This window comes from Leptodactylus fuscus, chromosome 5 (assembly GCF_031893055.1).
Source record: "Leptodactylus fuscus isolate aLepFus1 chromosome 5, aLepFus1.hap2, whole genome shotgun sequence".
Classification (NCBI taxonomy): domain Eukaryota; kingdom Metazoa; phylum Chordata; class Amphibia; order Anura; family Leptodactylidae; genus Leptodactylus; species Leptodactylus fuscus.
Genome location: NC_134269.1, coordinates 92457978 through 92746335, shown reverse-complemented (window position 1 = coordinate 92746335; position 288358 = coordinate 92457978). Strand labels below are relative to the sequence as shown.

Here is a 288358-nt window from a genome sequence, read left to right as displayed (position 1 = left end):
TGGCATCACACAGTTGCCGCAGATTTGTCGGCTGCACATCCATGATGCAAATCTCCTGTTCCACCACATCCCAAAGATGCTCTATTGGATTGAGATCTGGTGACTGTGGAGGCCATTGGAGTACAGTGAACTCATTGTCATGTTCAAGAAACCAGTCTGAGATGATTCCAGCTTTATGACATGGCGCATTAACCTGCTGAAAGTAGCCATCAGATGTTGGCTACATTGTGGTCATAAAGGGATGGACATGGTCAGCAACAATACTCAGGTAACGATGCTCAATTGGTACCAAGGGGCCCAAAGAGTGCCAAGAAAATATTCCCCACACCATGACACCACCACCACCACCAGCCTGAACCGTTGATACAAGGCAGGATGGATCCATGCTTTCATGTTGTTGATGCCAAATTCTGACCCTACCATCCGAATGTCGCAGCAGAAATCGAGACATCAGACCAGGCAACGTTTTTCCAATCTTCAATTGTCCAATTTCGATGAGCTTGTGCAAATTGTAGCCTCAGTTTCCTGTTCTTAGCTGAAAGGAGTGGCACCCGGTGTGGTCTTCTGCTGCTGTAGGCCATCTGCCTCAAAGTTCAACGTACTGTGCGTTCAGAGATGCTCTTCTGGCTACCTTGGTTGTAACGGGTGGCTATTTGAGTCACTGTTGCCTTTCTATCAGCTCAAACCAGTCTGGCCATTCTCCTCTGACCTCTGGCATCAACAACGCATTTCCGCCCACAGAACTGCCACTCACTGGATGTTTTTTCTTTTTCGGACCATTCTCTGTAAACCCTAGAGATGGTTGTGCGTGAAAATCCCAGTAGATCAGCAGTTTCTGAAATACTCAGACCAGCCCTTCTGGCACCAACAACCATGCCACGTTCAAAGGCACTCAAATCACCTTTCTTCCCCATACTGATGCTCGGTTTGAACTGCAGGAGATTGTCTTGACCATGTCTACATGCCTAAATGCACTGAGTTGCCGCCATGTGATTGGCTGATTAGAAATTAAGTGTTAACGAGCAGTTGGACAGGTGTACCTAATAAAGTGGCCGGTGAGTGTGTGTGTGTGTGTGTGTATATATATATATATATATATATATATATATATATATATATATATCTTATAAAAATGAATTCCTGTCTGTCTGTCTGTTCTTTATACGTGACCAAATGACTTGACCGATCTTCACCAAATTTGGTGCAGAGATACTTCAGGTATCTGGGAAGGTTTAAGATGAGACTCCAACTCGCTCGGAAGTACCGTTGCTGAGATACAGCATTCCCAACACAATTCCCCCCCCCCCTTCCTTAGCCAATACAAGCCTGCAAGTCTTTCACTCATATTCCAACTGCAATACGCAACTGCAATCACTCTACATGCACAACCCAACACTGATATCCAAACTGAGATACACGCATCAGAGGATTAGATACACAGATCAACACACAGTATCACACGCTAGAGGATTAGATACACGCGTCTGCACACAGTTCCACACACTGAAGGATTAGATACGTGCGTCTGCACACAGTTCCACATGCCGAAGGATTATATACACGCGTCTACACACAGTATCACACGCCGGAGGATTGGATACATGCGTCTGCACACAGTACCAAATGCCATAGGATTGGATACACGCTTCTGCACACAGTTCCACACACCAGAGGATTAGATAGGCGCATCTGCACACAGTTACACACGCCAGAGGATTAGATACGCGTGTCTGCACACAGTTGTACACGCCATAGGATTAGATACACACGTCTGTGCACAGTTCCACATGCTGTAGGATTAGATATGTGCCTCTTCACACAATACCACACAGGGGAGGATTTGATACGTGTGTCTGCACACAGTACAACATGACCAAGGATTCGATATGTGCGTCTGCACACAGTTTCACTCGCTGAAGGATTAGATACGTGTGTCTGCACAAAGTACCACACGGGGGAGGATTAGATACGTACCTCTTCACACAATACCACACAGGGGAGGATCAGATACGCACACCTGCACACAGTTCAAAACACCTGAGGATTACATACGCATGTCTGCACACAGTACCACATGCCATAGGATTAGATACGCGCATCTGCACACATTTCCACACGCCAGAGGATTAAATACACACATCTGCACACAGTTGTACACGCCATAGGATTAGATACACGCAAGCTTCTGCACTCAGTACCACATGCCATAGGATTATATACCTGCATCTACACACATTTCCACACGCCATAGGATTAGATACGCATGCCTGCACATAGTACCACATGCCGTAGAATTAGATACGCGCATTTGCACACAGTTCAAAATGCCAGAGGATTAGATCCGCATTAGAGATGAGCGAGTACTGTTCGGATCAGCCGATCTGAACAGCACGCTCCATAGAAATGAATGGATGCACCTGGTACTTCCGCTTTGACGGCGGCCGGCCGTTTAACCCCCCGCGTGCCAGCTACGTCCATTCATTTCTATGCGAGCGTGCTGTTTGGATTGGCTGATCCGAACAGTACACGCTCATCTCTAATCCGCATGTCTTCACACAGTACCACATGCCGTAGTATTAGATACACGCGTCTGCACACAGTTGTGCATGCCATAGGATTAGATACACGTGTCTGCACACAGTACCAAATGCTGTAGGATTAGATATGCGCGTCTGCACACAGTTGTACACGCCATAGGATTAGATACATGTGTCTGCACACAGTACCATATGCTTTAGCATTAGATACGCCCGTTTACACACAATTCCACACGACATAGGATTAGATACGCGCCTCTTCACACAATATCACACAAGGGAGGATTACATACGTACGTCTGCACACAGAACCACACTTTGGAGGATTAGATACATGCCTCTGCACACAGTACCACATGCTAGAGAATTATATACGTGTCTCAGCACACAGTACCATACAGGGAGGATTAGATACACATGTCCACACACAGTTCTACATGCTGTAGGATTAGAAACACGCGTCTGCACACAGTACCACATGCCGTAGTATTAGATACATGCATCTGGACACAGTTTCACATGGGGGATTAGATACGCATGTCTGTACACAGTACCACACGCCGGGGGATTGGATACATGCGTCTGCACACAGTACCACATGCCAGAGGATTGGATATGCGCATATGCACACAGTTCCACACACCAGAGGATTAGATACGCATGTCTGCACACAGTACCACATGCCATAGGATTAGATACGTGCGTCTGCACATATTTCCACACGCCAGAGGATTAAATACACACGTCTGCACACAGTTGTACATGTCATAGGATTAGATACATGCACACTTCTGCACTCAGTACCACATGCCATAGGATTAGATACGTGCATCTACACACAGTTCCACACGCCGTAGGATTAGATATGCGCCTCTTCACACAATACCACACAGGGGAGGATTCAATATGGGCGTCTGCACAGTTCCACAAACTAAAGGATTAGATACATGTGTCTGCACAAAGTACCACACAGGGAAGGATTAGATATGCACCTCTTCACACAATACCACACGGGAGGATTAGATACGCACATCTGCACACAGTTCAACATGCCGGAGGATTAGATACGCATGTCTTCACACAGTACCACACGGGGGAGGATTAGATACGCACCTTTTCACACAATATCACATAGGGGAGGATTAGATACACACAGTTCCACATGCCGAAGGATTAGATACATGTGTCTGCACACAGTACCACACACCGGTGGATTGGATACATGCATCTGCACACAGTACCACATGCCAGAGGATTGGATACGCCCATATGCACACAGTTCCACACACCAGAGGATTAGATACGCATGTCTGCACACAGTACCACATGCCATAGGATTAGATACGCGCATCTGCACACATTTCCACACACCAGAGGATTAAATAGGCGCGTCTGCACACAGTTCCAGATGCCAGAGGATTAGATACATGCGTCTGCGCACAGTTCTACACGCTGTAGGATTAGATACGTGCCTCTTCACACAATACCACACAGGGGAGGATTAAATACGTGTGTCTGAACACAGTTCTACACGCCAGAGGATTAGATATATGCGTCTGCGCACAGTACCACATGCCGTAGGATTAGATTCGCGCGTCTACACACAGTTCCACATGCCATAGGATTAGATATACACCTCTTCACACAATACCACACGGGGAGGATTCGATATGTGCGTCTGCTCACAGTTCCACACGCTAAAGGATTACATACGTGTCTCTGCACAAAGTACCACACAGGGGAGGATTAGATACGCACCTCTTCACACAGGAAAGGATCAGATACGCACATCTGCACACCGTTCAAAACGCCTGAGGATTAGATACACTTGACTTCACACAATACCACATGCCGTAGTATTAGATATGCGCGTCTGCACACAGTTCAAAATGTCGGAGGATTAGATACGCATGTCTTCACACAGTACCACATGCCGTAGTATTAGATACGTGAACCTGCACACAGTTGTACATGCCATAGGATTAGATACACGCATCTGCACACAATACCACATGCCGTAGAATTAGATACGCAATTAGGTAACCAATTATGTGAAATCTGATTAGCCTTTTGCAGGGTGTAGAAGGAGTTAGGGGGCACCAAGACCAGAGGCTGTAGCTATGTCAAGGCTGCTTACATAGTAGAAGGTAGATTGGAGTGGTTTAAAAGAAGTCCCATGCCTGGACAGTAGAGGTCTATACTTATAATGCAGCTTTAGGTAAGGTAGATACTAGAATGCTGTTACTACAAGGAGGTCTTATTTAAGGAGTCACGTGATGCACTTGGGACAACTCTAGAGAGCGATCTCTGTCAGGTGAGGCTGAGGATAGATAACCCTTCTATGTATTTGTTTCTGTTCTCAGGTTTATTTTGAAACATTGCAAGAAAATTACAATAACATAACAAAATACATTATTGTCTGTCTGGCACTTACTATACAGGTGGTTCTGTCTGATAGCTGCACAGCTTCTTTCTGCCAGTTTACGGTAAGTACATACTAGTGTTGACTTGGTTGATCAAAGATCAGAACAACGGATTGGCAGAGCACAAGAAAGCGATTATACACAGAGTCTGATTGCCTATAATGGGGTCCGTCAGGTGTCCATAGTTTTAAAACTGAGATTTTCAGGCGGACGCTGCAACAGAGTCTCTGTTGTGCAGATGTGACCATAGCCTTACTAAAATTTTTAGACGTTATTAAAGATAGCTATGTATGTTTTCCCCTTGTCTGTGTGGGTTTTCTCCAGGTACTTTAGTTTCCTCCCACGCTCCAAAGACATACTCATTGGGAGTTTAGATTGTGAGCCTTACTTAATACAGTGTTGACAATATCTGTAAAGAGCTGCGAAATATGATTGTGCTATACAAGTAAGCAATATAATAAATAATCCACAGGACTGCAATTTCTGGCAGCCCCACACTGATGCTTTAGTCACAGGGAGGCTTCAGGGGAACTTTCAGGCTCCCATTCTCCTAATTGCAATTTGATGCTTATCCTGATGCCTCCTATTCTGTGGATAAGGGTCTGTAATAGAAAACTCCCTTTAAAATTTGTGTGAGCTACACCCTTCCTTAAATGGTACCCATTTTCATAAAAAGCTGAAATATCTGCCATGATTTTGCTGGGTAGTGTGTTCTATGGCTGTTTAAAGAGGATCTTTCATGGTTTGGGGCACAGGCGGTTTTATATACCGCTGGAAAGCCGACAGTGCGCTGAATTCTATGGACAAGTGCTGTGAGCAGAGGGAGGGGGCTCACACAGTACAGCGCTATAGGCATTGCTGGGAAGAAGGACGTTCCTGACAAATTGTCAGGAACGCCCTTCTGACTGTGAAGAGCTACGGTACTGGCACCGATAGCTCTTCACCCGGGGCACGGATCGTGAAAGTCGACAGTGCACTGAATTCAGCGCACTGTCGGCTTTCCAGTGCTATATAAAACTGCCTGTGCCCCAAACCATGAAAGGTCCTCTTTAAGCATTCATCCATGGTGTCCTATAAGTTTTTCGCATATTACACTTCTCTTTCAGTCTGGGGGAGGTTACAATAAGGAGCAGTCTTTCCCCTCCCTATACATTACTACTACTACTGGTTTCACTTACAATTCTGCCAGAAATATCAAACAAATAGCTGAGAAAAGCCCAAGTGAACATAATATATGAGAACCAAGAAAACTGGAGTGGAAAAAAGGCATGATAAACAGATCCCTCACAAAAAAAAGAAAAATCTATGAACACCACCAGGAAAGCTGCTTGCTGTCTATTGCTTACACCCCATCAACAATAATACAGTTAGACATAGCTACAAGTACATAAATAGACTTTTCCTACATTGTAAACTGTGAGATGTGCAGAATACTCAGTCCTGTGCACAGAGCAAGCTGTTTCCAGACATTTGTGGAGTCTGTGAGGAAAATCAGTCCCTCCCCTCACCATTCACTAGTCATGCCAGAGGATTGGATACGCCCATATGCACACAGTTCCACACACCAGAGGATTAGATACGCATGTCTGCACACAGTACCACATGCCATAGGATTAGATACGCGCATCTGCACACATTTCCACACACCAGAGGATTAAATAGGCGCGTCTGCACACAGTTCCAGATGCCAGAGGATTAGATACATGCGTCTGCGCACAGTTCTACACGCTGTAGGATTAGATACGTGCCTCTTCACACAATACCACACAGGGGAGGATTAAATACGTGTGTCTGAACACAGTTCTACACGCCAGAGGATTAGATATATGCGTCTGCGCACAGTACCACATGCCGTAGGATTAGATTCGCGCGTCTACACACAGTTCCACATGCCATAGGATTAGATATACACCTCTTCACACAATACCACACGGGGAGGATTCGATATGTGCGTCTGCTCACAGTTCCACACGCTAAAGGATTACATACGTGTCTCTGCACAAAGTACCACACAGGGGAGGATTAGATACGCACCTCTTCACACAGGAAAGGATCAGATACGCACATCTGCACACCGTTCAAAACGCCTGAGGATTAGATACACTTGACTTCACACAATACCACATGCCGTAGTATTAGATATGCGCGTCTGCACACAGTTCAAAATGTCGGAGGATTAGATACGCATGTCTTCACACAGTACCACATGCCGTAGTATTAGATACGTGAACCTGCACACAGTTGTACATGCCATAGGATTAGATACACGCATCTGCACACAATACCACATGCCGTAGAATTAGATACGCAATTAGGTAACCAATTATGTGAAATCTGATTAGCCTTTTGCAGGGTGTAGAAGGAGTTAGGGGGCACCAAGACCAGAGGCTGTAGCTATGTCAAGGCTGCTTACATAGTAGAAGGTAGATTGGAGTGGTTTAAAAGAAGTCCCATGCCTGGACAGTAGAGGTCTATACTTATAATGCAGCTTTAGGTAAGGTAGATACTAGAATGCTGTTACTACAAGGAGGTCTTATTTAAGGAGTCACGTGATGCACTTGGGACAACTCTAGAGAGCGATCTCTGTCAGGTGAGGCTGAGGATAGATAACCCTTCTATGTATTTGTTTCTGTTCTCAGGTTTATTTTGAAACATTGCAAGAAAATTACAATAACATAACAAAATACATTATTGTCTGTCTGGCACTTACTATACAGGTGGTTCTGTCTGATAGCTGCACAGCTTCTTTCTGCCAGTTTACGGTAAGTACATACTAGTGTTGACTTGGTTGATCAAAGATCAGAACAACGGATTGGCAGAGCACAAGAAAGCGATTATACACAGAGTCTGATTGCCTATAATGGGGTCCGTCAGGTGTCCATAGTTTTAAAACTGAGATTTTCAGGCGGACGCTGCAACAGAGTCTCTGTTGTGCAGATGTGACCATAGCCTTACTAAAATTTTTAGACGTTATTAAAGATAGCTATGTATGTTTTCCCCTTGTCTGTGTGGGTTTTCTCCAGGTACTTTAGTTTCCTCCCACGCTCCAAAGACATACTCATTGGGAGTTTAGATTGTGAGCCTTACTTAATACAGTGTTGACAATATCTGTAAAGAGCTGCGAAATATGATTGTGCTATACAAGTAAGCAATATAATAAATAATCCACAGGACTGCAATTTCTGGCAGCCCCACACTGATGCTTTAGTCACAGGGAGGCTTCAGGGGAACTTTCAGGCTCCCATTCTCCTAATTGCAATTTGATGCTTATCCTGATGCCTCCTATTCTGTGGATAAGGGTCTGTAATAGAAAACTCCCTTTAAAATTTGTGTGAGCTACACCCTTCCTTAAATGGTACCCATTTTCATAAAAAGCTGAAATATCTGCCATGATTTTGCTGGGTAGTGTGTTCTATGGCTGTTTAAAGAGGATCTTTCATGGTTTGGGGCACAGGCGGTTTTATATACCGCTGGAAAGCCGTCAGTGCGCTGAATTCTATGGACAAGTGCTGTGAGCAGAGGGAGGGGGCTCACACAGTACAGCGCTATAGGCATTGCTGGGAAGAAGGACGTTCCTGACAAATTGTCAGGAACGCCCTTCTGACTGTGAAGAGCTACGGTACTGGCACCGATAGCTCTTCACCCGGGGCACGGATCGTGAAAGTCGACAGTGCACTGAATTCAGCGCACTGTCGGCTTTCCAGTGCTATATAAAACTGCCTGTGCCCCAAACCATGAAAGGTCCTCTTTAAGCATTCATCCATGGTGTCCTATAAGTTTTTCGCATATTACACTTCTCTTTCAGTCTGGGGGAGGTTACAATAAGGAGCAGTCTTTCCCCTCCCTATACATTACTACTACTACTGGTTTCACTTACAATTCTGCCAGAAATATCAAACAAATAGCTGAGAAAAGCCCAAGTGAACATAATATATGAGAACCAAGAAAACTGGAGTGGAAAAAAGGCATGATAAACAGATCCCTCACAAAAAAAAGAAAAATCTATGAACACCACCAGGAAAGCTGCTTGCTGTCTATTGCTTACACCCCATCAACAATAATACAGTTAGACATAGCTACAAGTACATAAATAGACTTTTCCTACATTGTAAACTGTGAGATGTGCAGAATACTCAGTCCTGTGCACAGAGCAAGCTGTTTCCAGACATTTGTGGAGTCTGTGAGGAAAATCAGTCCCTCCCCTCACCATTCACTAGGCGAAGAGAGAACAGACACTCCCCCTCCACGTCAAGTTAGCTATAAGGGAGACACCTAGTGGCAGAAACTCTAGAGGTGTTTTCAGGCAGAAAACAATATCAATTTTAAAAAAGGTGCATTACATTTTGTCCAGAATCACATGCTCTATTGAATTAGACTAAGTTGTCTGAAAAGTTTGTGACCATTTAAGGGACTGCCCATCTGATGTTAAAAACTTGGACTATACTGGTGAATTAGTGGTCTACACACTTAATTCAACTTTACTAACTAGGTCCTTATTCAGGTGTACAACTAGAAAAGACTTGGTCCCATAGAAAATTTTTGACTTGGGTCTCCCCCATACAACATAGCGCCCTTTCCTGACACCCACACAGTATATTGCCCCATTTATATATACTCAAATAGTTGCCTCCAGACAGTATAATGTTCCATAGCATCCCCTCCACACAGTATTATGTCCCATAGTGGACCATCCACAAACTATTATTACTAGTATAGTGATCGGAGGGTCTCCTTTGCTCTGCTGTGATTCCCTGATGTTTTTGGCCCTCTTTAATGTCAGCATGGGTTACAGACTTGGGTTACGCTGGCGTTATTATTAGAGATGAGTAAACAGTGTTCGATCGAGTACATGTTCGATCGGATATCAGGCTGTTCGAGATGTTCGATTTGAGTCGAACACCAGGTGGCAAACTCACTAAAAATTCGATTCCCCTCCCGCATTCCCTGGTGCTTTTTTTGCACCAATAACTGCGCAGGGGAGGTGGGACAGGAAGTACGACAACGGAGGCATCGAAAAAAATCTGAAAAAGTAATTGTCTGTCTAAATGAGGTGACCTCCAATTTATACGAACAGTGGATTTAATATCCGGTTCATATGAGACTGTGAACTATGTGACTGAGACAGGGATAGATGTACAGGCAGGGTTAGCTAGGAATTACCTTTATTTAGGTGGGAACGTTACTCAAACAGCTCTTTGGGGCTCTGTCTGGTCGGGATCCCTGTCAGCTTGCGATATGCGGGAGCTGACTTTTTCCCATAGGAATGCATTGACCAGCGTTAATTGGCCGAGTACATCATTCGGCCAATCAACGCTGGTTCTGCCGGAGGCTCATCTCGTCATCTCTGATGCAGTAGAGCTGAGTGTGCAGCAGAGCTGAGTGTGCAGCAGGGTTCAGAGCATCTCTGATGCAGCAGAGCTGAGTGTGCAGCAGGGTTCAGCGCACACTCAGCTCTGCTACATCTCTGATGCAGCAAATCTGAGTGTGCAGCAGGGTTCAGCGCCTCTCTGATGCAGCACAGCTGAGTGTGCAGCAGGGTTCAGCGCACACTCAGCTCTGCTACATCTCTGATGCAGCAGAGCTGAGTGTGCAGCAGGGTTCAGCGCACACTCAGCTCTCCTACATCTCTGATGCAGCAGTGCTGAGTGTGCAGCAGGGTTAAGTGCATCTCTGATACAGCAGAGCTGAGTGTGCAGTAGGGTTCACATCTCCGGTGTAGCAGTGATGGTTGTGCGCTCAGCTCAGCTGCATCTCCAGTGTAGTCGAGCTGAGTGCACGGCCAGAACTGCTACATCTCGGCATAGGAATGCATTGACCAGCGTTGATTGGCCGAATGCCATACAGAGTACAGCATTCGGCCAATCAACGCTGGTTCTGCCGGAGGAGGCGGAGTCGAAAATCGGTCCACAGCAGTCTCCATTCTGGTCCGATAGATGAGCCTCCTGTTAGCACCAAGAGCATTACTATATTTGTTTGAAAAATATCCTGGATATGCACATGGAAACTGATTTCAATTGTCCATACAAAAAACCTTGAAGCAAATTGACTGTTCAGGAGTGCCCATGACACAGTCTATGTCCTGATTACAACCTTAAGTAGGATCCCTCAACTACAATCCCCTTTGCCAAATTTTCCATTTTTTGAAAAGCATGATCCTTTGTGTAACTCTTATCACTTGTTATGCTAAAAGTGGTATGGAATGGGCAGTTCTGCATCCTGTTCTTTATCCGAACTTTCGTAAGTAGACATAGCCGTTTAGTTTTCACAGCCAGCTCAGAAGTGTCGGCAGTCAGCACATTCACAGGCTTATAGTGATTGGTACCATTAACATCACATCTAGCTCAGAGATACCATAATTTGTAATTTTTGTGAATATTGCAGTAGAACATCATACAATGCACAATAAGACACACAAAGCACAAATAAATATACAAAAATAGTTAAACAGGCCAATATTTGTACATTAGACAGGCTGGCAGCTACAATATGTCTATGTTATACGGGCGATGTTATAGTTCATACATAGTTCTAATGATACTGTAAATTCAGGTCATGATATCTGCGATCAGGACAGGATTTGCAGTTTTAATAGTGTCCACATGAAATGGGTGAATCCAGCCTAAAGTGAAAACTACTGTTCCTTAGTCCAGAAAAAAAATCAAGGAACTCATCTGTGTCACTTGTGTCAGATCCTTCAAAGATTCTGGCAGAGAACTGCTACTTGATTCACTTGGTTAAGACAACTTCACAGTCAACTGTAAAAATCTTTGCACAGTCAGTCAGCCTTCACATATACTGCTCAATCTCACTTTTATAGACAGCTAACTCTTCTTATTGGAGCTCAGCACTAAATTCTCTCTGTGGAGCATATTCTTATATACCTTTTTCTCTGCTGTGGCCTCAAGTAAAAAATAAAAATAAAATATGACATCATCCATTCCTATAGTAATACACATTTGCCCACTGTCATCTGTAGGTGCAGAAAACATCTTCTGTTACCAGCAGTCACATTAATTTTGCAAAAAAAAGCTGCCTGCCCCTTTCTTCTCACGCCTGCATCAAGACCCTTGTTCCAGATCCCGAGGCCAGTCTATCACATACTGTTTTGTTGAGGTCACCAGTGAGGCAAATGATTGGCAGCAATGGTGATCTGAGCACAAACTGAACGTCATCAGGAGATATAATCAAGGACCAGTAGGAGGGACCAGGTCCTTGCTGCGTCTGCAGTAGTGGACCTGTAAGAGATGGGTTTTTGATGCTGTTTCCAGCCCACAGGCCAATTTCTAATAGAGTTTGAGAACATGTCAATAATCTCAATATACCATTATATAACAGAAATGAAAATACTTATAATTTATGGCATTACATATAGTTATATATTGGGATTCCCTATACACTTGCTTCTTTAAGCACCTGTTCACTGTAAAGTCAGCTAAAGTGGAATGGGTTGTACACTCCACTCTCTCCTTCAGCTCACCACAATGGAGACAGTTCACTGTAATGTCGGGGAGAATGGAGTGGGTTGAATATTGCAATACACATCATACAATGCACAATAAGACACACAAAGCACAAGTAAATATACAAAAACAGTTAAACAGGCTAATATTGGGTGATACCCTAAGAAAGTCGTACTTCTAAGGCCATTTTGTGGAAAGTGCTAGTTTCTACCGCCATGCAAGTTTACTAGAAAGTCAGGGGAATTGAGTGGGTTAGAGGAGGTCGCCTGCACATTCTCCTCCATCAGGACATTACATTGTACTGTAAAGTCAGTTACAGTAAAACTGGATATAGGAGACAGACTGCCTGAACACATCACACATCATGTAACCGTAATAAATTGTATACAGATCACTGTAAAATCAGGGAGAAGAAGTTTAAGGAGGTAGCCCGTATACTCGCCTCCTTTAGCCTAGTACATTGTATCTAGTTCATTATAAAGTCAGGAAGAAGAAGTTTAAGGAGGTAGCCTATATATTCGCCTCCTTTAGCCTAGTACATTGTATCTAGTTCATTATAAAGTCAGTTATAGTAGAGTGATGTAAAGAAGACTTCCTGCACTCTTTGCCTTATACATTGTATCCGGCTCACTGTAAAATAAGTTAAAGTAAAGTTGGATAAAGGAGACAGCCTGCCTGTACAGTCATGTCTTTCACCTTAGTGCATTGTAGTCACTTTGCTGTAAAGTCAGTTCTAGGAAAGCTGAATAAAGGAGATAGCCTGCCTGTACAGTCATGTCTTTCACCTTAGTACATTGCAGCCACTTCACTACAAGTCAGGGAGGATGGAGGGGGTTAGAGGAGGTGGTCTGCACACTCGCTTTTTTCAGTCCATTGCATTTTAAAGTCTCCTATGTATGCCGCTGTGATGTTTAAACTTTCAACAAATTTTTTCCTAAAGGTTTATATAAGTTTTGTATCCTAAAGAATAACATAGACATACTTAGTAGTGAATAGACGATATTCCAGATCCTCCCTTTCCCATTCCATTCTAGTCTCAATGTTGTATAACTATGCAGGAAAGTGTAGATAATAGGGGGAGAACTGCAGTGCATAGCACAGAAGAGGGAAAGTTTGGGAAGGGGCAGTGAGGAAGGAAAGGAGGGCGGAGAGAGGGAAAAGTGAGGGAGAGGGGGGATAAACAGGAAGTTCTAGGAGAAATGGGTACAGAGAAAGGATGGAATGACGGAGGAGACAGATAAGGAGGAGAAGGGGACAAGGACCTGACCAGACAGCAAGGTTCAGAAAGTTACTGACAGACATGAACAGAATAACGGAACCTGGAGAACAAAGAATGTGACTGTTAACCCCTCCTGTGCTGGACAGCTTGAGAGGCATCTGGCTGGGACTGCACCATCCTATTCTGACCTGTAGAGCTCTTCTGATCAGTCACTGGTTTGCATGACAGGAACCTGCAGCTGGGTGTCACTGGTCTCTACTACTTTACCTCTCTACTGATTTCTCTCCCCAGACCTCAGATTTGCTCTCTTTTCCCTTCAACCCCTTTCCAGCCAGAAAACGCCAGTTACCAACATGCGTGTGTTCATGTGAACATTGAAACAAGCTGTTCTCTTTCACATCTCTAGCTTGGCACCCCACTACCACATTCCTCAGTCTATCACTGAAGAGACGATACCAACATGGCTTTGATAGCTCAACTGTGTTTATGTCTGTCAGGACTGTCCCTGTGCTTGGGTCAAGATGGAGCAGGCTGGGGACAAATGATCCAGTGGGAAGAAAGTGGAAGACGCTATCGACTGCTGAACTCAGGGTCTGAATACCAGGCTGCAGGAGAGGGCACAGGAGGAACTAGAGTTGTACTAGATGGGGGTCGAACTGGTGTGGATCTCCGACGTCAAGCACCCACCTTACCACGCACTGGAACTCAGACAGTCAGGGGCAATACTCGTCACCCATTTGGTTTTGGACAAGTTCCAGATAATTGGCAAGGGGGAGGTGAAACAGCTAGCACAGGTCGCTTTATTCCTTCCGCAGGGGCTAGTGTTGGAAGAGGAGGGGGGAGTAGAATACGTCAGTCATCGTCTCAGAATTCTGTAGGACAGTCTTTTGTCCAAAGACCACAGCCACCTTTTGTACCTCAGCCTGAATTTTACCCTCAGACATATGAAGACAGCTATGGCTATTCCAGAGGTGGAGGTGGCTATGTTGCACAACCTCCTTTTGGGGGAGGTTATGAAGATTTCTATGAGGAGTCTTCTCCACCTTTTGCTCAACCACCATATTTTGCGCCCCCAGTTTTGCCTCCTAGGCAACCAGCTCCAGCTAATCCGGTAGTACCCCAAGATGGACTTGACAGACGATTTGCCCATAGTCTTTTCAGAGGCGGTGATGTCCCTGTGGAAAGTGATCCAGTACAACCAGTTATACCAGGAGGAGGTGGTGATGCAAGACTCCCGCCATATGGTGCAGTAAGTCAGGGAGAGGGCTACTATGGCGCACAAAGGCCAGATTATATTCAACCACAAAGCCGGACAGCTAATACTCAAAGCAATGGAGGCGATTCACAAACTGCGCAACAAGGAAGATCCAATGTTGGGAGTGTTTTCCGTAGTGGTCAGAGTGGGAGAGGTAAGTTCACCTTAAGTGTCTTGTTAAATTGTTAGCTTTAAAGCTTGCACCATGTGGAGGATTGTGATGGTGTGTGTATGTGTGTGGGGTGGTATATGAGTTATTTTGTTAAACAGGATCTCTTTATAATGCCTAGAGAAAATTTTGTCAAGCAGTTAGGCATTCTTACTTAAACTCAATTTACAAGGGCTGTTTAATTTAATTTGACTATGGCTGGGGGGGGGGGGGGGGTTGAGGACCCTCACCTCCTTGCGGAAAGCTTCAAAGAGCATCTCTCTCTGCAGGATCCAGCATGTGTTAACATTACTAAGACAACCTATTTATAGGCACCGTGTAATGCTTTATTTTCCCAGTGACAGCACTGTAGGGGTATTGAACATTTATTGGAGGATTATAGATGATCAATAGGGGAGCTAACAATGGGATACTATGTAATCTTCTATTTCTTGTGGGGAGCATCTAGTAAAAAGAGATTGCCTAACTGAGTGCTTAGTTTCCTTAGATAATGATATTAGTAATCCTGTTTTCTGTTTTAGGACTTCCTGATTTAGTTCCAGATCCAAACTATGTCCAGGCTGCAACCTATGTCCAGCGATCTCATCTGTATTCCCTCCGTTGCGCAGCAGAGGAGCAATGCCTCTCTAGGTTTGTAAAACAGAAATTTGTTCAAGAACACAAATATCTTTCATATGCACATTCGGTAGTTGCAGGATATTAGATGAGCGTTCACTAGAAAAATTCAGGAAACTGGCAAGAATTCCTGCTACATTAACATTGTTCTGAGAAAATGTGAGTCCTACCCAGAACAACCAATTAGATTTTTCATTTTCTAGCCTGATTTGGTAAAATGGCAGCTAAAATCTTATTAGTTGTCCCCTTCCTTTTCAGCAACACATGTAAAGTTTTTACACACACATATGTACCCATGTGTAGTGCACAAGTGATTGGACATGCAGATGCATTGTGGTCGCCTAGACAGCTGCTTAGTAGGGAGTTCTTAATTTCTACTTGCAAGGACTCTTTGGCTAACGTCAATTATCAGGGTTGTCCAGCTAAGGGCTGATTCACATCTGCGCCACGGCCTCCGTTATGCAGGTTTCCATTTCCTGCCCGAAACTGGACAGGAGACGGAAACCAGCAGGCATTTTTCCTATTAAAATGAGTGAGTTTGGAAAGTGTCCGGCCGTGAGCGCCGGTGAGCATTTTGTGCTCTCCGCGGCGAAACCGTTTTTTTTTTTTTTTAAACCAGAAACAAAGTCGGACATGCAGGACTTTGTGTCCAGTTAAAAAAAATGATTTCGCCGCAGAGAGCACAAAACGCTCACCGGCGCTCACAGCTGCACACTGTCTGCCAGGTTTCCGTCTTCTGTCTGCAGAAGACGGAAACCTGAAAACGAAGATCGGGCGCTGGTGTGAACCCTTCCTAAATGTGTTTTGCAAGAAGATTACAATGCAAAACAATAACTATAGAAAGTAATACTCAGCTTAGGTTGTGTTCACATAGCATGAGTCCTCCATTAGCATTTCCCATTGGTGGGATAGGTTTGAAGTGTACAAATCACTATTCAAACATATAAGATAAGATAAGATAATCCTTTAATAGTCCCACAATGGGGAAATTTCAGTGATACAGTTTCATAGATGGTACAGTAGTATATAACAAGAGAGAAAAACACATACAAGCTCATGGCAGATAGAGAAATCCTAGGAATCATAGCAACTAAAAAGAAAGAAACACAGATACACTGTAGGATCATTTAGTTCTCTGTGTGAAGTGATGTTAATAATACAGCCCGACCATGGTTGGAGGACATGAGGAGGGGGGTCACAGCATGTAGATATAACAGGCAAAAAAAACCCCTTTTTTTGCAGAGGTGGGGGACATATGCAGCTATCATGATAACATGTGGCAGTTCCTTTGGTAGGTGGTGAGATCTCATGCTCACAGCTGATAGTTCAGTATCTTGCATCAGCACTATTGTCCATTAACCACAAAAAAATGCCCCAAATATCCTTAATCACAAGCCCTCCTCTTCCTTTCTTCTTACCACTGTGTTCTACTGCCCAGAGAGGTCTGAAGCCATCCAGGTAGACAGGGTGCTGCTCTCTTGCCAAGTTTCCATAAACACATGGGTAGGTGGGTGATGGTAGGTTTCCAGGCTGTAACAGAGTCCCATGTGTCCACAGTAAAAGAAAGAAATACCAGTCAGCTGTAGGCATCTTCACACATCAGCAATAGACTCCAAAAATCATCTCCTTGAAAAGAAGAAGTCCACACTTCCATGTAGGTTTCTCCTCCATGCCACATGGTGTCCATGCTGTCCTTAGCTCCTGGGGGGATGGTAACAGGCACATGTGCAGGTCTCCAGGTCTTGAGTCATTGTCCATGCTTAACAATAGAAACAAAAGGAACAAAATACTCCACAGGATCTTCCATTCGATTTATAGTTGCTAATTCATAGTTCTAGTTTGCTTGGTTACAGGATTCTTGAAGATACAGAGAAAAAGAGTGAAAAGGGAAAGATAACGGTTGCTCCCAGCTTGGAGCACTGTATCAGGCAGCCACCCACAAGGCCACAAGGCCACCCACAAGGCCACAAGGCACAAGGTTAGATAAATCAGTTTAATGGGTGCAAGGATCACACTTTGGACTACGTGTGACCTGCTTTCTGTCCTTTTCAGTCTTCTTTTTTGGTGCCGAACATAACAATGCTATGGGCTCTTTTATCATTTTATAGAATTGTAAGCTTTGGCTTGACAACCCCTTTAAGACTATCAAAGGTTTTTTTTTCCAAATCCAAATGTAGATGTAGAAACCTCTTTGGAATTTTTGTGCAAAGTGATATGGGAATAACCCGCTGCCGCCACTGGTTTTTCCAAAGTACTTTTTTTTCTGTGGCCAGCTACGTACGGCCTTAGCCTTAAAGGGATTCTACCACTAAAACGCTGTTTTTTCTGCTTTAGACGTTGGAATAGCCTTTAGAAAGGCTATTCGTCTCTTACTTTAGACGTGGTCTCTGCCGCGCTGTTCCTTAGAAATACCGGTTTTTACTGTTATGCTAATGAGTTCTCCACAGCAATGAGGGCGGCCCCAGCGCTCAAACGGTGATGTGGACGTCCCCACTGCTGCCCGAGACCCTCTCTCGAGCGATGCCTTCTTCTTCACCTGTATCTTCCCCTCCTCTGTCGTCTTCCTTCTTCATCAGCTCTGATGCCTGCGCAGTCTTGCCTTGCGCCCTCGAAAATATGGCCGCCGGCTGGCATGCACAGTCGGCTCTACTAGTGTCCGATGTCTAAAGCAGAAAAAAACAGCGTTTTAGTGGTAGAATCCCTTTAAGCTACATTGTCTCAACAGTGAATAATGGCCATTTTTTAAACGGACATCACACAGCAGTATTAAATTCAATGACTGTAAATGGAGACTATTCACAGGACTGTTATTTTGATGGTTTGTTACATGTGTCCTGTTAATCCATAGGGCCCACACCTTATCAAAATGTATTTGAGCATTAGTTATAGTAATGTTAGTCTTCTCAAACACCAGAACAGTGTGAACTTGTCTGATGACCACGGATAACAGAAGGGTCGAAGTCTTTCATTTCGATGCTACATGAATTCTAGCGCACATCAAAAGATATTGAAGTAATTTATAAGGAGTATATTGGAAGCCCGGTGTTAGTCTCTCAAAATTAGTAGCCTCAACAACAGGAGTAGTGCTCGCAAAAAGTGAAATATCTGGTAAGTTATGAATACCTTGGGTAGTGGAGGAGTATGAGCACGAGTGTAATACTTTTTGGTGACCACTTGCATGTCAAGAAGGAAATGATTAAGATGCCTAAATCAGTCATTTCTCCACCATATGAGAAAGTCCAGGAGGGAAAACAGAGTTACTAATAAGTGGAAGTACGGGGGGGGGGGGGGGGAGGGGGATTACAAGGGTCTGTAGCCCATATCTAATTTAATCTAATCCAAATCTAATTTTCTGTCACAAGTGGTGCATATAGCTTGTGACCTTGACAACTAGTGGACGTGATTACATGGACGATTGAGGGGATTTTTTTGGTGCCATTGTATCAGTGGACAACAACAAAAGATAGTCCAATTCACTTGTCTTTGTGTGATTCCTCAAACACAAATGACTATTGGATTCTTCCTAAGTGATCTTCATATCAGATTCAATTAAGACAGTTGTGAAAAAGTTACTTAAAGCAACCAGTCATAAGATAACTTCATTGTGTAAGTTTCATTTACAATGCTTACCATGTACTTCAAGGCCACATGCACTTGATGGCGAAAAACATTACAGTAGGAAGTCATGGATACATACACATGTCAGATTTTTTTAACTGACAATGAAAAATGTCAGATAAAGTGGAACTTTCACCACCTCCCCAAACTCCATCTCTTTGCATAATTTAATAGGTGCTGCTCCACTCACTCAAGCACAGTTGGAATTGTGTTTCTCTAGACCCTCCATTCCTGAGCAATGCTACCTAGACTCTCAAATGTCAGGTGCGTGTGTCAGGCAGGGGCAGGCAAGTGGGTGTGATGCAGAGCACCAATCAGAGGCAGATAGGGCCAGAGCTTTGAATCACACCCCCTTGCTTACTCTTGCATGATACTCCACACCTGACAGTATACAGCCTAAATAGTATAAGTGCTTTTACTGCTTAGAAATGGTATGGGTGACAGAAAGAATTTCAGCTGTGAATCAGGGCCAGATGACCAAGACCAGGTGGAGGGGACTCTGCCTGCATTCTATAAATAATGGCCATTGCTCTCATCCTATGACAGATGAGCACAGCAGACATTAATAACAGTAGTGTGAACCTACCCTTACTTTTCAGTACATTCGCTAATACAGTCTTCTCAGATTTATCCAAGGTTAACTGAAGGGTATTTTAAAGGGTATGACCTTTGTGCACCATTTGCAGTTTAGATATAGATGTAATCTACATAATACATTAAAGAACTTTGTAAGTATATTGCAATACATATATCACGTTGATATTACTTACTTTATGTTGATCCTGAGAAATAATAATAGCTATATGCCCCTGAACCCATGGATTTTCGCAGGACCAGCAGACCATCTAGTATTTATACAGCTGTGTAGACTTCGATGGAAAGTAGGGCATGTTTGTTGCGTTTCTACTTGACAATTTTTTTTTACTCAAGAGTGATCAGGCTTGCTTAAAACCATACTTGCCAACTCTCCTGAAATAAGGGCAGAAGAGGTGGCATATTAGTGATTTGATATGACAAAAAGAGATGGTCTTACTGCAGGGCTTTGGCCACCCCAACACACATTTCTTCCAAAACACTCCCAGTAAATGTTGGCAGGTATGTTTTAAACATTTAGTAAAATAGAACTGTGCAGTTGATCCATTTATTCTATTCTTGGATTATGACAAGCAGTGAGGAAAGTGGGGCAAATTCACTGACATTGTCTAAGTCAGGGGTCCTCAAACTGCGGCCCGCCAAGCACTTCTGTCTGGCCCCGCCGACAACGCCGGCAGGCGTGCATTTATAATGAAGCCCCTGGGGAGCTCGGGCCAGGCCATGGAGCACACTTCACTTTACCTATTGGAGGGCACCGCTCCCGATGTCTGTGCAACCTGCTCTGCCTCCGGCCCACTGTTTAAAAAGTTTGAGGACCCCTGGTCTAAGTTATACCCAGTGCAAACCTAGACTAGGCAGTATCACAGTGACTGATGCTGATAATCTGGAATATTATTAGATTGTCTAGACTAAGTATACATCTTCTAAATTAGTTAATGGTTATAGGCAATAATAGACTGCACTTGGTTCACTGAGGTCTATGGGGGAGTTTTATAGATATGCTCTGTGCAGGAAGGGGGGCAGATAAACTATGACTGGTGACTGTGAGGTGACTGCTTTAGAAACAACCCCTAGAATATTGGCAAATCTGTTACTAGCCTTAGCAATTCAAGTGAAAATTACAGTTATTTTTTTATGTAGTTGTGGAAAAGCAAAAAAAAAAAATATCATAATTTCAGAAAAATATGTTAAACAGATTTATTTAGACATGGCGGTTGTAGTTGTTTTTCTAACGTCTAGTATTTGACTGCAGTTACATGGGTACTTGCTCATTTGTCTATTTCCTTTTTAGGTAAAGGAATTGTACTATAAACTGCCTGGAGAAATTATAAAATGCCTATGGGAATTATTATGTGTCATTTCAAACTATATGGCTGAGGCAACTCATAAGAACTGGGTTGCTGACAATATTCAACTCAGTTATGGATAGATTTTTTGTTTACCCTGTAATACCAACCACATAAAAGTGATAAGCAAATCAATAACCCTTTATGCTTAATGTAAAAGTCTTTACCTATTTATGTAAAACATGACTGTATATAAATCTAAAAACAATTCCAAATGATCCATTTCAACAAGTGTCCATGCTTTTCTGTACTTTGTAAGGATTCTGCTCTTGTAAATGAGTGCAGAATGTTAGGAAGCTTTATAAGTTACCACAGCTGCATTGAGGTTTGTATTTGTTCATAAATTCATGTCAGGGGTCAGAACAGACAGTCTGTGTTGGATCTACTGCATACATTGAACTCCCTTCAAGTCATAGTTTAGACATATTAAAGGGAATGTAACAAGGATTGATGTATCTTGTGCTAGTATGTTCAGCACTAGGGTTGAGCCGATCTTGACTTTTCAGGATCGATTTTAAAATCCGATTTCGGATCATTTTTCATTCGAACCCGACCTCGATCCCAATTCCGATCCCAATGCAAGTCAATGGGATTTTTTTATTAATCGGAGATCGGATTTTAAAAGCAATCCTATTCACTATACAGCATGGAATCTAACAATTGCACGCTTTAATTGTTAGAATCCAGGCTGTGTAGTGAATTGCTAAGTAGCCAGAGGATTTTTTTTTAATCTTCTGGCTACTTAGTCCCCCCTGGAGTCCACTTACCTCCAGAGATGGCTGCTCTGCTGCTCCGGGGTTCTTCTCGCTGCCACTCCATGCTGCAGTCTTCTTTGCCTTGCTGCTCCCTGCCTCCCAGGTTAGGAGAGTGTGGGTGGGTTAGGAGAGTGTGGGCGGGTACTGGGAGGGGAGACGTCACATCTCCCCACCCTGTACCCGCCCACACTCTCCTAAGCCACAAGCCCCGCCTTCCTAGCTCTTTAAACACTAACCTGGGAGGCGTGGCAGTGAGGCAAAGAAGACTGCAGGGTGGAGTGGCAGCAAGAAGAACACCGGAGCAGCGGAGCAACCATCTCTGGAGGTAAGTAGCTACGAGACATGGTAGTTTAGTCTCCCTTTAGAATGAATGGAGGCAGCCGGCGCGCAGAAGGTTAAGGCTGTGTGCCGGCTGCTTCCATTCATTCCTATGGAACCGCAGTGGAGCATTCACACTGAGTATACACTATATACTCAGTGTGAAGGCTAAGGGGAAATAGTGGGGAAATAATCCTCAATCTCGATCCCACCTAAATAGATCGTGTTTGGAAATCCGATCGCGATCGTGAAATTTTCTCGATCACCGATCGGAATCCGATCTTTTCCGAACACGATCGCTCAACCGTATTCAGCACATAATTTATTAAGAGGCATATGCTTCCTCATGAGATAGGCTAAGATCCCACGTTGCAGAAACAGCTTTTTTTGCTGCAGATTTTGTTGTGGTTTTCTGAGCCAAAGCCAGTAATGGATTGAGCAAAAGGTAGAAGTATAAGAGCTTCCTATATATTTTCCTTTCCATTTGTAGCCATTCTTGGCTTTGGCTCAAAAAAATGCAAAATCTGCAACTAAAAAAGTTGCATTTCCGCAACGTGGGACCTTTGCCTTAGGCACATTTTTGACCCTCCATGTTCCAGAAAGTGAAATCTATTCCAGTTAGGAGGGCAGCATTTAATAAAAAATGTTGAGAAAAAGGTAAAAAGTTGTAAATTGTTGCACAAAAACTTTCTTGCTCAAAAAAGTTTTAAGTGCAGGGAACTTGAAGCAAGTTGTACTTATTTAGATTAACTCATGTAAAAAGTACAGAACTCTTTTCATGTAACAAGGTTATCCAGGTTATAGTTATGATTGATTTTCACTGCTCCTGTTTTCTACTCTCTTTTCAGCTCTGCATATGCAGCAGATGCTTCAGATTATGATGTTAGAGTTCTGCTTCGCTTCCCACAAAGAGTAAAGAACCAGGGAACTGCAGATTTCTTGCCTACACGGCCTCGCCAGGCATGGGAGTGGCACAGCTGTCATCAGTGAGTACAAAAAGGTTACTGGCTTTTAACGGGTCTGCCATAACGGGTTATTTAATATATGCCAACCAAAGCAGTACATCCTGTTCAATGATCTTGTATGGTATAAATGACGAACACCATGATGGAAACCCAATAGGCCCCATTATGGTCAAAGGAGTCCATCAAGCACTTTTGATGTTTGTAATATGATGGATTTGGCATTTTCGTTCTTGTACTCCTATGAACACATTTTTTATTGTAAATCTGAACAAAGCCTAAATTATTCACCACTTATACTTTTAAAGCACCTCTTTATGCACACTAAAGCTAGCGTTCACTGCCAAAGTCAATAACAACGACTTTTGCATATATTAGACTAAAGTGATTTTTTCCCAAGCTATGCAAATTCATTCCAGTGGTCTTGTTCTAATCTTTTTTGGTCATTACGGATTCAGTGGAATGACGGTAATATTTCACCATATTTAATGAGAAAATACACATTGGGAAAGATCTAATAAGCAATATTTGTAACAATGCTGTCTTAGAGATGATCACCTTCACCAACTCCATCTCTGTATTTCCTTGAATCGATGCTGCTCCACTGATACTGGTGCCATTGGAATTTTTTGTCTAGTCCCTCTATTATTGAGCAATCGGTGCTTAGTTTCAGAAACATATGCTAATAAGGTGCCTACTACTGTCAGGTGGGTGGTCCTGTGTTGGAGTTGATAGCTTGGGAGCATACACATGACAGTTTAGCATGTTGTCAGCCTGATAGCTCTGGAATGGTGGTGATTAGAGAAAAAAATTCAGAACACAGCTGAACGCAGCAAACAAAGTGAAAAACTTCTCTATTTCTAGGGAAACATTTCAGCTCTTTCTGAGACTTTCTCAAGCACTTTAAACAATGTGAATAAGCAATATAAGCTGTTATATAAAAATGTAGCCAATTATTGACATATTTTCATTAGTGAAAACAGATACATATATCATATATTCAAAGTATATAAGTGCATATGAATAGTCATCAATCATTATGTGCCAGCAATACAATTATATATACACATGTGTATGAACATCATATATCATATCATGCGCATTATGATCAGTGATCAGATTTCTGTACATTGTCTCTTATAATAATCCGTCAGAGATAACAACAGACCTTTAAGCTGAAGACCCATATTGTAGAAACGCAGCTTCTTTTGTTGTAGATTTTGCTGCGTTTTTTGAACCAAAGTCAAGAATGGATACAAAAGCAATGGGAAATATATATGAAGTTTTTATACTTCTACCTTCTGCTCAATCTACTACTGACTTTGTCTCAAAAAAGCTGCGTTTCTGCCATGTGGGGCATCAGCCTAAAACTGCCAGAGAGCAATGATAAAATAACAGAAGGCCCCTTAGGCTAAGGCCCCACGGGCTGTAATCGCAGCGCTAAAGTGCTGAGGAAAGAACCACTGCGTGATCGCATTGTGGTTCTTTCTGCAGCGCTTTTAAGAGAAAGTTCACAGAGTTTTCCTTTGCAGACTTTTTCTTAACATTATATCTATGGGAAAGCCGCCGGCGTTTCCACACATATAATTGACATGCTGCGATTTGCAAAGCCGCAACGGTTTTGCAAATTGCAGCGAGTCCGCGCTGCGATTTCTTCTGCAAAGTGGGGATGGGATTCGCATGAATCCCACACACTCTGCCTGCACTGTACAACGCTGCAATTTTTCCCACAGTGTTTCCGCTGCGGGCAAATCGCGGCGTGTACGTCCCGTGGGGCTCATTGATGCTGCAGTTTGCATTATTTTTTCAGTCTAGAAAGGTTGGACACAAATAGAAAGTCTTCCAGTTGTGTCTGTTGTGCTGATCCTATGATGGATTACAATTATAGTATTGGAGAATCTTTTTTTAAATTTTGCTTTGTACAGTTCTTCTGTTACTCTTCATAGAAATATATGATTAAACTGACATCTGGGAGTCAATGAAGTTTGTCTGACTGCTGAATTATTGCAATGCCTGATTGTCAATTTATTCCCATATGTCCAACAGTCCAGGAGGAATAATAGAAAAGATTAAGAATACTTTTTCATGAGGAATCCAAGCATTTACAATTAGGAGAGCTGACTTATTATATTAAGCTGTATTTATTTATATTGCTTACTGAACGCCAACATATTTTGCAGCTCTGTAGAGAATCACAGTCTAATTCCCCTACCTCAGATATACATGTACATACTAAAGCTAATTTCATAGTAAACTGATCAACGTATCAGTATATGGTTTGCAGTGTAGGAGTAAACTACTCAAGTACAGGGATGTTGCCCTGGGATGTATTGTATCCTAGTGCTAGACAACAACAGAGCTGTTTGCACGATGCAGGCAACACACATTGATAAAGAATCCCACCTAATGTGGCTATAAATGTGGGTGGGTTATGAAAATAGGTATAAATCAGTAATAGAAGGTTATCTTGTGGGGTAGATAATATATGAATGGACATTTTAAATGTATAAAATCATCAATTTACCAATATATTTTATCAATATAACATGAATTAAATGAATGGAACAGGAGACAATTGACTTTTGAGTTGTCCATTCCAGACACTATCATAGTATGGATGAATTCAGTCATTATGATCTGTTGGACGCCACAACAGGACGGAAAGTGGCAGAGGGACATAAGGCCAGCTTCTGTTTGGAAGATACCACATGTGACTTTGGAAACCTCAAGAGATATGCATGCACCTCCCACACTCAGGTGAGAGACTATGTCCAGTGTTTCCGGGTTATTTTAGTAACTATTGCAGAAAATGACTGATACAAGGGCAGGCGTAAGCACAACTCCCAGCAGCTCGTAGAGAAACCACTATGTTATATTGAGGAGTCATGTTCAAAATATGGCAATTCAGGCAACTGCATACATGGCTGGCTGGCTGCTTAGTGTTTCGCTTATATATAGGTAAGTCTTCTATAGAATACCAGTCACTCTCTCACGGTATATTTAGTGCATGATCCTACCTCAAAGCTGAAGCCCCATATTTTGAAAATGTTGTACCTACAAAGTGAATGGGATTCTGGCTAACATTGCAGAAGAAAATCTGCTGCAGAAAAGTTGTGTTTTCAAAAATGCTTGTGTTTTTAAAATGGCAACGTGTCATTAATACCTGGGAACACACTGACCTTTTCCTTATAGGTATAGTAAAGGCAGAAAAATCTGCAAAAGCGCAATGAAAAACGGTTTGTCGGAAAAGATTCAGTATAACCTGTCATTTATCTATTGAAATTGGTGCTCTTTGTCTGTAGAGAAGTCAAGGAGGCGGTCCTATCAGTGATTGACAGCTATCTCTGTATGTCCTAAAGGAGAGGCTGTCAGTCACTGATATCGCCACCTCCTTGACATAGAAAAGAGCAGAGGTTTTAATGGATAAATTACAGATTGTATAAAATTTTTCCCCCAAACCTACACATCAATCTTCTTGGCTCTGTATTGCTGTTTCTTATATATAATATGTCAATTATTTCATTGTTTTTAATAAAATGTTAATCAATGTTTAAGGGTCTAAGTCCTGGCTGTTATGACACGTACAATGCAGATATAGACTGTCAGTGGATTGATATAACAGAAGTAAAGCCAGGAAACTATATACTCAAGGTAAGTAAACTGACAATTATACTGTGGTAGGTTGTTATGGTGTCTGTCATCCTGCCCTCATATACATATGTTATTCAATATTACTTGTTTTACTAGGTGGTAGTCAATCCCAAGTACCTTGTTTTGGAGTCTGATTTCACCAATAATGTGGTCCGGTGTAATATCCACTATACTGGAAGATATGTGTCAGCCACTAACTGCCGAATCACACAGTAAGAAGCCCAAGAAATGTTCTTTGTACTTATTGTTATTATCTACTCTATGTTTTCATACCTATTGTAAGTATTTCATAAACCAGATGACTCATCTGCCGCCAAAATTCAGTTTCTCGCATTTAAATAGGAGGCAGACGCTTCATTTTCTGCTAGCTGAAAATATCATCTAGCAGAAAAAAAAGAAGTGTCCTGCTGAATCTTCAGATGGAGTCCACCAAAACCTTCCACTGAATTGAACACGAGATGGAAATCCTGAAATCTAGCCACCAGCGTAGTCCTGCCAAACATGCCAATTTTTAGGGTGCATTCACATGGAGTAACGTGCCGCGTGATGTGGCACGTATACGGCGTGTGAGACTTTGCGCCGTATACGATCCAGGTTCCCATTGAAATCAATGGGATCTTTTACGGCGCGCAAAGTCTCACACCCCGTATACGTGCCACATCACGTGGCACGTTACTCCGTGTGAATGCACCCTTATGGGACTAATCGAATATCTAATGTGTATGGGGGGGGGTCTCCTGACTCCCATCCAACAGCATTTATCAGGGGAGATGAGGATCAGAGAAGTGTCTGCCAGCAGCTTTCTCTCCTTAACCCTGTTCTGGACACACGCAACATTAAACCGAGCTGAGTGTATGACTGAAATGTGTCTGTTATTCAACTATAAGGGTCCATTCACACTGAGTTTTTTGGCGAGGATTTTGGTGCTGAAAATCCACATGGAAAAAAGCCTCCCATTGACTTTAATGGGTTCATAGCGGAAAAAGGAACCCATTGAAGTCAATGGGAGACTTTTTTCCACATGGATTTTCAGCGCCAAAATCCTCGTCAAAAAACTCTGTGTGAATGGACCCTTAGGTTTCTGAATGTTTCTAGTATTATGTGTGTCTAAATGTGTTTCTCTTGTTTCTTTCCTTTGTATGTTCATTTTCTTTTTTTTTTTTCCTTTTTCAAAGGTTCTGAGCAAGATTCTCAAGACAATGATTACGCATGGGGACTTCAGTAATTCCTATGCCATTCTGACAAAGTCAGCAACCTTCCCGCCTTTCCCTGTCTTGATAAGCACACTAGCAATTTTATACATGTGTGAATACCCCTCACTTTTTATACCCATTAAATAAATTCTATTACTGCCCTCTACATAATTCATCCAGTTCAATTGTGTGGATTCATTTACTTCTCAATGTCACCTCGATGTCAAGTAGACAGAGGTAGCCATACTAATGTTTTTGGCATTCAAACACTAGGTTCACACTAATGTTCAGGTTTCTATCCTTCAGGTATAAAAGACAGAGGCCCAAGAGAGTTGAAAAAATAAGAAACATTATATACTCACGACCCTTACCTTTATTGGACCCTCTCGTGGCCTCCTGCGCTCTCCTGGTGATGTCATGCACCAGGGATCTGTGCACCTGCGCCTGTTCTATGCTAGACATAAATTAGCATTTAAAGAGGCCAAAGATATTGATGCTCTGTCTATAGAATAGATCATTACTATAAGAATGGTGGGGGTCTAACACCAGGGACCCCCACAATCAGGGCTGGATGCAAATAGTTCTGTACGCCATGTAGTGGCTGTGCTGAGTTACCACAGCTCATATATAACTGAATTCAGCACACCTGCTCCATATGTCGCTACACAGAGAACAAAGCTATCTGTTCCAGCTCTGGTTACAATTCCAATTTGTGGAATTTACCTTAATGTAAATTATCTATTGAAAGGTTTGGCTTTCATGGAAAAAACTTTTACAGTTATTGTGAAAACTCATCATTGAAAGGAAACAAAACTTATCAGGTGTTTTTATTCACCATAGTCAGCCCATCATGTTCAGAATGACGTAGTTCCCTTTCCATGGCTGCCCCTATGTAATAAGAATAACTTAAGATTGCTAGTTCTAAATGTTTGAAAGCATAAAGAATCATATGTAAGTTATCATTAGTAGTCACTGTGTGCGGGGAGAAGCTTCAGCCTAGTCACACTAGCTCCTTCATGGTCACAACTCCTGGAAGTGATTCACATCTTCCTCACAGTCCCTTCATTCCCTGATGTCACACAATGGAGGTATGGTTAGCAAGCAGACAATGTAGGTTTATTTATAGGGGCAACACGGTGGCTCAGTGGTTAACACTACAGCCCTGGAGTCCTGGGATTGAATCCCGTCAGGAACAACATCTGCAAGGAGTTTGTATGTTCTGTGTGCATGGATTTCCTCCCATTCTACAAAGACATACTGATAGGAAAGAAAAAAATATGTAAAATAAAAATGTAGGTTCATTTACATTTTACTTTTTATGCTTTCAAACATTTATAACTTCACTTGGATGCAACAGAAATGTTATAGAAGGCAACAATGGAAAGGAAGGGGAATGGCCAGCTACCAAGATGGCCGGACGGAACTAGCAGAGCTCTGGAGAGATCCACAGCATCTTACACATACTTCTGCCTGACAGTCCCTACTTAGCCACTGTGATTCCGCTGGCTCACCCGTGTAGACCTCTCCTGTCAGTCTCTTCTGTCACCTGTGCCGTGGTGGCTGCACTGAGAGGAGAAGTTGTAGTGGAAAGCTGGTGATCCTGATACTTAGGCCCAACTGCTGTCTGGTTGGTGCCTTCTGTGTCTGGGACGCCCGATGCCTGTACCTACTGCCTCCCTCCGACCACAGGGTGACTGTCATTGTCTTCTGTTCTGATGGCCGAGCACACAGCTGTGGCTTCCTAGTGAATGACACACTATATTGTCACATGGTGTCACATGATTCACAAGACAACTAAAAACTTACCATAATAATAACATACCTATTAACATAAATGAAATAAAGACACAACAACTTTTTAGGTGGAAAATAAATGGCCGTGGTGTTTTATTTATGGGGTTACCAATCCAATAATAAATAAATAATTCATCATTAAAACTTCTTTCATGTACAAACATTAAATAAATTAAAAACCAAACAAAACGTAACACCCCCCCCCACTAATAAAAACTCCACGACAGTCCTATATTTAGACAAAAAAGGGGTTGGCGGGTGGGCGTTGACTTCCTCCAGCTGATCACCTCCGGAACTGCCACACAGATATCAGCTGAGCCGCTCTTTTATATTTCATTTTTCCTCACCAATAATTAGATTATAAATTAAATATCAATTAATTAAATTGACCCCTGGGGAAAGTGCCACCATGGTATATACTCTAGGGGGCCTGACATCCAGCTCTGATAAGCCACTGCAAGGCCAAGAGCCCAAGCCCTGGGTTCCTCCTACTAAGATGAACTGATCCTGCTGACAGGGACACATGTTTTTGTCCCTTTGCTATATCTACTACACCACAGACTGCTGGAAATAACAATACTACAGAACATCATGGTATAGGGAGGCGCTATAACCATTACTGTATATATAGTACTACTATTAACACTCCAGACCTCTCTGGATTACTGCCTGTCATGCTAACGGAGACATGCACTTCTATTTCTCTACCTTACCTACAATGCAATGGACTGCAGGAATAACCCTGCTCTGAGAATACTGTAGGATATCATGGTGTAGGGTGGTGCTGTACAACACACTCCAAAATTACCTCGCATCACCAAGGGCCAATATATACATAGAACAAACACCAAAAACTTCCACAAAATTGGCCCAAATAGAGAATCATATACAGATCTTAATAAAATGATATAATATTTGTTGAAAATTATTAAAATCGATTCAGCAGTATGGCAGACAAGCCGTTGCGGCTTTGCAAATCGCAGCATGTCAATTATATCTACGGAAACACCGGCGGCTTTCCCATAGATATAATTGTAACAGAAAGTCTGCAGATGAAAACTCAGCGAACCTTCTGTTGAAAGCGCTGTGGAAAGAACTGCAGTGCGTTAATGCCGCAGTTCTTTCCACAACGCTTTAGCGCTGCAATTACGGCCTGTGGGGCCTTAGCCTTACAGAGCAGGTTGCATGGCAAGGTGCTGGAATTTAGAGGCATGTTCTAATACTTTTGTCAATGTAGTCAATCTTAATGGGGTATTCCAATAATTAGAAATTCACCCCCAGCCCTTCATGTATCATGAGAAATGCACGGAACTGAGCGGAGCATGGACTAGCCGATTTGCTGCTGCATTAAAACTGAATCCAGTTCTCGCAATCAAGATCCCAATGATTGGCAAGTTACCCCCTATCCTCATTTGATTTAATAGATTGCCTTTTATGTTAAATGTAGAGATGAGTGAGTAGTATTCAAAACGATAGTTTTGAATAGCACGCAGCTATAGGAATGAATGGACGCAGCCGGCAGGCAGGGGGTTAAGCGGCAGGATGCCGGCCCCGTCTGCATGCCGTCCAGCTCCATTCATTGCTATGGGTGCGTGCTATTCGAAACTGCCGTTTCGAATACTACTCGCTCATCTCTAGTTATATGTTATTGTATGTTTATGCATTTTGCTCATGTTAGCCTACTACCATTTATAAAAAAAATCATGATACACAGTTCTGTAGTTAATTTTGACTGTTTTATCTTTTTCCACTAAGGGAGCGTTCACACTACCGTCGGTGTCCGACAGGTAGTGTCCGCTCCTAGTGTCCGCTCAAAATCTGTCACGGACATTAGGAGCGGACACTAGCTGTGTCTGTGACACCTGTCATTCATTTCAATGGGCATCGGGTGCGTTCTTTTGCACTCCGTGCCCGTCCTTCCCTGTCCACAAGTGAAGATGTCTGTCTTCTCAAGCGGACAGAAGAACCCTGCACGTCGGGTTTTTCTGTCCGCTTGAGAAGTCGGACATCTTCACTTGCGGACAGGGAAGGACGGGCACGGAGTGCAAAAGAACGCACCCGATGCCCATTGAAATGAATGACAGGTGTCACGGACAGAGCTAGTGTCCGCTCCTAATGTCCGTGACAGATTTTGAGCGGACACTAGGAGCGGACACTACCTGTCGGACACCGATGGTAGTGTGAACGCCCCCTAAGATGGATGCAAGTGTTTTTCATTGTACATGAACTTTTTAAATGCAGCTTTGTTGGCAGGATAATATTTGACATATGTGCAAATATATCTAGCGCTGTCATTCTTGGATAAATAAAAGTTTATTAAAAGTAAACATCACATGGCACTGGTAGTAGCACAAGCTAGGTATCATACAAGTGTACACAGCACAGAAAAAACAGCAGTGCCGGATAGAAGTGGAACCTTAATAAGGTAACGTCTGCATGGTGAGCATTGATAATACCATGAAACAATCTTAGATATTTTAGCACTTGTCTCTTGGTATAAAAGCAAACCTCCCAAACTATTGACTCCTCACACGTTCTATGTGTGAACAGTAAGTGACCATACAAACATACTACTCTTTTGTTGAGTGAAGGTAGGTCACAGCTTTACTTATCACAAAACCTATAACTTTAATGGCACTTGAGGAATTAGTAAGACATATAGGTCTTCACACTTCTCTGCCACTGAATCTCAGTAAAACAAATGGGAGTAGTATGTAAGCCCTCGCGGGCAGGGCCCTCTACCCCACTGTGCCAGTCGGTCATTGTTAGTATTATACAGTCCTATGAAAAAGTTTGGGCACCCCTATTAATCTTAATCATTTTTTGTTCTAAATATTTTGGTGTTTGCAACAGCCATTTCAGTTTGATATATCTAATAACTGATGGACATAGTAATATTTCAGGATTGAAATGAGGTTTATTGTACTAACAGAAAATGTTCAATATGCATTAAACCAAAATTTGACCGGTGCGAAAGTATGGGCACCCTTATCATTTTATTGATTTGAATTCCCCTAACTACTTTTTACTGACTTACTGAAGCACAAAATTGGTTTTGTAACCTCAGTGAGCTTTGACCTTCATAACCAGATGTATCCAATCATAAGAAAAGGTATTTAAGGTGGCCAATTGCAAGTTGTTCTCCTATTTGAATCTCCTCTGAAGAGTGGCATCATGGGCTACTCAAAACAACTCTCAAATGATCTGAAAACAAAGATTGTTCAACATAGTTGTTCAGGGGAAGCATACAAAAAGTTGTCTCAGAGATTTAACCTGTCAGTTTCCACTGTGAGGAACATAGTAAGGAAATGGAAGACCACAGGGACAGTTCTTGTTAAGCCCAGAAGTGGCAGGCCAAGAAAAATATCAGAAAGGCAGAGAAGAAGAATGGTGAGAACAGTCAAGGACAATCCACAGACCACCTCCAAAGAGCTGCAGCATCATCTTGCTGCAGATGGTGTCACTGTGCATCGGTCAACTATACAGCGCACTTTGCACAAATAGAAGCTGTATGGGAGAGTGATGAGAAAGAAGCCGTTTCTGCACGTACGCTACAAATAGAGTTGCCTGAGGTATGAAAAAGCACATTTGGACAAGGCAGCTTCATTTTGGAAACAAAAATTGAGTTGTTTGGTTATAAAAAAAAGGCGTTATGCATGGCGTCCAAAAAGAAACAGCATTCCAAGAAAAACACATGCTACCCACTGTAAAATTTGGTGGAGGTTCCATCATGCTTTGGGGCTGTGTGGCCAATGCCGGCATCGGGAATCTTGTTAAAGTTGAGGGTCGCATGGATTCCACTCAATATCAGCAGATTCTTGAGAATAATGTTCAAGAATCAGTGACGAAGTTGAAGTTACGCCGGGGATGGATATTTCAGCAAGACAATGATCCAAAACACCGCTCCAAATCCTCAGGCATTCATGCAGAGGAACAATTACAATGTTCTGGAATGGCCATCCCAGTCCCCAGACCTGAATATCATTGAACATCTGTGGGATGATTTGAAGCGGGCAGTCCATGCTCGGCGACCATCTAACTTAACTGAACTTGAATTGTTTGTCCAAAATACCTTTATCCAGGATCCAGGAACTGATTAAAATCTACAGGAAGCGACTAGAGGCTGTTATCTTTGCAAAAGGAGGATCTATTAAATATTAATGTCACTTTTCTGTTGAGGTGCCCATACTTTTGCACCAGTCAAATTTTGGTTTAATGCATATTGCACATTTTCTGTTAGTACAATAAACCTCATTTCAATCCTGAAATATTACTGTGTCCATCAGTTATTAGATATATCAAACTGAAATGGCTGTTATAAACACCAAAATATTTAGAACTAAAAATGATTAAGATTAATAGGGGTGCCCAAACTTTTTTATAGGACTGTATCTACTTGTATATTTTGTGTATTGTATGTAACCCCCAAATGTAAAGCACCATGGAATTAATGGTACTATATAAATAAACAATAATAATAATAATAATACTTTTGAGCCTACAAGAAACTCAGTGTGAACATACCTTAGCACTAGCAAAAGCAGAATTGAAGATAGTCACCCGAAAACCCAGAACCTGTTTTCTGTAAATGAAAATGATCATTACCAATATGGAAAATTAAGATCATCACACTGTCCTCGGCTATTCCCTTCAATGGTATTATGAATCTCTCTAATATAGGACTAGGTCTCAGTCTGTAGTACGTCATAATCTGCAGTATACAGTAAACAGCTAAATAGTTTGTCCTTATTAATTCAATGGACACATGTAAAAGTAAAACGCCAGATTTCCAGCATTGTCAGATGGTAAACCCACTCTCAGTTTTGGTATGTCGTCAGTTCAGAGTTTAAATTTTTACATGACAAGACATTAAAGATGTAGTTGAGTGTTGTATATTGTTATTTATGTACATATATACTTTTACAGTAGCAAAAGGCAAATTTTCCTCTAAGTTTGTAATAGTTGATGACTGTACATTCATAGCATTACATGCCCTTTACTCTGCCCAGTAAACTACCGTAAGTTGCTTGCTTGTTTGTCAGGTGGAAGAAGGAAAGATGCTATGCTAGATTCAATGTTGTCTGACTGCTGGGACGCCACAGATGATAAGAATGGGGGAGCAAAATCAATACTGTATTGTGGGAAAGTCATCACGGTCATATGACTTGACTAGGAAAAGAGATGGCACGACAGGGACCTTAGCATATTCTATAAGAAAGAATGGAAACTTACACATAACAAAACCACAAAGTAGCACTTACTGTTACCTATATAGACGAAATCAAACAGAGCTTCCATGTCCATTTGATGTGAGTAGCCAATGTTGTACATGCATTTTTAGAAGTATATAGTTCTGGAGGTTCAGATGATCTACACAATTCTCATAGATAGCTGTGGCAGCAGGTTAAAGGATATGTCTCTAGTTGCAATTGCAGAGTCACAGACTTCACTGGCACACCGCCTCTAGTGATCCGTTTGTGATTTAGTGCTTTTATGGAGTGCCATTTGGATATTAAGACTTACAAGAACCTAGAATGCAGGTATGCCAAACCAAGACAACCCCTTTACTTCCACCAAACTATGGTCAGGTCCAGTAATAAGATTCAATATATTGTATCCAAGATAGAGACAAATTTGTTAAATCATAGTGATTCTTCAAAAGTACAAAAGGAAAGAGCCAAAGAAGTTCACAGTTTCTATATTTAAGTGATACTTTGCAACAACTTTTATTGGAAGGAATTACCAATGATAAAGTTCATGGTCAGCATAAGAGAGAAGAGAATAACATAAATCACTTTCCATAGGAAAATGACAAAATACTATGAAATGTATATTGATCAACAGCAATGTAATAATGTAAATGCACAGGGGATAAGTGTATTATAAATGAGTGAGCTTTATAATGAGAAGACTGTGCTGGAAAGCAAATCTTTTTTCTGAAACTCATGGTTTATATTTTATTTATGAGTATTAAGGTAAGCTGAAAAATGTCTGTATTTAGAATCAGATTTCTTCTATATGCAATATAATATATAAAGATTAAGTTCTATTATGCTGTGGTCAAAATGAACTCCCATTCCAGGGGGGCCACACGGTGGCTCAGTGGTTAGCACTGCAGCCTTGCAGCGCTGGAGCCCTGGTGCTCAAATCCCACCAAGGGCAAAAAACCATCTGCAAGGAGTTTGTATGTTCTCCCCGCGCCTGCATGGATTTCCATCCCATATTCCAAAAAGACATACTGATAGGGAAAAATGTACATTGTGAGCTCTATGTGGGGCTCATAATCTACATTTAAAAAACAAACAAAAAAAAAAAAAACTCCCATCCCATCCAGTGTGATGATCAGACATCAGTTATGTATTTTTCTTCTGTGTAATATTACATGCTCAGAGATTAATTTGGTATTTTTTTTTCTGTCTTTATCCCCTTTATTCTTTCTATCGTTTTTGTTTTATATACTATATTATGCTATTTAACTGTATTTGCTTGTCCCCCACTGATATGTATTTGTGTATATGTTAAGTGGTTAGTACCGACCCATTCAGGGTTATTAAGTTTAAAATTCAGAATGCTCATTTCATATTATCCTATAAGACCCAGACACACTCTAGGGGCGAGAGTGGAAAGTAAGGAAGAAGGTTGCTTTTACTTGCTACCTTTGTTGGCTATCTATGACTTTACAATAATTTTTTATTTCACATTTTGAGATAATGAAAAATCTTTACTGCTGACGTTTTATTATTTGTGACTTTCGCCTTGTGGGTTAATTAATGTTTCAATTTAATTGTACAAGTTGATATGGATGCTGTGATACCCAATGTGCATTGTTTTTGTGTGTTTTTTTCACATTTCTTTATATTAATATGGGAAAAGGGGAGGGCATTTATTTAGTAATATTTTTACAACATTTTTTACATAATTTTTCTTCCAATGGGTGACTTGCACCAGCAGTATTATACACTCCAATATGATAAGGTACCATATTGCTAGGGAAACCATTCAGATGTTGCAGTAATGATTGAGATGAACTCCAGTTTCATGTGTTACAGGCAGTGTTAGTTGTATCATACTGCTGACACCCGCTACTTATGGCAGACAAGGATTGGAGGAGATATTGTGGCTTGGCTATTACTCTTTTGGTTTCTTTGAAAACCAAGCACTAAACTATAGCAAGCTACTTTCCAAAAAGTGGCGTTAGGAGCTAGTTCCTCTTTTTCACCAATGAGGTCTTTGTTGCCTATTCCTTACCTAGAATTCTTAGCAAGGCATGAATGGTCTTATAAGTCTCTGTACCATCTCCCCCTTATATGATAAGATAATCCATTAATAGTCCCACAGTGGGGACTATTGTTACTAGTGTTACGGCAGCATAGTAATACAGATACAGGATAATACACAGTAATATATTACAGAAGGAGACACATATAAGCTGAGAAAATACTAGGAATCCATAGCAGCTAAGGAAGAAAAATAAATAAAGAAGACTTCAGGATCATTTAGTTCTCTGTGCAGAGTGATCTTCGCTTGGCCTGATGTAGATGATGTAGCCTGACCGTGGTTGGGAGGAAGGACCTCCTTCTCACACTTGGGGTGAAGCAGTCGGCCACTGACAGTGCTGCCAAGTGCCGTCAAGGTCTCATACATGGGGTGGGATTTATTCTCACTCATGGAGCTCCCCGTGGACAGTATCCTTCTGTCACTCACCAACTGTACTGAGTTCAGGGGGCTCCCCAGGACAGAGGTGGCCCTTCTGATCAGCCTGTCAAGTCTATTTCTGTCCCTGGTTGATATACTGCTCCCCCAGCAGATCACACCGAAAAAGATGGCTGAAGCAACCACAGAGTTGAAGAAGGCCCTAAGAAGTGGCCCCTGGACTCCGAAGGCCCTCAGCCTCCTGAGCAGGTAGAGTCTGCTGTGGCCCTTTCTGTGTAGCGCCTCCAGGTGATCAGCCCAGTCCAGCTTATTATTAAGGAGCACACCCAGGTACTTATAGGTCTTGACTATCTCAATACATGACCCTTGGATCTCCACCGGGATGTGACACATTACCCCTGCATAGACAAAACAGATTGTTTAAGTTTGTATGCATAAAAGCATGTATCATGTTTTTCATACATGGTCAGTAAATCGAGTAATAGATGAAGGATATGTTCATGCCATTTTGACCACATTACCGTGTTTGGACTTTTTAAGCTCTTATTCAGCCTTATTTTTCTTATCTGGTCTTTCTACGTACATGTAGACAGTGACCTTGTTTCTCATGCTTTTATGTAAGAAAGAGTGGAGGGAATGGTTAGGAAAGAGAGATGTGCTGTAGGAGGTCATACACAGAAAGGAATTTCAATAATGTGTTTAATTGAACTTACAGAGCCAAGAGGAGGAGAGAAGCAGGGTCACAGATAGTCAGTTTCAGGGCTGAGGTACCAGGGGAAAGATATTCTGGCAGTAGCACGTGAAATTATTTCTATTTTCATATATATGTGAAGATGTAAATCTCTATTTATTATTAGCCTCCCAGAGGTTACAATATATTTAAGTGGTAATATATTGCTTAACCCACCAGTCTGCAAAGTGCCGACGATTATATTGAATAGAGGTTGTGTGACGTTATCTAAGACAAACAGACAATTTATGATGGAATTTAGGGAGCGATGACATCTGTAAAATACTATATCATTGTCATTCAGTAATGTTTCAGATGACGAAGAGGTTCTATTCACTTCACAAGCATAGGCGAGTCGCAGCCTAAAAGTGATGTGGGGAAAACTGCAGCGGAAATGCATCATGTGTTTTCCCACAACATGTTTGTACAGAAAGAACACTCAGTTTTAGTCTGCACACTTTCTGCTTCAGTTATGCCTATACAGAAAACGCCAGCATTTCCGTAGCTGTTATTGATATGCTGCGATTTACAACAATGCAAAGGTTTTTGAAATCACAGGATTTCCACTAATATTCTTCTCAATGTTTGCATGTTTCCATGGTGGCAAAATGGATGCTACAGAAAGGTCGTTCATGTGTAGACTTCAATATTTTTATTTTTTTAAATTTTTTTATTTTTTAAAAAAGCTTATAGGTCTGTGTCCATTTTTTGTAGTACAGAAAAGAGTGATCTGCCATGCTTTTTTGTCCTGCAATAAACAGAGATGTATACCTTTTTTTCCCATTAATTTGCATCCGTTTTTAGCATCTTCTTAATGGTTGCATAAACTGTTTAGTAAAAATTACCTGCATTCCATTCGAGGTTTCCATCCCCAAATCCGCCTGAAAAATGTGGAGAGAAAAGTATCTGCATTTCTCAGGAGGGAACTGCGGGTCTTCGTGGGTAACTAATTTTTAAGCAGATTGGGTTTCCATTTTTCAGGTCCCCAAATGGACCTGAGGAACGGTGGCCCAAACGCAGGTGTAAACCTTACTGTTTAAAATATGGACTTTTCAAAGGTTATCCCCAGGGCGTAAAATAAAAACTACTCTCAGGGTATCAGAACCAATAATGTGATAGATAATACATATATCACAGGGTGAACCTGCTTGTGTTAATAATGCTAGGACAAGAATAATTATATAACTTAAAGCGGTTGTAAGAATAATAATAATAATTTTATTTATTTAGCCAAAATCTTCCGCAGCACTTTACAAGTAAGGGGGTAGATGAACAGACAGTATTTAACATTACAATTAACATATCAAACAAAAGGAGGGCCCTGCTCACAAGAGCTTACAATCTATTACAGTCTTGTGACTTTATGGACACTTATTCCCTATTAGAGATGAGCGAGTAGTATTCGATCGAATACGACTATTCGATCGAATACTCGTATCGGTCGAATGTCACGCGGGAAAATTCCATTGAATTCAATGCAAAAACCTCCTCGTGCTCCTCGTCCTGCTACTTCCGGAACTTGGAGGATATAATGTATCAAACTTTGGTTTCCATGGAAACCGGAACAACATTCCTGTTTTTTCCCATAGACTATAATGTTATTCAATATTCGATCGAATACTACTCGCTCATCTCTATTTCCTATCCACAATGTGTGGATCTGTTTTTGAATTCAGTAATTACCGTTGTGTAGCCTAAGCTCCTTTTCAGACATCCGTACGAATGGGTCAGTGTACTATTTGGGTTTTTCCTGAATAGCACACTGACTCATTCATTTCTAAGAGTCTGAACACATGACCATGACTCACACGGTCACGTGTGGGCCGCAAAATATGTTACAGGTCCTACTCCTGTCTTATTTTTCGGCTCTGCTTCTGTGGCCCCTATTCATTGAATGAAAGGGGCCGCGGAAGCACGGCTGGTCCACGGATGGGACATGGATGTTCATTCATGGCAGCACAGTCGTGTGCAACTGGCATAGGGTGTGGCCATACGTAGTGGACATTTCGTAGTGTCCATCCTGTTCTCTGGCAGTGGTGAGGACGCCCTCATCGCATTTTCAGCGCTGGTGCCCGCTCACATCGCTGCCAGAGAACTAATTTACATACCGGTAAAAACCGGTATTACTAAGGAACGGCGCGGCGGAGATCCCATCTAAAGGTAAGAGACGAATAGCCTTTCTAAAGGCTATTGCGACGTGTTAGCCACAGAAAAAAGATTTTTAAGGGTAGAATCCCTTTAAGATCTACTTCACCTTGTTCTTCCACTGTGAGACAGCTGGTGGAATCTGTTGTAACCACAAGGGTGAGACAAGAGCCTTTGCAGCAGTCAAGAACAGGAATATAAGTTGTTGGGAGGATTTTGAGAACTCAGGCAAGGGTCTTGGGAAGACTAACATATCACGTGTGAGGCTAAGTGACAAGAATCAAATTCTGTGGATTTCCATTTCGATTCCTCTCCAGTATTCTGTTATCCCTGGGCATTCCCACCAGATGTGTAAAAGTGACCCGGTTGCCTTGCCACACCTCCAGCAGAGGTCCGACTGCGCCAGACTGTGTGTGTACAGCCATTATGGTGTCCTGTACCACCTTGCAAGCAATTTAAAGTGTTTTTCTAGCAGTCTGACGCAGGGGGAAGAACCATGTGAACATTGGAGGACGAGTCAGTTCCTGAGGAGTCAGGGATATATTCAGATCTTTCTCCCAGCTAGAGATATAAAAAAGGCTTGATAGAAGAGGTGGTGTGGATGAAAGAGTGCAAAAGGATCAAAATTTTCCTTGAGGCCGTTGTGACCTAGCCACTATAGTCTTCTCAAAGTCAATGTATTCTCTATTGCAATCCAAGCGGGCCACAAACAATCGACAGAAATGATCATAGTGGGCCTGGTGTATTTAGTTAATGTTCTTGGAGGCAAATTCAGTGTTTGGTCAGTGTGTGTGCCAAAACTAGGAATGGGATAAAAACACAGAACAGGTACAAATATTTTTATTATACCTGATCTCTGTATAGTCTCCACTCCTACAGTAATTTTAGCTCGCAATCATTGAACAAAATCACTGGCCAAACACTGCCATTTGAAAGCAGCCTTAGGCTAAGACACCACATGGTGTCCCGCAGCAAAATAGCGCTGCAGGAAAAACCACGGCGGCAATGCATCACGGTTCATCTCGCAGCGCTTTAGACAGAAAGTTTGCAGAGGTTTCATCTGCGGACTTTCTGTGAAAACCGCTGGCATTTCTGTAGGTATAACTGACATACTGCAAATTCCAAAAACAAGCTGGTTTTGGAAATAGCGGCCTGTCCACAGTGCGTTTTTTTCCCCGCAAATTTGGCATGAGATTCAGTAGAATCCCATCCACTTTGCCCTGACTGTAATATGCTGTGATTTTTTTCCCATGGCGTTTCCACCGCGGGCAAATCGCAGCGTTTCCACTACAGCATTTGCCCCAGTCTTAATGTGTTTTTTTTCTGCTCTGCTAACCCAATACACAGAGTGTTAAACAAAAAATACTTAAACATACTCATCAGTCTTTACTGCTGTAAAATCTTCTTTCTTCCTGGTTTCTTGCATCATTTGGTGGGCGGGGTTTCACATGCTGTCTCTGCCATAATGAACACAATTGAATTAGCTAGCCTCATAACTGGGAGAACAGAAGAAATGAAAGCAGCTCCTCTCCCCTATCTGCTAACAGGAACCTAGGTCACGTGGTGTAGACACAGGAATTGCTAGAAACACAGGCTTGCTCCCGTGCACTTAGCCCCTCCTTCCTCCCCCCTGAGAGCAGCAGATACATCACTTGACTTTTGAGCAGCTAAGTCAGGGCTGTGGCCACAAAGAATTGAATAAAGTAAGATAGTGGACAAACAAAGCAGTTTTGCTGAAGCAGTGTATTTAGGAAAAGTCTTACATCCACATTAACAAGCAGTATAGATAGGATCCTTGTGATGGGACAACCCCTTTAAGTGTTTTTTTCATTGCTACTCATAAAAGTTATACTGTCTCGTAGCCTGTGCTAAACTAAAAAAAATACTCTTATGTAAAGCTGATGCGTCTGAAGTACTTAATGAAAAAAAACAAAAAAAAAAGACTCACGCTGTCAGGAATGTTGCCAATCAGTATCATTATAATTAAGTACTGTGCAGTATAAAAGGGAGGGTCAACAAGGAAACAATTGATCAAATAATAACAATAAGAATGTGGTGGCAACAGCAACACTAATTCTGGTTTTGGTGGCACCACAAGTAGCTGCAGGATAGTTGGGCTTCATAAGATTGAAGCAGGTGGAAATTCTGAGATTATACAGGAATCCTATGGTCATGATGTGTCAGAAAAAAGCAGAGAAGGCAATTACTTTGCCGATGTTGCTGATTCTTTTGACGATAGGACTAGACTATCAGGTCAGGATGACAAGGTGACATCAGAAGAAGAGGGCTGTAACTATTCCATCCATTGTGCAGGTCCAACATCTAAAAAGCCTATGAAGTGGTGGAGGCACTGTTGGTGGTAGTGGAAGACATTTTTGTGTATTACCAAATGATAAAACTATGGCAATGTTCAATCTGTAACAGATGGAGGATACCTAGCTGCCATTATTTCACTAGGAAAGCTGTTCTTGCTTTATACGGCCATGTGTTGGAGAATGTGGGACTTTCCTTGGATTTTTCAGTTTGGGGAAAGGTGTAGGTTGCTATTGACACATGGAGCAGCAATTAGGCACTAGGAGAATACATGGCTTTCATGGCCCACTGGGTCAATGTTTTGAGCGTCAGCATCCACAGTCCAGAAACACAACAAGTTCCACTCTGTTTATGCAGGCCTGGGTCCATCACCATGCAGAGATCATCATCTTTACCAGGACAAGGCATGAAACTACAAGTACATCTCAATAAATTAGAATATCATCAAAGAGTTATTTTTTTTAATAATTCAATTGAAAAAGTGAACCCCATATATTATATGGAGTCATTACAAACATTACAAACTTTTTCAAGAGTTTATTTCTGTTAATGTTGATGATTATGGCTTACAGCCAAGGAAAACCCAAAAGTCATTATTTCAGAAAATTTGAATATTATATAAGACCAATTGTAAAAAAAATATTTAACACAGAAATGTTGGACAAATGAAAAGTCTGTCCAGTAAAATCCCTCAGTACTTGGTGAGGGCTCCTTTTACATGAATGACTGCATCAATGCAGCAATGTGGCATGGAGGCGATCAGCCTGTGGCACTGCAGAGGGGTAATGGAAGCCCAGGTTGTATGATAGTAACCTTCAGCTTGTCTGTATTGTTGGGTCTGGGGTCTCACCTTCCTCTTATCAATACCTGATAGATTCTCTATGGGGTTAAGGTCAGGCGAGTTTGCTGGCCAATAAAGCACAGTGATACTGTGTTTATTAAACCAGGTCTTGGTGCTTTTGGCAGTGTGGACAGGTGCCAAGTAGGGTTGAGCGATCGTGTTCGGAAAAGATCGGATTCCAATCGAGAAAATTTCACGATCGCCATCGGAATTCCGAACACGATCTTTTTATGTGGGATCGAGATCTGTGATTTTTTCCCACAATGCGTTGCTTAGCCTTCACACTGAGTATACGATGTATATTCAGTGTGAAGACTCCGCTGCAGTTCCATAGGAATGAATGGAAGCAGCCAACACACAGCCTTAACCCCCTGCACGCCGGCTGCCTCTATTCATTCGAATGGAAGGCTAAACTAAATCTCTAGCAGCTACTTACCTCTAGAGATGGCTGCTCCAGTGCCCTCCTTCTTCTTGCCTCGCTGCCCCGCCTCCCAGGTTAGTGTTTAAAGCGCTAGGTAGGCGGGGCTTGTGGCTTAGAGTGTGGGCGGGTACAGGGCGGGGAGACGTGACATCTTCCCTCCCAGTACCCGCCCACACTCTCCTAACCCGCCCACACTCTCCTAACCTGGCAGGGAGGGGGCAGCGAAGGAAGAAAAGCAGCATGGAGCAGCAGCGAGGCGAAGAATGAAGGCACTGGGCACAGGACCAGCCATCTCTGGAGGTAAGTGGACACCAGGGGGTAGGATTGCTTTTAAAATCCGATCTCCGATTAAAAAAAAAATCCCATTGACTTGCATTGGGATCGGAATTGGGATCGAGATCGGGTTCGAATGAAAAATGATCGGAAATCGGATTTTAAAATCGATCCTGAAAAGTCAAGATCGGCTCAACCCTAGTGCCAAGTCCTGTTGGAAAATGAAAATTCCATCTCCAAAAAGCTTGCTGGCAAAGAGAAGCATGAAGTGCTCTAGAATTTCCTGGTAGACGGCTGCGCTGACTTTGGTCTTGATAAAACACAGTGGGCCTACACCAGCAGATGACATGGCTCCCCAAACTATTGCTGATTGTGGAAACTTCACACTAGACCTCAAGCAGCTTGGATTGTGTACAGCAGCCTCTCCACTCTTCCTCCAGACTCTGGGACCTTGATTTCCAAATGAAATGCAAAATTTACTTTAATCTGAAAACACCTTTGACCACTGAGCAACAGTTCAGTTCTTTCTCTCTTTGGCCCAGGTAAGACGCTTCTGGAGTTGTCTATTGGTCATGAGTCGCTTAACACATTTGTGTGTACTGGCTCTTGAAGCACTGACTCCAGCAGCAGTCCACTCCTTGTGAATCTTATCCCCACTTTGTGTTAAAATATATGCACAGCGGAGACGCTGCAATTTCTAAAACTGTTGTGGCTTTGGAAATCGCAGCATGTCAATTATACCTTCGGAAACGCTGGCGGTTTACAAATTGATGTAATTGAAGCAGAAAGTCTGCAGAGACTACCTGCACACTGCTGCGGGAAGAATCGCAATGTGTTGTTCCCTCATCACTTTTTTCTGTGGGACGCCACATGGGGCCTTAGCCTAAATTCAATTACTGTAGACTTTCCAACCACATCTGCTGGAAGTTTGTTCCAAGCCTCAACTACTCTTTCAGTGAAATAATATTTCCTGACATTGTTTCTGAACTTCGCCCCAACTAATTTCAGATTGGGCAAGAGTTTGCATCCTTTATATTACTGAGAGAAAAAACAAATTTGATCAGCAATACAGACTGCAAAAAAACGTGAATTGATATCCATCTGGTTCCATGTAGTGAGCTATTACTTTAAACCAAAATCTATTCTTTTGTGCCATTATATGTATCATTTATGCTGGGTTTAATTTGTGTTACTTGCTTACAGTTTCTGTAACATACATTTTAAAGAATTACAAAAAGCCAAGTTTCCACAACCTACATCTGTATGCAATTCCAGAGACATTTGCTTAATGTATGTTGCAATGGTTAACAGAGCTCCACACCCCTGGACCATGACATAATCACTGGATATGACCACAGTACAATGGTATTTTATATACTACAACATTTAACAAAATAGGAACAGATACTAACACTTAAGTTCTGTGTATGTGGGAAATTCTCAAGAAGAAACACTTCCAAGTGAAATATTTAAGACATGAGGCTATGCCTGTTCTTGGGAATGACTCGATTACACTAAAATATATGGCCTGCAGTTTAAATGTTGACATTACTAGACTGAGTATATAGCTTGGTATTAAAGGAGATGTGCAGCTCAGGCTAGGTTCACACCAGCATTGGCTCTCCATACAGGGATTGCGTTCCCCTCTCCCCTTGAAAAATACAAGCAGCACTTTTCTCTCTGCATTATTCGCTCTTTTCGGGCAGAAACTGAGCAGAAACAATGTGGACCCCATTTTAGTCTATGGGGTCAATGGATTTCTGTGGATTAGTAGGTTTCTACTTTTTAAGTGGATTATGTTTCCATTTGGGGGTCCCTAAGCAGACTCCCCGAGCGGAAACCCAAACGCAGATGTGAACCTAGCTTCAATCATTGTACCATGAAAACTGTGTGAACTTTTAGGATGTCTACTGGCTATCAGAGAATAGAAATATTCCAGCTCATATTAGGATACTAAATAGAGATGAGCGAACAGTAAAATGTTCGAGGTTCGATATTCGTTTCGGGTAGCCCCTCAATATTCGACTACTTGAATCGAACATCGAACCCTTCTCCTTGCAGCGTCCCCGTGGCGTCTTCCAGCTCTTCATTCACTCTGCCAGAAGAGGAGGCCACTGTGGAGATCGCTGCCCAATACGTGTCCAGCTGTCACCAAACAAGAGGAAGATGTGACACAGACTATCAAACTCCCCACCCACCACCCAAAAGACCATTAAAGCCTGTCTAACCCCACGCACCACCTGTCTACACCATACTCATACTCACTGATACCCACACGCCCCAAACAAGAACGACGAGGACTAAGGACGCTCAAACCCCCAACCCACGGACCCCGTACTCAACCCCCTCAACCACCCCCAACCTCCTTTTTGCTTTGGATACACCAAATGTCTTATTCTTTGGTAATGCTAATAAAGCTCGTTTGTATCTTCTTAGAACATGGAGACTTGCTGCTATCATCCCAATCCAGCAAGGGGAGCCAGTTCACTGCTAGAGACAATAGAGTGACCTGGGGAAGAAGAAGCTGGGGACACAGGAAGTCTGGATCACACAGGGCTTCCAGGGGGAGAAGGCTGCAGTGCTGGAGAGTAGAGATGAGCGAGTACTATTTGAAACGGCCATTTCGAATAGCACGTACCCATAGGAATGAATGGAAGCGGCCGGCACGCTGACTTTGGCGGCGGCAGGCCGCTTAACCCCCTGCGTATCAGCTGCGTCCATTCATTCCTATGGGTGTGTGCTATTTGAAACGGGAGTTTCGAATAGTACTCGCTCATCTCTACTGGAGAGCAGAAGCAGTGTCTGCTATCAGAGCTCAAGGGTGGTCTCATGTAGTGACCAAAGCCAAGCAAAACAGCCCAGCCAGATACAGAAGTGCTGCAGCAAGCAGAGCACGTGGCTTCACTGAAGGAGAATAGCAACACCGACCAGTGCAAGCAAGTGAAGTGCAGAGCACGTGATAGAAGTGCAGCAAGGACACAGGAGTGTGCAGCCAGCTTCTCCACTGCAATAAGGAGGACGGTACTGCTTTGGAGAGACAAAGCATGGGCCCCAGAGGAGTCCAGTGCCCTCCAGCAGGATCTGTAAGAAAAACCCACTGAGAGACTGTGACAAGTGACACAGTGCCACTAAAGCTGTAGCTATACCCCTCCTTTACTTGCCCAAGTTCTTATAGAGACAATGTCCCTACTGTATATGATTTACCTATTGCAATAGTTCAAGATTCTGTTGCTGTGTTCAAGAATCATAACCAGTAAAGCCGTTCCTGTTTTACTCAGTTGTCTGAGTGAGTTTGTCGCCAGTCACCTGCACCCCTTACAAGCATGACTAGTGTATCGCCAAGTCGCACCTCTCTTGCCCGTTTACCTGAAATAAATACTCAACACACAAGGAATGGATTAAATGGCCACAGCAGCCTTTTATTTATTACATAACAACATAAATAACCATTCTCAAGTGCCAACCCAAACATTCCCCCATTAGCCTATCTCCCAATGATGGTGGTCCTTGAGGCCCCAACAACCATCGTATTTCAGTCCCTGAGCACCAGCTATTATCCCTAGTGGTTTTAACACCAGCTCAAGGGCACCTGTTTAATTAGATTTCCGGTGCTCATTTAAACTATTACCCTTTATCTTAACCAGAGTAAACAAATTAACCAAGATCCCAAATGTTCCGGGGAGTCCAGCCCCTACCTTGGGGCCCTCCCCACCACCAACCTTCCGGTTACTCCAGCCTCAAGGACCCCCACCGCAACAGCCACTGTGACAAGTGAAAACCCAAAGCTAACTAAAAAAGGGGCAGGTAGGCGGGGGCTTCCTTCACGTCTACTTCAGTGAAAGTGGCAGGAATCTTCCTGCCCTAGGCTTATATATGCCCCCTACCCCCCCTTTCTCCTTTAACCCCTCCCTCTCTCCCATGATCCAACCCGAATCATTCAAATCAGCCAATTAACCCCTTCCTCGTCACAACCCCTGTTCTCGTGCTCCTGGCTAACTCCTGTCATGTGCGCCTCCCCTTCAATCCTGCGTCTTCGGTTCAATCCTGCAGCTTCACTTGACTAGTGTATCGCCAAGTCGCACCTCTCTTGCCCGTTTACCTGAAATAAATACTCAACACACAAGAAATTGATTAAATGGCCACAGCAGCCTTTTATTTATTACATAACAACATAAATAACCATTCTCAAGTGCCAACCCAAACATTCCCCCATTAGCCTATCTCCCAAGTTGAACAACTTTGATGCAAATCAGGGTCATGCACAAAAAATGCACCACTTCTATGACTGTTTCCTGGAATACATTCCTTAGCAAATAACCACGACTTAGTCTGGGTAAGCAAAAAGAATAGAAGAACAGCAGTCCGAAAAGAGAAAAACTTACTAGATTACTATACTGCTACAAACCTGCAGGTTTATGAGCAGCACTAGCTCAGGTTTGGTTCTTAGCATCTATATACTGTATAAACAAGAATGTTCCCATTTAGTAACTGAAAGCAGAGAGAAAAGCAGTAAGGAAATAGTAATGCAGCATCCCAATGCACTTCTTATGTTATACTGGCTGCAATGTATAAAGTGTAAATGCTGTAAGTTTCCCTTGTCTTTTGACCAGTTTCCTTGGGGTTTAAGGCACATCCTTCTGTTTGCAAGAGCCATGGTCCAGTCCAACCAATATTTAAGAGGAAACTTAGAGAGTCTTCAAGTAGTTGAGTCTCCTGTTAGCTACTAAACAGGACAGACATGAAATTTCCAGCTTTGACACACAGAGCAGGAGAGTGAAGTCCATCTGTATTGTTGCCGCCCTGAAACAGGAAAGATATTGCTGACAGAGAGAGAGAGAGGAGTGGTGTATAGAAAGTGCCATTTTGGAGGGGAACACTAGAGTGCAGACCCAGCTTCCCACCGGATAAACAGGGTTATCCTGGGACTCTATATATTACAAAGAAAGAGACAGAGAGAGAGAGAAAGAAATAATGAAAGAGAGAGTGAGGCCGGGTTAACAAATGCTGCAAGCAGCTCTTTTCTCTCTGCATGTTTTGTGCATAAACCGAGCGGAAACCACACGGACCGCATTTATAGTCTATGGGGTCTGCGAGTTTCCTTTAGGTAACCGCTTTTTAATGCATATAGACTTCCGTTCAGGGGGTCCCCAAGTGAACTCCCCAAACGGAAACCCAAATGCAGATGTGAACCGGGCCTGAGAGACAGAAAGAGGTAGTGAATGTAGAGTTTGGCGTCTGATTTCTGGCCTTATATTAATGAAGATTATCAGCTGACTCATCTCATCCTATTCAACTTCCATCGACATCAGTATTGTTCCACCATTTTGGAAGCTGTATTGTTTGCTTATGCATCATCTACAGTAATTCTCATATTACCTCATGTGGCTCCAACTTCTGTTTGCTGAATTGGTTCTTGCACTATACCATCAATCACACTTCTAAGAACCACCAACATGGCTCTGTGAGCTGCAGGGCACCATTGGAAGCTCTCCAAGGAAACTACCACCACCTTGAGGTGCTGCAAAAGGCCCCTCAGCACGTGAGCAGTTGAGTGTTTTGTCATGACAAGTGCTACTGCACCAATTACTGTCCCATCCTTCGAATTGCCTCCATTGGGTTGGTGCAAAAATAAAAAGTGTGGGCGGGTTCACACCAGCGTCCGGTCTCCGCTTTGCAGGTTTCCGTCTTCTACCCGAGAAAGTGGACAGGGGACGGAAACCGGCAGTCAGTTTTCAAACCCATTCATCTGAATGGGTTTGCAAAGTGTCTGGCCATGAGCGTCTTCTGCCTCTCCGTTTTTTTTAACCAGACAGAAAGGCGGACATGCAGGACTTTGTGTCTGGTTAAAAGAAGAGGCACGGGCTCTCACACACGGACACTGACTGCTGGGTTTCCGTCTCCTGTCCAGGTTCTCAGGCAAAAGATGTAAACCCACTAAGTGGAGACTGGGCGCAGGTGTGAACCCGCCCTGTATTAGAAAGTCACATTATGCTTCATTATATAATGCTTAACCCTTCCCTCTGGTGACATTTTTAGATTTTTATTATTGACTCTCCGCATTCCAAACCCTATAACTTTTTATTTTTCTGTACAGAGAGCCATATGAGGGCATAATGTTCCCAGGACAAATTGTTCTTCATAATAATAGCATTTATTATTTTGTACAATGTACCGACAAGCTGAAAAAAAAAATTCAGAATGGGATGGAATTGGAGAAAAGTGCATTTGTGTGCATTTCTTATGGGCTTCGTTTTTATGGTGTTCTGTGCAGCCAAAATAAGATGTCACCTGTGTTCTGTTTCAGGATTATTCTGGGGATACCATATTTATTTGGTTTTATTTATATTTTAACCCCTTAACAAAAATCCCAAATTTTGCAAAAAATTTTTTTTTTCTGGCACCTGTAACTTTTTTATTTTTCCATTTACAAGGATGCATAGAGCATGTTTTGTTGCGGAGCTGGGTGTACATTTTAGTTATATCATTTTGGGGAACTTCTACTGCTTTGATCACTTTTTATTCAAATTTTTATCAGAGGCAAATCAGCCAAATAATGCAGTTCGACACTTCTCATTTGTTTTCCTGCTACAGCATTCACTAGAGATGAACAAATTTTTCAAAAGTTCGTTTTGGCTGATTCACTGAATTTTCCATAACGATTCAAATTAATTTGTGGTGAATCGCGTTGACCCACTTCCTGACATCCGCCCTACTAGTATGGCGCTGGCGAGTAAGACTTCATGTGAACCATGACGAAAGCATGGTGCACTCACAGAAACTGACACTGTCCTCTAACAATCCCAGTTGGAGCTGAGTGCATTCTGAGAGATTCCACGGTTATACGTTGCTGCATCTCAAGGGTTTTATTATATATTTGGGTCCAAATTGGTCCTCCTGTAACATTTTCGCGGGATGCCACTGCTCCCATTCAGTATCCTGTAGTCTGACCAGTGGCCCCGGGTCTGTCCCGTAGTTGTTCCTTCACATAACTGGTTGATCCTGCCTTGAATGAAGACTGTCAGGCTATGCGTCTGCACGGGTAGACAGCCTCCTATACACAGGCCACTCTCCATTAGCATTATGTATAGTGGTCGGGGATCAAGGCTTTCCCCAACCGTTATCTTGGCAGGCTCTGTACCCTATTCCACTGCTGAGTGGACTGCCTCAGAAGCTTGGAGCCCTGGCACTGGCCCGGGTATGCCATGTGCTGACGCAGGCCGTGTTGGCACCCCCTGATCTCATCATGGGGGGTGCCGAGGGGGACATGTAGCATGGCAGAACCCCTTGGATGCTATGGTCATGTTTGGAGCAGGTTGTCAGCTGTCAGTTACAGCTAACACCCGGTCCTGATGCCGCTTACGGGGGAGGCAGCTAATATCAGGGAAAGTTTGGTACTGCAACAAACTTTCCCTGATATGGCCATTACATGATCGGAAACTGAAACTATGTGATTTGTTACCAAGAAGTATGAGGAAATCCGTATTTGATGCAAATGAAATATTTCCTTAAATTTGGATCGAATTCCACTTAATCAGCTTTTATCCACTCATCTCTAGAGTTTACCGTATGGGAAAAATATATTTTAAGTTTGTAGCCCTTGTGTTTTTGGACACAGGAATACCTAATATGTATGTGTTTCATGGTATTTTTGCACTTTTATGACATTATAGACTATAATGGGATCCATGTGTTTTCTATGAAGTGTGCTCATGAAGCATGTAGATAGACAAAAGTCCTTCAAGCAGCACTTTTCTCTCCGCGTGATTCATGCAGGCAGCACACGGAAAACACATGGACCCCATTATATTCTATGGGGTCTGTGTGGTTTCTCTGCTAACTGCTTTTTAATGTGTTTGGTATTCCGTTAGGGGATTCCCCAATCGGACTCCCCAAATGGAATACTTAATGCAGATATGAGCTAGGCCTAAGAAGTCAAAAAACAAATGTACAGGTGTAGCAGAGTTATCCTGAACTTCTGCAACTGGTTAAAAGTCTAGTGTGGGATATCTTATCTCAGGAGACAACAAAACATTTCCATTGACTTTTCATTGGTTTGTGTTGTTTTCTGTGATAAGATATCACTCAACAGTTTAACCACTTGCAGCAGTTCAGATTAACTCTGCTATAACTGTATTTCAAAAGTGGTCAGCAACATGTACTGAATGTGAACATAGTAATGTCATGTCCAGGAGAAGTTGATATTTTAGTTTTTCAACCCTATTCACATTTTTTTCAACCCTGTATATGTACGACAAATTGGAAAATGGTGTGATACAATAGCCTTTGTACCGTACAAGGAACACCTGTCACACTGGTAACTACACAAATGGCAAATAGCTAGGAATATTATTGTGTATGTTTTGCATTAAAAATTAGGAGGGCTATGGGAGTAAGACAACTGCAGCCTCTTACCATAAGGTATGAACATGCAGAGAGCGCCTAGCTCTGCTTCATACTCCAGTTGCCTTTCCCTGCTTTTACTTCTTCAGTATGTTTGTGCAGTTATATGGGCACTGCCTGCCACTAGAGATGAGCGAACACTGTTCGGATCAGCTGTTCCGAACAGCACGCTCCCATAGAAATGAATGAAAGCACCTGGCACGGCGACCGGTCGCTGGCAAAGTATACGTACCAGGTGCTTCCATTCATTTCTATGGGAGCGTGCTGTTCGGAACGGCTGATCCGAACAGTGTTTGCTCATCTCTACCTGCCACTATCTGGACACTGTATAGCAATGTATGTCACAACACATTATATTTGCATTACACAGAGCCACAACTAGGTTTTCCTTTGTCCAACATGTTCATAGGGTATAGCCACCCACCCCCATATTTGGACTGACACTGATGTTTGGGTACAGTTTGAAAATCTTCTCTCCATGAATGCGGGCGTTACCTTTACTTATTTCCTTATACTTACATTTCCTTATATACATTTTCTTTACTTTACCTTTAGTAATACAGTAGCTATTGGAATAGTGTTGAATAGGTTCATAGGGCATCGCCAGTATGGACAAAGCAGCCCGACCCCTACATTTAGATTGACTGACGTTTTGACATTACCTTTGACAAAGGTATATAAATATAAACATGTGGATTATGAGTGTATTCTTTCTTACCAATTAAACATTAAGGGAATTGATGGTATAATCCCAGTACTGCCTGGTTTTGTAGGCAAGTACCTAGAGTACTTGCTAATTCAAAACATGTCTTAAGGAATTGGTAGTTCTCTCTTCTGATCATTACTTTTTTCTAGCATAAAACTCTAATACATTCTGATTCTCCTTTAGAAAATCTCTTCCCTTCTGAGCATACAGCTTTAACCCTGAAATCTTCCTCTGCTCAGGGCCATATCCCTTATTCTCCTCCTTGTGTCCTTCATGTTTTCTACAGCTCTATAAGAGAAGCCCCCATGCCCTATGACCGATAGACACCATGTTACTCTCTCGAAGACTGTTTGTTCCTCCTTTTGCCACTGGGCTGCTGAACTACCACTCAGTGGTGAGTGAAGCCCCTGCAGTGACCCCTTACCAAACATCAGCAAATCCTCTGCCCTATGACCAACTGCCTGGTGACTGGAAGAAAGGATGGAGTGGCTTGTACCACTTCTGGAAGAAGGACGGATTCCACAATATTCATCATCTCATGGTGGAAAATTACAAGCGCTTTGGACCTATATATAGGTATGTGAGCTGGATATTATCATTACACTGCAAGGATGATAACAGATATATTACAGACCTATAGACATGTGTATTGTACATGAATGGAAAACGCACAAACAATGGTAGGTAGTGTATATTTTGTAGATATGAGTACTGAAACTTGTATAAACTGCAAGTATCAGAACAATTCGCTTTTCATAATGCCAAGTACTTAATAACAGAGGAGGCTAGGAAATATAGCAGATGAGATAGGACTGTCTCAGGGCTGTCTCATGTTTGCTGAAGGCCAAGTACTAGAGCTGTGTATCAGAACATGTCACTTACATTGAAGGAACAATAGATCACAATAATTGTACGCCAGGCTAGAAACGGAAGTGTAAATGTATTACAGAGATTGTATGAGAAAAAGATAAGTATTTCTGTTTATTCAGGAAACAGAACCTCTATTGTTCATGAGAAACCTCTACTACACACCTTTGTATTGACAAATTGCATTTTGAGGATGATTCTCTCACAGGAATATAATATATGATGAAACTGAAGATCAGTCATAGGAGATGTTGTCTAGTTGCTAGTACATTACTCTGAAATCTATCCTTGATCTATAATGGTGGGAGGTGTTTTATACTTTGTCGATACTTCTATGCAAACATTAAAGGGACATTTAGGCCTAGCCACACAATTTTGTATATGAAATCCACATCTATCTTGAGAAAAAGGGGTCACTGCTATGTCTCATAACCACTGTGAATGGAGAGGTGACTAAGTCTTATTCTGTGGATATAAACAGGTGCGTACCTTGAAGGGGAGCAGAGAATGTCGTGGCACCAGGGCCCAGGGGCCTTAGGGGACCCATAAACACTGTGTTAACTATATGGGGCTCAGCGTTTGCAACTGCCACTCAGGGCCAATCCCTGTATAATACTGTGTGTAGAGACATTAATGGGGCATCACATTATGTGGAGACACCAATGAGACATTATACTGTGTGGGGCCACAAATGGCCATTATACTGTACTGGGAGCATTAATGGGGAAATATATTGAATGGGGGGCACTAAGGAGCATTGCACTATGTGGGGACACTAATGGAGCATCATACTGTGTGGGGACAGCAACAGGACGTTATAGCACGTAGAGCCACATTTTACTGCATTTGTAGGGGGACAATATTGTGTGGAACACTAAGGGGGTATTCCAATATCTGTGGAACCTTTCCCTATGGTCTCCTTCTATGTCCTAAATGTAAAAGGCTTATGCTCCTATGCCTACATGATATGCCCATGGATTTGAGGGCTCTTCAGGGAGACTGAGCAGCATAGTGATATTTCCATTGGTAACAGGATACCATCCCCCCCCCCATATAGTCCACTGTGACTAGAAATGACATATACTATAGATATCAGTCTGTTATATGTATGGCACAGCACACAGTAGACAATCAATCCTATATATTTGTAACTTAATGATGCCATCAAGGGACACTTGTAAGAAATATATAGTAATATATATAATATGACATATTGCTTGTGTCTTTACACAGGGAAACTCTTGGAACGTATGACAGTGTTTATATTCAGCATCCTGAGGATGCTGCTGCACTATTTCAGGTGGAAGGAATGCATCCTGAACGCCTTCGGGTTCAGCCATGGTATGAGTATCGTGATTATCGTAATAAAAGATATGGAGTACTACTAAAGTGAGTTTTTATATGCTTTCTTCTTTATGGCAGTTAAATCCTGTACACTGCTATTGTAGGAGATTATTATTAGTAGTAGCAGTGTTGACATTTCTTGTGAAAAGTTAAAAAACTGTACCTGTGGGTTACCAGACATCCACATTATGCAAGACCATTCTTAAAATTTACTCCATGTGCTTTATATTTATACCCAATTGGATGACAAGTTTATGGATTTTCCTACAGCTACCTTAGATATGGCAAGTAAATTACAGTATACTTAGAGTCAATTCTGCAGGTAAGCATGAAAAACAATACAATAACTGTACTTCACATACATATGTTAAAAATGGCACGCCAACCACAGCAATGTACCATGGTCCTTATGGCAACAATTCATCATATGTCCTTATTGCTTCTCAACAATATTTCTCCTGCTGACAGAGGCAACACAGGTAACCTTCACAAAAATGTTCGCAGAAATTTGGTGACATTAATAGTTATGGTAAAAAGCAATATTTTATGGTGTAAAAGAAAAGCGATTAATGGCTGAACAACTTTTGCGTGAATGATTGTCTTCATTTCATAGATGTAGCCATACACATCTAAACTGGACATACATGGGCAGTCAATGAATGGTATTTCTGGGAACATTGGAGTACATTTACTAATACTATATAAAAGTAGGACAGTGCAAATTTAGACTAGACAGTATTAGGATGCATGTGATTTATCATAGTGTCATATTATTAGACTATCTACTACAATGTTCCACTTAGTCACGCCTGTTTTTTTTTTACAAGGCATAAAAGTGTCTAAGGCCAAGGCCCAGTGTGGTGGAAACGCCATGGAAAAAACTGCAGCGTTTTACAGTCCCTGTAAAGTGGAGGGATCCTAGCAATTCCCGTATACACATTGTAGAAAAATACCCACAGTGGAAATGCTGCAATTTCCAAAAACTCGCATCTCAGTTATACCTCCAGAAACACTGGTGGTATAATTGAAGTAAAAAGTTCACTTTATTTGAAAAGTCCTTTGGGAAAAACTGCAATGCACTTCCGCCGTGGCTTTTCCCGCAGTACTTCTTGTCTGTGGCTTCTACGTCGGGCCTTAGCCTAAATCCTATTAATATTATACTGTAAATGTGAAAGTTTGTGAGTTTGGATGTTTGTGGGTTTGTGTGTTTTGTTTGGATGTTTGTTAGTCAATCAGGCAAAACCCGCTCGACCAATTTGGCTGAAAGTTTCCACAAACATAGTTAATACACCCGATTGCGCAATAGGCTACTTTTCGTCACAATAGCGCACATACGTTTGTGCCAGGACCCCCACAAAACCCAAACTCACACCACCATCTCTGCAATCTCACACACTTTGGACCATAGCAAGCCACAAAATTTGTATTGCCCTCTACAGCCTCGCCCCTAACCCCACACAATCACATTCACATATACTTTACCACTTTGCCCCTCACCTTAACGATACTCCAGGAGGCTCTCTTTAACGCTCCGGAGCAGCTATGTTTGCCGACCCCCACCGCTCTGACAATCCGCGACACCGCCCACCCATGTCAATACCCCTAGGAGGTCTAATAAATGCAAAAAAAAGTTTAAAAAAAAAGTAAAAAAAATATAAAAACAAATAAAAAGGATTAAAAATTCAAATCACCCCCCTTTCCCTAGAACACATATAAAAGTAGTTAAAAACTGTGAAACACATACATGTTAGGTATCCCCGCGTCCGAAATCGCCCGCTCTACAAAGCTATACAAATATTTTTCCTGTTCAGTAAACACCGTAACGGGAAAATGGTCAAAAGTGCCAAACCGCCGTTTTTTCACTGTTTTGATTCTGATAAAAATTTGAATAAAAAGTGATCAAAGCAATAACATTTCCTGAAAATGGTAGAACTAAAAAGTACACCCGGTCCCGCAAAAAAAGACGCCCTATACATCCCTGTACACGGACGTATAAAAAAGTTACGGCTGTCGGAATATGACGACTTTTCAAAAAAAAATTTTTTAACAGAGTTTTGGATTTTTTTAAGGGGTCAAAATGTAAATAAAACCATATAAATTTGGTATCCCCGGAATTGTAACGAAACACAGAATACAGGGGACATGTCATTTTGGTTGCACAGTGAACGCTGTAAAACCAAAGCCCGTAAGAAAGTCGCAGAAATGCATTTTTTCGTCAAATCCACCCCATTCAGATTTTTTTCCCTGCTTCCCAGTACATTATATAGAATAAATAATGGTGGCATCATGAAGAAAAATTTGTCCCAAGAAAAATTAAGACCTCATATGGCTCTGGGAGCGAAGAAATAAAAAAGTTATGGGGTTTAGAAGGAGGGGAGTCAAAAACGAAAAACGAAAATCAAAAAATGCCATCGGCGGGAAAGGGTTAACTTCAAATACTTCTGTCTCAAAGTCACTATGTAACGTTTCTCACAACACCGTATAGCAGCTCAAATACAAATTAACTTCAACACAAAAACAAGATACAAACTTACATTTCATATCCCATACCTTATACACACTACGAAAACCTTACCCACGCCTGTATATACACACTTCTACAATCACCGCAGACGAAGTCGCAGGTACCAGCTAGTAGGGTATAAAACACTTAACTGTGGCTCTAGTCGTGCAACTTAGGCTACAATTTTGCTTAATAAATCTCCCTAAATCTTTTTTTCCAAGATTGTTTGCAGAGGACAGATCTCTCATGTAATAAAAATTCCAAGATCCACCACTTCAGAACTCCAAAAGGAAGAGTAAAATGATATCTCTTTATTGTAGATCACATGGATTATAAGTCACCCAGCTCAGTTGCTGACATGTTTTGAACTAATTTTCTTTCTCACCTCCTGTCAGTATCTGAGCTAAGTGACTTTTAATCCATGTGATCTACAATAAAGAGATATTATATTAATCATACCTTTGGAGTACTGGAGTCCTGGACTTTGGAATTTTTGGTAATGTTCTATAGTTCTCGTGCTGCCATGTGTACAGAATGGGAGGGAAGTATTGTAAGTGTGAGTATATAAGTATTGTAAGTATGAGTAAGTGATACGGCAAACTTTTTCCCAGAAAATAACTATGTGTCTGTAACATCTCTGCCTGTTCTGGTCTCTGCACTACGTTCTGCTCGCATGCTGCGGCGCAGGAGGCGTGTGCAGTTTGTTAACTTGCTTAGAGTTTTTGATTGCATTGTCTGAACACTGTCCTATTCCTTCATCTTGTTAATTGATTTTCCACCACACCCGTCTCCTTCACGTTCATTTCCCTCGGCTCCTCTAAGAGTTAAGTTTTGTTTTACCCTGTGATTGACAGCCTGCCTTCCTATCAGTTTCAGGACGGGTTCTTCCTCCCTATTTATTCTTGGTTCACATTCATACTGTTGCTTGCTATTGCTTTGTGCGTGCTGGCTTTTTCTCTTGCTGTTTATTCGGTTATTCTGCTTCTTGACCTCTGGCTTTCCCTATTTACTACTCTTTTGGATATTGATTTTAACACTGCATTGCTCAACTGTTACCGAACCCTAGCTAGCTGACCTCCATTTGTTGTTGTTTGTCTTGTCTGTGTTTTGTGTTTCACGTATATAGGTAGGGTCTGTCTCCAATTTGCTGCCTATTACATAGGATAGGACTAGGCAAGCAGGAAGGGACAGTGGGGGGCTTCAGCTTAGGGCTCACTGTCTCTTGTGCCCCTTCCTCCAGGGTTCAGCAACTACTGGGGAATTGTTGTCCTAACAATTCCCTTACAGTGTCATTGGTCAGCAAAAGACAAATAGTTGTTAAGGTTAAATTGGCCATTTTCATCAACTTTAGTCTAGGTATCCACTGTCAGCCACTTCTTGTGGTAACCATTTTCAGATATGCAACGTTTTGTAGATTTTGTTGTGTTTTTTTGAGCCAAAGGCAAGAGTGGATTGAGCAAAAGGTGGAAGTATTAGAACTTCCTTTTTATTTCTCATTCCTTATGTAGCCATTCTTGGCTTTGGCTCAAAAAAACCACAGCATAATCTGCACCAAAAAAAGCTGCATTTCTGCAATGTGGAGCCTCAGCTCCAAGGGAAACAAACAAGGGAAATGAATTCTTTCTGTTAACATTATATGATGTAGAAGTATTCATAAGACCATATAACCATCAGATTATCAGTGTAATTCATCAATATAGGCAGATAGTCTTTCGGGATGTAGTTATAGTTTCTGCTTCTAAATCCAGTATAATCCACAATTCCACCAGTAGTGCATGTGAAAGATGTAATTTTAACACTTTTACACAATTGCTGCACAGAGGATTTAATAATCTGAAATTTGCTTAATTATAACATACTAGCTGGTACCCGCGACTTCGTCTGCGGTGATTGTAGCAGTGGGTATATACAGGCGTGGGTAAGGTTTTCGTACTGTGTATAAGGTATGGGATATGAAATGTAAGTTTGTATCTTGTTTTTGCTGTAATTCAGAGAATCCGTGAGACTTTTGTGTTGCAGTTACTTTGTATTTGAGCTGCTATATATACGGTGTTGTGAGAAACTTTACATAGTGACTTTGGGACAGAAGTATTTGAAGTTAACCCTTTCCCGCCGATGGCATTTTTTGATTTTCGTTTTTGACCCCCTCCTTCTAAACCCCATAACTTTTTTATTTCTCCGCTCCCAGAGCCATATGAGGTCTTAATTTTTCCTGGGACAAATTTTTCTTCATGATGCCGCCATTATTTATTCTATATAATGTACTGGGAAGCAGGGAAAAAATTCAGAATGGGGTGGATTTGAAGAAAAAATGCATTTCTGCGACTTTCTTACGGGCTTTGGTTTTACGGCGTTCACTGTGCAACCAAAATGATATGTCCCTTGTATTCTGTGCTTCGTTACGATTCCGGGGATACCAAATTTATATGGTTTTATTTACATTTTGACCCCTTAAAAAAAATCCAAAACTGTGTTAAAAAATTATTTTTTGAAAAGTCGCCATATTCCGACAGCCGTAACTTTTTTATACTTGCGTGTACGGGGATGTATAGGGTGTCTTTTTTTTGCGGGAACGGGTGTACTTTGTAGTTCTACCATTTTTGGGAAATGTTATTGCTTTGATCACTTTTTATTCAAATTTTTATCAGAATCAAAACAGTGAAAAAAATGGCAGTTTGGCACTTTTGACCATTTTTCCCGCTACGGCGTTTACCGAACAGGAAAAATATTTGTATAACTTTGTAGAGCGGGCGATTTAGGACGCGCGGATACCTAACATGTATGTATTTCACAGTTTTTAACTACTTTTATATGTGTTCTAGGGAAAGGGGGGTGATTTGAATTTTTAATCCTTTTTATTTATTTATTTTTATATTTTTTTTACTTTTTTTAAACTTTTTTTTTTGCATTTATTAGATCGCCTAGGGGTATTGACATGGGTGGGCGGTGTCGCGGATTGTCAGAGTGGTGGGGGCAAACATGGCTGCTCCGGAGCGTTAAAGAGCGCCTCCTAGAGAATCGTTAAGGGGAGGGGCAAAGTGGTAAAGTGTATGTATATGAGATTGTGTGGGGTTAGGGGCGAGGCTGTAGAGGGCAATATGAATTTTGTGGCTTGCTATGGTCCAAAGTGTGTGAGATTGCAGAGATGGTGGTGTGAGTTTGGGTTTTGTGGGGGTCCTGGCACAAACGTATGTGCGCTATTGTGACGAAAAGTAGCCTATTGTTTAATCGAGTGTAATAACTATGTTTGTGGAAAATTTCAGCCAAATCGGTGGAGCGGTTTTTGCGTGATTGACCGCCAAACATCCGAACATCCAAAGGGTCCTTGGAAAAACGTATGTGCGCTATTGTGACGAAAAGTAGCCTATTGCGCAATCAAGTGTAGGGACTATGTTTGTGGAAAATTTCAGTCAAATCGGTGGAGCGGTTTTTGCGTGATTGACCTCCAAACATCCGAACATCCAAAGGGTCCTGGGAAAAACGTATGTGCGCTATTGTGACGAAAAGTAGCCTATTGCGCAATCGAGTGTAGGGACTATGTTTGTGGAAAATTTCAGCCAAATCGGGGTCCAAAGTGTGTGAGATTGCAGAGATGGTGGTGTGAGTTTGGGTTTTGTGGGGGTCCTGGGAAAAACGTATGTGCGCTATTGTGACAAAAAGTAGCCTATTGTTTAATCGGGTGTATTAACTATGTTTGTGGAAAATTTCAGTCAAATCGGTGGAGCGGTTTTTCCGTGATTGAGGAACAAACATCCGAACATGCAAACATCCAAACACACAAACCCACAAACCCACAAACTCACAAACTTTCACATTTATAATATTAATAGGATATTTCAAGCTGAAATGTGTTCTTTATTGGCCCATCCTTGACAGAATTTCAAGTTTCAGTTATAGATTATCCTTTAAATTTATGGCAAATTTGCCTAGTGCAAATAATTGCCATGTGAACATAGCCTTATGCAGATACAAATCAAAGAGTTATAGAATATCACTATTACCTAAAACCTTGACTGTATGCAACAATGAGCTCTATCACAAGGATTCATGCCAGGACAGATGGACAGTAGAAAAGAACATGCAGAAAGTAATGGCCTATTCTTCGCACATATATCTGATTGGTGGGGTAGACAGCCAGCCCCCAATTGGATCAGCTAGTCAAGGTTGCATCTGGTCCCTGCACTATACAGTGCATGGAGACAGAAACAAATAGCTCCTGTATAGTGGCTGGGCACTTCGGCTCAGGGCTCGTTCACATCAGTGTTGTGAACTCTGTTATGCAGGTTTCCGTTTCCTGCCTAAAACAGAGGCAGGAGACGGAAACCTGCAGGAGTCATTCATTTGAATGGGTGAGAGAGATGTCCGGCCGTGAGCGGCGGTGCGCGTTTTATGCTCTCCGCCGCGAAACCGGGTTTTATAATCCGGACACAGAGTCGGACATGCAGTACTCTGTGTCCGGATAAAAAAAATCCGGTTTCGCGGCGGAGAGCATAAAACGTTCACCGCCGCTCACGGCCGGACCCGGTCTGTGCTTTGCGTCTTCTGGCATGCAGAAGACGGAAAGCACAGAACGGAAAGAAGAACGCAGGTGTGAACCTAGCGTCAGCTCCCATTAATATCAATGTACCGTAATGCAGCTACAGCAAGATAGTTCTACCTGTGTTAAAATTTATGAAAAACTGTCAATTGGTTCCAAGTAGAGATGGGTGAATCAGTTTGTAATGAGCCATTCCAATTCCCAGTATTCCGTTCCAGTACCGAGTATTCCAATTAGTTTGTATTCTATATGAAACCAATCAAGTTGAGATTAATTTCAGACTAACTAAAATGGACGCCATATTATACTCTGGGGTATCTTCAGATTCCAGAGTATAATAGGTAGAAGCTCAGGGGAGGTGAAACCCCCCCCCAAAACATTCATACTCACCTACCTCTTTGGGCCTCCTTGTGAAGACTGTAGAAAAAAAATAAGTGTAAAAATAACAGACATTAAGCAATCTCATATATAATACACAGTCAGAGAAAGCTGCTGGAGTGTCACATGAAAACATTATGCATTGTCTGATGTAAAATCATTTTTCATGTTATGATGATGACATTTGGCACTGAACAGGAGTTGCAGGAGTGGATTACGAAGATGAAAGTTCAGGGTCGGTATATAGTTTATATTTTTTTTATCTAAGGAAAAGTTATACCATTTTTCAATATACTTTCTGTATCAATTCCTCAAGATGTCTAGATCTCTGCTTGCTGAGATTCATTATTAACCATGGACACACAGGTAAACCATAGATGGCAGCAAGCAGAGATCTAGTGAGGAATTGAGAAAGAAAGTATATTCAAAAATTGTATGAAGTTTTCAGTATAGAGATAATAACATTTATTTTCTGAAACTGAACACCCCTTTAACCCCTTAGCGACCCTTGACGTAACTGTACGTCATGGGTCGCATGGGGATGTATGGAGCGAGCTCACACGCTGAGCTCGCTCCATACACGGCAGATGCCGGCTGTATAATACAGCCAGGACCTGCCAATAACAGCAGCGGTCGGTGCCCGAGCCGATCGCTGCTGTTAACCCTTTACACACTGCGGTCAAACGCGACCGCAGCGTGTAAACAGCGCAGGCGGCATGGGCGCCGCCATGTTTCCCCGATCGCCGCCCTCCTGAACGTCACATGAGGGCGGTGATCGGTTGCTATGACAGCCGGAAGCCTATTGAAGGCTTCCAGGCTTGTCTCTGCCCGAGATCTATTAGACGATGCCAGAGGCATCGTCTAATAGAAGTGCTGCGATTTTGCTATTCACTGCAGTACTGTAGTATTGCAGTGAATAGTATGAGCGATCAGACTCCCTAGGTTTCAAGGTACCTAAGGGGTCTGATCATAAATGTAACAGAAGAAAAAAAAAAGTTTTTAAAAGTATTAAAAAAATAAAAAAAATATAAAAGTTCAAATCACCCCCCTTTCCCTAGATTAGCTATAAAAGTAATTAAAGAACATTAAACATAAACATATTAGGTATCCCCGCGCTCCAAAATGCCCGAACTATTAGAATATTAAAACATTTATCCCGTACTGCGAACGGCGTAGCGGCAAAAAAAATAAAAACAGCCAAAAAGCGTTTTTTTCAACACTTTGCCTCCTATAAAAAATTGAATAAAAAGTGATCAAACCATCAGATCTTTCCCCAAATGGTATCAATAGAAACGACATCTTGTCCCGCATAAAAAGACACCACAACCAGCTCCATACATGGAAATATGAAAAAGTTACAGGTGTTAGAACATGATGACACAAATTTTTTTTTCTATTTTGCAAAGTTTATCATTTTTTTAAAAGTATCAAAACATTTCAAATACTATATAAATTTGGTATCACCGCGTTCGTACTGACACGTAGAACACAGGTAACATGTCATTTGTACCAAACAGTGAACGCTGTAAAAATTAAACCCATAAGAAAATGGCGCAAATGCATTTTTTCTCCAATTGCACCTCATTCTGAATTTTTTTCCAGCTTCCCAGTACATTGCACAGCATATTGAATGATGCCATTACAAAGTACAATTTGTCCCGCAAACAATAAGCTATCATGTGACTCTGTGAACTGAAAAATGAAAAAGTTATGGCTCTTGAAATGTGAGGAGGGAAAAACGAAAATGCGAAACCAAAAAATGGCCTGGTCCTTAAGGGGTTAAGAAAGAAACTCTTGCTGTTTCCCACTTTATCCCTCATTGGTATGGTGGTAATGTACTCACTGTACTGCAGTAGGTCGCAGCTACTAATGTCAGCCCTTCAGAGTTAATAAAGTTATGCTGATTGACAATAGTTGCTATTCCAACAATGCAGTTCACCGCGGGCCGGTGGCAATGCAAATTGATGCTGTATTAAACATATGAAGGCCCATGAGAGGCAACCATAAGTTGACTTAGTCACAAGTTGAGACCATCATATGCCAGAGAATCCCAGTAAATGGAATAAGTGCTGTGTTCTTTGTTTCTGACAAGATGTGCGTTACATGTGTTCTGTATTTGAGAGCCCAAAGAATGCAGAATCCTATTTTGTCAATGTTTCCAATCAGACCACTGAGTGTCACTGTTTCCTTCAGTATTTCTTCATGACCCGCGTTATAAAGACACATTTCCACCCAGCATACCTTTAGGGTCACTGACGAAAAACAATACAACATGTAAAGCCCCTTTTATGGTCTCATTTTCTCACTTCCGGACAAATGCTCTCAGCTGTACTCTTAAGGTCAGGATTGCTGAAGTTTTAGGGTCATAAAAGAAAGCACAGACAATATAGAGGAGCTTAATGAATCCTGAACATTTCTTGTTAAAGAAGGATTCAGTCCGCTCATACTGCACGTGCTATTGTAAAGTGTGAAATATTACTTGCAGGTCTGACGCTGGGGCCACAATAGCGCTGTGCGTTCAGATCCAGTGTACCCAGGTGACGGAGAGCCAGACTGCTAAAGCACCAGTTACACTTGGACATTGGTGAATGCCATTGACTATAATGGTGTCTGCCGTTATAAGACTGAAAAAAGTCCTCCATGCCAGAATGCCAGATACATTAAAACCACTATGTGTGCTTAGAAATATTTTTGTCTACAGTGAATTTTGTGTATGAAAATTTATTGGCATAAACTCTGTTATTCTAGCAGGCTCCAAGGTCCACCATCGTGGTTATTTCTCATTGCACAATGTCATGTTGTCACACTTCTCCTTGGTCCTTTAGTTAGGGCAAGGGCACCACAAAACATAATGTGACAGCATAAAATATCAGCTTTGTGCTATATGTCTATTGCTCATAACAGGACAGGCTGCCTCTCACTTAACCTTTTAAAAGCTAGAGTTGAGGGTTTTTTTTACACAGGCTATTTAAAAGACGTCTTATGTACTGCCTAGCTTACAAAGTTGCCTCAGAAGAACATTGTAGTGCTGAGAGCTACAATCCAGATGCATAGACTGTTACTAATCTGCAGTCTCTAGTGACTGTGGCATGTAAGGTTTCTGACAGAAGGAGGGCCCAAAATGTAATATGATGGTGGGTGGTCGGTGGGAGTTTGATGCTTTACCTTAGAAATGCCCCCAAGGCACAACATAAAACGTACAATAAAGTTTATTAAATAATGTTAAAAAACAATTAGACAGTTCACAATAAAGATACACTTATGGTACTGCAAATGTGGGCCAATGTGTTATTTTACTGCATATTAACCAGCAACAAAATACCATGCAAAAATGGGGCTTTTTGTGCATTGCTCCCCTCAAAAACGTATAAACGTGAATAATATATATATATATATATATATATATATATATATATATATATCTCAAATAAAGCAAGTAAAAATTTCAACTCTACCAGAAAAACAGTTTTGTTCTCAAGTTCACATCCAGTCACTGTATTTTGATAAAAACAATGTTGTAATGTCGCTACACAAAAATAACTTTTTACCCATTAAACTTTTCTTTGTGTAACCATAATAAAAACTTATTTGGTATGTCTGTATTTGTATTTGACTCATGTTAACTTAATTGTACTGCATGGTAAACCTCTAAAAATGCATAAAACCTAAAATGAGTTCATCACCAATAAATAAAACATCACCAATATATTATATGCTCCCCAAAATTGTGCAATTGAAAATTACAAATCGTACTGCTAAAAACAAGCCCTCATACAACTATATTGATGGGAAGATTAAAAAGTTATGGCTCTTGAAATGAGTCATTATGTGCTATGAAAGGTTACTCAAGGTTTCACAGTCTTGTCCAATTTTTTTTAGTATATCTGATTTTACACACATACATCAAACATTAAAGTAAATGCTTTAAATCTACTTGGAATTGATATATGGTTTATCACGAGTCTCTGCTGCTTTCTTCTTGGAAGTTCTTGGGCAGAGATTGGCTCAGAGGCGCTTCCTGCGTGTTGAGTGGGATGGGAAATCAAAGAGCAAACAGGGACAGGTGAGAATTTGTAAGTGTGTCCCTGTTATTTATTTTATTATGCCAAGCTGATCATTAATGGAAAACAGTTTCACCTTAGAAGACCTCTTTAGCATTTCAGCTATTAATATTATTCTGACATTTTTACTATTATGGTATTATTATTACTACTATATTGTAATTACAATATAACATATATACATATATGAAGTGGAGATTTATATAAGGTCAGAACTCATATCATGTTAGAATACTTTTCTGAAAAGGTTACAGTCTAGATTATGGGGATAACGTCCATCCTTAGGGAGAGACCACCTTTTCAGGTGTGTGGAGACTTATACAGCCATAGTTGCTCTACTGCAAGGGAACATGGGAAGAATACGCAAATCTGTCTCCCAAGATGTAAACAGAGAGACAGTTCCTCTGTTATGCTGCCCTCTGTGGGAAGCACCCTGAACATCATGCCCGAGCTGAGAAATTGATTTGGTTATAACCCCGCATTATGCAGTAAAGACTTCTGGGAAAGTCGGGCATGATGTTCAGGGTGCTTCCCATAGAGGGCAGCATAACAGAGGCACTGTCTCCCTGTTTACATCTTGGGAAACAGATTTGCATATTCTTCCAAGATTACAGTCTATTAGTGTAGTGTAGCGTTAAAACGCTTCTCTGAAGGGATGAAGAGTAATCTTATAGAATATTGATACTATCTTTGCTACACAGGGAGAACATACTAAATACTATTGTCTTTCAGGAGTGGAGAAGAATGGCGTTGCCAAAGACTAATATTGAATCGGGAGGTCCTTTCTGTAGCAGGGATGAGTCGATTTCTGCCTCTACTGGACAGTGTAGGACAGGACTTTGTTCGTAGAGCTTACACTCAGGTGGAAAGAAGTGGTCGAGAAAAGTGGACAGCTGATCTGACCAATGAGCTCTTTCGATTTGCATTGGAGTGTAAGTACAAGACCAATATGGTTTCCTTTATTTAACTCATTCAACAATTTAATATTTATTACCTTCAGCTATCTAATGTCTTCCAAAGTACAGTATCTGTATATACTACACACTGGCCCACCGAAGGGCCTTTTTCAAGTGAGTATACACCCAGGTTAGAAGCTGCCTTGCACATTTGGGAAGGTTTTTTTCTGTCTTGCCTACTTTCTTGCTTTCTGAATGCCTACCAAAAATATTAATAGTTTGTATTTGTACAGAGGCAGGAAATAATTAATCTTAGGTTGTGTTCACACAGCCATAAGAAGGATTCTTTTTGGGGTCTTTATTATGGTCAAAATATCTACACCTTCAGCAGTTGACCTAAATAGGACTAAGATTGGCCATACATCTTATTGGCTGAACCCTCATGTTTCTCCCAATATCCTCTACTTGGCAAAACATGCATTTGTTAAGGGCAAATGGGAAATAGTTGCTGCCAGAAAATGTATAAGGAAATCCAACAGTGTTCTCATTTTCTTCCTCCACATTTACTGTTGGGGAGAGTAAGGAAGCTGTTATAACCCTTAAATACTATCCTCCTGAAATTGAGGGGGGCAACTGACATTAGGCTAAAATATATAGACAGTTTTAGATTGGCACAGAATCCTGTGTTTCTGTAAATTCAGTTTAGTAGAAGCACAGGAAATCCAGACACTGTCGTAGTTAGGGTATGTTTACACAGAGTTTTTTGGCAACGGATTCTGACGTGGAATCCGCCTCAAAATCTGCCTGCCAAAACGGCTCCCATTGACTTCGATGGAAGCCGCTTGTTTCTTTTTTCCACTAGCTAGTAGCAGAAAAAAGAAGCAAGATGACCTATCTTGCCGCAGATACTGCGGCTGACTCAGCCATGGTGCCCGCAGCGCGAGACTGCCTCCCGATTAGGCCCATTCATTCGTGGGCTAATATAGAGCGGAATCGGCATTCCGTCGCGGCTAACCGTGTGGTATGTTCACATGCGGAATCTATTTTCCGCTGTGTGAACATACCCTTACTGTGCCATTGCAAACTACTACTACTGTATTACAACTAGTATTCTAATGGTAACTAATATTTAACTAATATTCAGTTCTTCTAAAGCTATATCTCACACCACTGCTGTATCTGAAGACTCACTATTGTCTGGCAATGGGGTATGAGTGTACTTTATATAAAAAAGTAAAAAGTGTGGTAGACAATCAAGCAAGGGTGCAGTGATGAAAAGTTGTGTTTTGATGAAGTGCTTCTTATTCTTATTCTTATTATGGGCTATTCTTATCTCACTCCTTTATGACTGAGATGGAAAAACTCATGTTTTAAAACTCAGGCTAAAGTTTAAGATTGTAAGCAACCTATCACCTCACCCAAGCATATTCAACTGCCACTACCACATTACAGAGCACATTATAGCCATATACATCATACCTTTGTAATGTGTGTCACTTTTGGAGATTTGAAAAAAAACAACAACTTGAAAGTCTCATGCAAATGACACTCAGCCACCAACCATCTCTAGCCTGCTTCATGCCATGAGAATTTAAAGCTGTTTTTCTCAAAATTTTCAAAAGAGACTTGCATAACAAAGGTATGTTGTTTATGACTGTAAGGTGCTTTGTAATTTGGCAGTTGCAGTTGAATATGCTTGAGGGAAGTGGTAGATTATTTTTAACCACTTCTGGACCGCCCATAGACTATAAACGTCCGGAAGGTGGTTGCCTAGTTCTGACAGGACGTACCGGTACGTCTAATCAGAACACAGCAGCTGCACAAGATTGTGCAGCTGCTAAAACAGGGAGCCGGCCGTAACTTCAGCGGGAGCTCTCAGAGAGAGCTGTGTATACAGTGTGCAATGAGTGCTGTATACACAGTTATGGGCGCCGCCATGACGCGGCCGCCCTCTGACTGGGCTGACTCTGTCACTTGATCCGCTGATGTCAGCATCTTGCAAGAGCTGCTGGGTCCTACAGGACCCAGATCAACTCTGTAAGCTGTGTAAAGCAGTGTGCAGGAGGCTGTATTCCTCCTGCATCTGGGACTACATGTACCAGCCCCAGTTGCAGGGGAAATCAGAACCCTAATACAAGAAAAAAGTGATCAGATGTCCCCAAAGGTCTCTTATGACCTTATGGGAACATAATCTGAAAAAAAAAATATGTATTAATATAAAAAAAAATTAAAAATGCAAACAAAATAATTAAAAAAAATAAATAAAATAATCCGCCAATAAAATGCTGCTATAAAAGTTATAGCCTAACCCCCGACGACACTATATAAAATAAAAATTACTGTAATGGAGAGGAAAAACTATTTTATAAAGTTTTTCAGTAGCACTTTGTGTTATTAAATAAATAAATAAAAAAAAAAAAAAAAAAAAAAAAAGTGAAAACCAGACACGATTTCCCTCCTATTTTGTTTATATTAAATTAAAACACATTAAAAAATAAAAACAACATAAAAATAAAGCCCTGTGTGTCCCCCAAAAAACACACAAAAATTAGTTGAATGAGACGTATGAGAAAAAAAGCCCTCAAAACTGCGCATACAAAAAAAACCTAAAACCTGTCTGGTCCTGGAACTAGAAATTGACCTGGTACTGAAGTGGTTAAAGAACAGCTGAACTGGCTGTGCTACACTGTTTCTATAACTCCTATAGAAGTAACTCAGGATCAAATGTGTTACGCTGTTTCCCATTCACTTCTATAGGAGTTTCACATTCACTATGGGCGAGATCAGTACTTCATCTCAGATTAGAGATGAGCAAATACCATTCGATTGAGTAGGTATTCGATCGAATATTACGGTATTTGACATATTTCGAATGCCACGCGGTAAACGCAGTAAAAATTTGTATTCCCTCCCACCTTCCCTGGCGCGTTTTTTTGCATCAATAACTGTGCAGGGAAGGTGGGACCAGAACCAGGAAAACGTAGGCATTGAAAAAAAATAGGAAAAAAATCATTGGCTGGCTAAATCAGGTGGTTTATAAGAATAGTGGCAGCCATATTTGTGTCAGATGCAGTTTGGTGAGATAGGGAGAGACATCGTTCTGAGGGTCAGATAGCGATTTTAGCTCCTGCTAGGCAGGAAAACTGAAAATAAACAGCTTTTTTCAGAGCTAAACTGCAGGAAGAGTATATACACCTCAAGTATATATACTCAACTTGCCAAAATTTCACAAAAGCCCTTTTTAGAGCTCAAATTCCCTACCACTCGTACACACTATATACCTGTCCCATAGGGGGTGAGAAGAAACCTGTATACTGTCATCTGGTATATAGGGTAGTGGATATACGCTCAATATATCTACTCTCCAAGTGTATACTTTAACCAAAAACACTTGTACACATCTGAAAATGCATCAGGGTAGCACAAAAGGAATGAGGACAGGGGCGTGGAAATCCAGCTGGGGATCCAGGCCGCAGTCGAGCTACTGCGGATCCAATGGCTACCGGAGAGAGGCAGCCAGAAGTGCGCTCATCCACAACGTCAAGCAGGGTGCAGGGTACCCCACTGACGAGGCCCGAGCACCAGGAACCAGTGTTACAGTGTATAGCGGATATTGCTTCCAGCGGCATTTCCACCAGCCAGTCAGCCACTACCTCCAGGCGTGTTAATACACAAGAGTATGCCTCTCCTGTCGATTTAGGGGTTGTGGACCTGCAACCATCATGTCCCGTCCTCAGTGCTAAGGACGAGACACAGTTCCATGTTTCTGTTCCAGCTCACAAGTTCCTCGTCCTGCTCCTCCATCACCACCACCACCATCACGATGGAAAAACATTTAAACTCCCCCTATTAAGGCTCACCCCAAGGGCCTTAAAAATAATGTATTATGGCTCACCCCAAGGGCCTGAAAACTAATTTTTTATGGCTTGCCCCAAAGGCCCGAAAAAATAATTTTCTTATGACTCACCCCAAGGGCCTGAAAACTAATTTTTTATGGCTCACCCCAAGGGCCAAAAACTAAAACTCTACTGGTTAAAAGCTCAACTCACCCCAAGGGCCAAAAACACTGCTGGTTAAAGGCTCAGTTCACCTAAAGGGCCAAAAACACTTCTGGTACAAGGCTCAACTCAACCCAAGGGCCAAAAACTAAAACACTGCTGGTACAAGGCTCAACTCACCCCAAGGGCCAAAAACTAAAACACTGCTGGTACAAGGCTCAACTCACCCCAAGGTCCAAAAACTAAAACACTGCTGGTGGAAGGCTCAATTCACCCAAAGGGCCTAATACCCTGCTGGTTAAAGGCTCAATTCACCCAAAGGGCCAAAAACTAAAATACTGCTGGTTAAAGGCTCAATTCACCTAAAGGGCCAAAAACTAAAACACTGCTGGTTAAAGGCTCAACTCACCCAAAGGGCCAAAAACTCTGCTGGTAAAAGGCTCAGTTCACCTAAAGGGCAAAAAACTAAAACACTGCTGGTTAGAGATCCTATCAGTCAGACACAATATTTTGTAGGTACCACGTCGGAATAGCCTTAAGAAAAGCTATTCGTCTTCTACCTTTCGTCGTCTTCTCCATGCTGACAAGAATCGGGATTGTAGGTGAACAGTGGCGCGGAAAAGACGACGAAAGGTAGGAGACGAATAGCCTTTCTTAAGGCTATTCCGACGTAGTATCTACAAGAAATTGTGTCCGACTGATAGGATCCCTTTAACCAACTCTGCTGCTACAAGGCTCAACTCACCCCATGGGCCAAAACCTCTGCTGGCAAAAGGCTTAATTCACCCAAAGGGCCAAAAACTAAAACTCTGCTGCTACAAGACTCAATTCACCCAAAGGGCCAAAAACTCTGCTGCTACAAGGCTCAACTCACTTCAAGGGCCAAAAACTCTGCTGGTAAAAGGCTCAATTCACCCAAAGGACCAAAAACTAAAACTCTGCTGCTACAAGGCTCAATTCACCCAAAGGGCCAAAACTAAAACACTGCTGCTAAAAAGGCTCAACTCATCCAAAGGGCCAAAAATTCTGCTGCTACAAGGCTCAACTCACCTGGAGGGGCTGAAACTCTGCTACTACAAGGCTGAACTTACTTCAAGAGCTTAATACTCTGCTGGTACAAGGCTCAACTCACTTTAAGGGCCTAAAACTCTGCTGGTACAAGGCTCAACTCACTTCAAGGGCCTAAAACTCTGCTACTAAAAGGCTCGACTCAGTTCAAGGGCTTAATACTCTGCTAGTGCAAGGCTCAACTCACTTCAAGGGCCTAAAACTCTGCTGGTGCAAGGCTCAACTCACTTTAAGGGCCTAATACTCTACTGGTGCAAGGCTCAACTGACTTCAATGGTCTAATACTCTGCTGGTACAAGGGCCTGAAGCTAAGTTTGGGAGGGCTCACCCCAAAGGTCTGAAAAGTAAGTTTTTGTATGGCTCAGCTTAAGAGCCTCTAACTTAATTTGGAAGGGCTCATGTGAAGGGCCAGAAAAGTAATTTTTGGAGGTCTCACCACATCACACACACATAAATAATGACAGTTAAGGGTGGGGGCTGTTGGATTTCCCATTGCCTATGCCATCTGTGGTTGTCATGGGCAACGTGATTTAAAGGGGTGCATGCTAATGTTTCTTTAGCTTAAAATTTGTCTTTCTGTCCATAATAATGTAGAAGAAAATAGTTTTCCAAGTATTTTTCCACTTTCATAGAGGTTCTATTGAGTTTGGAAAGTGTCTAGTTGATAGGCTGTAATATTGGGGTAATACTGGGACTTGGGCTGTTAGATGCCCCCAGGCATATTTCCCCTGCTGTCCCAGTTGCATTCCAGAGGTGTTGGAATCATTTGCTGAGGTGTCATTGTGGACTTGGTGACTCTCATTAGTCGAATTGTGGTTTCCCCTGAAACAAGCATTTTTTCCCCATAGACTATAATGTTATACAATATTCGGTCGAATAGTCAAATATTGAGGGTCTACTCGAAATGAATATCGAATATTTCACTACTCGATCATCTCTAATAAAGATATCAAATTTAAATTTATTTGGGAAGAATAAACAAGTGGGACACAATTGTAAAGTGGAACAAAATTTATTGGATATTTTAAACTTTTTTAACAAATAAAAAACTGAAAAGTGGGGCATGCAAATTTATTTGTCCACCTTGCGTTAATACTTTGTAGCGCCACCTTTTGCTGCAATTACAGCTGAAAGTCGCTTGGGGTATGTCTCTATCAGTTTTGAACATCGAGAAACTGAAATTCTTGCCCATTCTTCTTGCAAAACAGCTGGAGCTCAGTGAGGTTGGATGGAGAGCGTTTGTGAACAGCAGTTTTCAGCTCTTTCCACAGATTCTCGATTGGGTTCAGGTCTGGGCTTTGACTTGGCCATTCTAACACCTGGAAATGTTTATTTGTGAACCATTCCATTGTAGATTTTGCTTTATTTTTTCGATCATTGTCTTGTTGGAAGATAAATCTGCGTCCCAGTTTCAGTTCTTTCGCAGACTCCAATAGGTTTTCTTCCAGAATGGTCCTGTATTTGGCTCCATCCATCATCCTATCAATTTTAACCGGCTTCCTTGTCCCTGCTGAAGAAAAGCAGGCCCAAACTATGATTTTGCCACCACCATGTTTGACAGTGGGGATGCTTTGCTCAGGGTGATGAGCTGTGTTGCTTTTATGCCAAACATATTGTTTGATTTTGGTTTCATCTGACCAGAGCACCTTCTTCCACATGTTTGGTGTCTCCCAGGTGGCTTGTGGCAAACTTTAAATGAGACTTTTTATGGATATCTTAGAGAAATGGCTTTCCTCTTGCCACTCTTCCATAAAGGCCAGATTTGTGCACTGTACGACTGATTGTTGTCCTATGGACAGACTCTCCCACCTCAGCTGTAGATCTCTGCAGATCATCCAGAGCAGGGATAGGGAACCTTCGGCTCTCCAGCTGCTGTGAAACTACAACTCCCATCATGCTCCATTCACTACCATGGGAATTCCAAGAAGAACAGAGCAAGTATGCATGCTGGGAATTGTAGTTTTGCAACAGATGGAGAGCCGTACGTTCCCTACCCCTGATCCAGAGTGATCATGGGCCTCTTGGCTGCATCTCTGATCAGTCTTCTCCTTGTTTGAGATGAAAGTTTACAGGGACGGCTGGGTCTTGGTAGATTTCCAGTGGTCTGATACTCCTTCCATTTCAATATGATTGCTTGCACAGTGCTCCTTGGGATGTTTAAAGCTTGGGAAATCTTTTTGTATCCAAATCCGGCTTTAAACTTCTCCACAACAGTATCTCGGACCTGCCTGGTGTGTTCCTTGGTCTTCCTGATGCTCTCTGCCCTTTAAACAGAACCCTGAGCCTATCACAGAGCAGGTGCATTTATATGGAGACTTGATTACACAGGTGGATTCTATTTATCATCATCAGTCATTTAGGACAACATTGGATCATTCAGAGATCCTCACTGAACTGAACGGAGTGAGTTTGTGGCACTGAAAGTAAAAGGGACGAATAATTTTGCACTCCCCACTTTTCAGTTTTTTATTTATTAACCCCTTCCCGCCGATGGCATTTTTTGATTTTCGTTTTTCGTTTTTGACTCCCCTCCTTCTAAACCCCATAACTTTTTTATTTCTCCGCTCCCAGAGTCATATGAGGTCTTAATTTTTGCGGGACAATTTTTTCTTCATGATGCCACCATTAATTATTCTATATAATGTACTGGGAAGCAGGAAAAAAATTCAGAATGGGGTGGATTTGAAGAAAAAATGCATTTCTGCGACTTTCTTACGGGCTTTGGTTTTACGGCGTTCACTGTGCAGCCAAAATGACATGTCCCCTATATTCTGTGTTTCGGTATGGTTCCAGGGATACCAAATTTATATGGTTTTATTTACATTTTGACCCCTAAAAAAAATTCCAAAACGGTGTTAAAAAAATTTTTTTCTAAAAGTCGCCATATTCCGACGGCCGTAACTTTTTTATACGTGCGTGTATGGGGATGTATAGGGCGTCTTTTTTTGCGGGGCTGGGTGTACTTTTTAGTTCTACCATTTTCGGGAAATGTTATTGCTTTGATCACTTTTTATTCAAATTTTTATCAGAATTAAAACAGTGAAAAAACGGCAATTTGGCACTTTTGAATATTTTTCCTGCTACGGCGTTTACCGAACAGGAAAAATATTTTTATAGATTTGTAGAGCGGGCGATTTCGGACGCGGGGATACCTAATATGTATATGTTTCACAGTTTTTAACTACTTTTATATGTGTTCTAGGGAAAGGGGGGTGATTTGAACTTTTAATACTTTTTATATTTTTTTATATTTTTTTTTACTTTTTTTTTTTTTGCATTTATTAGACCCCCTAGGGGTGTTGAACCCCAGGGGGTCTGATCACTAATGCAATGCATTACAATGCTAATGCATTGCAAAAAATCATCATCTCTTTTGCAGGCTGTATACACCAGCCTGCAAAAGAGAGAATTTGCAGACCGGCTGGGAGCCTTTAACAAGGCTCCCGGCTGTCATGGCAACGGGGGGTCGGCCCTGGAGCATGCTCCAGGAGCCGGCGATCCCTGCCAAAATGGCGGCGCCCATGCGCCGCCGGGAAAATGGCGCCTCCGGCGCCTTTGACAGCAGCGCTGGAGGGGTTAATGCCTCCGATCGGTCCGGGGACCGATCGGAGGCATCAGAGCCGGTTGTCTACTGCTTAAAGCAGTAGACACCCAGCGGCTATGACGGCCGCCCGGCTCCCGGGCGGTCGCCATAGTTACAGACCCGACACGCGCCGTACTATTACGGCGCATGTCGGGAAGGGGTTAAAAAAAAATTAAAATATCCAATAAATTTCATTCCACTTCACAATTGTGTCCCACTTGTGGATTCTTCCCCCCAAAAATTAAAATTTGTTATCTTTATGTTTGAAGCCTGAAATGTGGCAAAAGCTTGAAAAGTTCAAGGGGGCCTGAAAAAGTTCAAGGCACTGTATATGCAAGGCCGCAATAAAAACAATAGCAGGAGATTGGCTGATAACTGCGAGCAGTAAATACTTTTATCTAAAACAAGCACACTTCTGCAAGCCAAGACAGTAATCCAGATGCCTTCACCAGAGCACACTGCAAGGAGAGATGGACTTGTGCTTAATCTGGGAATCAGAAATTTCACAAAAGTCAAGATGCTCATCTCCAGGGTCGGACTGGGGTGCCTAGGGCCCACCAGTGGGATTATTTCCAGGGGCCCACCCTACTGCCATATGTAATATCGCCCGTCCAGTTTTTGCCATTATACACGTTTAAAGTGCATTTTCATGCACAATACAGTGTGCAAAACAGCTATGGCTACACTACTATTTCCTTCATGCAACCAAAGATCGCAGTGTCCCTTTGGGACTCTTTCACATTAGTGAATGGAGTCGCATTGGGTCCCTCAGGTTGCAATGTGACTCCATTCACTAACATGAGTGAAAGAATCACAGGGCGACATCTTTGGTTGTATGACAAAAGTTATAGTGTAGCCATAGCCTTATGCTAGGTTCACAACAGCGGCAAGCTCTCCGTCATACAGGTCCACAATGGGACCAGAATGACGGAGAGGTGGACTATCAAAATGGCGGTTACACACAGACAGTGGCAGACCTCATTAACATAATGAAGTCCGCCAGGTGTCAGCCATTTTCAGGCAGATAAGGGTATGTTCACACATCAGTATGCCATCCGTCCGTTTGAATTCAGTTTGACACTTCAAAACGGACTGAGGCACATACTGATTGTATACTGACACCTTTTTATGCTGATAGCAAACGCTCTCCGTCCCCTAGAGGACAGATAAGGGGATTAAAAGTAGCAATTGTAACCAGAGTAGAGATCAGTATGTGTATCAGTCCGTTTTGAAGTGTCAAACTGAATTCAAACGGACGGATGGCATACTGATGTGTGAACATACCCTAAGTCCTCAGCGTTTCTGAAACTTGGATATTGTTATGCTGGAGCTCTAGAAAAGGGCACCAGCATAACAATAGAGTGGGACATTATCTATGGGGTGGGTGGACTACAACTCTCAACAGTTCCAGGGCATCTGGAGCTGCTGGGAGTTGTAGTAATTGAAAGATTTGGGGGCATCTTTCGATTGTCCACCTCAGACAGCGGGGGGATTGGGGGTGCTAGCAGTACCATTACAATAAATCACAACATTACAATAAATACAATGCAGTCATATTTTGTGCAGTAATACTCACAGGAGACGTCTTCCCACATTTCCCGTCTCTTCCCTTTGGACCGCCGTGACCACTTCTTCCAGCTGTGACTTGACTCTGTAAAGTTTGAAACACAGACATCTTTGACTCCTCACTTCTCCACACATCCACACCATATATATATATATATATATATATATATATATATATATATATATATATACAGTAATATATCACAGCAGCCCCTGCAGCCTATATTATGCCCCACGGTGGCACAATAGACTGTGGGGCATAATAGAGGTTGCAGGGGGGCCACTGTAGGGCATAATAGAGGTTACAGGGGCCACAGTGGACCTTTCAAGCTCTATTATGCCCCACAGTTGCACACCCATGAACTATTATTATACTCGGGGGTCTTTTCAGACCCTGAGTATAATAATCGGAGCCCCAGGAGAGGTGAGAGAACATAATAAACACTGTTACTCACCTCTCCGGGATCTGATGTTACTCCTAGCAGGCTTCGGGCCTATATGGTAATGTGTCAGACGTCACGTGGTCTGGGATATTACCATATAGGCCCAAAGCCTGAGCTAGCAGTAACATATAGGCCCAAAGCCTGTGGTAGCAGTAACAGCCTGTTACCATACAGGCCCAAAGCCTGTGCTCGCAGTAACAGGCTATTGCTACTACCACAGGCTTCGGGCCTATATGTTACTGCTAGAACAGGCTTCGGGCCTATATGTTACTGCTAGAACAGCCTTCGGGTCTATATGGTAATATTCCAGACCACGTGACGTCTGGGCATTAACATATAGCCCCGAAGCCAGCTAGGAGTAACACCGGATCCCGGAGAGGTGAGTAACACTGTTTATTATGTTCCCTCACCTCCCCTGGGGCCCCGATTATTATACTTGGGGGTCTGAAAAGACCCCTGAGTATAATATTAGCGGCAGTGGGATCGCGGCCTGGCCCGGGCCTATTCACTACCGCCCGCCGCGGCCTAAAGTACAAGGGGAAGCGGGGGCGGCAGTGAGCAGGTCCGGGTTGGTAAATAGGCCGCTGCCTGCTGGTAGATACTCCAGCAGGCAGCGGCCTATTATAAAACAAAAAAAAAAAGTTATTATACTTACCGTCCGACCGCGCTCTGCTGCTCCCGCTGCTGCCGCATCCTCTTCTGTCAGACGTCTGTGTATCAGCGTAGGCGGCGTGATGACGTGATGACGCCGCCTACGCTGATACGTAGATGGCTGAACAAGCGCAAGGAGATCAGTAGCTCTCCTTGCGCTGGTTCTTAGGATTAGGGGAGGCGCCCTAAGCGCCTCCCCTAATCCTCCTCTGACATGGGCAGGGGCCCGATTGAAATCATTTTAGCATAGGCAGGGGCCCGATCGGGCCCCTGCCTATGCTAAAATGATTAGCAGTATAGTCCGGGCCCGGGGGCCCACCGGGGGATCCCCCGGTGCTCCGGCGGGCCAGTCCGACCCTGCTCATCTCACTTCATGACAAATGCAGCCCTAAACCCAAATTATTTCAATTTCATATAAATTTTTGCCTCGGGCAGAAGAAAAGCTAGAATCAGTCCTGCATACTGCTGCTGTTTCTTATGCTTTGTTCAGCTCACCGTCTGTGATAAAATGCTGAATTCACACACATGCAACTGCTCCACTGCCCTGTGTTAGATAGTGCTGAGGGATCGGGGTGTATGACTATGACATAAAGACAGCTCTCAGGAAAAAGTCAGTGGCCATTTAATTCATGGAACAGATAAGATGCTGAATGGCAGCAGCACAGAAGTCACAAGGTAAGTTCAATATACATGTTTAATGGATTGCTGATTTTTTTTTTTTTTATTAATGTAGATTGTGAGCCCCACATAGAGCTCACAATGTACATTTTTTTCCCTATCAGTATGTCTTTTTTTTTGGAATATGGGATGGAAATCCATGCAAACACGGGGAGAACATACAAACTCCTTGCAGATGGTTTTTTGCCCTTGGCGGGATTTAAGCACCAGGACTCCAGCGCTGCAAGGCTTTTTTACAGTCTGGAGGGTGCCTAAAGCATCTTGACAATCTAAAAATTCAGTATTTAAAGTCAAGATATTGAAATGTCTTCTCATTGGTCTGCGCGTATATCGTGCTGTGAAAATGAATTTGCCCTCCTTTATATAGTATGTTCCTTTTATTCTATGTCTCCTTTCTATCTTTTTTTTTTTTTAGCAAAATGTAATACTATGCAAAGGAAAAACAATGAATGAATTATTCCCGCATTCATTTAAGGAACAAAACTCACCAACACCCACATCATCACTATAGGAAGTGAAATGTAATAACTGGTTGCACCCACATTATCGGCAATAATTCCAAACAAATCCTTTCATCAGTCAATTTATCATTGCTGTTCATAGCGGATATGGGGGGTGGGGCTGTGAGTACAATTGTACCTTCTCGGCCAGTATTTGAGGGCGTCTCATACATAAACAAATGTAAAGGGCCGGTCCTGGTGACAGGTTTGTATTTAGTTGTTTCCTGTCAGAGCTGATAGCAGAAGTCTGTAACACAAGTTAGCTGTAGGGAAATGTGCGAATCGCAATGTGCCATTATTAATGGAAATTTATTCTTTTTACAGCTGTTTGCTATGTGCTTTATGGACAACGTCTTGGTCTACTGCAAGATTACATAAACCCTGAATCTCAAGAATTCATAGACTCTGTAACTGTCATGTTCCACACCACTAGCCCCATGCTTTACCTTCCTCCACGATTCCTGAGGTTTATCAATTCCCCCATTTGGAAGAATCATGTGAAGGCCTGGGATTCCATCTTTAACCATGGTAGGTGGAAGTACTGCAACTAGCGATACTGTCTGTACTCTGAGTATATTAAAGTTATCACATATTACCTGTTCAAATAACCTTCAGCAGCGTTTACATATCAGATATGACATTGGCAGTGTTGTACTTTAGGGGAGGGGACGTTATTGACTTTTAATTCTGTAGTTTTTTGCTGTCCCTGTATATATTTGTTCCATACATTATATAATCCCCCTTTTTTCTTGGGACCCACACAGTCATCTGTTAGGCCGCAACCTTCCAATAGCATTTTTGGAAATCGCGGAATGTCAATTATACCTACAGAAACACTGGATGTTTCCCTATAAAACTTGGAGGACTCTGTGAAAAGTGCTATGGGAAAAACCACAATGCGTTTCCACCGCAGTCTTTCTTGCGGCGCTTCTTTTGATGCAGCCAGTTACATGGGGCCTTGGCCTTAAGCAGACATTATGGCAGGACTTTATTAATTTTGTGTTTCCAACTTCAGTGGTTTCATGGGGGAACATTTGTTGTGGATATTACTAAAAATAATAATAAAACTAGAGATGAGCGAATACAGTTCGATCGAGTAGGTATTCAATCGAATATTATGGTATTCAACATATTTGATTCTGATCGAATAACACGCGGTAAACGCAGTAAAAATTCGTATCCCCTCCCACCATCCCTGGCACTTTTTTGCACCAATAACTGTGCAGGGAAGGTGGGACAGGAAGCAGGAAAACGTAGGCGTCGAGAAAAAATGGGAAAAAATAGGAAAAAGTCATTGGCTGGCTAAGTCAGGTGACCTCGGATTTATAAGAATAGTGTCAGCCATATTCATGTCAGATGCAGTTTGGCGAAATAGGGAGTGACATCATGATCAGGGTCAGAAAGAGATTTTGACTTCTGCTAGGCAGGAAAACTGAAAACCAACAGATCTTTTCAGAGCTAAACTGCAGGAAGAGTGTATATACACCTCTAGTATTTAGACTGAACCTGCCAAAATTTCATAAAAGCCCTTTTTAGGGCTCAAATTCCCTACCACTCGTATACACTATATACAGTGTTGGCCAAAAGTATTGGCACCCCTGCAATTGTGCAGATAATACTCAGTTTCTTCCAGAAAATGATTGCAAGCACAAACTCTTTGGTATTAATATCTTCATTTATTTTGCCTGCAATGAAAAAACACAAAAGAGAATGAAAAAAAAGTCAAATCATTGATCATTTTACAACAAACTCCAAAAATGGGCCGGACAAAAGTATTGGCACCCTCAGCTTAATACTTGGTAGCACAACCCTTAGACAAAATATCTGCGAACAACCGCTTCCGGTAACCATCAATGAGTTTCTTACAATGCTCTGCTGGAATTTTAGACCATTCTTCTTTAGCAAACTGCTCCAGGTCCCTGAGATTTGGAGGGTGCCTTCTCCAAACTGACATTTTGAGATCTCTCCACAGGTGTTCTATGGGATTCAGGTCTGGACTCATTGCTGGACACTTTAGTAGTCTCCAGTGCTTTTTCTCAAACCATTTTCTAGTTCTGAGCGCACGGCCAGCACTGCTACATCTCGGCATAGGAATGCATTGACCAGCGTTGATTGGCCGAATGCCATACAGAGTACAGCATTCGGCCAATCAACGCTAGTTCTGCCAGAGGAGGCGGAGTCTAAGAACATTCCACAGCAGTCTCGATTCTGGTCCGATATTAGACTCCACCTCCTCACAGACGAGCCTCCGGCAGAACCAGCATTGATTGGCTGAATGCTGTAGTCTGTATGGCATTTGGCCATTCAACGCTGGTCAATGCATTCCTATGGGAAAAAGTCAGCTTGCGCATATCGCAAGCTGACAGGGATCCTGACCAGATAGAGCCCCAAAGAGCTGTTTGAGTAACATTCCCAGCTAAATAAAGGTGATCCCTAGCTAACCCTGCCTGTAGATCTATCCCTGTCTCACAGTCACATAGTTCACAGTCTCATATAAACTGGATATTAAATTCACTGTTCGTATAAATTGGAGGTCACCTGATTTAGCCAGCCAATTACTTTTTCCGATTTTTTTTTTTATGCCTCCGTTGTCGTAGTTCCTGTCCCACCTCCCCTGTGCAGTTATTGGTGCAAAAAAAGCGCCAGGGAAGGTGGGAGGGGAATCGAATTTTTAGTGAGTTTGCCACCTGGTGTTCGACTCGAATCAAACATCTCGAACAGCCTGATATCCGATCGAACATGTACTCGATCGAACGCTGTTCGCTCATCTCTAGTCCTCAGTGCTAATGACAAGACACAGTTCCATGTTTCTGTTCCAGCTCACAAGTTCTTCGTCCTCCTCCTCGTCCTCCTCCTCCTCCAACACCACAACCATCACTGTTGAAAAACATTTAAAACCACCCCATTAAGGCTCACCCCAAGGGCCTGAAAAAAAAAATTTTTATGGCTCACCCCAAGGGCCTTAAAAATAATTTTTTTTTGGCTCACCCCAAGGACCTTAAAAATATTTTTTTTATGGCTCACCCCAAGGGCCTGAAAAATATTTTTTGTATGGCTCACCCCAAGGGCCTAAAAATTTTTTTTATGGCTCACCCCAAGGGCCTGAAAAATCATTTTCTTATGGCTCACCACAAGGGCCTGAAAAATATTTTTTCATAGCTCACCCCAAGGGCCAAAAACTAAAACTCTGCTGGTACAAGGCTCAACTCACCCCAAGGGCCAAAAACTAAATCACTGCTGATTCAAGGCTCATTCACCCCAAGGGCCAAAAACTAAAACACTGCTGGTACAAGGCTCAATTCACCCCACCGGCCAAAAACTAAAACACTGCTGGTACAAGGCGAAACTCACCCCAAGGGCCAAAACCTAAAACACTGCTGGTACAAGGCTCAACTCACCCCAAGGGCCAAAAACTAAAACACTGCTGGTACAAGGCTCAACTCACCCCAAGGGCCAAGAACGAAAAACACTGCTGGCACAAGGCTCAATTCACCCCAAGGGCCAAAAACTAAAACACTACTGGTAAAAGCCTCAACTCACCCCAAAGGCCAAAAACACTGCTGGTTAAAGGCTCAACTCACCTAAAGGGCCAAAAACACTGCTGGTTAAAGGCTCAATTCACCCTTAGGGCCAATAACTAAAACTCTGCTGTTTAAAGGCTCAATTCACCCAAAGGGCCAAAAAGTCTGCTGTTAAAAGGCTCAGCTCACACAAAGGGCCAAAAACACTGCTGGTTAAAGGCTCAACTCACCTCAAGGGCCAAAAAAATGCTGGTTAAAGGCTCAATTCACCCAAAGGGCCAAAAACTCTGCTGGTAAAAGGCTCAACTCACCCAAAGGGCCAAAAACTAAAACACTGCTGGTAAAAGGCTCAACTCACCTAAAGGGCCAAAAATACTGCTGGTTAAAGGCTCATCTCACCTCAGGGGCCAAAAACACTGCTGGTTAAAGGTTCAATTCACCTGAAGGGCCAAAAACACTGCTGGTTAAAGGCTCAATTCACCCAAAGGACCAATAACTAAAATACTGCTGTTTAAAGGCTCAATTCACCCAAAGAGCCAAAAACTCGGCTGGTAAAAGGCTCAACTCACCCAAAGGGCTAAAAACTAAAACACTGCTGGTAAAAGGCTCAACTCACCTAAAGGGCCAAAAACACTGCTGTTTAAAGGCTCAATTCACCCAAAGAGCCAAAAACTCTGCTGGTAAAAGGCTCAACTCACCCAAAGGGCTAAAAACACTGCTGGTTAAAGGCTCAACTCACCTTAAGGGCCAAAAATACTGCTGGTTAAAGGCTCAATTCACCCAAAGGGCCAAAAATTTTGCTGGTTAAAGGCTCAACTCACCCAAAGTGCCGCAATCTCTACTGGTAGCTCAGCTTAAGATCCTCTAACTTAATTTGGAAGGGTTCACCTCAAGGGCCAGAAAAGTATTTTTGGAGGTCTCACCACATCACACACACATACACAATGACAGTTAAGGGTGGGGGCTGTTGTATTTCCCATTGCCTATGCCATCTGTGGTTGTCATGGGCAACGTGATTTAAAAGGGAGCTTGCTAATGTTTCTTTAGCTTAAAATTTGTCTTTCTGTCCATACTAATGTAGAGGAAAGAAGGTTTCCAAGTATTTTTCCACTTTCATAGAGGTTCTATTGAGTTTGGAAAGTGTCTAGTTGATAGGCTGTGATAGTGGAGTAATACTGGGACTTGGGCGTGTTAGATGCACCTAAGCATGCTTCTCTTGCTGTCCCAGAGGTGTTGGCATCATTTGCTGAGGTGTCATTGTGGACTTGGTGACTCTCCTTAGTCGAATTGTGGTTTCCCGTGAAACGAGCATTTTTCCCCATAGACTATAATGGGATTCGATATTCGGTCGAATATTGAGGGTCTACTCGAAACGAATATCAAATATTTCACTACTTGCTCATCTCTAAATTAAACCTTTACATATAAAATATGGATTACATCAAAAGGACTGAGTATGTCCAAATGTGTTTCTTGGTGTAAAATCTTTGTAAAAGTAATTATGTGACATCTTGAAATTTGTTGTACTATAGGATGTCATCTTGTTATAGGTACAGATGAAAGAATTGCCACTTATTGTATCTGCCATAGTTATTAGTCCAAACCAAAGTTTGGACTAATAACTACCTTCACCAGACTCATGGCGTATGCTGTCTTATTTGATCTAATATTTATTCATTTATTTTATTTATTTACTTTTCTTACTTAATAGTCCCAACATATCCCGCAGAGCTTTACAGACATTGTCAGTCTCATATAGGGCTCACAATCTACATTCCCTATCAGTATGTCTTTGAAGTGCGGGAGGAAACTGGAGTAACCAGAGCAAAACCATTCAAACACGGGGAGAATATACAAACTCCTTGCAGATGTTGTCTTTGGTCTCATTCAAACATATTTATGCCAAGACCAATCAAGCTTGACCATGAATAGGGCTTTAGTACTGGTGAACATAAGAAACTTTGTGATATATCTTATTAAGGATATCTGTTTCCTTCCTCTTTTATTAAGATGTTCTCCTTCTCCATCAATATTCAATCTGACTGCTTGTTTAACTCATATTAAGTCTCACACATGCAACTCTATGTAGCAGGGAGGGGTTGAGTAGGATTTTCCAGAGGCCTGGTTAATTGATTTATTGTCTCATTTTGTGTACTAGTAGCCTCATATCTAGAACTTAGCAGTGTTAAAAAAAAAGAAAGGAATAGCAGAGTATAACAGAAGTTATTATTTAAGTTTCTTTTCTATCCAACCCCCCTCTTCATAGACTAGTGTGGAGAAAGTAACTGCCTGAAACGTGGAGAAGAAAATCATGTTTATTTAATAAAATATATTAGAAAGTTTCATATGTTAATCTGTACTATTCATTTATTAAAAGTTGCTTATAACTGGAGGTATGCTTTAAGGTTCTCTAGATTTGCAAATGTATGCGTCCACATATGTATATAATGTGAATCTTGTCTCTCTAGCTGATCGATGTATCCAGGGTATCTACAGTTCTCTAAAGTATCGCACAGACAATACATATTCTGGAGTCCTTTCCAATCTACTTCTTCAAGATCAGCTTCCACTTGAGGACATTAAAGCTAGTATTACCGAACTGATGGCAGGGGGTGTGGACACGGTGAGACACTGATCACGTCTTAATGTTTTGTATTAAATTATACTGTTACCGATGAAATCATTGTGATGTGTGATTCCCAAAAATCCTCTCTGTATATAAAATTAGAAATTTTAGCAGCAAGCCCCATAAGTGGAGATAATTAGAGATGAGCGAACAGTGTTCTATCGAACTCATGTTCGATCGGATATTAGGCTGTTCGGCATGTTCGAATCGAATCGAACACCGCGTGGTAAAGTGCGCCATTACTCGATTCCCCTCCCACCTTCCCTGGCGCCTTTTTTGCTCCAATAACAGCGCTGGGTAGGTGGGACAGGAACTACGACACCGGTGACGTTGAAAAAAGTAGGCAAAACCCATTGGCTGCCGAAAACATGTGACCTCTAATTTAAAAGAACAGCGACGCCCAGCTTCGCGTCATTCTGAGCTTGCAATTCACCGGGGACGGAGGTTTCCGTCCAGTTAGCTAGGGCTTAGATTCTGGGTAGGCAGGGACAGGCTAGGATAGGAAGGAGAAGACAACCAACAGCTCTTATAAGAGCTAAATTCCAGGGAGAAGCTTGTCAGTGTAACGTGGCACTGACGGGCTCAATCGCCGCAACCCAGCTTTCCCAGGATCCTGAATGGAATACACTGTCAGTGTATTCCCGTATACCCGATATATACCCCCGATACCCGTTCCAACGGTGTGCCCCCCCACCTTCACCCCAGAAATACCCTGCAAGTCCCCTAGCAATAGAATTGGGGCTATATACACCCACTATTTTTGCTACTGCCATATAGTGCCATTGTCTCACTGGGAATTCAAAGAATATATTGGGCTTACATATAACTTCAATTCCAGGGAGAAGCTTGTCAGTGTAACGTGGCACTGACGGGCTCAATCGCCGCAACCCAGCTTTCCCAGGATCCTGAATGGAACACACTGACAGTATATTCCCGTAAACCCCATATATACACCCCAAATCCCCGTTCCAACGGTGTGCCCCCCCACCTTCACCTCAGAAATACCCTGCAAGTCCCCTAGCAATAGAATTGGGGCTATATACACCCACTATTTTTGCTACTGGTATATAGTGCCATTGTCTGACTGGGAATTCAAAGAATATATTGGGGTTACGTGCACCCACAATTTTTGCTACTGGTATATAGTGCCATTGTCTGACTGGGAATTCAAAGAATATATTGGGGTTACAAATACCCTCATTTCTTGCTACTGGTATATAGTGCCATTGTCTGATTGGGAATTCAAAGAATATATTGGGGTTATAAATACCCTCATTTCTTGCTACTGGTATATAGTGCCATTGTCTCACTGGGAATTCAAAGAATATATTGGGGTTACGTGCACGCACAATTTTTGCTACTGGTATATAGTGCCATTGTCTGACTGGGAATTCAAAGAATATATTGGGGTTAAAAATACCCTCATTTCTTGCTACTGGTATATAGTGCCATTGTCTCACTGGGAATTCAAAGAATATATTGGGGTTACGTGCACCCACAATTTTTGCTACTGGTATATAGTGCCATTGTCTGACTGGGAATTCAAAGAATATATTGGGGTTACAAATACCCTCATTTCTTGCTACTGGTATATAGTGCCATTGTCTGATTGGGAATTCAAAGAATATATTGGGGTTATAAATACCCTCATTTCTTGCTACTGGTATATAGTGCCATTGTCTCACTGGGAATTCAAAGAATATATTGGGGTTACGTGCACCCACAATTTTTGCTACTGGTATATAGTGCCATTGTCTGACTGGGAATTCAAAGAATATATTGGGGTTACAAATACCCTCATTTCTTGCTACTGGTATATAGTGCCATTGTCTGACTGGGAATTCAAAGAATATATTGGGGTTATAAATACCCTCATTTCTTGCTACTAGTATATAGTGCCATTGTCTCACTGGGAATTCAAAGAATATATTGGGGTTACGTGCACCCACAATTTTTGCTACTGGTATATAGTGCCATTGTCTCACTGGGAATTCAAAGAATATATTGGGGTTACAAATACCCTCATTTCTTGCTACTGCCATATAGTGCCAGTTTCTGACTGGTAATTCAAAGAATATATTGGGGTTACGTGCACCCACAATTTTTGCTACTGGTATATAGTGCCATTGTCTGACTGGGAATTCAAAGAATATATTGGGGTTATAAATACCCTCATTTCTTGCTACTGGTATATAGTGCCATTGTCTGACTGGGAATTCAAAGAATATATTGGGGTTACGTGCACCCACAATTTTTGCTACTGGTATATAGTGCCATTGTCTCACTGGGAATTCAAAGAATATATTGGGGTTACGTGCACCCACAATTTTTGCTACTGGTATATAGTGCCATTGTCTGACTGGGAATTCAAAGAATATATTGGGGTTACAAATACCCTCATTTCTTGCTACTGGTATATAGTGCCATTGTCTGACTGGGAATTCAAAGAATATATTGGGGTTAAAAATACCCTCATTTCTTGCTACTGGTATATAGTGCCATTGTCTCACTGGGAATTCAAAGAATATATTGGGGTTACGTGCACCCACAATTTTTGCTACTGGTATATAGTGCCATTGTCTGACTGGGAATTCAAAGAATATATTGGGGTTACAAATACCCTCATTTCTTGCTACTGGTATATAGTGCCATTGTCTGACTGGGAATTCAAAGAATATATTGGGGTTATAAATACCCTCATTTCTTGCTACTAGTATATAGTGCCATTGTCTCACTGGGAATTCAAAGAATATATTGGGGTTACGTGCACCCACAATTTTTGCTACTGGTATATAGTGCCATTGTCTGACTGGGAATTCAAAGAATATATTGGGGTTACAAATACCCTCATTTCTTGCTACTGGTATATAGTGCCATTGTCTGACTGGGAATTCAAAGAATATATTGGGGTTAAAAATACCCTCATTTCTTGCTACTGGTATATAGTGCCATTGTCTCACTGGGAATTCAAAGAATATATTGGGGTTACGTGCACCCACAATTTTTGCTACTGGTATATAGTGCCATTGTCTGACTGGGAATTCAAAGAATATATTGGGGTTACAAATACCCTCATTTCTTGCTACTGGTATATAGTGCCATTGTCTGACTGGGAATTCAAAGAATATATTGGGGTTAAAAATACCCTCATTTCTTGCTACTGGTATATAGTGCCATTGTCTCACTGGGAATTCAAAGAATATATTGGGGTTACGTGCACCCACAATTTTTGCTACTGGTATATAGTGCCATTGTCTGACTGGGAATTCAAAGAATATATTGGGGTTACAAATACCCTCATTTCTTGCTACTGGTATATAGTGCCATTGTCTGACTGGGAATTCAAAGAATATATTGGGGTTATAAATACCCTCATTTCTTGCTACTAGTATATAGTGCCATTGTCTCACTGGGAATTCAAAGAATATATTGGGGTTACGTGCACCCACAATTTTTGCTACTGGTATATAGTGCCATTGTCTCACTGGGAATTCAAAGAATATATTGGGGTTACAAATACCCTCATTTCTTGCTACTGCCATATAGTGCCAGTTTCTGACTGGTAATTCAAAGAATATATTGGGGTTACGTGCACCCACAATTTTTGCTACTGGTATATAGTGCCATTGTCTGACTGGGAATTCAAAGAATATATTGGGGTTATAAATACCCTCATTTCTTGCTACTGGTATATAGTGCCATTGTCTGACTGGGAATTCAAAGAATATATTGGGGTTACGTGCACCCACAATTTTTGCTACTGGTATATAGTGCCATTGTCTGACTGGGAATTCAAAGAATATATTGGGGTTACGTGCACCCACAATTTTTGCTACTGGTATATAGTGCCATTGTCTGACTGGGAATTCAAAGAATATATTGGGGTTACAAATACCCTCATTTCTTGCTACTGCCATATAGTGCCAGTTTCTGACTGGTAATTCAAAGAATATATTGGGGTTACAAATACCCTCATTTCTTGCTACTGCCATATAGTGCCAGTTTCTGACTGGTAATTCAAAGAATATATTGGGGTTATAAATACCCTCATTTCTTGCTACTGGTATATAGTGCCATTGTCTGACTGGGAATTCAAAGAATATATTGGGGTTATAAATACCCTCATTTCTTGCTACTGGTATATAGTGCCATTGTCTGACTGGGAATTCAAAATGCGCAAGGCTCCCGGAAAGGGACGTGGACGAGGCCGTGGGCGAGGTCGGGGGAATGGTTCTGGGGAGCAAGGTAGCAGTGAAGCCACAGGGCGTCCCGTGCCTACTCCTGTGGGGCAGCAAGCATTGCGCCACTCCACAGTGCCAGGGTTGCTTGTCACATTAACTAAACTGCAGGGTACAAACCTTAGTAGGCCCGAGAACCAGGAACAGGTCTTGCAATGGCTGTCAGAGAACGCTTACAGCACATTGTCCAGCAGCCAGTCAGACTCTGCCTCCTCTCCTCCTATTACCCAACAGTCTTGTCCTCCTTCCTCCCAAAATTCCCAAGCTTCACAGAACAATAACCCCAACTGTCCCTGCTCCCCAGAGCTGTTCTCCGCTCCTTTCATTGTCCCTCAACCTGCCTCTCCATGTCACGATTCCACGAACCTAACAGAGGAGCATCTGTGTCCAGATGCTCAAACACTAGAGTCTCCTCCATCTCCGTTCGATTTAGTGGTGGATGACCAGCAACCCACCCTCATCGACGATGATGTGACGCAGTTGCCGTCAGGGCATCCAGTTGACCGGCGCATTGTGCGGGAGGAGGAGATGAGACAGGAGTTGGAAGAGGAAGTGGTGGATGATGAGGACACTGACCCGACCTGGACAGGGGGGATGTCAAGCGGGGAAAGTAGTGTGGATGTTGAGGCAGGTGCAGCACCAAAAAGGGTAGCTAGAGGCAGAGGCAGAGGTCAGCAGCTTAGGCGAAGCCAGGCCACACCCGGAATCTCCCAAGATGTTCCAGTTCGTACCCAGCCCCGAAAAACTCCCACCTCGAGGGCACGTTTCTCGAAGGTGTGGAGTTTTTTCAAGGAATGCGCCGAGGACAGATATAGTGTTGTCTGCACAATTTGCCTCTCGAAATTGATTAGGGGCTCTGAGAAGAGCAACCTGTCCACCACTTCAATGCGCCGTCATTTGGAATCCAAGCACTGGAATCAGTGGCAGACAGCAACGGCAGGACAAAGGCCGCCTGCCGTTCACGCCACTGCCACTGCCTCTGCCACTGCGTCTAACTCTGCCACTGCCACTGCTGACTGTGCTGGCGATGCACTCCAGAGGACGAGCCAGGACACCACTTCATCTGCCTCCGCCACTTTGTTGACTTCTCCCTCATCCTCCCCTGTTCCTGTCTTATCTCCTTCTCCTGCACCATCAAAGGCACCATCAGGCGCTTCTTTACAACAACCCACCATCTCTCAGACATTGGAGCGGCGGCAGAAATACACTGCTAACCACCCACACGCGCAAGCCTTGAACGCCAACATCGCTAAACTGCTGGCCCAGGAGATGTTGGCGTTCCGGCTTGTTGAAACTCCCGCCTTCCTGGACCTGATGGCAACTGCGGCACCTCGCTATGCCGTCCCTAGCCGTCACTACTTCTCCCGGTGTGCCGTCCCCGCCTTGCACCAGCACGTGTCACTCAACATCAGGCGGGCCCTTAGTTCCGCGCTTTGCACAAAGGTCCACTTGACCACCGACGCGTGGACAAGTGCATGCGGACAGGGACGCTACATTTCACTGACGGCACACTGGGTGAATGTAGTTGAGGCTGGGACTGCTTCCCAAACTGGCCCAGTGTACCTCGTCTCCCCGCCTAACATTCCTGGCAGGGACACGAGAAGAACACCCCCCTCCTCCTCCTCCTCTACCGCCTCCTCCTCCGCCACCGCCTCCTCCTCCGCCACCGCCTCCTCCTCCGCTGTTAGATTGACCCCAGCTACGAGTTGGAAACGTTGCAGCACTGGCGTTGGTAGACGTCAGCAGGCTGTGCTGAAGCTGATCAGCTTGGGGGACAGACAGCACACTGCCTCCGAGGTGAGGGATGCCCTCCTCGATGAGACGGCAATATGGTTTGAGCCGCTGCACCTGGGCCCAGGCATGGTCGTTTGTGATAACGGCCGGAACCTGGTAGCAGCTCTGGAGCTTGCCGGACTCCAACATGTTCCATGCCTGGCCCACGTCTTCAACCTAGTGGTGCAACGTTTCCTAAAGAGCTACCCCAATGTTCCAGAGCTACTGGTGAAAGTGCGGCGCATGTGCGCCCACTTTCGCAAGTCGACAGTAGCCGCTGCTAGCTTAAAATCTCTCCAGCAACGCCTGCATGTGCCACAACACCGGCTTTTGTGCGACGTCCCCACACGCTGGAACTCAACGTTTCAGATGTTGAATAGAGTGGTTGAGCAGCAGAGACCTTTGATGGAATACCAGCTACAAAACCCTAGGGTGCCACAAAGTCAGCTGCCTCAGTTTCACATCCATGAGTGGCCATGGATGAGAGACCTTTGTGACATCCTACGGGTGTTTGAGGAGTCCACAAGGAGGGTGAGCTCTGAGGATGCGATGGTGAGCCTTACAATCCCGCTCTTGTGTGTTCTGAGAGAATCCCTGATTGACATCAGGGATAACTCAGATCACACAGAGGAGTTAGGGATAGCATCCGATCCGTCACAGCTGGAGAGTAGGTCCACACATCTGTCCGCTTCACTGTGTTTAATGGAGGAGGAGGAGGAGGAGGAGGAAGAAGAGTTGTCCGATGATGTGATGGTGATACAGGAGGCTTCCGGGCAACTTCGAATCGTCCCATTGTTGCAGCGCGGATGGGTAGACATGGAGGATGAGGAGGAAATGGAGATTGAACTTTCCGGTGGGGCCAGAGGAGTCATGCCAACTAACACTGTGGCAGACATGGCTGAGTTCATGTTGGGGTGCTTTACAACCGACAAGCGTATTGTCAAAATCATGGAGGACAACCAGTACTGGATCTTTGCTATCCTTGACCCCCGGTATAAAAACAACATCTCATCTTTTATTCCGGTAGAGGGGAGGGCCAATCGCATCAATGCTTGCCACAGGCAATTGGTGCAGAATATGATGGAGATGTTTCCAGCATGTGACGTTGGCGGCAGGGAGGGCAGTTCCTCCAGTAGGCAACCAAGTTCTCACCGGTCCACACAAACGAGGGGCACACTGTCTAAGGTCTGGGACACCTTGATGGCACCCCCTCGCCAAAGTGCCGCCACGGAGGGTCCTAGTGTCACCAGGCGTGAGAAGTATAGGCGCATGTTGCGGGAATACCTTTCCGACCACAGCCCTGTCCTCTCCGACCCCTCTGCGCCCTACACGTATTGGGTGTCAAAGTTGGACCTGTGGCTTGAACTTGCCCTATATGCCTTGGAGGTGCTGTCCTGTCCTGCCGCCAGCGTCCTATCTGAGAGGGTGTTCAGTGCAGCCGGTGGCATCATCACTGACAAGCGCACCCGTCTGTCAGCTGAGAGTGCCGACCGGCTCACTTTGATAAAAATGAACCACCACTGGATAGAGCCTTCATTTTTGTGCCCACCTGTGTAAAGCACCCCAACATGAAACTCCATGTCTGTACTCAACCTCTCCAATTCCTCCGCATCCTCATACTCATCCACCATAAGCGTTGCACAATTCTGCTAATACTAGGCTCCCTCCACCCTGATTTCCCCCAACTCTGCTGATTAGAGGCTCCCTCCACCCTGATTTCCACCAACTCTGCTGGTTAGAGGCTCCCTCCACCCTGCTTTCCCACAACTCTGCTGGTTAGAGGCTCCCTCTACCCTGATTTCCACCAACTCTGCTGGTTAGAGGCTCCCTCCACCATGAATTGGTCCAAACTGGGCTGTTTAGAGGCTCCCTCCACCATGAATTGGTCCAAACTGGGGTTTTTAGAGGCTCCCTCCACCATGAATTGGTCCAAACTTGGGTGTTTAGAGGCTCCCTCCACCATGAATTGGTCCAAACTGGGGTTTTTAGAGGCTCCCTCCACCATGAATTGGTCCAAACTGGGCTGTTTAGAGGCTCCCTCCACCATGAATTGGTCCAAACTGGGGTTTTTAGAGGCTCCCTCCACCATGAATTGGTCCAAACTGGGCTGTTTATAGGCTCCCTCCACCATGAATTGGTCCAAACTGGGGTTTTTAGAGGCTCCCTCCACCATGAATTTGACCAAACTGGGCTGTTTAGAGGCTCCCTCCACCATGAATTTGCCCAAACTGGGCTGTTTAGAGGCTCCCTCCACCATGAATTGGTCCAAACTGGGGTTTTTAGAGGCTCCCTCCACCATGAATTGGTCCAAACTGGGCTGTTTATAGGCTCCCTCCACCATGAATTGGTCCAAACTGGGGTTTTTAGAGGCTCCCTCCACCATGAATTGGTCCAAACTGGGGTTTTTAGAGGCTCCCTCCACCATGAATTGGTCCAAACTGGGGTTTTTAGAGGCTCCCTCCACCATGAATTTGCCCAAACTGGGCTGTTTAGAGGCTCCCTCCACCATGAATTTGCCCAAACTGAGCTGTTTAGAGGCTCCCTCCACCATGAATTGGTCCAAACTGGGGTTTTTAGAGGCTCCCTCCACCATGAATTGGTCCAAACTGGGGTTTTTAGAGGCTCCCTCCACCATGAATTGGTCCAAACTGGGCTGTTTATAGGCTCCCTCCACCATGAATTGGTCCAAACTGGGGTTTTTAGAGGCTCCCTCCACCATGAATTGGTCCAAACTGGGGTTTTTAGAGGCTCCCTCCACCATGAATTGGTCCAAACTGGGGTTTTTAGAGGCTCCCTCCACCATGAATTTGCCCAAACTGGGCTGTTTAGAGGCTCCCTCCACCATGAATTTGCCCAAACTGAGCTGTTTAGAGGCTCCCTCCACCATGAATTGGTCCAAACTGGGCTGTTTAGAGGCTCCCTCCACCATGAATTGGTCCAAACTGGGGTTTTTAGAGGCTCCCTCCACCATGAATTGGTCCAAACTGGGCTGTTTATAGGCTCCCTCCACCATGAATTGGTCCAAACTGGGGTTTTTAGAGGCTCCCTCCACCATGAATTTGACCAAACTGGGCTGTTTAGAGGCTCCCTCCACCATGAATTTGCCCAAACTGGGCTGTTTAGAGGCTCCCTCCACCATGAATTGGTCCAAACTGGGGTTTTTAGAGGCTCCCTCCACCATGAATTGGTCCAAACTGGGCTGTTTATAGGCTCCCTCCACCATGAATTGGTCCAAACTGGGGTTTTTAGAGGCTCCCTCCACCATGAATTGGTCCAAACTGGGGTTTTTAGAGGCTCCCTCCACCATGAATTGGTCCAAACTGGGGTTTTTAGAGGCTCCCTCCACCATGAATTTGCCCAAACTGGGCTGTTTAGAGGCTCCCTCCACCATGAATTTGCCCAAACTGAGCTGTTTAGAGGCTCCCTCCACCATGAATTGGTCCAAACTGGGGTTTTTAGAGGCTCCCTCCACCATGAATTGGTCCAAACTGGGGTTTTTAGAGGCTCCCTCCACCATGAATTTGCCCAAACTGGGCTGTTTAGAGGCTCCCTCCATCATGAATTGGTCCAAACTGGGGTTTTTAGAGGCTCCCTCCACCATGAATTGGTCCAAACTGGGGTTTTTAGAGGCTCCCTCCACCATGAATTGGTCCAAACTGGGGGTTTTTAGAGGCTCCCTCCACCATGAATTTGCCCAAACTGGGCTGTTTAGAGGCTCCCTCCATCATGAATTGGTCCAAACTGGGGTTTTTAGAGGCTCCCTCCACCATGAATTGGTCCAAACTGGGGTTTTTAGAGGCTCCCTCCACCATGAATTGGTCCAAACTGGGGTTTTTAGAGGCTCCCTCCACCATGAATTTGCCCAAACTGGGCTGTTTAGAGGCTCCCTCCACCATGAATTTGCCCAAACTGGGCTGTTTAGAGGCTCCCTCCACCATGAATTGGTCCAAACTGGGGTTTTTAGAGGCTCCCTCCACCATGAATTGGTCCAAACTGGGCTGTTTATAGGCTCCCTCCACCATGAATTGGTCCAAACTGGGGTTTTTAGAGGCTCCCTCCACCATGAATTGGTTCAAACTGGGGTTTTTAGAGGCTCCCTCCACCATGAATTTGCCCAAACTCTGCTGGTTAGAGGCTCAATCCACCCTGATTTTCAAAACAAATGTTGGTGCCAACCTCAACTTACTACAAGGGCCAAATTCACTGCTGGTGACAAGCTCTCCTCACTGCAAGTGCCAAATACACATGTTTCAAGGTGTTTTCCTACTGTCAGAGAGGTGGTATTGAGTGTGTAAAGTGTGTAGTTGTTAGGCTGTGATGTTGGGGTAATAGAGGGTCTTTGGTGTGTTAGATGCCCCCAGACATGCTTCCCCTGCTGTCCCAGTGTCATTCCAGAGGTGTTGGCATCATTTCCTGGGGTGTCATAGTGGACTTGGTGACCCTCCAGACACGGATTTGGGTTTCCCCCTTAACGAGTATCTGTTCCCCATAGACTATAATGGGGTTCGAAACCCGTTCGAACACACGAACATTGAGCGGCTGTTCGAATCGAATTTCGAACCTCGAACATTTTAGTGTTCGCTCATCTCTAGTGATAATGTTACTTATGTTACTAATGTTATAAAAGAACATTTATTAAAGGTTAAATTCTAAGAACAGGGCTTGTTTTACTCCCATTGAGAATGTAGCTGTGGACACAGACACAACCCCGCTTCTTACATTTACATCCCAAAACAACGCCCCCCCTTAGCCAATACAAACCTGCAAGTCTTTCACTCATATTCCAACTGCAATACACATGGTCACTCCACGTGTACAATCCAACACTGATATCCAAGCTGAGATACACACATCAGAGGGTTAGATACACAGGTCAGCACACAGTATCTCATGTCAGAGGATTAGATAGGTGCGTCTGCACACATTTCCACAAGGTGAAGGATCAGATACGCACGTCTGCATACAGTTCCACATACCAGAGGATTAGATACATGCGTTTGTACAAAGTACCACACACTAGAGGATTAGATACACAGGTCAGCACATATTATCACACGCCAGAGGATTAGATACTCGCGTCTGCACAAAGTACCACACTACGGTGGATTAGATATGCACGTCTGCAAAAAGTACCACATGGTGAAAGATTAGATACGTGTGTCTGCACACAGTTCCACATGCCAGAGGATTAGATACACGCATCTGAACACAATACCACACAATGGAAGATTAGATATGCACGTCTGCACACAATACCACACAGGAGGGTTACATACATGTGTCTGCACACAGTACCACATGCCAGAGGATTAGATACGCATGTCAGCACACAGTAACACCTGCCGGAAGATTAGATACGTGCGTCTGCACACAGTTCCACATGCCAGATGATTAGATACACGCGTCTGCACACAGTTCCACATGCCAAAGGATTAGATACGGTTGTCTGCACACAGTTCCACATGCCAGAGGCTTAGATACCTGCGTCTGCACAAAGTACCACACACCAGAGGCATAAATACACCAAGTCAGAACACAGTATCACATGCCAGAGAATTAAATACATGCGTCTTCACACAATACCACACGCCGGCCGGAGGATTAGATATGTAGGTCTGCACACAATACCACATGCAGGAGGATTATATACGCACATCTGTACACAGTTGCACACACCACAGTATTAGATACATGCATCTACACACAATTCCACATGCTGGAGGATTAGATTTGCGAATCTTCACACAGTTTTACATACCAGAGGATTAGATACGTGCATCTATACACAGTTACATATGCCGCAGGATTAGATAAGCACGTTTTTACACAATACCACATGCTGCAGGATTAGATACGCCCGTCTGCGCAGAGTTCCACACACCGGAGGATTAGATACGCACGTCTTTACATAATACCACACAATGGAGGATTAGATATGTGCCCCTGCAAATAATACCACACGGCGGAGGATTAGATAAGCATGTCAGCACACAGTAGCACACACCTGAGGATTAGATACGTGCGTCTATACATAGTTACACATGCCAAAGGATTAGATACGCACGTCTGTACACACTTCCACAAGCTGGAGGATTAGATACGTACGTATTTACACAATACCACACGATGGAGGATTAGATATGCGCCACTGCACACAATACCACATGCCAAAGGATTAGATACATGCTACTGCGCACAATACCACACGGGGAGGGTTAGATACACGCATCTACACACAGTACCATACGTCAAAGGATTAGATACGCGTGTTGCACACTGTACCATACACTGGAGGATTAGATTCGCGCATCTGCACACAGTACCACATGCTGGAGGATTATATACACAAGTGAGCACACAGTATCACATGCCAGGGGATTAGATATGTGCGTCTGCACACAGTACCACATGCTGAAGGATTAGATACACAAGTCAGTACACAGTACCACACGCGGGAGGATTAAATACACATGTCTGCACACAGTACCAAGCGCCAGAGGATTAGATACACGCATCATCACACAATTCCACATGCCAGAGGATTTGATACGCACCCCGGCACACAATACCACACATCAGAGGATTAGATACACGGCTCTGCACAGAGTACCACATATTAGAGGTTTACTCCAGGTTTCCATATCAACCCAGCCATTTTTCTTCACTGCCTTATTTCAGCTTTAAAGGGGCAGGGCTCTGTGGATAACACTGTTACACAAGGTCACATACACACAACTTTACTCCAGGTCTCCATAACAACTGATCGCAGGTTTTTCACTGATATCCGAATTGAGATGCTAATGGAAACACACAAACGATATACAAAATACACCAGTGCAAAACTGGGGAATTCTTATGGGGCCACTACACAATCAAAAAATGAAATATACCCGTGCGAAGCCGGGTCCTCCTGCTAGTATATATATAAAAATCACAGCCCATGTATCTGAAATATTTAGAATGCACCAAGTTTTCATTTTTGCAAGCATTGGTGCCCACTGCACCCTCTATTCAGCTGACAAGCTTTGAGAGACTCTGTATAGGGGCTGGAAGAGAGGGTCACTCTTTTTTACATATAGCATACTGAACACCCCATTACAGACTGCTAAGCTGGCCTTTATAACTGGTTGAGAGATCAACTTGGAGACCAACCTGATGTTAGACCAATGGCAAGAGCGTTGCACCCATATCAGTAAAGGTAGCTGGCAGGCCTCACTTAAAAGCATTGCATAGAACATATATCCGGATAAGCTCAATTGAATTCATCCAGAGGTCTGCCCTTTATGCTTCAGGGGATGTTTGGCTGGTGAAAATACACTCCACACGTGGTGGACTTGTCATATAGTCAAATGGGTCTGAATATCGATACATAGATTTCTGTAGTGGCTACTTGGTTGATCTCTGATGTTTACAGCCCCTATTTTATCTTTATAAAACCATAGCCACTGGGCTTACATTATGTTCAGTACAAATTGATGCAATCCTTCATCATATCAGCCAGGATAGATGCGACATCTGAATGGCAGACCTCCACACTCATGATATAAGATATTATTAAACAAATAGATGCTATTATTCTATTTGAGAAGACTAATGCTACCATAGCTGACACTTGTCCGCACTTAGATAAGGTTTGGTCTCCCTGGATTAACTGATCATACACTCCTGGCCTGTCACGTTGTCTGTAACTGTGATTTCCGGCTTAGGCAACATATGTTCTCTCTTTTTTCTCTCTCACTCCCACTCCCTTCCCCTTCTTTTTCTTTTCTCCCCGTGTGTTACTTGATATACTTTGTCTTATTATATTTTGCGTTGCTTTGGGTTACCAAGTATGCAATTACGAGGCTTGTGTTTTATGTACTACTAGCAAGATTTAACGTATGCAGTATTCTGCTCCAGTGCGTGGAGAGGGGGCATGCCAAATTTTACCCAAATCAGGCGAGAACTGTGGATTTGTATAGAGCGGACTACTACAGATTTTGAGTTTTATATATTTAGATTGTATTGTATACATTGCTATAGATTATTATACACTCTAAGCTATTATTTTGTAATACTGATACAATTATTGTACTTGTTGACCTTTTGTTACATTCAATAAATACCTCTGAAATTAAAACCTGTCTATAAAGCAGGTAGTTGTAAGACATGAATAGGAATGTTCACAGCACTTTAAATAGGGAACACTGTTGCTTTTTTGGGATAGCGGTAGACCTCCTTATAGCTGCACAGTTTGCATATATGGTACTGCATATCTGCTCTAAAGGGGTGTAGCTGTAGGAGTCGCAGACTAAGATGGGCCCTGAAGCGTAAGGGGGACAAATGTCCCTCTTCCCAGTATGAGGAAATCAGCGCTATAAATGGTTTGTCATAGTTACTGGTTCACGAGCTTTCAGGTGGACAGCAGAACGTGCACTTCTAGCGGTAATGCTATGTACTGAAATGACGAAAAACTCTATTCTCCAGAATACATATACTATAATAAATAATAAAAGAGTGAAATGATGGAGGACACATTTAATGACGACAGTATTTCCAGTTCCTTTATTTTTTGTACGTGCACACTGAATGCTGAATACATTGTTCTTCTGAACCGTAAATGTGTTTTTATGCTTAACCTACGCCTATGTAATGACATTCTCTCAGTGCAATATGTCCAATCTCAGTTACTATGGAAGCAGTTCATGGAAAACAGCACAGAAATCAGCTTCTTTTCTTGCATTATTACAGCTCATGCTGCTTGTGAATGGGTTAAACTGTAAGCTGTGATAAGTGAGTGCATGGTTTATGTATAAAAAGTTGAAATAATGCCAGCGTAGCCCACACAGATTTCCTTGCATGTACGTAATCCAACACCATTTCTACACTACTCTTACAGACATCTATGACCCTTCAGTGGGCCATGTATGAGCTGGCACGTGCCCCAAGTGTCCAAGAGAGACTTCGGTCTGAAATCCTGGCCGCCAGGGCTGCTTCTGGTGATGATTTGGCAATGCTACTGAAGAGGATCCCATTGGTCAAAGCAGCTTTGAAAGAAACTCTCAGGTAAAAACAGATCACTTATATACTATTGTTTACCTCTATTTCTGAAACACATGCCATTCTCATTGTCCTTTATTCATTACAGACTGCACCCTGTTGCTATCACATTACAGAGATATACTGAAAGGGATACAGTTATCCGGAACTACATGATACCAAAGGGGGTAAGCGCTACTGGAAAGTGTCTATATACATATATATATATACAGGTATATATATATATATATATATATATATATATATATATATATATATATATATATATATATATTGCATTTCTCAACCAAATTGTGATGATATACTGGGATCACAAAAACCCAGACACCCTACAGAGCAGCAACCTGCAAGCAGCACTTTCGTCTCTGCATGATTTGTGCGGACACCGCGCGGAAAGTACATGGACCCCATTATAATCTATGGGGTCCATATAGTTTCTTAGCTAACCACTTTTTAATGCATTCGGTATTCTGTTCGGGGGTCTCCAAGCGAACATCCTGAACGAAATACCGAACGCAGATCTGAACCAGGCCTAAGATACACTTTAGTGTTCATTTAATCTCTTTCCTTCTTATGTGTAGACTTTGGTGCAAGTTGGACTGTATGCAATGGGACAGAATCCTGATATCTTCCCTTCTCCTCAACGGTTTGCTCCTGAGCGCTGGCTAGGAAATGAATCAACCCATTTTAGAGGCCTCGGCTTTGGGTTTGGCCCTCGACAGTGTCTTGGCAGAAGGATAGCAGAAATGGAGATGCAACTTTTCCTTATCCATGTACGTAGTGTTTTTATGAGTAAAAGGATGCTAAATATTGAGGGAAACAACTACAGTACATGTTCTTGCATCCACCTTATGGAAATAATCTTATGCAATGTTCACAAACCAGACTTGTTCCATATGTATAAGGTTATGAAACAATTACAATGAATCATTCCCTGCAGGGGAGAGTTTCTTTCGTTATTATGCTAGATCTGATGATTTTCTACCACGGATAGCTTTCCAGGTTTGAAATATTTCATGGCAGATGCTGAGGACACATGTTTTCTTAATAAAAAGCTAAATGTATTATCTTCACTAGCATTGCATGAGTCACCTCTCATGGTGGAAGAAGAAAATTGAGTGTTTCCTTTATTGCCCCATTTCAATTCTGCAAATCTAATAGATATCAATTTATAGGTAGAGTTAACAATATTATCATTTAATCTACTAACATTGTATATATATATATATATATATATATATATATATATATATTACATGGATTAAATTTATCACCCACCTACGCCAGTTTTTTGCAGTGAAATTGTGGTGTACATTTGGGGCAAGGCCCTTTTTTGTGCTAAATGTGCACAACATTCTCAGTTCAATGCCTCACTCAACGCTTTCAGCAAATGTGGGCAGAGCAGGGCAGAGGGCAGACCAAAGGCGCCTTGGCCTGACATATTTATTATAACTCATGACAATTTTTTGCTATGAGTTAAGCAGGAAACCTACTCCAGTTCTTGATTGGTGTAGATTGCCATTCTAGCGAACAGGCAGGTGCGTAACCATCGGGGTAGCAGCGGTAGCAGCTGCCACAGGGCCCAGGACATTAGGGGCCTACTGACAGCCACTACCACTGCGTTTTTTTGTTTTTTTTCCCTTAATAGGCCATTACTGGCTGGAGTTACCTGTCAATCCTGGAATGCCACTGCTGTAATTTATGACTGAAATTGCCTTGGGGACATTAATAATAGTGCCTTTTACTTTGTTTTTTAGATTCTGGAGAATTTCAAGATAGAAACAAACCGGATGGTTGAAATTGGAACCACCTTTAATCTCATTCTGTTCCCTTCCAGACCCATTCATTTAACATTGTCCCCTCTTTCACTGAATGATACAGACAGACACACATAAAGAGGTCTCGCTTTATGGATATGCCGGCGTAACTTGAATTGTGTGAATATAAAGGGCTTTCATTTGGAGGATCAAGTAAAATCATCTGTTATACAAATCATAGTCAGAAAAATAAAAAAGCAACCAAGATCTGAATGATAAAATGCCAATGTATCTTCCAATTTATAGAGTATTCTGTAGTTATCACTTGTTTAGAACATAGAGGAGATTTAAGGACATGAAACTGTAAAATTCATAAACACACAAAATTGACAAAGCATTCCAAAAATCTTATTCCAAAATCTGAAGAATAGATATCAGTGATATGTTTGCCTTGCTAAAAAAGAGTAGGCAATTTGACTGCTGAATCAATATCTAATATAATGTAGCTTATGTAACTACAATCTGTGACATCACAGGAATATGTGCTGATATTCAGGTGCAGCAATGTATAGATCAGTTTCTTATGTGAATTTTTATATAGAACCAAGATGTCTGATGCCATAGCTGAATTTCATACAATAGGTAGGTAAACTGGGCTAAAATGCACTGTATGAGATGCAAATGTGCATAGCCCAATGCTTCCTGCTATAGTTCATTGCTATACCCTGCAGTCTTGTGTCTTGCACCTTACTTACACTTAAGGATGATTTATAGGCTTGTAGCTTTGGTTAGATGGCCACATTTCGATTTGTTCCTGAGCAAAGCATCATGGGACATGCAGTTGCTAGAGCTGTACTTCCTAGAATCACCAGATTGTGGGAATCACCAAAACTGTTAATACATTTTTAACACTGTATTGAAAGCTTACCATTAGTTTAGGCCATTTATTTTAGATTGGTAGAGGTACAATTCTTGGGAACCTCAGCAACTTGCTGTCAAACATGGCCCCAGTGCTTGGTCAGCCTCTTCATAGTTTACATCATCTCATTTAACCTGCATGCCATATATTTAGCATCAGTGGTGCGTGGTATTGCAGTTTTGGCCCATTCACATGTACCAAGTAGATGATATGCCAGTAGGCAGACTGATGCATATAATGAAACGGGCTTGGTGCTTGGCTACTTGCAAAGAGCTGATTAGCAAGAGTACTGAGAGTCCAACCCCCACATATATGGAATTGATGGCCCATCGTTGCAATATTGTTATTCAATATAATTATCCTGGAAAACCTCTTTAAGGCTGGGGCCCCACGGGTCAGAAACACTGTGATTCCACCGCCGGAAAAATTGTGGCATTTTACAGTACAGGCAAAGTGGATGGGATTCTAGCGAATCCCATGCCCACTTTGCGGTAAAAACCGCGGAGCAGACACACCATAATTTCCAAAACCGGCATGGTCAATTATATCTACAGAAATCCTGGCGGTTTCCCCATAGATATAATTGTAGCAGAAAGTCTGAGGAGGAAAACTCCGGGAACTTTCAGTTTAAACCACTGCGGGAAGAACCGCAATGCGTTGCTGCCAAGGTTTTTTCTGCTGCGCTTTATTGCTGCAGGACTCCCGTGGGGCCTTAGCCTAACAGTGCAGTTCCTCATCACACAGCACTTGTCAACTTTAGAGAAGATGATGTACAGTAGAAGTTATATTGCAATAAAACAGAGATAATCTTTTCATATGAAGTATGTATACTTTATTTTTTATTACAAATGTACAGTGTTTTACACAAAAAATCATTCCAAAATATATTTTCTGAATTACAAATTTAGAAAGTCAATTTTAAGAACATTTTAAATTTAATTGTGACATAAAAATAACGCACTAATGAAAGTGATTAGACTCATTGAGCCAATGGGGTACAGTTATGAAAGGTATTATTTTAGTTAGCAGATGGATGAATGTAATTGTAGCAGTTATTGCTCTTCCAAAGTGTACAGATGTAAAGATGTAACTTCTTCTGAGCAGTCTTAGCTCTGGAGACTTCCTGTATGTACTGTCATTATGTATACATAGAAATATATTTGTTCCAACAAACCAAAAAGTGTTGGACAGGCTGATTCTGTCAAAAATGTCTGTTATATTAAATGTGCCCCAAATATCACTAATACAACTGGAGTCAGGAAAAATACATATTGTTTTATTATATTACACTTCTACTCTTTAGTACAAGCACAGGTAGTATGTTGTGGTCTCAAAACAGCTCCGAGTTCTTGTCTCATAAATTGAAAGGGTATGGGCAAACCTTGCACCAGCTACACGCAGCAGAAACCCTGTCCAGCCATGGTGATCAATAGCTACAAAGTTACCAGGAATATTGTGTGTCCATTGTTCACATGGTTTAAGTTTTTAGAAGTTTATAGTTGCTCCAGCGTGTCTCTCTATTACTACTAACTAGTAAGTACTATATATTAATATTAATGTGTGGTATGTATGTGTAGGCTACAGTAATTGAGGTTTTTTTTGAAGTCTTCCATCTTTCAGGTATCCAAACATCCAATTTACAAATTCTTCAGTTTGCCTTCTATGTCAGAAAGTCATTGAAGCACATGTAATGATTTCCAAGAGAAGATTAAGAGAAGATTACATAGTAATCCCATTGGAAAATAATGTGAACAGCGCTACTAGGTCTTATATCAAAGGATCTAGCTTGGTGTGTCTCCTTGCAGGTAGCTCTGGTTCTTTCTACAAAGACAAGAAGCATAAACTAAGTTAAAGTGTATATGCCTTTTTGTGTTACATACATCTGTTGATATCACATTGTATTTGTGAACAGCACTATTCAAATGGCATCCCTATTATTAACCCATAACCACTGACTGTAATACCCAAGGTATCATTCCAGGCATATATATTAAAAGAGAAACCTGCAAACCTGATAATCCACTCAGTTTAGTTTTGCATCAGTTTGTAACATGCTGCATTTTTAGGACAAAATAAAATAGATTATAAATACAGTGAAACCTCCTTAGAAGACCACTCATTTAAGAAGATCCCGCACCCCCGCTCTTCAATATGGATTTTTTTTTTCCAATTATGGATTTCCCTCCCGATATACTATATGGAAGTTGCCACCCTATGAGCAGACCACCCCCTTATCCGACTAAATGCTAGTTTTTGGAGCAAATTTTTTCAGTGGGAGCCTTCTTGAAAAGACCACACATTTTACGTACATACACTGTTGGACCAATATGGACATCAATAATCAATATTAGATCCACAGGGGGTAATTGTCCAGTACCTACACTCTCCACTACAGTGCGTACAGTGAATTTGTGACTATATTCTGGCTAGATGCTCCATTTGGTTAATTTTTTTTCCTTTTTTGAAGGTGGAAGGCTAAGTGTTATAAATCTTTTCATTTTAGTTCACCAGAGGACAGGAATAATAAATTTAGAGTATGCAAACTCCTAGTCATCAAAGAAATTCAGAAAGTTGATTGTTATGACCCGGTCTTCGCAGTCTCAACCTGTTAGGTTCAGGCGTGGAGTGTCTGAATGGCATTCAGTGCATGAATCATCTGATGCAATGCAGGGGAATGTTCACACTGGGCATGCTGTTTCTGCGGTAGCACTCAAGCATGGATCATGTGATGAGTTACTTTGTGGGTCAGTGCTTAGTGTGTCTTTGCCTCTGAAGGGATTAAGTCCTCTGCAGTGCTGAGAGCTATACAGGCTGTGGGCGGTTCTGAGTCCTCTTCTTTCCTATTTAAATCCGCTGTGCAGAGGATTATGGACCCAGTGGCAGTGAACCATTTAAGTTATATCAGTGCTTATGGGCCCTCTATGGCTCCTGGGCCCGGGTGCTATTGCACCCTCTTAAGTTATGCCACCAATACATTGCAAGATAGACAGTGCAAGTACCTACCTCTATACTGTTAGGAGTATTTTGTGTCGTGGGTATTGGTGCACACCTTCTGACTTGCTCGCACGCACTGTTGGTAGGCAGCTTGATTTCCTGGTTCATTAGTCTGTCCTCCCATTTGCACCTGGGAGGAGTGGTCTCTACTCTGTATTTAAACCCATGCCTCCCATGGTTCTGTGCTGAGTGTCGCTTTTACAGAGCTAGGCCTTAGCAGGAGGAGTAGGTGGTTATCTTGGATAGAGGAAGTTCCGTGGTTGGTTTTTGGGAGGTTTTGGGTGAACAAGTTGGTTTGTGTGTTTTCCCTTCTGTGTTCACCAATCCTCCCTCCGTGTATAATTGACTGTGTGAGTGAATTGCCTTATCCTTTGATTTCTACTCAGTTTCCCTGTGTTTGTTTCCTAGTGTACGGTTCCTTCCCATATTGGTTTGGGGAATTCCTTTCCTACATGTTTCCTGTGTGCTGCTTGTGTTGTTAGTCAGCGCACACCCTTGTCAGTCCCTGTCAGTAGCAGCTTCACTTGTTCGTTAGGGGTGACCCCCTTTAGTCTCCAGTCCCTAGAGATCTTATAGGGCATTCCTTCTCCCACTTCCCTCTAGGCCTACGGTGTCAGTGAGAGAGGAGCTGTCGGGGTCAGGTTTAGCCTGAGAACAGCCGACCTACACCCGTGAGGCAGGGACCGGGTTAGCTAGTGGGAGTAGTGCAGGGCGAGATTCCCTACTGCAATCCCTTAGCCCCGTTGCAGCTACCTGGACTGACATAACAGTACACTCAGCCGGTAAAAAAAAAGAAAAAAAAAAAAGGTTCGTTTGCATTATGACGGACCTGAAACAGTTGTACCAGGCGGTGCAGCAGATCTCCACTGAGATGGAGGGGATCAAGCTACGAATGGATGCCATCCAAGCTTCTGGCGTATCTCAAGTACAGCAGTTGGCTCAACACACAGCCTCTCAGGTGGAGGGCATACAGAGGCAGGTGAGTAGCGCCCCTGTGGGTCGGCCTCTGGAGCCAAAAGTCAGCTTACCTGAACCCTTCCGAGGTAAGAGGTCAGATTTTTTCCGATTTCAAAAGGACTGTCTTTTGTATTTCCGGCTACGGCCGTTTTCCTCCGGTTCTGAGGTACAGAGAGTTGGGATTATTATTACTTTATTGAGAGATGATCCCCTCATCTGGGCACATTCGTTACCAGCCGACTCAGCTTGCTTACTAACTGTAGAGGCGTTTTTCTCCACAATGGGGTTACTGTATGACGACCCAGACAGGGTACGCACGGCTGAGTATAACCTACGACGTGTGGTGCAAGGGGATCACGCTATAGAGAAATATTGCACAGAGTTTCGTAGGTGGGCAGCAGAAGTACACTGGAATGACCCCGCTCTACTTAGTCAGTTTGAGACAGGGCTCTCGGACCAGGTTAAAGATCATCTAGTTTCTCACCCTGTTCCTGGAGATCTAGATGAGGCCATGCAGCTGGCAATTAGAGTTGGACGGCGCCTCCGGGAGCGTGGAGACAAGAGTCCTGGGGGGGTTAGCCCTCCTCAATTCTCTGTTTTTGGAGAGGACCCGGGGGACCAACCCATGCAGATTGGGGCCACTGTGCGAAGTGCTAGACCCAAGAGTGAAGGGTCCCGCACAGTACGCTGTTTTGTGTGTGGAGGAATGGGACATTTAGCAAGGGTGTGCCCCTCCAGAGAATGGTTCGCCAAGGAGGGTAATAACCCCAGGTCTATTGAGAGTAAGGGGAGAAAACCTACTAAGGAGGGAGGTGTGCATATTTCCTGTACTCAGACTGCCGGGTTGACCCTTGATGGATGGGTAAATGGGCAGAAGTGCCGGATTTTGGTTGATTGTGGTTCGGCAGTCAACCTTATTGACTCAGAGTTTTGCGAGCAACTAAGGGTGAGTCCTTTGGTCTTGAAGTCTCAGATACCGGTGTGGGCTATTGATAAGACCCCTCTACAGCAATCTGTCATCTCCAAACAGGTGGAGGGTCTGGAGTTTATTGTGGGTGGCCACAGGGAAGAGATTGACTTGTTCTTGTTGTCTAAATTACCAGCACAAGTAGTGTTGGGGTGGCCCTGGCTGAAGCAGCATAACCCTATTATCAACTGGGAGACCGAGACAGTAGTTTCTTGGGGGCATGGGTGTAATGGTCGATGTCTGCCCATATCCGTGATGTCTTTGTCTATAGACAATTTGCCTCAAGAAATATGTGAGTTCAGGGAGGTCTTTGAGGAAAGGGCAGCCAAGACATTACCACCACATCGCACCTATGATTGCTCGATTAAATTTATACCTAATGCAGTGTTACCCAAGACAAGGTTGTACAATCTCACTATTCCGGAGAGGGAGGCGCTCAAAGAGTATATTGAGGGGAGTCTAGAGGTGGGGCATATTCGCCCATCTAAGTCCCCAGTAGCAGTGGGGTTTTTCTTTGTAAAGAAGAAAGATGGAGGGTTGCGCCCTTGTTTGGATTTTAGGGAGATTAATAAAATCACGGTGCGGAATCCCTATCCCATCCCGTTGATCTCGGATCTTTTCAGCCAGATTACGGGAGCTCGCTGGTTTAGTAAAATAGATTTACGTGGGGCGTATAACTTGCTGAGAATCAAGAAGGGGGATGAGTGGAAAACAGCGTTTAACACACCCCTAGGACACTTTGAGAATCTGGTGATGCCTTTCGGTCTAACCAATGCGCCTGCGTTTTTTCAGAATTTTATTAATGATGTACTAAGTGCCGTCATAGGGAGGGGGGTTGTGGTCTATCTGGACGATATACTCATTTACACCCCGGATTTGGAGACTCATTGGGAGAGAGTGAGAGAGGTTTTAAATCTCCTGAGGGTTAACCAATTAAGTGCTAAGCTGGAGAAATGTGTGTTCGCGGTCAATAAATTATGTTTCCTTGGCTATATCCTATCGGACAAGGGGTTCGAGATGGATCCTGAGAAGGTCAGGGCAGTCTTGGAGTGGCCGCGACCTGAGAACCTAAAGGCGGTCCAACGGTTCTTGGGATTCTCCAACTATTATCGCCAGTTTATTAAGGGATTTTCTGAGGTTGTGAAACCCATCTCGGACTTGACTAAGAAGGGGGCTGACTGTGCTAAGTGGTCGCCAGAGGCGCTAGCCGCGTTTGAAGAATTGAAGGAGCGATTCTCCTCCGCTCCCATTTTGAGACAGCCGGATGAGAGGTTGGCCTTCCGAGTGGAGGTGGATGCCTCCTCGGTGGGGGTGGGTGCAGTACTTTCTCAGGAGTTCGAGGAGGGTACGCATCCCTGTGCCTTCTTTTCTAAGAAATTCTCTGCCTCTGAACGGAATTATGACATCGGAGATAGAGAACTACTGGCAATAAAACTAGCGTTCGAACATTGGCGTCATTTCCTGGAGGGGGCCAGAAGGCCAGTCCAGGTATTTACCGATCACAAGAATTTGGTTTATCTTGGGTCGGCGAAGAGATTAAATGCACGGCAGGCCAGATGGGCTCTATTTTTTGCGCGGTTCCATTTTACCGTGACTTATGTGCCGGGTTCAAAGAATGTTAAGGCTGATGCTTTATCCCGGTATATGTCGACTGAGGAGGAACGAGAGGCGCCGGCCACTATTCTTGGGGATGGAGTGGTGGTAGCAGTATTGGGCACGAAATTGGAGAAAGCCTTGATCGAAGCGCAACACGCTGCACCTTCCAAGATACCTAGAAACAAGCTGTTTGTCCCAACTACTCTCCGACAAAGTCTACTGAGGGAGTGTCACGAGTCGGTTCTTGCTGGTCACCCGGGGGTTTCAGAGACCATGAGATTGGTGTCTAGGAATTTTTGGTGGCCAGGGTGGAGTAAGGATGTCTTGCAGTTTGTTCAAAATTGTTCGGTCTGTGCAAGAGCCAAGGCGTCGCATACCCGTCCCCACGGTCTTCTACATCCGTTAGAACCTCCTAAGGCACCTTGGACTCATCTGTCTATGGATTTCATCACGGGCCTTCCAGTGTCTAAGGGTTTCACGGTCATTTGGGTAGTCGTTGACCGCTTCACGAAAATGTGCCATTTGATCCCTTTTTCCAGGCTGCCATGTGCCAAGACACTATCAGGGTCATTTATTAAAGAAATTGTAAGGTTGCATGGTCTTCCTGAGGAGATCGTTTCGGACAGGGGTCCGCAATTTGTGGCTAAATTCTGGCGGGCTTTTTGCAGCAGGTTGGGAGTTACACTGTCGTTTTCCTCCGGGTTTCACCCGGAGTCTAACGGGCAAACAGAGAGGAAGAATCAGGATGTGGAACAGTTTTTGAGGTGTTTTGTTCGAGAGAATCAGAATAATTGGGCTGACTTTCTTCCCCTGGCAGAATTTTCCTTAAACAACCATGATTCCAACGCCACAGGTACCACACCTTTTTTTTGCTCCGGTGGTAGACATCCTGTTTTCGGAGTATTTTCTTCCATTTCGTCCCCAGTTCCGGAGGAGGAGCTATTTTCTAAAAAGCTGCAAGGGGTATGGTCCCGTATCCGAGAGAATCTGGTGCGGGCGTCGCACCAGGCTAAGGTCCAGGCGGATAGGAAGAGAGGGGAGTTGCAGTTCCTCCCTGGTGAGATGGTTTGGTTGTCCACCAAGAATATCAGGTTGAAGGTTCCTAGCAAGAAGCTGAGTCCCAGGTTTGTGGGTCCTTTTAAAATCATCAAGATGGTAAATGAAGTGGCGGCGCAGCTGCAACTACCTAAAAGGTGGAAGATAAACCGGGTGTTTCATGTCTCCTTGTTAAAGAAGGCCAAGAAGGGAACGTCTCCAGTTAAAGTTCCACCAGTTTCTGAGTCCGGGGAGTATGAGATATCCCGAGTTCTGGATAGCAAATATGTTCGGGGGAAGCTACGGTATCTGGTGGCATGGAAGGGATACGGTCCTGAAGATAATTCTTGGGTTCTGGAGTCGGATATGTCAGCCCCCAGACTCGTGGAGAAATTCCACAAGGAGTTCCCGAAGAAGGATGCTCCTAGAGAATCCGGAGTCTTCTCCTTGAGGGGAGGATCCTGTTAGGAGTATTTTGTGTCGTGGGTATTGGTGCACACCTTCTGACTTGCTCGCACGCACTGTTGGTAGGCAGCTTGATTTCCTGGTTCATTAGTCTGTCCTCCCATTTGCACCTGGGAGGAGTGGTCTCTACTCTGTATTTAAACCCATGCCTCCCATGGTTCTGTGCTGAGTGTCTCTTCTACACTGCTAGGCCTTAGCAGGAGGAGTAGGTGGTTATCTTGGATAGAGGAAGTTCCGTGGTTGGTTTTTGGGAGGTTTTGGGTGAACAAGTTGGTTTGTGTGTTTTCCCTTCTGTGTTCACCAATCCTCCCTCCGTGTATAATTGACTGTGTGAGTGAATTGCCTTATCCTTTGATTTCTACTCAGTTTCCCTGTGTTTGTTTCCTAGTGTACGGTTCCTTCCCATATTGGTTTGGGGAATTCCTTTCCTACATGTTTCCTGTGTGCTGCTTGTGTTGTTAGTCAGCGCACACCCTTGTCAGTCCCTGTCAGTAGCAGCTTCACTTGTTCATTAGGGGTGACCCCCTTTAGTCTCCAGTCCCTAGAGATCTTATAGGGCATTCCTTCTCCCACTTCCCTCTAGGCCTACGGTGTCAGTGAGAGAGGAGCTGTCGGGGTCAGGTTTAGCCTGAGAACAGCCGACCTACACCCGTGAGGCAGGGACCGGGTTAGCTAGTGGGAGTAGTGCAGGGCGAGATTCCCTACTGCAATCCCTTAGCCCCGTTGCAGCTACCTGGACTGACATAACATATACGTGCTACTGACATGCCTCTTTCTTACTGCTAATAACTTTGTTCACCTGTCAGTAACCTTGTCAGTACTTTACTAAAGAACCAACTTTGCTAAACTAATGCCCTATATTGTTTGAAAGTATGTATTATGGCCTGCAAATATACAACTACAATATAGAAAAGTGAGAGAAGGTCTCACAAATATATTCAAACATTTACGAGTGGAATAACAGAGGAATGTGAAAAAAGAGACTATTTCACAGGAAATCAAGAAAGATAAATATATAAATAAAAAGATAAAAAGATAAATATATCAAAAAGATATCAAAATATATCAAAAAGATAAATATATCAAAAAGATAAAAAGATAAATATATCAATGCAGTGAAACCTCTCTAGAAGAACACTAAGAATTCTCATCTTCTTTCCTTTATACTATATGGAGGCTTCCACTTTATAAGCAGACCACCCCTTTACCTAAAAGCCACTATTTTTTAGCAACTTTTTCAGTGTGAACCACTTTGAAAAGAATAGACATTGGCAGGGCCGCACCTTCCATGACACAATGGCTGCAAATTAATGAGTTATTGCAATAAACAGCAGCCGATAAATTTTACTCACCTGTCCATGTTCCTGTCCTGGACACCATCCGCTGCTGCCTCTAGGTGGCGCTGCATTTAAATCACAAGGCCGCAGAACACCGGGGTGCTACATAAAGCCTGTCAGTGTTTTTCAGCGTCGGTTACAGCACACCCTGGAGTCGCCAGAGGAGGGCAGCCTGTACAGGAGCGTGGACAACTGAGTAAAAATTATAGGCCGCTATATTATGTGGTGGCCATAAAAAGGGTTCAGATACTATGTGGGGGACATAAAAAGGGTTCAGATACTATGTGGGGGGCAAAAAAAGCATCGTATAGTGTGGAGGGCCATAAGAAAGGAGTCATATAGAGTGGGGGTGGATTAAGAAAGGGGTTATATACTGTGGGGCCCTAATTAGGAGGTCCCCATCATGCAACCAAAGAAATTGGGTGGGAATTTTTTAGTCTGAACTAAAGGCTCTTGCTCATACTGGATATGTTTCTCAACTACACCTAAGCTCTCATCTTGCTGACATCACTGAGGGTTTGCTACACTGTATCAGTGTAGACAAGAGCTGAAAGAGGAATTTCTGCTTCAGTGTGTATAGCTTAGGAAATTGTCTACACTGATATACTGTAACATACCCTAAGCTGTAGGAGCAAGACTTGATTTAAATGCCTGATTTTACTTAAAGACTATGTGCTTCTTCACAGCCTTCATTTATATACTTTATTTTCATATCAAAGGTAAGAAAATGAAGCAACTTTGCTATAGGTTTTAAAAGGGGCTTTCTGGGATGATAATATTGATGACTTTATTTGCTTGAATTTCCACCAGAGGTCACCATAACTGGTCAGTTAACTGAAAAGCCACTTAAGAAATATTCTGAGATGCCTTGGCTTTTCACCAATCAGAAAAGGGCACCGCCCAGAAAAAAGAAGTACCACCCATGAGGAAAGAGCCATTATGAGCTGTCAGCTGGTCTGGCTCTCCACCAATCAGAAAGTGGTACTGCCCAGAACTATAGAACCACCTGTGAGGTCATAGCCATTATGAGCTGCCAGCTGGTTTGGCTCTCCACCAATCAGAAAAGGGCCCTGCCCTTATTTCCACCAATCAGAGAGCAGCATTGGGTATAAATAGCAGCCACCACTACCTATTCCTCTCATTCTTGGTTATTGTCTTGTTTGGTAGCCATTCTGTTCCTTGTGAACATGTCTCAAAGAGAATGCAGCGGAATAAGCAGGATGAGCGGAACATCTAGAGCTGGCCTGAAGTTTCCCATTGGCTGTATTCATGTCTTTCTTATGAAAGGGAATTATGGCAAACACTTCAGTGCTAATGCTCCAGTATTCTTGATTGCTGTGATGGAGGATTTGACCAAGGAGATCTTGTTCTTGGTAGGGTACGAAGTCCGGGCCTTGGGCAGTCACCATATCATACCCCATCACTTACATCTGGCAATGCATCAGGATGTGGACCTGGGTGAACTGTTTAAAAATGTCATCACACCCCAGGGGGACGCTGTCATCTGCGTTCCTACCAGGGATGTATACCAATATGTCATCCAGGTACTGCGACCTGCAGACTTCTAAATGCCTCTCTCACAGACCCAACGACCCTTTTAAGTGCCACCCAATGTGTCACAAAATAGAACTAATAATCATCTTATCATATACCTGCAAGAGTATACTCACCACAGTGCAGATACACTAAAGCTAGGCTCACAAGGCAGAAAATGAAGAGAAATCCTCTTCGTTTCCTGCCGCTGGATTCAGCCACATGATTGCTACAATAGGTTGTAGTACATTGGTATTCCATTGCAGCATTCCTCTCCTGGTTAGTACCACATGAACTGGCCTAATCGGCAGGGACTCCTAAACTGTGGAATCTGCGCCAAGCAGATTAGGTGTGGAATATGCCACAAATTTGGGGGGTAGAATTCACTCCCAAATCCGTCACAGATTCCTCCGATTGAACTTGGCCTAAGACTCTGCATCAAGATTTTTAATGCAAAAAAAGTCACAAATGAGCGGTTTCCAACTTTTTAAATGACACTTGCGACTAAAATAGTTGCAAGTGGCGTTTTTACATCAGTGTGCCACTTTTGTAAAAATGGTCAGCCAGGGTGTGGTTGGAGACAACGCCTGGTACCAAACTTAATAACATTTACACTAATTTTGGCGTTCCTCGCTGCCTAGGTTGGAGTAATGAAGTTGTTCTTACCAATGCCTTAGGGGCTTCTGCTCTAGCACAGTGCCAAGCATCATATATGTAATATTAGGACCTTTACCCTCTGTTTCAGAACACTATAAGGCTAAGGCCCCAATTATCAGCAAAAAAAGGCTAACGAAAAGACCATGGGGGAAATGCAATGTTTTTTTTCTGCAGCATTTTTCAAAGGAAGTCCGCAGAGGAAAACGCTGCTGAATTTATACCCTGATTATACCTATATGGAAGATACCAGCATAGTGTAGTTGGGATTAGCCAGAATACCATCCACTTTGCAGGTATTGCAAAACTTAGCGTTTTTTTGATGCAACATTTACGCCGTGGCCAAAACGCTGCATTTTCGCATTGTGGGGCCCTGGCCTAAATAAGATCAGCAGCTTACACTAGTCTTGTCTATGCCTATACAAGTCTATGCTCGTGCTTAGACTGTGGGCAATGTTTCAAGCTGAAATAGCATTGCCTGAGTCATCAAGGACATTTAAGACTAAAATGGCATACTTGTGTCTATATGGCTCAGTAACTAAAATAAGATCATGAGTATTGAACAATATACTGTGTAAGACATTAAAGCAATTTTCCCGCAATAACAACTTATTACCTGTCCCCAGGTTATGTGATAGGTGTCTGATCTATTGGGGTTCCACCACAAGGACAGGTTTTGTGTAGTCACATGTCTGCTCAAAATCTATGGGACTGATGAAGATAGCTGAGCACTGCATTCAGCTACCTCCATCAGCCCCAAAGACTTTAAAAGGGGTGGCGGTACCACTGCTACTAGCAAAATGGTACATGTTTTGTGCCATTCTGACTACTGATATTGTGGACCTGCTTCCCTTATAAACAGAACGTCAGCATATTAAGCTAACAGATCAACTTTAAGAAACCAAATATGGACATGAACTTTAACTAATTTACTGAAGACAAATATAGAACCTTATTATAACACTTTCTGCCTCTCCGGCTGTACATTTACTCAGATATGGAATTAACTCCAATTCTCCGAGCAAATAAAAAGCTGTGAAGGGAAAGTGTATGGGCTGTTTATCTAGCTTCCATGTCACCTTGAAAAGTAAAGAGAACACTAAGAAAAAGTCTAATATGGCAGCCAAAATGTGACTGATGAGAGTAAGAAGAGTTCATGACAGTTTCATTACAATTTTATGTTGATAAAACTTACATTTGGTTATCAAAAATGTGGTAAATGAGATAAACCCACTTTTATGAGTTTTTATGAGATAAAAGCAAACAGTGCAGCAAAAGAGATTATAAAAGACTAGAGGCAAAATTTGTTTTACTTAAAAGGATTATCTACTTTTAGAAATCCAATGGCAAACCATTGACAAATATCAGAAGATGTTTTGGGGTAGCTGTCAATGTGATGGGCTCCCACTGTCATCCATATTGAAGGGGCTGATAATGTAACAAAATGTGCTAGGTAATGTGCCCACATAGGTTCAGGGGAACAGGAGAGCATGTCCATATAATAAACTGGTTAAAATACTTATCAAACTGCTATACTGAATAAAAGGGGTTGTCCTGGAAGTGGAGCAATTCACAGGTCGGCTGCTGTAAAATAAATCCCATGTTATGAAAATAGATTTTGGCGCATTACTTTGGGCTCATTCATATGGGCAAAGAGGGTCAAATTATGGTGCTGAATCCACGTCATAATCCACCCCATCACAATGGAGGTCTATGTAGACCACCAGGCTAATTTTTTCCCTGAGCGGCAACATGCAAAAAGAATTGACATGCTCTTTTTTCAGCTGGACTCCGCGGCTGATTCAGCCGCGGCGTCCGCCTTGCGACACCTCTTTCCGGAATAGGCCCATTCATTTGAGCCTACTCCGAAGCGGAGAGCCGCGACGGGATGCCGTGCACTGCATCGGCATCCGATCACGGCGGCTGCCCCGGAATATGTACACACGTAATAGCGTGTGAACTTAGCCAAAGGCCCTAGATCCCTTGTGCCCTAGATCCCTTGTTCCAATACTGCTGTTATACTAGTGTACAATATTCAGCCTACACAAAATGTGTTATAAGTACACATTTAAGGTAAACTTGGGGGTATTCTTCTTTATGTAACAATATTCTTCATGACTTTCCATCAAAATCTCTTCAAAGGATATCTTGAAATGTTACTTGTTACAAACATTGATGGGACAATGTACAGTAAAATATACATTTTACCAGTGACCCAGTGCAGAACATAAAGAACTTGCAGACATGTAACATGGTGGTTCCAATAACCTATCCATAATTAGCAGAGCAGAACATGGTCCTTACCGTAGGGAAATGATGAAGAATTGTGGTCTGGGTGCGGCTGAATCCCACCTGCTGCTCAGAAAGTTGAGTTAGAAGTTGTTGTTTCTCCCGACCCCATCGTCGAGCTGCCTCCTCCAGCTGGTGGGAAAAGTTACAAGGAGTAAAACCCACAATGAAGCATTATATTTACAAATGTCACATAGTTCAATTGTCACCTCTCTCTCCAGGCTTTGGACTCTTGCTTGTGATTTTTCCAGCTTACTAAGAAGAGAAAATTTCTCGCTATCAGTAAATGTTTCTTGGATCTGGAAGAAAGAAATCACTTTTATTTTAACCATATAGATATATTACATTCAATATAATAGAAAAATATATATTTAAATAATGCAAGTACATAACAAAAAGAAAAAAGATACAGATGACTAGGCTGGGGCCCCGTGTGGCTACAGCCACAGTATAGTGGAGGGGATTCTAGCGAATCCCTTCCCCACTTTGTGATAAAATATGTGCAGTGTACACGCTGCGATTATCAAAACCGATGGTTTTGGAAATTGCAGCATATCAATTATACCTACGAAAATGCCATATGCATTAAAACACAGAGATATCATGGCTGGAAGAAGTGCTCATGGCAGGCCAGCCCAGATAGACGAGATGGAAAATATGACTGAGTGGTCAAAGTCAGAGTGGTCATAAGTCACAAAATTTTTCCTGTACTGTATTTACTTAACCCCTTAATGCTCTGTGCCGTACTATTACGTTGAGCTGAGCGTATAGTTAATGCTCAACTCAGTAATACTACAGAGCTGTAATGCATCGGGTACAGAAGCCAAGGACCAGGACCAGCCGCTGGAGTCAGAAGATGCTCCATCTCTGGCGGATTAAGATCATCCTTCCCTGTCACCACTCAGACCCCCCACGATAAGAGCGCAGGTTCCGAGGGGTTGCAATGGACCACATGCGATGTTCTGCAGTACAATTGCAGGACATTGCACAGGGAATCTGAAATTCCAGCTTTAAGTCCCCTTGTGAGACATGTAAAAAGTGAAGAAAAACATATAAACACATAGTAAAAAACACACAAAAATAAACAAATAATAAAAACTTAAAAAAACACCTTCATATTCAAAAAATACATTATGTATGCAAAAATAAATAAACAAACATATTGTTAAGTATCCCCATGTGCACATAAACCACCACTATAAAATAGCATTCTTTATTCCCATACGGTGAACACTGTAAAATATACTATCTGCTGAGCCCTGAGTCAGTATCTACCACTATATGGACACTGTATAGCAATAACTGGGTTGAGGGCACACTTGGATAATTTTGTACTCCCTATGCCAAACCCCTAGCTACACCCCTGGTCCATGGAACTATGTTTCAGAAAAAAAATTGCACTTGCAGGAAAAAATCTGAAAACCTTTGTTGGCCAGAGAGAATAATACAATAGCTGGGGTCAGAAACCTGGAGAGTATAAGAATAGCCAAGCGAAAGCAGAGAAATTCCAGTAGTCACAGTCACAGTTGAGTCCATGAGGTACCAGATAAAGCTAAATCATCAAAGAGGAGTAGACCAGGAAGACAAGCCAGAATCAATAAACCGGGAAATCAGCAGATAAACAGAGTACTGGGAATGAGATCAGAGAGCACAGGAGTCTAGATACTAGACACATCACAGGCAAAGATCTATGTCAGTGGCAGGTTAAAATAACCTACTTCAGTCACTGACCGGCTCTGGTTCCCAAGCTGAGCAGACACAGCCAGAGTTTGGCCGGTAGGCATAGCAATCATAGATTGGTAGCTGCATGATAAATGCACATGCTATACAGCTGCTGGACGGAGGAATAGCACAAAGATTCCTGATTTTGGTTTTGGTCAACTCCTGCAAAAAACAGCCCTGACATAGCTCCTTTGACAAATAAATAAAAATGTTGCAGTGTCAGAAGATGTCTCTAGGGATATTCTTTATTTTACAAGAAGGTATTTTATTTAATAAATATTGTAATACTTAACAAAACCTAAATGTTAGAGTTAAGTCCTCCATCTTTGTATTTTGGCAGCCATCTTGTACTCTTTCACATATAAACTGTATAAGTATGTATTTTTCTGCTTAAGTCAAGGAGGTCCCTTGTTAGACTTTAAGGAATGTGATAATGAACGTTAATGCATAGGTTGCTAATCATTATCTCTCAAGGGCCTCATTTTAAGAAGATGCAGCTGACTTTGTATATCTCTTATCTCCTTTACATGATGTATGGACACATAACCAACAAAAGTATTAATCTTATGGTATCTGGGCACTCTGTCATATTTTATGGTATATGAAGGTCACTTAGAGTGTATAGACACAGAGTCTATGGAACGTGTCATCTTATCTCTTTTGTCATGATATATACATATAGACATAGTCTGGGATGTTAGCTCACACATAAGTATTTTGAATCCTTCTTTGTTTCATGGGAAAGTCCATCCCAGTGTGGAAAGTTATAATGAGATGCAGATTATAATGAGCCTCAGCCAATAGCCATGTGCCAGGCTTGTCTTATATCTCTATAACCAATCATGTTGCACTGATTAGAATAGCCAAGCCAGGTCTTTGTCTGTAATGTATTTAAACTACCTTTTTCTTACAATAAAATCAGAACTCTTTTGATACACTACCATCTTGTGTCTTTAATCAGTTCTCCAGGCCTAAAGAAGAAGATGGCTGCAGTCCATCTAGGCCTGTTAATTAATTATCTAATTAGGACCTCTACAACATACGGAGGTATCCATATGTCCCTATCATAAGTAAAATAGTTTTTGCCATTACTATAATGACCAGCTGAAAGTGATCATGACATAACACACCTCAGAATAGGTTTTCAGTATGAGAGTAGTCAAAACCAACTTTGCTCTTCAAGCAAATGGGAGTGGAGCTACAGATCCAGGCACCACTGCTACAGTGCACAGAGCTCCATACACTGTATACAGCTTCTGGCCCGTACATTGTAGTGGTGGTGTCTGGATCTCCAGCCTCATTCCCATTCTCTTGAATATGAGCAGGGCTGCTTCTGGCCTTATACCTAGTATATGGCTTCCAATGGTGATCCCATCAGGGTGTTGGACTCCAACCGAAACCAACCAACCTGATACCAATGTCCTATCCTGTAGATAGGTCATAAGTATCAATTACTGTAGTTCCTGGACAAGCCCTTTAAGTCATGCTTAAATGAAAAAATATTATGAATCACTTGTGTCCCATCAAGCGTGTCAAGCGTGTATGAAAACTAATAATAAGCAATCACAGACAATAAATGTGTTGCTTATAATTTATCTTCATTTATCTTACTAGCATGAAAAATCTGCATAGCTGGAAATGCCCTTTGGAGTAACATTACACACAAGTCATTGATGCCTAGCACAAAAATATGTTTCAAACTTATGGTGACTTGTGTACCCTAAATGAGAAATTCATAATATGGTTGTGATATTAATATTGTTTCTCTGATCTTGATTTGCCTAGATGTTTCAAAAACTACATTTACTAAATAACAAATGACTACGTACAAGAACTTGCTGTGGTAATACTGTTGTAGTCATCCGAGCTCTCTCCAGTTCTTCTCTTAGACGTGAATTCTCAGCCAGCAATGTAGAATATATCTCCCCTTGAAGAGTGTCTGATCGAGCTCCTAGGAGAGAGGAAATGAAGAAAGCATGAAATGGTGATAAATCTTTGTTAGGCCTCAATCAATCATGTTTTGTATCTGCAATAAAGATGTAACTCTAGGTCCACACACAACTCCATTCCGCCTAAAATAAGTGGAGAGATGCAAGTAAGACTTTTCTCTCCAATGATTTCACTATAAAATTGATGGAGACCGGGCAGAAACCATAGTAGACCTCCATTATAGTTTATGGATTCCACGGGTAACCACAGGTATAATTGACATTCTGCGATTTTCAAAGACACAGCCGTTTTTGAAAATGCAGCTTTTCCGATGCAAACTTTTTTCTGCAATGTGTGGATGGGTTGAGACAAAATCCCCTCAATTTTGCAGGTACTGTAAAACAGTCTTTTCGCAATGTGGGGATTCACCATTTGGCTAAGGCCCCACATAAAGCTACGGAAAATACCACAGCGGAAATTAAACACATTTTTTTTATACTGCTGCAATTTTCACAGAAAGTCCATAGAGGTTTCCTCTGCGGACTCTCTGCTTCTATTATACCTATATGGAAAACGTCAGCATTTACATATATATTGTATAACTGACATGCTACGATTTGCAATAAAGTTTGTGTTTTTGAAATTACTGCATTTCGGCTGCAGATTTTTTTTCTGTAATGTGTGGATGGGATTAGTCAGAATCCCATCCACTTTGCAGGTAATGTAAAACAGAGTGGTTTTTTTGCCACCGTGTTTCCACTATGGCCAAAACACTGCATTTCGACAATGTGCGGCCCTGGCCAAAAGGGGTTTTCTTATTACAGACAATTCCTTTCAGAATGCAGCTGCCATGGCAACAACGCACACGGCAAATGGCTAATATTGCTAGGGAAAGTCATGTCAAACATATTCTCTGCAGTAGTATGGGAAATGCAGCATTTCATGACATGCCTTTTAGGTAAATGCACAAGTCTGCCAGAAACCACTCTTTTATGATCCATGCACATGGCTGTGAGCAGTGTACAGGACAGTATAAATGGGATAACTTGTAGATCACTGGAAGGCTACCCACAGTGCCATAAAATCACCCGGGGGATAACCTGATGCAATATACTGTAGCAGTGCTGTGGGTGACATTATACAACTCTCATTCAAATGCTGCAACTAAAAGCTGTAGTGAAATGCGTGAGCTGTAAATCTGCAGCATGTGAATTATGTACCCATGGAATACAACTGGCAGAAAAACCTGCAGCAAAAACATAATTTTGGGTGGTTTTTTTGCTGAGATGGCTTACAAGAGATATTTTGCATCACCAAATGTATAGGGTGAAATCCACAGCACACAATAATATAGCCAGGTCTATAAAACCTTACATGGTATTGTTTTACCAGTATGTATCAAATATTTCACAAAGTTTTCTTTATTCTTTTGGTCCAGGGAAGAATTATGTCTATCAGTCTCCTTCCTTATGAGATGAACTTTATATACATGGAAAATTATCACAGATACTTGCACAATCATTACACTAAAATAATACAATAATACAGCATTTAACTATACATTGGTGATAGCCCAGATAATTCGGCTTTTATCATTTGTGACTTATTGATATATTGCACATTGGAAACTAAAGCAGATCCGGCGACTTAATGAAAACTGCCTAATACATACAAGGAAAGTCTTTCAGCCAGACATGCATTTAGAGTGATTTATTCAATGTTTCCTCGCTAAAGATGTGCACTAATGGTCTCGCTTACAGCTGTCACTCCTTGTGCTCTCTTTCATTTGTATTACCTCTTATTATAGTGTTATTACTTACATAGTTCCATCACTCCCTGCTTTGAGATTAATATCACCTCTCACCCACTTATAGAAAGTCATATATCTTACAGCAAATGTGGAAGAAAAAATCATGGCTTTATCCATAAAACAGAAAACAACATATTTCAAATAGGGTTATAGTTAAGACGCTGCACATGGAATAACAGAACATAAAAATTCTACATTTACAGCTTTCTGTATTAACATGGACACTTCTTAACTAATATTGATATTTTGATTTTGCTGTTAGTGCTCGAAATCTACCATCTAAGGCCTTGGACCTTTCTAGCATATTTACTGAGCAATGGAGTTTACAGCTGTTTACTGTAGAAAGTGTAGAAAATGCCAGGCCCTTGTCACTATACAGATACAACCTAAATGTCCCCCTTTTAAAGAAGTCTCTACGTTTGAATCAAGTGCCTCTGTTCTTCATTGCTCTTTAAATGACAGTGAAAATAGATGTGTATTAAGAAACTTAACTATACTGTTCCAAAATATGGTGGTCCTAGGCAAAACATGAAGCTCCTGGACTCCAATATAAAATATGTAATGGACCCTAGCTAGCACTCCATTCACACGGAGACTTTAGGGTTACTTTCGTTCGCCCATTCCCCTGATCCGCCCCTAGTGATAGAACACCTATCTCCTGTCCAGTGGATAGAGGATAAGTGTTCATAATGGCACAACCCCTTTAAGCCTGTAGCTTTCTAGAGTTCAGGATCATAGGATCAGGAAGCGCGATGATGTTATTGTATTGCTCCTCCTGTGCTGTACTCTGGACAGAAGGCAAAAAAACGTGCACATGTCATCGGAGCTAGGGATGTGTACGTTGTTTTTTTTGTTTTATTTTCTAAATTTGGAACTACAAACAGGTGAAAGAGAGCAAGTATACTTTATTAACAGTGCTATTTAGGGGTTCAGAGGAAGATATAACAGTAGTATTATATTGAGAAAAAAAACTGTATACTATTATAAAGAGGCATCAAGGGGTATAAATATAATATGGAGGCATAATAAGGGGAATCACAATACTATTATAAGGAGGTATCAATGGAGCACTGTTATAATATGAGAGCATACAAATGGATTATTACTATTGCATGGGGGCCAAACAGGGACATTATTACCATGAGGGGGCACGGGAGGGGGCATTATTACCATGGGGTTTAAAGTAGCAAGAAATACTGCATGTGGCGCCATATGTAGTGGTAATGTGTGGCCATATGGTATTCTTATTATTGGTAATACTGGGCTTGCAATTTTGGACTTGGAATGGTAACAGAATAGCGATATCTCTTACTTATATACTATTGTACAGTTGTTATTGAGTGAGAGTAATTATATATTTTTTTTTCTATATACTCTAACATTGGCACTTATGCTTGCACACCCAAGCATCGTGCTCGTTCAGGATTGGTCCAGCCCTAGCTGTAGGAACAAAACAATCAAATGAATGCTAAACATGGGTCCAGAAAATGACGGCACCAAAAGAACCCACCAGATCCCACATAATGGGGTCCATCCGGTATCCGTTATAGTGCTCACCATTCTGCCAGATGGCTTGGTCCCAGATTTTTGACGGAAGCTCTGGACACAAGTTCTGATGCAGATTTGAACCTGAACTTATATGTCGAGCATGATGCACCAAAATGTATCATTGAGCATAAGCCAGTGTGATACATTTGCCAAATCTTTAGACTGTCTGTTCTAAATTTATGATATCCACATGTTAGACAGGATTGGCAAATTTGCACCAATGTTTTACAAAGTTCTGTGTGTCATATTACAAAAAGGCCAGTGGAGAAACAATGGTCTATTTCAAGGGGAATTCTATAAACATACAGTTTACTTCATTACTTCCTAGCTCAGTATCTCTGGGCTAGGAAGTAATGAAATTCTAGCTGAATGGACTGATATGGCAATTATGCTCCTGGGTGGCTACCCTAATCTCACCCACATGAAGTTTACTAATAAAAATATAATATATCTCTTGCTATTATTAACGCTTTATTAATGACTCTTTTATGCATAGCAACTCTGCTACCAGATTTACCCCCTGTCCCACCAGATACATCACTTATGTTAGACTGAAGGTTAGTTGTGCATAGTAGAATGCCATATCTTTTTAATTATAAAATATGGTATTGGAGTCTAGCACATGCACCCTACTAATGCTATTGTCTAGCATACAATAGTTGCATTTAGCAGATTCACAGCTGTGTATTTCCCTAAAACCTTGGAAAATCACATTAATGCTGGCCTTAAAACGTTTGTGGGCAATAATCTTAAACAACACTACCAGGCCTGGAATGGGAAGAGGTAAGATCCGGGTATTGTGGCAAGTAATGCTATTATGGTGCATTAGATTGTTACAGGACATGTAACTGTAAGTCTAAATCCACCATACAGAGATTCTTGACCAAGGGGTGTCCATGATACTGTGGCCTATTCATAGAAAACCAAGCACAGCGCTGTACATTTGTATACTTAGTATTTTATGGCCTGTGAAGTGGAAGTGGAGCAGAGGAAGAGTCGCTGCTTCAATTGAGTTCTGGGGATCCCAAGTGTTGCACCCCTGAATATCTTCAATTCATTACCGATCCTTAGAATTTTGAATAGATGAAATAGTCTACATTTATCAGCTGTCTGAAAAGTTTAATATCAGTGTCGCTACTGTTTTATCAAGGTCACCTCTATCTCCTCTGTCCACGCGACTCCTCTTCTCATCTCTCAGTTTGCTATCCAACAGTTTTTCCATCTTCTCAATTACCTGCATGAACATAAACCAAGTCTCAAATTTAGCTTTACTTGAATGAGCGTTGTTTCTTGTCCTATATGTTTTTACTGCATATAACAAAAGTGATTTGGTGAACACTAATACAATGCTGTGAAGACGTACTTGCAATTTTGAGCCCTAGTTTTATGTACAGTATCAGTCAGATTGAATGGTCTCCAATCTTTCATCTATATTACCACCATCAGACAAAAGGGAAGAATACATTTCATAAGAAATTTTAAAAAAAAGTTGATTTATCATTGTGTCAAAACATAGAAAAGAAAGCACTGTTGAAGCATAACAACTAGTTTCTTAGGGATGGAAGAACATAAGCACCTGAGAAACACCTAGCGTCATATTGATATCTTAATCGCTGAGAAGAAACACAATTGAGATCCAAAAACACAATAACTTGATTATAGGAAGTATTTGAAGGAAGTTTCAACTGGGAAAAGTGATTCAACAAACCATTTGGGGGAAGTTCCTGTTTTTGCTTGAACAATTTGGGTTTTGGATAACTTTCCAAAGAGGGACAAAGCTGGGTGGACATAGCTATAGTGGAAGGGGTGCAAAGATAGCAATCACTTCAGGGCCAAGGAGTGTGAGGGGGCCCAGGTGCTTCAAGGTATACCTCTTTCCATATTGGACTCAACCTTTTACATGCGGTAAGCTCTAAAGAGATAGTGTCTCACCTTCTCCTGTTTACGCATTGTGTCTTGTAAGGTTTTTGCCCGGCTCAGTTTCTGGTGATACTGGCTGAGCACAGCTTGCTGTTGTTGGTGCGCTCTCTGCAATAGAATCAGCTCCTTCTCACGATCATTTTTCTACAAAATCATTAAGAAGCATAGCATTAAGAAAGCTTGCCAGTATAGATCAATATACTGAATAACATATGAGTGCCTTCTCTTTATACGGGAATGTACTGCATTATTTATAATGAGATTGTTATTGACTGGTGTTGGTGTATTAACTGGGTGTAGGCCAAGAGAAAACAATGCTGGAATAGTCATAAACTACAGGATAGATAAGGATATGTGTCACTTGACTATATTGTCCCAGAACTGTTTATAGCTGATAAGACTATGCAGCTGTTCTCTTGACTGAGCAAAAATTAAATCAAACACCTTGGTGGACAGAAATGTATTGCATTGGGTACTACTAATGATAATTCTTGGGTCTTAAAGGAGAAGACATTATTTAGGTTGCAGCTTTGTTTTTATTTTTTACTGCTCATGTTATACTTCTTTACATTTTTATGTAATGTGTATTTGCATATGTACAGATGAACTACCCTGCATTGATACAGTACCTGTTATAGGATAGAGATCACACATGCAGAACATAGATATTTTATGGGTTACCTACAGCCCACAAAACCATTCTGTGTCTCCCAATACACAAACGCTGTGTCAGTCCTGTATTATTTTATATTTCATTTTAGCAGACAGTAAGTTTCCAATGAGCATGTGTCCTTACAGGATGAGAGTCACACTTGAGTTGTGCTGTGAAATTTTCTTTGTTTATTCGTATATACAAGTAGAGTAAAACGTTTTTCGGTATGAAGATACCGTCATCAGACTCTGGATGAAAGTTGCAAATAATGCGAAAAGGCATACATCAGAAATTGTGGTGAGTATCAGCTTGAACTCCGCCTTGTTCCATGCAGGGTCCGCTTAAAGTAAACAAACTGGTAGCAGTAAGATGCTGTGCAGCAGCAGGGGGCGAGAACGCCAGGGAGAAAAATTTCTGATATATGCCTTTTCGCATTATTTGCAACTTTCATCCAGAGTCTGATGACGGTATCTTCATACCGAAAAACGTTTTACTCTACTTGTATATACGAATAAACAAAGAAAATTTCACAGCACAACTCAAGTGTGACGTTCACTTCTTATAAGAAGTGAACGTCATCCCTCTATACTACAGGATGAGAGTGTTACACCAATGAGTTACAGAAAATATTTTGTCCCTTCTTGACCATAATCCAGTTCTTTACCCTGATACTCACCCTTACTAATTCATTCTGCAACTGCTGGATCCGGTCTCTCATACTGCGGAGCTCTGATGTTTCACTCGCAAGTTTTTGCTTTAGAGTCGCTATAAGAGACAATTGAAGTATATACTAAAATGTTTTTCATGACATTATGTGTCAGTGGATGCTATTAACTATCAATGAAATGAGGACAATAAAGTCATTCCAACTCATTGTGCGTTGATAAGAGGTCTGTATAGTAAATTAACTTATTAGAAGTCATACAGTGACATGATTATAAATTGCAGCTAAAATATTGAAATTAACATTTTTCTACATTAATGTAGCTTGGTGTCCATCCATACAATATGTCATAATAATCTGCTGTCTCTTTTCCTTGACCTGAGAATGGTTCAAGCACCCTACACAGTAACCAGATTAAACTGGATTAGTTTTTTGTTTGACAGAGTATGCATGGTGTATTTGTGTATTTTCATACCAAGTCGGTCTGCAAGCTCAGCCTTGGTCATGACATCAATGTCTGTGTCGCTCAGAAGACTGCGGCCTGCATCTTGATTCAGACTGCGTTCACTTCGAAGAGCACTATTTTCTGCTTCCAGCCCACTCATCTGGCGACGTAGAGCAATGATATCATCTGCCATACGCTGCATGGCAAGACGATAGTTGGCCAACTCCTTTTGGTGAAGAAAAGGGAAAGAATATTTGGGGGTGATTTATTATGCACAGTTACACATTACTGGTGTATTTTGCTTAAAATCTCCACCATAGACAGGAATTAAAGACAATACAAATTAAATGGATCTGTGAAAAATTATTTGAGAGGAATGAAATCGAATAATTTATGCATACTTATTCTTTACATTTCTTGCATGTCAAAATTGCAAAAAATAAGGCTAGGTTCACACCTGCGCCTGGTCTCTGCCTGGGGATTCCATTCCTAATTCAGCTTTAAAAATGCGGAGAGAAAAGTCCTACAAGCAATGCTTTTCTCTCCGAATTTTCTGTCCTTTGGACCCCATTATAGTCTATGAGGTCCGTGGGTATCGAAAAGTAACCGCTTTTATAAGTGAATTAGATTTCCGTTTGTGGGGTCCCCTAGCAGACCCCCGGAATGGAAACCTAAACTCAGGTGTGAGCTTAGCGTAAGTAATAACTTGTACGAGCACTAATTAGGATCTTGCTCTTACGTTTGAGGATTTATATATGAACAGGAAGTCAGATTTGAATTAAATTTTATGAGAGCCTTAATGTGAGTCTCAGTCCGGTCACCTGTCCACAGAGGCTCTTTCAGGTGGGTGATGGCTGATCACATGACACAGCAGAGGACCAGAACAGAATAGATAACAAATACAGTAACTAGTAAGAAGGATACCTTCACAACAATTTACATATTGTACCTTTCTAACAGTCTGGTGATCTAAAAAAATGTGGCATTGTGGGGAATTGCTCTAAATGTTTTTAAGTCAAGACTAATGTATGCTAGCGTATTAAGTGTCCATGCTATATTGATCTGTGATGTGGCACCCATAAAAAACATGAGCACATAAAACATTTCATTAGATAATTCAAGCATTGCTTTTAGAGAAGAATTTGAAACTTACAGACGAATTCTTAATACCTACAGGTCTGTAATATGACATTTATCTGCACAGGTAGCATAAATGTATTGCTGTGACCAGTCTTCACTGGTTAATAAATGGGAAAATAACTGCATTGCCACAAGAGGCCAGAAGAGGGAGATCCTATACTTATGTTAGCATACGTATTGTATATTTCCTCTACAAATAGCATAAAAATCTATTCTATCCATCTACTTCTAATAAATATTGTGAAAGGGGAGTACAAACAGCCTCATCACAATAATAGTTCCTAATGAATATATTATTATTATTATTATTATTAATAATACATTTTATTTATACAGTGCCAACATATTCCACAGCACTTTACAATTTATTTAAATTAAAACCTATATAAATTTATACAGATCACATGAGCATGAAGTCATCTACCATTACAGATTAAGAATCAATGCTATTCTCGGCCTGATGAATTCTCTAATAGCTATTGATTTGGAATCTTTCTTTTACTGGAAAGGACACACGACTGTTTTACTCACATTATTGTTCTTGTTGAGCAAGGAAATGCCCATATTTATATGGGCCATTTAATACTGTTCGTATAAAGATTTCATTATAATATGCTCACATATAGGCTCAGATTCACAGATTCTGCACTTACTTGTTCCTGATGCTCCATCACGGGGTCCGCAGACACTTCCATATTATTGCTAGAAGGAATCAGAAATGTTTCAGCTCAAGTACTCCCACGGGTTGTATGCATATGAGAAGTGATTCTGTTTTTAAGTACTGTATAAACCTGGGCTGCTCCTTCACTTATTATAGGTAATGATTTCAGCATTGGATTTGGCCTTATGGTTTGACAGGCATTGGGGTTGTAGGTCTCACCTCAAGTATAGGGGAGGGATGTTGGTTGTGGGCTGCTTTGAAAGATCCACTGGATCCGATGGCTTTTGTTCTCTTGCAGTCTGCTGAACCCATGGGTCCGGGAGGATATCAGCCAGAGCATTGTAGGAAGGCAAAGCAGGTGCATCTTTCTGTAGCTAAAAATAAAGAATAAGAACAGGTAATGAAATTATATAACATATCTAACCATTTACCATAAAATATACAAAGAGTAGTCATACTTACAGAGGAAGAGTATGGTCTATAAAAGCTATCCATCCATGAGAATTAGGGTATTAACCTATATAGCTTGACAATGTGGATTTGACTTCTACACAAGCTAATATATCAGAATTTACCAGCTGTGGTCCGTGCCCTTTTATAGTTTACTAGTGCAAAGAAATTCTCTGCAAAATATACTGTGTTATATTCAACACAGTGCTAATGATACATTGTGATGTACAGAGTATGGTTGGGCACCTCACCCTATACAAATGACAGATAATAGCACTTAACTCTGTCCTGTCTCCTAGAGAGATATGTGTTGCACAGTTACTAACTCCTACCCAAACACACACCCTCCTCCCTTTACCAAATAGCAACCATAGATAAGAGATCTTACCTTTTGTAAAGTAGCCAGTGCGGTGGGCAGTCACTAGGCCTAGGACACACTCAGAGTATATCTGAACATTCACGCCCTGTCCTCCTCTTTATTTACTTGTTTCCTTTAGATAGGATTATATCTAATACACCTGTATAACTCCCTATATCTATCTATATAGATCTGTCTGGTATAGATATTTATTTCTAAATATTAGTTCCTGTCCTCCAAAGTAATATTACCTGTCACTAAAACTGGTTTTCTGGAAATACAGTTATACACATCTACAATGGACTCCTCACTGTGCACACAGGTTGTCACAACACTAAATCTCCCTGGAAACTGTCACTAAGCGGAAAAGGGCAGGACATGGACACTAATCTGTCTGCAGACAATGTAACCCCGTGCAGTTAGCGTAGTATTACTAATGCATCATGTACAATTACATGCAGACATACCATCATTGGAATGAGGATGCAATAACAATGTGTTCTGTCCTGTGTAATATGCTAGAAAATCTCATTTATGGACTGGAAGGAGTTAAAAACAAAGCTTGGGCTATACACATTTCAAATAAACAATCATCAGAAGAATCTAACATATATATCTTTATCTATCTATCTATCTATCTATTTATCTATCTATACACTGCACCATTTGTATACTGTACATATATATATATATATATATATATATATATATATATATATATATATATATATATATATCGTATACAAAGTATATATATATATATATATATATATATATATATATATATATATACTGGGGAAGGCAGCTTGGTAGAAGCAGTGGTGCGGGCCCAACCAGTCAGACAGGAACACAAGTCTTGCAGCAAAGTGGTTTATTTAGAAAGAAACAGGAAAATAAATAAACCTTGACTTTAGGCACAAATGAGCAAAACAAAATACAGCCTTAACTTCATGCAAAACTAAAACAAATTCCTGCTCGTCCGAGCGACTAACTAAACAGTATTGATAACTAGAGATGAGCAAATACCGTTCGATCGAGTAGGTATTCGATCGAATATTAGGGTATTTGACATATTCGATTCCAATCGAATACCACGTGGTAAACGCAGTAAAAATTCGTATGCCCTCCCACCTTCCCTGGCGCTTTTTTTGCACCAATAACAGTGTGCAGGGAAGGTGGGACAGGAAGCAGGAAAATGTAGGCATCGAAAAAAAAAAATAGGATTTATAAGACTAGTGTCAGCCGTATTCGTGTCAGATGAGTTTTAGTGAGATAGGGAGAGACATTGTATTGAGGGTGCGATAGAGTTTAGCCACTGCTAGGCAGGAAAAATTTGACAGCTCTTTTCAGAGCTACACTGCAGGAACAGTGTAAATACACTGAACCCGCCAAAGATGCGTCAGGGTATCATCAGGGCACATGGATGTTGAAATCCAGCTGGGGATCCAGTCCACAGTCCAGCTACTGGAGAGGGGCTTTCAGCAGTGCCCCTTGTAATTAGCACAAGGGGACGAGGATGGGGACGTGGACGAAAAAATCCAGCTGGTGATCCAGGCCGCGGTAGCTCGACTGCGGATCCAATTATCTACTGGAGAGGGGCAGCTAGCAGTGCCACAACATCAAGCAAGGTACAGGGTACCCCGCTGACGAGTCCTGAACACCAGGAACCTATGCTAGGGTGGATAGCAGATATTGTGGACCCGCAAACAGCATCCATGTGTCTGTGCCAGCACACAAGTTCCTCGTCCTCCTTCTCCTCAAACACCACCACGTTCACCGTTAACAAATAAAAATAAAATAAAACATTAATGTTTTAGGGCTCACCCCAAGGGCCTGAAAACTAATTTTTTAGGGCTAACCCCAAGGGCCAAAAACTAAAACTCTGCTTTTTAAAGGCTCAATTCACCCAAAGGGCCTAAAACACTGCTGGTTAAAGGCTCAACTCACCCCAAGGGCAAAAAATAAAACACTGCTGGTGCAAGGATCTACTCACCCCAAGGGCCAAAAAATAAAACACTGCTGGTACAAGGCTCTACTCACCCCAAGGGCCAAAAAATAAAACACTGCTGGTGCAAGGCTCTACTCACCCCAAGGGCCAAAAAATAAAACACTGCTGGTGCAAGGCTCAATTCACCCAAAGGGCCTAATATTCTGTTGGTGCAAGGCTCAACTCAATTAAAGGTGCAGCATTTAGATGGCTTCTTTCCAAACCGAGGGTGATTCCTTTCGGTAAGATCTGATGGCTGTTTCCAGCCCCGATTATCCTGGTTGATCGTGTTCAGTAATGAGACCAGCTCAGCATGAGGATCTTCTACATTAGGTTGTCCATGCCCACTAATGTGCATGAAGACTCAATCACAGTAAATGTTCTTATTTTCCCTCCAATTCAATCTCTGAATGAACTGCTCTGAAAGATGGCCTAGGCACTGCTGCAATGGCAATCACTGGGTTTTCCTGTTCTGGTTCAAAGAATCTTGTGCCTTACTTGAATAAGAGGCAATCTGAGGGTAAGTTCACACGATGTAACATTGAGCGTGATTTGGCACGTATACGGCGTGTCAGAGTTTGTGTGCCATAAAAGATCCCATTGATTTCAATGGGAGTTAGGAGCGTATACGCTGCATTATTTTGTGCCCGTGATTTTGCGGCCGCAAAATCACGGACGCAAAATAACACGGTGTATATGCTCCTAACTCTCATTGAAATCAATGGGAGCATTTTGAGCGTGTCATCTGCCGGCACGTGTATACGTGTCAGATCACGCTCAACATTACATCGTGTGAACTTACCCTTAGTCTGACTGCTGGTTGTTTGTGCTGCAGCATGCGGAGTTGGGTCTGTCAGCCTTGTGATGAACTCCTCATTCTGGATCCCATTACTTTCAACAGTCTCTAAAGTCTTTTGACACTTTGAATTTTGTTCAGTTCCTAAGGACTCTGTGTTTAGATTTGGCTCAGTGGCAGCTACAGAACATGCCTTGGAAGGTAAGGTTTCCTTTAGTGGCTCCATCTCAGCAGGATGATGATGAAGCTTGGTTAAATTTGGTGTTGGAAGGGAAAGTGGTTTCTGATCTACATCTAAAGTACTGGAGCATGTTTTTTGGACCATTAACACCTGATCAGAACCCTGTAGAGGTAATGTAGAGTCCCATATTAGAGGACCATTACCGCTATTAGTGGTTTCAGCCAATTCTCCAACTTTGCGGTCCTCTAAATAAAAGTTACCTCCAGGACTTGATGCCAAAATGTTATCAATTTGACAGTCAAAATCAAGGTCAATGTTTGGGTCCTCACTCCAATCCACTGTATCAATCCCACACAATGAGAGTGATGGTTGTGGAACCACCGTTTTAGGGGATTATCCTTGGATCAGGGAATACTAATTATATATACAATCCAAATGTGTACCCCCAAAAGAAAAAAAATGTATAAAACTTAACCTTTAATATATCTTATTAAAATGTTAAAGGGGTATTCCCACCTCACATACTCATCAGTCTTTACTGCTGTAAAATCTTCTTTCTTCCTGGTTTCTTGCATCATTTGGTGGACGGGGTTTCACATGCAACCTGCCGTTTAGCTCCGCCCCCAAATTCGTGTGTAGTTCCGCCCACCCATATTGGACTATGAAGTTCAGGCAGCAGCAACTCCATTCTGTGTTACATACAGAGACTGCCTGTCTCTGCCATAATGAACGCAATTGAATTAGCTAACCTGATAACTGGGAGAACAGAAGAAATGAAAGCAGCTCCTCTCCCCTATCTGCTAACAGGAAGCTAGGTCACGTGGTGTAGACACAGGAATAGCTAGATACACAGGCTCACTCCCTGCACTTAGCCCCTCCTCCCTCCCCCCTGAGAGCAGCAGATACATCACTTGACTCATGAGCAGCTAAGTCAGGGCTGTGGCCACAAAGAATTGAATAAAGTAAGATAGTGGACAAACAAAGCAGTTTTGCTGAAGCAATGTATTTAGGAAAAGTCTTACATCCACATTAACAAGCAGTATAGATAGGATCCTTGTGATGGGACAACCCCTTTAATATCCACTTTTGGCCCCCTGGTATAAATGTTTTCTCCGGGTTCTAATACCATAAACCCTATTCAAGGTCACCATTCACTCTGTGATATGTTTGCATGAGCAGTATATCATATTGAGACTAGCAGGTGGTTAGGGTCATCTGAGTGCTAAGTATATATCCAGTCCCAATCCAATTGCAACACCTCATAAAAGACAACTCCTGTTATCCTGAACCGTCCAAATTAACCCCTAAAAAACTCCTAGGTGGGTGTCACACTGATAGCCCAAGTTAATTATGTGCTAATTCCTATGTACTAGCTCAGACCAGTTTTAGCTCACCTGCCAATTCCCTTGCTCCACCCCAAACCACAGTAAATTATAGTGCCTATTTCTAAATCACAGCAGGATACTGATATCTCCTACCTATAAAACTACATATCTGTGCCAGCTAGTCTGTTTGTCGTCAATATCAAACTGTCGTCAAAATTACGCGCGTTATATACCCGTAACGAGTCACGACCCATTGAAATGAATGGGATCTGTTTTGAGCGCTCACATTCTGACTCGTGTATATGTGCCAGAATGCGCGCCCGTAAACTCCGTGTGAACTGGCCCTTAAAGGGCCTAACACTCCGCTGGTGCAAGGCTGAACTCATTAAAAGGGCCTAAAACTCTGCTGGTAAAAGGCTTAAGTCACTTCAAGGGCCTCAATCTCTGCTGGTAGCTCAGCTTAAGGGCCTCTAACCTAATTTGGAAGGGCTCACGTGAAGGGCCAGAAAAGTAATTTTTGGAGGTCTTACCACATCACACACACATAAACAATGACAGTTAAGGGTGGGGGCTTTTGGATTTCCCATTGCCTATGCTATCTGTGGTTGTCATGGGCAACGTGATTTAAAGGGGTGCATGATAATGTTTCTTTAGCTTTAAATTTGTGTTTCTGTCCACACTATTGTGGAGGAAAGAAGGTTTCCAAGTATTTTTCAACTTTCATAGAGGTTCTATTGAGTTTGGAAAGTGTCTAGTTGATAGGCAGTGATTATAGGGTAATACTGGGACTTGAGCATGTTGGATGCACTCAGGCATGCTTCCCCTGCTGTCCCAGTTGCATTTCAGAGGTGTTGGCATCATTTGTTGGGGTGTCATTGTGGACTTGTTGACTCTTCTTAGTCGAATTATGGTTTCCCCTGAAACGAGCATTTTTTCCCATAGACTATAATGATATTCGATATTCGGTCGAATAGTTGAATATTGAGAGCTACTTGAAACAAATATCAAATATTTCACTACTTGCTCATCTCTATTAATAACCTAACTATACATGTGGCTTACCACCAGCCACACGAAAAACACAAGCACAATATTGTCTCACCAAAATCAGGATTACAGAACAGACCCAAATTTTTCTTGAAATTGTGTCAATTATCATTATGCCAACATAATATTGAGGTGGCATTTTTTTCCATACAGGGATAACCAGTAGGGTCATTCAGGTTCTGTTCTGCCTCCAAAGTCTTGTTCTCATAGAATCCTTTCAATTTCATAAGATATTCTAGTTTTTTCAGCTGGCAGGCCAGGCACGTCTTCCTTTATCATCATTTTATCATCACCTTCTATTTGCTGCACTACTGCTGATGCTGGCTGCTACTCCTAAACAGCTACCACCACTGCCACCACTCAGGCAGACATGTCCTGCAGCTTAGTGCATCATATTCTGCCCTGCCACACATGTTGCTACAGCTACAACCACTGTCATCAGTCGGCTAGACACGTCCCGCGGCCTGGTCATCACAAAATAACAAAAAAACTAAATAATTCTGATTTCACATCTGCTCCCATCAAGAGATAACGTTTACAGGGTTTGGTTTTTTTTTGAAAAGCCAATTCTTCTTTACTTTTCAACTAGGCTCACAGCCACAAGTTTGTCTCTCAAATAATAATAAGCCTGTAACTTTTCTACAAAACCATTGCTTTTTGATACACATCCACCACGTCTTTCTAAAAAGCCATGGGCAAGTATCTTTTCCCCAAAAAGCATAATTTTTGAAGCACTTTAACCCCTTAGCGACCTTTGACGTACTATTACTTCATGGGAGCTTGGTACTTAGCGACCCATGAGGTAATAGTACGTCATGGTTATAAATAGTCTCCGCGTCTCAAGAGACGCTAACTGTAAGAAGGTTGCTGCTGTCCATGACAGCAGACAACCTTCTCCACGTGAATCGGGAGGTTTAACCCCCTCCCTGCCACTTAGATTGCTGAAAATGACCGATCTATTCAGATCGGTAAATTTCAGCTTTCCGGCAGCTTTCCGGCACAGATCATTGGATCTGCGCCGGCAGATGTCAGTAAAAGTGACAGGGATTGGAGGTATACATACCACCAATCCCTGTCGAGTGTTTGGGGGGCGTACAGTGGCGCCAATCCTCCAGATGTTGCAATTGGTTGATCGGCACGTGTCACGGCCGATCAACCAATTGCAGGCTTGCAGGACAGTGTTAACCGGGGGTCACTTTGCTTCCCATGTCAGTTCCCCTGGGACTTGCGAGCAGAGTAGACCTCCGTGCTGCCCTGTGAGCCTTCTGTGCGTTACCGCTGCTGCTGCGTGTCTTCAGTGACATATTTGATCTGATCAGAGCTCCATCGCTGCTGCTGCCAGCCACCCTCTCCTGTCATTCCTAAAAATCTCCCCCCAGCCACTCCACCAGCCACTCCACCCTCCCATCCCCATTCCCATCCCCTTCCCATCCCCTTCCCATCCCCCCTCTCCACCAACCTCTGATCTCACGTCTGGCTGCATCAGCTCCTAAAAAGTTCTGCAATCTGCACCTAGCCAGTGGGTGCAGAACAGAGCCTCCCCCTTCTTCCTGACTGCTGGTAAAATTAACACTTTACCAGCAGAACTTTTTTTGGAAAGCCCTTCTTGGAGTTTTTTTTTTTAGTTAGTTTCTGCAATAAAGATATAGTGTGTGTGTGTATATATATATATATATATATATATATATATATATATATACACACACTTCTATCTGTATTATTGCAGTTCAATTTTAGCTAGAAGAATTTTTTTCTAAACTCAGTTTTTTTCTAAAGCGCAGTGATCAGTAACAAATAAACGTTACTGATCACATCTGTACTGTTTTGCGCACTTTTTTTCTAGTTAGATTTAGTAATAAAATATATATAGACTGCTCTGTCTATTTTATATTTTATTAGTTCAATTTTAGTTAGAAGAAAAGAATTTTTTTTCTGTTGTGCTAAACTCAACGCAGTGATCAGTAACAAATAAACGTTACTGATCACATCTGTACTGTTTTGCGCACTTTTTTTCTAGTTAGACTTAGTAATAAAATATATATAGACTGCTCCGTCTATTTTATATTTTATTAGTTCAATTTTAGTTAGAAGAAAAGAATCTTTTTTTTTTCCGTTGTGCTAAACTCAACGCAGTGATCAGTAACAAATAAACGTTACTGATCACATCTGTACTGTTTTGCGCACTTTTTTTCTAGTTAGACTTAGTAATAAAATATATATAGACTGCTCCGTCTATTTTATATTTTATTAGTTCAATTTTAGTTAGAAGAAAAGAATCTTTTTTTTTCCGTTGTGCTAAACTCAACGCAGTGATCAGTAACAAATAAACGTTAGTGATCACATCTGTACTTTTTTTGCAGGTTTTTTTTTTTTTTTACATCAAATACACGTGTTAAAGCACAACACACACCCCACACTTTGAATTTTCAATAAAGTTTCAAGAAATAAAGTTTTATATACTCAAGTAAAACACCACACACACACAAAAATGTCCCAACAGTCCCAATCATCCCAAAGAAGGTTTTCAGTAGAAGAGGCGTACGCCATACTGGCCTCTGACACTGATACCGCCAGCGAGGGAGAAGAGGAAAATGCCCCATTCCTTTATTTTTCCTCTTCTTCCTCCTCCTCCTCATCCAGTGATGAGCAACCCCAAAGGAGGCGCCCCAGAACAATTGCTGATTTAGTTGCCACACCTGTAGAGCCCATGTGAACCCCACCACCAGAAAATTTTGAACCTCAGCTTCCTGACTTTGTTGCCCGGTCAGGAATACAAATTGAGACTGAGGGCTTCAGAGAAAATGACTTTTTCAAAATCTTTTTCTCTGATGAGTTTGTAGATCTTATGGTGGCCCAAACGAATTTGTACGCTGTACAATTTTTGGAACAAAATGCCACCTCTTCCTATGCCAGGCCACAGAACTGGACCCCAGTAAATGCAGCAGAAATGAAGATTTTCTGGGGTCTTATTCTGCATATGGGCATAGTGAAAAAACCTAAAATTCGTCAGTATTGGAGTACAGATGTCTTGCACAACACTCCAGTCTATCGAATGGCTATGACCAGGAAGCGGTTTGAAAGTATCCTAAAGTTCCTTCATTACAATGATAATTCCCAGTGCCCGCCCCAAGATGCCCCAAATTTTGACCGCTTATACAAAGTTAGGCCAGTTATTGAACACTTTAGTACCAAATTTGCAGAGTCCTACATCCCTGATCAGAACATTGCAATTGATGAGTCTCTGATCAGTTTCAAAGGGAGGCTAAAATTCAGCCAATACTTGCCCAGTAAGCGGGCACGGTATGGCATTAAAATGTATAAGCTATGTGAGAGCAGTTCAGGATACACTTATAAATTTAGGGTGTATGAAGGAAGGGACACAAGGATTGAGCCCCCAGACTGCCCCCCAATCCTAGGAGTTAGTGGGAAAATTGTGTGGGATTTGATGCACCCACTGCTGGACCAGGGTTATCACCTCTATGTAGATAACTTTTACACCAGCATCCCACTCTTTAGATCCCTGAGTTCCAGAGGAACTGCAGCTTGTGGGACTGTGCGCAGAAATCAAAGAGGCCTCCCTAGGGCACATATTGCGCAGCCCCTCAGAAAGGGTGAGAGTAGTGCCGTCTGCAATGAAAATATGCTGCTGGTCAAGTATAAGGACAAGAGGGATGTTTTTGTACTGACCACAATTCATGGCAGCGGCAGCACCTCTGTCCCTGTGCGTGGCACCAGTACCACTGTCTCCAAGCCAGACTGCATCCTGGCATACAATAGGTACATGGGAGGGGTTGATCTATCTGATCAAGTCCTAAAGCCCTACAGTGCCATGCGAAAAACAAGAGTGTGGTACAAAAAGCTGGCCGTGCACATGGTTCAGATGGCATTGTATAACGCGTACGTGCTATCACGATGTGCAGGCCACACAGGAACTTTCCTTGAGTTTCAGGAGACAATTATCAAGACCCTGATATTTGGGGACCTAGAAGTGCCAGGCCCCAGTACTTCTGAAACTCAAGGTTCCCGTATAGTACCAGGGCAACATTTTCCCGGCGAAGTCCCCCAAACTGCTAAAAAAGGGAAAAACCAAAAAAGATGCAGAGTGTGTTACAAAAGAGGAATAAGGAGAGACACCACTTATCAGTGTGACACCTGCCCTGATAAACCTGGCTTGTGCATGAAGGAGTGCTTTAGATTGTACCACACTTCCATGGAATATTAATTTTAGAATTTATTTTCCATGGAATATCGCCTCCTTATACCATCACGTATTCTGCACACAATTACTTTCATCCGGTTATGCAGTAATTTCTGCAAAATAAATTATTGCCATACAAGCTGCATCCAAATGTTTGCTATACTTGGGTGCAATTTAACACTGACGTCACTGAAGTCAAGGGGTCTAGTTTCCAAAATGGGGTCACATTTTTGGGGGCTTTCACTGTTTTGGCACTTCAAGGCCTCTGCAAATGTGACATGGTAACTAAAACCAATTGCAGCCAAATCTACCCTCCAACTATTGTTCTCTCCCACTGTGTGACCATACATCACTTTACATACACATGTGGGGCATTTCTGTAGTTGGGAGAAAATGCTTGACAATTTGTGGGGTGCATTTTCTCTTTTAACCCCTTGTGGAAATGCAAAATTTGGGGTTAAAGCAACATTTTATAGCAAAAAATTTTACTTTTCCTTTTGTTGGGCCAATTCTGCTACACTCCTGTAGGGTCAAAGGGCTCACTATACCCCTTGATAAATTCCTTGAGGGGTCTAGTTTCCAAAATGGGGTGACATTTTGGGGGTTTCCCCTGTTTTGGCACCTTGGGGGCTCTGCAAACGGGACATGGTGCCTGAAAAGTATTCTAGCAAAACCTGGCCTACAAAATCCAATTAGCGCTCCATCCGTTCTGAGAGCGATTGTGTGCCCGTACATTAGGGTACCAGCACATACGGGGTATTGTCGTGTTCGGGAGAAATTGTGTAACAAAATGTGGGGTGCAGTTTTTCCTTTAACCCCTTGTGAAGATGAAAAATTTGGGGCTACAGTGACATTTTATTATAAAAAAAGTAATTTTTCATTTTCACATCTCAATGGTAAAAAAATCTGTGAAACACCTGTAGGGTCTAAGTGCTCACTATACCCCTTGATAAATTCCTTGAGGGGTCTAGTTTCCAAAATGGGGTCATTTTGGGGGGGTTTCTACTGTTCTGGCACTTCAGGGGCTCTCCAAATGCAACATGGTGCCTGAAACAGATTCCAGCTAAATTTGCCCTCCAAAATCCCAATAGCGCTCCTTCCGCTCTGGACCTCACAGCGTGCCCATAGATCATTTTACATCCACATATGGGGCATTTCTGTTGTTGGGAGAAAATGCTTGACAATTTGTGGGGTGCATTTTCTCTTTTAACCCCTTGTGGAAATGCAAAATTTGGGGTTAAAGCAACATTTTATAGCAAAAAATGTTACTTTTCCTTTTGTTGGGCCAATTCTGCTACACTCCTGTAGGGTCAAAGGGCTCACTATACCCCTTGACAAATTCCTTGAGGGGTCTAGTTTCCAAAATGGGGTGACATTTTGGGGGTTTCCCCTGTTTTGGCACCTTGGGGGCTCTGCAAACGGGACATGGTGCCTGAAAAGTATTCTAGCAAAACCTGGCCTACAAAATCCAATAGCGCTCCATCCGTTCTGAGAGCGACCGTGTGCCCGTACATTAGGGTACCAGCACATATGGGGTATTGTCGTGTTCGGGAGAAATTGTGTAACAAAATGTGGGGTGCAGTTTCTCCTTTAACCCTTAGTAAATGTGTAAATTCTAGGGCTAAATGAATATATTAGTGACAGAAATTGAAAAATGTAAATTTGACCTCCATTTTGCTGTAATTGCTGTGAAATGCTGAAAGGGTTAAGAAACTTTCTAACTGCTGTTTTGGATTCTTTCAGGAGTGCAGTTTTTAGAATGGGGTGACTTTTGGGGGGTTTTATTAGAGAGGCCTTTCAATTTCCCTTCAGAACTGAACTAGTCCCTTGAAAAATGTGTTTTGGAAATTTTCTTGAAAATTTGGAAAATTACTGCTTGACTTGTAAGCCTTATAATTTCTGAAAAAAATGAAAGGGTGCTTAAAATTTGATTGCCACATAAATATGAGACATGGTTAATTATATTTATGAAAAAATTTGGGTAGTATGACTTTCTATTTGAAAGGCTTGCAATTTCAAAGTTTGAAAACTGCATTTTTTTCAAAATTTTCACCAAATTTCCTATTTTTTCATAATTAAAGACAAAACATATTGTCGAAAATTTACTACTGACATGAAGTACAATGTGTTACGAAAAAACAGTCTCAGAATCACTTGTGTAAGTTAAAGTGTCTCAAAGTTATTGACATTTAAAGTGACACATGTCAGTTTTGAAAAAAGAGGCCTGGTCCTTAAGTCACTTTTGGGCTGTGTCTCTATGGGGTTAAATGTTAAAATGCATGAATGTAAAATGAATCTTGAGATGTTTACACATCTCAAGATTACCCATCTAGTGGCGAGTGCCTCAATCATGCCTTTGCTGTGGAGCTACATACTCTCCCAACTGCTGGTGTGATCTGGGGAGTCAAGGCATATGACAGTTGGTCACCCCTCAGCAATATGTGCAGGACATCCAGGACATGTTGCCTCTCATAGTAGTGCTTCCAACTAGGGTTTTTCAGTAGGATAATGCTTGCAAACACATAGCAAGAGTTTTTTAAGCAAAAATATTTTGTGTTTCTCTGTATGCGCAAGTGCACTGTGTGCCCATATGGAATTCTAGATACTTGTCACACACAATAAATAGTAGTGATAGCAAGTGGCAGTCACACTTGTACCGAGGCGGCCTCTGCCTGCTGCCAGTCCACCTCATTCAGCCCATTTTCCACCTTCTCTGCCGGTGCCACAAGAGTCAGGAGGAACAGCCAGGCCCAGTAGAGTATCTGGCAGTTGATGAACCAAAAATGTTTCAGCTCGCAGCACCAACTAGAGCCACAACAGACAACTGACACCCATTGGGTGAACCAGTAGGTACAGTTGTATCAAGTCTGCAGCTATAGTCCAGCAGATAACTCTGAACTCAGGAATTTTGGGCCAATAGGTTAGAACAGTGGAAGGAGCTGGCCAAGTTTGCCATGGGGGTGTTTAGCTTATTCAGCCTCAATTGTTATGGCCAAGAGGGTGTTCAGTGCTGCTGGTGGTGTTGTAACACTTAAAAGGACAAAACTGTCCACAGGTAGCATGGAAAAAATTACTCTTATCAAAATGAATCAGGCATGGATCAGTCACCATTATCAAACACTAGTGTTGAGCAAGTAGTATTCAATCAAATACCTCAACGGCATAGGAATACGTGTAATCGGCCGAACACCAAGGGGTTAAACACATCGAATATTTGAAGAAAGATATTTGATTGAATACTACTCGCTCAACACTATCAACCACCTTGGCTGATGCTTCCAAATAGTGGTGTCACTGTTTCCCTTTATCATCATCTTCCATTTACTGTGCTACTGCTAATGCACCACTTAGTCAGATATATTCTGCAGCCTGGTCCATCATGTTATGTCCTGATGCACTACCACACATGTTGCCACATCTATGTATTGCCTATCACCACTGCCACCACTCAGTCAAACATATCCTATGGCCTGGTCCATCATATCATGTCTTGCTGCACTGCCACATATGTTGCCACAGCTATCTATTTCCTACCACCAATGCCACCAGTAAGGCAGACATTTCCTGCAGCCTGGTTCATAATATTATGCCTTGCCACACTGCCACAGATGTTGCCACAACTACCTAGTGCCCACCGCCACTTCCACCACTCAGGCAGGCCTGACCCATTATACACTGCTCAAAAAAAATAAAGGGAACACTCAAATAACACATCCTATAACTGAATAAATGAATTATTCTCATTGAATACTTTGTTCTGTACAAAGTTGAATGTAATGACAAGAAAATCACACAAAAATCATCAATGGAAATCACATTTATTAACCAATGGAGGCCTGGATTTGGAGTCACCCCCAAAATTAAAGTGGAAAAACTTTGATATAATGTCCTTAAAACATGTCAAAATGAGGCTCAGTAGTGTGTGACCTCCACGTTCCTGTATGACCTCCCTACAATGCCTGGGCATGGTCTTGATGAGGCTGTGGATGGTCTCCTGAGGGATCTCCTCCCAGACCTGGACTAAAGCATCTGACAACTCATGGACAGTCTGTGGTGCAACGTGACACGCTTGGAGGCACTACCAGGAGACAGGCCAGTACACTAGGAGATGTAGAGGGGGCCGTTGGAGGGCAACAACCCAGCAGCAGGACCGCCACCTCTGACTGCCATTAAGTACCGAGATGAGATCCTCAGACCCCTTGTGAGACCATACGCTAGTGTGGTTGGCCCTGGGTTCCTTCCAATGCAGGACAATGCCAGACCTCATGTGGCTGGAGTGTGTCAGCAGTTCCTGCAATATGAAGGCATTGAAGCTATGGACTGGCCCGCGAGTTCCCAGACCTAAATCTGATTGAGCACATCTGGGACATCATGTCTCGCTCCATTCACCAACGTGACTTCCCCCTCCGTAGTCGGCTAAAATGAATGGGTCGACTCCGGAGGTTGCTGCCGCCTGAAGAAAGGGCAGAACGCTAGCGGTCTCCATAGACCACCATTGTGAGGGGATGGATTATGACATGGCTACCGCTCCATAATCTGCCCCCTCTGTGCCCATGTGAACGGGCCCTTAGAGAGTTAGAAATTGGCTAGATAATTTTCTAGGAATCTTACGACCATATTACACTATGTATAAGCCAATTTAAATGTGGTTCATACGAAGCTTGTTCATCTCAAAATAAACCAGGGACCTGAGCTGCTGAAACTGAACATGAAACAAATCTTCAGAGGTTCGCCTACAGGGGCGGATCCAGGGCCGGGCGAGCCGGGCAACCGCCCGGGGCCCCGCGCTTAGCAAAATGGTCCCGGTCGGCATGTCCCGATTCCAACTGAGCTCAGCGTTAAAGCAGGAGCTGACAGCTCCTGCTTTAAACGCCTATGTATTCAGCTCATCGGCGGTAGGATGCCGATAAGCTGAATACATAGGCGTTTAAAGCAGGAGCTGTCACAGCTCAGCTCCTGCTTTAACGCTGAGCTCCGGCATTTGTAGCAGCAATGTGATGACGTCATCACATCGCGGCTACAATATGTGTATGAGGGAGAGAGAGGAGAGAGCTGCGGGGGAACGATGAATGGTGAGTGTGTGTGTGTGTGTGTGGGGAAGATGGAGGGGGAGAACGGCATGACACTGGAGCAGATGAAGGGGGGAGAACGGCATGACACTGGGGCAGATGGAGGGGGAGAACGGCATGGCACTGGGGCAGATGAAGGGGGGGAGAGAACAGCATGACACTGGGGCAGATGGAAGGGGGAGAACGGCATGACACTGGGGCAGATGAAGGTGGGAGAACGGCATGACACTGGGGCAGATGGAGGGGGAGAACGGCATGGCACTGGGGCAGATGAATGGGGGGAGAGAACAGCATGACACTGGGGCAGATGGAGGGGGGAGAACGGCATGACACTGGGGCAGATAGAGGGGGGAGAACGGCATGACACTGGGGCAGATAGAGGGGAAGAGAACAGCAGGACACTGGGGCAGATGGAGGGGGGAGAACGGTATGACACTGGGGCAGATGAAGGGGGGAGAACGGCATGACACTGGGGCAGATGAAGGGGGGAGAACGGCATGAAACTGGGGACAGAGATAGGGGGGGACATGAAACTAGGGGTAGATGAAGGGCATATATGAAAATGGGGGAGAGATGGAGGGGGGGACATATAATTTACGGGTGACTGTAGGAGGATTATACTGTGTGGAATCACATGAAAATTGAATGAGAATGGGTGGAGTCAACATAAAAGTGGGCGGGGCTAAATTTTCCGCACATTTTGTTCCCTCTTTCAGTTCTTCAACAGTTGGGAAGTACAGGTTAGAAGTGCGAGACCCCATAGTAAGTAGGGCCCCGCCAAAGTCAATTGCCCACGGCCCCGCAAACCCTGGATCCGCCACTGTTCGCCTATCTCTAATCAGCAGCAGCAAAAAAAAAAAGGGTTAAGAAACAAATATTCTTTCAGATTAGCACATTGTGTCACATTTTGTGTTGGGTTAGCAGAGCAGAAAGAACATCCTTATATAACATATATCAATATTGAGTTATTTCGATAGCTGCGCTTACACAGCTCAGATATCCACCCGCATTCCATCCTATCTATGATTGCTATCATGAATTTGCCTGTAATTGATGAATTCTAAAAATTAAAAACTGACTACATTCTCCTATTCCTAAGATTCTCTAATTCTATTGCTTGCAATTGTAATCTTTTCAGAATGGAGTGCTCTGCTTACACCACTTTATATAGTGTACATGACATCAGCACTGCAAGATGCCACCTTGCAATACTTTTGTCTGGCCCATATTTGTAGTTTTGTGTAAAATGATCAATGATTTGACTTTTTTTTCATTCTCTTTTGTGTTTTTCATTGCAAGCAAAATAAATGAAGATATTAATACCAAAGAGTTTGTGCTTGCAATCCTTTTTCTGGAAGACAATGAATATTATCTGACAGAATTGCAGGGGTGCCAATACTTTTGGCCAACACTGTATATCCAAGACCTGGCTGTAACTAATTTCAGTTTAGGCTAATGAGTTTTCTTCTCTTTCCTTATGAGCATGTAATTATCACTGGCTTGCTTAGTAGTCACTTGAGATTTTCTAATTCTGAAACCCCCAATAAGGAAGACAATGCCAGTAAAATATGGCTGCAAAGCAGAAATCATTAGGGATGGGACAATTATGAACTTAAAGGAAAAGGCACATTCACAAATTACTTTATATAACCTTCTAGATACATGACCTGGTTTGATTTTCTGTAAGAATTGCAGAAAGCTAATTGTGATTATTTTGTTTAGTAAATATAATATATATGAATATTTTATCCTGCTGTAGACATGGTGGATAAGGGCTTGAAGTTGGATAATTATTCAATCGCTTGTAGAAAGACTGTTTGGCATGTTACGTTTTTATAACCAAATTGCTACTTACAGTATTTTCACACTACGGTATTACTCCATTAACACCCAATATTACTCCATTAAAAAAAACACAGAGGGTCCCATCTGCTGGCTTTACATTTCTTTTAGACAGAATTTAAAAAGTATCATATTTTTAACAATGGACTTAACCAAAGTATTCTGAAACTACCATTATTTTCCTGCTCGGAAATTGCACCAATTCACTACGTACTTATTCACATGATAGTCACACAGACTTTTTAAAATCAATTATCAATCTATAAATTAAAAAAAAAATCCCTGACAGATCATAGCATATTTCTGTTTGGTGACCAAGCACAGAAGAGTGGAAAATGTGAACTGATAGAAGGACCAAGCCTATTCACTAATGAGCAAAAGGGTAACAATATGGCAGTGAATAAGTTTATACATATGTCCGTTTTTTTGATGGACTAAAAATATGGACAAGATCAATTTTGATGGACACACAGATCCAATAGAAGTCAATAGATTCTTTTTTTATAGCTGAAAAATGTATTGATGTCCCAATTATAGTATTGATGTCCCAATTATATACGCAAAAATCATATCAGTGGATTGGGTTAAAAATAAAGATCGGTGAAATTCATCTATTTTAATACAATCTATTGAAATTGTATTCCAACAACAATGATAATATTTTATATAAACATTACAAAATATCACGGTCACTTATTGAACACATTTAGCAAAAGTGTATATGTCACTAAAAAAAGCCCAATGAAATCCCCCTGTCCCTACCACTGTTTGAGCACTGTTGTCAGTGGACCTGTGCCCAGTTTGTTTCTTTCACATTCCAATAGCTGCTTATTAGATCAGAACTACATAACCATACATGTGCTATCCTAACAAACAGTGCAGAGCAGGAAGGACTTCTGTTAGGAGAAATAACCAGTGTAGAAAGCACACAGAACAAGGTATATCTGGAAAATGTCATTTTTACTAGCAAGCACATATGCTCCATAGTAAGAATTTCCCACTCTGGCCATTGGAAGCTGATTAATTAATGTGCTATTGGGTTAAAGATCTTGAAAGAGAGAGTGAGTGAAGTAATAGGTACAGTGCAGATGGTTGTTCACATTTTTATAAACGTTGTGTGTTGGAAAAACCCCTTTAAGGGACATGGAAATAATGCACAATGACCACCAAAAACCAACATGTACATCCTTTTTTCATGGATGTTAGGGCTGTTATAATGGAATAGCCACATGCATAAGGCCTTGTTGTGACTGTAATTCATCCTACTAAGGGCGGGTTCACATCTGCGCCCCGGGTCTCCCTTATGCAGGTTTCCGTTTCCTGCCCGAAAGAGAACACTCACTGGCGCTCACGGCCGGACACGATCTGACAGGTTTCCGTCTATTGTCTGCAGAAGACGGAAACCTGAAAATGGAAATCAAGTGCTGGTGTGAACCCAGTGTAATATTGAACAGATTTGAATGAAATTTGGCACATAGATAATTTGTAACCTCAATTAACACATAGGCTACTTTTTATCCCAGTAAATGAGGTTATGAATTTATATTCACATATATTAAGCTACAGCTTATCTCAGGTTTTGATAAAGCCAGGTCTGTTATCTCTCTATGTAAACACTCAGCTAACCCTCAGTCTATTCTGTACTTGCAATTGTATATTATCTGATCTGCTCCAGGCAACATGCTGGCACACTGGATGGGAAAACACCTTTAATCCAAATTGGCAGTTTGCTACTTTTCAAGATGCTGGCGGAAAAGAAAATCTAATTTGTTGCAAAATTCTAAAATAATGACAGTTATGAAGGTAGCCAGAAGTCAACAGAGTTCTCCTCAAGTGGAGCTGAGGGGGATCATTGGCGCCAGCAACACATTCATTATATACCATCCCAGCAAGTGGCTGAGATGCCAGAACAATCACGAGAACAGTGCGAGGAACAAGTTCAACGATAGGCCAGCTTGACAGCTACTGAAACGCGTGAGCAAGCGGATCATTGATGCCAACAATACACTCATTATATGGCATCCCAGTGAGCTACTGAAATGCCGGAGCAATTATGGGCACAGTACAAGGAACAAGTTTAGCGGCAGGCCACCTTGATAGCAGCTGAAACCCCAAAGCAGGCGGATTATCAATGCCAACAACACACTCACTATATATGGCTTCCCAGTGGGCTGCTGACAATCACGGGCACAGCACAAGGAATGAGTTCAGCAGCAGGCCAGCTTGACAGCTGCCAAAACGCCGGAGCAGGCGGATCATTAACGCCAACAACGCGCTCATTATATGACGTCTCAGCAAGCTGCTGAGATGCCGGAACAATCACAGGCACGGTGTGAGGCAACAAGTTCATCAGCAGGACAGCTTAAGAGCTGCCGAAACACCAGAGCAGGCATACCATTGATGGCAGCAATTTGATGAATAAAGGCGGATCATCAACGCCAACAACCCGCAGACGAAGTCGCGGGCAGAGGCTAGTACAGAATAACTATCATCTGAACCATTAGCTGTGTAGGTTCTAGAACTGTATGTACCATAGCAAACCTTCTATTGCTTCAATACATTTAAAATACACATATGAAACAACTAACAAATACATCCTGATTACAAATCTACATTTTTTCTCTACAGTTTTTAGGCAGACCCATCTTTCTCTATTGTTACACACTATGAACAAACTTGTGTAGTCTGATCCTGCATTGCCGTCCAATTTTTGCCTGTTAGTTGCCAACTTGCATTTGGTAGATTTTCCTCTAACCAATTGGTTGGTTATGTGAAAAGTAGAATCTGGTAGGCATAGGTATTTTCTGTTATATCAATGCAGCAACAATTTTACACTCATAGCAGAATGGTTACATCAAAGGCTTAGATGTGATGATAAATCTAGTTAAGAGGCTAGCTACTTTTACAATACTTCACATTTATCACCAGTAAGATATTTGGCAGACAGAGGCCTAAGAAAATAGGATTCTTGAAATCATTAAACTAACATGGGCTGGTTCTAGTACAATAACATGATATGTTGAGTGAAAAAACAGCTTTGAGCTTATATAAAAGCTATTACATAGAAAAGCACATTTATTATAAGATGTTGGGTTTCTGAGGATCACAATTTACATTATGTTACACAGTGGAAGAACTCATAATGGACATGTGTCTTTTAGTTCAGCTGTCCACACCCTTGTCTAGAAATATTTAAACATTCACATCTTGGAACCATCTCTATGTTCCCATATGAATGAGATACTATGAAAATAGGGCATGGCATGTTTGGTGCCCTGAACAAATCAGAAATGGGGAGTTTCCAGACAAACAAACCCTCAAAACGTATAAATGACCTCAGTGTGACCTCCTCAGATTTTTTAGGAACAGACTTTTGAATTGATCACTCTTGTGTGTTTTAAAGGGATACCCTGCTTACCAGAGCTGGCTTTAATATTGTAGATGTCTTTGTTTTCCTCAAGTAACTATGGGGGTAAGTCAACAGGATTTTGAGTGCAGCAAGATTGGAAATGGCTCAGAGATGGAAGTCTGACACCATATAGAAAGAATAATAACCAGGGTAAACTATTTTATCAATATGAAAGACGGCGGAAAAAAGAAGCGAGCTGCACTATCTCGCTGCGGATTTTGCAGCTGACTCAGCCACGGTGTCCACTGCGCAAGGCTCCCTCCTGATTAGGCCCATTCTTCTGGTCTTATCCGGAGTGGAATGCCGTGACTGGATGCCAGTGCAGTACACTGCATACCGTCGCGGCTAGCCGCGTGGAAGTGTTCACACGTGGAATGCAAATTCCGCCAAGTGAACATACCCTAAGAGTTACTTTAGGTCGGTGGAAAATATTTCATTCGACTATTAATATTAATAATCAAATAATCACTTTTTTTGATGGGAGGAATAGTCCTGTGTGCAGGACATTCTCTTACATTACCAAAGAAAAAAAAAACATGACCAAACTAAGTATCCTGACTATTATTTTGCTTCACAAACTGTAATAAAATTGATTTGCATGAAAGTGTGGTCTGACTAGGGACTGGTGCCATCTCGGTTTAAATTCTTGTATTTTGTAAAAACAAGGACTAAAGTGTATAATACTTGCATGTACCATGCTTGCTGCCAATCACTTATAAGATCGTCCCATGACTACATTACTGTTTCTAAGAAAAGAATAAGAGATAAGAATGAATAACTATTACAAGTTACACTGAATTTTTTCCAATAAAACTACATATCAATCTACTGAGCTCCTCCTGCTCAGATCGGACTGCATTTTCATGGTAATGGGTTCCCTTTAAAGCATTAGAAGTTTATACGCCACTAATGTCTTCCGTTTGGTTGAAAATAATCCTAGCCAGCTGAGTCATTGAATTATTTCAGTGATCCTGAGTGCAGAATGCTTGACTCAAGGTTTGTCTAATATAATCATGAAACTAGAATCCCTGCGTCTTGAATTTAGATGTCAGGTTGAATTGCATGTACTAAGCATTTCACAATAGGACAGTATTACATGACAATCTTTGCTTGTGTGTCCTTCAAAGTAAAACATTTTTGATAGTTTTAATAGCGTATGATTCATCTGGGAAAATGATATTAGTGCAGATGTCCAGGGAATGCTGAAAAGAGAGCAGCCAATGAAATACAAAGGACATTGCGCTCTTGATAAGGAACATCAAATAGACGTAAAAGAGAAAGAGAAAATTAATGCGTCAAGAAAATGATAAAGATGAATTAATTCAATTATGTGCCAAGGCAAAAAGGAATTAGATGCAAATGATCCTGATATCAAATGTAGAAAAAAAACACAAAACTCCATTACCAGAGAATATGTGTATAATAAGGATTGTATAATATAAATATATTATGAAAATTATCTATATTACACAACATTTTTCTCCAAAAGTCTAAGAAATAGAACTGCCAGATTAATTTTTATTCAGTTCATTATTAACTTGTACTTAAAGACAACCTTTTATGTCCTCATGAATGTGCGGTTTTATATACCACTAGAAAGCCAACAGTGCACTGTATTCAGCACACCAGGGCCGCATCCCTAATGAGGCGAGGTGAGGCGGCGGCCTCAGGCAGGACCCTGGAGGGGGCAGCAGCCGCAGTAATCAGATTTAAAAAAAAAAAAAATTAAAATTTTTTCTAAACTAGCGCAGGAGAGGGGCCGCTCCAAAAACAACCCGAGCGGCCCTCTCCTGCGCTGGTTTAGACCTCTGCGTCTCAGTGCAGGTGGTGTCATCACACCTCCTTCACTGAGACGCAGACGTCTTATTGCCGGGGAAGTGAAGAGGCAGCGGCAGTGGGAGCAGTGGTAAGGTCGGTAAGTTAAGTACTTTTTTTTGTTTTATAATAGGCCGCTACCTTACAATACTAATGTAAAAACATTGAAGAGGCTGCACATAGAAACAGCATATAGAAAAATGTAACTTTCTTGGGAATAAGCAAGTTATAGTGTAAAAACTTAACTACAACAAAATATGAAATGATATTGCTACCATATTGCTTGCAAAATTATCTCGAATAATTAGATATCAGATATTACTATATATACCGTATTTTTCGGACTATAAGATGCACTTTTTTTCCCCAAAATTTTTGGGGAAAAGAAGGGTGCGTCTTATAGTCTGAAGGTGGCGTCTGGCATCCGCTGTAATAGAGAGGCGGAAGCCGGCAAGTGATAGACGCCATTACAGGTGCTGGGGCCTGAGACATCGCTGCGCTCCTCTGCCATGCATGAAGCCAGCAGCGGCAGGGGCTCCTCCGTGCCCCCGCCGCTGGCTTCATGCAGGGCAGAGGATCGTAGCGATGTCTCAGGCCCCGGCGTCTATCCCTCCCCGGCATCCGCCTCTCTAGTACAGCGGATGCCGGGTCAGTATCCGTGGCCCCTTCTTCCCCCGGGGCCGGTCCCCACCGGCCCCGTACCTGTAAAGTTGCAGGCCGGCTCCTGCGCGGCGATATCGCAGGAGCCGACCTGTTCGGGTGACAGCCGGGAGCCTAATGAGGCTCCCCGGCCTGTCACGGCTATATTAGTATTGCGGCTGGTCTCTATGACCAGCCGTAATACTAATAGACAGAATGTCCCATAGACGGCAATACAGTTGTATTGCCGTCTATGGGACTTGCGATCAAGTGACCGCAGGTTCAAGCCCCCGGGGGCTTTAAAAATATGAAATAAATAAAAGTTCTAAATCACCTCCTGTTTTTTTTTCAATACAAGGTGATCTAAGCAATAGATATCCCCCAAAATGGTATAACTAAAAATTACAGCTGGCCCCGCAAAAAAACGCTCTATGCATCCCCGTACAGCTGCAGGGTCACCTGTCAATGTGGCCTTGCAGCTGTTGCAAAACTACAACTCCCATATATTAAATATTTTACCAGTTTTTGCTTCAAAATTTTTTTTCCCTATTTTCCTCCTCTAAAAACCTAGGTGCGTCTTATAGTCCGAAAAATACGGTAAATTTCATGTCTATCTTCATAATCTTTGAACTAGAAAACCATCTCACAAAATGGCTATAAGACCATTAACTAAAATGCAATAATTACAGACAGCTTTCCAAGTTTTTACCTTTAGTTGCAAATTCTAAATACTGCTTTTAGACGCATATTATGATTTACTTTTACTTTTATTATGATTTACTACGAATAATACTTCTAAGGGATTTTTTCTCTATACAGTAATATAGGATTTTTACAGTTAGCAGGCGAAAAACTCTCTACATGCTTCTTATGGGGCCTAACAAACAGAGGGGCCCATTCCCACTGAGACCTAGGGTACAATTAGTGATAACTATGGACGGGGAAGGGGCCACACGGTGGCTCAGTGGTTAGCACTGCAGCGCTGGAGTCCTTAGTTCGAATCCCGCTAAGGGTAAAAAAACATCTGCAAAGAGTTTGTATGTTCTCCCTGTGTTTGCATGGATTTCCATCCCATACACCAAAAAAGACATACTGATGGGCTCACATAGGGCTCAAAATCTACATAAAAAAAAAACTATGGACAGGGATGTAACTAGCAAACAATGGGCCTCATAGCAAACTTCTGACTTGGGCCGCCACCACCTCTACTCAACATAGCGTCCCCTTTCCTGGTGCCCCTTTACTGGCTCCCCACATGGTAAAACCTTCCCTTTGCTGCCCCTACACAGTATAACAATTCATTTACACACACTATAATGACCCACAGTGGCCCCTTCACTAAGGATAATGTCCTACAGTGGCCCCTACATACAGTATAATGTCCTACAGGGGCTCCTTTACATAGTAGTAGTATTGTTTATTTATATAGCACCATTAATTCCATGGTGCTTTACATTTGGGGGTTACATACAATACACAAAATATACAGGTAGATATAATACTAACAGTGACCGACTGGCATGGTGGGGTAGAGGGCCCTGCCCACAAGGGCTTACAATCTATAGTATAATTTCCAATAGCGGCCTCCATACACCACTGAGTGTATTATTCCTATATTGTGATATCACTGTGTGCTTTATCTCTGTACTGTGACATCACTACATGTATTAGCCCTGTACTGTGTAACTGGTCTCTCCTCAAGGAGTGACATTATCCCCATAACCTGGTCTAGAAGCCTCTCACCTCTGCCAAGTCAGTTCTCCCTAGGCTGTGCTGATGAGATTCAATCAGAGCAAAACAGCGCTGTCCACAGCTAGGATACTGACTTGGCACAATCCTGCATAATTGCAGCAAAGGCTTGTGGGAAAGTCGGGTATGATGTTTAAGAGAGCTTCCCCTAGAGGGCAGCATACAGAGACACCATTTCCCTATTTACATCTTGGGAAACAGATTTGCATATTCTTCCCGTAAGACTCCACACACCTGACAAGATGGTCTCTCCTCAAGGAGTGACATTATCCCCATAACGCTGTGTAACTGTGTGCATTATCCCTGTACTGTGACATCATTGTGTACATTATTGTTATACTGACATCACTGTATACATCATACATGTACTGTGACATCATTGTGTATATAATATCTCTGTACTTTGACATTGTGTGCGTTATTACACTACTATATTCCATTACTGTGTATATTATCTCTGCACTGTTACGTAACTATGTGTAAAGGAGACAAAATATTTGTACAATTGTTAAGTTCTGAACTTGCTGCTTAAAGTGGTCATGGTAGAGAGGGGCCCTGTTGTAAATTTTGCTGTAGGTTCCCATAGTTACTTTTTATGCCTCTGGTACAGATTATTACAGAGTTACAGTACAGGCTTAGAAAACTTTATTGGTGTATTGGCATATTCTGGCCCAGAACTATGTAGATTTGTAATATAAGTGAATGTGTAAGAAGAGATTCATGAATATTTGTTATGCTATGTGTAGTATCTTTCGTTGGCCGCAGTGGTATATGTAAGTAGTTTGGGAAAAGCATAAATTGCTTGGATGAGTTATTAATGGCTTGGAAATAATGATAGTATATAACCATATCACTGCCCGGTATGGACTTTATATCATGAACAAAGAAGTCAGTTTAGAATTGCTGTGGTTTTTGCCTTTTCTCTGGTGTGCTGGGTACACAGTGTGAACATTACACTGCAGATCTCATGAGCAAGTATAATGTTTGCTGAGAAGGAGCAGCAGGATGGAAAAAATGTATGAATATATTATTTAACAAGACAGAGTAATTTAAACTTTGCCTAGGGCTTATCAACTTCATAAAGTGTTCCCATTTCAGTAATATGAGACATGAAAAAGAAATAAATCCCAATTACCCATAGATGTAGAATTTATATAATAAAAAGCTATAAAATGTGAGAAAAATCAAGAAGGCCTATGAAACTGAAATGCACAAAATCGTTGTCATTGTGTAACTCTATATTACTTTAAAAGGCCTTTATTTTAATAAGACACAATATTCAGTAGTAATATTTTATGGAATGCAATACATTATGCAATAAAGTAAAAAATAACACCCCAAACTGTACCAATAGCAAATGTCAAGCATTCAGACCTGCATCACTAATGCCCCTGTTACCCCATGTGAGTGCGGCCTGTAGTTCCCTATTCGCTTTCTTTAGCGCGTCTCACTTTGTTTTCTGAACAGCATCCTTGCACTGGTCCCTCTCCCCTTGGCTTTCTCCTCCCCAGAAACCCAATAAATCTTTCTCTTTTATTATTCTCTTCTGTGTTTACAAACTAGGAATCAGCTTTTAATCAGATTCCCCCCCAAGGGGCCATAAATCTGTCCTGGAGTCATGCTTGCTACACTTTTCATCTTCATGCAGCATAGTAGTCAATTTATGGACGACCCATTTGCCCTTCAGTTTGTATGCTACTTGTATTACTCTCTATTCTTTACTCGTATTTTAAGCATATAAACATACCTGTCTATATAATAAAGATTTAATCTCTTGTGTGAAGCATATGGTGGTCACTTCTTTGGAGAACAGATATGTAATATGTTCAATGACGTGTTTCCAATGTTTGATGATGAAATATATTATGGCTTATATGTCACATGGAATTGATTCCTATTAATCAAAGGGGACCAGAGTAATCACATGACAGTTTCTAAACCCAAGTCTCTTTTATTCTAGATAGAATGCTATCCATCATCCGCGTGAAAATGTAACTACCCACTTAAGGGGTTTTATATGTAAAGATCTTTCAAACCAGCCACAAACAATTGATGGATTGAAAATCTATACCCAAGATTACTCCTGCTGATATATACAAGCAACTCTTCTAGAAGCCTACCTGGGAGTAGTAACACTCTAGACAGCAAGGTCTAGACCAGACCTGGGCAATGTCCGGCCCTCTGACTGCTTCTATCCAGCCCGCATAGCTAGTTGAAGGTTTTTCAAAGACCTGTGATGATGTCATCACAGCCTATCACCAGGATATTCGTAATAAAAAATTGAAGGTCCAGCGTGTCTTGAAAATTCATCTTTCACTTTATTAAATGGCACATAGCCGCATTAAAAGGCATCCCACAGACATAGATGGTATAGAACAAAAAATTAAAAACTAGCACTGAGTCTGACTATTATTATCACCAGGATAGGCTATGACTCATTAGTGGGTGGAGCCACATGGGACTGTGTGCTTTATGCAAGCTGCCGGCAATGGGGGCTGCTGGATGATAAAGAGAGAAGAGACAGCATATGTGAGCAAGAAGGGGGAATTAGGGGCAGATGTAGGGGGAGCAGTTAAACTGAATGCACATGAAGAGGGGACATTAAACTAGGGGGCAGATGGAGGGTGACATTAAACTGGACAGCTGGAGGAGGATATTAATCCATGGGGGGTAACTGGAGGGGGACATGTCTGCCTCTAGTTGCCCCCAGTTTAATGTCCCCCTCCAGCTGCCCCACTTTAATGCCCCCTCTAGTTTCTGCTAGTTTGTACTGGGGCACCAGGAGAGGGACTTAATACTGTGGGACATTTGGAGGGAAATATAATGTGGGAGGTTATAATGTTAGGATGACTGTAGGAGGATTTTAGTTTGTGGGGCACATGGAAAAATGATTGAGAATGGGCGGAGTCAGCAGAGAAGTGGGTGGAGCTAAATGTGCCACTGTGCACATGGCCCTCTAGAACCGTTACAATTTCTCATGTGTCCCCATGGGAAACTTAATTGCCCACCCCGGTCTAGACTAAATGTTACTACGAGTAGCATTTACCAATCATGATAGCCATTAATGAACATTGTTATGGAGCCATGAAATGGCAAAAAAACGACTGTCGACTCCATTGGTCTCAGCTAAGATGAAAGTTCTTGACTATACAATATGAGAGATTACACAATCAGTTTTCCTCTAATATTTGCAAAATAATGGACTGTTTCCAAAATGGACTAAGTTTCCAAGTTATTTACAGGATAGGTGATCGTAGGAGGCACATTGCTGGAACTCCTCCCATGATCAGAACTGGGGTTACATTTCCCTGTATGAAAGGTACAGCACGTCATGCAGACTCATTGCTGATTCATTCATTTCTACAGGGAGCACTCAGCTATCTCTGCCAGTACTATAGATAAGAATGTAGAAGCAATATGTTATGCACCCTAAGGCTAGCATAAACAGTGTATACAAAGTATATTAAAAATAGAGATAGGCGAACCTCTCAAGATTCATTTTGTGTTCAGGTTTGAAAGCTTGGGTCCCTGATTTTTTTCAGTTTGATCAAATTCAGTCGAACCACAACATAAATTTGCTTAAAACATAGTGTAGAATACTCTTAGTGTTCCTACGAACATATCTATCTATCCAATTTATAGCTCCCCAAGGAAAACACAGCCGAGGTTATGTCAAAGTGAAAAGTGACACTATTAGGGTGCATGCACACGGAGTAATGCTCCGCTCATTCAGACACGTAAACACGTGTCAGAGTGACTGCTGTAAAACAGAATCCCATTGATTTCAATTGGTGCCGGTCTTACGCGCGCTACACATTGAAATTAATGGATTTAAAAGCATCCCATTGATTTCAATGTGTAGCATGCGTAAGGCTGGTACCCATTGAAATCAATGGGATTCTGTTTTACAGCGGTCACTCTGACACATGTTTACGTGTCTGAATGAGCGGAGCGTTACTCCGTGTGCATGCATCCTTACACTCTGGGGTCTCTTCAGACTCCAGAGCATATTAGGTGGAGGCTCAGGGGAGGGATAAAACATTTATACTTACCTTCTGCTACCTCTTTGGGCCTTCTCATGGTATCTGGTGCTCTCCTGGTGATGCCCAGAGCTCTTCTGTGGTCATGACGCTTGGGGTGCCCAGGTCGATGCTGAGGCCCATTCACAGGTCTCAACGTTGATTCCAGGCTAATAACGTCACAGAAGAGTACCAGATGTCACCAAGAGAGCGACGGACATCGTGAAGAGGCCCAAAAGAGGTAACAGAAGGTGAGTATAACATTTTTGATTTTTTTACCTACCCTTGGCGTCTACTTCTATTATAGTGGTAGTATATAATTTTTCATAACTATTTTGAAGGTATTGTCTTACTGTCTGTAGATGATTACTAGACATGAGACATTATCATAAGATGGAAACATACCACTTTATTATTTGTGTTAGGAGTCTGAAAATGGCTATTTATGTAGAGGACATGGCCAGTGATGTAATCTACACCCTCACAGCAGGATTTTTTTTTTTTTTTTTTTTTTTTTTTACTTTATTGCATGTGTTAGATCCTAAATGAGCATTGTGCCAATGATTGGGATAAACCTGATCCGTTGCAGTCAGTTTTCTCCAATAACTTTCCAAACATACATTTCAACATGGGAATTGATATCTGTAACAGTACATAATTCAGCATAAGGCTGTATCTGTAGGGAATGCTTGTACACAGATGCTGGATTACAACGTAGAGTTAAACAGCCCCAGTAGAGAAGTCTCAGCAGTTTCCTCCAATGCAGAAGACTAGATGAGAAGCCTCAGTACACATAGAGTTTACACTCTGGACGCCAGAGATAAGCAGAAAAGCTGCTGTTTGCCTTTCATAGTTCTCTCTTTCATCCTTTCTTTTGTGGAATAATCCATCTGTGGAGACACCCCAAGGAAGAGAGCCGACCTATGTACGCCACAATTACTGTCTCCATCTTTTCCAGTTCATCCCTCTATCATGCCTTCTCTCACCATCCTACATTTTAATCCACAATGATAATTTCCTGTGCACTCTGTCTCTGTCAGTGGAGATCTGTTAAGCACACAAAGCTGAACATCAGCATCTATCTTTTCATAAACATCTCTATCTTGATCTTTATCACTGTAGACAGAAATTGTTGCTAAGTAATACTCTCTGTATTTAACAAAAGATAATGCAACATGAACATAATATCCCATAATTCTAATACTGTGAAAAAATATTGTACATTGAGCTTTGCCTGGTCTCATACATGTTCGGATCTTTTTTCAAGCAAATAATGCTTCCCTAGTCCTTTAAGTATTATGTCTCATGGTGGCTCTGATTCCGAGGTTACCTGCAAGGACCAGGCTGCTTATTCAGTGTCCCAGCGCTTCTATCTATAAACCTCTAAGTAGTGTGTCAAGAAGCACACCAGTGTACAAGAAGGGCTGCCCTGGCTCTCTTACTTCGAACAAAACTCAGACCTGCCGGGAATATTTATTTAATGACAATCAGAAAGACTGAGACAGAAAAGTTGTCATTTATGTCCTTCCCTTTCTTTGGGGGAATTGAAGTGCATGTAATGTACTAGTGCTGTGCATGTACGGAAAAATAACCCATGTGGGTATACTCAAGTAAGGCTACGACTAAGAGGAATAATCCTCGAAACGCGTCAGTTGCGTCTTTTGAAACAATGGATATGGAAACACCGTAATGGTGTTCATGTTTCATCAACTTGATTGGATTTTACACAGTGTACAATAAATGTTAAGTTTTATTTAAAAGACCTTGGAGTGGAGCTGGATTTTCTTCACGGATTTCTTATACTCAAGTATGGCTGACTAGACAACTGGGTATAACTCTGTGGCAGAACAAGGATTTCTTAGTGTCTTGGTATGGAAGCATTATTCTGTATTCTAAGATAACAAACCTCCTTAGTAAATGTTTTCATATTTGTGCAAGTAACATGTCTTGCCACTTACCTTTTCTTTGCTGGTAGATACTGTCTCCATGTGGCTTGGAGCCTTAAATGTTTGTGCCTGCCAATGATCGGAAGCCTGCCCCTCTGATGGACTCAAGAAGAATTCTGGCCGCTGAAGGAAAAATATCAATGTAGATATTAATGTACACAGATAATCTTAGGTCATACAACCATGAGTGAATTGACAGACGCATTTAGAACACTGTATGGATTGTACATTGAAATCCATAATTGTTTGTGTCTGGTTCATATGCAAAAAAAAACAGCACTATGAAATGACCAGTCTTGTCCCTTTGTTACTCCGTGCTACTCTTTTTAATGGAAGTATTAGCGTGTAATGGAAGTAAATGATAGACATCTGGGGTGCATTTGTGTGCAAGCTATAGTGTGTGTCTGCATGAGCTTTACTCATTAGGCTGTCATTACCAAAGGAGCGCATTGAAGACATACAAATCCCAGGCCAAGGCATGGAAAACCAACACTTACAGACGTACACTTCCATTTTATCCCTCCAATTTGTCTCCCATCTGCAGCTTGTTAATTAAAAACACTATAAAGGACCGTATAATATGGTGCTGGCACATTTACCTGTCGCCTTTGCCAAATCCTCTTTTCAGTCACCTGTTTTTATTGTGAGATGTGAATTCTTACTATTCTGGGCATGAAATTATATTAACTTCATACACACTAACACTTCTTACATGCCCTTTTATTTGTTTAAATACCCCAGATGTACGCACATATCTTTACAGGCTCTCTTTTTATGTTTCCCTTTGGTAGACATAGGGCTTAAGTGATGAGTCTCGGAATTAATTCAGTTCCTGCCATGAGAGGAGGAGGGCGGTTATTTATTGCAGCTCAAGGGTAAGAAACCCCTGAATTATTCAAAAGGTCCCCTCCTCTTTTTTCTGTTCTGTCCCATGGGGGAAATTAAGCAGAAGCCTTTCCTTGTCCACCTCCCACTAGCCCTGAGGGGTGATATGAAAAGATATCGACAGCTTGTTAGTTCAGATTATAAATGAGAGAAGAGAGAAAAGCAAAGAAGCATGATGGGGGGAGCAGCAGTGATTGACAGACGGCGGCATTCCATCTTGTCTTCAATTCTTCAGGCACTTCTGATAAATGTTCTTGTGTTTTTACAAGATCTAAGTAACCTAAAAGTTACCCGATCATCCAGCAGACATTACACTGAATTGCACAAAGGACACATGCCAGGGGCAATGATGAACACAAAGCATCAAAGGTATGTAATAAAAACTGAAGACAAAGGAAATAAAGGTAAAGAAAGAAGAACTGGCAGAAAAAAACACATGGAAAATAAACCAAATACAAGTAAGGGTAAGACTGTAAAAATTACAATGTCATCTCTTACCTCGGTCTTCAGCAGCAGCAGTTGCAGGGACACACAGGGAGCCTCTCCGGAAATATTCTTCAGCTCAGTGCCCTAGAGTAGAAAAGCGTTTACAAAGGTCAAGTTTGGCAAGTTTAGATTGATGTACAATGAACACATATCCAGCATCCTAATGATCCCACTGATTCTCATCACCCATGAAGTGGTCCCTTCCCGATCATGACACTGAATACATAATTATTTCTTTACTCTTTAAGAATTTACCTGGATTGGTACACCAGTTAAGGTGAGCACCTTATTGCTGGTGCTCAGCATTAGCTTGTGATAGATTTCCATGTCCAAAGGGACTACTGAGAATCCACAGTGGTTTGATAGGTGCCATGGGACACGCCTTGACGCTAAAAAAACCAAAAATGAAATATAAGATTGAATATATATATAGATAGATAGATAGATACCTTTTTTACAAACTCTTTGGCTTTTTGCTACCATTAACCTTATAACCATTATCAGATCCAACCAAGAATTGATATTGTGCTGAATAATAACGCTATTTACAGCTGACCTTTAATTACCCTTTCATCCCCATTTGTGGAGCTGTAAGTGTAATGGCTTACTAAGATTCCTTGAATATGTGTCTGCGTGCACTTCTCTGCATAATGTATCATTTGAGTTATGGATAAAGGAGAAGATACTTTAAGGAGAAATGGAAGAAGTAAAAATTTTCTAAAAAATTTCACATTGGACACATACATAATGCGCAATAATATTGATCATCTAGGGGCACCTTTAGATGCAAACACACTTCAAAAACAAATAATGGATTCATAGAGCAACCGAAAGTAACTTTAAATTTAATAATTTAATGCCCAAAGGATTCAGGGCCATATATAAAAAGAAAAGAAGACTAACAAATGACATGACAAGCAAACAGCCTTAAAAATGGGAGAAAAATAGAATAATACTTAATAATAGTCCAGGAAGCTTAGAGGAGAAAGATGGCCTAAATCCAGTTTTGTTAGCTGACTCCCACATATGTGACATCAGTTGTAAGCTATCATAGTTTCTTATAATCTTGTGCTTAGCCACATCTCCCTGCCACAGTGGGGGATAAACAACTCATCTTCATCTGGAAAAGATGAATGTTTTATCTTTGCCTTGTAGAGCTGTGTCTCTATTGGCCTTTGAAATCATGTTTAAATTCTCTATACAACCCCCCCCCCCCCTTTCTATGTCTACCAAGAGGTTTTAAAACAATAAATCAGCACAGATAATAGTTTGACAGAGTAGGCTGAAACAGTCAGGCTAAAAATGTGGCTGATGCTGGATGTTATCTTTATATGACTATTTAGTTGACTTACTTTGAGCCAGAAATTTTACTACGCAATATTATTGCTCTGTGGTTTAAGCCATGCCAACTTTTTCTAAGAATACAAACCCACATGTCTAGCAAGTAAATTTAGCCCAAACTAGATACACCAAGGGGCACCACATTTATGCCAGCATCTACTTATAACAACAATAGTAAATCTGGGCCAATGTATTTATAAAATGACTTATCTTTTTATGTAGATTTTAGACCTATTTATTTATCTCCAATACAATGATGCTTAAGGGTAGCCATATACTTTAATACAAAAAAAATCAGATCTGAATATAACCTAATCCATAACATTGCACATTAGGCTCAGCAAAGTATGTATCCTGTTTTTGAACAAGATGGGGGGAACCTCCCCCAGATCTGGCTTCAACTTATCTACCCCAGAATATAGAAATCAAGCAGTGAAACACATAGTCTCACAAAACTACTTACACAGAAGGGTATATCCAAAATCTAGGGGTTCAGGTGACATACATATAACGTGCTGGTCACCTGCCCTTAAATTTTAGTCTTTGTTATTTGATTGTACCAGAGTCAATTATAGTTCCAACTATCCAACCATATGCATTAAGATTATACAAATTATATAACAAGGATTTACCAGCAGTGACAGGGTAGTACTCTAAGACTAATGCTGCTCCTTCACTGAAGAGAGTTACCCCATCTCTTCCTTGGAAGAGATAGGAAGTGTTCCAGATAGGCTGTGAGGGTGGGAGCCCAGGAAAAGAAATCTGCATAAGTAACAAATACAAAGAATGAGTAAATGAGCATGTAAAACTGATTTAAAAAAAACATCAATGGAAACATTGTAGATCATTGAACTACTGTCTGGGCAACTTCTATTAACAGTTAATCGGATGGTGTAAATTGGTTTGCAAGGTGCACGTGCTGTACTGTGAATAGTACTTAAGTGTTACTGTAGATTCAGGGTCATTAGAATATCTCTTAATGTCACTAAATATCTTACACAGCAGATAGGAAAGGCAGGAAATATGAGTCTATGTACATTTGGTGACTGTAGATTTATATTAAATTAAAGAAGTATTAAAACTTGTACATCAAACAGGATACCTATACAACAGAGTTTTCCAACATTGCTGGGCCACATTCAATTTTGTTTAATGTTCAGGAGCCACATTCAATTTTAAAATGGAGAAGAGATTTAGTAACCTGTGGTCACTTCTGCACCGGAGGCTCCATCAGAAGCCATTATCCCATATTCCATCACATTTACAAAAATACAATAAATAGCTCTTCATGCTATACTATGTATTCCTCACAAAACAGATAAAACCTCTGTGAAAACCAGTAGATCCCATTATAAATCAGTGGTATATATCTAGCACTGTGTGTGGTGTGACAGATCTGGCACTTAGGGGTGACTTCTGTTGTGAATGAAAACCTCATTGCACACGTGAACAGAACCTTGAATGTGGAGAAACAACAAACCAATGAATTTGCAAATGGTAACACTATTTGACACTAATTAGAGTATCTTCCAAATTGGCATTGTTTGGTGGTTAGTCAATTTCTAGTAATTTATGGTGATAAATCAGGACTCCTAGGTCGAGCCACAGACTAAGGGATGAGCTAAATGTGGCTTCCAAGTAACTATGTGACAACCACTGCTATAGAATATTATATATTGTATTCCATTTTATCACAATTTTGACCACTGCAAGGTTCAGTGGAGCCTCTGTGGTACCTAATCAGCTTTACTTTGGACTACTCCCAATATTTTTATCTAAGTAGTCTCCACAGTACATTGCTGTAGAGACTACCAGGTTGATACCTTTCAGATTGGCCTCAGTGTAGGTGGTAGATGTCCACAGGCCAAAGAGATGGTAGTACAAAGCACCAGAGAGTTAGACAAATAGTGGTTAGGTACAGGCTGAACGTCTTTGGTGGGTAGTAGAAGTGCAATATCATAAAACAAGTCAAAGGGTTGGGGACAGGCAGAGGTCAAACACAGAAATCAAGCAGATCAGGGCAAACAAGAAAGAACAGGTTCAAAGAACAAGCCAAAGGTCAAACATGAATAATCAGTCAGAATACAGAAACCCTTACCGGCAAAGACCTATATTGTTTAGGCATTGTGCTGAGGGCTTCTTGGGATAGGCTAGTACCCACAGATGTGCACCTTAACACTCTGTGGCATACCGTTATATTGCACTAAGCATATAGTTAACACTCAGCGCCACAGTAGTACGGCGCTGTAATTCTGCAGGCACAGTAGCTGCACCGTAGTAGCTGCACCGGCATTACTTCCGGCTCTCAACTATGTAACACAGCCAAGGAAAGGGACTAACAACCCCCAGTCAGAAGAAACTCCAACTCCAGCGGATTAACCCCCTGAATGCCATGATCAATGGCGATAACGGCATCCAGGGAGTCCTGGAGCAAGATGGCTGTCCCGTCACCTGTCGGACGCCCGGGAAAATATTGTGGATTCTGAGGGATTACCATGGCAGCCAGGAGGCCAAGTATTGCAGTGAAAAAACACACAAACACATAGTAAAATAAAATAAAATAAATAATAAAAAGTTAAAAAAAATCCATCTTTAAAAATATATAATGTAAACATACATAAACAAACATGTTAGGTATTCCCACATGTGTATCAACCCCACTATCCAAAAATGGCATTAATTATCCTGTATGGTGAACACTGCAAACAAAAAATATACGCAATGCACAAATTAACGTATTTTGATCACTTTGATATCCCAAAAATTAACAATAAAAAGTGATCAGAATGTCATATATACCAAACAGTCGTACAATTCCAACTTGCCTCACAAATAAAGATCCCAGACAATTTTGTGTCAACAGTACAGTAAAAAAGTTATAGGCATCAGAATATGGTGACCCTAGGAAAGTCATTAGTTTCAAAAAATTACGTTAAAATTGTAAAAGCTGAAAATTGTAATAAAAATCAATATAAATATGGTATTGCCATGATTATAATGACCCGCGGACAAAGCTGTCATGTCATTTTAAACATGGACCCCTAAAAACATAAATAAAAGCTAATTAAATCATTTTATGTACCCCAAAATAGTGGCAAATAAGTACAACTCATCACTCAAAGAATAAACCCTCACGTATTTATGTCAACAAAAAAATAAAAATGTTAGAAATTCTGGAAGACAGGAAGGGAAAATATGAAGAATTTGCCGAGCATTAATACACAAACTACCCCTTAAGAGGTTAAGCCTTCAAGTTTCAGGGAAGAAGAGAGCACCCTATGGACTGGACCACAAGCAGCAGTAGAAGAAATAAATACACATCAGTGTGGAGTGTCAGGAACCACACAGTGTGAACCAGAGGTAAGCCGATGGCTGTGTTTGCAGTAAGAGAGAGTTTGACAGCGGGAGCAGACTTCTGGCATTACAAATCATAGTTACTTGTATTATACAAGATTTAACTCTGAAACGGTTTCTGTTTTTTTCTTTGGAATACTACACAACTTACATACATCACATATTTACCTGGGGCTGTCCCTGTGTTGCTCTCTGTGGTATCTGGAAACAAGAAGGAGAAGGCTCTGGGAAAGTAACCTTGACATGTGACACTCCCGGCATACCTGGAGGCTTGCTTGTCTGTCTGTAGAACACAATTTATTTTGGACACCGTTAACAAAAGCCTGCAATGTTTCTGCTCAGAAAATGTCATTACTTTCTAACAACGATGGCATCAATTGCTAAATTTAACTAAAACAAATGATTGGCAGATTTCATTAACATTTAAGTATTACTATAGTAAATAAATGAAGAGTCTCTGTCTATAAATTCAGAAATCTAGTTTTTCTGTTTGCTAGAAGCAATTATTTATATAATCAGGGATGCCAACCTGTATTTTTTTTTTTTTTTGGACAACTTATAAAAAAATGTACTGTTACTGATGATCCGTCTTAACACAGGTGGTGGGTCTGTTATGAGCTCCATGCTGGAGAATAAATCCCACCCCATGTGTGAGACCTTGACGGCACTTGGCAGCACTGTCAGTGACCGACTGCTTCACCCCAAGTGTGAGAAGGAGCGATATCGGAGGTCCATCCTCCCAACCGCGGTCAGGCTACATCATCTACATCGGACCAAGCGAAGAGCAGTCCGCACAGAGAACTAAATGACCCTGAAGTCTTCTTTTTCTTTGGCTGCTATGACTCCTAGTATTTTCTCCAATCTGCTATTCTGAGCTTACATGTATCTCCTTCTGTAATATATTACTATTATTATCCTGTATCTGTATTATCATGCTGCTGTAACACACTGAAAGCTGTTGACTTGAACCCTCCCACTCCATACACATGCATGCTTGGCTCAGTTCTATTGTCAGTGTTTACAGTCACATATTTTTGTATTTCCTTTACAGTATGACATACAATATCAGATACAATTACTTATATACAGATAATATTATGAAAATATATCATCTGCAGCAGTTATCCTGTTAGTGTCATTTGAAGTGTACTCTGTATGAAAAACCTACCTGTACTCTTTGTAGTTAGGAACAATTCGTGCAAGTGCCAAAAGAGGATAGGATGGATCTTGAAGGGAACTCTCCACACCAACAAGTAGAACCTATATATACAGTATATACTGTAGTAATATTGCATATGTATTGAAACTCAATACCTGATCTTAAAGATACCGTTAACTCACCTGTAAAGCACTGTAGGTGAAGCCATTCTTCTGTGCAATGACACTTGTTCTGCGCTCAATGCTAACATAAAGGTGACATCCGTCATGAGCCTGGTCATAAATATTGTATAAGAATATTGAGGTTTGTTTTGTAAGATATATATATATATATATATATATATATATATATATATATATATATATATATATATATATATATAATGCATATTACAATAGCATGACTATAAATGGTGTGGAAAGCCCCCGTCCCACATGCTAATATAAGACAACACCAGCAATATGTAACAGTACCAATTTACTATACAATCCACTATACAATTCTTCAATTGTCATAGTTTAGAAAGTGCCTAATGTCATATTATCTGACAGTATGATTCAGGTAGTTTTCATAAATCTTCCCTGTAGAATTCAAAAATAAAAAAATATGTCTGCTTATATCTATCACTAGGGTAACCTAGGAACTTACTGAATCTGATTTCTGATTTGTTGTAAACAGTATATAGTAAGCGCCTCCTAGTGGTGGCGGCAAGTAGCCAAAATTTTGCATAAAAAAAATTCTATCTGTGCGAATGTGTTATATATGGGTATCATGTATCAGAAAAAACAGAGCTTCAACTGTTATAAAGATACACATTGGGGCAGATAACTAATACATTCTTTTAGACAGTACAAACATAGACTAGACAGTCCGAAACTGCACCAGATTTTGCAAAGTGTCTGATTCGGTTTGAAAACCTGGTGTACTTTTAGACTGTTTAGTCTCACCTTATTAGTTGGCTTAGTTTCTGTCAAAATTTTGGCGCAGTTTCTGGCTCATAGTTTTGCATATTAAGCTTTTCAACAAGCACTGTCCACCTACTGTTAAGGGGCAAAAACTGTTAGAACATGTCTAAAATATATAAAGGCATATTGATAAAAGTCACTTTTTTCCCTCAAGTTGTTTTTTTCCACAAAAAGGCGTACAGTAATACCAGTCTTCATAGATCACCCCCGCAGAAAATGTGCTGTAAAGCATGAACACCAGTTTTGAGCCCAATAAGAGCAGAGTTCTGGGCCCCTTGGCGAACTTTTGACATGCCCCCCCCTCAACCGACACCAAAGACCTCAACCGACCCCCTCCTCCGCATTCCTGCGTGCTCTATTATGTCCCTTAGTGGCCCCTGCACACAGTATTATGTCCCTTAGTGGCCCCTGCACACAGTATTATGTCCCTTAGTGGCCCCTGCACACAGTATTATGTCCCTTAGTGGCCCCTGCACACAGTATTATGTCCCTTAGTGGCCCCTGCACACAGTATTATGTCCCTTAGTGGCCCCTGCACACAGTATTATGTCCCTTAGTGGCCCCTGCACACAGTATTATGTCCTTTAGTGGCCCCTGCACACAGTATTATGTCCCTTAGTGGCCCCTGCACACATTAAGTAAATAGGGCCCGTAACGGCCTATTGAAAAAAAAACAAACAAACAAAAAAAAAAACGCAGTGGTAGCGGCTGTCACCAGGCCCCCTAATGTCCCGGGCCCTGTGGCAGCCGCTACCACTGCTACCACGGTAGTTACGCCACTGTGGAAGGGTTTGATATTCTCTAACATGAGTTATATTTGGTACTGCTCCTGTACCCGTATACTACCTCAAGCATGCAAAGATGATATGGGTAGAAGGGCTCCAGATCATGTATAGGCAGTCTGTATTCCAGAAGGAAGTCCTGGGTGGGATTATCAGCCACAGTCAGGATAAGTTCTACAGTGATAGAAAATTCAATGTACAAAGATTAATTAGTAAAATTCTAGCAACAACTGTATAATATTCTCCATTATTTCCACCTTCTAGTATGTGTCATATATTTTCTATTTTGTAACAGAAGCAGCACCTTCATCGAACAAAAAAAAATGGACGCCCAGGGTTTCCAGTGACAATTCCATGAACAAATGTTTACCGCTGTAGTCGTATAAAGTGAACTATCTGAAACATCGAGTAAGATGAACCATATATTTAAGGCCTGCTTCATTCCTCCATGAAGATGCTCTGTCACACAGGGAGAATGTGACTGTGAATATACTCAACATGAATTAAGACAGAGCCAGCACCCACATGTTTCTTTCTCCCCCCCTTGACTGATTTGTTTCGGCTGCAAAGCAAACCCTCCGGATGCAACTAAGAAATGAAAGAGCTTCAGCAAGACTTATGGATAGTGGTCACATTATATTAGACTGCATTCATTTTACTATTTACGTACTTATCAGTATGTCTTCCCACAATTTTATGTCATTCAATATGAATAGAATGGCAGTACTGCAGTGAAGACTGGCAGATTGGCAGTGAAATTAGAGAAGCAGAGCACAAGTCAGGCATACTTCTAGGCACTGTATTGTCTAACATTTGTGGTTGGAACCCAGAATTATTATTTATGCATGAGATGGAGAAATTTCTGTATAACAGATATTTTTAGTGGCCATGTTATATCTAGGGTTAACAGTAATAAGACATTTTAATTGGTGACTGTTCACATTCTTACTTGGATATGCAAGCTTTGGTATACAGAATCAAGAAAGTGTTGTAGAAATTGTAAAAAAGGCAAAAATTCTAATTCTACATTTTAAGAATATACCAAAAAATGTCCAATAATATTGATAATATGGGTATATTTTTTTACAATAACTTAAACAGGAATTGTATGCTAATGCTGCTTTGCTGTATACAAAAAATGGTAGAATGATTGTCATTGGGTTATGTGGGGATGTATATAGCGTTATATACACTGGTGGGAAGTGCTTTACATTGCTATGTACCATATGTACCTTCCTCTTCTGCCTCCTCCTCCTTCACTGTCATGGTCAGTGTTTCACCCCAGACTGGGCTGCTAGTTGGCGCTTGTGTAGCATGAGAGATGCTTTGTGCTCCAGTTCCTTTTTTCTCATCCACACTGCTCATTCTGCAAACAAGTCATGTAACCAAAAACAATAAGAAACCAGACCAACCATGTAATACAGCAGGCGTATTATACGATGAGTATTGACGTAGTGAGATTATGTTTATTTAAGGTCGGTGCATAGATTTACATAACAGTGTAGATAGATAGATAGATAGATAGATAGATAGATAGATAGATAGATAGATAGATAGACAGACACAGATAGATAACTAGATATAGATAGAACTAGATAGAGATAGATAGATAGATAGATAGATAGATAGATAGATAGATAGATAGATAGATAGATATAAAGAGATAGATAGATAGATAGATAGATAGATAGATAGATATAAAGAGATAGATAGATAGATAGATAGATAGATAGATAACTAGATATAGATAGAACTAGAGATAGATAGATAGATAGATAGATAGATAGATAGATATAAAGAGATAGATAGATAGATAGATAGATAGATAGATAGATAGATAGATAGAAAGAGATAGATAGATAGATAGATAGATAGATAACTAGATATAGATAGAACTAGAGATAGATAGATAGATAGATAGATAGATAGATAGATAGATAGATAGATAGATAGATAGATAGATATTGTTTGTATCAATACTGTCAGACATCACACTATGACTGACAAATAGATGGGGGGAGGTACAGGATGGGGGTTGTAGTCATGTGATCTGTCAGCTCTGGACCAAGGTGATGAAATATTAATGCCAACCGAACCCCCTGAGAAGACAAGGAGGGGCAGCGATATCCCATTAGCAGTTCAACACAAAACAATTTTCAGACTGGATTAGCTGCTCTTAAAGCAAAAGTGTTTCTAGGCCCGAGGCCTTCAGATCATTACTGGGCTGGAGAGAATAGAATAACAAGTCTGACAGGTTTGGTTAAAATATGGAGAGGAAATAGAAATGTGTGAAGAGGAACAGGGGCCTGGAGAGCAGTAAAATCTGGTTACTGAGCCACAGACATAGATCACTAGTCGTGAATGCAAAATGGGCCTCATATATGGATGTGTTGTGTATTGTTGCTATGGGATTTTTTCAGAAAGCCCAAAGTCCTGCATATGGACAGGTAGAGTTTATCAAGAACATAGAGAGTGACATAATAATGAAGTCCCATGGCTCAGTCTTGTGTGTGCTAAATCACAGAGAGAAAGGAAGAAATGGATATCATGTAGAATAAGAGACATTAGTCAGGAATATGGAAAAAACAACAAAATAAGTGCACACTGGTGGAAATACTGTTTACGGCCCAAACATGTAACACTATACATTAGATAGTATATTCAATTATACAGGAGGTTTCTGATATAAAAACAGCTGAGACTTGCTGTGAAAGACAGCAAATATGTTATCGATTCATTTATTGTAGGTATATCAAACAGCAATAGATCTGGAAGTACTTGCAGAGTACACAATATATAATAATATACAATGCCAAACTGCTTCAGGATAAGTCTATGTATTAAGGTGACATGCTCTCATAATGTGCCTACTATGAAGATCAGATCAGGGCAATGGTTCACAAACAGCTTATCCTGAAAAGCAAGCAAAGCAAGCAATTCAATTGGAGAATGAGAGACGACTGTAAATAGCTTGTCCGAAAATACTCGAGAGGATTTGTTAATGTGTCATAGCTTCTGTATAACACTAAGTGACCTGCAAAGTTCCTATTTATTACTTTCAACTAAGACTTTTTTCATAACACTATTTGTGCGTGTCCACTCACTGGAGTGTTACTCAGAAATTCAAATGATCACTAACTTTATCAAACTTTGCATAAAATAAATGGTTCAGTTGATTATAAGAAACTTTGTATTGAAGGTTATTGGAGAAATATGCTTCTCTTTCTCCTCTTATCTGGCTCTTTTTCGGTAGAAAAAAAATATTAAGACCTCACATTGCCCCACAATTTAGCTGCAGCGCAAACACTGTAGCAAAACATGCCGCATTTTATAGTACTTCCAAAGTGGGTGGGATTCTGGGTAATCCCATCCATACATAGCTGAAAAATATCCGCAAAGGAAATGCTGACATTTCAAAAATGGCATGTCACTTATGCCTAAAGAAACACTGGCGATTTCCATATAGGTATAATAGAAGCAGTAAGTGTGCAGATGGAAACTGTTAGAAGTGCTGCGGAAAAAAACGCAATTAGTTTTACACACAGCTTTTTGGCTGTGGCTCACTACATGGGGTCTTAGCCAAAAAGGGGGAAACCTTTCCTGATCACTGTATTCTACCAATCCACACTCAGACAGATTGTGTACAAGTGGAGGAATTGCAAGACCATCATTACACTGGAGTGGTCAACCAACATAAATTATGCCAGGAGCAAGGCGTATAATAGTCTGTGAGATCACAAAGCAACGCCAAAGGAACCTCTAAGCAAATTAAAGGATTTTGTCACATTAGCTAATGTTAATTTCCATTAATCCATCATCAGGAGGACACTGAACAACAATGGTGGGCATTGGAGGATTGCTAGGAGAAAGGAAAAAGAACATTTCTGCCCATCTGCAAATCCTAAATATCTTGCAATTCCAACTCTTGCCACCGAGACTAAAATATGTTGTGACTTACTGGAGATGGACCAGACACAATGATCTGAAGCAGATCCTTTTGACCTCTATGAGAGAGTTTTCTCTGCATGCTCTATGATCCCTGAAAAGGTCTTGCATGGGGGAGGGAGTTATAAACTGTGAAATCATCTATTGTGACTGGTGGATTTTGTGTGTTATCGACACATGCATTATACCTGTGATTTTCAGTCTAAATATAGGGGCTGCTTCAAAGAAATCTCCTACAAAAAACATGAAGTCTCAGTATATTATTTAGCCTATTGGCCAGACTCAGAACTGCACAATGTTTAGCATTTTTTTTTTTAATATAGATTATAAAATGGAAGATTGTTAAAAACCTCATGAAAAACTTTTTTCAAATATGTTTGACAGAAATTTTTATTTAAGAAAGGTGGAAAAGTATGGATCACAACAGCAGAGAACATATATGGAATATGTCACATCTGGTTTTTTGTTAATCCACTTCTGTTTGCAACTTCAGAAACTGCATTAAAAAAACTGGAGTTGGAAACGTCCTTATATCTAAATATTAATTGAAATTGCTTGTTGAAAGAAGTACTTATCGCTTCAGTTAATGGCCAGTCTGCTGATGTTCTCCCAGTACTCCCAGCTTTTTGGGATACATTCTCTCCTTTCTGAGTAGATTAAAACGGCAGAATAAGGGTTGGTTCATACTAGCGCTTGTATTCCGTCCGCAAGCAGTCCGCATGGAGACCCCCCCCCCGGACGGAATGCAATCGCAATTGCAAGCGATGTGCTTGCAAAGCACATAGAGCCCACAGACTATAATGGGCTCCGTGTGCTTGCCGCGCACTGCCCGCACGAATGAATTATAGTCTATGGGCTCCGTGTGCTTAACTGCACAGCGCTTGCATTAGCGTTGGTATTCCGTTCGGGGGGTCTTCATGCGGAATCCTTGCGGACGGAATACAAGCGCTAGTGTGAACCAACCCTTGATGGAGAATCTGCTTAACAATTGCACTCTATAGCTTCATTCACATACATGAATGGTCTGTTTTGCCTTGAATGAAGTGTACAGTATGTCCTGTCTTCTCTAACTTATACTTACAAGAATATGAAGGGGGTAGGCAAAGAGCCAGCTGTATTTAAAGGGATATTAGTAGCTGAATGGAGGGTGACCACAATCTTCTCATTTCCAGGAAGGGGTAAGAGTTTGCTTTCTCTATCGGCACCTTGCACTGGGTCCCCTTGAGCTGGAGCCTTCTCTGTAACCTAAAAATGGCAGAAACCAAAAAGGGTGTTAAGACATTTCTCTTTAAGGAATGACTATGAAATCTAACCAAGAAAAGAAAATCTCCAATAATCCTCTTACTATAGACATGCATAGCATCTTTTATCAGAAAAGGTTCTTTCTCATGAATGACTGTTATGTCTATGTGCTGTCCATTTTACAAACGGACCCATTATAGTCAATGGAAGCATAACAAAAACTTTTTTTTTTCTGTGGATACTGTTGCATGCACTTTTTTTTTGCTAAAAAAATGGGATAACTAACATAAAAAGAGGCCACAAAAAACAGACTGCACATGTACAACATTCTAGTGTTATCTAATTTCATGGCACAGACAAAAAATGGACCTCCATTTGGATATATAACAATCCGTTTTGTTACAAAATGGATTATTCGTCCTAAACCACATATGAATTCAGTAATATACAGTACATCATATAGAACCCGCTCATGGATGCATTTAATTCCTGTATTAGGCTGAGGCCCCACATTGCTGAAATGCAGCTTTTTGTTGCAGATTTTGCTGCGGTTTTTAGAGCGAAAGCCAAGAATGGCTATAAAAGTAATGGAAATATCTACGGAATGGGAATATCACCTCTAGGAAGTTCTTAGGGTCCATTCACATGGAGGAAAATGATGAGGAATTTGGTGTGAAATTTTAGTGCTGAAAAAAGCCTCCCATTGACTTCAATGGGTTCCTTTTTCTGCTAGCAATGGGAGGCTTTTTTTTCAGCGCTGAAATTCCACACCAAATTCCTCAATATTTGCCTCCATGTGAATGGACCCTTATACTTCTACCTTCTGCTCAATCCACTACTGGCATTGGCTCCAAAAACCGCAGCGAAATCTGCAACAAAAAAAGCTGCGTTTCTGTATCGTGGGGCCTTAGCCTATGAGTTGGTTCACACTAGTGCTTGTATTCTGTCCGGAAGGAGTCTGCATGGACACCCCCAGATGGAATACATTCGCAATTGTAAATTATGTGCTGGCAAAGCACACGGACCCCATAGACTATAACAGGCTCTGTGTGCTTGCTGCGCACTGCCCGCACAAATCGTTTATACGGGCAGTGTGCGGCAAGCACACGAAGCCTACTATAGTCTATGGGGTACATGTGCTTTGCCAGCACATCGTTTACAATTGCGAATGTATTCTGTCCGGGGAGTGTCCATGCGGACTCCTTCCAGACGGAATACAAGCGCTAGTGTTAACCAACCCTTAGGCCGGGGCCCCATGGGCCGTAATTTGCGCGTTTTACAGTACAAGCAAAGGGGATGGAATTCATGTGAATCCCATGTCCACTTTGCAGAAGAAATCACAGTGCAGACACGCTGCGATTTGCAAAGCCGTTGCGGCTTTGCAAATCGCATCGAGTCAATTATATCTACGGAAACACCAGTGGCTTTCCCATAGATATAATGTTAAGAGAAAGTCTGCAGAGGAAAAGTCTCTGAACTTTCTCTTAAAAGCACTGCAGAAGCACTGTGATTATGGCCCATGGGGCCTTAGCCTTAGACAATTCAGCACTGATCCTGCCTTCCCCAATCACACCTTTTCTCACTATTACTAAGTAATGACAGCCTACCTGTTCAGAACACCTGACCACACAACATTAAGGGATTTGATTGTGTAACAAATAATCTCTACATTTCTTCTTCTTTTGTTACATTACATACTGCTTACATTTGTATTTTACTAATGTTTGTTCCAGCTAATCTTACGTCAATAATTGTGTAACAGCATAATTTATATCTGTATCCTATAACTGTACTTGTTATGTTCATTTTGTCATCTGCAAATAAGAAACTTCACTGGTGAAATAATAGAAACAAATAAACAAACATCTAATTCACTATGACACCATTGCCTAACTACTAAAGTGTTTTTTATGTTTTACTACCTTTGCACAATAACACTTTTTATTAAACAAATCTTTTTTCTTGCATTGTCTTATTCCAAGTGCCATGACTATCATCTGACTGAGTAAGGGCATGTGTTGTTTTCAATTTTTTTTCTTATAATGTTCACTGTGCAAGTTAAATAACATGTTAACTTTTTAGTATGGGTTGTTTCAGACACAACAACACTTTGTATGTGCTGGTTTGTTTGTTATTTTATTTTTATTAGTTGTATTAGGGGAAAATGTAAATATGTTTAACAACTTTTTTTTTGCTTTTTAAAAATATTTGTTAGCTTGTTATTACACTTTATTTATACATTTTTATTTAGTCCTACTAGAGCACTTGGACCTGTGATCTCTTGATCAATAACTTGTAATAAAGTATTGCAAAGTATTATATATGTTAGGGTAACATGGACATTTATTCTATTAGATCCAGCCTTTGACTAGGTCTAATAAGCTTCCATCCATGGCAGTGCATGAGGCCGGGGGGCTTCTAGAGGGAACACCTTCCCTCTGACTAGCCACTTTAATTGCCACAGTCGCTATTGACCACAGCATGTAAAGGGATAAACTAACAGGGATTGCTATTATCCATCCCTGTCAGCTGTGGCAGGGATCTGGCTGCTCTGGTGATCGCATGGGTATGCTGGTACTGTACACGCAATCACCGTGATGAATTTATTTGCAATGAAACATTATCTGCCACTTGCTCATGATGAATATAATTGTCATAGTGCAGGAAGATGTTAGGCCAGACGGTGTTCTTTGGGTCATTGGCAGCATTTCTCTTCCTCCAAAAATGGTGAGTTGAGTTAATGCCAAAGATCTCAATTTTTGACTTATCTGACCAATCTGGAGGATTCTGAAAGTGATTGGGAGAAGGTGCTGTGGTCAGATGAGACAAAAAATGAGCTTTTTGGCATTAACTCAACTCTTCGTTTTTGGAGGAAGTGAAATGCTGCCTATGACCCAAAGAACACCATCCCCACTGTCAAGCATGGAGGTGGAAACATTATGTTTTGGGGGTGTTTCTTTGCCAAGGGCACAGGACTACTCCGCATCAATGGGAGAATGGATGGAGCTATGTACCTCTTTGCCTTCACCAGGATATTAAAAATGCGTCGTGGCTGGATCTTCCAGCAGGACAATGACCCAAAACATACAGTCAACAAAGGAGTGACTCAAAAAGAAGCACATTAAGGTCATGGAGTGGCCTAGTCAGTCTCCAGACCTTAATCCCACAGAAAACTTATGGAGAGAGCTGAAGCTCCGAGTTGCCAAGTGACAGCCTCAAAATCTTAATGATTTAGAGACGATCTGCAAAGGGGAGTGTACCAAAATTCCTCCTGACATGTGCGCAAACCTCATCATCGACTACAAAAACCGTCTGACTGCTGTGTGCGCCAACAAGGGTTTTGCCACCAAGTATTAATTCTTGTTTGCTAGAGGGATCAAATACTTATTTCTCTATGCAAAATGCAAAGAAATTTATATAATTTATACAATATGATTTTCTGGATTTTATTTTTGATATTCTATTTCTCACTGTTAAAATTCACCTATCCTTAAAATTATAGACTGTTCATGTCTTTGTTAGTGGGTAAACATACAAAATCAGCAAGGGATCAAATAATTATATATATATATGAAGAGCTCAACGGAAAAATGGCCTAAGTCCACATTTTGTCATATTTCAAATTATTACCTAGAAAGCTTCTTTGTACCTCGTTCTATGCATTGGGTTTACAAGGCACCTAGGATTAATGACCTAAGTCCATATATTTCAATGCAGAAGAATTTACATTCAATGGAATAATGGCCTAAGTCCAATACAAACTTACTTACTTCACTCTCGTTGGTCATTTTTTCATTGAAATCGTGACTTCCGGTCTGTTGTTTATATTAGTGTAAAAACTTTGTCTTATTGTTTAAAAGGCTCTAAATCGACTTTTGCACATATTTAGCGCCGAAAAGGGAGGCAGGTAATTATTATTCTTCATCGTTTAATAATAGTAGTAATTAATTAATAATATTAAATAAATAATATTTATACATGAAGCTGCAATTTTTTTAATAAATAATACAATTTATGATTAGGATTAACGGTGTTTATTAGCTGATTACATTGGATAGATATATTCCACAATAATGCCCGTTTGCTTTAGGCTAAAACTTGAAATTTCGTTTTTCTCACAATATTGATTTTTGGACTTAGGCCGTTTTTCCGTTGAGCTCTTCATATATATATATATATATATATATATATATATATATATATATATATATATATATATGAATAACTAATAATACACAGCTTATTTAATCAAGATGGACTACAAAGAACAAATCAATGGGAACTATCATTCCACTGTGGAGATAGAGGGTCATCTACACTGGTATATGACAGTTATATGAGAAGAATTTTAAATACATGTATATTAACAACAACTTGCTCTCTTTTCAATCTTTTTTTCTTTAATCATTTTTCTAGCAGATAGTTCTCAGCAAGAAGGCTGGATAAAATCGTACTCACACGTGTCTTTCTAACAGTTGTTGGTGTTTTGGGAGGAGATGGGAAACGTAGGGGAGCATCTTGAGGCAAACTCCGAGATGTAGGGTGCAGAATCGAACGTGGTGATGTTTTATCAGGTTCATATTCAAGATCATCCTAAAGTAGCAGCAGAAAAAAAAGAATTCATAGAAAAATATAACTTCAACTAATAATAATACATTTATAATGAAAAAATTGTCATCTGAATATTCAAGGTTTCGGTTTATGCAATTCATTTTAAATTATCCCTGTGTGAAATAATAGAAATAGCAGAGAAACGCACAGAACTGAATCCTAAACTAAGGACAGGAATATGCAGAAGTCTCCAGTGAACAGCAGTTGGGTCATACATGCTGCAGTTACCATCAGGCCACCAGATGGCAATAAACTTCTCATGGTAGGTTACCTAGTTTTTTGTTAGTAGCCAAGTAGTTAACACAATTTGTTCATTTTTATTACATAAATGTTTAGTGTTATCAATTCTGGTCACAAAACAAAAGTACTGTAGATCTCTACACCAGCCTGTAGTCTGGAAACAAGTCAGAACATCAACACACATTGAAGAACTTAAATGCGGGCATAATATTAGACTGTATGTGTATATATAGTGTATAGCAAGATAGATTTTGTACCAAGAGTGGGTCAGATCTGTAATTCTGGCAGGGAGACTAGATAGTGGAGACCTATTAGGTTTCCGATGTTGGTAGAGGCCCCACATACAAGTGACCAGGTATAATCCCATATCCCATAGAGAACATGTCTACGCTAATGAAAGAACGTGCATAGAATATCACAGCATTCTCTATGCTATTGCATGAACCTCACAGAAATTATTTGAATTTCAATAATTTCATTGAAAATGGTGAAATCTGCCTCAAAATTATTGTAACATGCAAGTTGTGAACGCAGTAAAGGTTGGTTCACATCTGCATTTGTATTCCATCCGGGGGAGTCCGCATGGGGACCCCCACGAACGGAATACCAAATGCAATTGCATGCGCTGTGCAGTAAAAGCACACAGATCCCCATAGACTATAATAGGGTCTGTGTGCTTGCGGACAGGAAAGTAGGTCACAATCTACTTTCCTGTCCACATGATTTGTGCGGGCAATGGGGTCTGTGTGCTTCTACTGTACAGCACTTGCAAATGCATTTGGTATTCCTTTCGGGGAGTCCCCATGCGGAGAAGAAGTTTACATGTAGTGTTCCAAGCAGACTTGGAAAAGCAAAAGAATGAACAAGATAACGTTAGCGCCTCTCACTTGTGGTCTTCATTCACCTGGCCTGTGCAAGGGGAATCTCACCCTTCCTCATGTGGTACATCTCATGCTACTACTGACCACCTTCCCTTTGATCTGCTCTACTGTAAATAAAGGCACAAAAATACTTTTACAAACCACCAATGAACAGTCAGTGGCTAAAAATGATTTGTGAGGCCAATGATCCTTACATGGGGCCCAGACCCCACCTGCATCCAACACCTTCATCAGTGGGAGTCATTCTGGTGTAGAGTATTCCTATATTATACCAATGATAATGACTGAAAATGGCCTATTAAAACCAATGCTTAAATTTCCATCAGCAGGACAGAATTGTGCCAATACAAGAAATAAAGTTTTCATTATTGCCAAAAGCAGCATCCAGAAAACCTGCTAAACATCTGATAAAAGGATATTCTATGTTTGGACAATAAAATACATTTATGCTGCTAAATGTATCCTTCAGATCTAACCTGATGTGACTAGATAATCTTATTTTTATACTTTATGTCCTAGTGCTGTGTGCAGAGTGCTGCGGCAATTCATGAAAAGTATATTGTCACGGTAGCTTGCTCTTGTTCACACTGGGATGTGCTGTCTGAATTTTCTTTTGTGCGGATAATCATATAGTTATTTCTTTTTATTACAGGTATGATTCCACAATATATGTACACGATGAGAAAAAACTGATGTTGTTTTAAGATTTCTCTCTATCATACAGTTTGCCCAAAGATTCCCAGCATTCTAGTATGCACTTCATGCTTTCAATAACGATAATTCGTCTTTCCAATTCCTTACCTGATCCTGCAATGAATCCAGGTCTGGTGATGATATAATCTCTACTTCATCTACTTCCTTTTCCTCTTCATTATTATCATCATCATCATCTAAAGACCTATTTTTGGATAGTTCTTGAATATCAGGATCATGATGATGTGTTCTTGGAGAGGGCGTTCTTAGATTATTAGGATCGGATCTGATGGCTTCTGAATGAGAGACAGAAGATGTTGGCACTGTAGGGATACCTTCCCTATAGGTGTCCAGTCTGGAAGTATTAGGCTGAGAGTTGCCTACTTTTAGACTGGGTGGTATAGGATAGCTTGCTTTGGAAATATTTTCAATTTCAGGGGGTTTGTACTCCCGAAAGCACACATTATATGCAAGACGTCCACAGTGCATTACCGTATAATCTCCTCCAGCTCGTAACAGTGCTAGCACTCCTTGATAATTGTAAAGGGGCTCAAAGGGAGCAGCTCGGAGGTTAATGCGAGGTTGGTTAGGTCGGGGGTAGATGGCAAATAGTGCTTGTCCCACTTTTTTTGCCCCTTTAAGCATGCCAGACCCAGACTTTAAGACATCAATGCACAGCCGGACGTCATGGTGTTTGTCGTTTTTACATAGTCCTGTGTAGAATTGAGAAAAAATAAGAATTAGCCAATGCAAAGAAAGTAACATTCAGGATTGCAACTGGAACTCAACAGTTTTGTCTTGGCTTTAGTTCATTAAATATGGAATGAACATTAAATGAACATTACAAAGAATTTACTGTAAATGTACTATAAATACTATACCATACTCATGCATATCATGAGTATGGTAATATATCATATTAATGTTATGCTATAATATATCCCATCAAATGAATATAGTGCTTAGTACATAGTCTCTGCCATCCCACATAATATTACAATGTAAATGAAAGAATAAAAAAACTTTTTTCCATAATTTTTTCAGAAATCCTCAGACACCTCCAGAATCAGTATCAGTCTCTGCTTGGATGTTACCTTTTGGTAATATGAATAAAAAGTATTTCTTGTCAAATGCCAGGGTATCTGCAAGGTCTTCTTGCTCTGCACTTTCAGTCTCAGCCTCACAACTTGGAATCATCTCTCCATTGTTGACACTGACTGTGACACCTTCAACCGAATCATCAAGAAGAGGATTTTCTACACGTAGCTGCAATTTGTACTTTCCTGGTTCATTAAACTGGGCATCCAAAAGAATAAACTCTAAAGACAACACCTTGTCCTCCAACCGCAAGCGAGGGGGCCCAGGTGGAACAGCCTGGGGTGCTGCTGGAGCCGGCATGATGAAATTGTTAATATCAGTGCTTATCTCACAACCATATCATATACGCTCTGTGCTTTTCTATGTTTCCATATTCTCTCATGCTCTTTTTTACTCCTATTCCTCTTCCTTCTCTGTCATCACTTGGTCAGTTTCTACACCTGCAGGGAGTGGTAGTGACAGAGGGATCACATTCACCTGGCTGCTGTTTGTTTGAGACAAACCAGGTTACCTGGTGACTTGGGGAGAGTCAATGACTGTATTAACCTTCCCGCTGCATAAATGTAATCACTGTCCCACAATAGGGAACATTACACTTTATGTGTAAAGTATCACAGTCAGGTGTTCTTCTAGAAGATTTTCTGAATGAATAGATGTCACTATTATCCAGTGTCATTTGTCTTAGTTGAATTTGTGAATATTTGCCCTAAAAATTATATAGCACTGGACTGAATCTAAACAATCAAGACAATGTAAGATTCTTAAGATATAATTCAGAACGTTTTGGTCAATTCTGACCAGTGGTTATATAAGGGTCCATTCATACAGAGGAAAATGGCGCTTTATTTGGTGCTGAATTTTCAGCGCTGAAAAAAAAGCCCTCCATTGACTTCAATTGGTGCCGATAGCTTTTTTTTCCGCTAGTGGAAAAAAAAAAGCAAGCAGGACCCATTGAAATCAACGGGAGGCTTTTTTTTTCAGCGTGGAAAATTCAGCACCAAATAAAGCACCATTTTCCTCCGTGTGAATGGAACCAAAGAGTTGTCAATTGGTGAGCATGGGGCCTAGTTGCTCACCAGTTGATATCTCATATATAACTTCTGAAGAAGGACAGGAACAACTGGAACGGATATTTTAAGAATCGTAAATTCTTAACTGTTTTAAACTGCGTTCCTAGTGCTGGATATGAATAAAATGACATAACGATAAATTGCATAAAAATCAGGAATACCATGAATTTCTTATTCCCAACCCTCATAAATTAGAAATATTTGAGAACAGTGCGATAAATAATCTCTTGCAATGGTGGTCCAGAAACCTTAAAGGCCAGGAACAAAACACAGACATCCCAATGATTTTAATGGGCACTTTCAGATATTTCAACACTCCTGAAATTATGTTACAGGAGAATTATTCCTCCTTTCATTACTTCTGGAATTCTAAAGCTAATACTAATGCTACCTATAAAGATAGATTGTCTTGAAAAAAAGAGGCCGTAAAAAAGATCAGTTTTATTTTTAGAGTGTTCTTCAGTCCAGATGGAGGGAACTGAAGAACGGGAGTAGTATTGGCAACAGCTAAGGGCCCCTTCACACGGCGTAAGCGCTTGGCTCATTCCAAGCCGTACACGCGAGCGCTTCTAAACACTTCCCATTCACTTCAATGGGAGCGCTCGTAAAGCTGTCTTTACGCGCGCTCCCATTGAAGTGAATGGGAAGTGTTTAGAAGCGCTCACGTGTACGGCTCGGAATGAGCCGAGCATTTACGCTGTGTGAAAAGGCCCTAAGTCACTGGGTAGGCTGAGTACCTTCAACCAATCTCCCCAGCACACCTCCTAGGATGGACTCTGACAAGGGGGGGCCTGTGTGCTACCAGATGGAGGTGGTAGTAATTACCCAGGGTGCTTCTAGTTGGAGAGGGGTCCTCTCTTACCCTGAGTAAGTGTGATGGAGCTCAGAAGGGCCCTGATGATAATAGCAGGAATGACTCGACAGGCAGTGATGCAGTAAAACAGAATGAACCCCCATCTATTTACAGAATATGGGTCCCCCATCCACCTATACACCCTGGTGTCATTGAGAATGAGAATAGCCATGTAGGCACAGCTTGCTACTATGGGAGTTCATAAATATAGCTGAGCACACTTTAGTACGTGATGACATAAAACTGCTATACAAAGGTGTCGTGTAATCTTCCAGGAGTCTATTGATAACTTTTTCCATACCTGTCAGCTCATTGTAAATGTAAATGCTCTTTAACCAGTTGAATATACACAGAAATGAATAGGGAGGTGAAGCCACAATATCTGTGCCCCAGCCCTATGTGAGTGGATAGATGGAGAAAATGAATATTTACAGAAATACCGCAAAGAGGCAAAAAATACCCATAATATGCAAGTTAGGCAGAAAAGAACAATTCTGTGCTATGGCATCTAATACACATCGGCAGCTCAGCTATGTAGTGAAAAGAAGCAAATATATAAGTTTATGACCAAAAATGAATGTAAAGCGAAGAGAAGTGCAAATACAGGACACAGATAAAATAAGTAAAGATGACAAAACATTCAGTTCCTCATATGCATACCAAAGATTTCTGTTAACAAACTTAAGAATTTCCCATCTTCCAGCAGGACAGCTAGTCACATTACTCTTATCTCTTACAGACAGATTTCCAGGCTTGAATGTTTGAAGTCAGAATCCAGACAGTTTCATTTTTTCCCACCACACTGTCCGAGAGCGAGGGATTAAGCATCATCTGCCTAAACAGTAATTAGGGTCACAATAACGTTCAGGCTGAGCACCAGGATTGTGTGTGTCCTTCCCTAATGAAAGACGCAGCAGGCAGTGCAAATGGAACATCGAGAAGACACATAATTAAGACAAATGGGGGAAGTAACTGATGTGGTGCAAGTTAATTGTTTGTCAGGGAATTAGAAGAAACTTCCACAACACATAAATCTATCATTAACAGAAAAAGTATGTATTGTGTACAAAAGGATTATTGCTATTGGAGACAGACAATATAACAATAGCTGTGTGGTCCACCATGTGCAAAATAGTATAATACTGTAACAATAATATTGTAAAAGCTTCATAAGATTAAACCAGCACTTGGAGAAACACTGTTCAATCTACAGGTAGCATGGAAAAGATTCAGTATATTGTGAAATTGCTACTCTTTCTGTTCTGACACGTCAAGGAGGCGGTCCTATCAATGATTGACAGTTATCTCTGTATACACTGTCATAGAGGGAAGGCTGTCAATCACTGATAGGACCACCTAGGTGGTGGTGGAAAATTTGTATCCCCTCCCACCTCCCCTGGCGCTTTATTTGCAGCAATAACTGTGCAAGGAAGGTGGGACAGGAAGCAGGAAAACATAGGCATCGAGAAAAAATAGGAGAAAGTCATTGGCTGGTTAAATCAGGTGACCTCAGATTTATAAGAATATATTCAGCCGTGTTCGTGTCATTTGTGGCTTGGTGTTAGATAGGGAGAGACAATGCTGAGGGCTAGAGAGGGATTAGGTTTGGTTTGGCAGGCAGGAAACATTGGCAGAGCTACACTGCTTGATGAGTGTATATACACCTCCAGTATATACACTCATCCTGCAGCTAATTTCGACAAAAAGCCCTTTTTAGGGCTCCAATTCCCTACCACTGTTATACAGTACATACAGTGTTGACCAAAAGTATTGGCACCTCTGCAATTCTGTCAGATAATACTCATTTTCTTCCAGAAAATGATTGCAATCACAAACTCTTTGGTATTAATATCTTCATTTATTTTGCTTGCAAAGAAAAAACACAAAAGAGAATGAAAAAAAAGTCAAATCATTGATCATTTTACACAAAACTCCAAAAATGGGACGGACAAAAGTATTGGCACCCTCAGCCTAATACTTGGTAGCACAACCTTTAGACAAAATAACTGCGAACAACCGCTTCCGGTAACCATCAATGAGTTTCTTACAATGCTCTGCTGGAATTTTAGACCATTCTTCTTTGGCAAACTGCTCCAGGTCCCTGAGATGTGAAGGGTGCCTTCTCCAAACTGCCATCAATAGATCTCTCCACAGGTGTTCTATGGGATTCAGGTCTGGACTCATTGCTGGCCACTTTACAAGTCTCCAGTGCTTTCTCTCAAACCATTTTCTAGTGCTTTTTGAAGTGTGTTTTGGGTCATTGTCCTGCTGGAAGACCCTTGACCTCTGAGGGAGACCCAGCTTTCTCACACTGGGCCCTACATTATGCTGCAAAATTTGTTGGTAGTCTTCACACTTAATAATGCCATGCACACGGTCAAGCAGTTCAGTGCCAGAGGCAGCAAAGCAACCCCAAAACATCAGGTAACCTCCGCCATGTTTGACCGTAGGGACCGTGTTCTTTTCTTTGAAGGCCTCTTTTTTTTCCTGTAAACTTTATGTTGATGCCTTTTCCCAAAAAGTTCTACTTTTGTCTCATCTGACCAGAGAACATTCTACCAAAACGTTTTTGGCTTTCTCAGGTAAGTTTTGGCAAACTCCAGCCTGGCTTTTTTATGTCTCTGGGTAAGAAGTGGGGTCTTCCTGGGTATCCTACCATACAGTCTCCTTTCATTCAGACGCCGAAGGATAGCACAGGTTGACACTGTTGTACCCTCGGACTGCAGGGCAGCTTGAACTTGTTTGGATGTTAGTCGAGGTTCTTTATACACCATCCGCACAATCTTGCTTTGAAATCTCTCGTCAATTTTTCTTTTCCGTCCACATCTAGCGAGGTTAGCCACAGTGCCATGGGCTTTAAACTTCTTGATGACACTGCGCACGGTAGACACAGGAACATTCAGGTCTTTGGAGATGGACTTGTAGCCTTGAGATTGCTCATGCTTCCGCACAATTTTGCTTCTCAAGTCCTCAGACAGTTCTTTGGTCTTCTTTCTTTTTTCCAATGCTCAATGTGGTACACACAAGGACACAGGACAGCGGTTGAGTCAACTTTAATCCATTTCAACTGGCTGCAAGTGTGATTTAGTTATTGCCACCACCTGTTAGGTGCCTCAGGTAAGTAACAGGTGCTGTTAATTACACAAATTAGTGAAGTGTCACATGATTTTTCAAACAGTGCCAATACTTTTGTCCACCCCTTTTTTTATGTTTGGTGTGGAATTATATCCAATTTGGCTTTTTGACAATTCTTTTTGTGGTTTTCCATTGAAGACAAATTAAATGAAGATAATAATACCAAAGAATTTGTGATTGCAATCATTTTCTTGAAGAAAATGAGTATTATCTGACAGAATTGCAGGGGTGCCAATACTTTTGGCCAACACTGTATGTGTCCCATTGGGGTGAGAATCTAGCAGTTTTCCTTGAATCCGGTATATACGGTAGTAGATAAACGCCATGTCTATCTACTCTCCGTGTATACTTTACACAAACTGATGTATACAAGTGTTATATCTATCTACCCTCTGTGTATACTTCAAACTGGGCATAGCATCACAAGTATCGGCGTTCACCACCAGGGCACCGAGAAATGCAGTTTTGAATTCAACCTTTATTATTTTGGGGTTCATATCTGCATATTTGACAGAAGTACTCTCCTGATGAACCATGTGCTGTAGATAGCGTGTGGGGAAACGCATAGAGAGAAATATTAATATAGAATAGGCTAGCAGAGGCAGGAGTTTGGTTCTTGAATATAAATGTATACGCTAGAAATAGGAATCTGCGAACCAATAACTATGCATATAGGAGATTGATGTAGATGAACATTTAATGTCTTTCTCTGACCCTATATCTTGAATATTGATATTGTACCATGGAGTTTACACCAGTGTTGTGATGAAATAGTAAACTTTACACTAGGTATATTTATTGATCAAATAGGAATGCTCTCAGTGTGTTGTATATGTGCACTTTATATATGTGCGCTCTGACATTAATTATGCAAATGGGACCTGTGAGGTAGCCTTGACTTACTAAATCTCCCAATACTTGAGTTCCAAAACATCACTACTCCTGAGGCTTGTGCTTTAATTAAGAGATTGATACAGTGGCGTAACTACCACCATAGCAGCGGTAGCAGCTGCCACAGGGCCCGGGACATTAGGGGCCCGGTGACAGCTGCTACTGCTGCTATCATTATGCTCGGAGGTCTTTTCGGACCCCCGAGTATAATGATCGGGGCCCCCTGTTGGTGGAATACTTTCCACCAACAGGGGGCCCCGAAGCTGCAGCAACGGCTGAGACACAGGAGCTGCAGGTCTGGCTCCTCTCAGCGCTTCAGGATGTTCCCCCTCTCTCCCCCCTCCCTTTCTCTGCTGTCCTCTGCCCACCAATGAGAGGAGGAGGCGGGGCTTATCCCTGCCGTCCTGCACAGAAGAGAAGAGGAAGAAGCTGCTCTAGGAAAATGAAACTGAAGATACACAGGTACGTACTGGGGTTACTATACTTATTACTATCAGGCATTTGGGGGGATTACTTGTGTTTTAGTAACTCCATGTGCCTCATAGTAATAGCAGTTAACCCCATCATCTCCCTCACATTAACCCCTGTTTGCCTCACCATAAGAGTTACTGATATGTGAGACATTTGGGGGTAATAGTAATGAAGATACTTTATTATTACCTCCATGTCTCTCACATATCAGTAACTCTAATGGTGAGGCATACAGGGGTTAATGTGAGGGAGATGATGGGGTTAACTGTTATTAATATGAGGCACATGGAGTTACTAAATTGTAATGCACAGGACCAGATTTTTTTTTATCCACAATTTGTCCTGGTATAGCGGTCAGCGGTGACAGTATTTAGTCCTGTAGGGGCCACTAAGGGACATAATACTGTGTGCAGGGGGCCACTATTGGGTATAATACTGTGTGCAGGGGCCACTATTGGGTATAATACTGTGTGCAGGGGCCACTAAGGGACATAATACTGTGTGCAGGGGCCACTAAGGGACATAATACTGTGTGCAGGGGCCACTATGGGACATAACAGAGCGCGCAGGAATGCGTAGGAGGGACTCGGTCGAGATCTTCGGTGTCGGGGGGGCCCCATGTCAAAAGTTCGCCACGGGGCCCCGCCATTCCTAGTTACGCCACTGGATTGATATACTGACTGGAAGAAACTGGGGTTCATATCTGCATATGCAATAGAGGCACGGTATCAGTGTGTGGATTTTTGACTGATACTTTAGTCACTGGCTATAAGGATTAGTTTCTTCCAATCCTATATACTCCATTGAAATAACTTTGAGTCATTGATTGAGAGTCTTTATCACTACTCCCTATCAGCATCTTGCATGTTTGCAAGGGCAGATAAATGACAGTTAACCCTCTCAATCCAAAGAGAAAATAATGGGGGATTGACAATTGTAGTTTGTAGATTTGGTTATTAATATGTATGTGGTTTTTAGGCAATCTGAATAAAGCTCATAATTTTAATCTTCTATGTAAATGCCAGTTTGGGAAAGTGTTTTTGTTCACTCACTTATTGTACCTGTGCCATTGGGTGAGAAGAAACCTGTATACTGTCATCCTGTATACTGTCATCCGGTATATATGGCGTTTATATACTGCCGTATATCTGCTGGTGCAAGGCTCAACTCACCCCAAGGGGCACAAAATTTAAAAACTGCTGGTACAAGGCTCAACTCACCCCAAGGGCCTGAAGCCAAGTTTGGGAGGGCTCACCCCAAGGGCCTGAAAAGTAAATTTATGTATGGCTCAGCTGCAGGGCCTCTAACTTAATTTGGAAGGGCTCATGTGAAGGGCAAGAAAAGTAATTTTTGGAGGTCTCACCACATCACACACACACACATAAATAATGACAGTTAAGGGTGGGGGCTGTTGGATTTCCCATTGCCTATGCCATCTGTGGTTGTCATGGGCAACGTGATTTAAAGGGGTGCATGCTAATTAGAGATGAGCGAACACTAAAATGTTCGAGGTTCGAAATTCGAATCGAACAGCCGCTCACTGTTCGTGTGTTCGAACGGGTTTCGAACCCCATTATAGTCTATGGGGAACATATACTCGTTAAGGGGGAAACCCAAATCCGTGTCTGGAGGGTCACCAAGTCCACTATGACACCCCAGGAAATGATGCCAACACCTCTGGAATGACACTGGGACAGCAGGGGAAGCATGTCTGGGGGCATCTAACACACCAAAGACCCTCTATTACCCCAACATCACAGCCTAACAACTACACACTTTACACATTCCAAAAAACCTCTATCAAAGTGGGAAAATACCTGGAAACCTTCTTTACTCCCCAAATGGATGGACACAAACCCCAATTTAAGCTCAACAAACAGTAACAACCACCCCTTTAAATCACGTTCCCCATGACAACCACGGATGGAATAGACAATGGGAAATCCAAAAGCCCTCACCCTTAACTGTCATTTTGAGTGTGTGTGTGTGTGTGTGTGTGTGTGTGTGTGTGTGTGTGATGTGGTAAGACCTTCCAAAATTCACTTTTCTAGCCCTTAACATGAGCCCTTCCAAACAAAGTTACAGGACCTTAAGCTGAGCTACCAGCAGAGATTGAGGCCCTTGGCATGAGTAGAGCCTTGCACCAGCAGTGTTTTTGGCACTTAGGGTGAGTTGAGCCTTGTACCAGCGTGTGTCCCTTAAATTCAGGCGGGCCCTAAGTTCTGCGCTTTGCACAAAAGTTCCACATTAACTAGGCTGAATGGTACAAAGATTAGTAGGCCCAAGAACCAGGAACAGGTCTTGCAATGGCTGTCGGATAACGCTTAAAGCACATTGTCCACCAGCCAGTCAGCCTCTACCTCCTCTTACCCAACAGTCTTGTCCTCCTTCCACCCAAAATTCCCAATCTTCCCAGAACAATAACCCCAACTGTCCCTGCTCCCCAGAGCTGTTCTCCCTTCCTTTGACTGTACCGCAACCTGCCCCTCCATTTCGCGATTCCACGGACCTAACAGACGAGTATCTGTGTCCAGATGCTCAAACACTAGAGTCTCCTCCATTCCATCTCCGGTCGATTTGGTGGCGGATGACCAGCAACCCACCCTCATCGACGACGATGAGACGCAGTTGCTGTCAGGGCAGCCAGTTGACATGCGCATTGTGCAGGAGGAGGAGGCGAGACAGGAGTTGGAAGAGGAGGTGGTGGACGACGAGGACACCGACCCCACCTGGACAAGGCGGATGTCAAGCTGGGAAAGTAGTGTGGATGTTGAGGCAGGTGCAGCACCAAAAAGGGTAGCTAGAGGCAGAGACATGTCCAGAGGCAGAGGTCAGCTGCTTTGCCGAAGCCAGGCCAGACCCGGAATGTCCGAAGATGTTCCCTTTTGTACCCAGCCCAGAAAAACTCCCCCATCGAGGGCACGTTTCTTGAAGGTGTAGAGTTTTTTCAAGGAATGCGCCGAGGACAGATATAGTGTCGTCTACACAATTTGCCTCTCGAAATCAAGTAGGGGCCCTGAGAAGAGCAACCTGTCCACCACTTCAATGCACCGTCATTTGGAATCCAAGCAATGGAATCAGTGGCAGGCAGCAACGGCAGGACAAACGTCGCCCGCCGTTCATGCCACTGACTCTTCTCACAGTGCTGGCGATGCACTCCAGAGGACGAGCCAGGACATCACTTCATCTGCCTCTGCCACTTTGTTGACTTCTCCCTCATCCTCCCCTGTTTCTGTCTTATCTCCTTCTCCTGCACCATCAAAGGCACCATCAGGCGCTTCTTTACAACAACCCACCATCTCTCAGACATTGGAGCGCTGGCAGAAATACACCGCTAACCACCCACCCACGCAAGCCTAGAACGCCAACATCGCTAAACTGCTGGCCCAGGAGAGGTTGGCGTTCCGGCTTGTTGAAACTCCCGCCTTCCCGGACCTGATGGCAACTGTGGCACCTCACTATGCCGTCCCTAGCCGTCACAACTTCTCCCGGTGTGGCGTCCCCGCTTTGCACCAGCACGTGTCACTCAACATCAGGTGGGCCCTTAGTTCCGCGCTTTGCTGCAAGGTCCACTTGACCACCGACACTTGGACAAGCGCCTGTGGTCAGGGATGCTGCTTATCTTTAAGGACAGGCAGGGTGAATGTGGTGGAGTCTGGTCCCGGGGTGCAAACTGAGGTACCCTATCTCCTCTCCCAGGCCAAAATTCATGGCAGGAGTAGACTGAAACCCTACGACGCTGCAACCTCCACCCCAGCTACTAGCGGCAAACGCTAAAACACTGGTGTGGGGAGACGTCAGCAGGCGGTGCTGAAGCTCAACAGTTTGGGGGACAGACAGCACAGTGCCTCCGAGGTCAGGGATGCCATCCTGGCTGAGATGGCATTTTTTTTTCCCTGCTACACCTGGGGCCTGGCATTTTTACGCCTGTGATAATGGCTGGAACCTGGTAGCGGCTCTGGAGCTTGCCAGCCTCCAACACGTTCCATGTTTGGCCCACGTCTAACTTAGTGGTGCAACGTTTTTTGAAAACATACCCAAATGTACCGAAGCTACTGTTGAAAATACAGCGCTTGTGCGCCCACTTTTGCAAGTGTACAGGAGTCGCTGCTAGCCTAAAAACACTCTAGCAAGGCCTACATCTGTCCAAACACAGGCTGTTGTCCGTCATTCACACATGCTGAAACCCTACAATACCATATCTTGAGCAGGGTGTGTGAGCTGCACAGACCTTTGATGGAGTTCCATCTACAAAACCCAAGGGTTCCTCAAAGTCAGCTCCCAAAGTTTCTGCACCATGAGTTTCCAGGGGTGGCAGAGTTATGGCTAGGGGCAGAGGCATGGATAGGGATGATGTCTAGGGGCAAAAGCAGTGTGGATGTGGAGGCAAGCTAAGCAGCAAAAACTGGGGGTACAAGCTAAGGCATGGACTGGGGTGATGTCTAGGGGCAAAAGCAGTGTGGATGTGGAGGCAAGCTAAGCAGCAAAAACTGGGGGTACAAGCTAAGGCATGGACTGGGGTGATGTCTAGGGGCAAAAGCAGTGTGGGTGTGGAGGCAAGCTAAGCAGTGAAAAAGGTGGCTAGAGGCAAAGGGATGTCCAGAGGCAGAAGACAGCTGCATGACAGAAGCTAGACCTGAGCCAGCAAGGCCCAAGATGCCCTCTTTTCTAGCTTCCTTAGAAAAATTCCCCCATCGAGGCCACGTTCCTCACTGGGGGAGATAATTTCTAAATGTATAGGTCGAGGACAAACTGAGTGTGGTTTACACACTTTGCAATGCGACTCCCCATCTCCCAGGCCTTTCATTCCAGGCTAAAGTACAGCACAACCCACCCACATGCCCAAGGCTTCAACGGCCTCATCTCAAAAATTCTGGCCCAGGAGATGTTGGGGTCCCAGCTTGTGGACACTCTGCCCTTTTTGGGCCTGCTGGCTACTGCGCCACCTCACTGTGCCGTCCACACCAGCACTTTTCCCCAAACATGAGGCGGTCCCTAAGTTCAGCGCTTTGCCCAAAAGATCCACGTGACCAGCTACGAATGGACAAGTGCATGCGGACAGGGACGCTACCTTTCAATCTTGGCACAGTGGTTGAATGTACATGAAGCATGGACCGGGTCGCAAAATGTGGTGGACTGACTTGTCTCCCCACACAACATTCCTGGGAGAAGGGCTGAAACACCACCCTCCTCCTCCGCTGTTAGATTGACCCCAGCTACGAGCTGGAAACGCTGCAACACTGGTGTGGGGAGACGTCAGCAGGCTGGGCTGAAGCTCATCAGCTTGGGGGACGGACAGCACATTGCCTCTGAGGTCAGGGATGCCATCCTAGATGAGATGGCAATTTGTTTATCCCCGCTGCCCCTGGGGCCAGGCTTTTTTGTCTTGTTGGAGGGCTCTGGAGCTTGCCAGCCTCCAACACGTTCCATGCCTGGCCCACGTGTTCAATGTAGTGGTGCAACGATTTTTAAAAACATACCCCAAATTAGCTGAGCTAAGGGTGAAAGTGGGGCACTTGGACACCCACTTTCCCAACTCTACAGTACCTGGAGCTAGCCGCAATACACTCCAGCAAGGCCTACATCTGCCTGAAGCACCTACTGTTGTGCGAGGTCACCACACGCTCTAACCCTAGATACCGTATGTTGAGCAGGGTGTGTGAGCAGCAGAGACCTTTGATGGAGTACCAGCTACAAAACCCAAAGGTTCCTCAGAGTCAGCTCCCTCACTTTCTGCACCATGAGTTTCCATGGGTGGCAGACTTATGGCTAGAGGCACAGGCATGGATAGGGGTGATGTGTAGGGGCAAAAGCAGTGTGGATGTGGAGGCAAGCTAAGCAGCAAAAACTGGGGGTACAAGCAGCCGGTGGCATCATCACTGACAAACACAGCTGTCTGTCAGCTGACAGGCTGACTTTCACCAAAATGAACAGACAATGGATAGACTCATCATATACATGTCAGTTACATGACAAATTTAGTGCAATTTGCAAGTCCAAGATGGGTTGGAGATCTGCAGAGAGGAATCTCACCACCTCTTGCGGGTGCCATCATTTGGAAGGCAAGCCCTGGGCTCAGTGGGTGAGAGCAAGCGCAGGATAATCGTCGTTTGGCCTGGCGGCCACTGCCTCTCCCACTGTTGACAGGGCTGGCGCTGCAGTCCAGACCAGCAGCCAGGACACCTCCACATCTGCCTCTGACACTTTGGGGAGTTCACCCTCATCCTCACCTTTTCCTGCCATTTCTCCTTTCGCCTGCGCCATCATGCGCCTCTTCCCAGCAACTCCCCATCTCCCAAGCCTTTCATTTCATGCTAAAGTACAGCGCAACCCACCCACATGCCCAAGGCTTCAACGGCCTCATCTCAAGAAATCTGGCCCAGGAGATGTTGGAATCCCGGCTGGGGGACACTCTGCCCTTTTTGGGCAGAGTGTCTACTGCGCCACCGCACTGTGCCGTCCACACCAGCACTTTCCCCCAAACATGAGGCGGTCCCTAAATTCAGCGCTTAGCCCTAAAGTTCCACGTGACCAGTTACGAATGGACAAGTGCATGCGGACAGGGACGCTACCTTTCAATTTTGGCACAGTGGTTGAATGTAGTTGAGGCGTGGACCGGGTCGCAAAATGTGGTGGCCTGACTTGTCTCCCCACACAACATTCCTGGGAGGAGGGCTGAAACACCACCCTCCGCCGCTGTTAAATTGACCCCAGCTACGAGCTGGAAACGCTGCAACACTGGTGTGGGGAGACGTCAGCGGGCCGTGCTGAAGCTCATCAGATTGGGGGCCAGACAGCACACTGCCTACAAAGTGAGTCATGCCATCCTTGATGAGACGGCAATGTGGTTTTTGCCACTGCACCTGGGCCCAGGCATGTTGTCATGTGTGATAATGGCCGTAACCTGGGATCGGCTCTGTAGCTTGGCAGCCTGCAACATATTCCATGCCTGGGCCACGTTTTTAACTCATTGCTGCTAATCATTTTAAAAAGGTACCCCAATGTTCCTGAGCTACTGGTGAAAGTGTGGCGCTTGTGCGGATAGTTTTTAAAGTCTATAGTTGCCGCTGCTAGCCTCTATGCACTCCTACAACGCCTGTACCTGCTGGAACAACGGCTGTTGTGCGACGTCTCCACACTGCTGGCACTAAACATATCATGTGTTGAGCAGAGTGTGTGAGCAGCACAGACCTTTGATGTAGTTCCAACTCCAAAACCCTCGGGTTCGTCAAAGTCAACTCCCTCAGTTGCTCAACCATGAGTGGCCATGGGTGGCAGACTTATGTGAAATCCCATCCATTGCACTGGACACGAAACATCAGCTTGCGCTCATCACAACTCCGGATATGGCAGCTGCGTTAAGCAGGGTGCAGGTTACAACACAGACCAGGCCCGAGCACCAGGAACAGGTGTTAGAAATACTGCAGCATCCGCCATTTCCTTCCAATTTTGGGGTTTTGGACCCGCCACCGACTTGTCTGGACCTAAGTGGGGATCATGAGACACAGTTGCCATCAGGGCAAGCTGTGGTCATGTGCAGTTTGCAGTAAGGGGGAAGTGCGCAATTGGAAGAGGAGTTGGTGGATGACGAGGCCACCGACCCCACATGGACAGGGGTGATGTCTAGGGGCTAAAGCAGTGTAGATGTAGAGGGAAGCTAAATCAACAAAAAACCTGGGTAGAAGCAAAGGCATAAACTGGGGTGATGTTTAGGGGCTAAAGCAGTGTAGATGTGGAGGGAAGCTAATTCAACAAAAAAACAGGGTAGAAGCAAAGGCATAAACTGGGGTGATGTTTAGGGGTGAAAGCAGTGTAGATGTGGAGGGAAGCTAATTCAACAAAAAAACAGGGTAGAAGCAGATGCATAAACTGGGGTGATGTTTAGGGGCGAAAGCAGTGTAGATGTGGAGGGAAGCTAAGCAGCAAAAACAGTGGGTAGAAGCAAAGGCATGCAAAACTCTACCCTGTTGGAAGACTTATTCCTAGGTCTGGAACACGTTAATGGCCCCCCTGGACAAATTACTGCCACTCAGGGGCCTAGTGTCACCAGGAGGGACAAGTATAGGCGCATGTTGTGGGAATACCTGGCCGACACCAGCTCTGTCCTCTCCGATCCCTCTGTGCTCTACAGCCTACACTTATTTTCTCATCTTTTTTTCTGCACTGCACATCTCTTGCCTGCTTCCTTTGGGATCTTAGAAGTGGTGGTCCACTTCCACAGATGGTAACTTCAGTGCTGGAGTTGTCAATAGACAGTGTAACGGGAGTAGCTGAGGGATCGCTGTCTTAACCACTTTTTGGCACAAAATTAACTTCCAAAGCCAAATATGGTGCAAGTATATGATGCAAGGACACCTACACACCTATCTCTGACACATTGGGGAGTTCACCCTCATGCGCCCTTTTGGCCTGCACCATCATGCGCCTCTTCCCAGCCACTCCACATTTCCCAAGCTTTTCATTGCAGGCAGAAGTACAACACAACCCACCCCCATGCCCAAGCCTTTAACAGCCTCATCGATAAACTGCTGGCCCTGGAGATGTTGGTGTTTGTTTATGCTTCTGGATACCCAGGCCTTCCGTCAGCAGATGGTAGCTGGGGCACCTCCCTATGCTGGGCCTAGCCGTTACTACTTCTCTTGGTGTGCTGTCCCTGCCTTGCGCCTGCATGTGTCCCATAACATCAGTCGGGCCCAGAGCTCTGCGCTTTGCTGCAAGGTCCACTTGACCACCGACACATGGACAAGCGCCTGTGGTCAGGGATGCTGCAGTGCTTATCTTTAATGACAGGCAGGGTGAATGTGGTGGAGTCTGGTCCCCGGGTGCAAACTGGGGTGGCCTATCTCCTCTCCCAGGCCAAAATTCATGGCAGGAGTAGACTGAAACCCTACGATGCTGCAACCTCCACCCCAGCTACTAGCGGCAAACACTGTAACACTGGTGTGGGGAGATGTCAGCAGGCCGTGCTGAAACTGATCAGCTTGGGGGACAGACAGCACAGTGCCTCCGAGGTCAGGGATGCCATCCTGGCTGAGATGGCATTTTTTTTTCCCTGCTACACCTGGGGCCTGGCATTTTTGCGCCTGTGATAATGGCTGGAACCTGGTAGCAGATCTGGAGCTTGCCAGACTCAAATACGGTCCACGCATGGCCCACGTTTTTCAACTTGTTGGTGCCATGTTTCTTTGAAACCTACACCATTGTGCCTGATATACAGGTCAAAGTGGGGCCATTTTCGTAAGTGAGAACTAGCCTCTGCTAGGCAGAAAACATTCAGAGCACACTCCTCTCATCTTCGCACCGTTGGCTGGCGGAGGAAGACGAGGGGGTTGGAGTGGCATCTGATGTCCCTGTCCCACACGAGGCTAGAGGGTGCACTTCAGTGCATCCCATTGCTTCACCACAAATGGTGTGAAGGGGAGTGGAAAATGGAGGAAATGGCGAGTAACCCTTACAGTTGGGGCCAGCAAAGGCATGCCAAGTAACACACTGGCACACATGGCTGACTTCATCTTGGGTTGCTTTTCAACACATATTTCACATCATGAAGAACAAATAATACTGGATTTTTACAAGCCTCGAACCCCGGTCTAGGTCTAATGTCTGTTCCTTTCTTATATTAGGGGAGAGGGAAAAAAAATTACTTCAGTGATACATTTAGCGTACATAGACTGACTATTAATGTGTATCCCACTTAGTGTTGTTAGGGTTACACACCGTCACAACCTGGCTAAAGCTTCTATAGCTGTTAATAAAGTCAACATAACTTTACGGTATCCAAAAAGACAGCTGGTACCGACAGAGAGCAAAACAAATGTCAACCGAAGCTGTGAGCTCTGAACACCCACAGTGACTTTGGCGTCATCATCATTATAAGGGAGCGGGTGGTAATAAATAACTTGGCAGTGCCTAAAACCCAAAAAGCTTATACAACTATATTTACATTAAGATACACAAATGACACTTTTTAGTAGCATGTCATGAGACAAGCTGATAAGATCTTCCTTTGTGCAGTGCTATTTGAAAGTTAAACGCTGCCTTTATTTTAATTCTGGAGAAGGTGCAGACATTAGATTTAGAACATGTTGTCTTCATTGTCCAAATCCTCTATATAGGTAATGTGTTTTTCGGGCCGAGCTGTCTGGGAACGAGCTGGTGCAGCACTGACAACCTGGGTGAATATGGCAAGAGCCTGAGATGTAGGGTGAATGAATCCCCAAATTATTTGGGGAATTTCCACTCAGAAACTGGCACTATATACCAGTAGTAAAAATTGTGGGTGCACGTAACCCCAATATATTCTTTGAATTCCCAGTCAGACAATGGCACTATATAGCAGTAGCAAAAATTGTGGGTGCACGTAACCCCAATATATTCTTTGAATTCCCAGTCAGACAATGGCACTATATGGCAGTAGGAAAAATAGTGGGTGTATATAGCCCCAATTCTATTGCTAGGGGACTTGCAGGGTATTTCTGGGGTGAAGGTGGGGGGGCACACCGTTGGAACGGGGATTTGGGGTGTATATATGGGGTATACGGGAATACACTGTCAGTGTATTCCATTCAGGATGCTGGGAAAGCTGGGTTGCGGCGATTGAGCCCGTCAGTGCCACGTTACACTGACAAGCTTCTCCCTGGAATTGAAGTTATATGTAACCCCAATATATTCTTTGAATTCCCAGTCAGACAATGGCACTATATGGCAGTAGGAAAAATAGTGGGTGTATATAGCCCCAATTCTATTGCTAGGGGACTTGCAGGGTATTTCTGGGGTGAAGGTGGGGGGGCACACCGTTGGAACGGGGATTTGGGGTGTATATATGGGGTATACGGGAATACACTGTCAGTGTATTCCATTCAGGATCCTGGGAAAGCTGGGTTGCGGCGATTGAGCCCGTCAGTGCCACGTTACACTGACAAGTTTCTCCCTGGAATTGAAGTTATATGTAACCCCAATATATTCTTTGAATTCCCAGTCAGAAACTGGCACTATATACCAGTAGCAAAAATTGTGGGTGCACATAACCCCAATATATTCTTTGAATTACCAGTCAGAAACTGGCACTATATGGCAGTAGCAAGAAATGAGGGTATTTGTAACCCCAATATATTCTTTGAATTCCCAGTCAGACAATGGCACTATATAGCAGTAGCAAAAATTGTGGGTGCACGTAACCCCAATATATTCTTTGAAATCCCAGTCAGACAATGGCACTATATAGCAGTAGCAAAAATTGTGGGTGCACGTAACCCCAATATATTCTTTGAATTCCCAGTCAGACAATGGCACTATATACCAGTAGCAAAAATTGTGGGTGCACGTAACCCCAATATATTCTTTGAATTCCCAGTCAGACAATGGCACTATATACCAGTAGCAAAAATTGTGGGTGCACATAACCCCAATATATTCTTTGAATTACCAGTCAGAAACTGGCACTATATGGCAGTAGCAAGAAATGAGTGTATTTGTAACCCCAATATATTCTTTGAATTCCCAGTCAGACAATGGCACTATATAGCAGTAGCAAAAATTGTGGGTGCACGTAACCCCAATATATTCTTTGAATTCCCAGTCAGACAATGGCACTATATAGCAGTAGCAAAAATTGTGGGTGCACGTAACCCCAATATATTCTTTGAATTCCCAGTCAGACAATGGCACTATATAGCAGTAGCAAAAATTGTGGGTGCACGTAACCCCAATATATTCTTTGAATTCCCAGTCAGACAATGGCACTATATAGCAGTAGCAAAAATTGTGGGTGCACGTAACCCCAATATATTCTTTGAATTCCCAGTCAGAAACTGGCACTATATACCAGTAGCAAAAATTGTGGGTGCACATAACCCCAATATATTCTTTGAATTCCCAGTCAGACAATGGCACTATATAGCAGTAGCAAAAATTGTGGGTGCACGTAACCCCAATATATTCTTTGAATTCCCAGTCAGACAATGGCACTATATACCAGTAGCAAAAATTGTGGGTGCACATAACCCCAATATTTTCTTTGAATTCCCAGTCAGACAATGGCACTATATACCAGTAGCAAAAATTGTGGGTGCACGTAACCCCAATATATTCTTTGAATTCCCAGTCAGACAATGGCACTATATACCAGTAGCAAAAATTGTGGGTGCACGTAACCCCAATATATTCTTTGAATTCCCAGTCAGACAATGGCACTATATAGCAGTAGCAAAAATTGTGGGTGCACGTAACCCCAATATATTCTTTGAATTCTCAGTCAGACAATGGCACTATATACCAGTAACAAAAATTGTGGGTGTATATAGCCCCAATTCTATTGCTAGGGGACTTGCAGGGTATTTCTGAGGTGAAGGTGGGGGGGCACACCGTTGGAACGGGGATTTGGGGTGTATATATGGGGTATACGGGAATACACTGTCAGTGTATTCCATTCAGGACCCTGGGAAAGCTGGGTTGCGGCGATTGAGCCCGTCAGTGCCACGTTACACTGACAAGCTTCTCCCTGGAATTGAAGTTATATGTAACCCCAATATATTCTTTGAATTCCCAGTCAGACAATGGCACTATATGGCAGTAGCAAAAATAGTGGGTGTATATAGCCCCAATTCTATTGCTAGGGGACTTGCAGGGTATTTCTGGGGTGAAGGTGGGGGGGCACACCGTTGGAAAGGGTATCGGGGGTATATATAGGGTATACGGGAATACACTGTCAGTGTATTCCATTCAGGATCCTGGGAAAGCTGGGTTGCGGCGATTGAGCCCGTCAGTGCCACGTTACACTGACAAGCTTCTCCCTGGAATTTAGCTCTTACAAGAGCTGTTGGTTGTCTTCTCCTTCCTATCCTAGCCTGTCTCTGCCTACCCAGAATCTAAGCCCTAGCTAACTGGATGGAAACCTCCGTCCTCGGTGAATTGCAAGCTCAGAATGACGCGAAGCTGGGCGTCGCTGTTCTTTTAAATTAGAGGTCACATGTTTTCGGCAGCCAATGGGTTTTGCCTACTTTTTTCAACGTCACCGGTGTCGTAGTTCCTGTCCCACCTACCCTGCGCTGTTATTGGAGCAAAAAAGGCACCAGGGAAGGTGGGAGGGGAATCGAGTAATGGCGCACTTTACCACGCAGTGTTCGATTCGATTCGAACATGCCGAACAGCCTAATATCCGATCGAACATGAGTTCGATAGAACACTGTTCGCTCATCTCTAATGCTAATATTTCTTTAGCTTAAAATTTGTCTTTCTGTCCATACTAATGTAGAGGAAGGAAGGTTTCCAAGTATTTTTCCACTTTCAGGGAGCCTTCACACAGAGTTACGCTGCGCTCATTCTGAACGTAAAAACACGTTCAGAATGAGCGCGTAAAAAGCAGCTCCCATTGACTTGAATGGGAGTCGGCATACGTGTGCTCCCCATTGAAATCAATGGGAGGTTTTTTTCCCAATTGCTTTCAATGTGATACCATTCAAGTCAATGGAAGCTGCTTTTTACGCGCTCATTCTGAACGTGTTTTTACGTTCAGATTGAGCGCAGCGTAACTCCGTATGAAATATAAAACAAAACAAAAGAAATCCGTGGTATTCTCAATAAGCACTGGCATGTCATAAAGAATGACCCATTCCTGAGGGATATTCTGCCTGTACAACCAGGAGTAACCTTCAGGAAAGCCAGATCCCTCAAAAACATTATAGCCCCCAGCAGATTAAGATCAATGACCTCATCTAACAGTACCCGTGCAGAAACATTCAGGGGCAGTTTCAAATGCGGGGGAAAACGCTGCAAATGTTGTATATCAATTGGTCACCAATTACAAAATATTTATAGTTTTGCCACTAGGGAGACTTTTGAATTGCAGCATCACCTTGATTGTTCCTCCTCCTGGGTAATCTACGTACTGGATTGCCCCTGTGGCCTCCAGTATGTGGGTAGGACCACCAGGGCCCTAAGAGAACGCATCTGTAAACATAGATCTAATGTTAATAATGGTTACATCAAGCATAGTGTTTCCCGTCATGCCCTTACTTATCACAATAAAAGTTTTGCAGGTTTTAAAGTTATACCAATTGATACCATCTCACCAATAGAAACTGACAGGTTGCATTCCCTTAATAGACGGGAAATGTACTGGATGTTTAGATTAAATACCCTCCATCCAGCAGGCCTCAACATCGCCTCAGAAGATGTAACCAAATGAGTCCCCTACATCCATTTAATTCAAGTGGTCCTCTAACCACTAACAGTCCTGCATAATCAAATAACACTCATAAGATTGTAAGGCTAATAATGGATTCTTAGGTGGTTTGACTCCCACAGACTCAGTTTTGCTGTTGGTGTAAGCAGTCTCCCATTTGTCTAATAGCCATCCTTTGCCTGCTTAGCAGTCCCTTATGGGCTGACAAATTTGACATCACCACCATCCCAGGAATGACTGGACATGCGCACCAGGTTCCATAGAACGCCGTCACTCACATACTCCACGTGGGGGGGCGGTAAACAGACGCGCACACAGGAAGTAGTTTCCCGCCCACGTCTACCAATGTGTTAAATACTTAGGTTGTTGCCGGGTGGACAAGCGTCTGACCTGACGGGACCTGGTAAGTTATGTTCTATCATGCTATACTAAGCTTTACTACATTTTGTTTAAGATCTGTGGATATTGTGAGGGAGGATGTGGCACCTGGGGGATCACTTCACCCCATCCCCTTCCCTCCTCTAAATGTGATTTACAAGTGGTCCCCACTAGGACCTTATTTTCAATTCCCCATATATTCAGTCACCCATATTTTATTATCTATGCATGTGGCTATGAATTTCCTCGGCCTCCATTTCCCTCTGTCATTGACCCTTCATCAACCACTGGGTTGTGGGGGATTTCAATCTTCAACTTTTTTGTATCTAGCGAACACCAATGTCATTTGTATCAATTTATATCCATCCAGAGCACAATTTGCTACTGTGTTACATGTTCACCACTAAAGTTTTGTATTTATTTACATTCTATTAATTCATAATACTGACTGTGGGTGCGCGCTATCCCCCAATTGGATCACTATTTTGATCATTACAAGATATGGCACACTTGTAGGTATATCTATATTGTTGTTTGCAATATAATTTTTAACCAAAACTATATACCTAATGTCACACCTATTATAGTTACATCCTTCGAGCTTGACACTTGTCATCTAATTAATTTTTTACAGAATGTCAAAACCAATTTATGTTTTCCTTTAAATGTATACATATATATCTTTCAATATATGTTGATGCATTCTAATGGGTCAGACACCCTCTTGTTTGTTTGATTATACCTTGATGGTCCCCTTATATTATTTTATGTTTTTATTTAGTATGTTTTATTGTATCATCCTACAGCTCTCGTTTTTTGCACTTGAGAAAGGACCAGTGTAAGGCCCGAAACGCGTCGTGCTATATGCTGTATTTTTAACTACCCAATAAACCCTATGTGATTGGACCCTGGTTTACCATCTTCTTAAACATACCAGTGTGCGCGGTTCTCCCTCAACGGACCTTTGGTCCCCTTTTCCTCTTCAGTAACTCTGTATGAAGGCTCCCTCATAGAGGTTTCATTGAGTGTGGAAAGTGTCTAGTTGATAGGATGTGACAGTGGGTTAATACTGGGACTTGGGCATGTTAGATGCACCTAGGCATGCTTCCCCTGCTGTCCCAGAGGTGTTGGCATCATTTCCTGGGATGTCTTTGTGGACTTGGTGACTCTCATTAGTCGAATTGTGGTTCCCCTGAAATTAGCATTTTTTTCCCCATAGACTATACTGGGATTCGATATTCAGTCGAATATTGAGGGACTACTCAAAACGAATATCGAATATTGAATATTTCACTACTCACTCATCTCTATTGGTAACCCTATCACTGGGGTGCACCAGTTGAAAATGGATGTTCTACAGAACTGTTTATTTCAGGAATGGACCATGAAATTCCAAAAACTCATGTAGTCTCATTAACATTGCGAGTAACTTCTACTGTCTAGTTCTAATCTTCATATTTACATTCTTTCTATATTCATGGAAAATAGCACTTTCAGGCCCATTTAGCATAAATGCTGCAATTTTACCATGGTATAAATGCTGCGGCAAACACTGCGGCATTTTACAGTTACTGCAAAATGTATGGGATTCTGGCTAATCCCATCCACACATTAAAGAAAATGATCTGCAATGGCAAGCTGCGTTTTCAAAAACCATTGCGTTTTTGTAAATCGCTGCATGCCAATTATACCTATGGAAATGCTGGCGTTTTCCCTATAGATAGAATGGAAGCAGAAAGCCAGCAGAGGAAACCTCTGTGGACTTTCTGTGCAAAGTGCTGAAGCTCACTATGTGGGGCCTTAGCCTCAAGGGTAACCTAATGACATTGGGGCGCGTGGATCACTAGGAATTGTATTGTTGCCAGCATTGCAGAAATGTTTCTTGGGATATAATCTGCTGGAAGAAGAAATCTCAGTATGTCGCTCAGGTTCTTTAGTCCTACACAGCATGTAGCTGGCTCACAACCATACAAGTAACATATACCACAATACTTATCTCACTAAGGGCTTAAGTCTTATACAGTCATGTGACACAGTACGAATATCATATGTAAAGCTTTATTTTTGGTACATAACCATATTCACCCTTTAGTGGATACATGAGAATCCTGCAGCACCAACTACTTACAAAGCCATTGATATCTGCAAGTTTCAATAACGCTATTACAAAAGCATAATTTTTGTTGGCTAAGGAACAGTCGGTGATCAGACATGAAGATGCTGCAATGGTCATGGCTGGCTGATGGCAGCCTGTCTGTCGAAAATAGTCGGTCATGCTGAAATCTTTGCCCACTCGTCTATTGACAATACCAATATTTTGGCCGATTATCAATCATCTTGTGTAGACTCAGTGCACTATTTCTTTTTAACAAGTAAACTACCCCAGGATTGGACAGTGTAGTTGTTAATATTGATGATGGGATTGCTCATACAAATGTTCTTTCATCGATTGGATGGATAGCAGCTGTCTGAAATCTAAAGTGTATGGCTAACCTAACTATAAAACCTTGCTATCACCCTGTATTGTAAATGTCTTACATAGCTTTTAGCCTTGCCCTTTAATGTGCCCCCAGACATCCTTCACACACTGATAATTTGGTCAGTGTTTCACATCAGTATTTGTAAGCCAAAACCGGAAGTGGATGTGTGAATGAGGCCTTATGTTCTTGATGGGAAAATAGTTTGGTACAAAAATAGCTGCTTTTTACAGCAATGAAAAAAGCATTTATACATCTCCCTTCTGCTCAATCCACTCCTTGCTTTGGCTCAAAATAACGCTGCAAAATCTGCAAAAAAAGCAGCTTTTCTGCAACATGGTCCCTTAGCCTTAGGGGCATTCACACTACTGTTAACAATTAGAGATGAGCGAACACTAAAATGTTCGAGGTTCGAAATTCGATTCGAACAGCCGCTCAATGTTCGTGTGTTCGAACGGGTTTCGAACCCCATTATAGTCCATGGGGAACAGATACTCGTTAAGGGGGAAACCCAAATCCGTGTCTGGAGGGTCACCAAGTCCACTATGACACCCCAGGAAATGATGCCAACACCTCTGGAATGACACTGGGACAGCAGGGGAAGCATGTCTGGGGGCATCTAACACACCAAAGACCCTCTATTACCCCAACATCACAGCCTAACAACTACACACTTTACACACTCAATACCACCTCTCTGACAGTAGGAAAACACCTTGAAACATGTGTATTTGGCACTTGCAGTGAGGAGAGCTTGTCACCAGCAGTGAATTTGGCCCTTGTAGTAAGTTGAGGTTGGCACCAACATTTGTTTTGAAAATCAGGGTGGATTGAGCCTCTAACCAGCAGAGTTTGGGCAAATTCATGGTGGAGGGAGCCTCTAAAAACCCCAGTTTGGACCAATTCATGGTGGAGGGAGCCTCTAAAAACCCCAGTTTGGACCAATTCATGGTGGAGGGAGCCTCTAAAAACCCCAGTTTGGACCAATTCATGATGGAGGGAGCCTCTAAACAGCCCAGTTTGGGCAAATTCATGGTGGAGGGAGCCTCTAAAAACCCCCAGTTTGGACCAATTCATGGTGGAGGGAGCCTCTAAACAGCCCAGTTTGGGCAAATTCATGGTGGAGGGAGCCTCTAAACAGCCCAGTTTGGGCAAATTCATGGTGGAGGGAGCCTCTAAAAACCCCAGTTTGGACCAATTCATGGTGGAGGGAGCCTCTAAAAACCCCAGTTTGGACCAATTCATGGTGGAGGGAGCCTCTAACTAGCCCAGTTTGGGCAAATTCATGGTGGAGGGAGCCTCTAAAAACCCCAGTTTGGACCAATTCATGGTGGAGGGAGCCTCTAAAAACCCCAGTTTGGACCAATTCATGGTGGAGGGAGCCTCTAAACAGCCCAGTTTGGGCAAATTCATGGTGGAGGGAGCCTCTAAAAACCCCAGTTTGGACCAATTCATGGTGGAGGGAGCCTCTAAAAACCCCAGTTTGGACCAATTCATGGTGGAGGGAGCCTCTAACTAGCCCAGTTTGGGCAAATTCATGGTGGAGGGAGCCTCTAAAAACCCCAGTTTGGACCAATTCATGGTGGAGGGAGCCTCTAAAAACCCCAGTTTGGGCAAATTCATGGTGGAGGGAGCCTCTAAACAGCCCAGTTTGGACCAATTCATGGTGGAGGGAGCCTCTAAAAACCCCAGTTTGGACCAATTCATGGTGGAGGGAGCCTCTAAACAGCCCAGTTTGGACCAATTCATGGTGGAGGGAGCCTCTAAAAACCCCAGTTTGGACCAATTCATGGTGGAGGGAGCCTCTAAACAGCCCAGTTTGGACCAATTCATGGTGGAGGGAGCCTCTAACCAGCAGAGTTGGTGGAAATCAGGGTGGAGGGAGCTTCTAACCAGCAGAGTTGTGGGAAAGCAGGGTGGAGGGAGCCTCTAACCAGCAGAGTTGTGGGAAAGCAGGGTGGAGGGAGCCTCTAACCAGCAGAGTTGTGGGAAAGCAGGGTGGAGGGAGCCTCTAACCAGCAGAGTTGGTGGAAATCAGGGTGGAGGGAGCCTCTAACCAGCATAGTTGGGGGAAATCAGGGTGGAGGGAGCCTAGTATTAGCAGAATTGTGCAACGCTTATGGTGGATGAGTATGAGGATGCGGAGGAATTGGAGAGGTTGAGTACAGACATGGAGTTTCATGTTGGGGTGCTTTACACAGGTGGGCACAAAAATGAAGGCTCTATCCAGTGGTGGTTCATTTTTATCAAAGTGAGCCGGTCGGCACTCTCAGCTGACAGACGGGTGCGCTTGTCAGTGATGATGCCACCGGCTGCACTGAACACCCTCTCAGATAGGACGCTGGCGGCAGGACAGGACAGCACCTCCAAGGCATATAGGGCAAGTTCAAGCCACAGGTCCAACTTTGACACCCAATACGTGTAGGGCGCAGAGGGGTCGGAGAGGACAGGGCTGTGGTCGGAAAGGTATTCCCGCAACATGCGCCTATACTTCTCACGCCTGGTGACACTAGGACCCTCCGTGGCGGCACTTTGGCGAGGGGGTGCCATCAAGGTGTCCCAGACCTTAGACAGTGTGCCTCTCGTTTGTGTGGACCGGTGAGAACTTGGTTGCCTACTGGAGGAACTGCCCTCCCTGCCGCCAACGTCACATGCTGGAAACATCTCCATCATATTCTGCACCAATTGCCTGTGGCAAGCATTGATGCGATTGGCCCTCCCCTCTACCGGAATAAAAGACGAGATGTTGTTTTTATACCGGGGGTCAAGGATAGCAAAGATCCAGTACTGGTTGTCCTCCATGATTTTGACAATACGCTTGTCGGTTGTAAAGCACCCCAACATGAACTCAGCCATGTCTGCCACAGTGTTAGTTGGCATGACTCCTCTGGCCCCACCGGAAAGTTCAATCTCCATTTCCTCCTCATCCTCCATGTCTACCCATCCGCGCTGCAACAATGGGACGATTCGAAGTTGCCCGGAAGCCTCCTGTATCACCATCACATCATCGGACAACTCTTCTTCCTCCTCCTCCTCCTCCTCCTCCTCCTCCATTAAACGCAGTGAAGCGGACAGATGTGTGGACCTACTCTCCAGCTGTGACGGATCGGATGCTATCCCTAACTCCTCTGTGTGATCTGAGTTATCCCTGATGTCAATCAGTGATTCTCTCAGAACACACAAGAGCGGGATTGTAAGGCTCACCATCGCATCCTCAGAGCTCACCCTCCTTGTGGACTCCTCAAAGAACCCTAGGATGTCACAAAGGTCTCTCATCCATGGCCACTCATGGATGTGAAACTGAGGCAGCTGACTTTGTGGCACCCTAGGGTTTTGTAGCTGGTATTCCATCAAAGGTCTCTGCTGCTCAACCACTCTATTCAACATCTGAAACGTTGAGTTCCAGCGTGTGGGGACGTCGCACAAAAGCCGGTGTTGTGGCACATGCAGGCGTTGCTGGAGAGATTTTAAGCTAGCAGCGGCTACTGTCGACTTGCGAAAGTGGGCGCACATGCGCCGCACTTTCACCAGTAGCTCTGGAACATTGGGGTAGCTCTTTAGGAAACGTTGCACCACTAGGTTGAAGACGTGGGCCAGGCATGGAACATGTTGGAGTCCGGCAAGCTCCAGAGCTGCTACCAGGTTCCGGCCGTTATCACAAACGACCATGCCTGGGCCCAGGTGCAGCGGCTCAAACCATATTGCCGTCTCATCGAGGAGGGCATCCCTCACCTCGGAGGCAGTGTGCTGTCTGTCCCCCAAGCTGATCAGCTTCAGCACAGCCTGCTGACGTCTACCAACGCCAGTGCTGCAACGTTTCCAACTCGTAGCTGGGGTCAATCTAACAGCGGAGGAGGAGGCGGTGGCGGAGGAGGAGGTGGTAGAGGAGGAGGAGGAGGGGGGTGTTCTTCTCGTGTCCCTGCCAGGAATGTTAGGCGGGGAGACGAGGTACACCGGGCCAGTTTGGGAAGCAGTCCCAGCCTCAACTACATTCACCCAGTGTGCCGTCAGTGAAATGTAGCGTCCCTGTCCGCATGCACTTGTCCACGCGTCGGTGGTCAAGTGGACCTTTGTGCAAAGCGCGGAACTAAGGGCCCGCCTGATGTTGAGTGACACGTGCTGGTGCAAGGCGGGGACGGCACACCGGGAGAAGTAGTGACGGCTAGGGACGGCATAGCGAGGTGCCGCAGTTGCCATCAGGTCCAGGAAGGCGGGAGTTTCAACAAGCCGGAACGCCAACATCTCCTGGGCCAGCAGTTTAGCGATGTTGGTGTTCAAGGCTTGCGCGTGTGGGTGGTTAGCAGTGTATTTCTGCCGCCGCTCCAATGTCTGAGAGATGGTGGGTTGTTGTAAAGAAGCGCCTGATGGTGCCTTTGATGGTGCAGGAGAAGGAGATAAGACAGGAACAGGGGAGGATGAGGGAGAAGTCAACAAAGTGGCGGAGGCAGATGAAGTGGTGTCCTGGCTCGTCCTCTGGAGTGCATCGCCAGCACAGTCAGCAGTGGCAGTGGCAGAGGCAGTGGCAGTGGCGTGAACGGCAGGCGGCCTTTGTCCTGCCGTTGCTGCCTGCCACTGATTCCAGTGCTTGGATTCCAAATGACGGCGCATTGAAGTGGTGGACAGGTTGCTCTTCTCAGAGCCCCTAATCAATTTCGAGAGGCAAATTGTGCAGACAACACTATATCTGTCCTCGGCGCATTCCTTGAAAAAACTCCACACCTTCGAGAAACGTGCCCTCGAGGTGGGAGTTTTTCGGGGCTGGGTACGAACTGGAACATCTTGGGAGATTCCGGGTGTGGCCTGGCTTCGCCTAAGCTGCTGACCTCTGCCTCTAGCTACCCTTTTTGGTGCTGCACCTGCCTCAACATCCACACTACTTTCCCCGCTTGACATCCCCCCTGTCCAGGTCGGGTCAGTGTCCTCATCATCCACCACTTCCTCTTCCAACTCCTGTCTCATCTCCTCCTCCCGCACAATGCGCCGGTCAACTGGATGCCCTGACGGCAACTGCGTCACATCATCGTCGATGAGGGTGGGTTGCTGGTCATCCACCACCAAATCGAACGGAGATGGAGGAGACTCTAGTGTTTGAGCATCTGGACACAGATGCTCCTCTGTTAGGTTCGTGGAATCGTGACGTGGAGAGGCAGGTTGAGGGACAATGAAAGGAGCGGAGAACAGCTCTGGGGAGCAGGGACAGTTGGGGTTATTGTTCTGTGAAGCTTGGGAATTTTGGGAGGAAGGAGGACAAGACTGTTGGGTAATAGGAGGAGAGGAGGCAGAGTCTGACTGGCTGCTGGACAATGTGCTGTAAGCGTTCTCTGACAGCCATTGCAAGACCTGTTCCTGGTTCTCGGGCCTACTAAGGTTTGTACCCTGCAGTTTAGTTAATGTGGCAAGCAACCCTGGCACTGTGGAGTGGCGCAATGCTTGCTGCCCCACAGGAGTAGGCACGGGACGCCCTGTGGCTTCACTGCTACCTTGCTCCCCAGAACCATTCCCCCGACCTCGCCCACGGCCTCGTCCACGTCCCTTTCCGGGAGCCTTGCGCATTTTGAATTCCCAGTTAGAAATTGGCACTATATACCAGTAGCAAAAATTGTGGGTGCACGTAACCCCAATATATTCTTTGAATTCCCAGTCAGACAATGGCACTATATACCAGTAGCAAAAATTGTGGGTGCACGTAACCCCAATATATTCTTTGAATTACCAGTCAGAAACTGGCACTATATGGCAGTAGCAAGAAATGAGGGTATTTGTAACCCCAATATATTCTTTGAATTCCCAGTCAGACAATGGCACTATATACCAGTAGCAAAAATTGTGGGTGCACGTAACCCCAATATATTCTTTGAATTACCAGTCAGAAACTGGCACTATGTGGCAGTAGCAAGAAATGAGGGTATTTGTAACCCCAATATATTCTTTGAATTCCCAGTCAGACAATGGCACTATATACCAGTAGCAAAAATTGTGGGTGCACGTAACCCCAATATATTCTTTGAATTACCAGTCAGAAACTGGCACTATATGGCAGTAGCAAGAAATGAGGGTATTTGTAATCCCAATATATTCTTTGAATTCCCAGTCAGACAATGGCACTATATACCAGTAGCAAGAAATGAGGGTATTTATAACCCCAATATATTCTTTGAATTACCAGTCAGAAACTGGCACTATATGGCAGTAGCAAGAAATGAGGGTATTTGTAACCCCAATATATTCTTTGAATTCCCAGTCAGACAATGGCACTATATACCAGTAGCAAGAAATGAGGGTATTTGTAACCCCAATATATTCTTTGAATTCCCAGTCAGACAATGGCACTATATACCAGTAGCAAGAAATGAGGGTATTTATAACCCCAATATATTCTTTGAATTCCCAGTCAGACAATGGCACTATATACCAGTAGCAAGAAATGAGGGTATTTATAACCCCAATATATTCTTTGAATTACCAGTCAGAAACTGGCACTATATGGCAGTAGCAAGAAATGAGGGTATTTGTAACCCCAATATATTCTTTGAATTCCCAGTCAGACAATGGCACTATATACCAGTAGCAAGAAATGAGGGTATTTATAACCCCAATATATTCTTTGAATTACCAGTCAGAAACTGGCACTATATGGCAGTAGCAAGAAATGAGGGTATTTGTAACCCCAATATATTCTTTGAATTCCCAGTCAGACAATGGCACTATATACCAGTAGCAAGAAATGAGGGTATTTATAACCCCAATATATTCTTTGAATTCTCAGTCAGACAATGGCACTATATACCAGTAGCAAGAAATGAGGGTATTTATAACCCCAATATATTCTTTGAATTACCAGTCATAAACTGGCACTATATGGCAGTAGCAAGAAATGAGGGTATTTGTAACCCCAATATATTCTTTGAATTCCCAGTCAGACAATGGCACTATATACCAGTAGCAAGAAATGAGGGTATTTGTAACCCCAATATATTCTTTGAATTCCCAGTCAGACAATGGCACTATATACCAGTAGCAAGAAATGAGGGTATTTATAACCCCAATATATTCTTTGAATTCCCAGTCAGACAATGGCACTATATACCAGTAGCAAGAAATGAGGGTATTTATAACCCCAATATGTTCTTTCAATTACCAGTCAGAAACTGGCACTATATGGCAGTAGCAAGAAATGAGGGTATTTGTAACCCCAATATATTCTTTGAATTCCCAGTCAGACAATGGCACTATATACCAGTAGCAAGAAATGAGGGTATTTATAACCCCAATATATTCTTTGAATTCCCAGTCAGACAATGGCACTATATACCAGTAGCAAGAAATGAGGGTATTTATAACCCCAATATATTCTTTGAATTACCAGTCAGAAACTGGCACTATATGGCAGTAGCAAGAAATGAGGGTATTTGTAACCGCAATATATTCTTTGAATTCCCAGTCAGACAATGGCACTATATACCAGTAGCAAGAAATGAGGGTATTTATAACCCCAATATATTCTTTGAATTCCCAGTCAGACAATGGCACTATATACCAGTAGCAAGAAATGAGGTTATTTATAACCCCAATATATTCTTTCAATTACCAGTCAGAAACTGGCACTATATGGCAGTAGCAAGAAATGAGGGTATTTGTAACCCCAATATATTCTTTGAATTCCCAGTCAGACAATGGCACTATATACCAGTAGCAAGAAATGAGGGTATTTATAACCCCAATATATTCTTTGATTTCCCAGTCAGACAATGGCACTATATACCAGTAGCAAGAAATGAGGGTATTTATAACCCCAATATATTCTTTGAATTACCAGTCAGAAACTGGCACTATATGGCAGTAGCAAGAAATGAGGGTATTTGTAACCGCAATATATTCTTTGAATTCCCAGTCAGACAATGGCACTATATACCAGTAGCAAGAAATGAGGGTATTTATAACCCCAATATATTCTTTGAATTCCCAGTCAGACAATGGCACTATATACCAGTAGCAAAAATTGTGGGTGCACGTAACCCCAATATATTCTTTGAATTACCAGTCAGAAACTGGCACTATATGGCAGTAGCAAGAAATGAGGGTATTTGTAACCCCAATATATTCTTTGAATTCCCAGTCAGACAATGGCACTATATACCAGTAGCAAGAAATGAGGGTATTTATAACCCCAATATATTTTATGAATTCCCAGTCAGACAATGGCACTATATACCAGTAGCAAGAAATGAGGGTATTTATAACCCCAATATATTCTTTGAATTACCAGTCAGAAACTGGCACTATATGGCAGTAGCAAGAAATGAGGGTATTTGTAACCCCAATATATTCTTTGAATTCCCAGTCAGACAATGGCACTATATACCAGTAGCAAGAAATGAGGGTATTTGTAACCCCAATATATTCTTTGAATTCCCAGTCAGACAATGGCACTATATACCAGTAGCAAAAATTGTGGGTGCACGTAACCCCAATATATTCTTTGAATTACCAGTCAGAAACTGGCACTATATGGCAGTAGCAAGAAATGAGGGTATTTGTAACCCCAATATATTCTTTGAATTCCCAGTCAGACAATGGCACTATATACCAGTAGCAAAAATTGTGGGTGCACGTAACCCCAATATATTCTTTGAATTCCCAGTGAGACAATGGCACTATATACCAGTAGCAAAAATTGTGGGTGCACGTAACCCCAATATATTCTTTGAATTCCCAGTCAGACAATGGCACTATATACCAGTAGCAAAAATAGTGGGTGTATATAGCCCCAATTCTATTGCTAGGGGACTTGCAGGGTATTTCTGAGGTGAAGGTGGGGGGGCACACCGTTGGAACGGGGATTTGGGGTGTATATATGGGGTATATGGGAATACACTGTCAGTGTGTTCCATTCAGGATCCTGGGAAAGCTGGGTTGCGGCGATTGAGCCCGTCAGTGCCACGTTACACTGACAAGCTTCTCCCTGGAATTGAAGTTATATGTAAGCCCAATATATTCTTTGAATTCCCAGTGAGACAATGGCACTATATGGCAGTAGCAAAAATAGTGGGTGTATATAGCCCCAATTCTATTGCTAGGGGACTTGCAGGGTATTTCTGGGGTGAAGGTGGGGGGGCACACCGTTGGAACGGGTATCGGGGGTATATATCGGGTATACGGGAATACACTGACAGTGTATTCCATTCAGGATCCTGGGAAAGCTGGGTTGCGGCGATTGAGCCCGTCAGTGCCACGTTACACTGACAAGCTTCTCCCTGGAATTTAGCTCTTATAAGAGCTGTTGGTTGTCTTCTCCTTCCTATCCTAGCCTGTCCCTGCCTACCCAGAATCTAAGCCCTAGCTAACTGGACGGAAACCTCCGTCCCCGGTGAATTGCAAGCTCAGAATGACGCGAAGCTGGGCGTCGCTGTTCTTTTAAATTAGAGGTCACATGTTTTCGGCAGCCAATGGGTTTTGCCTACTTTTTTCAACGTCACCGGTGTCGTAGTTCCTGTCCCACCTACCCTGCGCTGTTATTGGAGCAAAAAAGGCGCCAGGGAAGGTGGGAGGGGAATCGAGTAATGGCGCACTTTACCACGCGGTGTTCGATTCGATTCGAACATGCCGAACAGCCTAATATCCGATCGAACATGAGTTCGATAGAACACTGTTCGCTCATCTCTATTAACAATGTCTATTGCTGTCTTCCATCATAGGATGACAGTAACGGACATTAAACTTTTGCTGAGAACGGACACCGACTAATTACCTTTGTAACAGAAGATACAGTTGTGCATGTAGTTTAATGTCCTTTGCCGTCATCCTATGATGGAAGTCATCAATGGACATTAATAATGGTAGTGTGAATGCCCCCTTAGGGTGTGCTCTCTTTTTAACACATAGTTTGTTTATTACCTTGTAATGAAATAAATGATGTTTATATAAATGTATGTCTTATGATATTATTTATTATCCATTGAGTATACCTTATAGAATAATTGGAATATACGTAGAAGCAGTAATAGGATTAAATGTTACTACAGTACATTGTAAGAAACTCAAAGCCTGATAAAATATGTAACCATTTCAAAAGAAAAGAATGCATCCCCTATGAAATCACATTGCTATGAGAACACTGTATGATAAAACATTTGGTGGGCGCTGTAATGATACTAACTCCCCAGTGACGGAACTGAAAATGAAGTCAGCATCTAACAGTGACTCACTGCAAAAGCAAGGTTTCCAGAAATGATGATCTGATCATTTCCCTCATAATTCTAATAATTCCTCACATTACACAAAAAACATAATTCAACAGTACAGGTTCAGGAATATTTGCAGACAGCTGTTAGTGACTCAGACTCCAGGAACCTTGATATTAAATCAGCCACAATGCATTGTAGGGAACATTATACTGTGCACCATCATACATGCCACTAATGGAGAAAGAGAATTGAAGAACAGTTTCAGGCTAAGGCCCCACATGGTGTCCCGCAGCAAAAGAGTGCTTCAGGAAAAAGCGGTATTGGATCACGGTTCATCCTGCAGTGCTTTGCACAGAGGTTTCCTCTGTATACCTTCTACTTCAATTATACATATAGGGAAAATGTTGGAGTTTCCATAGGTATAATTGACATGCTGGGATTTCCAAAACTGCATCCGCCGCAAAGTGGGGATGGGCTTTCTGTGACTGTAATACGCCACATTTTTTCCGTGGTGTTTCCGCCACGGACAAACCATAGCGTTTACGTCACATGGAGCCCTGGCCTCAAACTTTTACTGGCTAAAAGTATTGATGACATATCCTAAGGATTGGAGAAAGTCAGACACCTAGCACCACTCACCGATCTTCTGTTTCTCAGCATTTACTACAGAGAGTGGAGCAGGAGCCGCATAGCACTATTCTCTGTGTAGTGGCCAGACCAGGGTATCTTTTTTATAAAGAGTGTTCCATTAAATTGAGTACAAATACAACACCTGCAATATTACAGTAACATCCATAGTCTTCTATACAACAGTGACAGCTGAAGTAGCTTCTATAGTCATGACAGCCATAATGCCCTGAATAACAGTAAAAGCCACAATGCTCCAATAACAGTGGCAGCTACATCCTCCATAACAGTGGCAGCCACAGTTCCCCCTATACCAATGGAATTTATAGTTGACCATTAACATTGAAAGTCACATGCCTCCATAACAATAAAAGCCACAGTGCCCTACAGTGCTATAGTCACATGATATTTTCTCTTGACCATTTCCTCCTAACTGTTGCACTGCAATAAATATAGTGAAGTTGGCCATTTACCGTAGAAGTGGTAAATGTATTAATGAAAAGAGTACATTTAAAGCCGTGCATATGTAGGATCCTACTACTAAATTTGGGGCACAGTGTATATTTTGCATTTATCCTGTTCATATCCAATATATATATAGGGCTGTCCACTGTGGATGTGTGGCAACTGAGCTCGTAGTAGTAGCTTCCATTCAGCAAGTTCTAAAAAGTGAGTGGAGACCAGGAGTCTTCTGCAGCTTCCATAGAGGAAGACTGTGTGTGAGTTGAGCTGTGATTGAGAATTAGGGGCTGTTCACACTACTGTTGTTAGTGTCCATTGGTAGCATCTTTCAGAAAATGTTTACAATGGACATTAACAGATCCATCAAAATACCATTAAAATTCCCATTAATTTAAATGGGATTTGATCTGTTGTTTATTAATGCCCGTTTCCACCAAATTCGTCACAGGCCTACTATTTTGTAGGAGGGAATAACTTAGGTGCAGGACTTTTTGGCTACATTCAAAATAATGAACTTATGCCGGACATGAATTGTTCATTTATTTTTTTTACTTTAATGTCTATTGCTAGTGGACAGATGGTAATGGATGGTCATCAGTTGTACTTTCCATTATTTTTGTCCATTTTTTCTGCACATGCTCAGAAAGCAGAACAAAAAAAATGGATGGTACAACAACAGACATTAACAGACACTAACTGATGTCAATGAGTTCATTTTTTAAAACTGATCCATTAAAGACACAACTGAAAAGAGCCTTAGGCCCAGTTCACATCTACATTTGGGTTTCCTTTCAGAGAATCCACTTGGGGACTCCCCTGAGTGGAAACCTATACGCATAAAAAACCAGTTACCTAAGAAAACCTGCGGACCCCAAAGACTATAATGGGGTCCGTGTGGTTTCTGTTCAATTTCCACACGAAACATGCGGAGAGAAAAGTCCTGCAAGCAGCACTTTTCTCTCCACATGTTTCATGAAGAAACCAAGCGTAATATGTATGATATCCTCTCAAAAAGTCACAACATATTCTTCTCTTTTGCCAGTGCTCACCAGAACTCACAGCAGTGATACTCCTTCTCACAGTACATACATCCATGTCCTGGGACTCCTCCTGTTCTCCATCTAGAACCTGAGACTTGGCCAACTTATAGAATGCTCACAATGCAAGGAGTGCTCACAGGTCTATCAGCAATACGTCTTAGTAAATAATGAAATTTAACAGAGAGAGATACGTTCACTCACACGTATGATGCTGGTCTCTGAGTATGATGAATCGGAACCAGAGGACAGGAAAAAGACTCTCTCGGCTGAGCCGGTATATGTGGTCAAAGGAACAACAGTAATCCAGCACTCATCCGGGTCCAAATAAATTAAAACTTCACTTTTATTTGAGAAGAATCATGCTTCCATTAAATTCTTAGTGCATGGGTGTAGCAAGAACCCTCAAATGTACAGTTCGTTGAAATTAAAAAATAAATATATTATTGGACTCACAGCAGTACTTTTCTTCTCCATTTCCTTAAATACTCGCATCTGGCGCCCGTCTTGAAATGCTGTTTGGTGTGGCGGCTGGGTATTAGCACCCCACCAATCAGATACTAATAGTCTATTGTTAGGATACACCATATAATAAGCCTGAGATCCCCCTTTAGGCTTGGCACATGTAATATTCACAGACTGTTGCTAAAGGGCTGCACATTGTACTAGACTTTTAACATTCAAAATGATTGAAATAGTTCCCATTAGTAGTGAAGTAGTGAAGGATACAGCCAGCTACATTCAGGACACCACAGACCTATTAAATAAACTATCCACTATAGATCCCCTCCCAGATGGAACCATCGTGGCCACCATGGATGTAGAATCCTTGTACTCCAACATCCCACACCAGGACGGTGTAAATGCCTGCCAGTTTTTCATGGAAAAGTGAGGTATGAACACTTTAATCAGTGGTGAAACTGACAAAATTCATCCTCACCCACAATTACTTTTCTTTTGGTGACTGTATCTACAGTCCTATGAAAAAGTTTGGGCACCCCTATTAATCTTAATCATTTTTAGTTCTAAATATTTTGGTGTTTGCAACAGCCATTTCAGTTTGATATATCTAATAACTGATGGACACAGTAATATTTCAGGATTGAAATGAGGTTTATTGTACTAACAGAAAATGCGCAATATGCATTAAACCAAAATTTGACCGGTGCAAAAATATGGGCACCTCAACAGAAAAGTGACATTAATATTTAGTACATCCTCCTTTTGCAAAGATAACAGCCTCTAGTTGCTTCCTGTAGCTTTTAATCAGTTCCTGGATCCTGGATGAAGGCATTTTGGACCATTTCTTTCTACAAAACAATTCAAGTTCAGTTAAGTTTGATGGTCGCCGAACATGGACAGCCCGCTCTCAAATGATCTGAAAACAAAGATTGTTCAACATAGTTGTTCAGGGGAAGGATACAAAACGTTGTCTCAGAGATTTAACCTGTCAGTTTCCACTGTGAAGAACATAGTAAGGAAATGGAAGACCACAGGGACAGTTCTTGTTAAGCCCAGAAGTGGCAGGCCAAGAAAAATATCAGAAAGGCAGAGAAGAAGAATGGTGAGAACAGTCAAGGACAATCCACAGACCACCTCCAAAGAGCTGCAGCATCATCTTGCTGCAGATGGTGTCACTGTGCATCGGTCAACTATACAGCGCACTTTGCACAAATAGAAGCTGCATGGGAGAGTGATGAGAAAGAAGCCGTTTCTGCATGTACGCCACAAATAGAGTTGCCTGAGGTATGAAAAAGCACATTTGGACAAGGCAGCTTCATTTTGGAAACAAAAATTGAGTTGTTTGGTTATAAAAAAAGGCGTTATGCATGGCGTCCAAAAAGAAACAGCATTCCAAGAAAAACACATGCTACCCACTGTAAAATTTGGTGGAGGTTCCATCATGCTTTGGGGCTGTGTGGCCAATGCCGGCATCGGGAATCTTGTTAAAGTTGAGGGTCGCATGGATTCCACTCAGTATCAGCAGATTCTTGAGAATAATGTTCAAGAATCAGTGACGAAGTTGAAGTTACGCCGGGGATGGATATTTCAGCAAGACAATGATCCAAAACACCGCTCCAAATCCTCAGGCATTCATGCAGAGGAACAATTACAATGTTCTGGAATGGCCATCCCAGTCCCCAGACCTGAATATCATTGAACATCTGTGGGATGATTTGAAGCGGGCTGTCCATGCTCGGCGACCATCAAACTTAACTGAACTTGAATTGTTTGTCCAAAATACCTTTATCCAGGATCCAGGAACTGATTAAAAGCTACAGGAAGCGACTAGAGGCTGTTATCTTTGCAAAAGGAGGATCTACTAAATATTAATGTCACTTTTCTGTTGAGATGCCCATACTTTTGCACCGGTCAAATTTTGGTTTAATGCATATTGCACATTTTCTGTTAGTACAATAAACCTCATTTCAATCCTGAAATATTACTGTGTCCATCAGTTATTAGATATATCAAACTGAAATGGCTGTTGCAAATACCAAAATATTTAGAACTAAAAATGATTAAGATCAATAGGGGTGCCCAAACTTTTTCATAGGACTGTATCTACAGCAGACCGGCACCGCAATGGGGAGCAAAATGGCACCACAGTACGCTAATCTCTTCATGGCCAAGCTTGAGAGTGACTTCCTCTCCACCTGCACCACCAGGCCTCTGGCCTACTACCGGTTCATTGACGACATCCTAATCCTTTGGACTGGGTCTGAACAACAGCTGAAAACGTTCCATGAACAATTCAACCAATTCCATCCCACCATCAACCTGATGCTCAATCACTCCTTCTCTGAAATTAACTTCCTGGATGCAGTCATCAAGATACAGGACAACAAAATTGAGACATCACTGTATCGGAAACCAGTTGACTGCCCTACCTAAGATGGGATAGCTTTCATCCGAAACACATAAAGAACTCCATTGTATACAGCCAGGCCATCAGATATCATCACATATGTTCAAACCCTGCAGATAGAGATGAACACCTTGGAGGCCTCAAAAACACATTCTTGAGGCAGGGTTACCATCCAAGAACAGTTGATAACCAAATCACCAGGGCCACCAGGTTACCAAGATCGGATTTATTAAAATACAATACCAAACAGCTATTCAATCAGGTGCCCCTGGTCGTCACATATAACCCACACCTGGAGATGCTGAGAGGAATCACACACAAATTACATCCACTACTGCAAAAAGACCACCGTCTAAAATCCATATTTCCAGACCCCCCTCTCCTGTCCTACAGACAGCCACCAAACCTCAGGAATATGGTTGTTAGCAGCTCACTGTCACCTCCAACTAACACAGGAACATTTCCATGCGGACAGAAAAGGTGCAAAACCTGCCCTCACATACTGACCACTGACAGGATAGAGATACCAAACTGTAACAGGGAATATAAAATCCCAGGTACGTTCACCTGTAACACACCTAATGTAGTGTATTTGATCATGTGCACCAAATGTTCCACTGAAAATCTGTATGTTGGAGAGACCGGCCAGAAACTCAGAATGAGAATCAATTCACATCGCCATACAATTAAACAACAGAGAATGGATCTTTCCCTGCCAACACATTTCTGCCAGGAAGATCATAATATCACCAATGACATGAAAATTTTGATTTTAAGAGGGAATTTTAAATCAAGAAAACAGCGACCGATTTATAAGTACAAGTGCATGACCCTATTCAAGACTCTGGATAGTGGAATGAACCTTTCACATGGGTTCATGTCTTTCTATACAAATCACTGAACTAAGGCAGCCATAAAGATAAAAAAACCTGGGAACTGGGAATTGATTATTTGTTTTTATATGTATATAGTAATAAGCCTCTTCCCCCCCCCCCCTCCTGAAATCCTATCCCTGTGTCCAGTTATAGATAAATATGCAGCCTGCAGAAAGTGTTTTTAGATATATCTGAAGAAGAAGCCAGAGGAAGCTTCAAAACATCATATTCTGTCATCATTATGAGTTAGCCATTAAAAAAGGTATCACCTACTGAAGACTTGCAAGTTTTTTGTTTTTTTTATATTTCATACCACTGGCTAACACGGTACAAAAGCAAACACTTTCCTTATAGTTCCCATTGTTACTAGAGATGAGCGAACAGTGTTCTATCGAACACATGTTCGATCGGATATCAGGGTGTTCGCCATGTTCGAATCGAATCGAACACCACGTGGTAAAGTGCGCCAAAATTCGATTCCCCTCCCACCTTCCCTGGCGCCTTTTTTGCACCAATAACAGCGCAGGGGAGGTGGGACAGGAACTACGACACCAGGGGCATTGAAAAAAATTGGAAAAAGTCATTGGCTGCCGAAATCAGGTGACCTCCATTTTAGACGAATAGTGGATTTCAAATCCGGGTCATATGAGAATGTGAACTTTGTGACTATGAGACAGGGATAGCTGTACAGGCAGGGATAGCTAGGGATAACCTTTATTTAGGGGGGAATGTTATTAAAAATAACTTTTTGGGGCTCTATCGGGTGTGTAATTGTGATTTTTGTGAGATAAACTTTTTCCCATAGGGATGCATTGGCCAGCGCTGATTGGCCGAATTCCGTACTCTGGCCAATCAGCGCTGGCCAATGCATTCTATTAGCTTGATGAAGCAGAGTGTGCACAAGGGTTCAAGCGCACCCTCGGCTCTGATGTAGCAGAGCCGAGGCTGCACAAGGGTTCAAGCGCACCCTCGGCTCTGATGTAGGAGAGCCGAGGGTGCACTTGAACCCTTGTGCACCCTCAGCTCTGCTACATCAGAGCCGAGGGTGCGCTTGAACCCTTGTGCACACTCTGCTTCATCAAGCTAATAGAATGCATTGGCCAGCGCTGATTGGCCAATGTATTCTATTAGCCTGATGAAGTAGAGCTGAATGTGTGTGCTAAGCACACACATTCAGCTCTACTTCATCGGGCTAATAGAATGCATTGGCCAGCGCTGATTGGCCAGAGTACGGAACTCGACCAATCAGCGCTGGCTCTGCTGGAGGAGGCGGAGTCTAAGATCGCTCCACACCAGTCTCCATTCAGGTCCGACCTTAGACTCCGCCTCCTTCGGCAGAGCCAGCGCTGATTGGCCGAAGGCTGGCCAATGCATTCCTATGCGAATGCAGAGACTTAGCAGTGCTGAGTCAGTTTTGCTCAACTACACATCTGATGCACACTCGGCACTGCTACATCAGATGTAGCAATCTGATGTAGCAGAGCCGAGGGTGCACTAGAACCCCTGTGCAAACTCAGTTCACGCTAATAGAATGCATTGGCCAGCGCTGATTGGCCAATGCATTCTATTAGCCCGATGAAGTAGAGCTGAATGTGTGTGCTAAGCACACACATTCAGCACTGCTTCATCAAGCCAATACAATGCATTAGCCAGTGCTGATTGGCCAGAGTACGGAATTCGGCCAATCAGCGCTGGCTCTGCTGGAGGAGGCGGAGTCTAAGATCGCTCCACACCAGTCTCCATTCAGGTCCGACCTTAGACTCCGCCTCCTCCAGCAGAGCCAGCGCTGATTGGCCGAATTCCGTACTCTGGCCAATCAGCACTGGCTAATGCATTGTATTGGCTTGATGAAGCGGTGCTGAATGTGTGTGCTTAGCACACACATTCAGCTCTACTTCATCGGGCTAATAGAATGCATTGGCCAATCAGCGCTGGCCAATGCATTCTATTAGCGTGAACTGAGTTTGCACAGGGGTTCTAGTGCACCCTCGGCTCTGCTACATCAGATTGCTACATCTGATGTAGCAGTGCCGAGTGTGCATCAGATGTGTAGTTGAGCAAAACTGACTCAGCACTGCTAAGTCTGCATTCGCATAGGAATGCATTGGCCAGCCTTCGGCCAATCAGCGCTGGCTCTGCCGGAGGAGGCGGAGTCTAAGGTCGGACCTGAATGGAGACTGGTGTGGAGCTATCTTAGACTCCGCCTCCTCCAGCAGAGCCAGCGCTGATTGGCCGAATTCCGTACTCTGGCCAATCAGCACTGGCTAATGCATTGTATTGGCTTGATGAAGCAGTGCTGAATGTGTGTGCTTAGCACACACATTCAGCTCTACTTCATCGGGCTAATAGAATGCATTGGCCAGCGCTGATTGGCCGAATTCCGTACTCTGGCCAATCAGCACTGGCTAATGCATTGTATTGGCTTGATGAAGCAGTGCTGAATGTGTGTGCTTAGCACACACATTCAGCTCTACTTCATCGGGCTAATAGAATGCATTGGCCAATCAGCGCTGGCCAATGCATTCTATTAGCGTGAACTGAGTTTGCACAGGGGTTCTAGTGCACCCTCGGCTCTGCTACATCAGATTGCTACATCTGATGTAGCAGTGCCGAGTGTGCATCAGATGTGTAGTTGAGCAAAACTGACTCAGCACTGCTAAGTCTGCATTCGCATAGGAATGCATTGGCCAGCCTTCGGCCAATCAGCGCTGGCTCTGCCGGAGGAGGCGGAGTCTAAGGTCGGACCTGAATGGAGACTGGTGTGGAGCGATCTTAGACTCCGCCTCCTCCAGCAGAGCCAGCGCTGATTGGCCGAATTCCGTACTCTGGCCAATCAGCACTGGCTAATGCATTGTATTGGCTTGATGAAGCAGTGCTGAATGTGTGTGCTTAGCACACACATTCAGCTCTACTTCATCGGGCTAATAGAATGCATTGGCCAATCAGCGCTGGCCAATGCATTCTATTAGCGTGAACTGAGTTTGCACAGGGGTTCTAGTGCACCCTCGGCTCTGCTACATCAGATTGCTACATCTGATGTAGCAGTGCCGAGTGTGCATCAGATGTGTAGTTGAGCAAAACTGACTCAGCACTGCTAAGTCTGCATTCGCATAGGAATGCATTGGCCAGCCTTCGGCCAATCAGCGCTGGCTCTGCCGGAGGAGGCGGAGTCTAAGGTCGGACCTGAATGGAGACTGGTGTGGAGCTATCTTAGACTCCGCCTCCTCCAGCAGAGCCAGCGCTGATTGGTCGAGTTCCGTACTCTGGCCAATCAGCACTGGCCAATGCATTTCTATGGGGAAAAGTTAGCTTGCGAAAATCGCAAACTGACAGGGATTTCCATGAAATAAAGTGACTTTTATGCCCCCAGACATGCTTCCCCTGCTGTCCCAGTGTCATTCCAGGGTGTTGGTATCATTTCCTGGGGTGTCATAGTGGACTTGGTGACCCTCCAGACACGAATTTGGGTTTCCCCCTTAACGAGTTTATGTTCCCCATAGACTATAATGGGGTTCGAAACCCATTCGAACACTCGAACAGTGAGCGGCTGTTCGAATCGAATTTCGAACCTCGAACATTTTAGTGTTCGCTCATCTCTAATTGTTACAGTTACATTGTTATATTCCTGGACCAATGATAAGTTTACATTTCTTCTTATTGTTCATAGAAGTTTAAATTCCCCAAATATCACCAAATTAAATTGATGTGAATGTAACACATGAAAACAATGTCAAAGGTTATGCACAATATTATCAGTGATAGAGAAGATAGATGCCCAATACAATGTTGAACTCCAGTACATTCCAGGAGATCAATATATGATAAAGACAGTATATAACTGAAAAAACATCTAGCTATTATCATAGTGAGGTAATGTCAGATCTTACAGCTGATAGCAGGGAAAAGAACAGCCCTTATCGACTGTCAAAGTCTAAGTTAATAAACTAGCAAGTTAGAAGTATTATTAGTCACATGACACGTGGATGTAAACACTTCTTCAAACTGCTGACCAGGGATCTTCTCAGGTCCTCGAGTTGTGACAAGGACTCTGATCTGGAATCAGTGCAGATGAATATACTTTCTAAACCCCTATGACATAACAATACTTTTCTGAAGGTTAACTTGATGTGTGGTAGCAATTTTTTCAGCTGTCCTGTCAGCAGACAGCATGGCAGGCTGGGTTTACAGGTTTCTTTTTTTTAAAGCATTTTTTGTAAGCATTTTTAATTGCATTAATGTCTAGTGCATGACACTATGCATTTCACCTGTATGATGATGCACATGCTGCCCAATCCTTTAGAGACACAGCCTTGTTTGGGCATTAAAGGAATTTTCTGGAGCTAAGAAAATGTGACTTAGGCCGGGGCCCCACGGACCGGAAACACTGCAATTTGCCCGCAGCGGAGACGCTGCGGGAAAAATTGCGTCGTCGTACAGTGCAGACAAAGTGGATGGGATTCATGCGAATCCCATCCCCACTTTGCGGAAAAGATCCCAGCGCGGACATGCTGCGATTTGCAAACCCGTTGCGGCTTTGCAAATCGCAGCATGTCAATTATATCTACAGAAACACCGGCGGGTTTCCCGTAGATATAATGTTAAGAGAAAGTCAGCACAGGAAAACTCTGTGAACTTTCTCTTAAAAGCACTGTGGAAAGAACTGCAATGCATTCACACAGCGGTTCTTCCCGCAGTGCTTTAGTGCTGCGGATACGGCCCATGGGGCCTTAGCCTAAAGTCAGAAATATTTGTAATATGAATGAACAAATATAACCTTTATGTGTGTTTAGATCATTTTACTATTACGGTACTTATATTTTCAGGCTCATATAATACTTCCTGGTTTACACTTCCTGGTTGTAGGAGTGTTAGCGCATTTCCAGGCAACCCTTCGCAGCATCCACCCACTGAATCTCCTTGCAATTTTTCGTTCATGCCCACTACACACACTAATAATGTGCTATATATATATATATATATATATATATATATATATATATATATATATATATATATATATATATAGCCATTGTAGGCTTTGGCCGAAAAAATGCAGCACAATCTGCAACAAAAAAAGCAAGGTGGGGCCTCAGTCTTTATCACATTTAGGGTGGGTGTAGCTAGCAGCCTAAATCATGTATATAGTGAACAACAGGTCAGGACCAATAAGGAACTGATTGTAACCCCTCATTCACATCTGTGTTGGAATTCTGTCCGTGGGAGTCCGCATGAGGACCCCATTAACGGAATACTGAACGCAACTGCAAGCAGTGTGCAGTAAAAGGACACGGACCCCATAGACATAGGCACTGCTTGCATTTGCGTTCGGACCCCCGAACGGAATACCGAACGCAGATGTGAACAAGGGGTAACAAAGACTGTGTTCCTCACACAATTCTGCAAAAGTGTAGGACATTTTTATGTGGTCTCAATTAGAAAAATTTATTTCAACACTTTTTTTTTGTCTATCTGTAAAAAAAAAGTCTCAGAAAACCCCTTTAGGGCTCAATGAGTCCATTTCATCAAACTATACTCATACATTTCTTATACTAGATGTGTAATGAAATGACATATTCTAAAAGTGTCTTTCCAATTTGACCCTTCCAGTATCAGTCTATACTTTACATCATACATGTGTACTGATCTGGGAGAGGGGAGAAGCTTCCCTAGAACAAAATGTGTTTTGGGAGAGTCAGGTGGCCCCTATAAATATTACGTAGTCTGCCGGTCCTGATGAAATTAGTGGGCTCCTCTGATACACATCTAATATGCATGGCCTGCTTTACTATCATAGAAATCAGTTTGCCATTCACTGACCTCCTGCTTGGACTGTTTTATACACAGTTGAGAAAAAATTAGCATGAAGATTAAAAAATAACTTTCATTAGGATCAATTAAAAAAAGGAGTCGACTCAATAGATAAAGATATCTCCTTTTTTAATTGATCCTAATAAAAGTTATTTTTTAATCTCCATGCTAATTTTTTCTCAATGGTTTTCCTGTAGCATATGATACCCATTTGTATTCCTTGTTTTTATACACAGCAGCCAATGTGAGGAGGCAGAGCTGTCTGAACCATTGATAAGATGGGAGGCGGATGTCAGACTACAACACTGTATGCAAGCTATCCTCACAGATCAATGCTCGCTTATTTGATAGCGTACAATACGAAAAGCAAGTAGTAGCAAACTAAAATCACCATGACTCTGAAGACCCATATAGCATCCAGTTCACATTAACAATAAAACACTTTCTCCATTTTCTCCAGAACTCTATGGATTGATGATGTGAGACAGTTTGTCGAGTGCTTGATGGTTCTCTGTCTGCTACATACAAATGTACACAGGGTTTCACTGCTTTCTTATGATGGAAAAAGTGACTTTTTAGAATAGGCACAACACACCCGGTCCTTTGCTTTGTGGCTTGGAGCATTTCTACAGGTGAGTTCTGATTTATTGTTGCTTTTGAAAATATTACTATATACCTATAGAAATACATCCAGTACTTCATATTTCCTTTGAACGGAGACATAAGGGTTAATTATTCTTAGCGCCGCATCAAACGTGTTTGCTTTGTATTTTGCGCTCATAAACCATGAATCTTATTGCTTTGAAGATTTCCAAAGTCCGGGACATTCTGTCTACAAATACATTGTCTTGTATTAATCATTGGAACAACCACTACACTGTAGGACTGTAGTATTGACCATGCTAGCTTAGGATTTCTTGTGGATAGGGTAGACTCTATGAACAGCAGCTGCAGCTTCCATGTTATAACAGCTGGGAGGTTTATGAGAGAAATACAGACTTGTGAGAGCGGGTGAGTAAGTAATAGAGAATTGTTTCATGAATTTTATTGTAATTGTCATTTTACAAAAAATTAAAGAAGTTTCCCGGGACTAACAAAATTTACTATACAGACCATAGTGGGTGCTTAGACTCTGAATATATTCTGTGTTCTGTTTCAGATGTAAGGGCCAGAGCTACAAGTGCTCCTTAATATGTTCCCATAGAGTTCATCCATAGATGAGGAATAAGTATATAGAAAGACGTGCTCCATACAACTAAATAAGGAAGAGACTTAGCATATCTCAGTGCCTGTATTATGGAACACCATACAAAGTTACATGACTAATTTCAATTGTTAGTCCTCGAAATCCCCTATGTTGAATAAAATGAGGATTGTAAAAGAAGCTAAAAGCCAATGAATTGACAGTGATACAGAAATAAATAGTAGAGAAATAACTGGTTAATGAGCACAGTGTTCTATTAACTGAGCTGCATGAGCGTATTACTCAGGCCGGTATCAGATGGATCAAAAGGACAAGATTCAGGTATACAATAAAATGTTTATGCGGATTACACAAAGACTAGAGGTATGTCAGGAAGTTAGTAATGCTGCTATGTAATCGCATGAGTCCCACTACCAACATCCACACCCCCTATTCTTGGATAACATTCACTACCTTCTTGCTGTGCGGGGTGTAAAGTTCTCCCCCCTCCCACTGAACTTTGCCTGCTCTGTCTGGGCGCTCTCCCCCACCTCCTCATCTCAGATAAATCACCCCCCCCCAATCACTTTCAGACCAGAGAAGTAAGGAGAGCGTTCACATATTTGTGTTCTATCAGGATACAGGTGTCTCTGCTGCTCCAGCACCTGCAACATACATCCACCATAGGACAAAAGGTTTGTCATTCTTTTTATTGGCAGGTGGATTCCTATTCAAATCAATGTGGAAAACTTGGATGCAGTGACAGAAGTGTCTACAAGGAAAAGTACAGTAAGGGGAAGACAGGACACTAGGGTAAGGTGACCTCTCCGTCACATTATGACATATGCCAGGGATTACTAGAAACCTTTCAGGACATTCGAGGACTATTAATGTAAAACACTGTGAATTGGCCTGGGACTAACAAGTGGTATTAATAAGTGTCAGCCAGTATCAGCTACATGAATACAATGTGGCCTCACAGATATAATAGTTCTTATGTCATTTGTTAAAGAGACAGAATAAAGAACATTATCAAATAGTCACACAGTGTAGGACCAATGATCTTCATAACTTTGTACCTGTTTAGATTCCCTGACCAATTGTATGGGTTAGAGTGACAAGACGAATGTAACTTGGCTATACTGTTACTGGTAAAATGATGTATCCAGTCATATCACTGTCTGATATTAAGTTTCCATGGGAAAATAATGATTGCATTATCTATTATTGTCTGGCATTCCTTATATCTGACTTGTATGTCTGTATGACTCTGAGTGCAGCAGTCCATGACTATGTGGTCTATGATAATATTTCTATAAATGTTGTAGTTCTCCCATCTGGTAGTACTGTAGTGTGCTGCACCATACGTCAAATATTCTGTATCTTTTAAATATATAATAGCATTGACATTGTATTTCATTTAAAGTATTTGCCTTTTATTCGTGTACATGTTGAACTGCTATGATATGTCATATATAATACACTATATGAAAAAACAATCCGGTCTGTCAGCAACTTGTATGGATGGAAAATGTCCTGTTATTGGAAAAAGCAGTACACCATGTATCGGTCCACACTGGGACCTATCTCAAGTGCAGATAATACACTATATGGTTTTTGCTGATCAATGATATTTGTAAAACTTGTTTTTTCAAGCCACGTATATATTACAAAATACAAAGATTGTCTGGCCATGCTAAAATGTAAAATTACAGATTTTATCGCATTACTAATGAGAACACTTTTAGGTAATAGGAAATATTTCTTGTCTTATATTTGTATTCTTAAAACACACAGGCTGCACATCCTCCTCCCACTTGTGATGGCCTCTCACCCGATCATTCAGTGCTTGAAAGAATTATAACCCATTTTATTAAAAGCCTAACACTACTTTCACCCCACAAGGAGGGGAGGGGATGTCATTAAATAGTAGGGGGGTTGCTCCCTAGTGGTGATAAATAGGGGTAATATAGAGGTAACTCATAAATTCAGAACTAAATGGCCACTTACTTCCAGAATGGGCACCATTGATGGGTTATAAGGAAGCCCGGCTACAGTAGCACTAGCTGACACTGAGTGATGACACAGTTCATGGATTCTGTAGCACTGATATACAGTAGTACCAATTACATTATGGCAGTAGCGAGTCGCCACATTTTACAACGGCATTTTACAATGACATACTGAGCATAAGTGACTTATTCATTTACTGTGGTTTAGATAGGGGGATGCACTGGAATTGCAAAAACACATTTGGAAACTAACCACAAAATAATGGCTGAATAATTCACAAATGGCACTGTTGGGAACAAATAAGATGTGTAAGGCATTAAAGCCTGTAGGCCTCTTATTACTAGCCAGGATATGATTGAAAGTGGCTGGATATAAAAATGTAGGTGTATGGTCCTTTATTCTAGTATTGTTTAATACAACCTGGTAATGTCAGGAATATAAGACACTTTGTTTTATCATACAGAATTTACAGGTAATGTAAAGAACTTCTTGTAAAGTCTGAAATTAAATTAATATTATAAGACAAAGTTAGCAGTCATCTCCTGAAGCAGATGTGTTAGGAATGGATAAACTGGGCAAGCGTAAGGAATCAGATCTGAGTGACCTTATGGGACAAATTGTGATGGCTAGGTGACTAGCACATTCCCACAATGTCAGGACTTGTGGGTGTACCAGGTATGCAGTGCTTAGTACCTAATATAAGTTTCCCATAGGGTAGATTGGTTATCAGGTCTAAAAGAAGAACAGTCTTTGTTGCCAAAACCAACCAATAACAGCTTTCAATTATAAAGCAAAATACTAAATTAAAGTTGTGCTGTGATAGGTTGCTTTGGGCAACAGAGAATGAATCTGTTTCATAGAGCCATGAGTTCCTGAAGTTCACTGATGAGTATGAAGAGGGATGGCTAGCCCATGTGGGTATTACAGAAAGGTATCAGAACACACAGTCCATCAAAGCTCTTTGTATATGGGGCTGTATTGCTGCACATCTGTCAGAATGCCCCTGCTGACCCCTGCCCATTGCCTATAGCACACACTATTGCATCATAAAACAATAGAAAAGACTGTCTTGGTCTGATGAGTGACATTTTATTTTACATCCTGGTGGAGTGTGTGTGCAAAGATGGGAGAACGATGCAGATTAGTGAGAATGCAAACCGGCGGAGACAGTGAGAGGGGACTATTTTCTGATGGAAATCTTGGGTCCTAGTATTCCTGTAGATGTTACTTTATACTAAAGACTCTGATACACTTTTATAAATACAATGATAAATGGCTCCACATTAGCAGAATAATCCCACATCATCTGACATCTGTTAAGCAATTGTCTTCTGGCAATCTCTCATTGAGCAATTGTCTGTGTGCAAGGTCAGATGCTACAGAGATTCTCTGTCTCCCTATATACTTGAAAGAGAACTAGGCCAAAAACATAAATATATATAAATTTCACCAAATCATCACCACAGAAAGACTTGGTGCAATAAAGTGCACAAATTGTCTATCTTTAGAGATGAGCGAACAGTGTTCTATCGAACACATGTTCGATCGGATATCAGGGTGTTCGCCATGTTCGAATCGAATCGAACACCGCGTGGTAAAGTGCGCCAAAATTCGATTCCCCTCCCACCTTCCCTGGCTCCTTTTTTGCACCAATAACAGCGCAGGGGAGGTGGGACAGGAACTACGACACCGGGGGCATTGAAAAAAATTGGAAAAAGTCATTGGCTGCCGAAATCAGGTGACCTCCATTTTAGACGAATAGTGGATTTCAAATCCGGGTCATATGAGAATGTGAACTTTGTGACTATGAGACAGGGATAGCTGTACAGGCAGGGATAGCTAGGGATAACCTTTATTTAGGGGGGAATGTTATTAAAAATAACTTTTTGGGGCTCTATCGGGTGTGTAATTGTGATTTTTGTGAGATAAACTTTTTCCCATAGGGATGCATTGGCCAGCGCTGATTGGCCGAATTCCGTACTCTGGCCAATCAGTGCTGGCCAATGCATTCTATTAGCTTGATGAAGCAGAGTGTGCACAAGGGTTCAAGCGCACCCTCGGCTCTGATGTAGGAGAGCCGAGGGTGCACTTGAACCCTTGTGCACCCTCGGCTCTGCTACATCAGAGCCGAGGGTGCGCTTGAACCCTTGTGCACACTCTGTTTCATCAAGCTAATAGAATGCATTGGCCAGCGCTGATTGGCCAATGCATTCTATTAGCCCGATGAAGTAGAGCTGAATGTGTGTGCTAAGCACACACATTCAGCACTGCTTCATCACGCCAATACAATGCATTAGCCAGTGCTGATTGGCCAGAGTACGGAATTCGGCCAATCAGCGCTGGCTCTGCTGGAGGAGGCGGAGTCTAAGGTCGGACCTGAATGGAGACTGGTGTGGAGCGATCTTAGACTCCGCCTCCTCCAGCAGAGCCAGCGCTGATTGGCCGAATTCCGTACTCTGGCCAATCAGCACTGGCTAATGCATTGTATTGGCGTGATGAAGCAGTGCTGAATGTGTGTGCTTAGCACACACATTCAGCTCTACTTCATCGGGCTAATAGAATGCATTGGCCAATCAGCGCTGGCCAATGCATTCTATTAGCGTGAACTGAGTTTGCACAGGGGTTCTAGTGCACCCTCGGCTCTGCTACATCAGATTGCTACATCTGATGTAGCAGTGCCGAGTGTGCATCAGATGTGTAGTTGAGCAAAACTGACTCAGCACTGCTAAGTCTCTGCATTCGCATAGGAATGCATTGGCCAGCCTTCGGCCAATCAGCGCTGGCTCTGCCGGAGGAGGCGGAGTCTAAGGTCGGACCTGAATGGAGACTGGTGTGGAGCGATCTTAGACTCCGCCTCCTCCAGCAGAGCCAGCGCTGATTGGTCGAGTTCCGTACTCTGGCCAATCAGCACTGGCCAATGCATTTCTATGGGGAAAAGTTAGCTTGCGAAAATCGCAAACTGACAGGGATTTCCATGAAATAAAGTGACTTTTATGCCCCCAGACATGCTTTCCCTGCTGTCCCAGTGTCATTCCAGGGTGTTGGTATCATTTCCTGGGGTGTCATAGTGGACTTGGTGACCCTCCAGACACGAATTTGGGTTTCCCCCTTAACGAGTTTATGTTCCCCATAGACTATAATGGGGTTCGAAAGCCATTCGAACACTCGAACAGTGAGCGGCTGTTCGAATCGAATTTCGAACCTCGAACATTTTAGTGTTCGCTCATCTCTATCTATCTTGAATACTGGATTCCCTGTTAGGTCCTAACTAGTCACTCTTCTCCCTATTGTCAGTGACCCTTTCAGCAGGATAATGCACACTGTCACACTGTAAAAGTTGTTCATAAAGGGTGTGAAGGATGTGTAGAATATGTTCAAGGTATTGACTTCAAATTCCCAAGGTTTTGATCAACTGAACTTGCGGGAAACAAGTGTATTCCATATATTCCTTACCTTTCAATTTACTTAAAGTGTTAAAAGTGTCAAAAGAGTTGTGTTATTTAGGACACATCTCATATCCACAGTATAGGGCACAAGTGTTCAGTCTCTGGGAGTCTGACCGCCAGGTCCCCCAACAATTTGAAAGTCCCCCTAAAGTCTCCTTCTGAATGGAGCATCAGTGCATTTGCATGACCTGTGCTTCATTCACAGCTATGGGGCTGTCAAAAATGTCATCTTCAGTAGCACCAGCAGCCATATAAAATTGGTTGGAGCACCACCTTCATGCTTCCAATTGTCAGGGACTCCCAGTGATCAGACACTTTATTTATTTATTTTTTTTTATTTTATTTTGTTAATGTAGATTGTGAGCCCCATATAGGGATCACAATGTACTTTTTTTTTCATTTAAGTATGTCTTTGTAGAATGGGAGGAAATCCACGCAAACACGAGGAGAACATACAACTCCTTGCAGATGTTGCTCCTGGCAAGATTCAAACCAAGGACTGAGGCACTGCAAGGCTGCAGTGCTAACCACTGAGCCACCGTGTCGCCCTTGATCAGACACTTATGCTGAGGATTGGGGATATGTGCCCATAAGGCCACGACTCTTTAAATAGTTTGCTGTTAATGTCTTTGTGGTATAAGATATATCACAAGACACCGTCAGTGGTTTTATGGATGTCAATGGGTCAAAGCTGTTTTGGTGTATGCAGGTGACCTACAAAATGTTAGGCATTCTTTCTAATATTAGGTTTTAAACAGAGTCTGTCACTCGACCTCAGCCTATCAAATCAGTCATGCCAATAGATAGGATAGAGTCACCTGAATCAAACATTTTGTCATTATGCAAATTAAGTATTTGTAGCAATGAGGGTGCAGTCATTGCTCCAAAGAGCTAAGCAGTAACACCTTTATTGCTCCAAAGAGCACCAATTTAGAAGATAAAATCACTGTTTAATTCAGGTGACCCTAACCTATCTAACTGTGATATGCTGGGTTTTGGTGCTGGTCTTGAAGGCCAACGTTTCTACCATGATCACTGAATAATTCTTGCCCTCTTCCTCTTCAAAAAGCTTTACATGCTACCGGTCCCTACACTAAAAGTGGGAGCTGTTGTTCTTGCTGCCTTCTGGGGATCACCTGACCAAGGCCAACAAATAACACTGCTAAAACATGGTTGGAAAACTATACAGTAGCTGACAAATTTACTCCCAGCTTAGATGCCTCCATACGTAATTACTTGACAGCCATAAAGAAGTCAGTCAGTTATTATTATGGGTTATATGAGGCCTGTCATCCAAGGTACAAGCAGCCATTGCTATAAAAGAGTAACTAAGAAAATGTCCAATAACTGGATGATAACAGAGCAATAAGGTTGAGTGATCCGGAATAATCACAGTCATTGTTAGGACATCACTGTCGGCATCTGCCCTCATGTGACATGGGAGACTGTATTAATTAGTACTCTCATATTACTAATGAGCTGTTGGGAGTCAGGTTGTCTTGTCTTAATAGAAGGGAATTAAACATCTAAAAGGGGGTAGAACATTTCAAGTTAGTCTTATGTAAGTGCCATAGGACTTCACACATAAGACTACTCACCTTGTGGCTTCTGTATGCATTTGTCCCCTGTTTATTGACTACAAAGACACTTCTTTCAGACGGTGTAGCTTTCTACAGGTCTCTCTGATATCTCATGCAAAACTTTCTCCACCTATTCCTATGTCAATTTCTGATCCTTAGGGAATGTATGTAATCCCCTAGACAAAAGGATGCTGTGCAGGGTAGTCGGCTGAGTATGGTTATATAAGGTGGGGTCTTTCTTGTCCAGCTACAGGAGCAGTAAGTGGGCAGCAATATGTCAAGTCTGCAGGGGACCCCTGAACCATGGCAGGATGACCTGCTCTATGATGACTGGTATGAGGATTCCAATCAAGAAGCCACAGTGCCACCTGATGAGTAAGTGATAACCCTTCTCTGGTCTTTAATATTGTTTAACATCACTGGAATAAAAGCATTCACATATATTACATCTATCAATGTTTCATTATTTTTCTCCTAGAATTATCTTGCCATGCTCCCCAACATTGTCTGAAGGATTATACCACCTTATCCTTGCACCTATATCTGTGAGTGTATAAAGTTAATAAAAATTTGCTTCTTGGGTTTTTGTGTCAATTTTAAATTATAACTACAGTTGCTTTATGACATATCCTGGGAAATTATGGTACCCCCTATCACCAATATTTTCACCAGTTATAGTACTTTCTCAATTCTATGGGAAAAAGGAACCTCCTGGACCTCACCATGGCTGGAGGGCCTTGGTGTGACAGAGCTGCTGCACTCCTTATAGTTGCTCCTTGGCATGAAGTTCTTTTATAGGACACTTTAAATAGCATCTAGGCTTGGTCTATGTATAATCTTGGACAGACAGCTTATATGTGCTGCAACTTCAGATCCATTTAGCCGATGACGTCAGAATTTCCGACTGAATGTGGGTTAAATGTGTTAAAAGCTTCTGCTTATGCATCAACAATTGCTTGCTGTAGATGCTTCCATAGAATTATTTGCATAGCAAATTGTCATCTCTCAATCTGGAACATATAGCAACTACTGTATATAGAGTCTGCACCAGTTTTTATATGTCTCTACCTTTAGATCCTTTAAATTAAAAGCACTTAGGGTTAGGGTATGTTCACACGCTGGAAACCTTTTCCGTCATGTCAATTCTCTGCACGACTAGCCGCAACGGGATGCCAGTACAGTGCATCAGCATCCCGTTCCTGATTAGGCCCGAACGAATGGGACTAATCGGGAGTAAGTCTGAAACTGCGGACACCTTGGCTGACTCAGCCACGATATCCATGAGAAGATAGGGCATGTCGCTTATCCCGCTAGCTGAAAAAAATCACTAGTGGGAAAAAAAACCGAGGGACTCCTATTGAATTGAATGGGAGGCCTTTTTGCAGGCAGATTTTGAGGCGAATTCCACATCAAAATCCGCCTGCAAAAAACTATGGACCCTAAGGGTATGTTCACACATTCACATGGAGGAAAATGGCAAGGAATTTGGTGTGGAATTTCAGCGCTGAAATAAAAGCCTCCCATTGACTTAGCAGAAAAAGGAACCCATTGAAGTCAATGGGAGGCTTTTTTTTCAGCGCTGAAATTCCACACCATTTTCCTCCGTGTGAATGGACCTAAACTGTTCTGTTAGTACAGTAATATCAATAAGTTATCAATGATTAATTGCCAATAGCCTATCTGTGTTGATCAGCATAGTGTGCTTATAAGGATTTTGTAAAAGCACAGGGACTGAGAAAACTAAGGCTATATACCTCTGTCTTCATTAGACTAATGCCAAGGTAAGTTTAAATAGGTACCCATAGTTATAATAACCAGTCAGGTGATCTATGCTACCTTAACTGAGAGCAGAATATGATAAAGGACGAGAACTTGATCACTGCAATTTTTATGTGTACAGTATATTGGTTTATATGATTTGTAGCTGGATTTCTGAGTAAAAAGCAGAGTACAACCTACATGACTCCTCGGAGAGGATGGGAGAGTCCTGGTAACCCCACCACACACAATGGTTGGCAATCTTATGAGTACACCCTGTGTGGAGTAGAGGTTTCAGAATATTTTCATTTGATTTACATATATACCAAAAGACATGTCTAGTATCTAGTGAACTATTAAGAGAAGACTTTTTCATCTACATTGTCTTCTTCGTTTTATATAATTTCCTATTTCTCTGTAATTTCTCATGTACTATATATATATATATATATTTCTTACTTTCTAGCTCTGTACATTGCTCCTTCTGAGCTTCTTGGTTCGAAGGCGAAAGCTTTGCACCTCTTTCTGTTGGGGCGTCCCTGGTGTTCTCAGGTATTTTGTTGGCTTCATCTCTCTCCCTGGTATAAATCAATTTTCCAATTGTAGACTCATTTGGTTCGACATAGTACACTATGTTTATCTATTCTACTTCCCTCTACAGTCCTTTGAATCTCCTACAAAGTGGTGGCAACAATTGGGTGCCCTGTGCGGCATTTGGGTTGCTGTTTTCATCAATCATGCAGATGTTTTTAGATCCATCAGCTCTCAATTTCATTTCAAACAGTGAAAAGTCTCCTAAAGGTAACTTTCCATTAACAGTATACTTCTATCTTAAGAAAGTGTGTTGTGCTGCATAGTATCAATCTCCTTGTGATAAGCCCTGGCATAGCTATAGAGTATTTGAAATTGTGACAATCTAAAACTGGCTACACCAACTTGACATTAGTTGTAGCTTAATGAGCTACGTCAGAAATTAGAATCATAAAAACTGCTTCAATAACTTTTAAAATATTCAAAGTATGCCCCTGCTTGCCCACCCTAAGGCTGACACCAGGCATTGCACATATATATATATATATATATATATATATTGCAGTATAAGGGATTTATTAATACGTTCATATCATTTAACTATTGGGAATCAAACACAATGCATGATCAATTATATAAAAATGCTTCTTATAAAATTTGTACTAAATGAGTAAAAATCTCTGTGCTGTGCTGGTCGCACATTTATTATATACATCATTAATGTAACACGAAGAATTATGTGGAATTATTACAATCAAGCAGTTCTTCACTTTATGCTTGTTGTTTGTATTATTTTTACTATTCTCATGTTATACCATGTTATATATCTGTAGATCTTTGGAAAATCCTTGCCCTTTTCTACTACCCTGCGCTGTACTACCCACTTCTGGCAAGTCATAATATGCAAAATCTGCCTGGGTACATAGCAGGCACAATCTTATCATGGATGCATTGTGGAGCATTAATATGGCAGAAGGTGGAATGTCCACAGACACCACAGGTAATACACAAAAGAAATCAATGATTGTGAGCTAGTAGACAAATGTGTAAAGTCATAGTAAGCATGATAGTAGATTGTTAGTAGAATACTATAATAAAAAGCCAAATATATCCTGTAGAATAAAAACTAGACAAATCGACAACCCCCAGTACTGGTAGGCTAAGGCTCCACGTGCCAGAAACGCAGCGCTAAAGCACTGTGGGAAGAACCACAGCGTGATTGCATTGCGGTTCTTCCCGCAGCGCTTTGAAGAGAAAGTTCATGGAGTTTTTCTCTGCAGACTTTCTCTTACCATTATATCTACGGGAAAAACGCTGACATTTCCGTAGATATAATTGACATGCTGCGATTTTCAAAACCGCAACGGTTTTGGAAATCGTAGCGTGTCCGCGCTGCGATTTTTTTTCACAAAGTGGGGATGGGATTTGCATCCCACTTTACAAATACTGTATAACATTGCACTTTTTCCCGCGCCGTTTTCACCGCAGGCAAATCGCGGCGTTTCCAGCCCGTGGGGCCCCCGGCCATAAGTAGTTTCTTTTCCTTATGTTGCACTTTAAAAAAAACAAACAAAAACACTAAAATGATTCACATGGATCATCTTTACAATAGCAAGCAATATTTTTTTGATAAATGACATCCTGATCACACAGGAAAAAAGTATTCAAACAACCATGATACAAATCAGGATGAAATCTGTGCCGCACCCTTTTTCACAGATCCCCTATAGGCTTAAATCTATTGGTTCCTGAAAATGTCCTAAAATGGTCCATTAACAAAATATTGGGGGAAATTTATTAATCCCTCTATGCCAGTTTTTCATGGTGTACATTTGGACTTTTCATGTGCCAAACCATGCGACATAATTCCCATTTTGCGCTTCATTCGGCACACTGTACGCCCCCACCCTGGCATCTACTGTATTATAACTTGCCACTGTTTTCTTCTGTGAGTTATAATGGAAAACTACACAAGTTCCTAACTGGGTTAGGTCTCTATTCAGGCACAGGTTTAGCACAGTCTTTTTCAGAACTCATTCATGTCCTACACCAGGCAAGGCCTTTATTAAGACCTGCATATAAAACATCAGTCTTAATAAATCTGCCATATTGTTTCAATAGATCCATAGGATTGCATTGATTTTATTGCAGCTATAGCAGCTTTGGCTGACATTCTCCTAATGTGTATGATGCACTTTAGGCTAAGGCCCCACGTTGCGAAAAAGCTGCTTTTTTGTTGCAGATTTTGCTGCTATTTCGGAGCTAAATCCAGATGTGAATTGAGCAGAAAGGAGAATTATAAGCACTTCCTATATATTATTTATTCCTACTGAAGGCACTCTTGGTTTGGCACCAAAAACTGCAGCAAAATCTGCAACAAAAAACAGTTTATCCACACTGTAGGGCTTTGGCCTTAGAATACATTGAAAACAGAAGACCATTTATAGAGGAGTGATAGATTCTTAGCATTCTCAGAAAATAAATCTTATAATTGTATTCATTTTTATTCCCAGTTTTACCGCTATTACTCCTTACTAGCAAGAGTGCCACAAATTTGCTGCCTTCTACTTCTAAGTATCATCTACCCAACACTTCTTATTCAAAAACTGCGCCATCCCTCACACTCCAAGCAGGTAGGTAGCAATCCCAATTGTGCTTAGATTTTGTGCTTGGAATAGAGGCTTATACTGTATGCAATGTACCATGCTGTGTTTAAGAATGACTGACAGCCTGAAAAGATGTCTGGCAAGATTTCTCTGCTCTGTATAAAAATAGAGGCTTTAGTGAGCTGGCACCAACTGCGTTATGTCCTGCTGTGGGTATTAATGGAGGGATTGGGTTGTTGTATTCTGTTATTCTTTATACTAGACACAGTTTGGGGATTTTACTGTTAACATGTGATATACCCTACTGTATAAAATAATATAGGGTGTGTTGATGTGTTGTATTAGAAATTTGATTTTTTTTTTTTACTGTATAAAGCTGATACTAGATTGTAAGTTACTATAGGTAGGGTAATGTATACAAGTATTTGACAGGGACACTAGAACAGCTATATTTATGGTAGATGGTGTGATGGCAAAGGAGGAAATATGCAAAAATGGGAGATGGGAATGTTTTGTGGTATAGAAATATTATGTCACAGGAATGGACAAGAGAGGTTTCTCCAATTATCAAATAATTATGGTAGCTCGAAGGAATAAAAACTAGCTCACCCATTCTAAACATATGGATTTATAGGTTCATTTCAATATTTAGATCCTACAACAGTGACATAATTTTTTTCAACTTGTAAACAGATCAAAAATCATCAATTAAAAAGGCAAAATCCTTATTACAACACCTTTTGGGCATAGAATTTGACATTAGTCATAGCATACTGTTCTACAGATGTAGCAAAGTTGACATTTACTTTCTTCAGTCTGATAACTTGCTGCAGTGTGGTATCTTAAAGGGTTGTCCAGTTCTTGTGAGAGCCGTGACCCCTTCTCTGTTTCCATTGCAAGCTGTTTTATAGCAGCTGCGCAATGTCATTACAGCCTCGTCCCCTAGAAGTGAATCAGAGGAGGCTGTAATTACACTGCTTGGCCACTATGCAATGGAAACAGTGACCCCCACTCATCTTTTATTGATGATCTAGTCTGAGGATAGGTCATCAATGAAAATGAACTGCATAACTCCCTAACAACAAAATTGACACCCTGACATAACACTCTATGACACAGTGTGTGAAGATTAACTCAGCTACATCTTTATTTAGCAGTAGCCATATAAAAGAACAAGGGTTTCTACTGTATACGTGCCTGTTTTGTCACTTGGAAAGAATTTTTTTGGATGAAGGCTGGTTTTTGATGGCAGAACCACCCAGTATCACAATGGTGCTCATGCTTTCCTGTAAAATTCAAGCCAATTTACACATATTACAATATCAGCTACTGGGAAACTTTAATAGTGCCAGCCATAGTAGACATTTTCAAATAAGAAGCACCCAAAGCTGTCCTCATAATAGAGTCAACCGCAGGACCTCCATAAGAGTTACAGCCACAGATCCTCATTATCATCATCAGAAAATGGCACCTAATATACCATCAATGCACCAAGTATATTGTCAATCATTCACAATGTCAACATGCTGTATTTCTATACATCACTGACGGGGTTCCTCTATGAAAGTGTCTACAGTTGCTTGCTGTCTTGTATGGTTTTTAGCTGTGGCCCATAAATCCTCTACATCAGATGTCATGCAAAAACCTTGTCTCATTGATTGATGAATAGCATGTGTCATATGGCAGTATACCTGCTAGTTTATTTCTGCTTTACTATCTGACATTAGGATGTGATAGCAGGCTGAGCTTTGTAATATATAGGTTTATATGACTTGGAGCAGGATTTCTGAGTAAAATCTGAGCAGCGTACACCTTTAGGGTGCAAAGAACAAAGTAGTCAGTGGCACTACTGCAACAGCACTCATATTCACAATCTTGTGTCAGTATTGGCAAATCTTCCAGCTGTAACAGCCAAAAAACCATGGAATAAATAAAATCCCAGGGTGGTGCTCACTGTGAAAAAACCTAGACAGGCAGTGACATATGTGAAATGTAGAAAACAGGGCACTCACCCGCCACGGGATACATAAAACATTCGTTTTTATTTCATCCTCTTTAAAAAAAAAAAAGGTCAAACCTTGACCATCGGGGTACAGAAGACGGAATGATGCAAAGAAACAAACAGCGACGATCGTTTCGTGCTTAGTGCACTTCGTCAGGCTTCTTTCAACTGCTAGCAACATCATTGATTTATCCAGATGGAACAGGTCAACATGCCTACTTTTGACCTTACTACACCCAAGTTCAGATAATTACATTCATCAGTTAAAAACAAGTTAAAATACACAATCGATGTAATGTTGATAACATGTAATACATCATACATTATACATCATGCAGTATACGTCACTTAACATGTTTGCTTTAACCCATGGATTCCTAGTCATATTGGAATTATTGTCAGTGATCCATAAAGTACTCTATTCATACGGTTTACCCATAGGGTACATTTCTGACAGGTCACAATAAGAGGTCTACATTCTGGACTTTTATCTGCAGTCTATGCTCTGTTTGTAGATAGACCTAGACGGATAACTAAATACTGTTGTCCTTTCACAATCCTGAAATCCTGGCACACTATGCTTGAAGGAAAGCTGGCATTGCTGCAGCCCACTTTAGATGTTACCTAAGTCGTGTCCGTGTAAAGGGATTTCAAGTGGGGAATGAAGTTCCACTGAATAGACTCATTGTCCCAAAAATCTGTCCCATGTGATTAATCAGCCTGGTTTCCATGGTGACTGGCCATTACTTAACGCAGACTTTATCTGATTAATTATCAGGTGATGTGAATATAGCGAATGTGTGCAACGTTATGCCACATTTATATCACAGATATAGCGCTTTATTTAGGGGGGTGCGGAAATATAAACATACTAGAAATGGATCGAGCTAATTAACCCTTGAAGCAACAGACAAGGCTCTTTCCTTGTAAGTGAATCTGTTGTACGTACGTTATGACTCCTGAATACAAATGTGGCAAAACACAACAAAATATGACTCAAAAGGCCATTAGATTTTTGTGATTCTTTTAAATACATGTTTTGCATGTTGTTGTTTTTTTTCAATCTAATGTCCAGTGTGTCTTGGTTTGAGGGGTTGCTGTTGCATTTACTAAGCATAAGGCGCCAGAATTCTATTTCCGTAAAATGTAGTATATGATGGAAGGCAAATTTATGTGCGTATTACATCTAAATGAAATGTATAGAGAGAATATGCTAATATGTTGTGTAACATACGGCAAATTTATTAATCATATTCACCATTTTTTGTCTCGAACGTTTCCAGTATTATACATATACACATAATATAGCTTAATCTAACATACTGGTATAGTCATGCATCCTACAAAACTATTGTGTTTTGTGTCACTCACAGAAATTCATATGTGCACAAATCTAGACCTTTTCATGTATGTTCAGAGAATGGAAATCGGAGGTTTTATCCCTTACTGAGCATTATTTAACTCTTGCTTATATTTGAGTTTTTCAGCATACAAATTATTAGATGATTTAGATTGTCATCCGTCTTATGCAGATGAAGCGTACAGCAGTCATTCTGCTTGGAACCATACATTTACTAATGGTCCTGCTGGCATAATGTATGCATCATTTGCTGCATTATACCTGTCCCCAAATAATTGTGGGTGACAGGCTGTGCTGCATGGGGCATGAAAATTGCTTTGGCAGCTGCTTCAAGAGTGTTAATGCTCTCTTGAAGCATAATGCGCAGCTTCTACCAGGCAATGTAGACCATTGTACCAAGTGCACATTTATTGTTATAATGTAACCCTTATTCTAGACTCACAATAGTTATGGATGTGTGACATTAATTGGTCATAATACAGCTCCAAAGCATCCATGTCACCCATTTAATCTTTAGCTGCATATTCAATTCACTGGTTACAGATGTCATAGGTTATGGAATTCCAAATATATCACTACATCTCAACAAAAAAAAATCTAAAAAATATGTTAGGCAATGCACATCCATGTATGAACCACTGTTCTATAGGAATATGTGAAGCGGGTGGACCGGCATTGCATAATACAGCATGAAGATAATCATATACTGTGACATTGCAACAGTAACAATGAAGACATCGCATTTTCATCACCTCATATAAGTGCTCAGCTCCATGTTATGTGATATCTCACAGTGTCTTACATATAGCATGTATAATACCAGAGGCATATCAATGTCCAGCACAGTACCTAATAAGCAAGGTGCACTGTCATAGCTTCCTAGGATTAGGCTATTAGTGTGGTTTCAGCAGAAAAAACAGCTCTGAAACCACAGCAGGATTTGCTAGTCAATGTGCAGACCTGCATTAGTAACCACAGCAAAAATACGGCTAAAATACACGTCAGATTTGTCCAATGTGTATTTTATGCTGTGCAAACATTTCCAAAGAATATTAGCTGACGAAAGAGTACTGTTGCCAACCTGCTTTTCAACTTCTTTGTTGTTAGCATAGTGCACTGTGTGCAAACTACTGTTGTTTCAATGCTTTAAGTGGAAAATTCTCTGTAGTATGGCCTGGGGCAAATTTATTAAAACTGGAGTTTCGTATGCCAGTCTTAATAATGACCCAACAAGTGGAAGACACAACTGAGGCCCCTTTATAAATAAGGTACATGCCCGTGTACCAGAATGGAGATGTACACCAGTTAGGAAAACTGGAGTGAGTTATAATAAATATGTTGGCCAAATCAACCACAACCCGCCCCACCCAACCAACTCTCAGACAATGGGCTGAGGAGGGGCATAGAAGGTTGGATGTATCACATCTTTGCCACAAGTGGGGGCCTTGAGCCAAAGATGCAACACATTATCAGTTTTATCACACATCCAGAGAACTGGCAAAGATGTGTTAATGAATTCAGAGGAAGGATATAGTCCCATAGTGCTAAAGTATAACTTGTAAATATGAGAACATATAAATAAGAGCCCTAACATTTTTTCAGTGGAAAAATCTTCCGCAGCAAGCACATATGCATATATGAAAGGGCGGTATACACAGGATGTAGCGCTCCTCACCAAGACATCGATTGCAGTTACAATTGGTGATTTTGGAAATATTAAAATCTAAACCAACTATAATCTCAGTAGATGGTGTAGTCAAATAAAAAAATAGAATATAAATCGGATAATAGCGGTACAACGATAATGTGTTTCGAGGTTCAGAACCTCTTTTTCTAATCATGTATAGCCCCTCCCAAACTGAGAAAAGGGGACATATATTACATGATCAGCTTAATAAAACATGTGAACACGAACATAACTATAAAAGTATTATAACTGCACAATGAGTTTTATATAAAATCTAGAAAAAAATGATAATATAGTAATAAAAAAGGATTTCTATTTTATATATATATATACAGTGTATATATATATATATATATAATATATATATATTTTTTTTTTTTTTTTTTTTTTAAATCACAAATTTGGAAACATTTCTCAAATAAGTGAATATAAAAGCGGGTTGTATCCTCAATGATTGATGGATAGTTGTGAAAGGATGAATATTAAATTATTAATCACCTGCTGGTGGTAAATATAGAGTAGGACATTGTTTATGTTGGTCTCGGGATGTATGAACGGAGGAATGTAGTGGAGAACTAAATGCTGGCTCTGGGGCACGAGGTCACCAGGATTTGCGCAGAAGGACTCCTATAATAGGAGCTGTCAATAGGGGCTCTGGCGGTCTACAGCGCTGTATATGTGTCAGATACTGCGCCTGTGCAAAATGACTTATGTAGGTACAGATGGCATTAAAAAAGAGTCTATCATTGGCTATAGCAATTTTTAAATAAGCATATCTCTGAATAGCCTTTAGAAAAACCATTCCAGGCATGCCTTTTATTCATTGATCGGCGCCACCATTTTTTAGTTAGTCCACTTTTCTTGATATGCTAATTACCCTGCATGGAGCACTGGAAGCCTTCTCGATGTTCCTTGAGCACCGCTTGTGTCATCATCCTTCCCCGGTTCTCGACGCCTCCTTCTTTACACATGATCCCTCCTCATGCAGTTCTTCGCTGCTTTCTGAGCAGCTAGTCACATACAGCACGATTAAAATCACGCACATTTATATAAATGTAAATAACAAGGACATATTTGGAAACTATAGAGTCAATTGAATTGATATACTGTGATTAGGTTTATAACCAATTGAATGCTGACAGACTTCCTATAAAAGGCATGGGCCTCTTAATAACTGTAGTGCATCTTACACCAGCACAGAGTGACACGCTACATGCTAGTTTTAATAAATCTGCCATATTATCTGCTAAACATGATCCATATAAACTCTGGTTGTTGCTTTATTGCACTTTGGGGTAACACTAGCAGATTGCTATACTCATGTGAAGGCTACTCTGTATACTGTATTCAGTACATACTGGGTGGAATTTATTATGACTGGTGTTTTTTGTAAGCCGTTCTCCCATACACTGAAATCTATGCCAGTACAGAACTGGCATGATTATAGTAAATTTGTCAGGCTGTGGTGACCCCAGCCTTTGTTTCTGTCTAATTTTGCATAAACCAATGAGTAGGGCGAAGAGGAAACATGTAAATGTGGCGCATCTTTGAAGTAAGAGAGGTCTGTGCACAAAACATGCGCCAGATTTACAGAAAACCTGAGGCCCCACATTGCAGGAATGCAGCTTTTTTTTGTTGCAGATTTTGTTGCGGCTCTTTGAGTCAAAGCCAGGAGTGGATTGAGCAGAAGGTAGAAGTATAAGAACTTCCTATATATTTCTTATTTCTTTTGTAGCCTTTCCTAGGTTTGACTCCAAAAAACACAACAAAATCTGCAACAAAAGAGGTTGCGTTTTTGCAACGTGGGTTAGTAAAACCCTCTACTGTGTTACTGTTTTGATAGCGGTGCTGTTCTCATTTTCCTACTGTAAAACACCAAATTTCCCTGGATTTTCCCCTTCAGGCAAACTGCGGCATTTATTCCTGATAGTGTTTTCACAACAATGTATTGACATGGATATTTACTATTCACTCATTTATTTATGAAAAAAAACACAAAAAATGGCATTTGAAAACATGCCTTTAATATCTAATATTTTTTTAATAAAACAAATACAAAAAATGTGCAAGAAAAATGTGTTTCCTGGGTGAACTACAAGTCCCTTACTAGTCCCAATCATTTTGTATGTTGAATCTTGTTAGCCTCATTAATGGTTTCTCTCTGTTCCCGGCTTACTCCTTTCACTTTCAATTTACAAGTAGTGATAGATGCCTGCAGTTTTCTGGTATCGTGCTGGTTGTCATGGACATGCAGCAGGAAACCCTGTGTGAGAGTTCATCATCTTCCCCCCCCATCCCTCACACATCTACAATATCAGGCACTCTGGTCATGCTGTGCCCATCCATTTCTAGGAAATGCAGATTTGTATTGTCTGCCGTCTGACTTCATTATCATCTAATATGATAAGACTTTTATTATCTACTTCCCCCAAAATTTTATTGACACATATGTTTACTGATATTATGTAAAAGCACAAAAAATTATATATTTACCTCCAGAGAGAGCCAATGTAACGGTGCAGGTTGCCTGGTGTAGCGCTGCGTCTAGGGAAGGATAATTCTATATGCAAAGGCCCAGACCTATTAATAGTTAGAAAATTCATCCAATTTATCACAGTACCTGCAAAGTGGATGGGATTCTGGCTAATCCTATTCACACATAGCAGAAAAAAAATTGCAAAAACGCAGCATGTCGATTATACCTACGTAAATACCAGCGCTTTCCATTTACGTATAATAGAGGCCGAACGTGTGCAGAGGAAAATTCTGCGGACTTCCAGTGAAAAACTACTTTTCCGCAGTGGTTTGCTAGGTGGCGCCTTAGCCAAAATGTGTTTCTGCTTGAGGTATTTTATGCACAGTTTTTATGTGCCCTTGGCTTTATTGAGTTTGCAGTTTGTCCTCAAGTGTAGTGGCAAACCTCTCAGGATTGGTTTCAATTTTTGTTTGGGTAATTTGGAGCAAATGCCACAGCAACGTCACAGTGAAAATTTACAGATCCGAACAGTCAGAAACAGGGACACAAAATCTGTAGCAAAAACAGCAAAATAAATAAACCTTAACTTCAGGCACAAAATAAGCAAAATAAAATACAGCCTTAACTCCAGGCAAAAGAATGTGAAACAAAACCCTGCTCGTCTCAGTATTAACTAAACAATAAGTGCTAACTGTATGGGTGGCTTACTACCAACCACACAAATAAAGAAAGAGTGCAATACAGTCTCATGGGATTCTCAGTGTAACAGGACAGACCCAAGCACCTCCTCTCGCTCCCAGGATCTACCCTGAAGTGCAGGCTCTGCAGCATTTTATGGCCCAGTAATCAGCCCAGGACCCACATCTGTGCTGAGGCCGACTTAGGACCCACTCTGGACCACACATAGGTCAGAAACCTTGGGCTGATATATCGGGACTGCAGCACTCTGCCTGTCACCTTCTTACAATATACACTGTTAACAGTATTAGGCTCTGTTCATGCAGTGAATCTGGAGCTGATTTTGCGGTGAATTTCACCCCCAAAGCAGCGGCAGATTCTTCCCTCATTCTGCCTCCCATTAAAAACAAGACAATGAAAAAAAAAGCGCACTGCTCGATCATGCCACAGATTTTGCAGCTGATTCAAAGGCCACGTCTTGAGACTATCCACTTATGAAGCTCATTCATTTGGGCGTAATCAGTAGTGGAATGCCACAATGGAATGAAATGCTCTGCACAGTGAACTGAAGGAAGAAAATAAAGAGGAATCCGAGGCAAATGCCCTCTTTACTTTCCGACGTCTGAATGGGTTCAATCTATTTGTATGGAATGGACTGTATTACAGTCCACTCCAATAGGTTTTCCTCAGCAAAAACCACCAAATTTCAGATGTTTTTTTTTTTTTTTACTGCGGGGCACATGAGTTGCTTCAAAAGGGGCCCACTAAGGCTCTTTCATCCAAGGGTCCACACAAGCCTGGAGCTAGCCCTGAGATCTCATATCCTGCTGTGACTGTGATAAGTGAGAAAAGAAATGAAAAACTTCATCTTTATTCTCAGGAAGTACAACAACCCTGGTGCTACTGGTGGCACTGCCATAACCATACGTAGTGTTGCCATTGAGAACATTTAAGAAAATTAGATTTTGCACTAAAAGGGTGATGTCATGATTCTTTATCTGGCTGCTGCACCTTTAATTTTACCATGTCGACCTGCGAAGCCTTTGGACCAACTCAGGAAACTTTTGAAACTGCAATTAGCAGCTGAGGAGACCTACAGTCCTATGAAAAAGTTTGGGCACCCCTATTAATCTTAATCATTTTTAGTTCTAAATATTTTGGTATTTGCAACAGCCATTTCAGTTTGATATATCTAATAACTGATGGACACAGTAATATTTCAGGATTGAAATGAGGTTTATTGTACTAACAGAAAATGTGCAATATGCATTAAACCAAAATTTGACCGGTGCAAAAGTATGGGCACCTCAACAGAAAAGTGACATAATATTTAGTAGATCCTCCTTTTGCAAAGATAACAGCCTCTAGTCGCTTCCTGTAGCTTTTAATCAGTTCCTGGATCCTGGATAAAGGTATTTTGGACAAACAATTCAAGTTCAGTTAAGTTAGATGGTCGCCGAGCATGGACAGCCCGCTTCAAATCATCCCACAGATGTTCAATGATATTCAGGTCTGGGGACTGGGATGGCCATTCCAGAACATTGTAATTGTTCCTCTGCATGAATGCCTGAGGATTTGGAGCGGTGTTTTGGATCATTGTCTTGCTGAAATATCCATCCCCGGCGTAACTTCAACTTCGTCACTGATTCTTGAACATTATTCTCAAGAATCTGCTGATACTGAGTGGAATCCATGCGACCCTCAACTTTAACAAGATTCCCGATGCCGGCATTGGCCACACAGCCCCAAAGCATGATGGAACCTCCACCAAATTTTACAGTGGGTAGCATGTGTTTTTCTTGGAATGCTGTTTCTTTTTGGACGCCATGCATAACGCCTTTTTTTATAACCAAACAACTCAATTTTTGTTTCCAAAATGAAGCTGCCTTGTCCAAATGTGCTTTTTCATACCTCAGGCAACTCTATTTGTGGCGTACGTGCAGAAACGGCTTCTTTCTCATCACTCTCCCATACAGCTTCTATTTGTGCAAAGTGCGCTGTATAGTTGACCGATGCACAGTGACACCATCTGCAGCAAGATGATGCTGCAGCTCTTTGGAGGTGGTCTGTGGATTGTCCTTGACTGTTCTCACCATTCTTCTTCTCTGCCTTTCTGATATTTTTCTTGGCCTGCCACTTCTGGGCTTAACAAGAACTGTCCCTGTGGTCTTCCATTTCCTTACTATGTTCCTCACAGTGGAAACTGACAGGTTAAATCTCTGAGACAACTTTTTGTATCCTTCCCCTGAACAACTATGTTGAACAATCTTTGTTTTTAGATCATTTGAGAGCGGGCTGTCCATGTTCGGCGACCATCAAACTTAACTGAACTTGAATTGTTTTGTAGAAAGAAATGGTCCAAAATACCTTCATCCAGGATCCAGGAACTGATTAAAAGCTACAGGAAGCGACTAGAGGCTGTTATCTTTGCAAAAGGAGGATGTACTAAATATTAATGTCACTTTTCTGTTGAGGTGCCCATACTTTTGCACCGGTCAAATTTTGGTCTAATGCATATTGCGCATTTTCTGTTAGTACAATAAACCTCATTTCAATCCTGAAATATTACTGTGTCCATCAGTTATTAGATATATCAAACTGAAATGGCTGTTGCAAACACCAAAATATTTAGAACTAAAAATGATTAAGATTAATAGGGGTGCCCAAACTTTTTCATAGGACTGTATATAAAACTCTGCCCTCCTGACACAGGGGCCGACTAATTTGGTTGTATTTCGTACGTTAGCTCTACAAATTGTCTATGTTCTTGTTTACTCATTGACCTTTGGCTTGTTCCTTGTTTCTACCTGTGAAGTACCTGCTTGGATTTTGAATATTGACCTATTTTTTAGATTTTGCTTCTCCTGATTTTGCCTCTAGTGTTCTCTCCTGATTCTGACCCATGCCTTTATGACTACTCCAGTTTTCACTCGTCTGTGTTTTGATTTCTGGGTTTTGTTTTCATTTCTGCGGCAGTGCATTTATTATTGGTATATTTATCTGTTTGGTGACAATTCAGATTCCCAGATTAAATGTAAGTCCAACTCACGTCATGACAGGCTCTGGTGAAGGTGTCTGGGCTCTATCTTGGCTTACATAACTCCTGCTATTGTTTTTGTGAGGTCTTGCATCTAAACCACAACATGTGATCTGGTCAGCGAGTGTTATAGGAGAATACACTGCTTGAGTTAGCTTGGATTTTTTGCTTGAAAAAGGTTCTGACCGAAATGTCGCTCTGCTTGGAATAAACCCACACTTTTTCTAAATGTTGGAGTGCTGCCATTTTTTCCACTTCTTGGATTTTTTTGCATTGATAATGGCATGGTTTTGTTGTATTGTTTAACAAAGGCACTATTTCAAAAATTACTTAACGAGAAGATGATATTTAGCACTAAAAGGGTGACCTAGTCAGTTAGATTAGAATACACTGTGTGTTACATGTGACGTTAGGCATTTCTGTTCATTGTGCAGTTTTAAGCACCTAAACTTGTGTCTTTTCAACATATTTTTGTTGCGATTTTGGAAATCACAGCATGTCGTTTATACCTATAGAAATGCCAGCGTTCTCCCCATAAGCATAACTGAAAAAGAAAGTCCACAGAGGACTTTCTGTCTATAGTGTTGCTGGAAGAACCACAATGCGTTACCGCCAGGGTTTTTTCCTGTGTGGGATGCCACCTGGCCCGTAGCCTTTTTTACAGAAAAAACCGAAATCAGCAATATGTGTAGAATTTTAAGGCAACTGTATGAGACTTTTTATTTATTTATTTCTGACATAGGTGAAAACATGGTATGAAACTAGTCTGACTTGAGGTTTGTGTTGTCACTATAAAATGTAGAACCATTTCTTAGTCGGTATACTGAGTCAATTTTCATCCTTTTGTGTGATCAATTGTTAAAATCAATTATCATGAGCAAGGTTTAAAAACCATCAAATGGTTTGTGCAGGTAGATCAATATTGCATAAATGATGAGTATATCTTTAGTAGGATAAAATATCACTTTGGCAATATCATTAAATGACTGTGGTAATAGAAATATATTTCTGTAATAAATTCTGTGACTTTTTGCTTTCTACCATTGGTTTGAGTAAGATAGTAGGATAACAGATGAGCACTCTCTGGCTGTCTAGCTCCCATAACAATGAGTCTGATGAAATGACTAGTGAAATTGCTGAATTGATCGCTAATTGCAGCTGCCTTTTCTGTGCAGTGATTAATAAAAAGCGAAAACCATTCAGAGCACAAAATTGATTCCTTCTAGGTGTCTTAATCACGGCATGTAGACCATTGATTCTAGCAAATGTCTCTGTGTGAAGGGACAATTTTACAACCTATTTAAGGAAGTCAGCTCCTTCCTCCAGATTTTCCTTCCAAATATACATTAAATTTCCTTTCAATATTACAAAGATGATTGCAGGAAATTCAATTATCTTGAAAGTAGTCTACAGATGTCTTTTACACCAGTTAAGGAGGGCGCTGTTCCCTGTCACCTCAGATTTGTAAAATAGCTTTGCGTAAATGGGCTTTAGTTTCCCCGCACATAGAACCTTCCAGCCTGGAAAGTAAGCTACATATATTGGCTGTATTTCCCAGACTGCGCTATGTTTGGAGACCCTTACTTATGATATCATTAGTTATCTATGTTGCTGTAAGTCACTCCTTCACCATGGGACTACTTTCCCATCATGATTACAATATGGGATAGTAGTCTTACAGCTTTGTTGATAACTATGAGACCTGGTCACTGGATACGATTTTGTATGGGAAATACACCTGACTATATGATGCCCTGTTCACGTCTGCTTTTGTATTCCGTATGGGGAGAGCCCCCCCCCCCCCCCCCTTCGAACAGAATACAAACGCAATTGCAAGCACTGTGCTGTATAGGAACCCATAGACTATAATGGGTCTGTGTGCTCGCCGTGCGCTGCCCGCACGAATCATGTCCGCAGAACATGAAACAGAATATGGCAATGGAAATCGAATTCCAAAATAACAGTATCAATTACAAAAGCACAGGGGAGGGAAGGAAAGATAAAGGAGAAGAAGGAGAAGCAGAAAAAGAAAAAAAAAATACAGAAAGACTTTATGCACCAACTATAACTATGGGAAAACCGCCATAATTTTAGGGATAATTGACATGCTGCAGTTCCCAAAATTACAGCGTTTTTGGAAATTGCAGCATTTCGGCTGCGCGTATTTTTCTGCAATGTGTGGATGGGATACGTTAGAAGTCGCAGGGACTATAAACGCAGTAGCTTTTACCATGGCATCTACGCCACATGAATCCCTGGCCTTAGGAACAATCTGTTTGCTTTTATTTAAACCTCCATTGGGCCATAAGGAAATTGTGTCATCTTCTGAAGTTTTTGAGGTGGATCTGGCCACCAAATGTCTTACGAGTGCAGCATCAGTGATGTCAAGCACTGAGAGGTTTACGTCATGTCGCACCCCTGCCTTAATGATGGAATATGGACAGATATCAATCCCAACAAAAATACAAAATGTGGGACATTGTGGGATTAGGCATAGAAGAGGGGAGTTAGACTAAGAGAATATTCACAGAATGTGATTTGTTGCAGAAATTTCTGCTACTGTCTTAGTGATCTCATGGGAAGAATATGCAAATCTGTCTTCCATGATGTAATTAGGAAGTCAGCTGCTGCTTGCACATTCCAGTGAGCGCCCTCTATTGGTTTGCAACACTGAGGCAGCAGCTGACTTCCTAATTACATCATGGAAGACAGATTTGCATATTCTTCCCATGGTCCCTTGCGAAGTTGAGTGCTAAAGGCTTAATAAGTCTCCACACACCTACTGTATATGGTGGTCTCTCCTCAAGGACTGACAATATTCCCTTAACCTTAGTGATCTCAGTGAGATTTGTACAGCATATGTATAGAATATATTTTTCTACTATTTTTATGTGAACATCATTTCCATTTGAGGTTTATGGTTTTATTATTCCCTGTATACAGTACATCAGGAGAATTTTCTGGTATACAGGCAACATGGACTGGCGGAGCAGGTGAATCCCCTAGTGGACCCCTGACAAAGGGGAGCTAGTGGGCCATTTAACCCACAACCCCTGCGAGAGTAATGCATGTCACAGTACACTTACTGCACTACATATACATAGGAAGCACAGATCATCTCACACAACCTCTAAATCTATATAATATACTGGGTAAAGCACTGAACACATATAATAAACTGGGCAGAATATTTGACTAATATTATAAACTGGGCAGAATATTTGACTAATATTATAAACTGGGCAGAATATTTAACAAACCATCCAGCTTATTATATATAGATGCATTGGATGGTTGAGATGACATCAAGGCACAAAGGCAGGTCGACCACTCTCCTCCCTTCTGGATCCTGTCTGTGTACTGTCTCTGAACGGCCCCCATCAGCAATTTCTTGGTCACAGAGCTCAGGGGTCGCTAGTCTATAGCAGGGGTGAGTGAGCAGGGTACTGAGAGGGCCACAGGACAGAAATGCTCCAAGGTGAGGGCTAATAGTGAAAGCATGTGCCAGTGCAGTTTTAGTAATTTGCAAATTGGAGGCAGGGAATATTTGCATTTAGCTGTATAATGGATACCCAAAATGAATGCTACTGGTGAGACCTGGGTACCCTAGTCTAACACTGCATATAGACAGTGTCAGCATAGTCTTACGTCTTCATAGACTTTTAGTATATTTTAAAATGTGGTTATATTCTAATTGTATGAACCAAGCTGTATGAAGTATTTACTCGGATTTGAATTGTGTAGGTGTCTAGATTTATGGAGAGGTGATCGTGTGTGTTTGTGTTGCCATGGCTTATTCCTTTTTCACATTTATGTGCATCAAGGTCTTAGCTTTTCAGGGCTTTCTCCTTGGAAACACAGCGGGTTCTGTGTTACAGTTGCTCTTAGCAATTAGCTGCCGTGATGTGTCCTGGCAATGTACTGTGGCCTTGGTAGAAATGGCTGGGATTTTAATTATAGTGCTTAACAATACAGTGTCAGTAGCATCAGGTTGCACAGCCATAGGAAAAAGCCTTCATTTAGTCACATCCTGCTTAGTCAAATTGAAAGGCAGGACCTAGCTATGAGATCTTACATTAGTATTGTATGGACTGTTACTTAGCTGCAGGAGAATACCAAAATCACATGATCTGCAGGACAATAAAGAACATGCTTATGTTTTATGTTTCTTTTTATTTAGAATAATAGAAGAAACAAAGGAACACTGTGAGCAAAACTAGTTCAGCTTAGGAAATGATCTGATCCGATCTGTCTCACTGAAGGGGATTTTCAGTGCAAAATATACCAATATTACTATTGTAGCCTGTGACTGACTACGCTGGTCATTTATCAGTAAAGCACTGTAACAGGCAACAATGTGAAATATACATATTCAGACGTTGCTGCACATTTTGATGCACATCTATTTGCAGATTTTACCTTTACATTATAATAGTTGAAGTCTGCTTGCAAAAAACTGCAATTGATAAAGTATGCTGCATGTTATAAATCTGCAGCTTTTACGCATTCATTTAAAACTACAAGTATGTTCACATGGTGGAATTTGGCCCTAATTTTTGGAAGTATTCTGGCTCAAAATCATGGCCAAATTCCACCCTGATTCTGTCGGCCATTGTTTTAATGGGAGACAGAGATCGGAGCATGATGTTGAAAAAACAAGCATCCTGCTCGATGTCACCACCGATTCTGTGGCTGTGCAGCTGTAGAACCTGTGGTGCGGGATAGACAGCTGATCAGTGCCATCCATCTGGCAGCTGGTAAGAAGAACTTCTTCATTTTCAGATGTCTGAATGGTTCCTTAGGTTACATGCACACAACAGTTGTAAAAGAATGGCCACTAAGGCCAGGGTCCCATATAGCATAGACACTGCAATTTGGCCATATCGAAAACACCACGGCAAAAAATGCAGCATTTTACAGTACCTGCAAAGTGGATGGGATTCTGGCCAATCCTATTCCTTCCTGTGGTCTGGGACTTATAAACACAGCCATGATTTCCTTTGGTCGGGGCCCCACGTGGTGTAAACGGTGGGGCAAAAAAAGCAGCATTTTACAGTTACTACAAAGTGGATGGGTTTCTAGAGAATCCAATCCAAACACTGCAGAAAAATACCCTCAGTGGAAAAGCTACGATTTCCAAAACTGTTGCGGTTTTAAAAATCACAGCATGTCAATTATACCTAGAGAAACACCGTCAGTTTCCCTATAGGTATAAAGAAAGCAGAAATTCCGCAATGGACTTTCTCTGAAAAGTGCTGCAGAAAAAAAAACAGTGCATGGCCACCACAGTTTTTTTCCACAGTGCTTTTTTTGCTGCAGACGTTAAGTGGAGCCTTAGGGTGCATTCAGACTACGTAACGCCGGGCGTGTATGAGAGCCGTACACGCCGGCATTACGGCAGACTGCCGAACACTTCCCATTCACTTCAATGGGAGCGCTCGTAACAGCGGCGTTTACGAGCGCTCCCATTGAAGTGAATGGGAAGTGTTCGGCAGTCTGCCGTAATGCCGGTGTGTACGGCTCTCATACACGCCCGGCGTTACGTAGTCTGAATGCACCCTTAGTGTGGACAGATTTATCAGGCAGGGACACTACATGCATGAGAAGATAACCCTGCTACAATGAAGAAATCATAGATGGGTTTCAGAGTAGAGAACATTTGTACATTCACTTGTATTGGGTCAAGCTGTTGGACAAAGACAGGAAGTGTCCTATTTTTTGGCAGACTTTATTCACGGTCCGTTAAAAGTGGACATGTGAATACAGACATAAATTTTCAAGATACTTAAAATGACCATGTGACAGCTGATAAAAAAAAATAACATTTGTGCATTAGGCGTCATATTATACTGTCCTTTGCTGAGGAATTTTAGTGCGAAGTTCACAACCAAAATGTTACATTAAAAACTTGATATGCAAGCTATGTCTAATATATATTGTTACTAATGTAGCCCATGGAAGTGTTACTAAAAGTTTTCATGGGTAAACGCAATTGTACATGTAAGGGAGCCTTCACACGGAGTTACGCTATGCTCATTCTGAACGTAAAAACACGTTCAGAATGAGCGCGTAAAATGTACGCGTAATACATTGAAAGCAATAAGCAAAAAAGCCTCCCATTGATTTCAATGGGGAGCGCACGTATGCCGACTCCCATTCAAGTCAATGGGAGCTGAATTTTACGCGCTCATTCTGAACGTGTTTTTACGTTCAGAATTAGTGCAGCATAACTCCGTGTGAAGGCTCTCCAAGGCTGAATCCAAAAAAACGCTGCAGCAAAAAAAACATTGCATTTTATACTACCTGCAAATGGGATTCTGACTATCACCATCACAACATTGCAGAAAAAATCATTAGCAGAAAAGCTGTTTCCACAAGCTTGTGTTTTTTAAAATTGCAGCAAGTCAATTATACCTGTGGAGGAAAACTCTGAAAACAGAATGAAAAACACTGGAAAAGAATGTACTGTACTGCACTTGCGCAATATTTTTGCACAGCGTTTTTTAATAGCGTTTCACATATGGGTCCTTTCCAAGGGTATTTTACAGAAAACCTTCCCATATACAGCCATTATTATGCATTGATGGTAGGCATAACGCTGTTACTTATGTATGTAAATATTTGTATGCATTTGGATTATACATGGGATTTTTTGTAGTAGAGCAATGATGTATAGACTGTCATTCAATTGCAGCTAATTGAGACGTGGCCATTATGGTCAGCAGTGCTGAAGTCATTTACATAAAGACATCTGCTGGAATTGACTGAAGTCTCAGCAGCAATGAATGTAACCAGGTTTATAATGTGTGTGTGTGTGTGTGTGTGTGTGTGTGTGTGTGTGTGTGTGTGTGTGTGTGTGTGCAATGATCTGTAGTGCAGGCACATCTTCCACATGACTGTCCTGTGTTGCTGGGTAGACATAAGCTTAGACACAGCAACTAGCATAGCAGCTAATGTTACTAATGCACACTCTCCAGAAATACATTTGTATCACTGTGATATATAGATTGTATGAATGTCTACTGGTATATGATCATATGTGTAATAAACTAGTCAGACAATATACTATATTTACAAAGCTATCCCAAAAGCTTACAGTCTGCATCCACCCTGTGTACCATGAATGGCGCCCCACATGGCACAATCATCGTCTAGTAATATGGCACGAAACTGACTGAACATACCAATTTTTTGTTCACATGGATTCCGTCTGTGTATGGGCGTATCGTACCAGATCTGTAACGAATACATACAAGCCTTTAAATAAATATGGTAGGATAAAATAGCTGTCCAGGACACACCACAACAGAACATATTCTTTACTGTGGCTGCAAGTGTACAGCCATGAGCCAAGCATACACATAGTCCTATAGTACAGCATTGTATTGAGTTACATTTATGAAATATTATAAGCATACAGCTTTTGTGATAAAGCACAGTACTATATGTTTTCTCTTGGATTCTGTAGCTGGCATAGATTTGAGCTATAATTTACAATCGTTTCTGGAATAAATTATAATGCATCTGCTGGCCACAAGAGGCCATGCTGGCTCTTGCTAAGACCTACCAACATGCCCACTGTCCAGAAATCCCACCAACCCCCACTAACATGTTAAGATAGGAAAATCTTCAAAGTTGTAAAACCCATTTACTCCAATACTTATAATTACTACTACTAATTACTAATATCTTATGTGTAATTTTAGTGAACAAGAGATTCACTATTCACAGTTATTAGTCTTACCTGAATCTGCTTCAGATACTAATATACCTAATATGAGTCAATGGAGTTGACCAGCAAGTCCTATACATTGTTGTATGTTGAATCTGATACTGTATCATCTTCCAATGTGGTGTGATGGATCTTGTACTGTATCATCTACCATTGTTGTATGACGGATCTGGTACTGTATCATCTTCCAGTGTGGTGTGATGGATCTGGTACTGTATCATCTACCATTGTTGTATGATGGATCTTGTACTGTATCATCTACCATTGTTGTATGATGGATCTGGTACTGTATCATCTACCATTGTTGTATGATGGATCTTGTACTGTATCATCTTCCAATGTGGTGTGATGGATCTGGTACTGTATCATCTACCATTGTTGTATGATGGATCTTGTACTGTATCATCTTCCAATGTGGTGTGATGGATCTGGTACTGTATCATCTACCATTGTTGTATGATGGATCTTGTACTGTATCATCTTCCAATGTGGTGTGATGGATCTGGTACTGTATCATCTACCATTGTTGTATGATGGATCTGGTACTGTATCATCTACCATTGCTGTATGATGGATCTAGTACTGTGTGATCTACCATGGTTGTATGATGGATTTAGTACTGTATCATCTACCATTGTTGTATGATGGATCTGGAACTGTATCACCTACCATTGTTGTATGTTGGATCTAGTTCTGTATCATCTACCATTGTTGTATGATGGATCTGGTACTGTCATCTACCATTGTTGTATGATGGATCTGGTATTGTATCACCTAACATTGTTGTATGTTGGATCTAGTTCTGTATCATCTACCATTGTTATATGTTGGATCTGGTACCGTATCATCTACGATTGTTGTCTGATGGATCTGGTACTGTATCACCTACTATTGTTATATGATGGATCTAGTTCTGTATCATCTACTATTGTTGTATGATGGATTTGGTACTGTATCATCTACCATTGTTGTATGTTGGATCTAGTTCTGTATCATCTACCATTGTTGTCTGATGGATCTGGTACTGTATCACCTACTATTGTTATATGATGGATCTGGTACTGATTAGAACAGACAGAAACAATTATGCAGGCGTGAAAAAACTAACATGCTTCTGACTAAATATTCTACAGAACTGCTGTAAGAAACAAGTTTTGGGGGGTTTGTGTTAAGGTAGACTGAATGTAAACAGAACAGGGGCTAAGTAGCTGAAAGACACCCTTTTTAATTCAACAAAAACTGTATTAGGATACACAAGTCTGGATCACACATGGTTACCTGTGTCAGAATCACTGGTGGCTAACCCAATACAATGTAACTTAGCAATGACACACATATATATTCCAGACACAAACTGCAGAAAAATGCCTATCAATTACTGCTTCAATTGTTCCGAACCTTCGTAGTCCAACTTTTTGTAACAGTATGAATGTATATGAGTATGCCTCTATATTCACATAATGAACAAGCTTTATCTATCTTGAAAAAAAAAGAAAAGAAAAAAGGATTAACAGATTAAGTAGAGAGATAAGATAAGATTAGATAAAGTTAGATATAATTAGATATAGTTAGGTAAATAGACGAAAAAAGAAGCGTCCTGCTTGAACTTCCTGGTGATTTAGATGTGGAAACTGTGACATGAGATCAAACTTGGCCCGTAAATTTGCCGGATTTATTGGCCTGAACTTCATGCCGGGAGCAGGACTCCTAGCATCATAGTTATCTATGTTATTACAAGCCCCGCCTTCCAGGGACGCACTGTCCTGTATTGATTACAGTAGGGGCAGTATATTGCTGGTAGGCAGGGACTTCTTGCATCGTAGATAACTGAAGTTCAAGCCTGAACACACTGACAGGTGAAACAGGTAAAACTTGGTCATGTAAATCGAGGGTAATACTGTTTGGTTCTGTTGTGTCCTAGTCTGATCAGTGATTGATTCTGTTGTGTCCTAGGCTGATCAGTGAACACTTTATTTTGTACAATATGCCCTTGAAGTGTTTTATACATTTTATTATTGCTACATATCTGTTTGTATCACTAACTTGATTATTGATAAATGTTTGTAGCTCATTGCAGGACAAACGTTGTGCTGCGATAATATTCCGTTGACACAAACTGTATAGGCAACAGGCGTTTCACACTTCCACACTTCCTCCATATATTTGGTCCACTTTGAGGACCGAAACATTGCTTTTTGGAATAAATCATCTGTCTTTTAATTTAAAGTTGTTTGTTTGTTTGTTTTATTTGTATGGGATTATGTGGCTTGATCCTGAGGCCTTCACTCAAACCCATAAAGGGAAACTACACAGTGCTGCTCTGAATTACTGTTTGCAAGAAGATAGATAGATAGATAGATGTCACAGTATAGCTAAAAGTACCAAATCTATTAATGAATGAATAGAAATAGCATGCAGCAGCCAAAAAACAAGAATTATCTATGCATTACCTTTTTTTTTATTTAGCTAAGGCTAAGTCTCTCATAACAGACCGCAACAAAAAAGAGTTGTGGGAAAAACTGTGGTGGCAACGCATTGTGGTGTTTCCTGCAGTGATTTTCACAGTCAGCGGACTTTCTGTTTCCATTATACCTATAGGGAAACTGACGTGGCGGCTTTGGAAATTGCAGCATGTCCACTGCACATATTTTTCCATAATTTGAGAATGGGATGTGCTGGAAATCCCATATAACTTTTTCTAACCTGCTTTTACTTTGTGAAGGAAGATTTGCTATTCTATTTTTGTGCATGTTTATGCCACCTAGTCTAAGTTACTGTTAAAATCATAGAGAGATATGCCTTACAGCAGCTGCATGAACTATAGAAACAATAGTCTAGAAATGTTTACTGAGGTTTAAGGCCCCACATTGTAGACAAGCTGCATTTTTGTTGCAGACTAGCAGTACCCACAACTTCGTCCACCACCCCCTGACCCCCTGCCTAACCCACTTCCTGCGCACGGCCGGGGCTACTGTCTTCAACGCACCCCCATTTGTCTCCCCCGCCATTTGCCGCCAGTCCTGACGGAACGCTCCACTGACCCCTCTCCGCGGTTCGCGACAATGGCCCCGCGGGTTGAAGATATGCAAAGCACCACCCGCTGCATCCCTACCAGAGTTCCCTGCGTGGCCTTCCCTGAATACCTGGCTCCCCTTTCCCTGCTGGACCTCCAACATCCCTTTCCCCCTTCCCCCCCCCCCCAGCAACCCTCTGCATCCCCGGAGCCCCAACATCCCTTTTCCCTCCCCCCCCCCACCAACAACCCTGTTCATCCCCGGAGCCCCAACATCCCTTTTCCCTCCCCCCCCCCCCCAACAACAACCCTGTTCATCCACGGAGCCCCAACATCCCTCTTCCCTCCCCCACCCCCCATGCACTGTGAAAGGCCCTAATCCTCGCAGACAGAAAGCCCTACCTGGAGGCCGCTACAGGGCGTCTTGGCAATGCGACGTGGTAGGCTTGGCTGTGCTTCATTTGCAGGGACGATGTAGTCAGTGAAGCGGTGCTGCGGAGGTACGTCTGGCGATTGTGTTCTGATGCGGCGAGAACTTCTGTGGGCTCCACGCTGCCAGCCGGCTTGGCGTTGTCGCTCCGCACCTGGGAGAAGCCGCTATTTTCTCCGGCACGATCTTGGTGACTGTTGCCGCCCACGCAATGGCACAAACCTATCAGGCCTCTCGGATTCCGCTCCGGCCTGCCCCCAGACTGCAGGCAAGCAATCACAGCCCAGCTGAAAGACCTGCGATGACATCATCTCAGGTCCTACAGCGGAGGCAGAGAGAACGTTCGCCAGTCACGGTCGGGATACCGGGTGAGTGTGGGACCTAAGAAGTACCCTATTGCTCCTTCCTAGTGAATATCTAGGTATGTATGAAATGTCACCTAAATCCGTTCAGCCATTTGACTGTGATTGAGGAACAAACATCCACACTCACAAACTTTCACATTTATAATATCAATAGGATTTTGTAGTGGTTTTTTTGAGCCAAAATCAAGAGTGGCTTGAAAAGGAATGGGGAATATAAAGGAAGTATTTATACAGTACCTCTCCCTTGTGTTAAATATGCTTCTGACTTTGGCACAAAAAACTACAGCAAAATCTGAAACTAAAAAGGCAGCTTTTCTGCAACGTGGGTCCTTAGCCTTGCAGACTACCGATGACATCCCTGTGCCGCCCATGTGCTGGTACATGTTGTTCAATCACAATTGGTGGCTAGCATATGGTCGTGTGCATCTTGCCTTGGGCAGAGTTTTCTAGATATACTCTATGACTTGTGCACAGGCCATTGTGGATTGAAAGGGAGTAGATAATCTGCCGACATAATCTATAATCTTTGTGTATGGTGGTCCTTCTGCATATAGATAACACCTGTCATTGTAATTTGGCCTGTGCGAATAAGGTGACTGCTGCAAAGAAATCTTGGACATAAGGGGGTCAGTCTATTATTGGGCTTAATGGCTAGAATTTAGGATTGTTTTTAATAAATATAACTATTTAGATGTAAAATCTAAAGAAACTTCACCAAAAGCTCTTTAAAAATATGCCTAACCTAAAAACTTGATTTCACAGATTTTCTGGTGTCACATTGGCGTACTTTGTATTGTGCATTATCATTTATTTTAGTTTTCTTTTGTTGTTAGTTGCCTGAAAGAAATTATTACCTCAGATACCTGAAAAGTCTTCTGAGGCGCAAGAAATCCAAAACCAGGTCTGTTATTGTACAAGAAATTCACTAGAAAATACTTATTGTGCGAGTATGTGAATTTGTTTTGTTGTCAGATTTGTTGGCTGCTAAACTGCTGACAAAGGTTTCAGATTTGCAGCGTTAGTGATCTGTAGTGATCTGAAGCAGCCGTCATGAATTCGGGGTAATTTATCACTCTCTTCCCGAAGCTCATGTAGTGGAAATGTCAGAATTCAGACTTCAAAAGCGACCGTTTACATACAGTATAAGAAAATTGTTACATTTATAGCTTATGTTCATGTAGCTCACAAAAACTTTTCAAACGCTAAGACCTCCTGTAGTGAATGTCAGCTAATAAGTGCTGCAGATAAAATGCTAACGTTTTCCACAGATTTTCCTGCATTTTGCATAAGTTTATGGAGAAAACACAGCACTTAAAAAAACGTGGAATTTTACAGTCACTGCAAAGTGAATGTATTGTAGCTAATCCCATCCTCACATTGCAGAAAGATACACCCAGCGGACATACTGCACTTTCCAAAACTGTTGCATTTTAGGAAATCACAGCATGTCAATTATACCTATGGAATCGGCAGTTTTTTCCCTTTAGGTATAATTGAAGCAGAAAGTCTACAGAGGAAACCTTAGCGGACTTTCTGGGAAAAGCAGTGGGTTTTTTTTGCGGCCTGCTATGTCAGGCCTTAGAGTTCATTCACACGGAGTAAACGCACGCTCATTTTGGCAAAATACACGTGTAAAAATAACTCCCATTGACTTCAATGACATTTTTTTACACGTGTAAAAAAAACACGTCAAAATATACGTAAAAAAACACGTCAACATACACGTGCCTTCACATGGAGTTTATGCTTCGCTTATTCTGAACATTAAACTCGTTCAGAGTGAGCGGCATAAAACAGATCCCATTGACTTGAATACGAGCACTACCCATTGAAATCAATGGGAGGCTTTTTTACCTATTGCTTTCAATGTGATACGCACAATAGGTAAAAAAGCCTCCCATTGATTTCAATTGGTAGCACGTGTAAGCCGGCACCCATTTAAGTCAATGGGATCTGTTTACGAGTTTACGTTCAGAATGAGTGGAGTGTAAGCTCCGTGTGAAGGCAGCCTAAAATGTCATTAAAGTTGATGGGAGTCTTATTTTTACATGTGTATTCTTTACACTTGTATTTTGCCAAAATAAGCGTGAGTTTACTCTGTGTGAATGGACCCTTAGCCTACAAAAGTTTTCTACAGCACACATTATTACAGCACACAGGCTTTCTTGTGCACCACAAGCCTAGTCTCACACTTGCTCACTACATTGTGCATGCTATTGCTAGGTTCACACCTGCGTTTTACTCTCCGTTCTGAGCTTTCCGTCTTCTGCATGCCAGAAGTCGGAAAGCTCAGACCGGGTCCGGCAGTGAGCGGCGGTTATCGTTTTATGCTCTCCGCCGCAAAACCGGATTTTTTAATCAGGACACAGAGTACTGCATGTCCGACTCTGTATCCGGATTATAAAACCCAGTTTCGCGGCGGAGAGCCTAAAACGCTCACTGCCGCTCACGGCCGGACATCTTTCTCACCCATTCAAATGAATGGGTGAGAAAGACTCCTGCAGGTTTCCGTCTCCTGCCTCTGTTTTAGGCAGGAAACGGAAACCTGAACTACGGAGTGCACAACGCTGATGTGAATGAGCCCTATATTGTACAACACACTGCAGCCCAACAGATTCATTATAACTTATACCAGTTTTTGGTGAAAATGCAATGAAAAATACTGCACACAAAATGCAATGTGTCTCTGCTGCATTTTTTCGACAGCATTGAAATCAATGGGAGCCGGTCAGTTTTTTTTCCCGGAAGCCGTTTGTTCTGGCTCCTGGAAAAAAGAAGCAACATGCTCATTCTTCATTCGCCTTGCGAATCCGCCTGAAGACACTCCTTCCTCCCGACTAGACCATTCATTGGGCCTAATCCGGAGTGGAGTGCGCGACTGGATGCCGGTGCACTGTAAATACTGCACCGGCATCTAGTCGCAGCTACCCGTTTTTTTGGTCTAACCAAAAAACCCTTTGTGAACCTGGCCTTAGAAAGTTTTCAGAAAAAATCAGAGTAGGGGTGTTGCAGGGAGCAGTGGGGTTTACATGGTGTTTTGTAAAAAAACAAAAACAAATGCTTTTTATATAACAACTATAAAACAACATTTTTATATAAACTGCATTAGTTTTTGAGCAAAAAATGCGCTTTGTCAACCCAGCGTTATAGCCTGACACCTGGAATTGACTCCAGCTGCTTGTTGGAACTGATTTCCGTTTCTAGTGCTTGATTTCCCATGATGTGCCACAATTATTAAAAGACCTGTGCCTCCTAATAAAGGTGGCATATCTGAGAGAGTGGAGCATGGGCGGAGACAGAGGTCTAAACACTGGTATGCCCCAATGAGTTTCCTATTATTTGCAATGTTCTAGTTTTTTTTTCCATGTGCGGGCCCCTCTATTGTCTGTTTATGCAGTTTGTGAATGCTCTATGAGAGCTGAATTGAATAGCACATTTGACATTTGCTATTAAAGCTGGGTAGTCACAGGATCATGTATGTTTGAGTATACATACTAATGATGTCCAATATAAACAACAAATATGTGCAATACCCATTAAGTGTCCACATTTTGGCCATTTTTGTTTTCCCATCTATTTGAGTTCTTTGAGGCAGGGGCCCCACATTACGGATATGCAGTGTTTTGGCGATGACAAAAACACTGCGTTTTAAAGTACCTGCAAAGTGAATGGGATTCTACCTTATCCCATCCACATATTGCAGAAAAACATCTGCAGTGGAAAAGATTGCAGCATGTCAATTACACCCATGAAAACGCTGGCATTTTCCATATAGGTACAACAGAGACAGAAAGTGGAAACTTTACAGACTTTCTGTGAAAATGCTGAAGAAAAAAAACGTGATGTGTTTCCACCGCTGTCTTTTGCGCAGATTTTTTCAGCTGTGGCTCGCTATGTGGAGCTTTAGCCCTAGGCAGGAAAAAACACGCATTACGTTTTTTCCCGCTGCACTTTTAACATAAAGTTTGCAGAGGTTTCCTCCTGCAGACTTTCTGCTTCAATTATACCTATAGAGAAATCACCGCCGGCATTTCCGTAGGTATAACTGATATGCTGCGATTTCCAAACCGTAAAGGTTTTGGCATGCATAGCGTGTCTGCTGCACGTATTTTATCACACTGTGAGGATGGGATTTGTCAGAATCCCATCCACTACATAGTGACTGTAAAATTTTTTCCCACGACGTTTACACCACGTGAAGCCCCCAAGCATAAAGTTGAATTTTAGAAGACATTTTGGGTAGATATAATGGGGCTTATTTATTATGCCTTATATGCCAGTCTCTCTGGGGGTTAAAAGAGGAGTGGAAACTTTGTGTTGGCTTATGTCCATAGTGCCATGGCTCTGGCTAAACCATAAGCTAAGTCATAGTACATGATCCTGAAGGCCATTATTAGTGCCTTTCCTATTTACATGAGAAGTAAGCGTGACTATCACTACCAAATGTAACATTTCCTTCTGTGTTTTACAGCAAAGACTCAGCCAGTATCGGCTCACAGATGTCACTTAATCTCTGCTCCTATCTTTGTTCTTCCGATACAGGTAAAGTATCTTATCTCCCCAACACTGTCTTATGATACTGACACTGTAGAGATGCAAGTCAGAGCCGTGGACATGATCATGGAGGTCAAGCTTTTTGCACACGCTCTACTTCACTATAGCTGTTCTTTTCCAACAGGTTTTCGCTTGCCGCAAAGATCCATATTGGCAATGACTGTATCTGTATTATCTGCTTATCAGGTATAAATTAGTGAAATATCTGGATATTGTGTTGGTCATGGATGGGAAACCTATGTAACTCACATTTTATCTTTGCAACCCACAGATAGCCCTCCTTCTTCTGGTAGGATTTCTTCCAACAGTGCAAAAGATCCGCAGTGCTATTGATGCCGAATTTATGCTGATGTTAGCTGGCTTTGGAGTGATTATTGATGAAGATAAGAAAAAAGCATTGGACTATATTGTGTACTACATTTGGGCAGTGGAAGGTAAGAGACAATGTAATTCAGAAGTACATTCTTATTGTTTGCAATGATGATCAGGCCAGATAGGGTAAGAGGTAGTATGTTTAAGGCCTCCTGGACACGACCATAGTGGATTTAGGGTCAAAACCATATAAAGACATTTCCATATTTTAATACTTTGGCTGTGAAGTGACAGTGTTTTTCAAGTGAGATTTGCAGCATGTACACTCCTCTGGCAAACTGTCATCTTGTGCTTGGTAGAATTGTGAATTTTGCAAGCACAAAAAAGCTGACACCCTTGTGCATCATGCTTGGTTTGTTAATAACCCCGTGCAAATAATTAGTCCTGAGCGGCCATGTGGAAAACATATCCTGATCAGTCGATGCGCTAGGAAACATTGCCTTTAGTCATGTAGAGAATTGCAAACAATGTTGTTCACAATGAGTATATATAACATTTTTGCCTTTTTCTATGTACAGTATGTTACATTGCTGCCCTGGTGCTGTCCTGTGCTGTGACAATATCAATGCTGCTACGATCGCTAGTCAAACACAGGTACGATGATTTGGTGGGGGAAATGACCATTAGTCCCATTCACTTCAGATTAAGATCCAGTGTTATTCCTCTGTCAAGATGTTAAAACTTTATTCATCAGGTCTTGGTCATATCTTGAAAAGCTGACCCAAATGGCAGCCATTGCAGCTTCTTTCTTGTAATTCAAGGCAACTAAATAACACAACTACATAACTAGTAGAATAGGTCTGTCAGTACTCTAAACAGTGTTTCTCAACCCTTCCAGTGAAGTACCTCATAGTGAGAAAAAGTTCCAACCGAGTACCCCCAACATAGCAATTTCTTATTAATGACCTATAACAATTATGTAATACGCCTTACAATGCCCCCATGTGTAACAAAACGGTCTCCACAGTGCCCCCTCATTTAACATATTGGCCTTGACTTGTAACATAATGGCCCCCACAGTGTCCAAACATGAAACATAATGGCCTCCACAGTGCTCACACATGTATTGTAATGGCCTCACTGTTCCTCTATATTACTTGCTGCACTGCATGCAGGCCTCCCCCTGCCCGGGACAGAGACACCTGCTGCATTTATCACTCACCACGCTGCTCCATGCTTGCGCTCTGTCTTAGGGCCTGCCATGACATCAGCTCTCAGTGGCAGAGTGGTGACTGATGATCAGAATTCACCATTCACTCCCAGGGTGCCAGTAAGACATTCATTGTGCTTCTAAATTAAGTATGGTGACCATGCATTGGTGTCCATTCTGGACAGGGGGACCTCCATGCACTACAGAGTATAATATAGAACAGAGGTTCTTAGCCATGTTGTGTACCCCCAGAGACTGCAGGGTGTACCCCCTGAGACTGCAGGGTGTACCCCCTGAGGTACACATACTGCAGATTCTTACTGGTTTATTAGTTTCCATAAGTATATGGCTAAACTTTTCATTTGGCAGGTGATGACTTATATTTTTCTAGTGATCTTATATTACAAGTGAAAAACCTCTTTGAGTTCTGTACTATGAGTATATCTCTGATGTGAATACTGTACTTGTTCATTCCCTGGGTAGGCCTGTATCTTCTACCTATTACATGTGCACTATTGTCCGTCCTCTTATTTACTTTACATTTGTCATTTTTCTAGATGGGCGCTGCAGTCTTTGTGTGCTGGTCAGGTCTCTCAGGTCTTTCTAAAGCCCCGCTCTCTTCATCCATCTCCACCAGCTCTTGCCAGCTGGATGAGCCACACTAGTTACCAAGCTGCGGTGACCTGTATAGGTAGTTTTTCTTACTGTAACTTCTAGTCCTAGAGATGTTAATGAATTAAGAAATGGCAGTGCTGTGTAGGGAGAAATAACTGTACATGAGCAGGTGTTTGTGCTTTTTGTTCTTATAGGTCTCATCCTGCAGCATGTGGTCCTGTTTTTTGCTCACCTGGTTGTTACCTTTCTTATCATTATTCCAATTGCATATGGAAAGTTCCAGATTCTTGTCCCCATCCTAAAAAAAACTTGGTATGTATAATGTATGCAGTATATTGTTCACAGTAAATACTTGCTCAGATAGTTGGTGATGTGTGGTGTAAATACTGATATCTTAAACAATAATTATTACATTGAGAAAAAGGAAGAAAAAATGATAGTAACATTTATTATACATATGCTTCTGTATTTTCTATTACTGGCAGCATACCTGTATGCGCCATATTCACACTGACAGAAATGTCCATCAGATATAGGGAGCAATTTTTCAAATCATTGCTAAGACTCTATTCAGATGACTGTGCCAATTCTCAGCTGTGTTTTTCAGTCAATTTCCTGTGTGTTATTGACTCATTCACATCACAGACCCATGTATTGATCATACCGATAGCTATCAGCCTGACGGTTTAAGAATTTTGCACCTGAGGATGGGAGAAGTGACACCCGAAACGCGTTGTGCCTTGATCATTCAATAAAGTCGTTGTTTTACCCACTTACCTGAGCGCGGGTCCTTAATCACTGGATCATCCATACTTTGGTGCGGTATCGGTCCTATTTTGCAGATAGTGAAATATATCACTTTTAGCTAATCTGTTTTTATATTCTGATTGTAGAATTTTTTTTTATACTGTTTTCTATACATGATTATTGGGTCCACCAAAGTTTGCACCCAGGCCCACAAGACACTTGTTATACCACTGATAGTATGTTATGTTATCTAAAAAGGTATTAACTTCTATTCCTGTTTGTCTCGTATGTTATGTAAATAAGGTGATTGATGCAAATTGCAGGGGAAAAAAAGTAATTAAAAGATAGATAAATAGATAGATAGATAATGACATAGGGAATGAAGTAAAAAAAAAAAAAAAAAAAAAAAAAATTCCTCAAAAACATGTTTAACTTATACACGTGGAACATTTTTTGGTGGCACATTCCCTTTAAGACCTCATGAGCAGATTATCTTCCTATTTAAGTAATATTACAGGTGTTGCGTTTGTGATCTGTCAAAGATTTAATTTCTGTATAAATAGTAGGGAACCTGGACAAGAAATACATCCTCAAATTACACATACAACTCTCGCATAACTTGTATGTAGTACATGCCATGTATAAACTATATGAACTAAAAGAAATTGAATGAATTATTTTAGTTCTTGTCAATTGATGCCTCTGTTGTCGAAATATCACTGTTTTCTCAATATAAAAATTAGCTCCTTGCAGCATTAAGGGCAGTGTCACTTACCTATTTGGAGGAATGCCCTCATTGCTCCAAAGAGTTCACTTACATATTGACCAAGACACCTCTGCAATGGATGCACTGATTCACAAGAAAAGATACTGTTTGACTCAGATAACCGTAACCTAACATCCACAGGGCTAAAATGAAATGTTGGGTTATGTTGACATAATCTCTTTAATAACTCTGTTGATTATAACCTGTATTATCCATCTACAGTACCTGTGCAATTAGACGTAAGGAACTTTCACCACATCCACCAAGAGAAGTCTCTGTATTATTTAATAGGTGTGTCTCCATTGTTTTCAGCACAGTTGGAATTTTTCTCTAGCCCCCACTGTTCCCAAGCAATAAGTGCTGTTAATTTTGGTGCCTCATATGCTAGTTAGAATCTGTACCATCATGAGGGATGTGTATGGCAGGATCAGGCAAGAGGAGGTATTCTGAGCTCTGACACTGTCTGTGATTGGAACTCTGAATCTTGCCTGCTCCTGCCTGATTCTACCCTTCTAACAGTAGAAAACCACTGGCTTCGTCTCTATTCAGACTACCTGTGTGTGGGTGCTACACCATTAGCTAATTTATGACCCTACGCGTTTCTTCTCTGATAAAGGAGATTCATCAGGGATCTATACATTTAGTCCTCACTTTCGGACCATCACTACAAGTATATAAAATGTCAGTGAGCGGTAAATAGTCTGACCGCTAGCAGGACCGCCGCCAAATGTTCAGCGGTGAATTGCCCTGCTCTACTCCCGATACTTCCACGCCCCTCCATCATCATATAAACCAATCAGCCTCATTGGTCAGCGGCATCCAATCATATCATCGTATAAGTACCAGCCCATCTTGCAGGTGCCTCCCACCATATCTCATTGGCTCTATTGTTTGTGTCGCCACATAAGTTCGCGCATGCGCGAGAACTTAGAGAATTTTCTTGTTGCCCTGCCATATCCCGGCTTTTTCGTTTTGTACTAGCCCCTGGATTAGATGAAGGATACATACCACCCCTCATCCATTCCGTTCTCGCGCATGCACCTGGTTTAAATAAAAGGCTTTTTCTTTTTACAAGCGCTCATCCCGCTTCCCTGGCTATCTTAGAAGGGGTTCAACTCAATGAACAGTCTCTGTACATCGTATAGTCATTACCCAGTGGCAATCATAGTTAGCTCCGATGAGCACTCATTCACCAATAGCCACAGTAAGTGTATACAGACTGTATTGACCCATCATACCCGAATTGCCACGTTTATGGTATATACTCCGCTACATGAATAATGACACTGTCGTTAGACAATAGAATTAGGCTTTTGGAAAGAGTAGTAGTTTTCACGGGGGTTTAATACGACTGGATTAGTTAGCAGTGAAACATCACTGTAGTAAATCTACGGTTATAAAGAATGCATTCAAATCATGTAAAGTCTCAGGGTAAGTATTGTTGTCACTACTTGTCAATCTACAAAAATAAATAAAAAAGCGGCTAAATGCCACTAAAATTACTCTACAGCTATAAAGTATGCGTTCAGATATTACTAAGTATAAGGGTAAGTATTGTTGTAACTACTTGTCAACCTACAAAAATTGATAACAAAAGTGGCTATCTACTGTTTCTGGGAGTACGTACTTATCTACTCCAAAAAACATGTAAAATCCATTTGTTCGTTCAGTCCTCTAGGGGATATACTCTCCATTCTATAAATCCATTGGGTTTCCCTCCTCAGGGTAAAGTTGTGAATATCTTATTTTCGGTGACTATCAATACTAACTACACTGATTCCTCAGGAATGGCGGGGGCCAGAGACAAAATTTCATCTGTGCTGGACATAGTCGAGCGACACCTATTAACAGAAGCTAAGAAATGTGGTTGATGGAGGTAGCAAATTTAAGGCTCAAACACTATACATGGTATATATCGTAACTCATATAAATAGCATTTTTTTGTGTTTCAGGCCATTTTGGTTACTCTTATTCCTGGTTACAGTAGTTCAACACCTGTGTACACGTTTCCTCTTCACCCAAGGAAATCCACCCCAAATTACGAACAGGTACTATACTTATTTACATCTCTATACAGACATGCAGTATATGGTGTTGCTATGGAAAAATATATATGGCTACTACGATATAGTGCTTGCATGTCTGTATGATATATACCTTGGAAACTATAGAGCTCATATATACATAGATATTTAATAAATCTATACTTCTACTCATAGACAACTATATTTAGAAAGAAAATAAAGACTTCTTCAGTGATATAGAAAAGGCAGTGTACATAGAATAAAGCCTGATGGAGGATAGATGGGGAACAAACATGTTTCACTCCCTGTCTATGTTCTGACACTTTGCTTTATAAAATTCCTTGTTGTTCACAACCGTGAATCCATTTCCATTTCCATCAATCTTCTGCATGAGAGCCACCGCATCTCGGCCATTCAGTTATTAACATCTAGTGCCTTTATTCTGTCTATGAAGCTCTTCTTATTTATGGAACTGTTAGGGCCCATTCACACAGAGTAAACGCGCATATATTTTGGCAAAATACACGTGTAAAAAATACACGTGTAAAAATAAGACTCCCATTGACTTCAATTACATTTTACACGTGTATTTTGACGTGTATTTTGATGTATATTTTGACGTGTATTTTGACGTGTTTTTTTACACGTGTAAAAAAAATGTCATTGAAGTCAATGGGAGCCTTATTTTTACACATGTATTTTTTACACGTTTATTTTGCCAAAATACATGCACGTTTACTCTACAGCCGCAAAATTACGGGCGCAAAATTACACACGTTATATGATCGTAACCCACATTGAAATCAATGGGATCTTTTTTGAGCGCAAAATCTGACACGTGTATACGTGCCAGTTTACTCCGTGTGAACTGGCCCTAAGGCTGAGGCCCCACATTGCAGAAACGCAGCTTTTTTTGTGGCAGATTTTGATGCGGTTTTTTTGAACCAAAGCCAAAAGTGACTATAAAAGGAATGGGAGATTTATAGGAAGCCCTTATACTTCTATCTTCTGCACAATCTGCTCTGGGCTTTGGCTTAAAAAACTGAGGCAAAATATGCATTAAAAAAAAAAGCTGCGTTTCCGCAACATTGGGCCTCAGCCTGAAACATTATAATCAGAAAATGAAATTACATTATCATCACAAGATAAACTGATTACTGATAGTTGTTTACTATACAATTGTTTATGTATCCACCGATTACAGTATGGGACAGTATGTTACTGGGAGGCTGAGACTAGTAGAATTATAGATAACTATATCGCTAGGAATCCCACTCCTGGTATAATGTTCAGGCTGGTAATCCAGCGGACACATGGACCAAGTTTCACAGATGAAACTTGGTAGTGTCAATCTGGACTAAGGCCCCATATTGAATCAAAGACACAACATTTTTGGCTACTGCAGAAACGCATCAGAAAAAAATAGTAAAGAGCAGGTATCATAACTTTACAAGAATCATTTCATGACGACGATAGAAAGAACATGGCTGTAATTGTTTGCTGAGTAACAGATCCTTCATTATCATATGGATTACAATAGTGTGAATCTAGCCTAAATAATCTCAACAATATGTGCTTCATTACCCAAGAGGAAATAGTCTGTTAGCTTGCCTTCATCATGAATAAGTTTGATGTTCTTGCCAATGGCTTCAGGCATTTTTTTATCATTTTTTTCAGATGAATACTAAAGGCAAATATTATACATTGTTAGTACAATGCCTCAGGGGGCGGCACATGGCTTTAAAGAACAACTAAGAGGGAATCTTTGCGTCATGCCTTTCGAACTCTGGCATATCACTGTACTGTACATGCTTTGCCTTGATTGTTCCTTAAAGGGGTTATCTGGGATAACATGATATTTCTACTCTAAGCTAAATACCCTCCCCCCCCCCCCCGCCTACCTTTTAACTTGCTTAGTCTAAAAAAATCTATATTTACCTAGATCGCCAGAGCAGTCATATAACGGCACCAGGCACATTTTCAGATTTTTCCGATGACACTTCGTTTCCCTGTTTCCAGAAATGTAATGTCACCTATACTACCACACCCCATCATACTTACCTGACTTCATGGCCAGATCTTTTGGGTATGGGACATCACATTGAAAGCAATAGGTAAAAAAGCCTCCCATTGATTTCAATGGGGAGCACGCATATGCCGGCATCCATTGAATTCAATGGGATCTGTTTTTTACGCCACTCACTCTGAACGAGTTTTACGTTCAGAATCAGCGATCGTAAACTCTGTGTGCAGTCTCCCTAAGGGTATGTTCACACTGAGTTTTTTGCAGGCAGATTTTGAGGTGGAATCTGCCTCAAAATCCGCATGCAAAAATGTCTCCCATTCATTTCAATGGGAGTCCCTCGCTTTTTTTTCCCGTTAGCAATTTTTTTTTTTTAGCTAGCAGGAAAAAGTGACATCTTCCCACAGATTCCGCAGCTGAGTCAGTCGCGGCGTCTGCAGCTCGAAACTCCCTCCTGATTAGGCTCATTCATTTGGGCCTAATCACGAACGGGATGTGATTAGGCCCAAATGAATGAGCCTAATCAGGAGGGAGTTTCGAGCCCTGCATCGGCATCCCAATGCGGCTAGTCGCACGGAGAAGTACTTTCTTTCTTACTTTCTTTCTTATGGTAGAGTTGGAAGGGACCTCAAGGGCCATCGGGTCCAACCCCCTGCAAGTGCAGGTTTTCCTAAATCATCCCAGCTATATGTTTATCCAGATTCCGCTTGAAGATTTCCATTGATGGAGCGCCCACCACCTCCCGTGGCAACCTATTCCACTCTCTCACTACCCTCACTGTCAGAAAGTTTTTCCTAATGTCTAATCTACGTTCTACGTCACACGGTGTAAAAGGTTTCCGCCGTTTAAACATACCCTAAGGGAGGTTCCACATGCAGCTTTTTTATCTATTTATTTTTATTTATTTTATTTTTATTTATTTAAGAAAAAAGCTTTTTAATGTTTTTTTTGAAAATTTTTGATGCAGCTTTTTTGAGTCTGCTGAATCATCCTCTGGCTTTGTCTTAGAAAACTGCATCGAAAACCACAGTGTTTTGTTTTTTTTTCTTTAAACAATGCAGTATGTTAAATTTATGTCATGAACTAAAATTATATAACTACAAACAAAGAAATCTCTTTTTCATTTATACATTTAGGAGAAGTCTCTTCATATTGACATATATCTTCCTACCGGTTAATATTTTACGAGGTGGATTGCTTGCAATTGCAAGGCTTGTTGTCTCCGTTATCTTTAATGTCATTCACTTCTGTCGCCTGGATTTGAGTATACTGCAACATAGTGTGCAAGGCTGGGACCCGGGTAAGTGTTATAGAGAACCAGGACTGATTTAGTACTGGCAGTGATTGGACTGTGATAGACTGTGCAGGAACACAAAAGAAGAACGGGATGCACTCCACCAAAGAGCAAAATATCCATGCAAAATATAAAGCTGCAAACTTCTAGGTATCCAGCCTACATTAGATATAGGAGTATAATGAACATTCAATCAATATTCAGTGTTGGCATTTGAGCATCCAAATGATACTCTAGTTAGTGCAACTTTTGGGTAGGGATACCCTTCCTAAGGCACCTCCTTCCACGATAACCAACGCAAATGTGAATGAAGGGTAAAATGCAGCATTTTTTTCTTAGTTTCTGCACCAAGGAAAACGCTGCATTTCCACAAAATGGGGCCGTAGCCTGAGCATGTCTCCTATAACCATCCACTACTTGATATAGTTAACTAGCTGGTACCCGCGACTTCGTCTGCGGTGATTGTAGATGTGGGTATATACAGGTGTGGGTAAGGTTTTCGTACTGTGTATAAGGTATGGGATATGAAATGTAACTTTGTATCTTGTTTTTGCTGGAATTCAGAGAATACGTGAGACTTTTGTGTTGGATGTAATTTGTATTTGAGCTGCTATACGGTGTTGTGAGAAACGTTACATAGTGACTTTGGGACAGAGGTATTTGAAGTTAACCCCTTCCCGTCAATGGCATTTTTTGATTTTGGTTTTTCATTTTTGACTCCCCTCCTTCTAAACCCCATAACTTTTTTATTTCTCCGCTTCCAGAGTCATAGGAGGTCTTAATTTTTCTTGGGACAAATTTTTCTTCATGATGCCGCCATTAATTATTCTATATAATGTACTGGGAAGCAGGGAAAAAATTCTGAATGGGGTGGATTTGACAAAAAAAAAATGCATTTCTGCGACTTTCTTAGGGGCTTTGGTTTTACGGCGTTCACTGTGCAACCAAAATGACATGACCCCTGTATTCTGTGTTTCGTTACGATTCCGGGGATACCAAATTTATATGGTTTTATTTACATTTTGACCCCTTAAAAAAATCCAAAACTGTGTTCAAAAATATTTTTTGGAAAAGTCGTCATATTCCGACAGCCGTAATTTTTTTTATACGTCCGTGTACGGGGGTGTATAGGGCGTCTTTTTTTTGCGGGGTTGGGTTTACTTTTTAGTTGTACCATTTTCGGGAAATGTTATTGCTTTGATCACTTTTTATTCAAATTTTTATCAGAATCAAAAGAGTGAAAAAATGGCGGTTTGGCACTTTTGACCATTTTTCCCGCTATGGCGTTTACCGAACAGGAAAAATATTTGTATAGCTTTGTAGAGCGGGTGATTTCGGACGCGGGGATACCTAACATGTATGTGTTTCACAGTTTTTAACTACTTTTATATGTGTTCTAGGGAAAGGGGGGTGATTTGAATTATTAATCCTTTTTATTTGTTTTTATATTTTTTTTTTTACTTTTTTTAAACTTTTTTTGCATTTATTAGACTTCCTAGGGGTATTGACATGGGTGGGCGGTGTCGCGGATTGTCAGAGCGGTGGGGGTCGGCAAACATGGCTGCTCCGGAGCGTTAAAGAGAGCCTCCTGGAGTATCGTTAAGGGGAGGGGCAAAGTGGTAAAGTATATGTATATGAGATTGTGTGGGGTTAGGGGCGAGGCTGTAGAGGGCAATATGAATTTTGTGGCTTGCTATGGTCTAAAGTGTGTGAGATTGCAGAGATGGTGGTGTGAGTTTGGGTTTTATGGGGGTCCTGGCACAAACGTATGTGCGCTGTTGTGACGAACAGTAGCCTATTGCGCAATCGAGTGTAGTGACTATGTTTGTGGAAAATTTCAGCCAAATCGGTGGAGCGGGTTTTGCGTGATTGAGGAACAAACATCCAAACATCCAAACACACAAACCCACAAACATCCAAACTCACAAACTTTCACATTTATAATATTAATAGGATATTGTATTCTTTTGATCTATACACTTGGGTCTTTCTTTCTATATACTATTAGAAATCATTATAGATTTACCCATTTCTTTGACAGAAAGCAGTACTACTATTATAGTTATAATTTCTTCATGTTCTTACTAACCTCATTTAGTCATTTTCTGAATTGATTTGCAGGTTATAGGAATTACTGTAATTTCCTGCTGTTAGAGGTCAGTGAGTGTCACCCACTCATTACAGCTTTTTGTTTGCTCCTGAAGCCCCCTAACTGGAAGAAGCCTGACCTGGAGGAAGGTAAGACATTTTTGTAACGTGTGTATGGCTTCATTGTATGATCTGAAAATTGTGACTTATTTAGGGTTCCAAGAAAACTATAAATTAAAAAAAAAAAGGTTCCCAATTACATTGGAGCACAGTCACAAAGTTTGACTGTTCTCAGATTATTTACTATATACTTTATATCTAATGAGGCAGAAAGAATAAAACTGTGATATTAAAACTATAATCCAGAAATATTCATATGATATCACCTTGAAGTCACTGACCGAACTTTTAGTTTGGTTACTTATAATCTATTTGCTGACTGGTTGCTACAGAAAGCTTATACACCCTGTAGTATTCATAAATACAGACACAAGCTATAGTCTTACTAACCTCCGAACTGATAACAGAAACATTGACTGTATATATAGCAACATAGCTGATAATGTTAAATAAATACACAAGTTTATTGAGTCCAACCTATAAATTTACCAAGTTAATCCGAAGGAAGGCAAAAAAAAAATCCATTATGCTTCATTCACACTTGCGCCCCTGTTCATTGTGTGCATTCCGCTGGGTTTCTGGTTTCCTCCCGGACAGGCCGCAGACAGACACAGGCGGTCACCATTACAAACCCATTCAAGTGAATGGCTTTTAAAGTCGACCGCCAGGTTTCCATCCAGTTTCTCTGGGGCTGAAGACGGAAACCCGGCGGACACGGTGGACACGGGGCACAAGCATGACTGCCCCCTTATACTGATGCCAGTTGCCTCATCAGAGGAATAGAATCTTCCTCAACTCCAAATATAGCTATTGAACTAAGTCCCTGGAACATTAAACCTGAAGTCTGTGTATCATAAATTGTCTTTCCTTGTCTCACTCTGAAGGCAGGGCTAATACATTTATAATGCACAGACTGCCAGTCATCAAAGGAAATCTAACAGGAGATTAAAGAAGTTTAATAAGGCATCATGTGGTGAGGGTGATTAACTTGTCCCCAGGCTTGCATGTCCAGTCCCAGTTGCGACCACTACAATCGCTACAGTTACATCAATGCCTACTGTATAACCAATGGGCCTTAAACACTAAGATTGCCAGGCTCAAGAGATAATTATTGGTGAAACAAGTGCATCAGTATTTGTTCAAAGGGCTTTTGCCCAGTTTGAAGAAGACTTATATGGGGATGAACTATTGTTAATACAGTTGTTGGATCCGCATACACTTTGCGTCATTCTCTTTACACAGTGAAATGAGCTGTTGAAAATGATGTTGCTTTGACTAGCATAAAGGGTCCGATCAGTTCAGCATCGTGCTCAGTGGTCAGCACTGTTGTCTTATAGCACTGGGCTGCTGGGTTTGAATCTGACCAAGGGCAACAACTGTATGGAGTTTGTATGTTCTACTAGTGTTGTTGCGTGGGTTTCCTCCCACATGCCAAAAATATACTGATAGGTAAATTGTGGATGGGATTCTGGCTAACCCCATCCAAGTATTGCAGAAAAGAATCTGCAGCAGTAATGCTGCAATTTCAAAAATGCTTGTGTCTTTGTATATCGCAGCATGTCAGTTATACCTACAGAAACACTGGCGGTTTTTGTATAGGTATAATAGAGGCAGAAAGTTTGCAGAGGGAAACTGTGTACTCTCTGTGAGAAAAACTGTGGAAACAAACGTGATGCATTCCCACTGTAGTCTTTTCCGCTGTGGTCTTTTTTGTGGCGTTTTTTTGCCTGTGGCTTGCTATGTGGGGCCTTAGCCTTTGAATGGGTTTCTAAAGGTAACCGGTGGGGTCCACCTGCGGCCTCTCCGCGGGGAAACAAAAAAACCTGTTTCCCTGTGGAGAGGCTGCAGGCAGCAGCGGCGGTTTGCTTTTAAAACACATTCAAATGAATGGGTTTTAAAGCTGACCGCCAGGAAGCCATTCCATGTCCAGTTTCTCAGGGCTGAGGACAGAAACCCGGTGGAATGGCACAGGACGGACAACGGGCGAAAGTGTGAACACCCTTTAACCAACAAAAGACTCCCAGTTTTTTAGTCCTGTTTATGAATCTGTCCTCACACTATGGTACAAAACCGAAGAAAAAGTATCAAAACATAAACATGTGAAATGTACATGCTTGACGTATGTATATCCTAAAAATAGAAAATATATATGTTGACATGGAAGTCAATAGAAAGATCATGACAGATTAGTGAAACCGATCATTAAAGACCTGTTAGCAGTCATAACAGCAGTGTAAGCCAAGCCATATATTGATCAGTACTGCATATGTGCTACTGTGAAAATTCTGTGTAATTCTTAGACTACCATAGAAATAAGCAAAATCAGAAGTTAGAAACAGTCATTTTATGTATAAGTGACCAGACTTTAATGCTTTACGACAGTAAATAGAAGTGCAGATTTTATCGCTAACAATTGTGCAGACAAACTTCTTACTAATGTAGTTTATTTCTTAGCATAGAGATAAAAATAAAATCTGGGCTCGTCCTCTGCCGCCCAGTGCTGATGTTATGTCATCTTAACATGATGTAGAAAAATAATAGACCATTTAGAAAGCACTAATTTAGTTAGGATTAATCTATATTGCATTAGGTATTCCCTAGCATGACAAATATAATGGTTTAAAGGTACACAAAGCATCGCTATTACTTCATCTATGGATTCTAATACAATCTTTAGATTTTAAGAAAGGACAACCTTTGCTTTTAATTCAAGTTGTAAAGCAAACCAAATCTCTTGAACAATTTTTGATAGTCTGAGTCATTAATACATGTTACAATATACTCCATTAATGAATTTTGGCTCCTTTTTATGAAATCCACATTACATTTTCCATTGCCATCAGAAATCTGTATCTGGCTGTATTATAAACTTACCAAATGTGACTCTGGTTTGAACTGATGATTTCCCTGGAAGCAATACTGGTAGCATTGCGATCTTGGTGTGAGTTTTATAATGTCTGAGTAATGACCCCTCCACCACCACCACCCAGCCCCAGCTTCCCTACATCATACAAAAGCCCACCCATTCCTACTCTATTATGAAGTGGTATCTGAAATGTTATCTAAAAATCAAAAGTTTGGCTATGTTTGAAGGTCAGGGCTGATCTTAGTTTATGTGTTGCCTGAGGCAAAAATTAAAATGCATCCCCCCCCCACACACACACACATACACACACACACCCACACCCCTTCCCAGTTGGAACGTTCCCTTCACTAGGATTCTTGCTGATTAGCCGCAGAGCTGGCAGCACTAGCCACTCCACTGATTAGCCTCATTCATGTTCCCAGACTAATCAGTGAGTGTAAGGAGAAAACCCAGAGGTCAGAAGATGGAGAAGAATCTGAGGAGTAAGGCTAAGGCCCCACGGGCCGTAATCGCAGTGCTAAAGCGCTGCGGAAAGATCCGCTGCGTAATCGCATTGCGGTTCTTTCCGCAGCGCTTTGAAGAGAAAGTTCAGTTTTCCTCTGTGGACTTTCTCTTCCCATTATATCTACGGGAAAGCTGCCGGCTTTGAATAGTTCAGAGCACACAGGGATGGGGTGTGCAAAAGCCTTCATACACAGATGTGGCCCTGTTTAAGTCCTCCATACACATCAGAGAAACGTGTGCTCAGTCCTCTAACCTATCAAGCAGGATCAGCAGCTATCTTATGTGTATCCTCCACAGTAGATGATACCAACGTAATAAAGGATTGGACATCTTAAATTTTATCATGCCCAAGCCTTTGCTCCCTCAGCTGCTTTCAGAAGTGGGGTAATTCTCCTTTCCCCCTTCAAAACATATCCACATTTCAGCCAACCAGAATGTGCATGTGTATTTGGAGTAAGGAGGAATAGCTTCTGAAGGTATATAAAATTAGGTTATTGACACCCAAACAAGCTGACTTAGGCAGGACCTGAAAACCATCTATTGTGTATGGCACTTTCTTAAAAACAGATGTTGGGTAAAGAAGGATCATTCTATTAGTCATTATTCTACATAGCTGATGTTTTTTTCTCAGGGTAGATGCAGACATAACTTGTTCTAACTTTTTACCCTCCCTCTACTGAGAAGATATGCAAGCTTGACTAAGTCAAGCATGCGTGTGTATGGGGATGTCCAGGGGAATAGCTGTTGGTCAAACAAGTGGCTGACACCTATCTAACATATATGGTCAGGTTTAGTATTTTCCTTTAGCACAGGCAGTTTGTGCTACGTATCTTCTCCCTACTTCTTCACCCTACAGGAAAAGTTGTATATTTCTCCAAATGCTCCTTATTTGCATTAGGTTTTCCAGAATTTGTGTTGAGAATTTGGTTGGGGTGGAAGTCACAGCATTATAGATCACTATGATGAGGTGAGTTCCGGTCAGTTGTGCTCCAGTGAGTCCTGGAAATGTGACTGTCACACCAACCATGTTTTCAAGACTGCTTTTGGCTGTCTGAATATGGCCTAACATGGTTGCAGTCATTTTTAAATAACATCACTTCCTTTCTTCTTGTCTTAGCTGATAGGGTTACAGCTTATTACTTAAAAAAGAGGGCAAAAGGAAGAAAGATGGAAATGCCTTCAAGTCTAGGCTAAGTTGGGTTAGAAGTAAATGTGTTTGATCTAAGGCCGGTTGCAGACGACCATGGCCGAGGTCAGTGTGCTATCTGTGTATTTTATAAATAGCACACTGATCCATTCTTTTAAATACACATGACTGTGATTTTCAGGGTCCCACATGTGGGTCGACAGTTCAGGCCGCATCAGATAGGACAGGTCCTATTCTTGTCCTATTTTGCAGCCCGTGCTTCCTTGTGTCCTATTCATTTAAAGGAGCCGTGGAAGCACGACAGCATACAAGGACATCTCCGTGTCCTCCGTGTGCAGCATGGTTGTCTGCAACCAGTCTAAGAGGTGGAATGTGGATAAATAGAAAATATGATAATGTGAATAACCTATGTGGAGGAATATGGATCTTGTTTTAATTCCTTTCATATCCCAGCAACCTGTATTTATTTTGCTTCCCTTTTACACTGTTTATGTACTTTTTACATTGGTCATTCACTTTGTATTATTTCATGCCATCTTGGTGAATTATTTGGTTAGTATAGCTACTTTCACATGCAAACAAAGCTAAGAAGACAATTTTTCTAACCATACAGTATATATATCTTTTTTTTTATTATAAAATAAATCTCTCCACTGGATTGTAGTCATCATTTTACTGTTAAATTCTATTTTGCAAATGCCACAAATTACTCAACACTTTTTCCTTCTTTGCAGGTATTCATCTGATGCCAGCAGATGGCCGATCACTGAAAGGTGCACGTTCCCACTTGGCTAGAGCTCGCTGGTGTCTTGCATATACCCTTATACACAATCCATCTCTTCTCAGTCATCGGGGATCCAGAACCATCAATGGAGAATCTCCCCAACATTCTAAATAGCACCTGGCCAACAATCGAGGACAGTCCAGTAACATAGTCTACCTCCCACCTCTCTTCCCTGCTATCCCCTAGAAGCACTGCTCGGCAGGGTGAGGTTTTGTAGGGGGATGGTGGTCCCTTTATTTTTGTAGTTTAGTAAAAAATTATTTCTCCACTAGAGCGTTGTTTTCCTGTGTTTCTATCAATACCTTGTTTTAAATTACGAGACCTTGTTATGTAGGTATTGAGTAATTTTACCATTGTTCCATGTTTCAGCTTTTATAATGTATGTACTACTAAATATGTGTGTTGCCTACTTATACCTGTCATATATTTTTTCTGGTGTTCACAACATGAACCGTAAATTTAATGCTGCAAGCATATATATTACAGTAGTTTATATGTAAAATATGTTTCTTCTGTGACATATGTAGTATTTAATAATATCCCCAAACTTCGTATACTTATGTCATTGTGGTAATAAAACCTTGTGCCATAATACTATAAGCAAAGCCTGCAAAACTAGCATGGGAACAGTCATTGTTGAGGATGACCCTCCATTTGTGATTGACCTTGTATGATCTGACATTAGAAGAAGCAGAAGTTTCTCATTTGGATTTACTTGCCAACCTAAAATTTGATAAGAAAGAGTGACTGAAATTTCCCCAATATTTTCTGCGGTGGAGTTGGATACTCGACAAAGATAAGCTGCACCCTGATCTATAGGAGTTACTGTGACACTTCCATTCTTATATGTTCTAATAGCTACCTTAATGTCATTGTAGTTTTTTTGCCCATGAGGTTCCTTTTGGATCATGAAATAAGGTTCAGCTACCTCTTTACAAAGCAACAGAGTATTCCCCCAATGTGTATCATCACTCATTATTTCCAGTGGTTTTTTGCACTGTAGGTCAGGCACCTTGTTTAATGGGATATCCTTTAAGTCATTTGGAGATAAGCAGACAATTTCTATTTTCTTATCAACTGTGATCCAAGTGCTTTGGATCCAATGTATTAGCCACGCTAGGGAGCAAGAGCAATGGAAGGAGTTATGATGAAGCTGAACGTGTGACAAAGAAGTCAATGGATCAAAAAGACCCTCAGGTAATGAATATAATCGGTTACTGCTGAGCTGCAGAGACCTCAAATTTTTAGAGTTGTTGAATGTTCCCAATGGAATAGTATCCAGCTGGTTATTATTGAGGTTTATTAGCTCAAGGTCTCCAAGGGTTGAAAGGTCCATCCATGGGAATTCATTGAGTTGGTTATGGCTTAAGTCCAGGCTTGTTAAACTGGTCAGAGACTGGAATGTGCCAGGATGTATAGTAGTGATCATGTTATATGCCAGCCATAAAGATGTCAACCTCAAAATACCACCAAAGGAGGTTCTGTTAAGTTCCCTAATGTTGTTGACAGAGAGGGTTAGCTGATTTAGATTCTCAGGAAAACCTACTGGTACTTGCATTAATTCCCTATATGAGCAGTCTGCGGAGGGGCGGGTGGTATTAGTGCACTGACAGCTGGATGGACAACATGTACCTGGCACTAGAATCAGGTATCCAATAATGGCAAATGAAAGAATAAAAGTACCCATGATCTGGAAATAAAGGTGAAGAAAATTTGGAACAAAATTAATAGCTAATGACAATATTTCATTACTTAATTGTACTACATGTACACATTCAACACAAAGATATTTTGTATGTTTTACCACCATGATGTATTTTTTGTGCATTTTTATTGGTAAATCTCAGTAGGTCAATATTTAGAACTTAATCCTAATATTTGGAGCAACAACATTCCCTTTCTTATTTCTATTCTTCTCCCCTTTTTTCATATTAAACATCTTCCTCGGTCTTTCTTAATTCCTTGGCATTAGAACTGTAGGACATGTGCCAAGCCCTGTTCAAAACACTTTCACATTAGACAACCGTTCTGTGGATATAAGGAGACATGAAATCTCCCACAGTGATGGCCCCTGTCTGACTTTAATACTTCGATTTAACTCCGTCATCACATTATATGTGTAGCTACATGCTGAGCTCTCATATACGTCAGTTTACTCATCGGTTGCTCGATAATGAAATGTTTACAAAGCTGTGAGCTCTGTCATCGCTTCTGGCTTTTTATATCTGTTTCTTTTTATCACTTTTTTCAAGAGCTTTCCAGCAAAGTAATGTAGAGAATCCTACTTCTCTTACCTGAATGTAGCCGTTCGTCCACGTTATTCAGATAACATAAATAATCTGAGCCCTTCTTTGTCGCTTCCTCCTCTAACAGGCTGGGTACAGCCCAAAACATATCCTTTAGCTGGAGTTAAAGCAGAAAACTCCACAGACTCTTGTATTTTGTCCCTCCTCCTTTGTCTGGTGTCTGTCAATGTCTGGAGTGCAGAATCCATTTATGCAAACAGACCTCCTACAACAACAAAAAAGAAAAGAAAACTGCTTCCAAAATACTGTTTACATGGTTTCCCATCAAGTCAGCATCTAAACTTCAGGCCCCCATCTGTGAATATGTCTGTTTTGGCAGCAAGAGTCTCATTTGAGCACATGGAGATCTGGTTAGAAATGCACAGTGCCATGAATATAGACAGTAATTTATTAGCAACATGACAAAGTGGATTTATAGGCCCAAATGTACTAATAGCTGGACAGCCAGTCTGATAATGCGTGCCATTTATCACAATGGCCGATGCTGGAGAATAAATCTGGCTTGCTTTAGGTTATCTTGTCTAAGTTTATACCACCTTTTAGTTGGCTTACTTTGAGACAGAATTTTCCAACACAAGCACTGCGAACATCTAGGAAGTCTATGGTGCCCATCTT

At 41.9% G+C, this 288358-nt stretch overlaps 5 protein-coding genes across 6 annotated transcripts; 3 read left to right on the top strand and 2 right to left on the bottom strand.

The window, feature by feature from the left end:
- Window positions 1–13597: 13597 nt before the first annotated feature.
- LOXL1 (lysyl oxidase like 1) lies at window positions 13598–28288 on the top strand. Its single transcript, XM_075273698.1, has 7 exons — window positions 13598–15048; window positions 15585–15693; window positions 23158–23295; window positions 25872–26028; window positions 26827–26922; window positions 27019–27134; window positions 28098–28288. Exons 1-7 carry the CDS (start codon window positions 14100–14102, stop codon window positions 28102–28104), a joined length of 1572 nt encoding a protein of 523 aa, XP_075129799.1. The 5' UTR covers window positions 13598–14099; the 3' UTR covers window positions 28105–28288.
- Window positions 28289–53719: 25431 nt separating this feature from the next.
- Window positions 53720–103556, top strand: CYP11A1 (cytochrome P450 family 11 subfamily A member 1). Its single transcript, XM_075273712.1, has 9 exons — window positions 53720–53967; window positions 55492–55647; window positions 67814–68013; window positions 80789–80992; window positions 86454–86608; window positions 101501–101667; window positions 101750–101828; window positions 102243–102434; window positions 103419–103556. Exons 1-9 carry the CDS (start codon window positions 53720–53722, stop codon window positions 103554–103556), a joined length of 1539 nt encoding a protein of 512 aa, XP_075129813.1.
- Window positions 103557–105973: 2417 nt separating this feature from the next.
- On the bottom strand, window positions 105974–183467 carry CCDC33 (coiled-coil domain containing 33). The gene is made up of 23 exons (XM_075273684.1): window positions 183164–183467; window positions 182178–182782; window positions 180103–180237; window positions 175484–175647; window positions 171690–171823; window positions 170522–170631; window positions 168893–168982; window positions 168720–168811; window positions 167720–167834; window positions 164830–164959; window positions 163112–163245; window positions 162869–162940; window positions 161498–161608; window positions 130875–131029; window positions 130648–130696; window positions 128885–129080; window positions 128422–128510; window positions 127106–127237; window positions 126329–126407; window positions 121716–121837; window positions 118374–118463; window positions 118180–118296; window positions 105974–106158 (listed from the first exon to the last, which is right to left on the bottom strand). Exons 1-23 carry the CDS (start codon window positions 183465–183467, stop codon window positions 106105–106107), a joined length of 3279 nt encoding a protein of 1092 aa, XP_075129785.1. The 3' UTR covers window positions 105974–106104.
- A 46799-nt stretch (window positions 183468–230266) lies between these two features.
- On the top strand, window positions 230267–285708 carry STRA6 (signaling receptor and transporter of retinol STRA6). Of its 2 annotated transcripts, XM_075273689.1 has the most exons (18): window positions 230267–230364; window positions 236956–237083; window positions 237187–237253; window positions 238933–239018; window positions 239128–239267; window positions 239831–239997; window positions 241511–241630; window positions 265217–265284; window positions 268855–268925; window positions 269062–269123; window positions 269209–269371; window positions 269828–269903; window positions 271017–271150; window positions 271269–271386; window positions 274540–274635; window positions 277771–277934; window positions 280050–280166; window positions 285388–285708. In XM_075273689.1, exons 2-18 carry the CDS (start codon window positions 236983–236985, stop codon window positions 285549–285551), a joined length of 1914 nt encoding a protein of 637 aa, XP_075129790.1. In that variant the 5' UTR covers window positions 230267–230364; window positions 236956–236982; the 3' UTR covers window positions 285552–285708. The 2 variants fall into 2 exon arrangements, with proteins under 2 accessions (XP_075129790.1, XP_075129791.1); XM_075273690.1 differs by lacking the exon at window positions 238933–239018.
- Window positions 285709–285840: 132 nt separating this feature from the next.
- LOC142203180 (immunoglobulin superfamily containing leucine-rich repeat protein 2-like) lies at window positions 285841–287801 on the bottom strand. The gene is made up of 2 exons (XM_075273721.1): window positions 287732–287801; window positions 285841–287127 (listed from the first exon to the last, which is right to left on the bottom strand). Exon 2 carries the CDS (start codon window positions 287122–287124, stop codon window positions 286000–286002), a length of 1125 nt encoding a protein of 374 aa, XP_075129822.1. The 5' UTR covers window positions 287125–287127; window positions 287732–287801; the 3' UTR covers window positions 285841–285999.
- Between the last annotated feature and the right edge of the window lie 557 nt (window positions 287802–288358).

Coding starts and splice junctions, on each gene's coding strand:
- LOXL1 (XM_075273698.1), top strand. CDS start 14,100: ATGGCTTTGATAGCTCAACTGTGTTTATGTCTGTCAGGACTGTCCCTG. Junction 15,049..15,584: donor TAGTGGTCAGAGTGGGAGAG/GTAAGTTCACCT, acceptor TTTCTGTTTTAG/GACTTCCTGATTTAGTTCCA. Junction 26,923..27,018: donor CAGGAAACTATATACTCAAG/GTAAGTAAACTG, acceptor TTGTTTTACTAG/GTGGTAGTCAATCCCAAGTA.
- CYP11A1 (XM_075273712.1), top strand. CDS start 53,720: ATGTTACTCTCTCGAAGACTGTTTGTTCCTCCTTTTGCCACTGGGCTG. Junction 53,968..55,491: donor CGCTTTGGACCTATATATAG/GTATGTGAGCTG, acceptor GTCTTTACACAG/GGAAACTCTTGGAACGTATG. Junction 55,648..67,813: donor AGATATGGAGTACTACTAAA/GTGAGTTTTTAT, acceptor ATTGTCTTTCAG/GAGTGGAGAAGAATGGCGTT.
- CCDC33 (XM_075273684.1), bottom strand. CDS start 183,467: ATGCCGGCTCCAGCAGCACCCCAGGCTGTTCCACCTGGGCCCCCTCGC. Junction 163,246..164,829: donor GTACTACCCTGTCACTGCTG/GTAAATCCTTGT, acceptor TGGTTTTTTTAG/CGTCAAGGCGTGTCCCATGG. Junction 130,697..130,874: donor ATCCCTCCCCTATACTTGAG/GTGAGACCTACA, acceptor GATTCCTTCTAG/CAATAATATGGAAGTGTCTG.
- STRA6 (XM_075273689.1), top strand. CDS start 236,983: ATGTCAAGTCTGCAGGGGACCCCTGAACCATGGCAGGATGACCTGCTC. Junction 269,904..271,016: donor CGATCGCTAGTCAAACACAG/GTACGATGATTT, acceptor TCATTTTTCTAG/ATGGGCGCTGCAGTCTTTGT. Junction 274,636..277,770: donor CCACCCCAAATTACGAACAG/GTACTATACTTA, acceptor TTATACATTTAG/GAGAAGTCTCTTCATATTGA.
- LOC142203180 (XM_075273721.1), bottom strand. CDS start 287,124: ATGGGTACTTTTATTCTTTCATTTGCCATTATTGGATACCTGATTCTA.